The sequence below is a fragment of the Macaca mulatta genome, chromosome 1, assembly GCF_049350105.2.
Source record: "Macaca mulatta isolate MMU2019108-1 chromosome 1, T2T-MMU8v2.0, whole genome shotgun sequence".
NCBI classification, from domain to species: domain Eukaryota; kingdom Metazoa; phylum Chordata; class Mammalia; order Primates; family Cercopithecidae; genus Macaca; species Macaca mulatta.
Window position 1 is genome coordinate 57,591,173 of NC_133406.1, and position 288,358 is coordinate 57,879,530.

General features: G+C 41.7%; 2 protein-coding genes, 1 long non-coding RNA gene and 3 other non-coding genes across 21 annotated transcripts; 4 read left to right on the forward strand and 2 right to left on the reverse strand.

Moving 5' to 3' along the window:
- Window positions 1-71,762: 71,762 nt before the first annotated feature.
- LOC114674892 (U6 spliceosomal RNA) lies at window positions 71,763-71,871 on the reverse strand. Its single transcript, XR_003725986.2, has one exon. It is a non-coding gene; the product is annotated as a U6 spliceosomal RNA (small nuclear RNA).
- A 6,133-nt stretch (window positions 71,872-78,004) lies between these two features.
- On the reverse strand, window positions 78,005-78,111 carry LOC114674806 (U6 spliceosomal RNA). Its single transcript, XR_003725907.2, has one exon. It is a non-coding gene; the product is annotated as a U6 spliceosomal RNA (small nuclear RNA).
- Window positions 78,112-91,659: 13,548 nt separating this feature from the next.
- Window positions 91,660-239,810, forward strand: NR5A2 (nuclear receptor subfamily 5 group A member 2). 16 transcript variants are annotated; one of them, XR_013417324.1, is made up of 9 exons: window positions 91,784-92,063; window positions 103,797-103,934; window positions 107,921-108,039; window positions 109,612-109,753; window positions 112,394-113,040; window positions 173,860-173,979; window positions 183,481-183,628; window positions 236,312-238,642; window positions 238,697-239,810. XR_013417324.1 is itself a non-coding variant. In XM_001110281.4 (8 exons), exons 1-8 carry the CDS (start codon window positions 92,000-92,002, stop codon window positions 236,557-236,559), a joined length of 1,626 nt encoding a protein of 541 aa, XP_001110281.1. In that variant the 5' UTR covers window positions 91,780-91,999; the 3' UTR covers window positions 236,560-239,810. The 16 variants fall into 16 exon arrangements, 9 of the variants coding, with proteins under 9 accessions (XP_001110202.1, XP_001110281.1, XP_077858492.1 ...); XR_013417326.1 differs by lacking the exon at window positions 91,784-92,063 and adding an exon at window positions 103,055-103,238; XR_013417335.1 differs by lacking the exon at window positions 103,797-103,934 and having other exon boundaries at window positions 91,660-92,063.
- On the forward strand, window positions 117,722-117,824 carry LOC114674952 (U6 spliceosomal RNA). Its single transcript, XR_003726046.2, has one exon. It is a non-coding gene; the product is annotated as a U6 spliceosomal RNA (small nuclear RNA).
- Window positions 118,879-124,921, forward strand: LOC144340866 (uncharacterized). The gene is made up of 3 exons (XR_013417365.1): window positions 118,879-118,981; window positions 119,819-120,858; window positions 123,262-124,921. It is a non-coding gene; the product is annotated as an uncharacterized LOC144340866 (long non-coding RNA).
- A 29,710-nt stretch (window positions 239,811-269,520) lies between the features above and the next one.
- LOC709633 (cyclin-Q-like) lies at window positions 269,521-270,402 on the forward strand. The gene is made up of 2 exons (XM_077982236.1): window positions 269,521-270,174; window positions 270,235-270,402. Exons 1-2 carry the CDS (start codon window positions 269,521-269,523, stop codon window positions 270,400-270,402), a joined length of 822 nt encoding a protein of 273 aa, XP_077838362.1.
- Window positions 270,403-288,358: the final 17,956 nt, after the last annotated feature.

Consider the following 288,358-nt stretch of genomic DNA (forward strand, 5'->3'; position numbering starts at 1 on the left):
CTGCCCACCTCGGCCTCCCAAAGTACTAGAATTACAGGCATGAGCCACCATGCCCGGCCCACACTAAATGTTAAAGTCAGAATAGATGAATGACTTCACTATGTGCACTAAAATTAACTTACATTCCAAATTAGCTGTCATTTTCAGAAAGCACTTAACCTGAGGACTGTGGCATCTAAAAGGGATCAGAAGTGGTTCCAAGGTTAGTAGAAGCTGTGGGGAGATCATGACTGATCTCAGGAAAAATTTTCAAACACTCCGTGTCCAATTGGAAAGTATTCTCTATTGGGAAATCAATTCCCCACATTCAGGTATTCAAGCATAGGATGAAGGATCACTTTATCTATTCATTCAGCACACACCTACAGAGTACTTACTAAGCTCTAGGCAGCAGTATTAGTACTGTGTAGGCACGAAAGTTGGGTGAGTTATGGATCTGGCCTAGGCAAGTTTGCAGTGCACTTGAGGAGTTAAAATATAAGGCGGTAAAGGCCATCAGAAAGCTATAAAAATATTGACAGAAGGAGACATAGGCTCTTCCACTGATTGGGGGCAATCAATGACATTAACAGAGGAAGCTGAATTGGAGCTGAACCTTGAGAGAGGAGTTGAAACAGGGAGTCCGGGGCAGTGGCTCATGCCTGTAATCCCAGCACCTTGGGAGGCCAAGGCAGGCAGATCACTTGAGGTCAGGAGTTTGAGACCAGCCTGGCCAACATGGTAAAACCCTGTCTTTAATAAAAATACAAAAAAAAAAAAAAATTAGCTGGGCATGTTGGCGGAAGCCTGTAATCCCAGCTACTTGGGAGGCTGAGGCAGGAGAATTGCTTGTACCCGGGAGGTGGAGGTTGCAGCGAACCAAGATCTCACCATTGCACTTCAGCCTGGGCAAGAAGAGTGAAACTCCGTCTCAAGGAAAAAAAAAAAAAGAAAAGAAAGAAAAGAAATAGGGAAAGCTCTGGGTATATCTAAGGAACTTTTGGAAGTTTCATTGCAGTAAATATGCTTGAGGAGGTTAGGGATGAAACCAGGCCTTGTGTGTCAAGGCAAGCAGTTTAGTTTGTTCCACAGGCAGTTAAGAGCCTGCAGATGATTTTAAGCAGGAGGATGTTACCACCACCATCACTTTCTTCTGTCCTTGACTAAAATAGCACTTCACCATCCTGAGCAACAGTTTACTTACCCAGGCAATGAAGATAATAATATCCATTTCTGCCTGCTTGCTAAACCTTGGTGTAGTTGTTACTGATGGCTTTGATTTTCAGTTCTGACCTCTGACTGGTCTTTGGCTTGGATTCACTGATTTGACCCTGGCACTTTCCATAGACTTAGAATAATCCCCATGGCTCTTGCCAGGTCTAGTACATCATCTTCTCCACCATCTCTGTTCAACTAGATGCCAAACACAATGAAAACAAACAAACAAACAAAAGATGCATGAAACAGTTATAATGGGCCAAGGATCCGTATTCACGATATAGAAAGAACTCCCATAAATCAATCAAAAAAAGAAACTCAGCCCAATAGAAAAGAGTTCAGAGAGGAAATCAAAATGTCTCATAAACACGAAAAGACTAGTTATCAGGGAAATGCAAACTGAAATTAAATAAAATCGGGAACTTATCACATTGCCAAAATTTAAATTCCTAGCAATACCAAAGTGTAGAAAGCCTATGTATCAACAAGAAATGGCACATGCAACTAATATGACTGCAGGACAATTTAGGAACATCTAATAAAGTTGGGAAGTGTTCGTACTCTACCTATAATGCCCCTGGGTATATGTTCTAGAGAAAAAGTCACAAATATATACAAAGAGACAAGTACAAGAACGTTTATTTCTGTGTGGTGTATAACAGTGAAAAGTGAAAAAAAAAAATCTAAATGACCCCAAAACAAGGAAGTGATCAATAAAGAAGAGTGAGGCATAATAGTTAAAAATAAATTATATCATGCCATTGTATACACATTGAACAATCTTAAAAACATGAAATACAGCAATATAATGTGTACAGTATAATTACACTTGTATAAAATAGAGAAGCCGGGCATGGTAGCTCATGCCTGTAATCCCAGCACTTTGGAAGGCCAAGGCAGGCGGATCACCTGAGGTCAGAGGTTCGAGAGCAGTCTGGCCAGCATGGTCAAACCCACCTCTACTAAAAATACAAAAATTAGCCAGGCGTGGTGGCACATGCCTGTAGTCCCAACTACTCAGGAGGCAAAGGCAGGATAATTGCTTGAACCCTGGAGACAGAGGTTGCAGTGAGCTGAGATAGATCATGCCACTGCACTCCAGCCTGGGCGACAGAGCAAGACTCTGTCTCAATAAATAAATAAATAAAATATAAAATAGAGAAATACAGAAACTGTGTATAGTATCATTTCAATTATATAAAGCTTGAAAACATGCATGGGAATGAATAATAGTAAATTTGGAGACTTTACCTCTAAGAAGAGGAGAGAGGGCCGGGCGCGGTGGCTCACGCCTGTAATCCCAGCACTTTGGGAGGCCGAGGCGGCTGGATCACAAGGTCAGGAGATCGAGACCATCCTGGCTAACACGGTGAAATCCCGTCTCTACTAAAAATACAAAAAAAATTAGGCGGACGAGGTGGCGGGCGCCTGTAGTTCCAGCTACACGGGAGGCTGAGGCAGGAGAATGGCGTAAACCCGGGAGGCGGAGCTTGCAGTGAGCCGAGATTGCGCCACAGCACTCCAGCCTGGGGCACAGAGCGAGACTTCGTCTCAAAAAAAAAAAAAGAAGAAGCCGGGCGCGGTGGCTCAAGCCTGTAATCCCAGCACTTTGGGAGGCCGAGACGGGCGGATCACGAGGTCAGGAGTTCGAGACCATCCTGGCTAACACGGTGAAACCCCGTCTCTACTAAAAAATACGAAAAACTAGCCGGGCGAGGTGGCGGGCGCCTGTAGTCCCGGCTACTCGGGAGGCTGAGGCAGGAGAATGGCGTAAAAACCCGGGAGGCGGAGCTTGCAGTGAGCTGAGATCCGGCCACTGCACTCCAGCCTGGGCAACACAGAGAGACTCCGTCTCAAAAAAAAAAAAAAAAAAAAAAAAAAGAAGAGGAGAGAATGTGATTTACGAGAGGCACACAGGGCCTCGCACTATACTGATAATGTTTTACTCCTTAAGGTAAAGAAAAAGAATGAAGAAAAAGAGAAAGAAGAGAAAGGCAAGATGCAACAAGCAACAGATGGTTGGGAAAAAACTAAAAGAGAAGATTAAAAGTATGAAGAAAGAGGAGAAGATTTGAAGAAAATAAAGCAAAATGTTGATTTGACTTAAGTGAGGAGTAAGTACATGAGTGCTTGTTATATTGTGCTCTATACTTATCTGAATATTTAAAATATTTCGTAATTTTAAAAAGACATAAATCCTTTTAAGTTACAGAAGTCCTAATTGACCAACTGGTATCCTAAAGGCTTGAAAGAGTTCAAAACACGTGCACGCACACTCAAAAGAATCATACCAGAGGAACCAAGTAAATGCACCAGAATCCCTCAACTTTTAAGCACCTGACTGAAGTGGAGCTTTGGGTCCTCCAGCCATTGTGTAGTTGTTTAAACATAACTGTAATTAAAAAAAAAAAAAAAAAAAAAAAAAACTGGCCAAGTGAAGTAGCTCACACCTGTAATCTCAGCTCTTTGGGAGGGTGAGGTGGGTGTATCACTTGAGGTGAGGAGTTCTAGACCAGCCTGGCCAACATGGCATAACCCCATCTCTACCAAATATACAAAAGTTAGCCAGGCATGGTGGTGCGCACCTGTAATCCCAGCTACTCGGGAGGCTGAGGCAGAAGAATTGTTTGAACCCAGGAGGCGGAGGCTGTAGTGAACCGAGATCAAGATGGTACCACTGCACTCCAGCCTGGGAGATAGAGGGAAACTCCATCTCAATAAAACAAACAAAAACTAAGTTACAGGCTAGGTGCAGTGGTTCACGCCTGTAATCCTAGCACTTTGGGAGGCTGCGGCGGGCGGATCACGAGGCCAAGAGATAGAGACCATCCTGGCTAACACAGTGAAATCGCGTCTCCACCAAAAAAAAAAAAAATTAGTTGGGCGTGTTGGCGGGCACCTGTAGTCCCAGCTACCGGGGAGGCTGAGGCAGGAGAATGGCGAGAACCCGGGAGGTGGAGCTTGCAGTGAGCCGACATTGCACCACTGCACTCCAGCCTGGGTGACAGAGTGAGACTCTGCCAAAAACAAAAAAACAAAAAAAAAAAAACTAAGTAACAAAGAATCATATCTATTAGTAAATTTAAATTATCTTAACACTTAGTAGTACAAGGTAGCAGGTAGTATATGAGCAAGATGATGGATCTACTGTTTGTTTCTTTCTTTATGAATACCACAGAAGAAACTTCATTTAAGGCTAGGTGCGGTGGTTCACGCCTCTAATCCCAGCACTTTGGGAAGCCGAGGCAGATCACTTGAGGTCAGAAGTTCAAGACCAGTCTGGCCAACATGATGAAACCCCATCTCTACCAAAAATACAAAAAATTAGCTGGACATGGTGGTGGGTGCCTGTAATCCCAGCTACTCAGGAGGCTGATGCAGAAGAATTGGTTCAACCTAGAAAGCAGAGGTTGCAGTGAGCCGAGATCGCTCCACTGTACTCCAACCTGGGTGAGAGAGTTAGACTAAGAAAGAAGGGAAGAGGAGGGGAAGGGAAGGGAGGGGAAGGGAGGCGAAGGGAGGGGAAGGGAGGGAAAAGAAGGGAAAGGGAGGGGAGAGGAAGGGGAGGGGAGGGGAGAGGAGTGGAGGGAAGGGGAGGGAAGGGGAGAAAGAAAGAAAGAGAATAAGAGAGAGAAGAGAGGGAAGGAGAGAGAAAGAAAGAAAGAAAGAAAGAAAGAAAGAAAGAAAGAAAGAAAGAAAGAAAGAAAGAAAGAAAGAAAGAAAAAGAAAGAGAAAGAAAGGAAGGAAAGAAAGAAAGAAAAGAAAGAGAAAGAAAGAGAAAGAAAGAAAGAAAGAGGAAGGAAGGAAAGAAGGAGGAAGGAAGGAAGGAAGGAAGGAAGGAAGGAAGGAAGGAAGGAAGGAAGGAAGGAAGGAAGGAAGGAAGGAAAGAAGGAAGGAAGGAAGGAAAGAAAGAAAGAAAGAAAGAAAGAAAGAAAGAAAGAAAGAAAGAAAGAAAGAAAGAAAGAAAGAAAGAAAGAAAGAAAGAAAAAGAAAGAAAGAAACTTCACATAACTGTTGGCAAGTTGGGTCAATTACCAATGTAACAAACACCTAAAGCAATTGTCCAGCCCCTATCCACGTTTTCTTCTGACTCACTATTTTACCTTCAGTAAACCCTCAGTGACTCTAGTCTATGAAACCTTGGCAATTCTTCTAAGATCTTCAAATACAAAATTCTATTATACAGTCATCCTGGGTATCCATGGGGGATTGGTGAAAACCACAATAGCAAAATCCTCTGATGCTCAAGTCTCTTATATGAAATGGTACAGTATTTGCATATAATCTTTACACATCCTCAGGTGCACTTTCAATCATCTCTAGGTTACTTATAATACTAAATACGATGTAAATGCTATGTAAATAATTGTTATGCTATATTGTTTTATTTGTATTTTTATTGTATTGCAATATTTATTTCTTTGTTTAATATTTTCAATCCTCAGATACAAAGGGTCAACTGTATATCAAACTATCATCATACTAAGCATGCAGAATGTTATAAAAGCATTTCAACTATGACATGATGTCAGGAGCTCAAACCAAATTTTACTTCAGTTTAGGTTTGACTTGAAAACATTTTGATGTTATGATTCTGTGGTCTTACAAAATACTTAAGGCTGGTTTTGGTTTGAATAGGTTGAGTAGGTTTAAAGTGAAACATTTCTTCATTGGTTTGTGGTTAGCCAATTTATTGTTTCAGAAATTAAAGTTGGTTAGCTTGGCCCAGGTTTGAGTTCCAGGTTCAATTCAGTTCAAGTTCCTGGCAAATGTATAATGAGAAAAGTTTATGATTCCAAAATTATTATGTGCTAAAGATTCCAACTTCCTCAAAAACCACAAGTCTCTCAACCCTCTCTTATTTTTGATAGGATAATAGAGAAATGTGCCAGTAAGAGGCTGCCCACGGCGCAAACCCAAAGTCAAACCGAAGACAGGCAATACCTCATCTGAGACTAAACAAGACCCCCATGGTTTCACTTTCAGCAGATGCAGTATGATAACTGAATTACAATGTGTACCTTTCTTGGGCATCAGAAATCTCTACATTGGCCAAGCGCAGTGGCGCGTGCCTGTAATCCCAGCACTTTGGGAGGCCAAGGCAGGTGGATCACCTGAGATCAGGAGTTCCAGACCAGCCTGGCTAACATGGTGAAACTCCATCTCTACTAAAAATACAAAAAATTAGCTGGGCATGGTGGCCGGTGCCTGCAATCCCAGCTAGCTACTCACGAGTCTGAGGCAGGAGAATCGCTTGAACCCAGGGGACAGAGGTTACAGTGAGCCGAGATCACACCATCGCACTCCAGCCTGGGAAACAAGAGCAAAGCTCCGTCTCAAAAGAAAAAAGAAAAAAAGAAATCTCTACATTGACAACACTCAATCATGATGTCTGGACACAAAAATGCATCTCTTTCATTTAGAAGATGTGTCAAGCAAGCATTTGCAAATAATTGTTTAATTTTTGTAAGTGGATATATCAATGCAAACACATTCATATATATAATAATTATATATATGTATGCATTAATGAATTATTCTCAATCACTTGTATTCTGATAAGATTTCTTGTCTAGGAGAAAAATGCCTTGGGTGGCAAGGGGTACACATTTGGGAATGTTCTCCACACATGAGCACAAACTGTTGTATGTGGCATCAGGAAAATGTGACAGTAGATACTCTGCAATATCTTATTCCTGTTCATACCATAAGATAAGGTTCAGAATGAGCACATGGGGATCTGCACCAGGGGCTAGGTGCTGAGGCCTGCCTACAGACTTCACAGGTCTTGGATTCTGTAAAGCATTGGAATGGCTATGGGTGAATAGCCGAGGCCTGTTAGGCGATTTGCACTGAGAATAACTAGGTTGAACAATATCACAGACCACAGACACCTACATATGACCCATCTAATTTTTTTTTTTTTTTTTTTTTTTTTTTTGAGATCAAGTCTTACTCTGTTGCCCAGACTGGAGTGCAGTGGCACGATCTCGGTGCTCACTGCACCCTCCACCTCCTGGGTTCAAGCTATTCTCCTGCCTCAGCCTCCCGAGTAGCTGGGACTACAGGCGCACAGCACTACGCCCGGCTAATTTTTGTATTTTTAGTAGAGACAGGGTTTTACTATGCTGGCCAGCTTGGTCTTGAACTCCTGACCTCAAGCAATCCACCCACCTTGGTCTCCCAAAGTGCTAGGATTACAGGCATGAGCCACCATGCCCAGCCTAAAAGACAGATTTCTATTTTCACTCTGGTTTAAGAGAAAAAAAGGAATGTTCATTTTCTTCAGCGTGGTTTAAAAAGTATATTTAGTTTTTGTTCCCAGTTTTTGGCATACAGCACCTAAAATCCTTGGCATTTGCTGAATGATAGGAGTATGTTCTGTTATTTGTAAGGGCTGCCATCTGATCTTTCCAAAGTTTATGCTAATGTGACTTAGGATGGGGCCCCTAGATAGCCTCAGGATGGGATCAGTCACCAGAAAGATTAGCCACCAGAAAGATTAATCACCAGTGATTAGGGGGTGGAACTTTCAGTCTTACCCACTGACCTCTAAGGAAAGGTGGCGATGGAGGGAGCTGAAGATTAAACTCTCTAAAAACACTTTAAAAATGAGATTTGGGCCAGGTGTTGTGGCTATTGCTTGTAATCCTAACACTCTGGGAGGCCAAGGAGAGAAGATCACTTGAGGTTAGGAGTTCAAGACCAATCTGGACAACAAAGCAAGACTCCTGTCTCTACAAAAAAAAAAAAAAAAAAAAAAATTAATTAGCTGGGTATGGTGGTGCACACCTGTAGTCCCAGCTACTTGGGAGACTGAAGTGGGAGGACCCCTTAAGTCCAGGAGTTTGAGGCTGCAGTAAGCTATGATGGTACCACTGCACTCTAGCCAGGGCAACAGAGCAAGACTCTGTCCACCCCACCCCTCAAACAAAAGGTTAAAAAAAAGAAAAGTTTTAGAAATAAAAATAAAAATGAGATTTGATGAGCTTCCATGTTGGTGAGCACATTCATGTGCTGGGAGTGTGGTGCATCCCAACTCCCAGGGAACAGAAGCTTCTGAACTTAGGATCTTTCCAAACCTTGCCCTGTTTACCTTTTCGTCTGGCTATTCATCCATATCCTTTATAATAAACTGGTAAATGTAAGTAAAGTGTTTCTCTGAGTTCTGTGAGTTGTTCAAGCAAATTATCAAACTGAAAGAAGGGCATAAGAATCTCCAGTTTAAAGGCCTGGCACAGTGGCTCACGCCTGTAATCCCAGCCCTTTGGGAGGCCAAGGCAGGTGGATTACCTGAGGTCAGGAGTTTGAGACCAGCCTAGCCAACATGGTGAAACTTCATCTCTACTAAAAATACAAAAATTAGCTGGGCATAGTGGCGGGTGCCTGTAATCCAAGCTACTCAGGAGGCTGAGGCATGAGAATTGCTTGAACTGGGAAGCAGAGGTTGCAGTGAGCTGAGATCAAGTCACTTCACTCCAGCCTGGGTGACAGAATGAGACTGTCTCAAAAAAAAAAAATCCCCAATTTGTAACAGGTCAGTCAGAAGCACGGAAGGCCTGGACTTGCAACTGGCATCTGAGTAGGGGGAGTCTTGTGGAACTGAGCCCATTCACTTGTGACATCTGAATCTAACTTCAGGTAGAGAGTGACAGAATTAAACTGAATTGCAGGACACCCATATGGTGTTGGAGAATCGGTTGGTGTGGGGAAAAAACCTGCACATCTGGTGTGAGGTGTTCTGTATGAGTGTGGAGAAACTGCTTTCTCAGACTTAGTATCCCTTTATGTTTCCAACCAGTTTACAGACTCTCATATCTTGAGAGGAAGCACAATAAAATCAGTTGACTTTGGTTAAATGCAAATTTGCACGAGCTTGAGCAATGAGGATCACAAAAAAACCTCCTCAATATTCCAGCCTCTGGATGGTACAGCTGAAAGAGAATTTAGAAATCCCCTCATCTGGGATTTTCTAAATCTAGCTGGCCCTCAGAATCAGCTGCAGGGCTTTGTTTTTAAAAATCCATTAAAAGAATAAGAATCTCTAGTGCTGGAACCTGGAAATGTAAACTTTAGAAAGCTCCTAAGGAAATTCCAATGAGATTTGTACGTCACTGATCTCAACCTTCAACCTTCCATTCAAATGATGCCAGCGCAGACAGCTCCACCTCTGCGATCATCATAGCTAATATGTGTAAAGTGCCTGCTGTGGACCAGACACTTTAACATACATTACCTCTAATCCTTACAACTACCCTCAAATTCACACTGAATAGACAAATTCTGACAGTCTCCTTTCTCTAAATGTTCAGCACTATTCTTACATAAGATTTATTCTCTAATATGCTCTTGATGGACATTATTAAGTTTCCATGTATTGCTTCAGAAAGTCCTGTCATCTAAGCACAGAAGACAAAGTGACTGAGTTGTATTTTTCACCTACAGCAAGTTTAAGGTACACACCATACTATTTTCAGGGTTGTGGCATGGCAAATCCCATGATGATTAAGGAAACTAACCAACTGTTGCATAATTAATGTGTTCACGAGTTACAAAGTGGTGTAAATTACCCAGTGCAAAGCCATGGGGCTTGAGCACCAGGGAGTTCCAGGGACCAGGGCTCTAAGAATTCACCTTTCCCTTCCCACCTCCAACTATTTCCATGTGGGGCCAACTTATAATTTAGATTGATGACCCCACCCAAAGTTCTAAGACACCTGGCTGTATGACTAGGTTTTCACACACGAATTGGTTTGGCTCTCATTGAAAATATCCACAGCTACACTGAGTGGGGTGGCAACGAGCCTATGGTCCCTATTACTGAGAGGCTGAGGTGGGATGATCATTTGAGCCCAAGAGTTCCAGTCTACCCTGGGCAAGATAGAAAGACCCCATCTCAAAATAAGTATATCCACAGCAAAATAAGTTTAACTTCAGGAAATTGTGTTGCTAATGTTTCTACTGCTGCTTGCTCCTGGAAATTCTAGCAATGAACACTTTGCTAATCAAAACATTTAATCAAATGTTTCAATCAAAACATTTCACTTTTAAAGTGACTGGCATCCTACAGAGGAATTTACCTATTGAGCACAATTTGCCAAAAGAATAAAATAAAATGAGCGTTCAATTAAGTTTAGCCTAAAGCTGCCTCCTCACCTATTTTAAGTTCAGCCAAAGATGTCTCTATTAGCGTGAACCGTAACCTAACTAGATGTGTAAACAGACCGCAAACTACTCTTGTGCCAAGCAAGTTTTGGCCAAAGGCGGCCAGCTCTTCAAACCAGGCAAATGCTGAGCTGTAACCAATTCAGCTGTGTCTGTACCTCACTTCTGTTTTCTGTATGTCACTTTTCTTTTTCTGTCTATACATCATCTTCCACCACACGGCTGTGCTGGAGTCTCTCTCAGCCTACTCTGTTCTGGGAGGCTGCCTGATCCATGACTCGCTCTTTGCTCCGTTATACTCTGTTAAACTTAATTTGTCTGAGGTTTTTCTTTTAATATAAGACAGCATGTGACATTACCCACGCCGTCACTCCCACCAGCTCAGGGAGCCAGGCCTCACCTCTTTTACGTCATTTCTGAACTCCAATCAAAGCCTCCCAAAGGAATGTTTTGGCAGCCTGAAGACATAGCTAATCTTCCCTTATAAATAGCTGTTCTTCTAAATTACCAGAAAATTGAATGGATTATAACATAATAGAGCTGTAAAAGTTAGTGCCTTCATAATAAACCTCAACTATGCTTCTCTTGTGATTATTTAATCTCCTTCAGTCAATCATGTCAATTATGTTATCTACGCCAAACTGTGGATAAAACAGGAAGGATATACAGAGATTCTTCTATAAATTAAAACCTTCATGAGCTCTATTTACAGAAACATGGATATTTAGGGAACTTCGAAATCACTGGGTAGCAGCTCACATTCCAGTCTTCCGAGTTCGTTCATGGCCATTATCATGGCTTGATCAGAGGAATCATCAGAGGAAGCAGTCAGGGAACAGTGGAAGGAGAAGTATACAATGAAGCAGGAAATGAGTTTGACTCCAGATTCTGTACCTTGTTATCTGATAAACAGTTATTTCATCCATCTGGACTCAATTTCCTTACCCATAAAATGTGGGTGATGAGGCCTGGTGCAGTGGCTCACACCTGTAATCCCAGCACTTTGGGAGGCCAAGGCAGGTGGATCACAATGTCAGGAGTTCGAGACCAGCCTGGTCAATATGGTGAAACCCTGTCTCTACTAAAAAATAGAAAAATTGGCCAGGCGCGGTGGCTCACGCCTGTAATCCCAGCACTTTGGGAGGCCGCGACGGGTGGATCACGAGGTCAGGAGATCAAGACCATCCTGGCTAACACGGTGAAACCCCGTCTCTACTAAAAATACAAAAAATTAGCTGGGTGTGGTGGCAGGTGCCTGTAGTCCCAGCTACTCAGGAGGCTGAGGCAGGAGAATGGCGTGAACCCGGGAGGCGGAGCTTGCAGTGAGCCGAGATCGCACCACTGTACTCCTGCCTGAGCGACAGCACAAGACTCCATCTCAAAAAAAAAAAAAAAAAAAGCCAATGATGACAGCTACTTTCATTTGCTGAAAGATTAAATGAAATGAATATGTAAAAGCATCTAGCTGAACATCTGACTTACATTTTCTTTTAAAAAAAACTTTTATTTTAAGTTCATGGATACATGTACAGGATGTGCAGGTTTGTTTGTTACACAAGTAAGCATGAGTCATAAGGTTTTGTTGTACGAATTATTTCATCACTCAGGTATTAAGCCTAGTATCCATTAGTTATTTTTCCTGATCCTCTCCCTCCTCCTACCTTGCACCCTCCGGTAAGCCCCCATATGTATTGTTCCCCTCGATGTGTCCGTGTGTTCTCATAATTTAGCTCCCACTTGTAAGTGATAACATGTGGTATTTGGTTTTCTGTTCATGCATTAGTTTGCTAAGGATAATGGTCTGTTATGAAAAGGTCAAAAAATAATAGATACTGGCAAGTTTGTGGAGAAAAGGGAACACTTTTGCACTGTTGGTGGGAGCGTAAATTAGTTCAACCATTGTGGAAGACAGTGTGGCAATTCCTCAAAGACCTAGAGACAGAAATACCATTCGAGCCAGCAATCCGATTACTGAGTATACACCCAAAGGAATATAAATCATTCTATTATAAAGACACATGTAGGCGGGGCGCGGTGGCTCACACCTGTAATCCCAGCACTTTGGGAGACAGGTAGATCATGAGGTCAGGAGATCCAGAACATCCTGGCTAACCCGGTGAAACACCGTCTCTACTAAAAATACAAAAAATTACCCAGGCGTGGTAGCACATGCCTGTAGTCCCAGCTACTCGGAAGTCTGAGGCAGGAGAATCACTTGAACCAGGAGGTGGAGGTTGTAGTGAGCCGAGATTGTGCCACTGCACTCCAGTCTTAGTGACAGAGCGAGATGCTATCTCAGAAAAAAAAAAAAAAAAAAAAACACACACACACATGCACCTGTAAGTTCATTGCAGCACTATTCACAATAACAAAGACATGGAATCAACCTAAATACCCATCAATAATAGACTGAATAAAGAAAATGTGTACATATACACCATGGAATACTATACAGCCATAAAAAGCAATGAGATCATGTCCTTTGCACGTGGAAGGAGCTGACTTAAGTTTTCTCTTCATGCAAACCCAATGGGAGTTTTTTGTCTTGACAAAGTAATTCTAAAACAGAACAAGTTTGCAGAATAAGCCAGTAAAGAATTCCAAAGAAAAACAATGGAAGACTACCATGGCCCCAATTCTCTAATCCACCCTGCATTCACCTTTTCTGCAATATGATTCCACAGCTCCTTCCATGAGAAAGTGGAGTATATTTCCCAGTCCCTCAGTCCTGAGGTTAGCCATGTGACTTGTTTTGACCAATGAGACATTAGAAAACTTGCTGCAGGCAGAGGCTTGACAAAGTGCTTGTGCATGTAATTCCTGTTTTGCCCTCTGCACTTCACTGTGTGAACATGTCTGAGCTAGTCCACTAAAGGATAAAATAAATGGGACCCAGTCACACACATCACCCCAGCCCACAGCCAGCAGACCACCAGACATGAAAATGAGCCTAGCTAAAACCATAAAAAGTGCTCAGCTTAAATCACAACTACAGTTTCATGAGCTAAACAAATGTTTGTTTTAAGCCATACTTCCTTAATGGGGTTTCCATGAGGAAAATAAGTCCTATAAAAAAATCATTCTTGTCTATTTTCTCAATTCTCCCAAGATGGTACATAGTTAATTTATTACATATAATAAATGCCTTACAGCATTAGATTTTAACTATCTCCTGGAACCCTGTTAGCTATTGCATTTTGGGTGGTTGTTATGAAGCATAATTATAGCCAGAGATAACTGATGTAATCATATATTAAAATGCTTTATAAAGCCACCATTATTAAAATACTGCATCACCAAAATGACAGGTAAATGAAAGAAAATTTGAATTTAAAAATATCTGTGGCTGGATGTGGTGGCTTACACTGGGAGGCTGAAGTAGGAGGATCACTTGAGGCTCCAAGTTCAAGACCAGCCTGGGCAACATAGGAAGACCCCATCTCTACAAAAAATGAAAAAATTAGCTGGGTACAGTAGTGTGTGCCTATAGTCCAGCATCTCAGGAGGCTGACATGAAGGATCACTTGAGCCCAAGAGGAGGTCAAGGCTGCAGTGAGCAGTGTTTATGCCACTGCACTCCAGCTTGGATGACAGAGCAAGACCCTGTCTCAGAAAAAAAAAAAAAAAATATATATATATATATATATATGTGTGTGTGTGTGTGTGTATATATATATATACACACATATGGTTTTAAGGAACAAAAAGTTTAATAGGCAATAAAGAAGAAAGAAAGAAGAAAACAGCTCCTCTGTACAGAGATGGGGGTGTTCAGAACAATGAGAGACCCCCCCAAAAAATTTTTTTAAACAAGGGGCATTTTAAGTCTTTGGAGGAATGATGGAGCATTCAATGAAGTATTTTGGGACAAGTGGCTACTATATGGAGAATAAAAGCTTCACTACCTATCATCTTGTCCTCAAATCCATTCCAGATAGTTAAAAATTTAATGTTTTCCAAAGAAAGAGCTATATCATTAAAAATACATAATAATTTATATTTTCTTCAAGTGACAGAGGGCTGTTGAAGCATGATACCAATAAAAGAAGCCATAATGGAATGATTGATAGATTTAACTATGTTAAATGTTTAAACATCAGTACATATTAAAGGGCAAACAAAATTTTAACTTTGGCACAACACTTTTATATTTTGCTACAAAGTTAAAAGGCAAACAAAAAAATGGAATTTGGGACCAGGCAGTGGCTCATGCCTGTAATCCTAGCACTTTGGGAGGTCAAGGCAAGTGGATCACCTGAGGTCAGGAGTTCGAGACCAACCTGGCCAACATGGTGAAACCCCATCTCTACTAAAAGTACAAAATTAGCTGGAGGTGGTCCCAGCTACTTGGGAGGCTGAGGCAGGAGAATCACTTGAACCTGGGAGGCAGAGGCTGCAGTTAGCCAAGACGGCGCCAATGCACTCCAGCCTGGACGAGAGAGCAAGACTCCACCGCAAAAAAAAAAAAAAAAAAAAAAAAATGGGAATTTGGTAATATATGTGTGTTTGTGTGTGCATGTGTGTGTATATATATGTGTGTGGATATATATATATATACATATATATATATATTCATAGCAAATATTTGTTGAGCTTCTGCATGCCAGAACCGTGTATCTGAAGGTAAAATAGAAAGCAAAAACAGGCCAGGAGCCGTGGCTCATGCCAGTAATCCCAGCACTTTGGGAGGCAGAGGTGAGTGGATTACTTGAGGTCAGGAGAGCAGCCTGGCCAACATGGTAAAACCCCATGTCTACTAAAAATACAAACTTAGCCGGGCATGGTGGTGCACTCCTGTAATCCCAGCTACTCGAGAGGCTGAGGCAGGAGAATCTCTTGAACCAAGGAGGCGGAAGTTGCAGGGAGTCAAGATTGCACCACTGCCCTCCAGCCTGGGCTGCCCTCCAACCTGGGCAACACAGAGAGACTCTGTCTCAAAAAAAAAACTGGAATATAGCAAGTGACTAAATACAGGAGAGCATACCAGTAACAGGAAAATACATGTGCAAAAGCCCAATGGTAGGAGGGAGTTAGGTATATTTGAGGGACTGAAATAAGGCCCAAACCACGAAAGCACTGAAAACCAATAAGATACTGGCTGAAGAGGAAAACAGGGGTCAGAAGTTGCAAGCCTGGCCAGGTGCAGCGGCTCACGCCAGTAATTCCAGCACTTTGGGAGGCCAAGGCAGGAGTATCACTTGAGCCCAAGAGTTCAAGATCAGCCTGGGCAACATGGCAAAACCCTGACACTACCAAAAATTACAAAAATTAGAGAGGCATGGGAGTGAGCGCCTATAGTCCCACCTACTTGGGAGGCTGAGGTGGGAGGATGGCTTGAGCCTGGGAGGTGGAGGCTGCAGTGAACTGAGATCACACCACTGCACTCTAGCCTGGGTAATAAAGCCACACCCTGACTCAGAATAATAATAATAATAATAAAGTCACTTAAAGGACTTTGATTTGCTGGTTAATATGATCAGATCTGAATTTTGTAAAATCTTTCTGACTGACTCAAGCATCTGCAGTGAGTTACTGTGTTAGTGCAGGCAAGAGCACTAGGAATTTGATCTAGTGTGGTGCTAGTGAAGATATTGACAAGTGAGTGGATTCAAGAAATACTGGTTTTTACTTTTTTTTTTTTTTTGTACAGATGGGGATCTCGCTGGATTGCTTAGGCTGGTCTCGAACACCTGGCCTCAAGCAATCTGCCCCCTCACAGCCTTCCAAAGTGCTGAGATGACAGTCATGAGCCACCACGTCCTGTGGAGAGAGAATTTAATGATAAACACAGTGGAGCTTGATGATGGATAGGATTAGGGAGTGAATGACCAGGCATGGTGGCTCACGCCTATAATCTCAGCACTTTGGGAGGCCAAGGTGGGTGGATCACCTGAGGTCAGGAGTTCGTCACCAGCCTGGCCAACATGGTGAAACCCCGTCTCTACCAAAAATACAAAATTAGCTGGGTGTAGTGGTGGCCACCTGTAATCCCAGCTACTTGGGAGGCTGAGGCAGAGGAATCACTTGAACCCGAGAGGTGGAGGTTGCAGGGAGCACAAGATCGTGCCACTGCACTCTAGCCTGGGTGACAGAGTGAGACTTCATCTTAAAAAAAAAAAAAAAAAAAGATTAGGGAGTGAAGGAGGGAAGGTAATTATCTACTGTGCCAGAATGTGAGAGTGGCTTATGAGTTTTATCTTAAACTCGGGAGGCTGAGGTGGGAGGATCACTTGAGCCCAGGCAGTGGAGGCTGCAGTGAGCTGTGACTGTGCCACTCTACTACAGCCTGGGCAACAGAGTGAGATTCTGTCTCAAATATAAAATATATATACTACTCTGTTTAAAATATATGAGAGATTTGTGTAATACCTAAATGAATGATGTTAGGCTTCATCATTAGGGTTTGTTAAGAAATAAAAATTTAAAGTAAATTTAATTTAAATATTAAAATGACATAGTGTTTGTAAAGTTCTTAGTTCAGTCGCTGACACAAATATTCATTTCCTTTCTTTTCTGCTCTATACAAGTAATACTAAAGGCTAAGGCTATTAGAAGATTATGTGGGTTGGGCAAGGCGGCTCACACCTGTAATCCCAGCACTTTGGGAGGCCAAAGTGGGAGGATCACTTGAGGCCAGGAGTTTGAGACCAGCCTGGGCAACATAAGCGAGACCGTATCTCTAAAAAAAAAGAAAAAGAAAAGAAATGAAAGGTTATGTGCAATTGATGTTGGGTGTTCTGCTTTATCAGTATTTGTTTTAATCAAATAAATCAAATATATTCTACTTTCAGTTACTTCCAATCTATGTCACCTCTTCCAGGTTCTCTTAGCACGTATACACCTCTATTATAATAGTATGATTCAGTTAATATAGAGATAATAGGCAACCAAATCTTTTACAAAATACTATTCAGTAGTTTTGGTTATAATATTTTTGTAGAAAGATATTCAGGGTACAATTTAAGCATATACACACATTATAGGTGAGCAAATAGATGCATGAAGAATGTAACTTGTTTAAGCTATAGAATACAACCAAAAGGAGTAGCAAATAAGGTCTTTTCTTTCTAAAAGTTTGCCATAGCTGAAACGCAACAGGAATCAGCATGCCACTTGACATTATGAATGCATTCCATCAGGTGCCCAGGCATATGAAAATTGGGGTTCCTGCTCTATTCATAAGTTGGACATCAACTAACATTGCTCTGCAGCAAATTCCTCTACACAAGGAAATCCATCTAAGTCCTTCCAAAATGTCCTAATAAGAAAATAAAATAAGTAGAATTAAAGCTGTACCAGGCTAGGGCATATTTATATTACTGACAACTATAGATTATTCAGTAATACCTCGCAGTGCACCAGTAAGCAGAGAGCATGGAGAGCTAATAAAAGTAATGAAGTCTTCGAAGTACATGAACTCACTGCTATTAAATCTCTTCTGAGAAATGGGATGAGCCTGCCAAGTTTGTTGGGAGGAAGGTTGAATGTGTAGGCTGTCGAAGTGAAAATAAGTAGGGCCATACGGCAATGGTGGCTGAGAGAGATAATGGGTGTTAATGCCCGGAAACTGAGTGCTTTACCTAGCCTTCAACTTTATTAGGAAGCAACAGTGACATAAAGCTGGATAGGGTTTATCGTGCTTGTACTTGTCAGCGAAATCTACGGATAAAAATCATAGTTTTATAATAATCCAAAGCTTGAATGTACCATGTGGCTACCAATATTGAGGAGCCAATAGAGGTATAGCCACATAACACAAGCGTCATATTTTTCATGTGGTGACTGACTGTTTAAGGAGAGGAAAGCCTATTGAAGCATCCCAGTTATTCAGAATCCCTGAAAGGCCATGATGATGTTGAGGTCTATAGAAAGTGCTACTTAAGCCGGGCGTGGTGGCTCACGCCTGTAATCCCAGCACTTTGGGAGGCCGAGGTGGGTGGATCACAAGGTTAGGAGTTTGAGACCAGCCTGGCCTGTATGGTGAAACTCCGCCTCTACTAAAAAATACAAAAAAAAATCTGGGCGTGGTGGCATGCTCCTGTAGTCCCAGCTGCTTGGAAAGCTGAGGCAAAAGAATAGGTTGAACCTGGGAGGCAGAGGTTGCAGTGAGCCGAGATCGCACCACTGCACTCCAGCCTGGATGACAGAGCGAGACATCATCTCAAAAAAAAAAAAGAAAGTGCTACTCAGGTTGTGGGTCAGTCAAAGATTAAGCAGACAACGCAGCATGCCAGTGCAGTCTCCTGAGGTAGTAACAGTGGGGCACATCTATCACCCCGGGACTAAAGGGTCAAGGGAAGGGAAGTGTTACTGGACTCTGGAGACAGAAAGGGCTGTGCAGAAAAGATCATGCTACAGGAACTGTAACCTTCAGAAGAGGGGCAAAGTCAGCTGCAGCCACTCTGCAGGGAGGGAGATGGAGGAGTAATGCCCCAACCTCTCTTCCCTCTGCTCTCCAGCAGGGGCCGCCTATTGACTGAACCCAACCAAAAGCCAGCGGACAGGGGAGTCCTGGGAATTGGTCTTCAGGGAGCTGAGCAGGGTGGATGGAGTAGGGAGGATAAAGATCTGAAGGGGCAAATGGAAGATATATCTACTGTCTCCCTAGTTTTGCATATGTAATTATTTTATCAATAATTCCCTATATTATTTGCTTGGTTTTCTCTCCAGGAGGAACAGTTCCAACACAAGAGTGGGTGAAGGACATTAAACCTCAATAATCAACTTCCTTAAGCATTTCCAGGTAACATAATCTCTTGCTTCCCTACCAAAAAAAAAAAATCAAAAATTCTCACTTAAATCCCTGGGAGATATTTATTTTCCTCCTACAAAGAATGCCTGTTGTTGAGTGATGACGTTTCTTTAAAGAGAATAATTAAAGCTCTCTTTTTTTTTCCTTTTACAAATCAGGTGAGCAATGTACTCACTCTGAACAATGACAGTGTTTTGGCTGCTTGTGAACCCTGGAAATATTGATCAGTTAAAAATATTCGGACTCTTGCATCTCTTGAATTTGCTTACTGCAGCCCTTCTTCCTGTTCGGCCGGGAGAGCACCAGCAATTTTGTTATCATGATAAATTACCCTCCCTGGTAGGTCACTCTTTTTTACCTAAAGTCACAATTTGCTCCTTCCGTTAGGTCATAACCTGATTTTTTTCAGGGTGACAGATTTATTGCTTGCTTTGTGCTCCAGAAAACAAATCACCAACATTGCTCAAAATATAGTCCTGTCACAATAACTTTGGATATTTCCCAATGGGAATGAGACTCAGCATGTATATTCCAGTTTGAACATGGTAGAGTAGGCATTCCCACGTTTCTCTGGATTGAAGCTGGGAGGACAGTACTTAGGTTTAAGTCACGCTGCCAGTTTAAGGAATTGATGAGCAATAATTAATATTTGTTGACATAGTCTCAGGGGATCTTTTCTACTTTTTAGAAACTCAAAAAGCCAACCAAACAGCTATTCTCATCTCCAAAGCAAGCCTTTCTCGTGGCTGGGATACTTTCCTTGGCCATTACGAAAGCGTAAATCCCCTGTAAATGTCCCTAAAACCTGAGAATGAAGCTGTGATGTCTTAGTGGTTCAGTAAGATCATGTCACAGAGCTCTCACAGTGTAATGTGGACTAAAGTTACGAACAACAAACAATTCCAGGCCTGGTCCATAAGAAGAAACCTACACTAGGTCCTCAATGCTTCCTTCATCAACCTGCCTGCTGAGTGTGCCGCAAGTCTCCAACCCGCATCCAGTCCAACTCCTGCACCGCACACTTCCAAATGCAGTTATTCCAAAGCAAGTCCCAGCTCTGTCCATACTGGGGCCCCTAATCTCAGCTGAGTCCTTAACACAGGCCAGCATTCTAAGGTCTATTCCTAGTCAACTGGCCACTCCTTCTTTAACCTAAACTCATCCTCCTCCCCAGAGAACTAATCCTCTCCTGATCTCAGTCAACAGCACCACAATCATCCGAAAAATCCTTTAGACCCTTCCCCCTCCCTGACTCATCCACCTGAAGAGTTACATCTCCTAAATATGCCCCAGATCCCTAAGGGTGTGGTGTGATCCTACAGTGGAATACCATTCAATGGTTTAAAAAACCACTAACAATAAATGAGTAAAAAATAGCTGCAAGTTTCATTATAGATAAGCCTCAATAACATAATATTGAACGAGAAAAGTCACAAATAAATATATATTGTATGGCCAGGAGCAGTGGTTCATGCCTGTAATCTCAGCACTTCAGGAGGCCAAAGTAGGTGGATCGTTTAAGGTCAGGAGTTTGAGACCAGCCTGGCCAACATAGTGAAACTCCATCTCTACTAAAAATACAAAAATTAGACTGGTTTGGTGGCAGGTGCCTGTAATCCCAGCTACTCAGGAGGCTGAGGCAGGAGAATTGCTTGAAGCTGGGAAAGGGAAGTTGCAGTGAGCTATCACTCTAGCCTGGGTGACAAAGCCAGACTCTGTCTCAAAAAAAAAAAAAAAAAAATGCATATGGTATGATTCTGCCTATATATAGTGTGAAAACAGGAAAAATAAAGCAGTATTTCACCTGTCATGAATGGCATTCTATGGCAGGTTGTATGACAAGGCCAAATATAGGTGGCCATTATCTATATGTTAGGGACTGAATGTTTGTGCCCCCCAAAAATTGGTATGTTGAAACCTAATTCCTAATGTGATGGTATTTGGACAAGGTGGAGCCTTTGGAAGGTGATCAGGTCATGAGGGTGGAGCCCTCATGAATGGGATTAGTGCCCTTCAAAGAAGTGGCCAGTGAGCTTACTTTCTTTCTGACAGATGATGATTCAATGAGAAGACAGCAGTCTATAACCAACTATGCTGACATCTTGATCTGGGACTTCCAGGCTCCAGAGTGTAAGAAATAAATTTCCATTGTTTATAAGATATCCAGTTTATGGAACTTTGTTATAGCAGTTCCAAATGACTGAGAAAATACCACTTCTTCTCTATATTATTACTGTTTTCTTAAAAATAGAAACTACCTTGTTGCAGTGAGCCGAGATTGTGCCATTACACTCCAGCCTGGGAGACACAGCAAGACTCTGTCTAGGGGAAAAAAAAAAAAAATAAGAAGTAGAACCTACCTAGATGGCAGACGCTAGTATCTACACAAGTAGATGAATGGAACACAGAAAACCTGGTCAAACTCCTTTATTTGATGTCATAAAAACTAAAAGCCTCTCCAAAGTTATTACTTTACATTCAAAATGAATTAAATGTAATGTTATGGTGTAGATATATATAATTCAAGTGATTGGTACTCTCAGGCTCATTCTAGAGTATGCTTTCTGCATCATCTTTATAAGCATTTATTAAACTCCTACTATGTGTCAGGCGCTGTGCTAGATCTAATAATACAAATATAATAGAACCAAAAACCTTTCCATTTTCAGAGGATTTACTGTCCACTGAAAAGGGGACAAGGAAAGGACAACAAACATTTAAAAATTACAAGACCAAGAAGAAAGTGCTATACTATAATGGAAGTGCTATAATAGAGTTTCTGTGGGAAAAGAAACAAACAAGCCAAAAAAAAACACTTAATTCTTCCCAGCAGTAAATCTGGGAAGGCTTCACTGTGAGGATTAGTTTTGCTTTGTTTCTGTTTGGGGTTTTTTTGTTTGTTTGTTTGTTTGTTTGTTTGTTTGTTTTTTGCAGATGCAGATGAATTCACAGGTAGGAAGAAGTGGAGGGATACTTTCTAGGAAGAGAGTGCAGAAGCACGCGAAGGAAAACCAGCATAACTGGTTTGGGAAATGAAAACCTGAGAGAATCTGGCTAGGTGCAGCGGCTCACACCTGTAATCCCAGCATTTTGGGAGGCCGAGGCGGGCAGATTGCTTGAGGCCAGGAGTTTGAGACTCGCCTGGGCAACGTGGCAAAACCTCATCTCTACCGAAAAAATTGGCTGGGCATGGTGGCGCATGCCTGTAATCCCAGCTACTCAAGAGGGTAAGGTAGAGGATCGCTTGAACCCAGGAAGTGAAGGTTGCAGTGAGCAGCGATCCCACCACTATACTCTAGCCTGGGTGACAGAGTGAGACCCTGTGACACAAAAAAGAAAAGAAAATATAGGAGAATGAGGCCAGCCGCGGTGACTCGTACCTGTAATCCCTGCACTTTGGAAGACTGAGGCAGGCGGATGACTTAAGGCCAGGAGTTAGAGACCAGCCTGGCCAACATGGAGAATTCTTGTCTCCACTGAAAGTACAGAAATTAGCTGCGCATGGTGGCAGGTGCCTGTAATCCCAGATACTCAGGAGGCTGAAGCACAAGAATCATTTGAACCTGGGAGGCAGAGATTGCAGTGAGACGAGATCGCATCGCTGCACTCTAGCCTGGGCGGCTGTCTCAAAAAAAAAAAAAAAAAGAAAAGAAAAAGAAAGAAAGAAAGAAAAAAAAAAAAAGAAAAAAAAAAAGAAAAAGAAAATATAGGAGAATGAAATCGGAATATGAAGGGTATAATATGACATGTCCTTTGATATTGCAGACCATTGGTCTGCTAACTACAACCAGTTTTATAAATAAAGCTTTACTACAGCACAGCCATGCCATTTGTTTACATATTGCCTATGGTGCTTTCACACTACAATGACATAGCTGAGTAGTTACAGTAGAGACCCTTGACCACAAAGCCCAAAATATTTACCATCTGGTCCTTTACAGAAAAAGTTTGCCAACCCTTGAAATAATGCAGAACAACATAATGGTTGTAAGAGAGAGCACAAAGGCACAAATCCCTGTTCACCCTGTTTTCCCTACACTATGCCATTCATTCATGATGTCAAACATATCATACATATTTGGGCAACTTCTATCCATTAAAAAAGATTACCTATTTTCTGCAGAAAAATATGGTTTCTTCATGAGAGTTACTTGAGATTTTCAAGGATCTTTCCATTTAAGTCCTGAATGATAAACACAAGGGTTTTTCTCTGTTTGTTTATTTAAAGTAGAGGCAGAAGTCTCCCTATGTTACCCAGGTTGATAGGCATCAGCCACCACATCCAACCCACAAGTTGGTCTTAACTACTTTTATTCTTTTTTTTTTTTTTTTTTTTTTTTTGAGATAGGGTCTCTGACACCCAGGCTGGAACTCAGTGGCCTGATTACTGCTCACTGCAGCCTCAAACTCCCCAGGCTCAGGTGATCCTCCCATCTCAGCCTCCCAAGCAGCTGGGACTAGAGGCATGTGCCACTAGCCCACTTAATTGCAACATTTTGTAGAGTCGGGGTTTTGCCACTTTGCCCAGGTTGGTCTTGAACTCCTGGACTCAAGCAATCTGCCCACCTCAGCCTCCCAAAGTGCTGGGATTACAGTACCGAGTCACTGCGCCCTGCCTGATTATCTTCATTCTTAATCTGACTGGGGCCTCTGTGGATTCTAAATATTTGAAGTCTGTTTGTTTCAAATCAATCCAACTTTGGTCTTTAGCTCAATATCAGTTATCAGTAAATAAGAAATATTTTAAAACACAGTATTCTCTGGACATAAAAAATATCATATTTTGCTGCCCAAAGCTTATTCCAAAGTTCTTATAACAATTGTTAAAAGCCAAAAGACCAGGCTAGGTGTGGTGGCTCACATCTGTAATCCCAGCACTTTGGGAAGCTGAGGCAGGAGGAATGTTTGAGTCCAGGAGTCAAAGAACAGCCTGGGCAACATAGCGAGAACCTACTCAACAATAAATTTTTTAAAATTAGCCAGGTATGGTGGTGCATGACTGTAACCCCAGCTACTCAGGAGGCTGAAGTAGAAAGGATCACTTGAGCCCAGGAGGTTGAGGCTTCATTGAGCCATGTTCGTGCCATTGCACTCCAGCCTGGGTGACAGAGCAAGATCCCATCTCAAAAAAATAAACAAAAACTAAAAGACCAATTGGCAGAAACAAGTATTTAAATTATCATGTATAACAATCCTTTTATAGTTCATTATAGTTATTTATCACACCGGTCTGATGTGATAAATAAATAAATAAATTCTCAACCGGGCGAGGTGGCTCACGGCTATAATTCCAGAACTTTGGGAGGCTGAGGCTGGTGGATCACCTGAGGTCAGGAGTTTAAGAGCAGCCTGGCCTGCATAGTAAAACCCCGTCTCTACTAAAAATACAAAAAACTCAGCTGGGCATAGTGGCAGGCACCTATAATCCCAGCTACTTGGGAGACTGAGGCAAGAGAAGTACTTGAACCCAGGAGACAGAGGTTGCAGTGAGCCAAGAGCATGCCATTGCACTCCAGCCTGGGTGACAGAGTGAGACTCTGTCTCAAATAAATAAATAAATAATCACTTACTGTTCCATTTCAATACATAATTGAATAATAATAGCTAATATTAAATAAGTATCTGTGTGCCAAGTCCTGAGCAAAGCACTTTATGTAGATTATTTTATGTTATCCTCACAGTAACCCTATGTGGTAGGTCTTATTAGTATTCCCATTTTTCATAGTCTGTCTGCATTAGGGCTTATGTATTCAGATCAATAAACATTTCTGGTGCACCTGTTATGTGCAAGGCACTGTCCTAGGCATTTTGGAGGCTGCAAAGATTGCAACACAAGTGATGATATCACAAGACAGTAAAGAGCTATGAGATATCACAGGAGAAATACAATTGCCTTGGTAGCTCCAAGACAGGAATGAACACATCTCTAAGGGAATCCAGAAAGGCTTCACTGATCAGATGTTAATATCCTGGGGCTTCAAAACCAAGGAAGAATCTCTCCTTTCTTCTCTCTCCATGCAAACCACAGGGGCTCTGCCACTGGCCTTTAACAGAGGCACCGCTACTGCAGAATGCTGCCCACACAACTCCATCTGGATTTTTGGCACATGGTTGTGAATCTCTATTTGTCCAAGCCATCACTCTTTGTGACTCTGATTTTGTATTTTGATTCTACTTCTTGGTGGTGTTGCCTACTCATGAACTGGTTCCTGACCATGGCCCATTCCAACCTCAGCCTGTCTACATCCCCTGGAAAGAACTGATAGGATTCAGCAGATCATGTCTATATAGCTCTTCAAGTTCTTTAAAGTGTCTTCCTACCTAAAGAAAGATACAAAGATTTTCAAGTGTATCATCATGTCACTGAAACCAATTATTAAAAAGTATACATAGCAAGAAATATTGGATTGTATTTGGCAGTGGTTGTGAAGATGCAAGGCATTTGGGGGAAATATCTGGGGCACATAAAAACGTGCCTGACTCCAACCCACTCGTATTTTTTCAATTTACATTTTGTAGATGAACTGTAATAACATGCCATCAAAAAAGAAATACTCAAGGCCGGGTGTGGTGGCTCACGCTGTAATCTCAGCACTTTGGGAGACCAAGGTGAGTGGATCATCTGAGGTCAGGAGTTCGAGACCAGCCTGGCCAACATAGTGAAACCCCGCCTCTGAAAAAAATACAAAAATTAGCCGGGCAATAGTGGCACACACCTGTAATCCCAGCCACTGAGGAGGCTGAGGCAGGAGACTCGCTTGAGCCTGGGAGGCAGAGATTGTAGCGAGCCAGGATCATGCCACTGCACTCTAGTCTGGGTGACAGAATGAAACCCTGTCTCAAAAAAAAAAAAAAAAAAAAAACTTTCACAGGAATCTGCAGAATTTTCCAAGGTCCCATCCAAACCACTCTGTACATATGCATAATCTGAGTATCAGAATTCTCTTTCTTCTGTTGATCATCCTTTTGTTGAGACAGAAACCCTGTTGCCTGAGCTGGAATGCAGTGGCGTGATCTTGGCTTTCTGCAACCTCCGCCTCCTGGGTGCAAGTGATTCCCATGCCTCAGCCTTTTGAGTAGCTGGGATTACAGGAACGTGCCACTACATCCGGCTAATTTTTGTATTTTTAGTAGAGACGGGGTTTCACTATGTTGGCCAGGCTGGTCTTGAACTTCTGGGCTCAAGTGAGCCTCCTGCCTCAGTCTCCCAAAGTGCTGGGATTATAGGCATGAGCCACCTCACCCCGCCTGGTCACCATTTTCTTTTTGTGGCCATTAGAAGCTACCAATGAGACAACTCAGAAGATGTCATGTTCAGAGAGCTAATTAGAATGAACTTTGCTACTCTTTGACTTACTTGAAGAAGCCTACCTTGGGCAAGAAGTTTCAGAGAATGGGAAATTATTCCATGAGCAACAGGTCAGAGTTTCCTCTCTAACTCCATTTATGTCTCTTCCTGGGCATGATCAACTCACAGGGAAGAAAAACAAAGGCTGATCTGGTAATAGTGGGCATTGAGAAGTCTGTAATGAAAGTATTCTCTCCTCATCCTCATCACTTAGGGAGACCGTGTGGTCTAATGGAGCGATCAGTAAACTCAAAATAGAAAGATTTGAGACCAGGTTAACCATTAAATTATCGTAAGGCTCACCTCAGTTAATCCTGCAGTTTCCTCCTCTGTAAAATGGGTGGGGAGTGAGGTACATGATCTCTGAGATTCCCTTGTGGCTTTTTTTTGTTTTGTCTTGTTTTGAGACGGAGTCTCGCTCTGTGGCCCAGGCTGGAGTGCAGTGGCCGGATCTCAGCTCACTGCAAGCTCCGCCTCCCGAGTTCCCGCCATTCTCCTGCCTCAGCCTCCCGAGTAGCTGGGCCTACAGGCGCCCGCCACCTCGCCCGGCTAGTTTTTTGTATTTTTTAGTAGAGACGGGGTTTCACCGTGTTAGCCAGGATGGTCTCGATCTCCTGACCTCGTGATTCGCCCGTCTCGGCCTCCCAAAGTGCTGGGATTACAGGCTTGAGCCACCGCGCCCGGCCCTCCCTTGTGGTTTTAACATTCTCTGACTAGGTTACTTTGCATTCTAGACATGCTCATTCTCTTTTCTTTTCTTTTTTTTTTTTTTTTCTTGAGACGGAGTTTTGCTCTTGTCACCCAGGTTGGAGTGCAATGGTATGATCTTGGCTCACTGCAACCTCCACCTCCTGGGTTCAAGCGATTCTCATGCCTCAGCCTCCTGAGTAGCTGGGATTACAGTGCCCGCCACCACGCCCGGCAATATTTGTTTTTCTTTTGTATTTTTGGTGGAGAAGGAGTTTCACCATATTGGCCAGGCTGCTCTCGAACTCCTGACCTCATGTGATCCGCCGCCTCAGCCTCGCAAAGTGCTGGGATTACAGGCATGAGCCACTGCCCCACGCCAGACATCCTTATTCTCTTACGCTACCCATCAGGTTGACTTCCCTCTGCACAGTGGAAGAAATTCTTAGAAATGGCAGAAGTTAGATTTTAGGTCAAAATCTTTAGTAAAGATTAGATTTTTCTCTCTGTGGACTAAGATAAGACAAGCACCACCTCTCAATTTGACAGGGACAAATTGACTTTCTCCATGATGACCTCAAATCAAACTCATAATGTGCTTATCAGGTGCCAGATAATGACGCCTACTGCAAGCTGCCCAAGCCTCTCCTTGTTTACTCACAGGTTACTTTCCTAAATGAGGCCTTCCGGCCACCGTAACTAACAATACATGCCCCAGAGGCCCTAGCCTCACCTCGGCTTTATTTTTCTCTTAAACACTTGTAATCATGTAACATATGATATATTTTACTTTTCATTTATTTATTTATTTTTTAGACGGAGTTTTGCTCTTGTTGCCCAGGCTGGAGTACAATGGCAGGATCTCGGCTCACCGCAACCTCCGTCTCCCAGGTTCAAATGATTTTCCTGCCTCAGCCTCCCAAGTAGCCAGGATTACACGCATAAGCCACCACGCCTGGCTAATTCTGTATTTTTTTAGTACAGACAGGGTAGGGTTTCACCGTGTTGGTCAGGCTGGTCTGACTCCTGACCTCAAGTGATCCACCTGCCTTGGCCTCCCGAAGTGCTGGAATTATAGGCATAAGCCACCACGCCGGGCCAATAATTGCTATTTTTAAGAGTAGAACATAAACCGGGCGTGGTGGCTCACATCTGTAATCCCAGCAGTTTGGGAGTCCAAGGCAAGCGGATCGTCTGAGGTAGGGAGTTTGAGACCAGCCTGACCAACATGGAGAAATCCAATCTCTGCTAAATATACAAAAATAGCCGGGCGTGGTGGCACATGCCTGTAATCCCAGCTACTCGGGAGGCTGAGGCAAGAGAATCACTTGAACCTGGGAGGCAGAAGTTGTGGTGAGCTGAGTTAGTGCCATTGCACTCCAGCCTGGGCAACAAGAGCAAAAATCCATCTCAAAAAAATAAAATAAAAATAATAGCACATATTAGGCTATCTGGCTTCATATCCACTTAGCCTCATCCCAACTGACACTATATTTTATCTTTTTTTGTGAGATAGTCTTGTTCTGTCTGTCTTGCCCAGGCTGAAGGGCAGTGGCACAATCTCAGCTCACTGCAGCCTCCGCCTCCTGGGTTCAAGTGATTCTCCTGTCTCAGCCTCCCAAGTAGCTGGGATTACAGGTGTGTCCCACCACACCCGGCTAATCTTGTATTTTTAGTAGAGACGGGGTTCTACCATGTTGGCCAGGCTGGTCTTGAACTCCTGACCTCAAGAGATCCACCTGCCTTGGCCTCCCAAAGTGCTGGGATTACAGGCTTGAGCCAGCACGCCTGGCCTTATTTTTCCTTTTTATAGAAACAGGCTCTCACTAAGTGTCACTATTCTAGTCCAAGCTGACATCCTCTCTTTGTTACCTGACATTTTGCCACAGTTTCTTAACTACTCTCCTTTCTTCCTCACCACCTCACAATCTATTCTCTATATTGCATCCAGAATGGTTTTTCTAAATCATAGATATAATCTAACTTTTTAAAATGGGCTTCCTGATTCCTTGTTGTCTTAAGGATAAAGATCACATTTTTGGCGGGGCGCGGTGGCTCACACCTGTAACGGTGTGAGTCAGCACTTTGGCAGGCCAAGGTGGGCAGATCACCTGAGGTTAAGAATTTGAGACCAGCTTGGCCTACATGGTGAAACTCAGTCTCTACTAAAATACAAAAATTAGCTGGGCATGGTGGCGGGCACCTGTAATCCCAGCTACTCGGGAGGCTGAGGCAGGAGAATCGCTTGGACCCATGAGGCAGAGGTTGCAGTGAGCCGAGATGGCACCACTGCACTCCAGTCCAGGCGACAGAGCAAGACTCCCTCTCAAAACAAACAAACAAACAAAAAGTACAAAAAATTTATTGGGGGCCAGGCACAGTGACTCACACCTGTAATCCCAGCACTTTGGAAGGCGGGTAATCGCCTTGAGGCCAGGAGTTCAAGACCAGCCTGGCCAACAGGGTGAAACCTCATCTTTACCAAAAATACAAAAATTAGCCCAGTGTGGTGGCATGCACCTGTAATCCCAGCTACTCAGGAGGCTGAGGCATGAGAATCACTTGACCTGGGAGACAGAGGTTGTAGTGAGCCGAGATTGTGCCACTGTACTCCAGCCTGCGGACAGAGGGTCAATAAATAAATAAGTAAATAAATGTACTGGAGAGTAACACCTGCAAAGAAAATGGGGGAGAAGCCAGATAGAGAGAAGGAGATGTCAGGTTGAGATGTGCACCTGACATTGTCTCTGCCACCTCATCAGGGAGAATGAAGCAAAGAAGGCCCATTAAAGGAACCCCACTTTGGGCAAGATCACTGGACTGCGCAGGCCTTGTTTAGTCATTGTCTGGAAACCACTCCAAAAGTTTGACCTCAGCATCAAAGCTGAGGCTGACTCTGACCAAGCCCACCACTGGAGCTGTCAGGGAACGGAACTCCACCCCTGGAAGCTGTCTGACCAGCCTTTTCTTGAAGGTATATCTGAGCAGCACCTGTCAGAGTCTACCACACAAATGAAGCTATACAGAAGGGTTTGCCTGAGGTTTTGAAAGCAGTATCAAAAGATGGGTTCCAAAACTAGTTTGAGCACTGACAGCATCATTGCATTCAGTATGTTTCTCCCAAGGTAACCATTTTTGAGGAAAGGGTACTTATTTGAATACATTGGCCTGGCCCATTTGATTTTCAAAAATTACTTCATATTACTTTAGAATCATTACTGCTACATGTACAAGATGTCGAATTCTTTTTTCATTTTATCAACAGATATCAATTTATTCGAGTTCCTGAATTTTTGACTTAATATTTATGAGGCTTGTAAGTCTTTTGCTTTTTTTCTTCTTTTTAGTTGTTTCTGCACAGAAATTTTTAAAAACTTGCATAAAAATAGGAATAGGTAAATTTTTATCATAATATGCTAATATAATCTAATTTGAATTCATGCCAACCAAACTGTGCAAAACACAGATTCTTTAATGGTAATAGTTTGATAAACAAGTAAAATAAAGTGGCTGGGCATGGTGGCTCACGCCTGCAATCCCAGCACTTTGGGAGGCCTAGGCGAGTGGATCACCTGAGGTCAGTTCAGGACCAGGCCGGCCAACATGGTGAAATGCTGCACTGTCTCTACTAAAAACATAAAAATTAACTGGGCATGGTGGTGCACGCCTGTAGCTCCAGCTGCTCAGGAGACTGAGGCAGGATAATTGCTTGAACCCAGGATGCAGAGGTTGCAGTAAGTGGAGATTGTGCCATTGCACTCCAGCCTGGGCAAGAAAGCAAGCCGCCATTTCAAAAAAAAAAAAAAAAAAAGTCACTAGAAAATCCAAGCATTTTTGTTTTGGCATTTTATGTATATATTCGACTTGGTAACTGAAAATGTAAAAATAAGGGTTAGCTAGGCATGGAGGCTCACACCTGTAATCCTAACACTTTGGGAGACCAAGGCAGGAGGATAACTTGGGCCCAGGAGTTCAAGGCTACAGTGAGCTAGGATTGCACTGCTGCCTCGGTGACAGTGCAAGACCTTATCTCTGTTTGTTGTTGTTTATTTTTGGTTTTTTGTTTTATTTTAAAAAGCCAATAACATCTAAAATAAGTTTTGCTAAATTTTTGGAAACTGTAGGTAATAGAAATAACCACAAATACTGCAGAAAATCAACATTCTTTTTATTTATTTATTTATTTATTTATTTTTTGAGATGGAGTCTCACTCTGTTGCCAGGCTGGAGAGCAGTGGTACGATCTCAGCTCACTGCAACCGTGTTCAAGCCATTCTCTCACCTCAGCCTCCCGGGTAGCTGGGACTAGCACGCTACCACACCCAGCTAACTTTTGTATTTTTAGTAGAGACATGATTTCACCGTGTTGGCCAAAATGGTCTCGATCTCTTGACTTCGTGATCTACCCACCTCGGCTTCCCAAAGTGCTGGGATTATAGGCATGAGCCACTGTGCCTGGCAGAAAATCAATATTCTAAGTAAATTGTTTAATGGGGCCTACATTAGAAGATTCCATTTTAAACATTTTGTGTGGCAACACTATGATCATATTAAGTTGGCAGTTTCACTAACCTTTAAAATTTATATAGCAAAATAGTTTAACTATTGCCAGAATTTTATTTCCACATCATTAAGTATTTTGCAGTTTCCCTCCTAAGTTAATTATCTTTGTAATTTGTTTAGTATTTTTTTTTTCTTGGCTTTTTCTACACCCTATACACATTCTCAAACCTCTTTTTTCTTTTTAATTGAGACAGGGTCTTGCTCTGTCACCCAGGCTAGGGCACAGTGGTACAACCAGACTCACTTACGACCTCAACATCCCAGGCTCAAGCAAACCTCCCAAGCAGCTGGGACTACAGGTCCATGCTACCATGCCTAATTGCTTTTATTTTTTGTAGAGACAAGGTCTCATTATGTTGCCCAGGCTGGTCTCAAGCAATCCTCCTGCTTCAGCCTCCTAAAGTGTTGGGATTACAGGTGTGAGCCACTGCACCAGGTCTCAAACTTATTTCTAAAAGAATAGATTCTACATCTTCCCTCACAAGAAAAGGGTTCTGTGGCTTGTCTATATTTGTCTTGGTTGGTTTGTTTTTTTGTAGAGATAGGGTCTCACTATGTTGACCAGGCTGGTCTTGGACTCCTGAGCTCAAGAGATCCTCCTGCTTCAGCCTCCCAGAGTGCCAGGATTACAGGCATGAACCACTACACCTGTAATCCATCTATATTTGGAAAACAAAAATTGTCCAGGGGAGATGAGCAAAATTGATTAAACCAAACAAGCATGTGCTGAACCTGACTCTATGCAGAACTCTGAGGTGTGGAACACCTGGATGTACAGACTAGCATCTGGCCTCTAGCAGCTTGCAATTTAGTGAAGGAGGAAAGACACACACAGAACTTAAAATACACCTTTATAGAAAACTGAAAATGCATGTGGTATAAACATGAACCTATCAGAAAAAAGAAGAGGTGATTTTAACTTTAAATATGAGCCTTTTAAAATAAATGGCCCATGCAGTGGCTCACACCTATAATCCCAGCAGTTTGGGAGGCCAAGACGGGAGGATCACCTGAGGTCAGGAGTTCGAGACCAGCCTGGCCAACATGGCACAACCCCATCTCTACTAAAAATACGAACAATAGCCAGGCATAGTGGCAGGTGCCTGCAATCCCAGCTACTCAGGAGGCTGAGGCAGAAGAATCTCTTGAACCCAGGAGGCAGAGGTTGCAGTGAGCCAAGATCACGCCATTACACTCCAGCCTGGGCAACAAGAGCGAAACTCCATCTCAAAAATTAATTAATTAATTAACTAAAACAAATACATGTTTGTGTGGTGATTATTTGAAGTCTGGCTCCCACATCACACTGTAACTACCTTGAGGCAATATACTAACTTACAGTACTGTGAAATCATACTGCCTGGGTTCAAACCCTAGCTTTGCCACTTACTTGCTCTGTGACTTTGAACAAGTTACTCATCCTCTCAGCACTTCAGTTTCATCATCTGCAATGAAAGTGAAACTAGCACCTACCTCTTAGGGTAATTGTGAGGATTAAACAAAATATGATCCATGGCTGGGAGCGGTGGCTCACGCCTGTAATCCCAGCACTTTGGGAAGCTGAGGCAGGTAGATCACCTGAGGTCAGCCAACATGGTCAAATGGTCTTTACTAAAAATACAAAAAGTTAGCCAGGGATGGTGGCAGGCACCTGTAATCCCAGCTACTCAGGAAGCTGAGGCAGGAGAATCACTTGAATCCGGGAGGCGGAGGTTGCAGTGAACCAAGATCTCGCCATTGCACTCCAGCCTGGGCAACAAGAGTGAAACTCTGTCTAAAAAAAAAAAAAAAAAAAAGGCTGGGTGCGGTGGCTCACGTCTGTGATCCTGGCACTTTGGGAGGCCGAGGCAGGTGGATCATGAGGTAAGGAGTTCGAGGCCAGCCTGGCCAAGATGGTGAAACCCCATCTCTACTAAAGATACAAAAAGCTGGTGGTGGTGGGCACCTGTAATCCCAGCTACTCAGGAGGCTGAGGCAAGACAATCGCTTGAACCCAGGAGGCAGAGATTGCAGTGAGCCAAAATCCCACCACTGCATTCTAGCCTGTGTGACAGAGTAAGACTCTGTCTCAAAAAAAATAATAAAAATAAAAATAAATAAATAAATCCATAAAGCCCTTAGTGTTGTGCCTGCCATATAGAAATGCTTAATAAAAGGTATTTTTAGGGCAGGAAGCTTTCAACTTTGCTTACTAGTATAGTCCTTGTGACTGGCACCCACAGGTGCTAAATGTTCATTTTGGTCACATAGGAGGACATAGAGTAGCTACAGAAATCACTGTCAAATTCCTTAATTCAGTCAAAAATTTGAGTGCTTACTATACGCCAGGCACTGTTCCAAGCACTGGGGGTACAGCAGTCAATAAAACAGTCAAAGATCCCTGTTCTTGTGGAGCTTATAATATAATGGAAGAAAGACAGGCCACAAACATAATGTATATATTAAGTTGGTGCAAAAGTAATAGCAGTTTCTGCCATTAAAATTTGCAAAAAACAGCCAGGCATGGTGCCTCACACCTGTAATCCCAGTACTTTGGGAGGCCAAGGTGGATCACCTGAGGTCAGGAGTTTGAGACCAGCCTGGCCAACATGGTGAAACCCCATCTCTACTAAAAATACAAAAATTAGCCGGGTGTGGTGATACACCCCTGTAATCCCAGCTAGTTGGGATCCTGAGGCAGGAGAATTGCTTGAACCTTGGAGGAGGAGGTTGCAGTGCGCTGAGATGGCGCCACTGCTCTCTAGCCTGGGTGACAGAGTAAGACCCCATCTAAAAAAAAAAAAAATCGCAAAAACAGCCATTACTTTTGCACCAACCTATTAGAAAAGCTATAGTTGACTGGGCATGGTGGCTCATGCCTATAATCCCAACACTTTGGGAGGCCAAGGCAGATGGATGGCCTGAGCTCAGGAGTTCAAGACCAACCTGGGCAACATGGTGAAACCCTGTCTCTACCAAAAATACAAAAAACTGATGGCACATACCTGTAATCCCAGCTATTTGATAGGTGGGAGCATGAGAATCTCTTGAACCCAGGAGGCAGAGGTTGCAGTGAGCCAAGATTGCCCCACTGCACTGCAGTTTGGGCGACAGAGCAACTCTGTCTCAAAAAAAAGAAAGAATTAGCCAGGCATGGTCACACTTGTAGTCCCGATTACTGGGGAGGTTGAAGTGGGAGGATTGCTCGAGCATGGGAAGTATAGGTTGCAGTGAGCTGACATTGTGCTACTGCACTCCAACCTGGGCAACAGAGGGAGAAATAAATGCCACAGTTGTTTTTGTTTTGTTTTGTTTTGTTTTTGGAGTCAGGGTCTTGCTCTGTTACTGAGGCTGGAGTGCAGTGGCGTGATTTTACTCACTGCAGCCTCAAACTCCTAGGCTCAAGCAATGCTCCCACCTCAGCCTCCCAAAGCACAGAATTACAGGCATGAGCCACAGTGCCCAGTAAAATGCTTGACATGTTGACTGTTTGACAATGACAGATGCTAAAGGACAAAACAGCATAGGGTAAGGGGGATTGGAAGTGTAGGGGAATGGGTTGCAAGTTTAAATAGGGTGGTAAGGGTAAGCCTCCTTGACAAGGTGCTATTTGAGCAAAGACTTAAAGGAGGTGAAAGAGCAAACCATGCAATCATCTAGGTAGGGAATAGCCAATACAAAGGACCTGGGGCAGGAGCATATCTAGCCCAAGAGCAGCCAAGGGGACAGTGGCTTGAATAAGATGGGAAGGAGTACAAGATGAGATGAGAGAGTTAAAGGTAGGGTGAAGGAGAGGCAAAAATCAAGTAGGTCCCTGTAGATACAGGTCATTGGGAGAGCTTTGGCTTTTACTAGGTGAAATGGGAGCCCCTGCTGAGCAGGAGAATGACATGTTCTGTCATATATAGAGATGTAGATATAGAGATGTATATTTAAGAATCCATTCAGTTGTTTTCCTGATAATAAATTGGTAAGGAAAGGAGACCAGTTAGGCAACCATTATTTAAAATAAAAATTAAAAAAAAAACAAAACAGATGGAAGATGATGGTAATACGTACCAGAGTTAGTGGTAAGTACTGAGATTCTGGGTGTATTTGGAAGGTAGAGTCATCAGGATGTCCTGACACATTGGGGTAAATTATAAGGGGAAGAGGATGAGAAGGATGTCACCAACGGAAAGAATGAGGTTGGCATCAACCCAAGTAGAGAAGACTGTGAGAGGACAGAATTGAGGTGGGAGTGGGGGTGGTCCTGAGATCAGTTTTGGGCATGTGAAGTGGGGGCTGTTAGATATTCAAGCAGAGAAGCTGAGCAGGCATTGTGCAGTAGAGAAGCTGAGCAGGCATTGTGCAGTAGAGAAGCTGAGCAGGCATTGTGCAGTAGAGAAGCTGAGCAGGCATTGTGCAGTAGAGAAGCTGAGCAGGCGTTGTGCAGTAGAGAAGCTGAGCAGGCGTTGTGCAGTAGAGAAGCTGAGCAGGCGTTGTGCAGTAGAGAAGCTGAGCAGGCGTTGTGCAGTAGAGAAGCTGAGCAGGCGTTGTGCAGTAGAGAAGCTGAGCAGGCGTTGTGCAGTAGAGAAGCTGAGCAGGCGTTGTGCAGTAGAGAAGCTGAGCAGGCGTTGTGCAGTAGAGAAGCTGAGCAGGCGTTGTGCAGTAGAGAAGCTGAGCAGGCGTTGTGCAGTATACAGGAGAGTTCACTTGGAATTGTAAAAGTGGAGAGAAAGATGGATGAAAAAATAAAATAATGAATGTTATAGGATATGAGCAAAATGCTACCAGAGGTCAGAATAATAAATGAGCTCTGCCGAGGAGGGATGATGGAGCTTTAGGATCTTGAAGAATGAGCAGGATTCCTGAGTGAAGAAGGGAGAAACGGCGTTCCTGAAAGAGGGAAGAGCCAGGAGTCAGGAAGGGGACAGGGAATGATAAGCTTCCATGGTCGAAGGCTCGACAAGGGAAGGCAGCAAGGGCCAGGGAGAAGACATGAACGAAGATTTTAGCCAGATTATAAAGAGATAAACCAAGTTAAGGGAGGAAAAAAAGGTCAAGAAACTAACATGAAGATCTATGTTCCTGGTGCTCTGCTTTTTGCTTTACATGTCATTTAATTTTCATTGTTTATGATCATTTAAAATAACACTTCAGACCAGGCACTGTGGCTCACACCTGTAATCCCAGCCCTTTGGGAGGCTGAGGCAGGAGGATCACTTGAGCCCAGGAGTTTGAGGCCAGCCTGGGCAGCATAGAAAGATCCTGTCTCGGCTGGGCACGGTGGCTCACGCCTGTAATCCCAGCACTTCAGGAGGCTGAGGCGGGCGGATCACGAGACCATCCTGGCTAACACAGGGAAATCCTCTCTCTACTAAAAATACAAAAAATTAGCCAGGCATGGTGGCGGGCGCCTGTAGTCCCAGCTACTCGGGAGGCAGAGGCAGGAGAATGGCGTGAACCTGGGAGGCGGAGCTTGCATTGAGCTGAGATCACCCCACTGTACTCCAGTCTGGGGGACAGAGCGAGACTATGAAAAGAAAGAAAGAGAGAGAGAGAGAGAGAGAGAGAGAGAGAGAGAGAAGAAAGAAAGAAAGAAAGAAAGAAAGAAAGAAAGAGAGAGAGAGAGAGAGAGAGAGAGAGAAAGAAAGAAAGAAAGAAAGAAAGAAAGAAAGAAAGAAAGAAAGAAAGAAAGAAAGAAAGAAAGGAAGGAAGGAAGGAAGGAAGGAAGGAAGGAAGGAAGGAAGGAAGGAAGGAAGGAAGGAAGGAAGGAAGGAAGGAAGGAAGGAAGGAAAAGGGAGGAAGGGGGGGAGGAGGAAGGAAGGAAAGATCCTGTCTCTTAAAAAAAAAAAAAAATTAACCAGGCACCGTGGCACATACTCATAGTCCCAGCTACTCGGGAGGCTGAGGTGGGAGGATCACTTGAGCCCAGCAGCTCAAGGCTGCAGTAAGCCATGTTCATGCCTGTACTCCAGCCTGGGCAACAAAGTAAGACCCCTCTCAAAAATAAATAAATAAAATAAAATAATGCTTCAGTTCTTCCTGATAAAAAACAATGAAAGGAAAAAATTAAAATAATGCTAAGGATTGACATTTCTAATGAAATCAAATATCCGAGAGGGCAAACAATTTCATTCACTCCTGATTTGGTGAATTTTCACCCATAACTTAAATATAAGAACAAACACTCTTTACTACTCAGCTCACTTGTCCGTCTATAGTAAAAGTACAAAAGGGTTTTTCTTGAAAGGAGATTTAAAAAAGGAAAAAGAAAAAACGTGGTCGTGGGCGCCTGTAATTCCAGCTACTCAGGAGGCTGAGGCAGAGAATTGCTTGAACCCAGGAGGCGGAGGTTGCGGTAAGCTGAGATTGCGCTACTGCACTCCAGCTTGAGTGACAGAGTGAGACCCCATCTCAAAAAAAAAAAAAAAAAAAAAGAGGAGAAAAGCAGTCTACAGTAGGCTACCTCACTGTGAGTCAGTCAGAATTCTCAGGGTTGTCTTTTTTGAAGGAGAAAATCACATAGAGGAGGAGTTAGAGGAAGGCTGTCTTTTAGATTTTTCTGCCATTAATTTATTCAGCTGATGTTTATTTTATTGAAGGACCTTTACTGCTAGGTTTTATTGAAAGTACTCATACAAGTGCAAAGAAGAAAAACTCTGCATGCATGAGGCAAATTTAATATTCTTCAACACTATGAGTATGCAGAATGATCCATTCAAAGGCTGGAAATCTGAAGCCAGGCACGAAGGCTCACACCTGTAATCCCAACTACTCCTGAAGCTGAGACACAGGAATCGCTTGAACCCAGGAGGCAGAGGTTGCAATGAGCCGAGGGAGACTCCATCTCAAAAAAAAATAAAAATAAAAAAAATAACTTAAAAACAAATAAATTAAACAAAGCCTAGAAATCTGAGCATTCCCAAGGGTTAGTTAGAAATAAGTGATCTGTTTTTTTTTTTTTTTTTAATCTATTTTGTAGCCAGGCGTGGAGGCTCACGCCTGTAATCCCAGCACTTTGGGAGGCTGCGGCCGGTGGATCACGAGGTCAGGAGATTGAGACCATTCTGGCTAACACGATGAAACCCCGTCTCTACTAAAAAGACAAAAAATTAGCCAGGCACGGCAGCACGTGCCTGTAGTCCCAGCTACTAGGGAGGCTGAGGCAGGAGAATTGCTTGAACCTGGGAGGCGGAGAGGTTGCAGTGAGCCAAGATCGTGCCACTGCACTCCAGCCTGTGAGACAGAGCGAGACTCGTTCTCAAAATAAATAAATAAATAAATAAATAAATAAATAAATAAATAAAAATATAAATAAATTTTAAAATCTATTTTGTTTGTTCATTGGTCCCATTTAAAATTACCCAATGAAGAATGTGAACCACCTAGTCAATCTGACTGCTTTCCTGAGCATCAACCTGTGAGAAATCAAGACAGAAGGTAATTCTCATAAAAATGCCCTCCCTAGGGAACTTCCGGAAAGAAATTGTCAGAACGTGAGTTTTCTAGTTAAAAGGAAAAAATGTTGCAACTAACTCAAATCAATAAATGACTAACTCCATCATCCCTGTAGCCACGTGTGTGGAAACATGCTGGCAGCACAGCCAGTATTTGTGCTAACATTAGCACACTCAAGGAAAATCAAAACGTGCTCCTTAAGGCTGTCAGGCCCTCTTAAAAGCTTTCCCCTCCCACCATCTCTTAGATGAGACTGATGTCTGTGCAGAGTAATGGAAGAAGGCAAAGTCCTTTTTCATCTCCAAGGACTATGGCTAATATAATCTACTCCCCAGATAATTGTGTATTGTATCTGCCTAGATTAACAAACAGAAGATTAAGTAAAATGGAGGAAATCCAGTAGATCACACAGCCAACCTTTCCGGAATCAGGATCTTTACATTTGGTGTCCCCTCTGCCTGAAACCCAGTTTTCCCCACATATTTACATAGCCAGCTGCTTCTCACTGGAGCTCCCTCGAGGGGCCTTCCCTGATCACTCCTTCTAAAGCAAGATCCACAGACTCCCTGCTCTCCACAGTGATGTAACCACCCATCTGATAATAACCACACACTTCTAAAAATCTTGATTATTTCTTTCTGCTCTCTATCCCACTTGAATATAAACCCCATGAGAGCAAGCACCTAGTTTGTCTAGTTCCCTGTTGCAGGACCAGGTCTCAGACAGTGCCTGGCAGGAGGTGGGTGCCCAATAAAGATGTATGATCTAATGAGCAAATGCAGGACCTGAGTAACCCGAGGCAGTGGGCCCACAGTGCCTGAAGTCTGAAGTCTGAAGCCCATTTCTCAATTGCTCCTTTTATTTATTTATTTATTTATTTTTGAGACGGAGTTTTGCTCTTGTTGCCCAGGCTAGAGTGCAGTGGCGCGATCTCAGCTCACTGCAACCTCTGCCTCCGGGGTTCTAGCGATTCTCCTGCCTCAGCCTCCCAAAGAGCTGGAATTACAGGTTCCCACCACCACACCTGGCTAATTTTTTTTATCTTTAATAGAGACGGGGCTTCACCATGTTGGTCAGGCTGGTCTTGAACTCCTGCCTCAGCCTCCCAAAGTGCTGGGATTACTGACATGAGTCACCGCGCTCAGCTGCTCCATTTCAATGGGTTAAATCCCCCATGAGCAAGTTAAAAGCAGGTATTGTGGCAATTAACCAGAGATTCAGATGCAAAAAAAAACCCACTTTGACCTCAAATATCTGTTTCAAGAGAATGTTAATCTTTCAGTTCCTTAAATTCTTGACTTTACTTTGTATGTGTAAATCTGGCTAGCGGAGCTTCTTTTCTACTGACAGTGAGGAAAATATTTTTTCTCCTTCCTCAATAATTAGGGAATTTTCAAGGCCAGGTGCCGCGGCTCACACCTGTAATCCCAGCACTTTGGGAAGCCAAGGCGGGCGGATCACTTGAGGTCAGGAATTCGAGACCAGCCTGGCCAACATGGCGAAACTCTGTCTCTACTAAAAATACAAAAAATTAGCCAGGTATGGTGGCACATGCCTGTAGTCCCAGCTACTCAGGAGGCTGAGGCAGGAGAATCACTTGAACCCAGGAGGAGAAGGTTGCAGTGAGCCGAGATCATGCCACTGCACTCTAGCCTGGGCAACAGAGTGAGACTGTCTCAAAAAAATAAAGTAAAATAATAATAATAATAATAAAATAAACATTGAATGTAGAGAGAAGAAAAAAAAAAAAAAGCAGGAAAGAGAGAGAACCAAAAATGTAAAAAGTAATCCTATCTAAATCCATTAGCTGAGTTTCCCTAAAAGTGCTAGTGCCCTTACGAGAGGTGTAAAATAAACATGATAACATCATGAGATGTAGCATTCACCTTGAAACTCAACTTTAAACATTTCCTGAAAGAGCTCCTTTCTTTATGACGTCCCAGAATCTTAGAAATATGGCATTTGATCAAAAGAAGGCATTATAGACTCCAAGTTCCAATGGCTTAGGGGTACCATATGAAAACAATGTGTCAAGCCTCTGCAGGACAATAGGGTCCTGCTGGCCACAGGTGATGTCACTTAGCTTCAATAGCCTTTGCAGATAAGAGCCCCATGGGAGAACACTGGCCGGCAGCCCATGTGTGAGCATGCGGGCTTTTCCTCTTGAACATATTGCATGATTATGGAACAGTCCCTGGAGGATTGAGACTTTATAAACAACAAAAATAATTTTGACAGCTGGTGACAGAAATAATCATTTCTCCTTAGTATCAGTGACCACTTTGTTTGTTAATGTTCTTTCAAAACAGAAAATCTGCATAACTCAACTCAGCAAGTGTATGTTATACTTTTTTCTCTGGTTAGCAACTGACTATTCAGAGTTTGAAGGTGGACAAGATGGTCACAGTTGTCTCGAAAATACTCCACTTTCCCAGATGGAAGAAATTTGGAACAATTCAACAGAATGTCAAAATGTTTATAAGAAGTCTGAGATGAGAGAACTTTGTGACACAAGACAGATAGACAAAATAAACAAATGTAGTCCTTTGCCACCTCTTAGGTCTCATTACAAACTCCTTGAGTTCCTGAACTGTGCGCCTGAATTTTCTCAACCAGGGAGAGAATTGAGGTGAACCAAAAACTAACATCAAAAACGTAAGGAAAACCTCATCCTGCCTGAGATCTAACCTGCTGCCTCCAGCTGTTGAGTTTCCAGGGATCTCTGCATCAGCTTGCCAAATGTAGAACTGTAAGTGCCCAGGTGGCAGGAAATAGAAGCACTGTAACTTGCTTTGCAGAGTAAAACACTGACATATGTGACTAGTTGACAAATAGAACTTGGTGAGTGAAGGACGCATCATGGCTGAGATGATATATTTTAAGGTATATTTGAAAGATGACAACCCAGTTAACAAATAACAGAAATATAATTTTTAGGCTACCACTAGTCAAATTATTTCTTTTTTTATTTTTATTTTTTTGAGACAGAGTCTCGCTCTGTCGCCCAGGCTGGAGTGCAGTGGTGCGAACTCGGCTCACTGCAAGCTCCGCCTCCCGGGTTCATGCCAATCTCCTTCCTCAGCCTCCTGAGTAGCTGGGACTACAGGCGCCCGCCACCACGCCCGGTTAATTTTTTTTTTTTTTTTTGTATTTTTAGTAGAGATGGGTTTCACCGTGTTTCGATTTCCTGACCTCGTGAACCGCCCGTCTCTGCCTCCCGAAGTGCTGGGATTATAGGTGTGACCCACTGCGCCCAGCCTAGTCAAATTATTTCTAAGAGTATGGTTTTAAAGAAGCAGAGATGAGCTTTTAGGCCAGATGCAGTGGCTCACACCTATAATCCCAGCATTTTAGGAGGCCGAGGCAGGCGAATCTCTTGAGTTTAAGACCAGGCTGGGCAACATCATGGTAAAACCCCATCTCTACCAAAAACAAAAACAAACAAACAAACAAACAAGTTAGCTGGGCATGATGGCACACACCTGCAGGAGAATGGCTTGAAACCAGCAGGTGGAGGTTGCAGTGAGCCGGGATCGTGTCACTGCACTCCAGCCTGGGCAACAGAGCAAGACCCTGTCTCAAAAAAAAAAAAAAAAAAAAAAAAAACGGGCAGAGATTAGCTTTTAAATCACAGATTAAAAAATGAGGCCACACCTGTGTAGTGGCTCACACCGATAATTCCAGCACTTTGGGAGGTCACTGTGAGAAGAACGCTTGAGGCCAGGACTTGGAGACCAGCCCGGGCAACATGGTAAATCCCTGATTCTACATACATAAAAATTTTTAAACATGTAAAAATTAGCCAGACATGGTGACACATGCCTATAGTCCCAGCTGAGGAGGCTGAGGTTGCAGTGAGCTATGATCCCACCATCGCACTCCAGCATGGCGACAGAGCAAGACCTTATCTCAAAAAAAATTAAAATAAAAGTTCACCTTGGTTATCTCAATTTAATTTTTTTCTTTGAAAAGGTATCTGGTTTATTCAAGTTGTGATCTTCCTGAGAAACAAATAGAAGTCAGTGCAGACCAGCATTGTCCAACAAACAGAACTTTCTGGCATGATGGAATAGCCTACAGCTGCACTGTCCCCTCATGTGGCTATTTGAGCACTTGAAATGTGTCTAGTGTGACTAAGAAACTGAGCTTTCTAATCTTAATTTAAATTTGTTTAAATAGCCACATGTATTTAGTGGTTAGCATACTGGACAGTGCATGTCTAGACCAGTGGTTCTCAACTGAGGGCAATTTTTAGTCCTCAAAAGCAGTCCTCAAGGGGTCAGTCACGTTGCAGGGGTAGAGGGAATCACGGCCTATCTTCAACTGGTGGATAACCCCTCCAGCCATTCAAGCTCCCGTTTTCCCCACTACACATGGGCCTACCTGAAGAGGTTACTTCCTTGATTTAAATTTTTAAGAGAAAGAAACCTATATAGATCTATTAGTCTCTTGTGTTTTCTTTCTTTTTCTTTCTTTTTCTCTTTTTTTCTTTCTTTCCTTTCTTTCTTCCGTTTTTCTCTCTCTTTCTTTCTTCTTTCTCCCTCTTCCTTCCTACTTTCCCTCTCTTCCTTCCTCCTTTCCTTTCCTTTTCTCTTTTCTTTTCTTTTTTCTTTTCTTTTCTTTTCTTTTCTTCTCTGACAGGGTCTTGCTCTGTCACCCAGGCCAAGTGCAGTAGTGTGATCACGGTTCACTGCAGCCTCAACCTCCTGGGCTCAAGTGATCCTCCCACCTCAGCCTCTGAGTAGCAGGGACTACAGGCATGCACCACTGCACCAGACTATTTTATTTTTATTTTCTGGTAGAGACAGAGTCTCGCTGTGTTGCCCAGGCTGGTCTCAAACTCCTGGATGCAAGCAATCCACCAGCCTCGACTTCCCAAGGTGCTGGGGTTACAGGCTATTTTTACTATCTATTTGAGGGCAGTGAAACTACTTTATTAGTATATAATGTTATACAGGTGGATACCTGTCCCATTTGTCCAAACCCACAGAATGTAACAACATCAAGAGTGAACCCTGGTATAACCTATGTTTGCACAATAATGATAATCAGTGTTGGTTCATCAATTGATTAAAAGCCTTTTTTTTTTTTAAGAGCAGTTTTAGGTTCACAGCAAATGAGTAAGTACAGAGATTTCTCATATACTTTCTTCCCTCACACCTGCACAAACTTCCCATTATTAATATCCCCCACCAGAGTGGTACATTTGTTATAATCAATGAACCAACATTGATACATTATTATTACACAAACATAGTTTATACCAGCGTTCACTCTTGGTGTTGTACATTCTGCGGGTTTGGACAAATGTGACAGGTATCCACCTGTATAGTATCATACAGAGTAGTTTCAGTGCCCTCAAAGTCCTCTGTGTTTCACCTTTCTTGTGTTCTTAAAAAATCCAAATGAACCTCTCACTGTTATCCCGCTGAAGAAAAAAACAGGGCAAAATTCCAATGAATCTAAAATGATATCTGGCTTTCAATTTCAAAGAGCTGTTGAATAAGATTAATAAGGGAATAAACTTAGTTTTCCTTTCATTATTCAGGGAAAAAGTCGGTATTTAAGGCAATTTGTAGTTACTCTCAAAGTTCCTCCCTCTAATCTTCCTACACCAGCCTTAGCTAAATTGATGCTGTTTCAGCACATTTTGTTCTTCCATGTCCCTTTATTTTTTCCATTTTTATTTTTTTAGACAGGGTCTCACTCTGTTGCCCAGGTTGGGGTGCAGTGGTGTGATCTTAGCTCACTGCAGCCTTGAACTCTTGGGCTCAAGCGATCCTCCCACCTAGGCCTCTCGAGCAGCTAGGACTACAGGTGCACACCACCACACCCAGCTAATTTTATTTTATTTTATTTTATTTTGTAGAGATGGGTCCTGTTATTTTGCCCAGGCTGGGCTCAAACTCCTGGCTTCAAGTGATCACCCCACCCTGGCCTCTCAAAGCACCGGGTTTCAGGCATGAGCCACCATGCCTGGCCTCCTTTATGCTTTTTTTTTTTTTTTTTTTTTTTTGTTTTGAGATGGAGTTTCACTCTTGTTGCCCCAGGCTAGAGTGCAATGGCACGATCTCGGCTCACCGCAACCTCCACCTCTCGTGTTCAAGCGATTCTCCTGCCTCGGCCTCCCGTATAGCTGGGATTACAGGCATGCGCCACCACGCCTGGCTAATTTTGTATTTTTAGTAGAAACGGGATTTCTTCATGTTGGTCAGGCTGGTCTCGAACTCCTCACCTCAGGTGATCCACCTGTCTCAGCCTCCCAGTGCGCTGGGATTACAGGCGCGAGCCACCGCGCCGGGCCCTGGCCTCCTTTATACTCCTTTAGACTACTTCTCACCTGAATGCTCTCCATTCTTCCCTCCTCCCCACTCATTCATCTTTTAAGAGCCTGTCGTGTGCAGCTTCACCTAGGAAGCTGCTACTGATTCCTCCAATCCACACTGACACCCCTCCCTGTGTTCTCTGAACTCTCACTGTTCCATCATTTGGTTCCAGTTTATAAAACAGTTTTTACTGCTAGTTAAATTTTCATATGTGTAAGTCTTGTCTCTCCAGCTGAATTGTAAACACCTAAAACACAGGGGCTCTGTTCTCCTCTCAAAGGAAGTCACAGTTTCATGCAAAGAGATGTAGCTCACTAAATTCCTGGCACTTTTGACTAAGTGGTACCTACCTGAGTCTATGATATTTCCACTATAAGAAAAGTAGGAAAGCGGCCGGGTGCAGTGGCTCATGCCTGTAATCTCAGCATGTTGGGAGGCTGAGGCAGGTGGATCACTTGAGTCTAGGAGTCTAAGACCAGCCTGGCCAACATGGTAAGACCCCATCTCTACTAAAAATACAAAAAAATTAGCCAGGCATGGTGGCAGGCACCTGTAATCCCAGCTAATTGGGAGGCTGAGGCAGGAGAATCACTTGAACATAGGAGGCAGAGGTTTCAGTGAGCCGAGATTGCACCACCGTATTCTAGCCTGGGCGACAGAGCAAAACTGTCTCAAAAAAAAAAAAAAAGAAAGAAAGAAAGAAAAGAAAAGTAAGCTGGATGAGTGCAGTGGTGTACACCTGTCCTCCCAGCTCCTCAGGATGCTGAAGTAGAATTGCCTGAGCCCAGGAATTCAAGTACAGCATGGGGAACATAGCGAGACCCCCATCTCTTCAAAAAAAGAAAAAAAAAGTAGATAACCTCAGGAAACCATGAAGACCATCCCTTTATGCTTCAGCTGAACTCGAACAGAGCCAAAAACCTGGATCGCATCAATTCACTATGGCTAATCCAGACTTATCTCCAAACAAAGCTTCCCAACTAAGATCTAAACACACTAATTCTACCTTCACTAGGTGATTAAATGATCTACAGCTATCCAGGCTAGGCTTCCCTCAGCAATACATCCAGCTGCTTTACCATGTTCTACAAATGATTATTGGATCTGTATATGGAGGACAAACGATCAGCACTAGGGCAAATTTCCTCTGACACCAACCCGCCCTGACACACTTTAATGAAAGCCAACTCTTGGTTGTTCTAGAAAATAAAGTACTTTTATACTGTTGTTTGTATAAACAACAACTCTCTCTCTCTCTCTTTATATTTTATAAAATAAAAAATATATATATTTTAGGTGGAGTTTCACTCTTGTTGCACAGGCTGGAGTGCAGTGGCACAATCTCGGCAACCTCCACCTCCCGGGTTCAAGTGATTCTCCTGCCTCACCCTCCTGAGTAGTTGGGATTCTGGGCACCCGCCACCACACCCAGCTAATTTTTTTTGTATTTTTAGTACAGACAGGGTATCGTCATGTTGGCCAGGCCAGTCTCGAACTCCTGGCCTCAAGTGATCCACCCACCTCGGCCTCCCAAAGTGCTGGGATTACAGGCGTGAGCCACCGCAACATGCCACAAATATATTTTTGGTATAATCTCTCATGGAGCTCTTTAGATGTGGAAACAATTGTAACATAAAAGGATTCAATTGAGGAAGGTGATTGTTTAATGAGGAGAATCTGTCTTGGTTGACGAAGATCACTTTCTGCTTAAAAGCTGTTTTAGTGCAGTTGTGAGAAACCCCCTCTTCTTTTTCAAGCCCATTCCTTAGAAGAAAAGAAAATATGGTTGGTGATCATTAGCCAGTTTTATTTTATTTACTAAGATAAGATTTATAGCTTTCAAGTAAAACTAAACTCCTGTGCACTACCCACAATTACCTTGTGACAGAGAATAAGGATACCAAGCTTCGCTGTTAAAGCTGGACTCTTTCAAGACAGTGAAAATTCCTGGACACCACTGGTTCTAATGACCTCAAAGAAATGTCTGAATCACAGTTCATTACTGAATATAACAGTTGCTTAACAGAAGGTAGTGTTTGAAAAATAAATTGTCATAAAACAATAGAAAAAGGAAGATTGGGGCACATGTTCTCAGGATCTCCTGAGGGCTGTGTCGTGGGCCATGATCGCTCATATTTGGCTTGGAATAAATCTCTTCAAATATTTTAAAATCTCTTCAAATATTTTACAGAGTTTGACTCTTTTCATCAACAACTTTAATAATCGTTAGTAAAGATAATTTTTAAGTTATTAATAAAATTTTTAAAATTTTCAAAACTTAATTTAAACATTTAGTCCCTTTATTAGTCAGATAGGTCAAGTACTATCTCTACTGAATATTTTAAGGCCATAAACTATGACTTCTGTAATGTTTCTAATAATTGTTTGGCTTGTTTATGAACTTACATTTTAGAGTCATTAGATTTTAGGCTATAAAGCAGGGGTGTCCAATCTTTTGGCTTCCCTGGGCCACATTGGAAGAAGAATTGTCTTGAGCCTCACATAAAATACACTAACACCAACGACAGGTGATGAGCTAAAAAAAAAAAAAAAAAAAAATTGCAGAACAATTTCATAAAATTTTAAGGAAGTTTATGAATTTGTGTTGGGCCACATTCAAAGCCATTCTGGGCCGAATGTGGCACACGCTCTAAATACATGGCCGTGATAAGGCCTGGGGACATATAAGATCTTACCTGGCCCAGCTGTGCCTCCTGGCTGTACTAAAAAAGTCTGGTATTATCTCTACAGCTTTGTCCTTTGTCCTGGGCTCCACATCTAATAGATAATCAAAATTACTTACTTTCTAGGGTTTTCATTAAAAATAAGAATTACCGGCCAGGCACAGTGGCTCATGCCTGTAATCCCCGCACTTTGGCAAGCCGAGGCAGGCAGATCACTTGAGGTCAAGAGTTTGAGAACAGCCTGGCCAACCCCATTTTTAGTAGAGGGCAAAACCCCCTCTACTAAAAATACAAAATTTAACTGGGCGTGATTGGCACATGCCTGTAATCCCAGCTACTTGGGAGGCTGAGGCACTAGAATTGCTTGAGCCCAGGGGGGCAGAGGTTGCAGTGAGCCAATATCGCACCACTGCACTCCAGCCTGAGCAACAGAGTGAAACCCTGTCTCAAATAAATAAATAAATAAATAAAGTGTTTGCTTTTTTTAAAAAAGAAAAAGGACAATTATCTTTAAATGGCATTAAGATAACTAGATAACTCGGTGGATAGGAGAAAAGACAATGATTTATCTATCTTACTACAAAAAATCAGACACCAAAACAGGATACTTAAAATAGTTTTAAATCCTTAAAAATTAGCAGAAAACCAAGCTGGGCACAGTGGCTCAAACCTGTAATCCCAGCACTTTGGGAGGACAAGGTGGGCAGATCACCTGAGGTCAGGAGTTTGAGACCAGTACGACCAACATGGTGATACCGTCTCTACTAAAAATATAAAATTAGGCCTGGAGCGCTGGCTCAAGCCTGTAATCCCAGCACTTTGGGAGGCCAAGGCGGGCGGATCACGAGGTCAGGAGATCCAGACCATGGTGAAACCCCGTCTCTATTAAAAATACAAAAAATTAGCCGGGCGTGGTGGCGGGTGCCTGTAGTCCCAGCAACTGGAGAGGCTGAGGCAGGAGAATGGCCTGAACCCGGGAGGCGGAGCTTGCAGTGAGCCAAGATCCCGCCACTGCACCCCAGCCTGGGCGGCAGAGCGAGACTCCCTCTCAAAAAAAAAAAAAAAAAGAAAAAAAATACAAAATTAGCCAGACATAGTGGCGGGCACCTGTAGTCCCAGTTACTCGGGAGGCTGAGGCAGGAGAATTGCTTCAACCCTGGAGGCAGAGGTTGCAGTGAACCGAGGTGATGCCACTGCACTCCAGCCTTGGCGACAGAGCGAGACTGTGTCTAAAATAAATAAATAAATAAATAAAAATAGCACAAAACTAAACACATATTTGGAAATAATAAGTTCCTTAGAGCTGATGGAATAGAAGAAAATGTAAATGACAGAAAATGAGATCAAATAAACTATTTAAATTTCTAGATAATAAAAAGTTCAAGATTAGAGGAAAATCAGATAAATCTCAAAAAAGAGTGTTATCAATATTTCATCTTAATGTTTAAGAATAACAAATGTCCACTTTGGGAGGCCAAGGCAGGTGGACCACTTGAAGTCAGGAGTTTGAAACCAGCCTGGCCAACGTGGTGAAACCCTGTCTCTACTGAAAATACAAAAAATTAGCCAGGTGTGGTGGCAGGCACCAGGCTTTGAGACTCCATCTCAAAAAATATAAAATAAAAAAAGTAACAAATGACCAGACGTGGTGGCTCATGCCTGTAACACCAGCACTTTGGGAAGCCCAAGTGGGTGGATCATTTGAGCTCAGGAGTTTGAGACCATCCTGGGCAACATGGAAAAACCTTGTCTCTACAGAAAACACAAAAATTAGCTGGGTGTGGTGGCATTTGCCTATAGTCCCAGCTACTCCGGAGGCTGACGTGGGAGGATGGCTTGAGCCTGAGAGGTAGAGGTTGCAGTAAGCTGATGTTTCACCACTGCACTCAAGCCTGGGCAACAAAGACAGACCCTGTCTCAAGATAAAATAAAATGAAATTTAAAAAGAGTAACAAATAAGAGTTAGCTATTGAGGAGGCTGAGACAGGAGCCTCACTTGAGCTCAAGAGTAGCTGTAGTTTAAGGATTATAGGTGGCTCATGCCTGCAGTCCCAGCACTTTGGGGGCTGAGGTGGGCAGAACACCTGAGGTCAGAAGTTCAAGACCAGCCTGACCAATATGGTGAAACCCCATCTCCACTAAAAATACAAAAATTAGCTGGGCGTGGTAGGGGGTGCCCGTAGTCTCAGCTACTTGGGAGGCTGAGGCAGAAAAATTGCATGAACCCGGGAGGCTGAGGTTGCAGTGAGCCAAGATCCTGCCACTGCACTCCAGTCTAGGCAACAGAGTGAGACTCCATCTCAAAACAAAACAAAACAACAACAACAACAAAAAGAGTTTAAGGCTGCAGTGTGTTATGACTGTGCTTATAAATATTCACTGCAAGCTCGTCTGGGCAACATAGCAAGGCCTTGTCTTTTTTTTTTTTTTTTTTTTTTGAGACAAAGTCTCATTCTGTCACCCAGGGTGAAGTGCAGTGGCTCGATCTCAGCTCACTGCAACCTCCACCTCCCGAGTTCAAGCAATTGTTCTGCCTCAGCCTCCCAAGTAGTTGAAACTACAGGCGACCCCCACCACACCTAGCTAATTTTTGTATTTTTAGTAGAGATGGGGTTTCACCATGTTGGACAGAATGGTCTCGACCTCTTGACCTTGTGATCCACCCACTTTGGCCTCCCAAAATGCTGGGATTACAGACATAAGCCACTGCACCCAGCCTATTTACTTATTTTTGAGACAGGATCTTGCTCTGTCAACCAGGCTGGATGGAGTACAGTGGTGCGATCACGGCTCACTGCAGCCTCGATTTCTGGGCTTAAGTGATCCTCCTGCCTCAGTCTTCCAGGTAGCTGGGACTATAGGCACATACCATCATTGCTAGCTAACTTTTTATTCTTTATTTTTGTAGAGATGGGGGTCTCGCTTTGTTGCCTGGGCTGGTCTCCAAATCCTGGCCTCAAGTGATCCTCTACTTGGCCTCCTAAAGTGCCGGGATTATAGGCCTGAGCCACTAGGCCCGCCCTGCCCTACTTTAAATTTAAATAGCTAATGGCCATCTTACTGGACAGTACACATTTAAAGAATTCTTATTCATTGCTAGATTGAGTACTTGTTATCTTTTCATACTTGAGCTTCTCATCTCCAGAACTAAAAAAATTATCTTTATTAAACAAATACATATTAAAACAACCTCACTGGCTGGGCACAATGGCTCACATCTGTAATTTTAGCACTTTGGGAGGCCAAGGCAGGTGGATGCCTTCAGCCCAGGACTTTGAGACCAGCCTGGGCAACATAGGGAGACCCTGTCTCTACAAAAAATTATTTTTATTTTTTATTTTTTATTTATTTATTTATTTTGAGATGGAGTTTCACTCTTGTTGCCCAGGCTGGAGTGCAGTGGCGCGATCTCAGCTCACTGCAACCTCCGCCTCCCAAGTTCAAGCGATTCTCCTGCCTCAGCCTCCCAAGTAGCTGGGATTACAGGCACGTGCCACCATGCCCGGCTAATTTTGTATCTTTAGTAGAGACAGGGTTTCTCTATGGTGATCAGGCTTCTCTCGAACTCCTGACCTCAGGTGATCCGCCTGGCTCGGCCTCCCGAAGTGCTGGGATTATAGGCATGAGCCACCATGCCCGGCCCCAAAAAATTATTTTTGAAAAAATTAGCTGAACACAATGGCATGCACCTGTGGTCCCTGCTACTCAGGAAGCTGAAATGGGAGGATCACTTGAGCCTGCGGGGGTTGAGGCTGCACTGAACTATGATTGTGCCACTGCACTCCAGCCTGGGTGACAGAGTGAGACCTGGGCCTGGTGGTGTGTGCCTGTAATCCCAGCTACTCGGGAGGCTGAGCCAGGAGAATCGCTTGAACTTGGGAGGCGGAGGTTGCGGTGAGCTGAGATTGTGCCATTGCACTCCAGCCCGGGTGACAGAGCAAGACTCTGTCGCAAAAAAAAAAAAAGAAAAAGAAAAAGAAAAAACACAGGAGACACTCTACAGAATGCTTATGGGATCAACTGATTCTTTTTCTTTTTTTTTTTTTTTTTTTTTTTTGAGACAGAGTCTCGCTCTGTCGCCCAGGCTGGAGTGCAGTGGCCGGGTCTCAGCTCACTGCAAGCTCCGCCTCCCGGGTTCATGCCATTCTCCTGCCTCAGCCTCCGGAGTAGCTGGGACTACAGGCGCCCGCCACCTCGCCCGGCTAGTTTTTTGTATTTTTAGTAGAGACGGGGTTTCACCATGTTAGCCAGGATGGTCTCGATCTCCTGACCTTGTGATCCGCCCGTCTCGGCCTCCCAAAGTGCTGGGATTACAGGCTTGAGCCACCGCGCCCGGCCCAACTGATTCTTTTTAAAAAAAAAAAAATTATTGGCTGGGCACAGTGGTTCACACTTGTAATCCCAGCACTTTAGGAGGCCGAGGTGGGCAGATCACCTGAGGTCAGGAGTTCAAGACCAGCCTGACCAACATGGAGAAACCCCGTCTCTACTAAAAATACAAAATTAGCCTGGGTGGTGGCACATGCCTGTAATCCCAGCTACTCGGGAGGCTGAGGCAGGAGAATTGCTTGAACCCGGGAGGCGGAGGTTATAGTGAGCTGAGATCGTGCCATTGCACTCCAGCCTGGGCAACAAGAGTGAAACTCCATCTCAAAAAGAAAAAAAAGTATTTATAGCTGGGCATGCTGGCTTATGCCTATAATTCTAGCAATGTGGAAGGCCAAGGTGGGAGGATTACTTGAGGCCAGGAGTTTAAGACCAACCTAGCCAAAATAGTGAGATTCCCTCTCTATTAAAAAAGAAAAAATTCTGTTTATAAAAAGAAAAAAAAGATTTTTTCAGAGACAGGGTTTCACACTGTTGACCAGGCTGGAGAGTAGTAGCGCAATCATGGCTCACTGCAGCCTCAACCTCCTGGCTCAAGCAGTCCTCCCATCAGCCTCTGGAGTAGCCAGGACTACAGTCATGGACCGCTATGCCTAATTTTTTTTGGAGACAGCATCTTACTCTGTTGCCCAAGCTGCAGTGCATGGCATGATCTCAGCTCACTGTAACCTCTGCCTCCTGGGTTCAAGCAATTCTCCTGGTTCAGCCTCCTGAATAGCTGGGACTACAGGCTCTCGCCACCACGCCTGACTAATTTTTGTATTTTTAGTAGAGATGGGGTTTCACCATCTTGGTCAGGCTGGTCTCGAACTCCTGACCTTAAGTGATCTGCCCACCTCAGTCTCCAACAGTGCTGGATTACAAGCATGAGCCACCATGACCGGCCTTTTAAAAAATTGTTTGTACAGACAGGATCTCACTGTTGCCCAGGCTGGTCTCAAACTCCTGAGCTCAAGCAATCTTTCCACCTTGACCTCCCAGAGTGCTAGGACTGCAAGCATGAGCCATAGTGCCCTGTGAAAAAACATGTTTTGAAGTATTTCTCTGCTAGTATTAATTGATGCATCACTGAAATACAGCTCCTTAGTTGCCTAGTTAGCATCAAAGTAATAAAAAGTGACTTTATTTATTTATTTTTTTTTTTTTTTGAGACTGAGTTTCACTCTTGTTGCCCAGGCTGTAGTGCAATGGCGGCACGATCTTGGCTCACTGCAACCTCTGCCTCCTGGGTTCAAGCAATTCTCCTGCCTCAGCCTCAGGAGTAGCTGGGATTACAGGCACCCACCACCATGACCAGTTAATTTTTGTATTTTTAGTAGAGTTGGAGTTTCACCATGTTGGCCAGGCTGGTCTCGAACTCCTGACCTTGTGATCCACCCGCCTTGGCCTCCCAAAGTGCTGGGATTACAGGCGTGAGCCACCATGCCTGACCAAATTTGAAACTTTTTGAGTTCCGATGTCATGCTACAAGTGGAAAATTCTACAACTGACCTCATGTGATGAGGTTGTAGTCAAAACACAGACAAAACTTTGTTTAATGAATAAAATTATTTAAAATATTTTATAAAATTACTTTCAGGCTATGTGTATAAGGTGTATATGAAACATAACTACACTTTGTGTTTAGACTTTGATCTTTTCCCCAAGATATTTCATTTTATATATATATGCAAATATTCCAAAACTTTTTTAAAAATCCAAAATCTGAAACACTTCTGGTTCCAAGCATTTCAGATAAAGAATACTCAACCTTTATTGCTATTGTGTCATTTTACACATAAAGAAACAGAAGCTCAGAGATGCTAAGCAATTTACCTGAGACCACAAAGCTAGTAATCAGGCAGTCTGGTTCCAGGGTCAGAGTTTCATATTCTGAAAAGCACAACATTTGAGAGAGAATGGGAAACAGAGGACACTGAAAGCAGAGATAAAGCTTGACCTACCCTCAATATCCTCTGAATTTTGTTTAGGACAGAATTTTTAGCCATGATATATTCCCTTAGGGTCAGCCCTAAGATAGACAAAGCCATGTGATGAGAGGAAGTCAGGTCTTTCCAGAATGTGATATAGGTTTTTCATTTGTTTTTGTTGTCTTGAGACAGAGTCTCACTCTGTCACTCAGGCTGGAGTACAGTGGTGCGATCATGGCTCACTGCAGCCTCAACCTCCCGAGCTCAAGCAATCCTGCCACCTCAGCCTTCTGAGTTGCTGGGACCACAGACATGCACCACCATGCCCAATTAATTTCTGTATTTTCTGTAAAGATGGGGTTTCACCATGTTGCCCAGGCTGGTCTTGAACTCCTGAGCTCAAGTGATCTGCCTGCCTCAGCCTCCCTAAGTGTTGGGATTACAGGCATGAACCACCCCATCCAGCCTTGTATTTTTTTATTAGTAACAACGTTTTTGCTGGTATGTGTTGAGTAGCTCTTACCTGAAATACTTGGGACCTGAGGTGTTTCAAATTTTGGATTTTTTTCAGATTTTGGAATATTTGCATTACATACTTACTAGTTAAGCATTTCTAATCTGAAAATCTGAAATCCAAAATGTTCCAATGAGTATTTCTTTTGAGTGTCAAGTTGGCACTTACTTACAAAGTTTTGGATTTTGGAGTATTTTGGATTTTTTATTTTTGGATTACAGATGCTCAACCTATAGCAGTAAATGACCCAAAGGAGGAGATTCTGATTCCATTTCTCATCCCATAGTCCCTCCAGCAGATACAGCAGGAAAAAGACAAAATGAACTAAATGTTTAAATAGCAAACATATAGTCATTTCAGTTGGGGATGGAAATTCCATGTATGGGAAGCTTAACCGAAGCAAAGTTGAAGGCAGCAGTTCATAGCACACCCTTTACTACTGTAACTGCTCAACTTCATATAATAATAACCGGAAAACTTGCCAAATGAATCAGGCTTCTAGATATTTTTCCTTCTCTTTATTTCATTTTTCTTTTCTTCTTTTTGGAGATGCAGTCTTGCTCTGTCACCAGGCTGGAGTGCAGTGCACGATCTCGGTTCACTGCAACCTCTGACTCCCTGGTTCAAGCAATTCTCCTGCCTCAGCCTCCTGAGTAGCTGGGACTACAGGCACACACCACCACGCCCGGCTAATTTTCATATTTTTGGTAGAGATGGGGTTTCACCATGTTGGCCAGGATGATCTCTATCTCCAGACCTCGTGATCCGCTAAGCTAGGCCTCCCAAAGTGCTGGGATTACAGGCGTAAGCCACCACACCTGGCTTTCATTTTTATTTTCTACTCCTAAACATGAAATCCACCCTGAAGTGTTTAAGACAATCAGGTGAATTCATTCATCTGCTCTAAATTTTTCACTTAAAAATCATACCAATTTTGGCTGGGTGTGATGGCTCATGCCTGTAATCCCAGCACTTTGGGAGGCTCAGGCAGGAGGATCACTTGAGCCCAGGACTTCAAGACCAGCCTAGGCAACATGGTGACACCCCATCTTTACAAAAAAATTAAAAATTAGCTGAGCATGATGGTGCAGCCTATGGTTTCAGCTACTCAGATGGCTGAGGTGGGAGGATCACTTGAGCTGAGGAAGTCGAGGCTGCAGTGAGCCATTATCTTGCCACTGCACTCCAGCCTGGGTGAAAAACTGAGACCTTGTCTGAAAAAACAAAACAAACGAACAACCCAGGTTTTCCCAAACTACAAATGAGATCAATTCAAATTTCAGCACAACTGTGTATGAGGTGTTATGCATTTGAGAGGCTGCACAGAATTACAAGCTGTGGACCCTTTTCTCCTGAAATTCACAAATAGCAGAGGCTTTCTTAAGAAATTCAATTTTAAATATATAAGAATAAATAACAATACAAAAGAATATCAAAATAGCACATTGTGTAATTAATTGCTAGATGAGAGGCACAATCAGGTTGACAAAATAGTAATGAAGTGTATATTAAATAATTTAATCAAAAGCAGCTCATATATTTGTGAATCAGAGATTTGGCTCTAAAAACAATTACTGGGGAAAAGCCTCATGACTCAGAGAGTAAAGTCAGGATTGGAACCAAGAGACTGTGGCTTTTGCTAACTTCTAGATGGTGCCGAACCTCTCACTTAGTCTCACTGTGTTTCTATTTCTTGATCCGAAGACTGAGCTCAGTAGGTTAAGTCAGCCTACAGATAGACACTGAAAAATAATTAATGTATTAGAAAGACAGAAAAAGGCTTTTCTAACATTAAAGAAAAAAACTGACACTATGCCATGAGTTCAAGTGATTCAAAACAGGATGTGGAAATTAAACTCCATGAAAAAGTAAAAATCAGTAACTATGAAAGACCCCAAATAGGCTACTATGTTATTGACAGCATTTCTTTTTTTTTTTTTTTTTTTTTTTGGGAGAAGTCTCATTCTGTCGCCCAGGCTGGAGTACAGTGACATGATCTCGACTCACTGCAACCTCCGTCTCCTAGGTTCAAGCAATTTCCAGCTAATTTTTGTATTTTTAGTAGAGACAGGGTTTCACCATGTTGGCCAGGCTGGTCTCAAACTCCTGACCTCAAGTGATCCGCCCACCTTGGCCTCCCGAAGTGCTCGGAGGCGACACCCACCTTGGCGTCCCAAAGTACAGGTATGAGCCACCACGCCCAGCCGACTGATAGCATTTCATAAAGTAATCCAAATAAGAATCAGTTCACTACTCCAATTAGATAATCCTTTTATTTTACATTAAATCTTTTTAAAATTAATTAAGCACCCAGACATTATCTAGATTGTAGAGCTTACTAGAAAGCTACTTTTTTTCTTCTGATTGTCACTCAATTAAAAAAATGGAAGAGAAAATTCATCAAAGTAATTATGAATCTAAGTGGGCAGGGTTTCAGTTACTCTCTTTAGTCCTGTCTATCACTTGAGAAAATAATGTATCCTTTACAGCTTGTAACTTTCTCAAGGACCTCCAGGAAGTGTCCTGGAAATAGATACCTAACATCAAATGATGCCTTAATAGACACTAAATATCGAGATAGATCTAGGGATTTTCCTCAATGAGTACAAGGGATTGCCACAATTCAACTCTATTTTCAGCCAAACCAACTTAGGAATGCATTATGTTTTTCAGGGACACCGGAATGTCAACTAAACAGTGTTATCTGACATAGTCAGGTCAAGGCAAATTATCTGCTTGGTCTAGGGGCATCCTAACCATCAACTCCCAGTTCCTTAATAACTGAGTTCAACTGAGTCCTTTTCTTGTTTCCTCTGAGCAACCAGTGGAAGCCTATATAATTCTCATCTTATAAAAGAATTCATTTAAAGGCGGTTTGAAAGTTAATGGTTAAACCCATTGTTTGTGGTTCCATGAATATAGGTCACAATAGTAACAAGCCTTTAGACAGAAAGTACATAAAGAGGTAGTGAACAGTTCAGGACCTTATTACAACATGTCTGTCAAGCCCAAAGGGGCAAACAATGTGTCTGATTGATTTTTTTTTAAAGGGGGGAATCTGGCAGACAGCTCAGCTCTCATTAAGCCACTAGCTTCTAAATCTTGCCCCAAATTAAGACTGGAAGTTGAAGCAAAAGCTTTCTTTTTTTTTTTTTTTTTTTTTTTTTTTTGAGATGGAGTCTCACTCTGTCGCCCAGGCTGGAGTGCAGTGGCGCGATCTGGGCTCACTGCAAGCTCCACCTCCCGGGTTTACACCATTCTCCTGCCTCAGCCTCCCGAGTAGCTGGGACTGGCTAGTTTTTTGTATTTTTTAGTAGAGACGGGGTTTCACCGTGTTAGCCAGGATGGTCTTGATCTCCTGACCTCGTGATCCGCCCGTCTCGGCCTCCCAAAGTGCTGGGATTACAGGCTTGAGCCACCGCACCCGGCCAGCAAAAGCTTTCTTGATTCAACTCCCCAGGACCACCTTTCTTACGGGCAAAAGTCACAGTTACATTCAAGATTCTCTTCCTTCCTCCCACAGGTTCAGCTGTTTGAGATCCAGAAATATAAACTATCCCAAGGATGGGTAGACTTAGGGAGAATAAAACAAGACCCACCTACTGTGCCCCTAGCAACACACTTCCATATTTATTTATTCATTTGAATTTTTTTTTTTTTTTTTTTTTTTTTTTTTTTTTGAGACCAAGTCTCACTCTGTAACCCAGGCTGGAGTGCAGTGGCATGATCTCAGCTCACCACAACGTCCGCCTCCCTGTTTCAAGCGATTCTCCTGTCTCAGCCTCCAGAGTAGCTGGGATCATAGGCACGTGCCACTGTACCCGGCTAATTTTTTGTGTTCTTAGTAGAGACAGGATTTCACTATGTTGGCCAGGCTGGTCTTGAACTTCCAACCTCAGGTAATCCACCCACCTTGACCTCCCAAAGTGCTAGGATTATAGGCTTGAACCACTGTGCCTGGCAGAAAAATATTTTTTTAGAGACAGGGTCTTGCTATGTTGCTCAGGCTGGAGTACATGGTTATTCACAGGTGTAATCATAGCTCACTATAGTTTCAAACTCCTGGGCTCCAACAATCCTCCCACCTCAGCCTCCTCAGTAGCTGGGAGTACAGGTGCACACCACCACTCTCAGCTAATTTTAAAAATTGTTTTGTAGAGGTCAGGTGCGGTGGCTCACTCCTATAATCCCAGCACTTTGGGAGGCCGAGGTGGGTGGATCACATGAGGTCAGGAGCTGGAGACTAACCTGGCCAACATGGTGAAACCCTGTCTCCACAAAAATACAAAAAGCAGAGTGTGGTGGTGGACACCAGTAATCCCAGCTACTCGGGAGGCTGGGGCAGGAGAATCGCTTGAACCCGGGCAGCAGAGGTTGCAGTGAGTCGAGATTGTGCCACTGTACTCCAACCTGGGCAACAGAGCAAGACTCTGTCTCAAAAAAAAAAAAAAAATTGCTTTCAGAGATTGGGTTCCACTATGTCGTCCAGGCTGGTCTCAAACTCCTGCCCTCAAGTGATCACCCTGCCTCAGTCTCCTGAGTAACTGGGACTACGTAGTCACACAACTGTGCCTGGCTATATATTTTAAAAGACATTAAATCCTCTCAAGTTTACTCATTTTAAACATATTTTAAATTTTAAATCATATTTTAAATTTTTATTTATTTTTTCAATTAACCATTAATCAAAGGGAATCATTCACATTTAAAGAAACAGTATAGGCCAGGCGTGGTGGCACATGCCTGTAATTCTAGCACTTTGGGAAGTCTAGGTGGGCAGGTCATTTGAGGCCAGGAGCTTGAGACCAGCCTGGTCAGCATGATAAAACCTCATCTGTATTAAAAATACAAAAATTAGCCAGGTGTGGTGGCACATGCTTGTAATCTCAGCTACTCCAGAGGCGGAGGAACAAGAATCACTTGAGCCTGGGAGGTGGAGGTTGCAGTAAGCCAAGATCAAACAACTGCATTCCAGCCTGGGTGACAGAGCAAGACTCTGCCTCGAAAACAAACAAACAAACAAAAAAACAAAAATCAGTGTAACAAACATTTACATAGGGATATGTTCATAGAACTAGATGCAAGTTATATTTTTAAATATAGTAGACTGGTCACTCAGCTTATGCTCTGACTAGCTGTGTCTAAACCAGCCCAGCCTTCGAGCTATTCATTGAATTACTAAGCACCTCTTGTATGACACATACTGGATGTGGTGCTAAGGAAGGGAAGAGCAAGGGAACCCTCCATGGTTATGTAGGAGACAACAATATGCTGATACAAGCCACCCATTGTATTACCAACAGGCTTCAGAGAATCCAAATGGCTGGTATTGAGTGACTTTAGATGTAATATTAGTTTGGGAAATAAAATTACAGCATCAGGGTCAGGCGTGATGGTTTGAGTCCGTAATCTCAGCACTTTGGGAAGCCAAGGTGGGAGGATAGCTTGATCCCAGAAGTTCAAGACCAGCCTCAGCAACACAGTGAGACCCCATGTGTACAAAAAATACAAAAATTACCTGGGTGTGATGGTGCACGCTTGTAGTCCCAAGTGCTCCGGAGGCTAAGGTGGGAGGATTGCTTGAGCTGGGAGGTTGAGGCTGCAGTGAGCCAAGATCGCACCACTGCACTCCAGCCTAGAGCAAGACCCTGTCTCAAAATCAAATAAATAAGGCCTGGCAAAAGAGTGAGACTCCATTCAAAAAAAAAAAAAATTACTTCAAACACAGAGATTCTTACCGTGACACTTTGTGGCGGTGATAAACTATAAGGATTGATGGTCAGGTGAGGATAATGCTCTCAATGATGCTCCAGTGGCACGGGTGCATCTTGGTTTCCATTTTGTTTGCAGCATCTTGCACAAATTATAGAGTACTTGGGCCAGGCACAGTGGCTTATGCCTGTAATCCCAGCACTTAGCAAGGCCGACGCAGACAGATCACCTGAGGTTAGGAGTTCAAGACCAGCCTGGCCAACTTAGACAGGGTACAGGTCTAAACCCTGTCTCTACTAAAATACAAAAAAATAAGCCTGGTATGGTGGCGGGTGCCTGTAATCCCAGCTACTTGGGAGGCTGAGGCAGGAGAATTGCTTGAACCTGGGAGGCGGTGGTTGCAGTGAGTCAAGATCACACCACTGCACTCCAGCCTGGGCGACAGAGTGAGACTCTGTAAAAAAAAAAGTAAAAACAAAAAACAAATTACTCGATAAATATGAACAATATCAAAGAATAAATACTTAAATATCAACAGCTTGGTTATCAGTTCTAATAAATTGAACACCTATCTTTTTTGGATTTCACTTTCTCTCTCTTGCTTGCTTTTGGCACTGAAATATCACAAGGCTATCAAATGCTATCATTTAAAAAAAAAAACTGGCTAGGTGCGGCGGCTCATGCCTGTAATCCCAGAACTTTGGGAGGCCAAGGAGGGTGGATCACCTGAGGTCGGTAATTTGAGACCAGCCTGACCAATATGTAGAAACCCCGTCTCTACTAAAAATCCAAAATTAGCCAGGCATGGTGGCACATGCCTGTAATCCCAGTAACTCAGGAGGCTGAGGCAGGAGAATCGCTTGAACCCAGGAGGCAGAGGTTGCGGTGAGCCGAGATGGCATTGCACTCCAGCCTGGGCAACAAGAGCGAAACTCTGTCTTAAAAAAAAAAAAATCCACAAAAAACAACTTTCATAACTTGAGAAAATTGAGATCCCCAGATTGGTGGTGTGGTATAAAAGTCTATGAGAAAGAACTCAAATTAGCTGGGCATGGTGGTACACGCCTGTAATCCCAGCTACTCAGGAGGCTGAGGCAGGAGAATCACTTGAACCTGGGAGGCGGATGTTGCAGTGATCCGAGATCTCACCACTACACTCTAGCCTAGGCGACAGAGAGGGACTCTGTCTCAAAAAATAATAATAATCAAGCCAGGCACGGTGGCTCATCCCTGTAATCCCAGCACTTTGGGAGGCCGAGGCTGGTGGTTCACCTGAGGAGGTCAGGAGTTTCAGACCAGCCTGGCCAACATAGTGAAACACCGTCTCTACTAAAAATACAAAATATTATGGCTGGGCGTGGTGGCTCACGCCTGTAATCCCAGCACTTTGGGAGGCCAAGGCAGGCGAATCATCTGAGGTCGGGAGTCCCAGACAAGCCTGAACAACATGGAGAAACCCCGTCTCTACTGAAAATACAAAATTAGCCTGGAGCGGTAGTGTATGCCTGTAATCCCATGTACTTGGAAGGCTGAAGCGGGACAATCACTTGAACCTGGGAGGCGGAGGTTGCGGCGAGCCGAGATTGCTGCCATTGCACTCCAGCCTGGGCAACAAGAGCAAAACTCTGTCTCAAAAAAAAAAAAAAATAGCTGGGTGTGGTGGCAGGCGCCTGTAATTCCAGCTACTGGGGAAGCTGAGGCAGGAGAATCGCTTGAACCCGGGAGGCGGAGGTTGTAGTGCGCCGAGATCGCGCCATTGCACACCAGTCTGGACAACAAGAGCGAAACTCCGTCTCAAAAAATAATAAATAAATAAATAAATAAACAAACAAACAAATGAATGAACCCAGAAACATGGAGGAGGAAGGTGCAGGGAGCTATTGATATTTTGTCAAAAATATGAGAGAATAGTAGAGAGATTAAAGCAATTAAGGATTCTTTTTTTGTCCTGGATTATACTGTCTAGCCTTTCATTTTTAAAAAAATCAGAAATAATTTTACGAGCAATTTTAATTATGCCTAATACATTTTTCTGCTTCCAAAGTTACAGGAATGCTTTGATCTTAAAAAAAAAATTATACTACTATACCTATTTTTCTTTTTTAAAAATTTTACTTATTTATTTATTTATTGAGACGGAATCTCACTCTGTCACCAGGCTAGAGTGCAGTGGCGCGATCTCAGCTCACTGCAACCTCTGCCTCCCGGGTTCAAGTGATTCTCCTGCCTTAGTCTCCCGAGTACCTGGGACTACAGGCATGCACCACCACACCCAGCTAATTTTTGTGTTTTCAGTAGACACGGGGTTTCACCATGTTGGCCAGGATGGTCTCGATCTCTTGATCTCGTGATCCGCCCGCCTCAGCCTCCCAAAGTGCTGGGTTTACAGGCATGAGCCACCATGCCCTCTGTCACCCAGGCTGCAGTACAGTGGCACAATCTTGGCTCACTGCAGCTTCCCTTCCCAGGTTTAAGCGATCCTTGTGCCTCAGCCTCCGGAGTAGCTGGAATTACAGCCGTGCACTATCTCACCCAGCTAATTTATGTATTTTTAGTAGAGATGGGGTTTCCTCATGTTGGTCAGGTTGCTCTCAAACTCCTGGCCTCAAGTGATCCACCACCTTGGCCTTGCAAATTCCTGGGATTGTAGACATGAGCCACCACACCCAGCCCTATGCCCATTTTTCTAAAATGCTAGGGTTTTTCTTTTTATGCACAATGGTTCTTCCCCAGTGGCTTAAAAATTCTGGATATTTTATCTGTCCGTTTTTTGACTACCCAAGTCAAAATCAAGATACTGTAGAGATTGAAACACAGGCAGGCTGGGAGCAGTGGCTCATGCTTGTAATCCTAGGACTTTGGGAGGCTGAGATGGGAGGATCAGTTGAGCCCAGGAGTTCGAGACTAGCCTGGGCAACATGGTAAAACCTCGTCTCTATAAAAAAGTGCAAAAACTAGCCGGTCATGGTGGCACACACCTGTAGTCCCAGCTACTCAGGAGGCAGAGGTAGGAGGATTCATTGAGCCCAGCAGATCAAGGCTGTATGCAGTGAGCCATGATCTCGCCACTGCACTCTGGCCTGGGCAACAGAGTCTCAAGGAAAAGAAGGGAAGAAAAGAAAAGAAAGAAGGAAGGGAGGGAAGGAGGGAAGAAAAAAACCACAGGCAGCTGGATGTGCCATGTGATGGACTTTCTCTCTTCTGGACAGGCAATAAAAATTGGGACCAACTTGGCCACATCTCAGGGAGAAAATGGGCCTTGTTGTTAGCCAGTCCCAAATGCCAAAAGACTCATTCAGGTCCTGAAGACATAGGGAAGGCACAATGGTCTTCTCTTTTCTGTGGTTTCTCTTAACAATAGAAAAATAAAAAGGAGAAATCTTAAACCTGGTGCAACAAAATGGGAAACCTTGCAAATCTCCTGATAAAATGATGGGGGGACTCTGGGACTATGAAGGTCTCTTTAACAAATCATAGTGAACTTTCCCAAAAGCCTGATACTCAGCAATATCTTGAACAAGATTTTAGAAGATTCGAGGCAGAGATACAAACACGTTTCCACTAAGAGAAACGTTGAGCTGTTTAAATGTGTTGTTGGCGCAAGATAATTTTGTTTTAATGTGACAGTTTGGGCATGAAAGATTTGATGGGAGTTGTTTGCTCTTTGAAAGCCATTAGGGGGGAATTTACATCTGCTGGTTTTGAGATGAAATGGCAAGCAATAACCAAATTCTTAACATTAAGCCAGTATAAAAACTCAGCCAAATCAATTTCAGGGTACAGGCTTTTCCTGCAGTGTGGTGAGGCAAGCCTTCTCTGGGAGGCCACCGCCTTTGGAGAGGCCTATCCAGATGGCGGGGCAGAGATAGCTGAGCATGGCCATTCCCCTATGGGGTCATCACCCACTCAATCTCAGCTCTGTTGTTGATTCGTTACTCTGACTTTTACAACATCACTCCTCACACCTGAGTTTTTCTATTCGTTAAGTGGAGGTAATAATATTTGTCTTTTCTGCATAGTACAGTGAGGAGTGTAAGCAAATGGAAGGGAAGTTTTGAAATCTTGGCAATCTAAAGGATATTCTTCAGGCTCCCTAGAAAACATCTCAGTAGAAAATGTGTAAAATATACATAATCCAAATCAAGTCATCCAGAGCAACATTAGGTAAGATTTTCATTCCCAAAATAAAAATAGAAAAGAAAAACAATGATAAAAATTAAACACTAGCTATTTTTCAAAATGATAAAATTGTAAAATTCCAAGAGAGTATTTTAAGTGTTTTTAACACACACGTATGGGGGGGCATGTGCTAGCCATAGAGACAGATCTTAAGGTAAGTCACAGAGAGGAAAATATTTAATGTAGATTACAAGAGCTATACAGAAAAATTCTCTAAAATTATAAAGCATAATACGTTTTATGTTGGATGTAGAGAAGTATTAAATATTCCATAAAGGGCTTTAGAATCATTTTTCTCTATCATCCCTTTCAGAGATCTGATAAGGCAGATTTATAATTGCAATCAGTTATACATGAGGTAACTGAAGTTGAATAGAGGAAAAAATATCATCATGAAAAAATTCAAACAAGCTTTTGAATTCTATTTCTCAGTCTCTGGGTATAACAAATGAAGTTTACTTTCAAACTTACCAATTTATTGCAAATTCAAATAAGAGACTAGATAGTTGGAACTTGGTTTAGAAATGATTTTAAACCCTGTATTTTTTAAAGAAGCTTCACTTGAAGCACATTATATGTAATGAAGTATTTTGAAAGGTTAACATAATAGCAATTACCATAAAACTTTAAAAGTTGTCAGCACGATAGGTCTCTTGTGCCTCTTAGTGACTTTAGGACTAACACAGATCATTGTAACAATTCAAAATTGTCCAACTTAGTGTGGCACGGTGGCTCACACCTGTAATCCTAGCACTTTGGGAGGCCTAGGAAGGTGGATCACTTGAGGCCAACAGTTCAAGACCAGCCTGGGCAACATGGCGAAATGCTGTCTCTACTAAAAAAATGAAAATTAGCCAGGCATGGTGGCATATGTCTGTAGTCCCAGCTGCTTGGGAGGCTGAGGTGGGAGGATCACTTGAAACCGGGAGGTGGAAGTTGCAGTGAGACGAGATGGTGCCATTGCACTCCAGCCTGGGCGACAGAGTGAGACCCTGTCTCAAAAAAAAGAAAACATTGTCCAACCGTCTTCTAGAACAATGACAGTTATCCAACTCAGGCTTAAAATGAGGTACAAAGTACTTTGAATCCCTAAATTGGGCCAACTTTTGATAATGCTTTTACTGATGTCAGATAAGATATAGACAAAACACCTCATTTGTTATCAAACTATTTTGAAACCCACTCTTTAGGAAAATAATTTTAGTCTCAGTCATTTCACATGTGCAAGCATTTCCTGCAGACTGGTTGCCTTTTGCCTTCCACTTTTATACTTAGACAAATCTCACATGGCTTCATTGATCAAATAATTAATGGATGGGTACTTTCTATAGAAAATATAACTTCAGGCTGGGTGCGCCGGGCGCGGTGGCTCACCCCTGTAATCCCAGCACTTTGGGAGGCTAAGGCAGGCAGATCACGAGGTCAGGAGTTCGAGACCAGCCTGGCCAGCATGCTGAACTCTCCTCTCTACTAAAAATACAAAAATTAGCCGAGCATGATAGGGTGCGCCTGTATTCCCAGCTACTCAGGAGGTTGAGGCAAGAGAATCACTTGAATCCGGGAGGTGGAGTTTGTGGTTAACCAAGATCATGCCACTGCACTCCAGCCTGGGCAACACAGTGAGATTCTGTTTCAAAAAAAAAAGAAAAGAAAAAGAAAGAAAATATAACTTCAGGCCGGGCTCAGTGGCTCACGTCTGTAATCCCAGCACTTTGGGAGGCTGGGGCAGGTGGATCACGAGGTCAAGAGTTCGAGACCAGCTTGACCAACATGCTGAAACCCCGTCTTTACCGAAAATATGAAAATGAGCCAGATGTGGTGGCGCAGACCTGTAATCCCAAGTACTCAGGAGGCTGAAGCAGGACAATCGCTTGAACCCGGGAGGCCGAGGTTGCAGTGAGCCGAGATAGCACCATTGCACTCCAGCCTGAGCGACAGAGAGAGACTTCATCTCAAAAAAAAAGAAAAAGAAAATATAACTTCAGCGTTTGTAGATGAGAGATACATGTATAGCCCAGAGTACATGTGGATGCCTACTATGCTTTGCCAACCACACCTACTTCTCACAAGCTGAGGCCAAGTCTGTGAAGTCAGTGACACTCTCCAAGACTCTAAAAAAAAAATCCCAGCATACACTGTCCTCCTTCACCAGCCCACTCTCTATATTTCGTTTTATGTTATATCAACTTGATATCAAGAAAAGAACTGCAAAAATGGTCTTTACCAAAATTGTCTTTTCCACGATTCTTCCCAAGCAAATATTAGGGTTTTTTTTCTTATTAAAACATATGCAGGTTTAAAATAAATAAATGATTGCTTAAATGAATTTCAATCAATAGTTTTCTAGCTCTAGTAAAAAAAAAAAAAAACTTTCACCTTAGGATACATAAGTAGTGTGCAAACAATGGGGAGAAAGTAATGACTAACATTCACTGACACTATGTGCCAGGCTTTTGATAAAATTCACTCATTTAATCCTCACAACTCTGGGACATAGGTACAATTACTATCCTTATTTTGCAAATAAATTGAGGCACGGAGCAGTTAAGTAACTTGCCCAAGGTCATCCAACAAAGCTTAGCTTAAATCAATGCAGCAGCCCTCCAGAGCCAGCCTCCTGAACCCAGGCACTGTTTGTAGACACACACACATACACACACACACACACACACAGAGAGAGAGAGAGAGAGAGAGAGAGAGTTCTTCAACTCCAAACTAGCACTCTCTTTCCTGTTTGATACTAGGAATGTAACTTCTTCGTGGACATGCAGGGGACAATGGACTCTAAACACACAAAACACAAGTAGAGACAACGTTAATTAATATGTACTATAGGGCTGGGTGCAGCGGCTCATGCCTATAATCCCAGCACTTTCGGAGGCTGAGGCAGGAGGATCTCTTGAGCCCAGGAAGTAGTGCCTGCAGTGAGTTATGATTACACCACTGCACTCCAGCCTGGGTGACAGAGTGAGATCCCTGTCTCTAAAAAGATATAGACATAGGGCTGGGCATCGTGGTTCATGCCTAAATCCCAGCACTTTGGGAGGCCAAGATGAGAGGATTGCTTGAGGCCAGGAGTTCAAGACCAGCCTGGTCAACATAGCAAGAGCCTCATCTCTAAAAAAAATTAAATTAAATTAAATCAAAATACAGATATAGATCTAGAATAGCCCCAGCCATTCCTTGGTCATGAGGAATTGGCCATTTTCTCCTAGAGCAAATGTCTCTGGTTCCTTGACAGATTCCCTCATAATCTCTCCTTACTACACAGTCTTAGACATTGAGAAGAAAACACCAGAGGGGGTGTTTACAGTCCAGTGCTCTGATTAAAGATGGGTTTATCTGGCTATATGCTAATGACATACAGATGACACATCACAGCTGATGGGTCGTAATGGAGCACTCAGAACTTCGGCATCTCATTTCATCACCACCACCATTCGTCCAGCGAGCTCAGCATTATTATACTCGGGGTACAGACAGACCATATTGTCCAGTACACAGAAAAACTGGGATTCCTGCCTTCTACCTCCAAAGTGGGTTTTCCCTTCACCACAGGACTTACTGTGACAGAAAAACAAAAAACCAAAACCATGTAACAAAACAACTTGGAGCATCTGTTCTGCCCCTTTTTTTTTTTTTTTTTTTTTTTTTTTTTTTTTTTTTTTTTTTGAGATGGAGTCTCGCTCTGTCGCCCAGGCTGGAGTGCAGTGGTGCAATCACAGCTCACTGCAAGCTCCACCTCCTGGGTTCACGCCATTCTCCTGGCTCAGCCTCCCGAGTAGCTGGGACTACAGGCGCCCACCACCACGCCTGGCTAACTTTTTTGTCTTTTTTAGTAGATACGGGGTTTCACTGTGTTAGCCAGGATGGTCTCAATCTCCTGTCCTCGTGATCCGCCTGCCTCAGCCTCCCGGAGTGCTGGGATTACAGGCATGAGCCACCACGCCTGGCCCTCTGCCCATATTTTTAATCAGTCCACATATTCCTCTCCTGAATTCCATGAAAAATGACTGGTTTTCAATTCATTTGGAAGTTAGCTATATATGGCCTTGGTGTACCACCTCTATTATTTTATTGCCACTTAATTTACATGTGTGTATATTATTACCCTCTCAGTAATAAGTAGCACACCATTCCTCACTTGGCTTTTTCCAGTTTTCACCCATCCCACAAGACTCAGGTCTTACATTACTTACTCCCAGAATGCTTCCTTGCCTCATCCCCACCTTGAATTTGTGTTTGGTGCACTTTCTGGGCCTCTGCAGTCACCTGAGTTTATCCTCATAAGGCCAGGCACAGTGGTTCATGCCTGTAATCCCAGCACTTTGGGAGGCCAAGGTGGGTCGATCATTTGAGCACAGGAGTTTGAGACCAGCCCGGCCAACATGGCAAAACTCATATATATATATATATATACACACACACACACACACACACACACACACACACATATATATGTAAAGAATATTTTTACAGTCCTTTTTTGATATCAAGTTGACACAGCATAAAATGAAATATAGAGAGTGGTCTGATGAAGGAGGACAGTGTATCCTGGGATTTTTTGGGGGGGTTGCCTTGGAGAGTGTCACTGATTTCGCAGACTTGCTTCAACTTGTGACAGAAACCCGTCTCTACTAAAAATACAAAAAGTAGCTGGATGTGGTGGCACACACCTATAGTCCCAGCTACTTGGGAGACTAAAGTAGGAAGATCACTTGAGCCTGGGAGGTTGAGGCTGCAGTGAGCCGTGATCACGCAACCACACTCCAGCCTGGGTGACAGAACAAGACTCTGTCTCAAAAACAAAATAGGCTGGGCGTGGTGGCTCAGACCTGTAATCCAAGAACTTTGGGAGGCCGAGGCAGGTGGATCACTTGAGGTCAGGAGTTTGAGACCAGCCTGGTGAACATGATGAAACCCCGTCTCTAGTAAAAATACAAAAATTAGCCAGGCATGGTGGTGCATGCCTGTAATCCCAGCTACTCAGGAGGCTGAGGTGGAAGAATCGCTTGAACCTGGGAGGTGGAGGTTGCAGTGAGCCAAGATCGCACCACTGCACTGCAGCATGGGCGACAGAGCCAGGCTCCACCTCAAAAAAGAAATATAAAAATAAAAAACATAAAACAACAACAATTAAAAAAAAAAACCCCACTGCACTGATTTCACTTGCCTCCTGTTTTCCTCAAGGAAGGAAAGTTCTTACCTTTCTCCCGGAAGGCTTTTATTTATTTCTGAACCTCCAGTGCCTTACACAGTGCATGCCATGAAGCAAACGCCTAACTTTGTTCCTGTAATCAGGTAATAAATAACCATGTGAGAGTTCAGAGCTGCAGGCTCCACTCCTGGCTCTGTGACTGCATGTGGGCTTTTCAGTGAGGCCCTACACCGCTCTGGCTATCAGGTTCTTTAACTCCAAATCAAGGAGGCTGAACTAAAACTGTGATGACCCTTTCAGCTCCAAAGTCCCACTGCTCTGTCATTCTGATTCTTTGTGTCTCCCACAAAACCTAGGACAACTCTGGAAGGACATAGTAGGTTCTCAGTAAATGTCTATTCATTTGACTGTAGTAGTACTGGATAGTGGATGATGGACTTAAAAAACAAAAATCAGCCTAACGCTAAAATTTTCTGCAGTTGCTGGGAGTCCAGCTAGATACTCTGGACAACAGACACAGTGGGGACCGAATATCCTGGGAGCAAGGAAGTAAGATGTGACTGCAGAGTTGCTTTTGTTGCAGTTTAAGAATTTTTTTATTTTATTTCTTTCTTTCTTTATTTTTTTTTTTTGAGACGGAGTCTCGCTCTGTTGCGCAGGCTGGAGTGCAGTGATGCAATCTCGGCTCACTGCAACCTCTGCCTCCCAGGCTCAAGGAATTCTCCTGCCTCAGTCTCCCGAATAGCTGGGATTACAGGGACACCCCACCGTGCCCGGCTAATTTTGGTATTTTTAGTAGAGACTGGTTTTCACCATATTCCCCAGGCTGGTCTTGAACTCCTGATCTCAGGTGATCCACTCACCACCGCCTCCCAAATTGCTGGGATTACAGGCGTGAGCCACCGCACCCAACCTAATAATTTTTAAAATATGGCCCAAAGGCTTCAGATTTATGGCAGTCAATCGTAGGTAACTTATTTGGATATGCACTTTGTTCAAGTAAGTGAGCGAACACACAAAACAAAGTTGGAGAGGGATAGAAAATGAGAGAAGAAAGGAGGAGAAAGGATTCAAAGTTGCAAACTTTAAGACAAATCAATTGAACAGTAGATATCAACACTGCAGAAGGATTTTCCATTTTACACAAGGAATGCAAGCTTGCATTGAACAGTAAATAGGATGTTTTTATTTTGATAAATTTGGCTTACATCTAACTTTTTAAAAACAAATCCATCAAATAAAGCAAAGTATGTATTTAATTCCATTTGCAAAAGATTATCTGAATTATTTCCAGGTTTTGGAATAGCTGCCATGAGTCCCATGCCATAGCTCCATTGTACTGCTAGGTCACTTAAAAACCTTCTGTGTGTTTTTGGGGGATATTTTATTTATTTATTTTTTCAATTTGACAGTCATTTTATTTATTTATCTTTTTTTTTTTTTTTAAATAGGGTCTCGCTCTGTCACCCAGGATGGAGTGCAGTGGCACAATTATAGCTCACTGCAGCCTCAAACTCCTGGGCTCAAGCAATCCTCCTGCCTCAGCCTCCTGAGTAGCTGATCCTACAGGCATGTGCCACCATATCTGGCTAATTTAAAACAATTTTTTTTAGAAATGGGTTCTCTTTATATTACGCAGGCTGGTCTCAAACTCCTGGCTTTAAGCGATCCTCCTGCTTCAACCTCCCAAGGTGGTAGAATTACAGGTGTGAGCCACTGCTCTCTACTTTTTTTTTAAATACATATTTAAAAATTTTTAATAAATATGGGACACCTCACAAATTTGTGTGTCATCTTTGCACAGGGGCCATGCTAATCTGCTCTGTATTGTTCCAGCTTTTAGTATATGAGAACTTTTTTTTTTTTTCCTGAGACAGAGTCTCACTTTACCACCCAGGCTGGAGTACAGTGGTGGGATCTTGGCTCATTGCAACCTCCACCTCCCGAGTTTAAGTGATTCTCATGCCTCAGCCTCCCGAGTAGCTGGGATTACAGGTGTGCACCACCACACCTGGCTAATTTTTGTATTTTTAGTAGAGATGGGGTTTCGCGATGTTGGCCAGGCTGGTCTTGAACTCCTGACTTCAAATGATCCACTCTCCTTGGCCTCCTAAAGTGCTGAGATTACAGGCGTGAGCCATCACACCTGGCCCGAGCACTACTTTTTAATTGATACATATTAGAGACGCATATTTTGGAGTACATGGGATAACTTGATACATTTACACCATCAAATCAGGATAACTGGGATATTCATCACCTTAAATATTTATTTTTGCTTTATACTAGGAGCATTCAAGTTATTCTCTTATAGCTATTTTAATTATTCTATCCTGGCCGGGTGTGATGGCTCACCCCTGTTATCCCAGCACTTTGAGAGGCCAAGGAGGGCAGATTACTTGAGCCCAGGAGTTTGAGACCAGCTTGGACAACATGGTGAAACCCCTTCTCTACAAAAAAAAAAATACAGAAATTAGCCAGGCTTGGTGGTGCACACCCTGTAGTCCCAGCTACTTGGGAAGCTGAGGCTGGAAAATTGCTTGAGTGTGGGAAGTTGAGGTTGCAGTGAGGCCTGACTGTGCCACTGGACTACAGCCTGCGTGACAGAGGGAGACCCTGTCTCAAACGGAAACAAAAACAAACTTAAATGGGCAGTCAATTAATGTTAACTGTAGTTACTCTACTGATCTATCGAACACCAGGTCTTATTTCTTTTAAGTGTATTTGTACCCATTAATCGACCTCTGTTTATCCCCCTTTCCCTGTTACCCTTCCCAGCCTCTGGTAACCACTAATCTACTCTCTATCTTTATAAGATCTACTTTTTAGCTCCCTCGTATGAGTGAGAACATGAGATATTTGTCTCTCTATGCCTGCCGTATTTCACTTAACATAATGACCGCCAGTTCCATCCATGTTGCTGCAAATAGCACAACTTCACTTTTTTTTTTTTTTTTTTTTTTTTTTTTTTTTTTTGAGATGGAATCTTGCTCTGTCACCCAGGCTGGAATGCAGCGGTATGATTTCAGCTCACTGCAACCTCTGCCTCCTGGGTTCAAGCAATTCTCCTGCCTCAGTCTCCCAAGTAGCTAGAATTACAGGCACCCACCACTACGCCCAGCTAATTTTTGTAGTTTTAGTAGAGACAAGGTTTCTCCATGTTGACCAGGCTGGTCTCGAACTCCTGACCTCAGATGATCTGCCCACCTCAGCCTCCCGAAGTGCTGGGATTACAAGCATGAGCCACCACGCCCGGCCAACTTTACTCTTTTTAATGGCTAGATAATATTCCATTGTGTATATAGGCCGTATTTTGTTTATCCATTCATCCATTGATGAACAGACCTTTTCTAATTAAACATTTTTAGAATATAAGAATAAAAGACCTAATTATGTGTTTAAGGGTATTCTAAAAAAACAGTGACTTGAACATTCAAATATAATTATCATTGCCTCTAAGATTATTTATTGTCACAGTAGAAGGTCCCCTTGTAACACACACACATACACACATACAAATGAACAATGTATGATTTCTAGCTCTTTGTCAGTGGTGTTAACTGAAGTCTTGCTTGAATTTTCTATTTAAACTTAGAGAATGTTGTTAAACACAAAACAATCATTAAAAAAAACTAGTAAGAAAACTAATGGTCAAAGAATTATTTAACATGCTCATGTAGTATAACATTCTTTACTAGAGTTAAGTGAAATAACTTGTTAAGGCAAAAGCTTATCAAAGTGGCATCTTTGACAGGCTCAAGCTTCCTAAAAGAAGCCATAGGGAATAGTGGCTAGGGGCAAAAAATAAATAATGGAGTCTCTGTTTCTTCCACTTACAATCTCTTCACAATCTCTCTGTGCCTCAGTTTTTTTCTTTTCTTTCTTTTTTTTTAGACAGGGTCTTGTTCTGTTGCCTAGGCTGGAGTTTAGTGGCATGATCTCAGCTCACTGCAGTCTCCGTCTCCTGGGTTCAAGCGATTCTCATGCCTCAGCCTCTGGAATAGCTGGGACCACAGGCACGCACCACCACGTTTGGCTAATTTTTGTATTTTTAGTAGAGATGGGGTTTCACAGTGTTGGCCAGGCTGGTCTCGAACTCCTGACCTCAAGTGATCTGCACACCTTGGCCTCCCAAAATGCTGGGATTATAGGCATGAGCCACCATGCCTGGCTGTTCCTCAGTTCTTCTTTCATTTTTAAAATGGGAGTGATGATAATAATAGTACCTTACAGGGTTGTTGAACAAATTAGTTAATATAAAGTATGTAGGACAGGGTTAGGTCCCCAGTAATTCCTATTTAAATGTTTGCTTTTTTTGCTTTTTTTTTTTTTTTTTTTTGAGACAGAGTCTCCCTCTGTCACCCAGGCTGGTGTGCAATGGTGCAATCTCGACTCATTGCAACCTCCGCCTCCTGGGTTCAAGTGATTCTGTTGTCTCAGCCTCCTGAGTAACTGTGACTACAGGCGCAGGTCACCATGCCCAGCTAATTTTTCTATTTTTAATAAAGACAGGGTTTCACCATGTTGGCCAGGATGGTCTCGATCTCCTGACCTCGTGATCCACCCGCCTCAGCCTCCCAAAGTGCTGGGATTACAGGCGTGAGCCACTGAGCCCAGCCAATGTTTGCTATTATTATTAGATAGAAGACAGGAGTGGAATTTTCAAATGAGATAATATCTATATATGAGGACCACATACATTTTTATTCTACCTTCTGCCAGTTCTCTGTGAATGTTCTGACAAGCTCAATTTTCTTTTCTCTTTCTTGTTTTTATTTTTGTTTTTGTGACAAGGTCTCACCCTGTCACACAGGCAGAGTACAGTGGCCCAATCACAGCTCACTGTGCCTCCATCTCCCAGGCTCAAGCCATCCTCCCACCTCAACCTTCCAAGTAGCTGGAACCACAGGCGATTGCCACTACACGTGGCTAATTTTTCTTCTTTTCTTTGTAGAGACAGAATCTTGTTACGTTGCCCAGGCTGGTCTCAAACTCCTGCACTCAAGTAATCTTCCTGCCTTGACTTCCCAAAGTGCTAGGATTATAGGCATGTGCCACCATACCCAGAGACCAATTTTGTTTTCTTTCTGCAATCTCTCGGTGCATTATGATAATGACTGCCCAGGTCATTAAGGTGCCCTGGTCAGTTGGTGGCAGTTTTTATAGCTTCTGTATTGCTGGCATAAAATCCTGGGGAAATACAGGCTTTCTAAGCTTTTTGTCTGGATTCAGGTTTATTTCTGGTTACCAGGGCTTTCACCTGTTGTACATCATATCTTAACACAGTTGGTTAAGAAATGGTTTGCTGATAGGTTTGAACTCAAGCTAAATGATCCACGTACATTTCTCTTGCCTCATTGCATGTAAGCCTCCTTTCTGCCTCAGGATATTAAGTCCTCCACAAACAGACTGTCCCATTCCAACTCTGCAAACTCTGTCCTGCCTACTTACGTGAAATTAATGATTGCTAAAATGTCATAGGTGTTACCGAGGGCAAGAGAAAAACATTTAAGGGACATGGCACACAGTATTGATTGCTTACCCCAACCTATTCTCTTTCTTCCTTGCCAACAGACACCCAATTTTTCCTCTCTAGAAAAGTAACCCTATAAGGCCAGGTGCGGTGGCTCACGCCTGTAATCCCAACACCTTGGGAGGCTGAGGCGGGTGGATCATCAGGTCAGCAGTTTGAGACCAGCCTGACCAATATAGTCTAATCCCTCTACTAAAAATACAAAAATTATCTAGGCATAGTGGCGTGTGCCTGTAGTCCCAGCTACTCGTGAGGCTGACAGGAGAACAGCTTGAACCCGGGAGGCAGAAGCTGCAGTGAGCCAAGATTGCACCACTGCACTCCAGCCTGGGCAACAAAGCAAGACTCCGTTTCAAAAAAAAAAGGAAAAGAAAACGAAAAGTAACCCTATAGTGAGCTCAGCTCAAGGATAAATCCTGAATATTCTAATGGCCATTCCATTCCCGTTCCCAGTGACTGATTTATGGGGTGGGCATGTGACTAGTATCTCATCAATGACATAAAGAGGAACCTGGCTGGACATGGTGGCTCACCGCTGTAATCCTAACACTTTGGGAGGCCAAGGCAGGTGGATCACTTGAGGCCAGGAGTTTGAAACCAGCCTGGCCAACATGGTGAAACCCCAACTCTACTAAAAATACAAAAAAAAAAAAAATCAACCAGGCATGGTGGCAGGCACCTGTAATCCCAGCTACTCGGGAATCTGAGGCAGGAAAATCGCTTGAACCTGGGAGGCAGAGGTTGCAGTAAGCCGAGATTGTGCCACTGCACTCTAGGGTGACAGAGAGAGACTCCATCAAAAAAAAAAAAAAAAAAAGAGAAAACTTCCAGGGGCTTTATTTGGAGTATTTCTTTTCTGGAATGAAAAAAGAGGGTCTGGCGCAGTGGCTTATGCCTGTAACCCCAGCACTTTGGAAGGCCAAGGTAAGTGGATCGCGAGGTCAGGAGATCAAGACCTTCCTGGCCAACATGGTGAAACCCAGTCTCTACTACAATACAAAAAATTAGCCGGGCATGGTGGTGCATGCCTGTAGACCCAGCTACTCAGGAGGCTGAGACAGGGGAATCACTTGAACCTGGGAGGAGGAGGTTGCAGTGAGCCGAGATTGTGCCAGTGCACTCCAGCCTGGTGACAGAGCAAGACTCTGTCTACGAAAGAGAGAAAGAGCCGGGTGCTGTGGCTCAAGCCTGTAATCCCAGCACTTTGGGAGGCTGAGACAGGCGGATCACGAGGTCAGGAGATCAAGACCACCCTGGCTAACACGGTGAAACCTTGCCTCTATTAAAAAAAAAAAAACAAAAAAAAAACTAGCTGGGCGAGGTGGCGGGCGCCTGTAGTCCCAGCTACTCGGGAGGCTGAGGCAGGAGAATGGCATAAACCCGGGAGGCGGAGCTTGCAGTGAGCTGAGATCCGGCCACTGCACTTCAGCCTGGGCAACAGAGCGAGACTCCATCTCAAAAAAAAAGGAAAAGAAAGAGAGAGAGAGAGAGACAGAGAGAAAAGAAAGAGTAAACAGAATACCCTAATTTCTTGCATTGGACATTGTTTTTGTTGTTGTTGTTATTCCAATGTGATTCCTAAAATTGCTGCAGCCACCCCGCAACAACGAAAGCTGTCACAGGATAAGTCAACACGTTGACAATGACAGTGATAGAAAGAAATGGGGCCCTGATGAGGTCACTGAGCCATGGATTAAGCAGCACTGGGGCTGCCCCACCTTTGAATCTCTTATTGGGTGAGGGAGAGTATATTTTTCTTATTGTTGAAGACAGTTGTCTGGGCTTTCTGTTACTTGAGACTTAAGAAAACCAAGGGCAACTGAACAGAGTGGCTCATGAGGATAATCGCAGCACTTTGGGAGGCAGAGGCAGGCAGATCGTTTGGGCTCAAGAGATCAACACCAGCCTAGGGAACATGGTGAAACTCTGTCTCTACAGAAAAATACAAAAATTAGTCAGACATGGTGGTGCGTGCCTGTAGCCCAGCTACTAGGCAGGCTGAGGTAGGAGGATTACCTGAACTCAGGAGGTCCAGCCAAGATTGCAACACTGCACTCCAAACTGGGCAATAGGAGGCCCTGTCTCAGAAAGAAAAAAGAAAACCAAAAGAAATGTCTTCAAGAGGACAATAACCTAATGATATGCCCGCAGAGTAAGACAGAGATAGAACATGAGCTGCTTAATGATGGATTCAGGATATATATATTTTTTAATTTTAAATACACATTTTAAATTAAAATTTTTAACAAAAAATTTTTTTTAAAAAAATTTTTTAACAAAAAAAGAGAAGGGGTTTCATCATGTTGCCCAGGCTGGTCTGGAATTCCTGAGCTCAAGCAATCTGCCTGCTCCAGCCCCCAAGAGTGATGGGATTACAGGTGTGTGCCACCACACCTGCCGGATTCAGGATATATTTTAATCTATAGGGGTTTGTGTGTGTGTGTGTGTGTTTTCTTTGTGTTAATTTTTAAAATATGGAATGCTTCATGAAGTTGTATGTCATCCTTGCACAGGAGCCATGCTAATCTTCTCTGTATTGTTTCAATTTTGGTATATGTGCTGCTGAAGTGAGCACTTAATCTATTGTTTTAATTGAAAAAATAACCTGTCATCCGGGTGCGGTGGCTCACGCCTGTAATCCCAGCACTTTGGGAGGCCGAGGCGGGTGGATCACGAGGTCAGGAGATCGAGACCACCCTGGCTAACACGGTAAAACCCCATCTCTACCAAAAATACAAAAAATTAGCCGGGCGTGGTGGTGGGCGCCTGTAGTCCCAGCTACTCGGGAGGCTGAGGCAGGAGAATGGCGTGAACCCAGGAGGCTGAGCTTGCAGTGAGCCGAGATCGCACCACTGCACTCCAGCCTGGGCGACAGAGCGAGACTCCATCTCAAAAAGAAAAAAGAAAAAAAGAAAATATAACCTGTCCAGGCAAGGTGGCTCACACCTGTAATCTCAGCACTTTGGGAGGCTGAGGTAGGTGGATCATTTGAGATTGGGAGTTCACCACCAGCCTGGCCAACATAGTGAAACCCCGTCTCTACTAAAAATGCAAAAAGTAGCCAGGTGTGATGGCACGCACCTGTAATCCCAGCTACTTGGGAGGTTGAGGTGAGAGGATTGCTTGAGCCCAGGAGTTCAAGGCTGTAGTGGACTATGATTCTGCCACTGCACTCCAGCCTGGGTGACAGAGTGAGACTCCATCAAAAAGAAAGGAAAGAAAAGAAAGAAAGAAAGAGAGAGAGAGAGAGAGAGAGAAAGAAAGAGAGAAAGAGGAAGAGAGAGAGGGAAGGAGAGAGGGAAGAAAGAAAGAAGGAATAACCTGGCCAGGCGCAGTGGCTCACACCTGTAATCCCAGAACTTTGGGAGGCCAAGGTGGGCGGATTACCTAAGGTCAGGAGTTCGAAACCAGCCTGGCCAACATGGTGAAACCCCTATCTCTACTAAAAATACAAAAACTAGCCAGGCGTGGTGGCAGGCACCTGTAATCCCAGCTACTCAGGAGGCTGAGGCAGGAGAATTGCTTGAACCCAGAAGGCGGAGGTCACACTATTGCACTCCAGCCTGAGTGACAAGAGCAAAACTCCATCTCAAAAAAAAAAAAAGAAAGAAAGAAAGAATAACCTATACTTTTCTTACATAAAGGCTGATTTTTAAAAATAGTCTCTCAACAAACTGTGTAAAGAATATTTAGTGCTGTACTGAATACAAAACTGAGGACTTTATCCAAAGATGGTGTAGAGCAAAGTCACATTAATTTTTTTGTTAAATGCCTCTAGTTCATCAGATAGCCAAATCAGAAGTCAAATCTGGCATCCATCCTAGTCATAAAGGTATGGAGCTTACCTTAGGTGTTACTATGAAAAGAAATTCAATGTCAATTGTTCAAATCATTAGCCCATTAACTGACACCCCAAATCTCTGATACAATGATTAGCTGCAGACAAGCCTAACTAACCACAGTACTGGGACTGGATTTAGGAAAGAACACAAAACTGTGTTTACTTTTAATGAACTAACTAAAGGGAAAGCATTCCTTAAACCTCCCTCCAGCTGGGCAGCCACTTTATAAAAATTTTAAAATTTCATCATATCAGAACAAAGAAATGTAGAATCTGGGCCAGCAAGAATGTGCAGTTATTTGTCATTCTGCTCTAATTCCCCTACCAAAATGGACTCTTCATGGCCATTTTACTAGAACTGTGATTAGAAAGCTTGGGCATCTCAGTTAAAAAGTGCACATTAGGCCAGGCGCGGTGGCTCAAGCCTGTAATCCCAGCACTTTGGGAGGCCGAGACGGGCGGATCACGAGGTCAGAAGATCGAGACCATCCTGGCTAACACGGTGAAACCCCGTCTCTACTAAAAAATACAAAAAACTAGCCGGGCGGGGTGGTGGGCGCCTGTAGTCCCAGCTACTTGGGAGGCTGAGGCAGGAGAATGGCGTGAACCCGGGAGGCAGAGCTTGCAGTGAGCTGAGATTGCGCCCCTGCACTCCAGCCTGGGCGACAAAGCGAGACTCCGTCTCAAAAAAAAAAAAAAAAAAAAGGGCACATTGGCCAGGTGCAGGGGCTCTCACCTGTAATCCCAGAAATTTGGGAGGCCAAGGCAAGAGGATAACTTGAGGCCAGGGGTTTGAGACCAGCCTGGGCAACATAGTGAGACTGCCCCATCTCTACAAATATAAAAACATTAGACAGATGTGTCAGTTGCTTGCTTGTAGTCCCAGCTACTTGGGAGGCTGAAGCAGGAGGATTGCTTGAGGCCAGGAATTTGAGGCTGCAGTGAGCTGTGATCACACTACTGCACACCAGCCTGGGTGACAAAGTGAGATCTTGCCTCTAAAGAAAAAATAAAAATAAAAAGCTTGTGTCTTTAAAGTAGTTTGTTTGCTCCTGGCACTCTAGGTTGTGGTTCTCTTCAAGCCTATAAATTTGGGATTGCACAAAATATATTCTCATGCCTTTTAACTTTTAGCTTCTCAACTGTTGGAGTTTCAGGGTTCACATCTCTTATTTAAAAATAAAATAGGTTTCAGTGTTGTCATGTACCTGGTTAATATCACCTGCCTGTTTAATGGACATTGTGCTTCCTTTCCACCATTTATTATAGAACATCCCACTCCTTGTCCCCTGTGTCTACTGATTGTCCTCAATTTTCTGTTCACTGATGACTCAGAAGCAAAGAGATGACGGATGTAACTCTCAGACAGTCTAAGCCTCACAACTGGGGAGGAAAAAGGGCATGACCACTTCATACCTTTAGCTTGGTACACAGAAACCAGGCTCTTTCTACTGTCTCTCAGAGGACATTCTGACCTTTTTGATTTGGTTTCCTACTACAGGATTTGTCTGAGATCACCGTATAGTACTACAAGAATGTCAATAACCATCTGCCAAACTATAAAAGGAGAAAAGACTAGCAGCCATACTGGCTATGTAATTTACCCTGGTGAGTGACAGGACACACTGACCTTATTTGACAAACCCTGAAGCCAGATCTGGTCCCAGGTCAATAAAGAAGACAGTACTGCAGAGTGATGAGCACTCAAGCTCTAGGATTAGATAGACCCACGAATCTCAGCCCCAGTCCCTCCTGGCCAGTGGACCTTGGGAAAATAATTTAACCTTACAACTCTCTGCTTTTCTTGTCCCTTTTTTTCTTTTTTCTTTCTTTTTTTTCTGAGACGGCGTCTCACTCTGTCACCTAGACTAGGGTGCAGTAGCACAATCATAGCTCACTACAGCCTCCAACTCCTGGGCTCAAGCAATTTTCCCAACCTCAGCCTCCCAAGTAGCTGGGACTACAGGTGTGCGCCACCACAACTGGCTCAGTTTTGTATTTTTAGTAGAGACAGGGTTTCACCATGTTGGCTAGGCTGGTCTCAAACTCCTGACCTCAAATGATCTGCCAGCCTTGGCCTCCCAAAGTAGTGGGATTACAGGTGTAAGTCAGCGTGCTCAGCCTAAAATTTCTTTAATAGAGAGGAGCTCTCTCTATGTTGCCCCGGCTGGTATCAAACTTCTGGGCTCAAGTGATCCTCCTGCCTCAGCTTCTCAAAGTGCTAGGATTAGAGACATGAGCCATCCAGCCCAGTCATGGTAATGGTTTTAAACAGCAGGATATAAAACAATATACACAATATGTTACAATTTTGTCTATATTTAACTTGGGGTTTTGCTTTTGTTTTTTGTTTTGAGACAACGTCTCACTCTGTCTCCTAGGCTAGAATGCAGTGGAGGGAACAGGGCTCACTGCAGCCTCAACCTCCCAGGCTCAAAAAATCTTCCTGCCTCAGGCCCCTGCCTAACTGGGACCACACATTCATGCCATCACACCTGGTTAATTTTTTTATTTTTTGTAGAGATGGGGTCTCATTTTGCTGTCCAGGCTGCTCTTGAACTCCTGGGTTCAAGTGGTCATCCTGCTTTGGCCTCCCAAAGTGCTGGAATTACAGGACCAGCCAATATTTAAATATTTAAATACATAGATATCTACTAGAAGAAAATACTTTAAAACATGATCTCAGAATGTCAGAATTACAGGTGATTCATATATCTTTCCTTTTGCTTGTCCACTAAATTGTTTTAATCTCTTTTTGCATACAGACTTTTATATAAATGCACAAATGTGATCATATGTTTATACTTTATTTTCTCCTTTTTTGCTTGATTCTTTCACTCATATAGTTGCCTTGATTGCTCATGCAACAATAAATTCTTCCCATGAATACTTCACTTTTTTTCCTTCTAGACTATGAATTCTGATATTTCACTCTTTTGTTGTGCCAACACAAGGTCTCAATGTCCCCCAGGCTGGAGTACAGTAGCATAATCACTGTACTCACTGTAGCTCACTGTAGCCTCGAACTCCTGAGCTCAAGTGATCCTCCCACCTCAGCCTCCCAAAGTGCTAAGATTACAGACATGAGGCACTGTGCTTGGTCTATCTTTTTTTTTTTTTTTTTTTTTTTTAAGCGGCATTCAAAATGAAAAATATCTGGCCAGGCATGGTGGCTCACACCTGTAATCCCAGCACTTTGGGAGGCCAAGGCAGGTGGATCACCTGAGGTCAAAAGTTCAAGACCAGCCTGCCCAACATGGTGAAACCCTATCTCTACTAAAAATACAAAAAATTAGCCAGGTGTGCTGGCGGGAGCCTGTAATCCTAGTTACTCGGGAGGCTGAGGCAGGAGAATCATTTGAACCTGGGAGGCAGAGGTTGCAGTGAGCTGAAATCGTGCCACTGCACTCCAGCCTGGACAACAAGGGGGAGATCCCATCTCAAAAAGAAAAAGAATGAGTTTCATTTGGGGCATTATGCATATGTTTACTGAAAGACATATATAAGGACACAATGCATTACCAACTCTGTTTACAGTTCTTTGAGTTTCTCTGCTGTATACCAGCAATATTAATATTGGTAGCAAATGTATTGGCTGTCATGTGCCAGGCATACGTATCATTACATTCACAAAATAATTTGTCAAGCATTATAATAGCATTTCAAGCAGTATAATAGCATTGAAGTCAGGCATGGATTTGAGTCCAGCTCTATCAATCATATACCATCTGTGTAGCATTGGTCAAATTACTTAAAATTTTCAAGCGTTAATTTTTCTCATGTATAAAATAGAGGTAAATAAAATATTTTTAAAAACTAAGTGATAGAATGCATGTAAAGCACTTAAGAGAGTGTCTAGCATAATCATGTGCTGAATAAGTGTAGAAATGGCCAGGCACAGTGGCTCATGCCTGTAATTTAGCCCTCTGGGAGGCTGAGATGGGAGGATCACTTGAGGCCAGGAGTTCGAGACAAACCTGGGCAACACAGTGAGACCCCCATCTCTATTTTTTAAAAACGCAAAAAGAAAAAATGAAGATAAAAAAGTGAACATGTAGAAATAATATGTGAGTGTATAGACGTAAAGAAGGCTTGAAAATGTAGTCAAAAATCACATTTCTAATAACACAGCTGTTCCAATTCTAATGTATCCTAATATTAGTATAAGTAAAATAAAGTTTTAGGATGATTTTGTATGATCTTAAAGCTTGAGATTATACTAAATGATCTTAAAGCAAAAAGGCACAATTTTTTTTTTTTTTTTTTTGAGACAGAGTTGCACTCTTGTTTCCCAGGCTGGAGTGCAATGGCACGATCTTGGCTCACTGCAACCTCTGCCGGGTTCAAGCGATTCTCCTGCCTCAGCCTTCCGAGTAGCTGGGATTACAGGCATGTGCCACCACGCCTGGCTAATTTTGTATTTTTAGTAGAGATGGGGTTTCTCCATGTTGGTCAGGCTGGTCTCAAACTCCCAACTCACGTGATCTGCCCACTTTGGCCTCCCAAAGTGCTGGGATTACAGGCGTGAGCCACCACATAAGCCTCTTTTTTTTTTTTAATTATTAGGTAAATATAGAAAAAGTGGATAGGTCATGGCCTTCTGAAAAATGCAAATGGATCAGGAAAATCTAAAATGCTAATATTTAGTATCAAAATAATGCTTGAGGGTGTAAATTGTCAGATTCATGGAAATAAAAAAGGTAGAAAGTGAGGCTATCTTTTAAAAACTTTTTTTGTTTTTACAAATTCATATAGTACAAAGTGACCTTTTTAAGTATCCTCAGTGTCTTTTAATTAACTCTTTCTTTTTCTTTTTTTTTTTTTTTGAGAAGCTTTGTCACCCAGGCTGGAGTGCAGTGGCCACATCTGCCTCCTGTGTTCAAGCAGTTCTCATGCCTCAGCCTCCCAAATGGCTGGGATTACAGGTGCATGCCACCATACTGGTTAATTTTTGTATTTTTAGTAGAGACAGGGTTTCACCATGTTGGCCAGGCTGGTCTCAAACTCCTGACCTCACGTGATCTGCCGTCCTCAGTCTCCCAAAGTGCTAGGATAACAGGTGTGAGCCAACAAGCCCAGCCAATTAACTCTTTCCATTTTGGTTTTATTCTTTCTTTCTCAAATATAATAGAACATGTAACATATATGCATTTATGCTATTATCCTATTACAGTTAGTAGATTGATATTTTGACTAATCACAGATCTACAGGTGTATGCCACCATATAGCTAATTTTGTTTATTTTTCATAGAGATGAGGTCTTATTATGTTGTTCAGGCTGGTCTTGAACCCCTGAGCTCAAGTGATTCTCCTGCCTAAGCCTCCCAAAGTGCTGGGATTACAGGTGTGAGCCACCACGCCCAGATACTTTATTTTTATTTTTTATTAAAAATAATATTATTTGTATTTTCTTATTTCACAAAAGAGTGAGAGGGGAAAGAAAAAGTTCATTAAAATAACTGAAACATAAATCGAAATTGAGTTATATAACTCATTTTCATATGGGTTATATAACTTAACCCATGTAAGTTTCACCCACATAAAATATTTCAGTCTAGAGGAAAATCTATTATTTGAATGATTGTTTTATTTATGTAGTCTGCCAGACTGTTAGGTAACACATAACATTCAATTTCAAGAATTAAGAATGCCTGAGATGGCTGGGTGTGGTGGTTCATGCCTGTAATCCCAGCACTTTGTGAGGCCAAGGCAGGTGGATAACCTGAGGTCAGGAGTTCGAGACCAGCTTGGCCAACATGGCAAAACCCTATCTCCACTAAAAATACAAAAATTAGCCGGGTGTGGTGACATGTGACTGTAGTCCTAGCTACTTGGGAGACTGAGGCTGGAGAATAGCTTGAACCCAGGAGGTGGAGGTTGCAGTGAGCCAAGATTGTGCCACTGCACTGCAGCCTAGACAACAGAACAAGACTCTGTCTAAAAAAAAAAAAAAAAAAGAATGCCTGAGATCTATTTTGTAGCTTCGTGTTTTAATAATAATTGTGTTTTAATAATAATTATGCTGTGATTCCTAGGGAAATCACTTTGGATATGCTACAGTTTCCTCTTTTAAAAACAATTTAGATCACTTAGTTGTTTGCTTAAATGTCTTTAAAGGCCTTAAATTGAAACAAAATGCTACTGAGTGTATTTCTTTTACTCTAAATAAAGATATAAACTATGAGCCATCAGACACAGATCATAGATTGTGATAAACGTGGGGAACTCAGCACAAGCCTACAGGAGAGTAAAGTCTTAAACATTTCAATTGCCAAAAGATTGACTAAGGCTCTGTTTAATTATTAGTGTTACAAAAAGTGAGTAATATTTACCTGGCCATAATAGTATTGTGTAAAAGTCACTTATCTTTTCCGCCAGGTGCCACATTTCTCACAGTTATTTAAAAGAATGAGAAGAAATCTTTACTTAGTCACTCCTTTCCAAAATGTACCATTCCATCATCTTATATAATTTGGCAGAGGAGAGGATTATTAAGAAAGTTGATTTTAAAAAAAAAAAAGTGCCAACCCTAGCTCAGATTCTATACAAAATCAGCGACAAATGCCTTTGTTAGCAAAGAGTACAAGCAAAAATGCACTATTAAGCAATGGTTTGGAAGTAACTAAGTGGTTCAGTACTTACAAGCCTTCTGTTAAAAACTCCCCCAGATCTGATGCAATCAGTCTATTTGAATGATGAAAATTTTAAGGTGTTTGCTCTTAATAAACCCATATTATAAACATACTGAAAGGGCCTTTCCAGTTTGCTCATGCAAGGGGTTCATGATAAATCCAATTTTGCAGGAATATCAATTCCTAATAGATATGTCATAATGTCTTGGAATAGTGTTGTCAGGAAGTTTACAGTGACTGTAATTCATTAACTACACTTTAACATCATCATGCAATATGGGTTCAGGTGACATTGTTGAATACTTTTTGGATTTTGGCAAAGATGCCTTAGAGTCATTAGTTATCTGTCAATAATTTACAAATCGTTTCTGAAATCTGTTAGCAAATATTTTTTATCATTATAAACATATTCTTGTAAATGTGAGTCATTATAAGTATTCTATGTTGTGGTATCAAGTGAGGTAGTGAAGGTACTTAAAACAGAATGTTGTAATGGAAAATGCCCACACTTGCCAAATGGAAAGGGTCAGATGATACCTTGATTGAGAAAAAATAAACACAAAAATTCAGGGTGTGATTTGTTTTTTGTCCTCCCCACAGCATGGCCAGAACATAAATTGCTTGTTAACTGTCACTGAGGCTGAGTTCCAAGCATCTGTTATTTGTACCACATGTGAACATTACTCTAGCCTCACTTTCAGAAAAATATGTTCATTTCTCACAAAGTACTGAGTACCTATTTCTATTCAATCAGCCTGATGGATAAGCTTCAAAGGACCAAAGTAACTCATTAATATAATGTTTCCTCAACAAGCCAGTGAGTTTTATAGGAAAGCAAGAGAGTGACAAATCGCAAATAGTATCTTTTAAAGATTCTGTTAGGAGTTATTAGGCAAGCTGGTAATACTACCATTCCCAATTTTTTGTACATTCTTAAAAACAATTATGTCTGATTAGAGGCAGACAGTATAGCATGAAATTCAATCTTTGTGCTGTTACATGCTTTGTTAACCATATACAGAAAGGACAAGAAGAAAAGTAAATCACTTTACTATTTGTATTCATTATTATTATTATTATTATTTATTTTATTTTATTTTTTGAGACAGAGTCTCACTCTATTGCCCAGGCTGGAGTGCAGTGGTGCAATCTCAGCTCACTGCAAGCTCTGCCTCCCAGGTTCATGCCATTCTCCTGCCTCAGCCTCCCGAGTAGCTGGGACTACAGGCGCCCACCACCACGCCTGGCTAATTTTTTTGTATTTTTAGTAGAGACAGGGTTTCACCATGTTAGCCAAGATGGTCTTGATCTCCTGACCTTGTGATCCTCCCGTCTCGGCCTCCCAAAGTGCTGGGATTACAGGTGTGAGCCACCGTGCCTGGCCTGTATTTATTATTATTAATAAATACTTATTTATTCCTTATTCCTTATTATTTATCATTATTTCATTTATTATTTAAGAGATGAAGTGTCATTATATTGCCCAGGCTGGTCTCAAACCCGTGCCTTCAAGTGAACCTCTTGCTTCAGCCTTTCAAAATGCTGGGATTTCAGGTGTTAAGCCACCGTGCCCAGCCACAAATCACTTTATGGTGCTGTTTAATTATATGAATCCTATGAGGTCTTCTATAAGGTCTCTAATAGTGTACGTGACTAAGATAGAATTGGTGTCAGAAACAAAACCCAAAAACAGAAACTTTAGTATGTCTTCTAAAATTCCACTAAGGAAGATGTGTCTTTCACTTAAGATCCCAAGTCACATAGCCCATAATCACTTTTTTTTGTTTTTTGTTTTTTGTTTTTTGAGATGGAGTATCACTCTGTCGCCCAGACTGGAGTGCAGTGGCATGAACTTGGCTCATTGCAACCTCCGTCTCCTGGGTTCAAGCAATTCTCTTGCCCCAACCTCCTGAGTAGCTGGGATTACAGGCGTGCACCACTTTGCCCAGTTAATTTTTTGTATTTTTAGTAGAGACAGGGTTTCACCATGTTGGCCAGGCTGGTCTTGAACTCCTGACGTCAAGTGATCCACCTGCCTCAACCTCCCAAAGTGCTGGGATTACAGGTGTAAGCCACTGCGCCCAGCCTCCATATTCACTTTTGATGACACGTTGAGTGCTTTCTTTCTCTGACATGACACTGAGTACTTTATTTCTCATTTACATCTTACCACAAAAACTACTGGATTTCATCATTTTTGTCATTTTTACTTATGAGGAATTCAAGGCTTAAAAAAAAGCCAAGCATTACTTTGCCACCGAGAAGGGGGCAAAGCACAAATGGAAGCCCTGAGCTTTCTGACCTCAAATCCTAGGCTCTTAACCACCCTGCTACCCTGCCTTCATTCTTACCATGATCTCATGATTTGTGCTTATATAGGCTGCATTCAGCAACCAAAACTGAGTGGTTTCCTCAGGAAAACAGTTAGAGCTATAACCAGTGCATTGAGAGGATCTGATGGACAATGTAATTTTATGGACTGAATGATATGAAAGGCCTCAAGAAATATGTATCCAACACTTTGGCATGTGTAAAAGAAGACCTACGTATTTCAAAGCAGTTACAGATGCAAAATATATCCATAGAAATATATGTTCCATATACTTGGAAGGCAGAGGCAGGAGAATCGCTTGAGCCCAGGAGTTTGAGACCAACCTGGGTAACATGGTGATACACTGTCCCTACAAAAAAATACAAAAATTAGCTGGGTGCAGTGGCTCACATCTGTAATCCCAGCACTTTGGGAGGCCGGGGCGGGTGGATCACCTGAGGTCAGGAGTTTGAGACCATCCTGGCCAACATGGTGAAACCTCATCTTTACTAAAAATACAAAAATCAGCTGGGCATGGTGGCATGTACCTGTAATCCCAGCTACTAGGGGGACTGAGGCAGGAGGATCACTTGAACCCGGGAGGTGGAGGTTGCCGTGAACCGAGATCGTGTCACTGCACTCCAGTCTGGGTGACAGAGTGAGACTCTGTCAAGAAAGAAAGAAAGAAAAGCGAAACAAGGAAACAAGGAAGGAAGGAAGGAAGGAAGGGAGGGAGGGAGGGAGGGAGGGAGGGAGGGAGGAAGGTCCTTTCTGGGTTTCCATCTAAAATCAAAGAAGAAATCATTGTTTTCAATAACAATATTTTAAAATCCACCGTATAACTTTTTTTTCTTTAAAAGAAAAATATCGATCTAAGAAAATAATACCTAACATGGTGTTAATGAAAAGTAGGATGGATTGTTTATGTGTACATAAGAACTTAAAGTTCAAAGGAAAAACAGCATGCATATCAGCAAGTTGACCTGGCTCCGCTGACAGCCAGGATTACCAGTTATTTCACTTGGTGTGTACCAGTGCCACTTGGAAACTACCCACCTTCCATGAGCAGGTCTACTCAACCAAATCTTACTTTCATGAGACTGTGAGGATATACAACTGGGGACATTTCTTATACTCAGAGGACCACAAGTCATGGCTGTGGCCACTTCTGATTCTGACTTCAGGGGTCACCCAGACCCCAAGCCACCCAAACCTGATAAAGGCAAGTTGATCTTGGGCAAGGTTCAGAGCCAGCAGCACAGCTGAAAGGTAGTGGAGAGCACTTTCAGATGCTATATTTCAACTGACATGAAGTGAAGCAAGAGGGGAAATAACTAACAATAATCTGAATAAAAAACAAAAGAAAAAAAAAAGGGCCAGATGTGGTGGCTTACACCTGTAATCCCAGCAGTTTGGGAGGCTGAGGCAGGTGAATCACCTGAGGTCAGGAGTTCGAGACCAGCCTGGCCAATGTGGCGAAACTCCGTCTCTACTAAAAATACAAAAATTAGCCGGGCATGGTGGCATGTACCTGTAATCCCAGCTACTAGCGAGACTGAGGCAGGAGGATCGCTTGAACCTGGTAGGCAGAGGTTGCAGTGAACCAAGATTGTGCCACTGTACTCCAGCCTGGGCAATGGAGTGAGACTCTGTCTCAAAAAAAAAAAGAAAAGAAAAAGGAAAAAAAATGACTGTCCTGGGTTTACAGGTAGCTCACACCTGTAATCCCAGCACTTTGGGAGGCTGAGGCAGGAGGATTGCTTGAGCCCAGGAGACCAATCTGGGCAATACAGCAATACACTGTCTCTACAAAAAATTTTAAAAATCAGCCAAGTGTAGTGATACACATCTGTAGTCCTAACTCAGGAGGCTAAGGCAGGAGGATTGCTTAAGTCCAGGAGTCTGAGGTTGGGTGAGCTATGACTATACGACTCCATTCCAGCCTGGGCTACAGAGTGAGATCCCATCTCTAAATAAATAAATAGACCATAAATTCTGTAAAGTGAATCTTTAGACAAAGACTACTAAATCCATCAAATGATATATGAAGTTTTGTTACAACAAATGTTTATATATTGAGTTAAAAATTATCTGTACACATACACACAACCTGCATTTACTTAGTTTAAAAGGAGTGTCAATATTAAAATTAGGGATTTTGGCCAATTTGGGTGCAGTGGCTCATGCCTGTAATTCCAGCACTTTGGGAGGCCGGGTAGATCATCTGAGGTCAGAAGTTTGAGACCAGACTGGCCAACCTGGTGAAAACCCGTCCCTACTAAAAATGCAAAAATTAGCCGGGCATGGTGGTTCGCCCCTGTTATCCCAGCTACTTGGGAGGCTGAGGCAGGAGAATTGCTTGAACCCGGGAGGCGGAGGCTGCAGTGAGCTGAGTTCATGCCACTGCACACCAGCCTGGGCGACAGAGTGAGACCCTGTCTCAAAAACAAAAATCATTTTTTGTTTTTTTGTTGTTGTTATTGTTTTTGAAGATGGAGTCTCACTCTGTCACCCAGGTTGGAGTGCAGTGGCACGATCTCAGATCGCCGCAACCTCTGCCTCCCAGGTTCAAGCAATTCTCCCGCCTCAGCCTCCCAAGTAGCTGGGATTACAGGGCTGCACCACCACGCCTGGCTAATTTTTGCATTTTTAGTAGAGATGGGGTTTCACCATGTTGGCCAGGCTGGTCTTGAACTCCTGACCTCAGGTGATCTGCCTGCCTTGGCTTCCCAAAGTGCTGGGATTACAGGTGTGAGTGACCATGCCCGGCCTAAGAATAATAACTTTATAATTATGAAAAATCTATTACATATTCATCAGTTTGCCAGCATTAATCTCAAAGCATAAGTTTTACTTTTTGGGGATAAAGAGATAGATTGTGTTTTAGCCATATGACCAATGTAGAAACAAGCTAAGGTTAACTCCTCATCTAATGAATAGGCCCGATAAAAAAGTTGGTTGACCACAACATGAATAAATAAATGACCATAAGCTTGGAAATGCTACCTCTAGTGTTTCAGAGTGTCGATCACATTTGTAGTCATCACTTAAAGAATTAATGTCTGCCAATGTTTTCATCTAAAATATATTTACAGAGGTCAGAAGAGCTATGTCCGTCCTCCTCTATGCAAAGAGGTGACGACATCAAGGGGTATGTCACAAGCCAAAGTTTAGTTAGACTAAGTTAGTTAGCTGGTTTGTAGTTTTATCCACTAAGTCTGATCTTCTGACCCCTCAGTTTTACAACTTTCCACTCTGTGCTGCACAGCACCTCTCCACTTCTGAGTTAATCATTTCTTTGCCATTATCTGGCAAGAATTCTTATCTCTTTTGCTGTCACTTTATAACAGGGTCCTCTTATCAACCTGCATAGAGTCATGTGATGAGTCAAAGCCTATCAAAAGTTTCCACTCTTCTGATTAGAAATCATCATGAAACTGGATACATGGTTTACAGCAGGTCACTAATGTTGGAAAAAGTACAGAGTCCAGGGAAAGACTTGCTTGTAACTTTATGAATTCTGGATTTTTTTTTCCCTTTGCTTTTTCTTAACTTTCACTAAGGGTTACCGTAGTCTGATGTGTCCTTCCCAAGGCCACGAAATTTGACAAGCTGCACTTTTCTTTTGCTCAATGATTTCTGCTTTAGGCCAAAGAACTGCCTATAATTTCACTAAGAATGTCTTCTAATTCGGATACTGGGGATTTACAAGAGTCTTTAAAGCACGGACTTACACCTATTGGTAAGTAGGAGTTGCTCTATTGATCATCTATTTATTCTGCTAGTACATACATATAATTTAATCTCATTGATGGATTTTGCATTTTAAGTCATGGCTTTTCCTATTATGTTTATTAAAAGCACATAATAAGCCCATGTATGTGTATCACACATTTATCTTTCTTGCAGTTCAAAAAAAGCAAATGAATATTTCAACATATGAATATTATTCATTATATCTAGTGTTTACTGGTGGCATTCTATTAGCCTAAACAGCGAGAAAATATAATTTATAATTTAACAATTTCAACTTTAATATTTGCTGATAATTTTAATCAGAAATAATAAGCTAAAATTTGAACAATTTGAAACAAGTTAATCATATTGACTGATCACTGATCAAACTTTAACAGATAGCTGTCAAGTATTTGTTACTTTTCAACCCACACAAAAGTATGGTGTCTCATTCTCTGCTTATACTGTAAAAACTTTTCATTTTATCTTCCTGGGGAATGAAAGCCATGCCCCCCCGCCAAAAAATAAAACCCAAAAAACTAGACCATCACTAATAAAGGATTTGAAGTTAAGAGCTACTGTTTTTTTTTTTTTTTTTTGCAACAATTAGTATATTTTGTTTTTACAAACAGAAATAAGTAAATAAAGCTACTTTTCATTTAAAAAATAGAGTTACAAACTTGTGAATTTTATAGCAAGACTACATTCAATTAATCCTAAAAGTAAAGGACTAAAGGGAAGTGATTCTCAGTGGTCTGTAATTGTCTGTTGGAAGTCATGCCCTTCTGCCTTTCCCCCGGTTTTTGAAGGACCTGTGTCTTTTCTGGTAGCATTTTCCTAGGCTTTCGGACTGGAACTTCCCTCCGAATTTGCAGGGGCCTGTCATGAGCTCTGAGTCTCAGCTCCATTGTAACAAGAAAGAAAAACCCAGGCTTGAGTTTTTCCTCTTTTTTCCTTCCGAGTCAGCTGACTCCACAGAATGCAGTGATTGCTTTTTTTTATGGGCCAACTACACCCTAAAGTATATCACTTGAGGAAATGTTTACCAAAAATGTTCTATACTTACGAAAAAGAAAACACGGGGAAGGCAAGCAGGGTGTAACACACAATCAATTGTTCTGCAGATAACACAGAAAATACAGGCACAAGAAAGATGAGAGAGAAGCACAAAACGATTTCGCATCTTTTTCGTCGGTCTGAACCGCCGCGGTGTGCAGGCGAGGAGTCCTTCCCGGCAGCTCCGCGCAGCTCCCGCTCCGTGGCGAGGGCCGCAGCTAGAGCGCGCTCGGGCGGGAGACGCGGACTGAGCGCGCACGGGGGACGCGCGCTCGGGGGCTCGCGCCCGCGCGGGCGGTCTTGGGCTCTTGCCGCGCGCAGCCCCAGCTGGTCGCTGCCAAAATAGAGTTGAGCTGGGTCGGGAGACCACACACGCCGATCCCCCGCTGTCTCCCCCAGACCCCAAGGGTGAATTAAAGAGGGTAAGGTAGGGGAAGGAGACGCTGTTGCACTTCTCTCTGCAACCCGGGAAGAACTGTATTTCCACCGACCGCACCCGCAACTCACATAGCAAGGAACCGAGGCGGGTACACGCTGAGCGTAAACAGAGAACACCTGCAGCTTTGGAATCCGTCCCACCGCAGAGGGCTGGGAACCGGAGGACTGTCGGTCCAGCCCATGAGAGGCTGCTGGGGACTAAGCCTCAAGAAAAGTACCGAAGAAGGCTCTCCCCTGGCCTCAGCGAGCCTACCCCAACATCCTAAACCTGTGCAGGCACTTCCGGGCGCCGGATTCCGGGATAACAAAATTCCAGTTTCCGGTAAAAGAGACCTCTTTCAGGATCTTATTCGCAGCCACCCGCCCCTTCCCAACTCAAGCACACCCCCTCCGCCTCCTGGTATTGCAGCCCCGCAGGTGGTTGTGAGGTGTCCGCATCTGCAACATCTTAGTGACCCCGAGGCGACTTTGGCACCGAGAGATCGTCTGTTTAACCTCGTAGCCTCCAGGAGGGTGCTGACCGTCGTTCCCAGGGTGAATGGCTGGACAGAGCCATCCAAAGGGCTGAGGCAGAGGAAGAGAGGGCGGTGAGGAGCCATCAGACTGAACTGTTGCATTGAAGGGCCTGACCCGATTCCTGAAGGAGAGATGCTCTTTGAATGGGTCTTTCTGATTTGCCCAGGGCAGCCCCACTGGGAAGAACCCACGGGTGCAGCTGTAGAGAGTGACTGAGGGTCTCGAGAGTAGCTTTCAGATGGCAAATTGCAAGTTGGGTTGTGTTGAGTCGTTCACAAAACTGAGCCCGGTGTATGTAGACATCAGTCAGGGTTTACAATTCTACATTTAATTCAGTTGTGTTGTACTAGGAAATGGGCCTCGTTTTATTTAAAAAGCGACTCCATGGTTTTTAACTAGGGACTACATCTTGTATGCACACTGATGGTTACATGAAAGTTTTGTGTAGATGTCTGTGCTTGTATAGAAAAGCAGAATTGAGATAAAGTTGTTCCTTCTGCCTACCTGCAAGATAATCATTCAATGTAGTGTAAGAGCAGCACGCTCAGGTTATAACTAGATTGCTCCCTTAAAGTTAACTAACTCTGGGACGCTGGTCAAACTCTTGGTTTCTCGTCTCTGTTTTCTTCTTTCTCCCAGATAGGATGATTCTATTGAATAATATGCAGTACTAACTTTAGAGGCTTTTTATATTTACCTATATTAAGAAAAGAGCCTTATCTGTGTGGTAGGAAATATGTTATACATGAAACAAGTATTTATTGACAACTCCCACAATGTGCCCAATATTGTGCTTTGATTCATATTAAATTTCCATAATTCTTCAAATTAACTGCATTTGCAGAATATTTTATGCATTCATTATAATATTGCATATTATCCACAGAAGGTTATGTCTGCATACTTAGGGGTACATGATACACAGTGCAAACACTGTATTGAGTCTGTAATATGAGGCTTGCTATCTGGTCCCCTGAACACTCTGAGTCTGATTTTATTTCAGTGATAACCTCCACCAAGCTCTGCGCTCATAAGGATCTCTGAAAGTAGACGTCATCAGTGGAAAGTGTGATAGCCGTTATGTCACCCTAACCTCCAGCCAGCTTTATTTAGAATGCTAACCACCCAAGCCCATGTTCTGATTCTCGCAGCTCAGGCTTAGGCTGCCAGTTTCTTCTGGGAAGCTAAACTCCGGAGCCTCCCTTCTTTCCATGCCCCCGCCCATCTCCAAAACAGCGCTTCTCAGATTCCTCTTTTCTGGCCTGGATCCACAGGTTGTGACCAGAGTTAAAAGAGTTCTTAGGCCAGGCACAGTGTCTCAAACTGGTAATCCCAACACTTTGGGAGACTGAGGCTGGAGTATCACTTGAGCCCAGGAGATCGAGACCAGCCTAGGCAACATAGAACCAGTCTCTACAAAAAAAAAAAAAATTAGCTGTGTGTGGTTGTGGTGGCATGTGTCTGTAGTCCCAGTGACTAGGGCTTGGGTGTGGAGGTTGGAAGATCACTTGAGCCAGGGAGGTCGAGGATGCTGTGATTATGCCTTGAACTCCAGCCTGGGTAACAAAGTGAGACCCTATCTCAAAAAAAAAAAGGGAATTTTTTTTTTTTTTTTTTTTTTTTTTTTTGAGGCATAGTTTCACTCTTGTTGCCCAAGCTGGAGTGCAATGGCATGATCTTGGCTCACTGCAACCTCAGCCTCCTGGGATTCAAGCAATTCTCCTGCTTCAGCCTCCCGAGCAGCTGGGATTACAGGTGCATGCCACCACGCCTGGCTAATTTTTTGTATTTTTAGAAGAAATGGGGTTTCACCATGTTATCCAGGCCGGTCTCGAACTCCTGACCTCAAGTGATCCACCCGCCTCGGCCTCTCAAAGTGCTGGGATTACAGGCGTGAGCCACTGCACCCGGCATCTTTAACACCTCTTCTAATAAACCAAGAGAGATTTATAGAGGAACGGAGAACAGAGGCTTGTTAATGCTTCTCTCCTTTACTTGACCCCTCCACCAGACACAATGTCTAGGATTATCTTGGATTCAGCCTTGAACATGAGCTGAGCTAGAGAAGGGCATGTTGTCAGACTTCCACCTACAGGCCAACCCAATCCCCACCCCCAGGGATGCACTAGGCAGGCAAGACAACTTCACTCTACAGGTCTAGAGTCTACCTTAGGATAAAGCTAGTTCTTTGAGTTGCACTTCTTCACGCTTCACCTTATTGGAAGACACTTCTCAGATAAATCCAGTTAGCTTCAAGGAACTTCAGGAGTTTGGAGGGCATTGTGCTCTGGGGAGGCCCTGGGGAAGAGTTGAAATATGACCGATATGATCTGGAGAGGTCAAGCTTGAGAAAACCATGTGAACTAAAACTGACCAGGCCAGTTGATAAAGGTTGCCTCTTCTTTAGTCTTTTGGGAAGCTGTTATGTATGTTTTTGTGTGGTTGCTAAGTAAGAAAAGATATTTGGAGTTTAACTTTTAAACACCAAATAACCTGAATGCAGATGACCATGAGCACTTACATGAGCAGTTTTATCTGGTGATAAATGTAATTGTCTCCAAGGACTTTGTCAAGTCCTGCAAGACAATCAAGTTAACAAGCACATCCCACTGGAAGGTGGTCCTAGAATGGTTAGTGATTCCCTTTTTAGTTTTCTTACAGAATGATGAGTTTGAGTGAAGCTAAGGGGAAAGCAGGACAAAGGGGAACTGAGATGTGTGTGTGTGTGTGTGTGTGTGTGTGTGTATCTCCAGCATAGTATATTTCTTTCCTGGCACTATCTCATTTAACTATAAAGCTTACTTTGTTAACCCAATTTTACTGATTTAAAGAATGGAATCAGAGGTCAAGTAATTTACTCAGCTTGTCAAGAGAATGAACTGTAAACAGAGCCCAAGAAATATTCTGAAATACATACTCTTTCTCCAAGGTAGTAACTACTTGTTCTTGTTGATATAAAGGAATTATGATTTAATACAATGTTGGTCTATGTAAACTTTCCTCCAAGAGACATTTCGAGCTTAAGAAACACATTTATAAGTGGCTTTTTAATCTTCCTTTCCATTCTACAGTAGAAATCAGATTTGGATCCTTCTAGAATTCAGAAGGGTGGCATAGGGAGTAGTGTATGGAGAGCAGAGTGGAAATCGCATCTGGGAGGACTGAGATTTGAGTGGGGTGGGATGAAGGCACTTCTGGTCCCCTACTCTGGAGTTTCCTGGAAAGGATCTCTGGAGTTTGGATGAAGTTTAGCTTGTGAATTTGTGGTGTATGGTAGCAACTCGCAGGGCTGCCAACAGACGGTGAGAAGGACCTGAGAGGAAATTCAGAGCATGTACTTGTTATAGAGTCAGTGGATATGAGGAGGGCAGGGAAATCACTCAAATTGAGTGACTGAATTAGATAGCATAAACAAACATACTGTTGTCCCATGAAAGAAGGGGATAGGGAAAGACAATTTAGGTGTCAATTTTTTTTAAAAAAAAGCACTTTTGACAAACCTAGCTGTGCCTCCTGCAGCGAGATAGGCTAGTCCCACACCCATGGTAGCATTTTTCACGGTAAGTGCTGGATTCCTTGCTCAGGGTTTGGATGCCTGCAGCCTCTGCTTCCTGGCCCCCTGCAAGCTTCACCTGCTCCAGCGGCCTCTACAGGAATGGAAAGAAAATTGGTCGGAATCCACTGCTTGGTCCTGGAATCAACTTCCCAGTTTCCAGACAAGAAACTCCGGAGAAAACAAGTGAATCTCTCTCAAGCCTTGGCACACACTGTACGCCATCTCTTAATCGCAAAAGTTGTCTCCATGTTGGAAGAGCCCACCCCCTTCTAATTGTGCAACCTCTGTAACTGCCCAGACCGTAACACTTTCCCTAGTTCCACGCTCCATGCTTGAGTGTGACGGTACCACTGTTAAGTCTTGCCTTTCCAAGCTCCCATTTTCTTTGTTAACCAAGTGAGATCCAAATTGCTGGACCCCGCACCCTGCGGTCCCTGCACTCTTTGACGTTAAGAATCAGAAGCTCGTAGCTCAGGCAGGGGCTTTTCTGAAGGAAGAGGTTTGGTTGGATTCATCCCCTCGCTGCAAAAGCCAAGGAATTCTGAAGCAATGCAGGACGTTACCCCTTCCATCAAGAAGTTTCCAGTATCGCCGGATACATTTAAATGGCAGCCTAGAATAATCTCGTGCTAAGGATTTTGTTCCTGACCCAGGTTGAGGCGGAGGAGAGGGTGTAAAGGAGGCAACTTCACGTGTTCAGCTAGTTTCACAAGGTGCTTTGTGGCCTGCTAGCGCCGGGATCGTCGTTCTGTTGGCCCCCAGGCTGGACAGGATTGGTTCCAATGGATGGAGTCTCAATAGTTTTGAACTGGAGCTGGCTCAAATTTCCATTTCAATTACAGAGAGGAAGAGATAGATTAGACTGGACCACCTACCCAAGATTATTTCCCCTGCCCCGCTCTTTTCTCAAGACCAGATCTCCCTGTTACACTCTTCTGAGGGAATCGACTATACCCTGGTGGGGCGCGCCAGGACCCTTGGTTTGGGACAACATGCTGCAAAGAAAATAAGTGAAAAGGTTCTTCAGTGAACTCTTTTCATACAAAGAGCCGTAGATTCCGATATCCAGGCCAAACTCTCCAAAAACCCCTCCTTTCCTTTGGGGCAAGGGTGGGAGGTTGCCTGGGGGGTGGGTGGGGTAGGTTGGATTACCCAGATAATTGCTTTGGCTTTCGTTTTCCTCTGCGATAAAAACCGCGCCACGCCAGATCAAGATATTCTCATAGTGATTGTGAATCAATCGCCATCCTCCTGCTCTAGGGGCTGATGTTGACGTCTTAAGTAGTTATTTACACGTGCAGCAGAAAGGCTTTTTTTTTTTTAAACGAGGCACGACTACTCACCTATTCACGTTTGCTTTTTTAAAGCTTCGGTCAACACGACGCTCCCTGGTAATTACTTTGGCTGTACTGAAATTTAACCCGTCCCTTTTTAATACAAAGCGCTCGGGATGCGGGCGGGTGGAGCCTACGGGCGTGGGCGGGTAGCCCAGCCCTCTGAGCCCAGGAATGAAACCGGAGTTCTGGCTAAACTTTTCAGAGAAAGGCAAAAGCGACTTCTGATGGGCTTTTCGGCTGGGAGCGGCGGAAAAATTAGGCAGACCCGGAGTTTCCGTAGGCTGATAAACTTGCTCCTCTTCCCCCTTGGGCTATCCCGGCCTGGTAACGGAGACCTGAAAAGAACCTAGACTTATTCTGGGGTCTAAAAAGTAGATAGGTGGGACGAAAAAAGTAGTTGTCCTGGTTTCTTAAAAAGCACCAAAAAGTGGGAATGGAAGAGTAGACGGGAGAAATTGTTTCCAAGGAGGAAGGTTTTGCAAGTTTTGTACGAGTTTGGGTGGGTCATCTACCCAGGCGCGCGGGAAAGGTGTGTCTGCCACACCTTTTGCGAGCCCAGGAAACCTGAACCGCTCCTGAAGATCCTGATTATTTTTTTTCCTTTGTAGCCCGCACGGGTCAAGCGCGCGGGGGCCGACCAACACTTGCCAGGTCAGGTCGAGCTGATTGCTCCCAGCTCGCGCTCCGAAATGCGGTGCTGAACCAAGGGAAGGAGGAGGTGGGGAGGAGGGCAGGCAGTTGCATCCTCGCGAGTGGGGAGTGCGAGACATCCTCAGCTCCAGCCAGCTGGGTGAATGGGGCGCGCACGGCCCCGTAACGCCGAGCGTGGATAAAATATGCTAGGACTGCGCTTCTCGGGCTCATCAAGGTTGCGGGAGCCTCCCCGAGCCATCATCCTTCGTAATTGCAACCGTCAATCAACACTTCAAGACAAAGTCAGAATCCGGAAGGGCGAGCCCTGGAGACCAGTCTTGTCGGAAAGAAGGAGGTAGAGGGGAGGTGGGGGGAAAGGAGAGAAGTTTGCCAGAAGTTGACAGAGGGAGTGCAAAGAAATTGAGAACGCACAAGGTAGTTGAGCAGAGCTGTCCCCCGGTCCCACCACCGACTCCCAGACCTCCCGGGTTCTAGTCTCTGGTCTCCGCCACCAGTTACAATTCCCGCAGCGGCAAGTACGGGGTGGGTTCCTAAATGTGCTTCCACTAACAGGTAGAGTGGCAGTTGCTAAGATGTCCCTGACGGAGGATGAGATGCGTCTGTCCGCCCGCGATAGGTGCATTTATGGGTAGGTCCAGACCACTGCTGGCGCCGGCGTTTAGACCACACAGACCCCGTTCCACCTACTTACATCTCAACTGCTTTCCCTTCCCGCAGCCACTTGGCTGTCTTCACACTGCGGCCTCGGGAACCCAGAACCATTCCCAAGTATCCCATCTTAGACTCCGCGAACTCGGGTTCCTCCTCCCACAACTTCCTTTCGGAGAGGGCTTTCTGGGGGACGCCCAGGCCCATCCAAGGTCACTGAGCTAGCGGGTCCCCGGCTTCAATAGGGGTCCCTCACCCAGCAGAATTGAAGGGTCAAAGGACCAGAGTGAGTGCTCGGAAGGAGGAGGGAGTTCTGAGGGCTAAGAAAGGGTGCACTTGGAGGGCAGTAATGAGCTTGACGCTGGAAGTCTGGTGCTGCCTCCCCTTCCTCTGCATCTGCCTCCAGGGTGGAGACCCCGCTGCTTCCTTAAATCCCTGGCGGAGGTACCTGAGGAAGGTTTGTGTGCCCTCAGGTCTCTGGCAAGAATCAATTCCTGTGGAACATTCCTTGCCTCGTCCACTGCTGGAGGGGATCTTGACATCCTTCCAGGGGATCTGAAATAGGGTTGCCCCCAGGGAGCTTTTCCCGTCGTCGGGGTGGAGGCCTGGAGCGCCGAGGGCTTAGGCTTCTGAGCTAGGAGTTCACTTGGTTCTTAGGAAAGGCCGTTTTCTCTCGCTTGAGACTTTCTGCTCTTTCATTCCCCCTCCAGTTCGCTGCTACGCTTAGGTGTCGGCCTGGACTAGACTTTCAAAGCAAAGGAAAGGGCTTCCCTCCGTGATATAAGTTCCTCCGTGAATTTTTTTAAAGCATGGATTTTTAAAACCCCGTCCCCAGCCACTATTCCCTCCCGCACCCCTCCCATTTTGTGAGGATTTTTCTTTCCTGGAAAGTCTACCTGTGGAGAGATAAATGAGTGCCAGCTGGCCTTTTGCCACCACCACTCTCCATCTTTCGGGGATGTGGTGGGAGGGTACACTGGCATGGACCGAGAAGTCGCTAGTGTGGCCTAAGCAAGTCCCTTCTGGCCCTGGCAGCTGGCGTTATGAGCATGGTCACAAAGCTTGCCTCACTAGATCAGCCTCAGCCTCAGTCTCAGCCTCAAGTCAAGGCAGGGTTTCTTGATACACTACAATTTCAAGGTCCTGTCAGACCCTTTTTCAACTTCTTTCAATTCTCCTAACTTCCCCCTGCTTCACCAAGCAGAGGTGAAATCACCATCACACACAGGGTTGGAGGCTTCCTCTAGGACCAAGGGTCTAGAGTCCTGCATGCTTGCCAGGCTAGGATCTGGGAAAGGTGCTGTATCATAAGTGCCCCCATAAATTCTTCGAACTGCTGTAGGAGGAAGTTCTTCTTAATTAAGGCTTTGAAATAAACTGATTTTCAGAGTTCACAAGCAAAGCAGGGCAACCACTGCAATAAGCCCTGAAACTAACTCCCTTTCTTTATTTTCTTAGTTCTCAGTGATATTTAAAACAACCAGGAATACTGAAATGTGGTGACAGTGATACTTGATACTATCATGAAAATTGGAGCTTTTGGCAACTTCAGCCCACTTCTCCATACAAACTAATGGACAGGCCTTCATAAGTTTAAACGTTTCCATGAAACCTGAAGTTGCTACTAAAGCTGAAGCCTAAATAACTTTGATCCTGAATATATACTGAAGAGCAAAATGACAAATCAGTTAAGAGAGTCAGTAGTACCTGAATTGCCAGGTGTGAGTGGGTGATAAACAACCCATTTTATATAAATTATGCACTGCAAAGATTGAAATAATTTCCAATTCACCAAATACCGGACTGAGCAGTTTCAATGTGTAATCTCTATACCATTCAAATAGAATAAACTTAGATCTTTTGAGATTCAAATTCACCCCCTTGTGGGTGGACTCTGATAATTACTTCGTTGCACAGCAGACCCTGAATATGAGGCATTTCGCATGCAGTCAGGAGGCTGGAAAGAATGTTTTTCATCTTGTTGGGAGGAGATCTGAAAACTTTGAAAATGCGGCTGGGCTGGTGGTCGAAGAGCTTGCATAACAGATGGTTCTTCAAAACATTTTTTAAATGCTGGGCCTCGGCCTCAAGTGGATGGTCCCATCAGACAACAGAATGAAAAAGTACAGCCTGGACTGATCCTTGTATTCTGTGTGGAAACACAGGTCACTAAAACTGGAAAGTCTGTCGCTTAGATGATCTTGGGCTCCAGTCCAGGGTCTTTTAAAAGTAAGCGAAGGGACTAGGGCGCAGGCTGGGGAAATAGGAGTGGCTGCCCCTTCCTCTAATTCTAATGAGTGAGCTCTTGGCTTGTGGCCCGCCTCTCATTGAGCCAGGACCCTCGGCCCCTTCAGGGCGCCGGGGCCCACGTGTCGCCTCTCCAGGGTCTCAGTGCCCTGGGGAGTTGAAGCTGGAGGACCCTTGACCGCGGACCAACTCTGCACGTAAGAACGGTCAGCTGAATTTTCTCCTTTCAGTGATTTAAATGGGCGTTTAACTCCCCTTCATCTCCTCATCCGACACACTAGCTAGGGCACACGCCCACACGCGCCCCCATCCCTTCTTGCTTCCCCTCAGCTGGAGGAAATTGCCGCTCTGGCTGCTTCTCCTCCTCCGCCACGCTCAGACAGAGGTCGCTTCTGACTAGCTGTAAGACCCGGCTGCATTTACATCCCCCCCGCCCCGGGCCAGGGTGGGGTGGGAGGGGGCGAGGCGGGGTGAAGAGGTTGGGGCAGGCCGGGGGACTGGAGCCTGAGCCTCATCCTTATTGGCTGGCGGCTAGGGTCCGACCTGAGTCCGGAACCCGCGTCCCCATTCACTGTCTTCACCCCTCAATCCAGCCTTTCCCCTACCCCTGGCCCCACTTACCTCCTTCTCCCCCTCGTCTTCCCCCCGTCCTTCCCAGCACCGTCACCCTCGGGGCTGGGAAGGGCCGTTCTCGGACCCGCGCGGGGAGTGGACCAGGCAGGAGAGGGAGGTTGGAACTTCACAACTCCACACTTGGCGATAGTGAGCGAGAGGGAGGCAGAGAGTGATAGGGGGAAGGGGCGGAGAGGAGGGGAGAGAGAAGGGAGGCGAGAGAAAGAGGAGAGAGACCCCTGCCGATCCAGAGCCAGCGGGCGGTGGAGGGAGGGGAAGGAGTCGCCCGAGCCGTCCGGGAGCAGTGGCAGCGGCACAGCCGAGGCGGCAATAGCAGCCCCGCGGTCGCCTTCGCTGCCCGCCGGGAGCTCGGCGGTTCACCGCTCCGCGCCCCGGGCAGCTGCGTCCTCGCCACCGCCGCCGCCTGCGCCCTTGCGGAGCCGAGCCAGAGTGCCGGGAAGCTGTCTTCCTCGCCTCCTTTCTTAACCCCGACCTCCTCCTCGCAGCTCGGGGGCGGCTCCGGAGCTGTGAGACCGGACAGGGCTCAGAGGTCCTGCCCGGCAGCCCCGAGGAGGCGGAGGCACGCTCTGGCGAGGCGAGAGTGTTGGGTGAGCGGGCACCCCGGTCGCGCCTTCCTTCTTTTCGCCGGAGTTGAATCCGTGCTGCCCGTGTCCAGGTGCTGGGCTTCCGGACCGACACGGATCCCCCGTCCCCGCCCGTGGTCGCCTTGTCATGCTGCCCAAAGTGGAGACGGAAGCCCTGGGACTGGCTCGATCGCATGGGGAACAGGGCCAGATGCCGGAAAACATGCAAGGTAAGGAGGCGCCGCGCGGCGCTCCGGCTCCCGCGGCTTCCCCACCCCCGGGCTCGCCCTGCAGGCTTCAGCCTCCCGCCCCGCGCGGGCGCGGGAGTAGCCCCGCTGGGCGCTCGCAGGCGCGGGAGTCAAGCCCCCTCCCCAGGTGCAGGCATAAAAGTTTATGGCTCTTGAACAATGTGGGGCAGAGGTTTGTCCAAGCAACGTCTAATTGGCCGCTTCTAATTAAGGAAAGAGAGGCTTCCAGCTCTATGGCAACCCAAGCAGGGCAGCTTCAGGCTAAAGGTACTTTAGAATAGTAATATCATTCTAAGAAATGGAACGGCTCACTGGACGCCCGAACAGGTTCTCCGTCATTGGAATTGGTTTGTGTGGTACTTCAACCAGTACTCTTGTGTGGAGGGAGGCGACCCAGTCTAGGAGAGTCAACTACAGAAAGAGGTGACCCCCGAAAGGATTGTCTTATCGGTATTAGAATGCATGTGACCACCCCAAAAGCCCAGGAGGCACCCGTAGCCAGCTCGGATTTGGACAATTCAAAACTGCTGGCAGAAATGAAGGGAACAAGTTACCCCAACCCCATCCCCTGTACGCGTAGTGCTGAGTGAGTTGGGGGGGGGTGGGCAGTGGTTCGTTTATTGCCCCTTTTTAAAATCTGAAATCTGAAAATATGGAAGTCCCATTCGTTTTCCCAGCTCTTGATTGCCAACAAAAAACAAATCCCGCTGGCTATATTTTCTCCGCATTCCAAAATAGCAACTCTAGATCTGGCTTGTATTAAGCCCTTCAGAAGTTTATCTCATTTGCTCTGGGCCGGGGAGGGAACAATGCTAGGAAAAGTCACCGGTGCTCTTCCATCCTCGCCCCTTCCAGGGTGCAGGATGTGCGGGCCGGCGGGCCTGTGATCCCGGAACGCTTCCTGCCATCCCCTTGCGCGAACTTGAAAGGGCTGGGAGGTGTTGAGAGCAGAGTTCAGGGCTGTGCACTCTGCGGTGCTGAGTGGGTGGCGCGCCCGGGCGCTCAGGCCCGGGGACCTGTCGTCGCCCTACCGCGGAGGGGAAAATACGTAGCTGGAGGGCGTGCGCCGTGCGGGTGTGATCCGTTACCCCATCGGTCATCCTGGGGTCTCTCCAGGCCTCTAGGTAGGGCTGTGAGAGTCCCCGGGAGCTGAGGCCCCAGAGGCTGACCTGTGGGTCTGGCTGCTATGGGAACCCGGCTGGTCCAAAGCAGGCTTTCTTCTGGGCACCTGGAATTCCAGCTTAGTGTGAGGCATCCGGGAAGTGGCGCGGGGAGGCTGAGCTGGGGGCCTCAGCCGGCAGCTCTGGAGAGCGCCTACCCTTGGGGTCGCTGGGTGAGGCCGGCACGGTTCTTGGCTCCAAAAGGGAAGTTTCTGCTTCTTGTTCTGGCGGGAGAAACCAGAGGCTTATTTTGAGAGCGGAGAGAGAAATATTATTGGTAACGTTTTCTTTGGAAAGTTCGAGAGGGGTCTTCTGTACACACTACCTACTGCCCCCAAACCAGAGAAGTAGTTTTTCTTTGGTGCCTGGGCTCAGAAGTCGCCACTCCCTCAGCCTATGGTTCGAAATCAGCATGGGACGCGCGGGGCAAGGCTTCGTCGGAGACTAGAGGCCTGCCTGTTGGGAGGAGCCCGTGGGGATGGGGACCCCATTCTCTTGCTTGCTCTGTTTCCCACCTGGGACGCCTCCGTAGTCCGACTCGTGGGGGAGCCCAGAAAGACGATTCACAACTTAGCCCCGGGACAGCGCAGCGCGCCCAACTTTGAGGGAACTTTGTGCTCCTCTCTGAGGCCCCAGCTTTCCAAGGCACCGCCGTCCGTTCTTTCTCTAGACCGAAACTGGGGAAGAGTGTGGGCGCTTCTTTGCCCCGATAGGTTCGCTTCCCCAAACGCCTACGTCGGCTGCACCAGGGCACCTGGGAAATTCTGAAAGGTGCCCAGGCCTCACACAGCAGCGTCTCCCTACTCGGCCTCTGTCTTTGGGTTTTTTCAAGAGGGTTTCTACCTCATCCCTCGGTCTTTTTTCGATGTCGGGTCCCCGAGGTAGGCACGGAGTCCCTCTGAAAGCAGTTACCTATCTGTGCCCCTTTGGTGTAAAGTTAGAGTTTACTTTGTTGGGGGAAGGGGAGGTAGAAAAGATCACACTTGGGAAAGTGCGCTGTTCGCCTTATTCCTAAAACATGCCTCAAGACTGTCATCGCGATTGTTAGGAGAGCGATCAATGTCTAGGGGCTATAAAGGAATTTCTGAACCCTCGGCCCTTCCCAAACCCCCAGGTTCCTAAAACCCTAGGCGGGGGTCTCTTGGAGCTGGGATTCAGGCTGGTACTGCTGGGAGGACCGCGCCTAGCATCCCTTTATTAATATTTCACGAAAGCAGGGTCCTGCCTCCTCTGGAGCCTCTTTTCTCGAAATTTTCCCAAACTCTGGTTAACTCACTCCCCTGTAAGCGCCACCCTAGGGCTCTGTGTCCCAGGAAGAGACGCGTCAACTCCGCGGGTCTGCGCGCAGTCCTGAGCCGCAGCGCTGCAAGTGACCCCCTCGACGGCCCTTTCCGACCGAAGCGCTCTGGAACCAAAGAGAAAAAAAAAACTTTATTTTCAGAAGAACAAGTCATCACTGCGGCGATACTGTGGCCGAGGACTTTGGCGATGGGGTGGGGGCTATTTCTCTTTCCTTTTTGGTAAACAAATCAGAGGAAACTTCTGTCCGGCCGTGAGTTTCCCATCCCCCACCTGCCCCACCCCCTGCAAACGCCACTGATTAACTTAAAACAAACTCGGCTTCGTGTTTGTGCGCCGTTGGGTAGCAGGAGGTAGAGCCTGGGCGAGAGCCTGGTGCGTCCACGGGTTTGGCCGAAGAGTGCCCAGGGGAATGCGGGCACGGTCCCGGCTGCGCAGACCTGCGGGTGCCCGCCCACCCGCGCCGGGCGCTCCCATACTTGACCTGTGTGGATGTGGAGTCTCCGGGAAATACCGGATCAGGCACTTCCTGGGGTCTCCTGGTCACTGCCCTTCCTGTGCATAGTTTGTCATCTTTTCAGCTGCGAAGACGCCTTCACGGGTCTGCGTCCGGAGCAAGGCGGTTACCCGATCCCGGCAGTGAGCCGAGCCGCGCGTCGTCGCGGCCTGATTTCTGTTTAACTTTAACAGGGCGATCTCGAGGTGTTTATATTTTGCTATGATGATCGGAAACATGTGAGGTTCATTACAGGGCTTCAATACTTTGAAACCAAAACCCTCCCGTGTGCCTTTTACTCTTCTGGTATTTTTCCCCGTACGGGCGTCCTCTATTTTCTTTTTCCTTCCTTTTATTTTCACAGATTTTCAAACGTGAGGAGATGAAAGTATCCAGAATAGAAAAGTACTGTCAATACGGAACTGAATGTTTCGATTATTCTAACAGATCTGAACGTTGGGAGCCTCAGGTTGTTTAGTTCAAGTGGGCTGCTCCTGAGAAGCGGGTTTCTGGGGCTTCAGTTTCTCTGTCGGACAGTTTGCAAATTGGTGCTGCTGTCTCTGTAAGCAAGGTGCACTTGCAGCAAACCACTTCAAGAGGGAGGGAATAAAGCCTGCGCTTGTTTCTCTACCTTAGGCGAAGGTGACATTTTGGAACTTAACTTCATAGGGATTTAAAAGAAATTCGAAACTGTTACTTTATGCAATTCATTTCTCTATTTGTTGCTTTGTGGAGTTATGAGACTTGTGTTTAAAAGTGGTCAGTTTAAAATGTTAATAGAAGAAGTTGGAATTGTTTGTGGCACATGGAATTGTATAAGGTGCATGCTCATGGATGGCAAAAGATGTTTTACTTGTAAAAATAGTTCAGTAAGACCTTGCTAAAAATTGTTTTTATTTTATATTTTACCATGTGATATTTGCCCAGCAATCACCAAAATGCTTTCTGTTGCGGGATTAACACCTACATGTAAATTAATTGAATATGTGTATACATTTGTCTTTTTGTTTCAGTGTCTCAATTTAAAATGGTGAATTACTCCTATGATGAAGATCTGGAAGAGCTTTGTCCCGTGTGTGGAGATAAAGTGTCTGGGTACCATTATGGGCTCCTCACCTGTGAAAGCTGCAAGGTTTGCTCACACATTGCTACCTGAAAAATATAATGTCCAACACCAAGATAAACCAGTGGATTACTTTTTTTAAGCTAAATTTAGGCTTCCTTTTTAAAGACTCAACTAAAAATGACAAAGAGGGAAAAAGAAAGTCTTAGGGAGATGATTCTTAAAAGTGTGTGTCTGATTTAGTTCAAAAGGCAAAGAAATTTATGCTGTTTAGAAAACTTTGCCAGTCTCATGGTTCTAAAATACTTCATTGTAGTAAAGTGATACAGCTGTAGAAAGACTTCCATTTCTAACGGTCCTAAATATTGATTTTGCTTGACTTATATATATTTAAAGCATCGTTGTTCTTGAGAGGGAATATGACAAAGTATTTCCCAAATACATTTTAACTTCAGAGTATTTCTGTGCTACAAGTCTAAACATTTTTTATCCACAGACATAAAAGCCTAAATTCCCAACTGTGTGATTTCATCTTGATTTATTCCAAAATAATTTTAAGGATTTTTTTGAAATTTATATCATAAAGACCAAGAAATCAGATTTTAGTTTTTAATATAATAATTTTTACAAATATATCGTATAACCTATTTAAATACATGGATTTTAATATGTAAAATATGCTATATTGTTAATATAAATTATACTTTAAGAATTTATCTCAGAACTTTTTAATATATTCCCAGTAAATTCAGTATTCACTAGTTTTCAAAGTTTTTTGTTTGTTTGTTTGTTTTTGTTTTTAAGTGGAAAACTCAGTACAATTACTTAAACCACCACCAGGAAAATCCCTCCATTCTCTATAACAAAGTAAGAATGTTTCTCTTTGTGGCGAGTAGGTTAAATATGAATACTATCCTGGTAAAGCTCTTATTATATTATAAAGCCACACATTTTACTTTTGATTAACTCTTTTATATAAAATATAAGGAAAGCACATACCCTGTGTGCTACAATTCAGCTATCTGTGATACATGCTTTTTCTTTCCATTAGTTTTGCCTTTTTAAAAACAGTCCCTATATTTGAATGTATTCCAGTGGAATTATGAGCATTTTCCCATTTTACTCTTTACATCCTTTTGCTTTTAACTATCCAGTGTTGACATTTGTTAACCAAAAAAAAAAAAAAAAAAAAAACTGAGGTGTTTTGCTATTCATTTTTTTCCACTGGCATTTTTCAATGGTTTATCACTGAAATTATATCAGACTACTTAAAAACAATGCCAGAACTTTATGAGTACCCCTATCTGGAACACGTGGGATAATAGGAAAACAGATTTTTAAAAAAATTGATCAATATAGATTGTATTTTTTCTGACTGTTGGGATGAAATGGTGTGTAGCCAAATCTCCCAAAGATTTGACTTAATTCTTCAAGAATATAACTGATACCAGAAAAATCTCCACCATGGCCTGGCACAGTTTGGGAAGGTTGATGTTGCTGAAATGTAAAATAAACCACAGAACCACATAAGGGCTCAAATAGTGCAATGAAAGGATTTACTGGTGATTTTCTTAAAATGAAACAATGGAAAAGATGGATGTTAGATTTATAATACGTCTCACTATTTTCTCTGTCTTATAGGGATTTTTTAAGCGAACAGTCCAAAATAATAAAAGGTACACATGTATAGAAAACCAGAACTGCCAAATTGACAAAACACAGAGAAAGCGTTGTCCTTACTGTCGTTTTCAAAAATGTCTAAGTGTTGGAATGAAGCTAGAAGGTAAGATTCTTCTAAAGACTACTGCCTATTAAAACTCTCCAACGACATGGACTTTAAAACAACATTGTACTTATAGCATGGTAACATTATTTTCCTAGCATTTTAACACTACTGACAATACTGTAAGATCTTTCTCTGTTTCGTCTGCAGAATAGTCTGAGTCTCATTTAATCATGGTGACATCTACTAGGAAGAAAATTTAAAATATTAGTTGTCTTCCCCCCCCATCCCCTTTTTTTTTAGTTTGGGAACAGATTCATTTGACACAAAAAAGGAAAAAAGATCAGGTTATGAAAATAAGACTAAAACAATCCAACTGAAAACAAGAATAATTTGTAAAACTATTAAAAGTAAAATATCCTTTAAGTTTTTAAATCAAGATACCCTAGGAAAAGTTTGATTTCAATCCTTTTTAAAATAGGTGTGCTTGTCATAAGTGTTAACTACTAATTTCATGATTCTTAAGCAAGAGTTAAAGCCTTTAATGGTGAAAAGGAGTTTCTCATGTAGGATATTTTTGGTAGTGTAGAAATGTATTTTTTTAAAAGATAATGACTGAGGCTGCAAAATAAAAAATTGAGAATCAGGAAACATGAAAAATAATGAACTATTAAATCATTAGCAAAGATTTGACAAGAACAAGAAAGTGGCTCCTCAAAAACCACACTTGAACTTTGTTGAAAGGGCAGACCCTATACTACAATGTACAGATTGGCAGCCAGTAAAGTTAATATGTGACTGCTGTAAATAATTTGTAGTTCATGTACTACTATGGTATGTTGCTGCTTTCTAGCCTCTGACCTACTGGCTTTTCATGGATTAAATATACTGCAAATAAAGCAATAACAAGGGATACATATCACCGATGGTGCTAGATACAAGAGTGCATTTTATTTGATCAATGAGGCACAGGCTATTTTTATTTGGAACTTTTCTGTTATATGGAACTCATACTTGATAGAAATACTAAAAAAAAAAAAAAATCATATAAATCTGCTGAATAGCTAACACACTTCTTCCGAATAGAGGTAGCCACTTTGGTTATTATGAGGACTGTTAATGTCAGTATCATTTTTAAGAGATCATGAAAGGAAATAATTGATGCTTATTAATTTTCTTATTATCAATCACTATTATTTCCCAAATAGCAAAATATTGTGGTAGATGCTTACTACAGTAAGAGACTCAGAAGATAAGTAAATGTTGTGATTTTGCATGTCATTTAATTCCTTTTCAACAAAAATAATAAGGCTGCATTTCTTTACCTTAAATAATTAAACTTTCTTTCTTTTTTTTAAATTAAGCTTTCATAATTGTAAATCACTTGTGGTACATGCTCATGCTTCCTTAGGAGTGATATGAAACAACTGAATATTCAATAAATTATCATCCAGATGAAAAACTCTTTATAATCTTGTGCAATATTCTGTATACCTAGAATTCACAATAAATTTTTAATGTGATACTAGTCCTAAGATAAAAAGCTGAAAAACTTAACCTCCAGCAAGTTCAATATGTCACAAGCTATCAAAGGTCTCTAGTTTCTGTCTAATTGCCATTGGCCACTATGGACTTAGAGGGAACTGCTAACTAACTTATTAGTCATGGCCGCAGACTCCACACACCACTGTGGCCAAAGACTGTCTTGACAGCTTCTGAAATGAGTTTGTTTTAATTATGTCCAATTCTACTTAAATTAAAAGCAGTAACTGGTCGTCATCTGATGTGGGCTCATCAAGTCCAGGTGAAAATGATTTTCCAAGAAGAACATGTCCCCAACCCTTTTGTAATTGCAACAAGGTAGCCAAAATGGCTTTCAGGGAGGAAGGTATCTTGTGGGAAGGTATTCACAATTTAATCCAAAAATGGGTAACTCAATTCCACACCCCCGCAAAAGAAAACCCCAAAGCAGTTTGGGTTTCCATAAGGAACTGGCATAATAAAAGCATATACTCTTAGTAGAACAACTGATACTCTTTCTTAGCAATGTGAAATATTTATTGTCTTTTTCTTTTCTTTTCTTCTTTTTTTTTTTTTTTTTTTTTTTTTTTTTTTTTTTTTGAGACAGGAATTTCACTCTTATTGCCCAGGCTGGAGTGCATTGGTGTGATCTTGGCTCACTGCAACCTCCACCTCCTGGGTTCAAGCGATTCTCCTGTCTCAGCCTCCTGAATAGGTGGGATTACAGGCACCCACCACCACGCCTGGCTAATATTTTGCATTTTTAGTAGAGACTGGGTTTCATCAAGTTGGCCAGGGTGGTCTTGAACTCCTGACCTCAGGTGATCCACCCGTCTTGGCCTCCCAAGGTGCAGGGATTACAGGTGTAAGCCACTGCACCAGGCCTATGTGAAATATTTCTATGTCTAACAAAAATTATGAACTCTTCTCAGTCCACAAAAGGGTTAATATGTCCCTACGTAGTCAAAATATTTTTTTGATGACAACACACACTTGGAGGAAGGAATTCATAAATAAAGACGACATGGTTTTTTGGGAAATCTTTGTGGGCTATTGTAACGAAAACAACCACACACATACCACTTCTTGTCGATTTACATTTCTAAATATCTGAAGAATGCTAATAATTTGCACCTTATTTATACCTTTCCTTCCTTCCCCCCACCCCACCCCCAACAGCTGTAAGGGCCGACCGAATGCGTGGAGGAAGGAATAAGTTTGGGCCAATGTACAAGAGAGACAGGGCCCTGAAGCAACAGAAGAAAGCCCTCATCCGAGCCAATGGACTTAAGCTGGAAGCCATGTCTCAGGTGATCCAAGCTATGCCCTCTGACCTGACCATTTCCTCTGCAATTCAAAACATCCATTCTGCCTCCAAAGGCCTACCTCTGAACCATGCTGCCTTGCCTCCTACAGACTACGACAGAAGTCCCTTTGTAACATCCCCCATTAGCATGACAATGCCCCCTCACGGCAGCCTGCAAGGTTACCAAACATATGGCCACTTTCCTAGCCGGGCCATCAAGTCTGAGTACCCAGACCCCTATACCAGCTCACCCGAGTCCATAATGGGCTATTCGTATATGGATAGTTACCAGACCAGCTCTCCAGCAAGCATTCCACATCTGATACTGGAACTTTTGAAGTGTGAGCCAGATGAGCCTCAAGTCCAGGCTAAAATCATGGCTTATTTGCAGCAAGAGCAGGCTAACCGAAGCAAGCACGAAAAGCTGAGCACCTTTGGGCTTATGTGCAAAATGGCAGATCAAACTCTCTTCTCCATTGTCGAGTGGGCCAGAAGTAGTATCTTCTTCAGAGAACTTAAGGTATGCCACCAGCTGTTACAACGTACAGTACCCCTTTTAAGAGAGACCTAACTATGTTCCTAATTAATACATTCTTGGTGCTGAAAATACGTTTTCCTTAATTTTCTACTTTGTATGATTTACAGAGTAGACGTAATTTTATTACCTTGACTTCAGGACTATGGCAGCTTAACTTTATGGGGCTTTGATTCTGTGTAGCTCTTAATTTAGGGGGGTGGCATTTAACATAAAGTACAGGAAACTCGGGCTTTTTTTCCTAAATAGTAGAATATCTGTATTCCTTTTAATTCAGATGGTTTGTGGCTTAAAACATTTCAAGTCAATGTGTCAATGTGAAATAGCACCTAGTAAACGATTTTCCTTAAAAATTACCAAGTAAAGAGCTATGTTATAATGGTGTCATCTTGAAGGTTTCTTTCAAAGGAAAAAATGCCAACATTTAGTAGTATTTAGACTCTAAGGAATGAAAATGATACCACTGGTTAGTAGTATCAAGTAGGTATTTACTACTGTTTACCTTGACATTAGGTTGGTAAAGCCTTTGTTTTCGGAGCAGATTCCAATAGGATGTTTACTGTCATTGGATGGGGAATGGGCAAATGGTGAGTGCTAGTTTACTTGGCTTGGGTTGTAGTTCTCATAATCTATGTCTTGTTGATTTTAGTGGACTGGTACATTGTAAACATAGTACTTGTTTGTATAGGGATCTATGTTTAAATTCATAATTATTTTATTTCCTGAAACTTAAGTCTGAATTAATGTGGGAAAGTTATTTAGAAGTTTGGAATCTAAGAGTGGCTACCAAAACACATTTGGTAGTCAGTGGTTTCATTCCTATTTTAAAAGTGAGTCTTGGATTTGATTTCCAAGTATATTTTGTCACAAAATAAATTTCTTCTTTTTGCTGTCACAGGGAGAGATGTGGCTGCTAAATATCTGTAGCTTGTGATTACCTAGGACAGGAGATTGATTGTAAAATTTCTGAGAGAAGGAAAATGCAAACCCGACTTTTAATTTTAAGAGTTACTGTTAAATATCGTCTGTGTAAGTAGATGGTCTGGGGAATGTGGAAGCCATGCAAATGGAAAATAATGCTTTCATAGCAGTCTACATTAAGCACTGCTCTTTGTACATGGAAGCAAAAAAGTTACCTGAACAGACCTAAATAAGTTGATAAAATTCCATCAGCACGCTGTTAAGACTGTGGACACATCCAGCTCTTTATTCCCATGTCCTTTATTGCTACACTTAAAAATGGCTGAAGGATACCTCAGGCTGCAAAGGGCAAGCAGAACGCACTGTGTTAGCACAATTAGGCCAGATCTTTTCCGAGTATGTGTTAGTGTCTGTAACCACTTTATGATAATCAGAACATTTTTCATGAAAAAACAAACCACGCCAACACTTTCCTGATATTCTTACATTCAAAACTGTGTCCTTCTTAGAACAGGTAAAGTATTTGAAAATGAAAATTTAAATGATAATTTTAGATACCGTTGAAAGGTTAGGTAATGTAAAAACGAGGAAAACACAGACTTTTTACAATCGAATGAACTTGATCTGAACTCTATCTTAACCCCTTAATAATGATGTCTTCATAGGCAGGTTGTTAGACTCTCTGAGCCTTGGTTTTTCTCATGTGTAACTTGCATATGTGGTGTTTGTGGAGGAGTATTGGGAGCATAGATGTAACAGTGCTTATATTGAGGAGGTTTTCAAAGGAAAATGAGAATATGTAGATTAAGTACCCAGTACGGGAGTATGGCATATACTACATACTCAATAAGTGGTGTTGTTTTAAATTGATATTATCATTGCTGTTTTATGAAAAATGTGCAGAATCTACATAATTTTTATATTCAGGATCAAAAACATGCAATTGTAGTCTCTTAGTTTAACATTGGCAAAAACTATTACATGTGTTATAGAGTAGTATGATTGTATTATAATTAAGTTTTTAATCAGTACTAATTAAGGACCTGAAATTGGCCAAGTGGTAAGTTGGGTATAAGGTAAATATAACATTGAATAAAGCAACATGTTTCCTCTCAGAGTTATAATAAGACAGTTTCATAAATAATTATTTTAAAAAATAAAGACAGCTGCAGAGAAAAAAATAATATTTTACAAATCAACAAGGAAAGAAATAATGCATATTACTTTATGTAAAAAGGAAACATTATGAAGTAAATATAGCTATCGGCAGGTAAGGCATAAAGAGGGCTGGGAAGATTTGCTTTTTCCACTATTCCTCTCTTTTCCCTCCTGCAGATAAATTTTACAGTGAGCTTTTTTATATAGCATGAGGTTAAATATTTGGCTAAAATATAAATATCTTTGAGAATGGGGCATATAAAAGCATTTTCAATCAATTATGGTGTTGTTTAATGCATTTATCAGTCTTTCATAAATTATGAAAAAGGAAAAAGGAAAAAAGTACAAACATGAGGGTCATCTACAAGGGGTGGGAGATGCTCCCAGAAGAGAAAGATAATTTTGACCCACTTCACAGTTTGCCTTCGGCTTACATTAAACAGGAGTGATTCAAGTATTTTTCAGTGAACAAAGAGTAGAATTCAGAAAGACTTAAGGATAGTTTCAGTAGAAAGTTGGGAGGTGACTATTGACATTTGGAAGAATTCCTTTTCTTTTCATTTATAAATTTACTTTGTCAGAAAGCAAACCAACTCATTTGAAGCCAACCTTGAGACATCTGTAGGGCTGTGGCTTTCAAATTTTTTAACCGTGACCCGCAGTAGGAAATGTATTTTACGGTGGGTGGGACATAGCATACCAAACACATCACACGGGCGCACACACACAGAGATGCACAAACACCCAGACACATACACACAACTAAACCAAAGTTTCACCAGATAGTACATAACCTACAAGTGATGCACTCTGATGTTTTCTATGTATTCTAATTTAGTCTAATTTATTTTTTGTTTTTTACAAAATTCTGGTCACGACTCACTAAATTGATTTCATGGCCCATTAATGAGGCATGACCTGCAGGAAACCTTGCTGCTGTAGAGGAGGTTTTATCGGCCATCCATTGGCATTGCCTACCTGCTACGATTAAGGATAATAACTCTGAAAAAAAGGTCTCTTCCTCCTGGCATGGCCTATAAGACATCCTTGAAACCCACAGTCTGAGTCCCCACCCTATCTTTCTGTAAAGGTTGTAATTTAAAAATACCATTTAGGAAGATAAATGCTCTTTTTTTTTTCAATTTGATTTTAATTATTTTTGTAGAGACAGGGGTCTCACTATGTTGCCCAGGCTAGTCTTAAACTCCTGGGCTCAAGCAATCCTCCTGCCTTGGCTTTCCAAAGTGCTGGGATTACAGACAGGAGCCATTGTGCCTGTCTTATTCATTAAATATCTGTCCTTTTCTTGGTAACTTCACAGCAAATTACCTATCAAGTGATATACTTATTGGACAGTTTTTTTATACCTCTAAAACCCAAAGATGAAAAGTCACATATTTGCTCCTAATTAGGCAATTTTGAAATGACCTCTTGCTCACTCTCTCAGGACAAATTACACTCTCTACCATGTAGGAAAAAAAGAGAATACCGATTTCATTTGTTTGCTAGTTAAGGGAACAGTAGGGCCAGGAAATTTGGTGGGTTGTTTTGTTTTTCTATACATCTACAAGGTGTAAAAAAAGATATTCTGGTTTTCATTCAAAATATTGGAATGAAAAAGAGGAAATTACAACTCGCCAACTCTCATAGAAACCATGGAATTTCAGAGCTGGAAGATGAAAGCGAAAAGGGTAGAGGACACATATAAGTGAGCTGCTCTGTTTTTTTAACACACTTATAAAGGACAATTCTGGTCTTCATCCAAAATAATGGCTTGAGAAAGATGAAATTAATACTCTGAAACTTGTAGCTTTTGCAACAGCAGATGTGCATCAAAAGATACTTATTGCCTAGAAATCACAAGGTTTTTCAGAACTAGAAGAGATGTTTGAGATCATTTGACCCCACTTCTTTTTACATATGAAGAAACTGAGGCAGAAGGGAATATAATCTGCCTAGGATTATACAGCTACTGAATGGCAGAACTGGGACTGGTAGATTCAGGTTCAAAGAAGCAGTCCTCTTGTGTGCATTCCCTCATCCCCCCCAGTGCGCGTGCGCGCGCGCGTGCGCGCGCGCGCACACACACACACACACACACACACACACACACACACACACACACAAATAGACAGTGTAACCTTTGACTCCAAAAAAAAACAGTCCTTTGCCAGTGAAGCTAAAGCAAATCTCGAGGTTATCAGAAGTCCATCACTACCATCCAATTACCAAATCACCAATAATCAGTGAGACAGATTTTCCCTGAGTCCAGATGACCCCCTGGGAGTGAAATGAGACACTTAAAAAAGCTACGATAATTCTTTCAGGCCCCTGGGGTATCATTCAGTACAGTGGATTCAGCACTTCTGGGCCTTGAAAGAGTTTCTGAAGCATTCTCTAGTGCCTTACCCTCTGTGGATAGTTTACTCTCCTGGAGAATCTGGTTCAGTGACAGCATATGGGCTGTGCTCTGCAGTTAAAGCAGCCAAACAGGATTATATCCTGTGCTCTACCAGAGGCTGGGCATGTTCAGTATAGGTTTCTTGTTATGTATGCTTGTTGAGATAGCAGAAAGAGAATGCAGGGTGCTCACTTTGGTGGAACATACAATAAAATTGGAAAGATACAGATATTAGCATGACCCCCTGCACAAAGATGACACGCGCATTCATGAAACTGTCCATAAAAAAAAGAGAACACAGGATTGTAACCGGGTGATAGGTGAACCACTAATTATAAAATTTTCTGATCTTTAAACCAAATCTGTTAAGTGACCTATGCTCTTGGCTGTTTCCTTGTGTTTTTAGAAATTAAGAGCTAATTCCAGACTTTTGTATTCTGCTGAAAGAGCTGTCCTTGTGAGTCAAGAAGATTGACTTTTTTTTTCTGTTATTTTTTTCCACCTGTGTCTTGAATATCTCACAAACACAAGAGCAGTGAGAAAATAATTCCCACTTTGTTAAACAGCTAATGAATCTGGAGGATCTATTTGATCTTCTAATGAGACCAGATGTCTTAAGAGAATTCTGGGAATGGATATATCAGAACTTCCCCTCGATGAATGATTCTGATACATGTAAGTATTTAAAAAAATCTAAATTAATCCTGACTGAAGCTCCCAACTAGCATTTCTGTGGAAAATAGGTCTCAGAGACTCAGGGAGTTTGTGCCAAAGGAATTTAGCAGCCATGCTGAAGTCAGTTTTTAAGTGTAGCTTTATCTAAAGCGAGGGCACAAGGGAGGAGCAAACCTCCTTTTTTCTCTAGCCCATTATAGAAGCTATTTGAGCAGCGTTATTTATTTATTTTTAACCTTCTAGATCCTTTTTCCTAAATCACAGTTACCTTTCCCAATACAGGCCTGTAATCTTAGACTTTATTGACTCTGCCCCAATTTTAAGCTATATTCTTTTGTAAATTTAATTAGCCCTACTTTTTTTTTTTTTTTTTTTTTTTTTTAAGACAGAATGTCTCTCTTTTGCCCAGGCTGGAGTGCAGTGGCATGATCATAGCTCACTGCAGCCTTGACCTTGTGGTCTCAAGCCATCTTCCCACTTTAGCTTCCCAAATAGCTGGGACCACAGGTGCGTGCAACCATGCTGGCTAATTTTTTATTTTTTGTAGAGATGGGGTCTTGTGATGTTGCCCAGACTGGTCTGGAACTCCTGGGTTCAGGTGATACTCTCACGTCAGCCTCCCAAAGCGCTGGAATTACAGGCATAACCCACTGTACTTGGCAGCCCTCCTTTTTTTTTTTTTTTTTTTTTTTTGAGATGGAGTTTTGCTCTTGCTGCCCAGCCTAGAGTGCAATGGTGCGATCTCAGCTCACTGCAACCTCTGCCTCCCAGGTTCAAGTGATTCTCCTGCCTCAGCCTCCCGAGTAGCTGAATAGCACCCACCACCACGCCTGGCTTATTTTTGTATTTTTTAGGAGAGATGGGGTTTCTCCATGTTGGTCAGGCTGGTCTCAAACTCCTGACCTCAGGTGATCCACCCGCCTCGGCATCCCAAAGTTTACAGGCATGAACCATTGTGCCCGGCCAGCCCTACTTTTCTATGGGAGAGAAAGAGAAACTGAGAGAGAGGATCCTGCTCGGTGTCTACCACAGTTACTTGCCATGTGACTCTCCTTTGCCTTTTCCTGAGAGTTGTGGTCGGGAATCATGGGTCCAACACCAGCACTCCTCATTGACTGTGATGTCACAGAATGATAGCCACTTTGCTTATCTTTGTTTTCACTTCTCTGGATGCAAAGTAGCTAATCTGGGAAGCACAAGGATGACACAAAGAAAATAAACATTAAAGTTTGTTTTCCAGTTAAATTTTTCAATGAATATTTTCCAATCAAAATTTTATCTCAAGGCACATTAAGCCATCTATTGCCAGTTCTCATACTCATCACAAAGTTACCAGAATGAAATAAATTGAACCTGCATAGGTTTACAAGGAAATGATAAAACTAGTGTTTCTTCCGCTGAAAGTAGATATCAAAGTGTTGGCCGGGCGCGGTGGCTCACGCCTGTAATCCTAGCACTTTGGGAGGCAGAGGTGGGTGGATCACAAGGTCAGGAGATCAAGACCATTCTGGCTAACACGGTGAAACCCCATCTCTGCTAAAAATACAAAAATTAGCCGGGCTTGGTGGCCGGCGCCTGTAGTCCCAGCTACTCAGGAGGCTGAGGCAGGAGAATGGCGTGAGAACCCGGGAGGCGGAGCTTGCAGTGAGCCGAGATCGGGTCACTGCACTCCAGCGTGGGTGACAGAGCGAGACTCCGTTTCAAAAACAAAAACAAAAAAAGTGTTCTGTCTTTGTGAATTTGGAGAGAATGTTGCAATCAGCAGGTTTGATACATGGTCTCTAAGGTGTCTTAAGGTGTTAGGCATCTGCTTTTATACCTTTTTCCAAGCAGACCTGAAACAGAAGGCTTTGGTGTGGCTGACAGTGTTGGATGAGAATTTATGTTATTTCAGCCTTTCTTGCTTATATATGTATATTGCATGTGTCTGTTGTAGACTCAGAAAGCCATTATCTTTCTTCTTGCTTTCTTCTGAGCTTTCTTCTTGCTCACAGTTCACTGAAAGAATCAGCTCTTCTCAGTCAATGCCTGTCATGGGGCAGTGGAACATGCCCATTTACTATGGGGATATGTGTTGTTCTTTACCGGGATATCTTGAAAGTACACCAGTCACCTCAAAACTCCCATACAATAGTTACTTCTACTAAGATAAAATTTACTTTCCCTAAAATTTACTGTTTTTAATGTACAAATAATAGAACAACTCTTTCCCACTTTAAAATTACCCCGTGTCGCTTTGTAATAAGCTCCTCTCCCCATCCCAGTCCCTGCCAATCCTGATCTGTTTTTGTCCTTAGAGTTGTTTTTGATACTTTTAAAAATAAGTAAATTTGCTTTATTTGTTGAGTATACATTTACAAACTGTAGACTCAGTTTAAGCTCCCTGAAGCTTGGTTTCAGCATAGTTGAGCACTAAGAGTTTCCATGGAAACATATCCTCCATGGGGCACTGGGATATTTGGTAAGAGAGTAGTGATGATCGTAACTTCACACTGGGTCTGCTTGTTCACATGCCTTATGAGCTTCCTGTTCGTATTAACTTGTATGTTATCTACTGGAACCATGGGGAGAACATGAGAATAGCGAGGCACACCCAAGAAATCCATGTTTAACTAGCTTGACCATCATCAGGTGTCTGAATCTGAACAGTGAGAGTAGGACCACACTGCTACTGCGCACCTGACTGCCTCATTCTGTGCCCCTCCAGTTCAATATAGCCTGGTTTTGCAAACTGAGACTTAAGCCTCGGCAGCCAAGAGCAAGCCCTTATTCCTATTCTGATAAGGATGTACTGAATTATTTTGTATTCAGTTTCCTATGATGACCTTCTCTAATTACACAAAAGAAAACATAATGAATTTACATATCTTTGGGTCAATTTATGAAAAACCATTCTCTTCAGTAATATAAGTCCTTTAAGGCCTGTTGGAAAATGGTACAGACGTGAACATTTTCCTTGCTCTGCTCAAGGTCATATGGTAAAGGAGAAGAGAAGTAACTTTTCTTGGGCACCCACTAAGCACCTGCTCTAGTGCTAGATGCTTTCAGGCCATTTTCTAGTTTGATCTTTAGGACAGTCCTATGATGTGAGCACAGTGTATGGTCATTTGGTCAGAGTAGGAGTAAAAGACCATCGCTCTCATATAACATTCTCTGTAGAGGATACGTCCATCAGTCATAATGACCCATAGCAATGTCAAGTTAATTTATTAGTAAAAGTTTGTTAAATCAATTTTTTTTTTTTTTTTAGACAGGGTCTCACTCTGTCACCCAGGCTGGAGTGCAGTGGCACGGTCTTGGCTCACGGCAACCTCCGCCTCCTGCGTTCAAGTGATTCGCCTGCCTCAGCCTCCTGAGTAGCTGGGATTACAGGCAGGCATCACCACGCCCATCTAATTTTTGTATTTTTAGTAGAGATGGGGTTTCGCCATGTTGGCCAGGCTGGTCTCGAACTCCTGACCTCAGGGTGATCTGCCTGCATCGGCCTCCCAAAGTGCTGGGATTTCGGGCATGAGCCACTTCACCTGGCCGTAATTGTACTTTCTTTCTTTCTCTTTTTTTTTTGAGATGGAGTTTCACTCTTGTCACCTGGGCTGGAGTGCAATGGTGTGATCTTGGCTCACTGCAACCTCTGCCTCCTGGGTTCAAGCAATTCTCCTGCATTCAAGCAATTCTTCTGCCTCAGCCTCCCAAGTAGCTGGGATTACAGGTGTGCGCCACCGTGCCTGGCTAATTTTTGTATTATCAGTAGAAACGATGTTTCACTATGTTGGCCAGGCTGGTCTCAAACTCCTGACCTCAGATGATCCACCGTCTCAGCTTCCCAAAGTGCTGGGATTACAGGTGTGAGCCACCATGCTCAACCAAATTGTACTTTCAGTAAAGTACTTGACTGTTTACAAAGAACTGCCATATACATTTTTTTGGTCCTGGTCTCTGTCTTTCATTTTGGAAGCATGGAGGTAACTGGCCTTTCATCAGTGGTTCAGTAGTGTTGTTTTTTAAAGCCTACAACAGAACCATCTCCTATGAATTGACTATCACATGTCTAAATGCCCTGTTTACAGGATGTTTTACCTGAAAGAGCAGGATATATAAAATACTTTATAATTGATAATTGCCATTATCAATATGCTCACCTCTGTATCATATTCCAACAGGTCTTAAAGGACTCGTATTGTTTTTTACTGAAGAGAGTGGTTTTTCATAAATTTACCCAAAGATACATACATTTGTTATGCTGGTTTTTTGTTTTGTTTTTGTTTTTGTTTTTGAGACAGAGTCTCACTCTGTTGCCCAGGCAGGAGTGCAGTGTCGCGATCTCAGCTCACTGCAACCTCTGCCTCCCAGGTTCAAGCGATTCTCCTGCATCAACCTCCCAAGTTGCTGAGATTACAGGCACATGCCACCATGCCCATCTAATTTTTGTATTTTTAGTAGAGATGGGGTTTCACCACGTTGACCAGGCTGGTCTTCAACTCTTGACCTCAGGTGATCCACCTGCCTCGGCCTCCCAAAGTGCTGGGATTATAAGCATGAACCACCGCGCTGGGCCGGGATTTTTTTTTTTTTTTTTAACTAGAGGAGGCCCAACCAGGCACGGTGGCTCATGCCTGTGATCCCAGCACTTTAGGAGGCCGAGGTGGGAGGATCACATGAGGTCAGGAGTTTGAGATCAGCCTGGCCAACATGGTGAAACCCCTTCTCTACAAAAAATACAAAAATTAGCCAGGTGTGGTGACGCTTGCCTGTAATCTCAGCTACCTGGGAGGCTGAGGCAGGAGAATCACTTGACCTCAGGAGGCAGAGGTTGCAGTGAGCCGAGATCGCACTACTGCACTCCAGCCTGGGTGGCAGAGTGAGACTTTATCTTTTTTAAAAAAAAAAAAAGGAGACCGTCGTGGGAAACTGAAGACAAAATAATTCATTACGTCCCCATCAGAACAGGAACAGGGTCTTGCTGTTGGTTGCAGAAACTTAAGCCTCCTTTTGCAAAACCAGGCTATATGTAATTGGAGGGGCACAGAATGAGGCAGTCAGGTATGCAGCAGCAGTGTGGTCCTCCCCAGCTTGTGAATACCTGGGTAGGCTTACCTTACCTCCTCCAACCTCTCGGTGCTCAGCACCGGTTCCTACTGAACAATCGGTAGAAGCAGTTTTGTCAGCTTGTCTGCCTAGAAGTAGCCGCATGCTTGTTTGCTGAGAATAATTAGGGTCCCTGCTTATTCCAGTACTTATGCTTCCCCAGCAGGCACACAGATTGCTCAGAGATCTTATGGAAAAGCTGCCAGTGTTACTTCCTCAGTGTGGGGGAGGTAGAGCCCACTGAGCCTGAGCCCCCGGCTCCCTCTCAGCACACTGTCATACAAAGTCACAGAATGGGTTAAAAAAAGAAAACCACACACAGAAAACATGACTCATATGTGACATCCCTCAACACACTTTTGAAGGACTTTGCCCTCTGAACCTATAAGGTAAAATAGATCTTTTTTATTTTCCAGGATAAATAAAGAATGATTTTGCTCTGACTTATTCTTCTGTACCTTGGGAAGTAGATCATACAAATCTTTGAGAGTTCAACATCTATTTGTAGAATGGCTCCATGGAAATTGGCCATTTAAACTATTCTTCATGCTAAAGACATTAAGCTCTAACCCAAGAAAACCACCCACAGCCAAGAACAACAAAAATGACATAAACCACATCACCTAACCTAGCAGCTAGGTATTTCTTGAATGTCTGATACTTAAAACCTAACTCCCCTGTACACCTGTGTCCTCTCCATATAGTAGGCTAAAATCAGGCAGCCAGTGGCATGGGCACCTTGGCTGGCTCCATGGGGGATACTAACCTTGTACATCATTTTCTTTATCTTCTCTTCTGTCCTCCTTGTCCACTTTTCTTCCATCCCAATTTGCTTTTTTCTTTTCTTAATTAACTATTTTTCCTTTCCTTCTTATACCTCAAGAAGCACCCTTAGGTATTACTCTGTCCTCAGCTGTATCTGCATTTACCCTTCAGGTGAGATGTGGTTGAGCAAGGAAGGCAACTCATTCCCTACAAGTCTGAGAATGGGTGGAGCAGGCAAGAGAAATGGTTAAATAGACCCCAGAGATGGGCTGCAGTTAATGATAATAGGATTTATATCTGTCCTTCCACTGTGCCAGGTGACTTCCACACAGTGGCATTTTCCAAGGGTGGGTGCAGAGAAAGTAGCTGCTCAGCTTGGATGGGTATGGGCAGGACAGAATACTGGGGCTGCAGGCTTAGCAAGGTGAGTATGCATAAATCCCATGAAGTCAATGCAAAAGCAACTTGAAAATCCCTGCTTTTTAAATAGGTGTAAGGGTTTCTGTCCATGACAAGGCTGTTCTACTTCAGTCTTTTAACCATGTCTCCACACAGTCCCACAGATGGTCACCAGTGTCTTCTTCACCTTTAACTTCCTCCTTGGAAATAATTTTCACATGCTATGTTCTTGACCTACCAGGACCAATTCTATGAATTCTTCAAGTACTATGTCCTGGGAAGAAATAGCCAAAAGCTTTGACAAGAAGAATTAAGTCTGGGCCGGGTGCGGTGGCTCATGCCTATAATCCCAACACTTTGGGAGGCCAAGGCAGGTGGATCACGAGGTCAGGAGTTCGAGACCAGCCTGGCCAAGATGGTGAAACCCCGTCTCTACTAAAACAAACAACAAAAAAAAGAAAATTAGCCTGGCATGTTGGTGGGCACCATAATCCCAGCTACTCAGGAGGCTGAGGCAGGAGAATTGCTTGAACCCAGGAGGCGGAGGTTGCAGTGAGCCAAGATTGTGCCACTGTGCTCTAGCCTGGCCGACAGAGTGAAACTCTGTCTCAAATAAATAAATAAATAAATAATAAGTCTGAAGTACCCAGGACTTGTTGAAATGCTGCCTTATCATTTCTCTCAGACAACTAACAGAAAACCACATTATTTTGAATATTTGGAAATGTCAGTGTCACTCAGAGTGCACAACATTCGGGATTAACTTTTTTTTTTTTGGAGACAGGGTTTTGCTCTTGTTGCCCATGCTGGAGTGTAATGGTGTGATCTCAGCTCACTGCAACCTCTGCCTCCTGGGTTCAAGCGATTCTCCTGCTTCAACCTCCAAAGTAGCTGGGATTATAGGCATGTGCTGTCACACCTGGCTAATTTTGTATTTTTAGTAGAGACAAGGTTTCTCCATATTGGTCAGGCTGGTCTCGAACTCCTGACCTCAGGTGATCGCCCACCTCCGCCTCCCAAAGTGCTGGGATTACCGGCGTGAGCCACCGCACCCAACCCGGGATAACTTTACAACCAAACTTGATCCAGCTTCTAATTCTGTAAGAATATCATTTCTTTACATGACAGATGGAGTAATTGGCCAATAGGTCTAAATTCTATCATTTATTGTGCAATAAAAGCCTCGCAAAGGTGAAATGCAACCTGAGATCTTAAGGTCCTGGTCTTTGTCTTTCATCTTGGTAGCACGGATGTAACTGGCCTTTCATCAGTGGTTTAGTAGTGTTCGTTATTAAATGCTACAACAGAACCACCTCCTATGAATTGACTATCACATGTCTACATGCTGTTTATAGCATGTTTTACCTGAGAGAGCAGGATAATTATTTCATTTAAATTAAAAACATATTTTTATGAGAATGACCCGTGGTAGACACTGGATACATGTTGAATTAATGTGCTCAAGACTTAAAGGACAGATACAGATTTATCAATGGTAAAGGCAATATGTAGACATCTTTGCTTTACTTTTAAGCAACATTCTGTAGATACTGTCAATAACCTGAAAATTCTCAGAATAATGTTTTAAATGACTTCTTAGTGTTCCTTATTTTCATATAGGCACACTCATATTCATTTGCTAGAAAACAGTTACCTGCATGCACAAGTTCCGGGTCCCAAATAAGTCTCCCTGGCAGATTGTGTATGTGTGTGTGTGTGTGTATCTGTGTCTGTGTGTGTGTATCACAGTGTTTGGAGTGCATATCCTGTTTTCACACACATTCTCTGAAATGTTGGCTCATTCTAAGGCCTGTTGTTTCATTTTGATCACTGTATCCTGTGGACTCTGAAACTGCTACAAATGCTTCTTTACCACACATCTTATCATCACAGTTGTGTGCCTTTTTGATCTAAAGTTGTGATGAATAAGAGGCTTTACTTGTTGCCTAATTTTTAAAAAACTTACTAAATATTACATTTCCCCTTATAAAATAATGATATAGATTAGTGTTTGTGCAGAAGTGTTGGCAATAGAATTCTTCAAAAGTTTTCCTTTGGGTGATGAAAAGCTGTTATATTATTTTGACTAGCTAATCAAACGTAATTGGGGAGCTTGAAGTGCCTTAGATTTTCCTTGTACAGTTATCAAAGCAGGAAATGTAACTCGCGGAGCTGATGAAAGGCATCTCTCATGGTATTCTTTCAATTATAGATCTTACAGAGCAAATGAAAGAAAAGCTCTACTGCTAAAAACTCAGAGGCTTGAAATGCCCCTTAATGTTAACTGCTGTATTAGCTAGTTAACACATTATTATGTACTTTAATTGATTCTTGCTCCAGCTTTGGAGAAAAAAATTATGGATCTGTTTGGCACGTAAATTAAGGTTGGGGGAAGACACCTGAGTGCAATAACAGCAATATTGCTATTAACACTCAGTTCAAGTAACATCAGATATCTGCAGTGTAAACAATGGCCCTGGTTCACTTTTGGTTTTTTTTTTTTTTTTTTGAGATAGAGTCTTGTTCTGTCACCCAGGCTGGAGTGCAGTGTCGCGATCTCGGCTCACTGCAACCCCTGCCTCCCATGTTCAAGCAATTCTCCTGCCTCAGCCTCCTGAGTAGCTGAGATTACAGGCGCATGCCACCATGCCCAGCTAATTTTTGTTTTTTTTAGTGGAAACAGTGTTTTACCATGTTGGTCAGGCTGGTCTCGAGCTCCTGACCTCATGATCCGCCTGCCTCAGCCTCCCAAAGTGCTGGGATTACAGATGTGAGCCACCACGCCCAGCCTAATTTTTGTATTTTTAGTAGAGATGGGGTTTCACCATTTGGTCAGGCTGGTCTCGAACTCCTGACCTTGTGATCCACCCACCACTCCCAAAGTGCTGTAATTATAGGCGTGAGCCACTGTGCCTGGCCTAAAAGCATTACTATATTGCACTCATCTGTTGGTATTCCTGCTTATGAGTGTTATTGAAGGAGTTTTATTTGACCATTGAGAATTGCTTTCATGATTTTATCAATGAAGTGTTACAATCTAGTAAACATAACTTCATTTCAGTCATATTTGGAAGGGTCCAACTGCGATTTTTAGCTTTTGAAAAGATCAAAACACATTACACCTGCGTTTTACTGGGGTGTAGTATTTTTCTTTATTGTTGAATCACACTCTCAAAGCTGCCCCTAAAACATTTCAGCCATAAATGGGTAGTCCTGACCTAGGATCAGGCCAGAGTCAGATTTTATTCACATATTCATTTATTCACTCACACATTCATCAAACATTTATCAAATTTGTATTGTGTGTCAGTCCGTATGCTAAATTGCTGGAGATATAACAGAATCAAGTGCTGTAATCCCAGCACTTTGGGAGGCCAAGGCAGGAGGATCACCTGAGGTCAGGAGTTCAAGACCAGCCTGGCGAACATGGCAAAACCCCATCTGTACTAAAAATACAGGACGTAGCTGGGTGTGGTGGCTCATGCCTGTAATCCCAGCTACTCAGGAGTCTGAGGCAGGAGAATTGCTTGAACCTGGGAGGTGGAGGTTACAGTGAACCAAGATCACCCATTGCACTCCAGCCTAGGGGACAGAGCGAGACTCCATTTCAAAAAAAAAAAAAAAAATAGATGGAAGCTGTCTTCACTTTACAAGTCTCCATGGCAGTTTTCTCAAAGTGGAACCCCTCCTGACATTGATGCAGCACTAAACACAATGGCAAACTCTGACCCTGAAATCTTGTGCAAAAACTTGGTTATGACAGCACACAAATAGCCCCAGCTATGTTTAAGATTATGTTTGAACTGGAAAGTACAACTTAATTCTTATAGACAACAAGGTGGGAGTAAGGGAGGGTTCAGGAAAGCATCACTAGGAGAGAACAGCTCATGTTAAAAAAAAGAGGCATTGGCATTGCACTTCTTGGAAACTTCAAGTAATTCCTATGGCTGGAAGGTCAAAGGTAGGGAAGGGGCAAGAGGTAAAGCTGGACAGGTGAGCAGATCATTTATATATACGGTTCTCATACGGATTTTATTCAGGGCAAAGGGGAGCCACTGGAAAAACTTAAGCATTGGGGGCCAGAAGGATTGAAAATGTACCAGGGACATATGCCTGCCACATAATGTCATGATTTCGGTCCTGGTATAGGATTTCCCTTAATTGCCAGCATTTAGCTGAAAGTGTATTTCGATATTGTTTTGTTTTTAATTTACTATCTAAACTCATACTAAAGGAGTTGGTATCTTTTATGTGCTTGGTTATTTTTGTCACTGTCTCCAACAGACCTTTTTCCTCTAGGTAAATTTTGGTTATTGATGACATGTATGTATTTGAGGTCCTAGTCCTTGTTTCATATTTAATTTAAACAAATGTAATGTTTTAAAAATTATGTATTTATTTATTGTAGATATGGGGCCTAGCTATGTTGCCCAGGCTAGTCTCAAACTCCTAGGCTCAAGCAATTCTTCTGCCTCAGCCTCCCAAAGTGTTGGGGATACAGGCATGAGCCACCATGCCCAGCCTTCAGATTTCTTCAGTATAACATTCTTTTTGACCAGAAAGTTTTCTTTTTCTTTTTTAATTTCAATTTTTATTTATTTTTTTGAGACAGAGTCTCACTCTGTCCCCCAGGCTGGAGTACAGTGGTGCAATCTTGGCTCACTGCAACCTCTGCCTGGGTTCAAGCGATTCTCTAGTCTCAGCTTCCTGAGTAGCTGGGACTATAGGTGTGCACCACCACGCCCAGTTAACTTTTGTATTTTTAGTAGAGACGGGATTTCACCATGTTAGCCAGGCTGATCTCGAACTCCTGACCTCAGGTGATCCACCGCTTTGGCCTTCCAAAGTGTTGGGATTACATGCCCAGCCAAGTTTTTCTTTTTAACCTAGAACTGATTTATTGCGGATTATTTCATAGTTATTATTTTAATGACACCAAATCATCCTTCCAGTATATGCACACATTGAGGGGGCAATCTAGCCCAGTGTGCCTAAAGTGATTCCACACTAGCTTTTTAAAATTACATATTCCCAAGTTCCACCCCAGAACTAATGAATTGTTCATCCATTCATATATTTATTAATTCAACATACGTTAATTAAATATCCAGTATGTGTCAAGCCCAGGGGAGAGATGGAAAGATGGTGGCTTAGGTCAGGGCATGAGAATGGAGATGGGGGAGAAGTTGATGGACCCAGGATATATGTTGAGGTAAAGCTGACAGAATTTGCCAAAAGGACTTTGAGAGAAGATGAGGCAGGTGGACTCAGGTTTTTGGCTTAAGCCTTTGGGAGCCATTGTAGAGAAGGGGAACCAGACCATCTAGGGGAAAATCTAGGGGAAAATCATGCACATGTTCTAAAATTTCCCTAAACAGATAGATCCAGGTGCCAGAGCCAGTTCTCAGACGTCACCTTTGGGAGCTATTCATTTATTCTAATTCTTATTTTTATTTAAGAAGGCACAGCTAAACCACTCCATGGAGATATAAATTCAAGCTCTTCCCAAAGATTTCTCAGGGGTGGGGATCCTCTACACGTTCCCTGCCATCTATTTAATTAATTAATTAATTTATTATTATTATTATTATTATTATTATTGAGAGGGAATCTCACTCTGTCACCTAGGCTGGAGTACAATGGCATGATCTTGGCTCACTGCAACCTCTGCCTCCCGGGCTCAAGTGATCCTCCTGCCTCAGCCTCCCGAGTAGCTGGGATTACAGGCACCCACCACCATGCCCAGCTAATTTTTGTATTTTTAGTAGAGACGGGGTTTCACCATGTTGGTCAGGCTGGTCTCGAACTGCCGACCTCCAGTGATCCGTCCGCCTCAGCCTCGGGATTACAGGCATGAGCCACCACACCTGGCCCCTGCCATCTATTTTAAAGTTTGTCAGTAGTCAAGACATTCTTTTATGTACAACTTAAATCTTTCCTTCTGCACCACGTGTCATTCCCTGTGGGCCCTGTCAGTAGAGATGGAACACGTGGCTACCCCTTGCTTCATCATAACCCTTTACATGATGACTTGCTGAATTGCAGCTATGTGAAAACCTAAAAACTTTAGACATTAGGGAATCTAAATTTATTTCAGTATTTAAGACAGAGGAGTCTAAGACTGATCACCTATCTATGTAGCCATAAAAAAGAGCGAGATAATGTCTTTTGCAGGAACATGGATGGGGCTGGAGGCCATTATCCTTAGCAAATGAATGCAGGAACAGAAAACCAAATACTGCATATTATCACTTATAAGTGGGAGCTGGCTGGGCACGTTGGCTCACACCTGTAATCCCAGCACTTTGGGAGGCCAAGGAGGGTGGATCACCTGAGGTCGGGAGTTCGAGACCAGCCTAACCAACATGAGAAACCCCATCTCTACTAAAAATACAAAATTAGCCCGGCGTGGTGGCAGGTACCTGTAATCCCAGCTACTCAGGAGGCTGAGGCAGGAGAATTGCTTGAACCTGGGAGGTGCAGGTTGCACTGAGCCAAGATCGCGCCATTGCACTCCAGCCTGGGCAACAAGAACAAAACTCTGTCTCAAAAAACAAAAGTGGGAGCTAAATGATGAGAACTCACAAACACAAAGAGGGGAACAACAGACACTGGAGTCTGCTTGGGGCTGGAGGGTGGGAGGAGGGAGAGAGCAGAAAACATAACTACTGGGTGCTGGACTTAATACCTGGGTGATAAAATAATCTGTACAACAGACCCCCATGACACGAGTTCACCTAGGTAATAAACCTTCACATGTACCCCCGAACCTAAAATAAATGTTGAAAACCACACAAAAAAACTAAGCGCCTATGCAGACACCAGTGTGCAAATTCAGTTGGCTACATATGCAGAGAAATAATGGCTGAGAACATTTAGTGCTTCCTCCCTTGACGTTCCTGATTCTGAGGCTGGCTCTGAGCTTAGGAAACTGGATTTCTTGTATTTAAAGTGTGAAATGTTACATTTAAAGGTATTTTTCTCCTTCAGTATGAAACCTATAGATGAATTTCATCTGATGTTTGCATCAGTGCCTTGGCATAGACCCAATTTGTTTTCCTCTGTTGTCCTTTTTATGAGGGTAAAGTTGCTAGTTATTTTAAATATTTTTTGTAAGCTTTATCTTCAATTCTTTAATGATCTTTGTTGCTTTTTAAAGAACTCTTTCAACTTTCTTTTCTGTAGTAGCACAAGAATCCAAGCTATAGTCTTTCCAAGGCTTCTCTCCTCCTGGGGCAGAGCAGTGTCAGGGTTTGGATTAGAAAACAAATCCAGGGATTTATCTACAAAATTACAGATGAGCATAAATATGTCATACATATCAGAATCAATAACCCTGCTAATAGCAGTGAGTGTTTCATCTATTATAATTCTTCAGTCTCCCAATCTTCCAACAGGACTTAGTTTCCCACTACTTCGAACCTTACTTAATTTACTTCTAGTCATTTGAAAAAAAAAAATTGATAATATTTGGTCTGATATCTTTGAAGTTGAAAAGGTTTCTTGCCAGTTTACTTATTAGCCCAAGTCAGTGGTCACTTGCAGCAGAGATTAATCCCAGCTTTGTGGACCCTAAATTTTATACAATTTAGGAAGCTCTCAGTGAAAAAGACCACAAAAATCTCTTTCTTTTGCAAATTTTACAAAAACATTAGACCTGGAGCATACACATGGCTTGAGTCCCTCAAAAAGCCGTGGAATTTTCTGTGCAAGTAAAGGCTGCTGAAGCTGAAGCTCATTAGTTTCAGGTAAATCTGCTTCTGCTTCCGATTTGCAGTTCTGCTAAGGTATTTCTTGTGTAGAATATCATTTAGTGTAGGAGGAGGTGGAAATAAAGATAGAAACCTACACAGATGATGAAATTTTAAAATTTGATAAAATAGGATTTAAGTCTATACTACCCAAATTGACTGAAAATAAATATTAACCCCAGACATCTGTAGTGAGTTTTTCTTTCTCAAAATAATTTCTCATTGACCCAGGGACTATCAAGAAAGTCATGCCTGGAAACTAAATAAGTAATTTTTCTCTGAGCTAAGCTCAACATTTATAGCCTCATTACACACTCTCTGGTTATTCGGCCTTAAGCATTCCACCTTCTCCTAAGCTCACCTAGACTGGCTGATACCAGGCATAGTTCCATTAGTTCAATTTCACTCTCCTTACCCTAAGAAATTTCTAATATGTATATCAAACAACTTTAAATGGAAAATGCTGTAAGTTCTCTTTCAGTTCTGATGAAGAATTTGTGAACAATTCATCTTCTTTTTTTTTTTCTTTTGAGACGGAGTTTTGCTCTTGTCACCCAGGCTGGAGTGCAATGGCACTATCTCAGCTCACTGCAACCTCCGCCTCCTGAGTTAAGTAATTCTCCTGCCTCAGTGCCCCGAATAGCACGGATTACAGGCACGTGCTGCCATGCTTGGCTAATTTTTGTATTTTTAGTAGAGACGGGGTTTCACCATATTGGTAAGGTCAGTCTCAAACCTCAAATGATCCACCCACCTCAGCCTCCCAAAGTGCTGGGATTACAGGCGTGAGCCACCACACTCGGCCAAACAATTCGGATTCAAAATAGCAATAGTATTGCATATAGATACAAGTTTTACTGTTATCTAATTAAGAAAATGTGGGGTTTCCTATGGTAATATTATAAAGTATGTCATAAAGGTTTTGGAGGTCCTCATACTGCAGAAACTTAATTTTTCTATTTGTAAAAGGAATCCCATTAAAAACTACTAAATTATCTTACATTTCCTATTTGATTTTATTTACCCAGTTTTGCCCTTCATGTCAAAGTAAAAAGATTAGAACTCTTAAGTGACTAATTAGGAGGAACATTGGAAAACATAATCTCTAATTATGTCTCAATATTACATATGTATCCATGAATAGTTATCTCTAAGATGAACTCTAGTTGGCTTTAAAATGGGATGTTAGAGATATTTTTATGAAAAGTTTGCTCTCCAGAGCTCGAAGTTCAACATAAATTTAGAAGGCTGAGGGAAAGTTTGTTTTTTTTAAGTCATCTTTATTCACTTCCAATTTTCCCTGAAAAATAAAGTGACATTCTTAAGTACTTTTCATTTGTGAGGTAGTTTGACTGATATAAATTGTACAGGGTAGTAGTTTTGTACACAGTTGGTTTTAGGTAATTTTTCCCAGGCATCTACTTTCCTGTTCATAATAAGCTGTCAGTATATGTTAGTTAAATGAATGGATGGCAGAGCCCCTTTGTGCATTTGCTGTGGACGTGGGCTTTCTCAGTCTTTTGGTTTGAGAAATAGTTAAGGCAAACAGAGAAGGTAGCCTAGAAATCTTATGAGCCAGTCATATTCTGTAGTGTCTGATGATTTTTATTTTTAAATCGTCTATAAGTCAAGAATATATATTTTAAATGAAATGATCAGCCAGGTGCTGTGGCTCACACCTGTAATCCCAGCACTTTGGGATGTCAAATCAGGAGGATTACTTGAGCCTAAGACAAGGAGTCTCAGCATAGTGACCCTGTCTCTACAAAAAATGTAAAAATTAGCCAGCTGTAGTTACATGCATCTGAGGTCTTAGTTACTTGGGAGGCTGAGGCAGGATGATCGCTTGAGCTGAGGAGGTCCAGGCTACAGTAAACTGAGATAGCAACACTGCACTCCAGCCTAGGTGACAGCGTGAAACTCTGTCTCAAAAAAAAAAAAAAAAAAAAAAAATTACTCACTGTTACTGCATAATAACATTTAATCAAAAATCCGTTCCAACCTCCCTTCCCCCCACCACCAAATACATACACAAACCTGATTGAGAGCTGGTTTAAGTTACCTGTGTATGTACCTGAGCAGTTGGGATGCATAGCAGAGTTTCAGTCTGTGTGTGCAGGCTCTCAGGTAAAAGGGAGAATTCTGGAAGAATCTGTAGGGAATACTAGAAGCATGTTGGCAATACTTTATAAGAGAGAGTAAAAATGAATTTATCTTTTGAAATGGGCGTAAAACTACCTATTTTTCCATATATAAATATATATGTATGTCCTTTTACAAGACATCCTTTTTAGGGCAATTGACTTCTTTAGTTTTAAATTATTCACCCAGATGGCTGCCTAACAAGAATTTGAGATTAGGTCAAATCATTTACAGGACTATTTTGATTAATGTTCTTTGATTTCTAAATCAAATGTACCAGACCACTTTCAGAGAGAGGAATTAATATCCACAAAATATTATTTCATATGCTTTTGCTCTAGGTTTTCCCACAGCTTCCAGCCCTGTCTCATTTCACCTTAGGAGTTAGAGAAAAATAACTAACACATCAATAATTAGTTTAGACCTGAAAACACTCTGCTTCACAGCTGTAATGTTTCACAATGGTTTCTGAGCTAAGAGGTGTTTATGTAGCATCAACTTTATTGGAACAAAACCCTAGGTAAAAACACATTGAAATGGCACTTAAAGCAACAACAGTGCCCAAAATCTGTTGTTTCATTACACATGAGTATAAGGCAAATCTAGAAGTTAAATTGTCCCCTATTGAGAATGACTGAATAAATGTTTACATAATTGCTCCCACTTTTGCTGAATGTTTTGGTTTGATCAGGTTTAGAGCAGAAGAGCAAAAATATATTTATTAAAAGAGATCTTTTGAGATTGAATGCTCTAATTAACTGCTAATTATTTCTCTAACTAGGCTATTTTAGATTAAAAACCTAATTGTCTCAATTCTAGTGGATTTTGAGGTTGTGATGAAGAGCAGAGCCGATATTCAGTGGGACCACAGGATCCAGCACTGCCTGTGTTACTCAGTATTTCTCTGCTCAGAGACAGAACCAATTATAATATTTAGCAGATTTTTTTTCCTGAAAGTCTTAAAAATTGATCAGTTTTAAAATAGATGCACACAAACTACCTTGAGCTTTACTTTCTGATGAAAACAATCTATACTATGTGATAAAGAACATGATAGATATGGAATACTGGTTGAAGCTGACAAAATATGCACTTTTGTTGTCTTAGATTTAGTGAGGAAATTGATTCATGTTTGGTATGATTATCTTCACAAGGAATTGCTTATAAAGGGGTAGGACCTAACTCATTTATATAAATCAAGGTAAAGGAATACCAGGAGTAAATCTAGGAATATTAATTTTTCTGTTTTTGGGTGCTTCTAATACTGGAAAACCCTATTGGTTTCAAAGGGAACTCCTAGGTGCTAGGACTATTTTTAGAGAACTTGTACTCCAGCAAGCAATTTTTTATGGAGCACAGGAAACATTTTTAACTATTATATATTTTAACCATATTATATAGCAATCAGATAAATTTAAAGTTATAGTCTGTTGATTAATAAATTCATGGTGGGTTGGCTATAATAGCAATTTTGCTTCAGTATCTAAGACAAAATTTGAATGATTTGAGAATGCACGGTTTACCTCATAATGTGACACTCTTTTAATCAAAACACCTGAAGGCCAAATAATTAGATCTTGTATAAAACTTGGAAAGAAAACACAGTTTTATACCCCTACCCACCATTGAAATCTGTTTTTAGTTAATAAGGAAGTGGGAGTAAAATATTTGAATGAGCCTATATATAGGCTTTCATGTATTAAAAGAAAAGCTATTTACAACTGATTTGTTGCTAAATAAAATCTTGGATGAACACTTTTAATTACTAAAAAGGTAAGGTTACAATAAACACAGGAAGTATAAATGAATAAAGTGTGCACAGAGTCATGCTGCTTTCAGGACTATAAATAGCACCTCCATCTCTGCTACTATTATTAGCAAGTATGAACAAAAGAAGATGTCCAGAAATAGAAAGGGGAAGAGCATCTCCATGAGCCTTGTATTCCATGGCATAGGAAATGTTTCTAGCAAGCCCATGAATTTAGAGGGTTAATTGATTTTTAGAAAGGACATTTCCATGCTGTCAATTTGCCAAGGAAATTCTTTTACCGGCATGTTTGTAAAATTGGCAGGCTGATGTTTCCTCTAGGTGACACAAGATGTGATGAAGAATTTTATCTTTACTTCCTTACGAAAATCAGCATTGATTGCCTGCCTTTTTGTTAACTTATTTGGTTGCTATTAGTTTGCATCTACAGAGCATCGGTTAACATAGTTGAAATTGGAAGAAGTAGTTTATTGTGAACAGCCCTGAACCAAAAGTCAGGTTTCAGTTTCATCTGAGCCACTAATGTGCTCTATGACTTTGGTCAAAGCGTTTACACACACATATATATATATACACACACACACACATACACATACTGTTGTCCCTTGGTATCTGTGGGGGATTGGTTCCAGGACCTTCTACAGATATTAACATCTGAGAATGTTCAAGTCTCTGGTATAAAAATGTCACAGTATTTACATATAACCTCCCATGTACTTTAAATCATCTTAAAATTATAATACCTAATAGGGTATAAGTAGTTATTACACTGTATTGTTAGGGAATAATGACCAAAAAAGTCTGTATATGTTTAGTACAGACACAATTTTTTTTCCCCAAATCCTTTTGATCCATGGTTGAACTCACGGATGTAGAAGACACAGAATCACAGATACGCAGGCCCCACTGATACACACACCACACACCACACACACACATCTTCTCTGAGCCACAGTTTCTTGATTAATTAATATAGCAAACATATATGGAGAGCCTCAATATGCCAGGCACATTGCTAAGCAGTAGGGATACGAAGTCAGTTAAGATACCCAGTCCTTGCACAGTGGCCTCGCACTGCTGGGAGACAGAGTTTTGAATTTGTAGTTAGAATTGACAATGGGTGTACAATGGAGATGATAGCTGTTATAAGAACACAGAGCAGAGCTTTTCTGTCTGTGGAGGGGGCACCAGGGAAAACCTTGCAGAGATGGTGCCATTTGAGTCAATTCAATCTTAAAGAATTCCTCTTGAATTTTTCTTCAAGACTGATTTGGATGAAAATGGTTAAACTTGGGCCTCATGAGGAAATAAAAGTATGCTAAAAAGCATAAAAAACAATATAAATAGGTTATTAGTAATGAAATGATTCATGGTCATGAATATTACAGATCTAGTTCTAATTTTTGATTACCTGTTTGTTAATGTTTTTTTCTTTTTGATAACTAATTATGAGTGCAGTTATTTGAGAACTGATTATAAGACTGTAATTAAAAGTGGGAGAGGCCAGCTACAGTGGCTCACACCTGAAATCTTAGCACTTTAGGAGGCTGAGGTGGGAAGATTCAAGACCAACATAGCAAGACCCTGTCTTTAATCTAAAAGAAAAGGAAAAAAAATGAAAGGAAGGAAGGAAGGAAGCAAGGAAGGAAGGAAGGAAGGAAGGAAGGAAGGAAGGAAGGAAGGAAGAAAGGAAGGAAGAAAGAAAGAAGACAGAAAAGAAAAAGGGGCCAGGTGCGGTGGCTCACGCCTGTGATCCCAGCACTTTGGGAGGCCGAGGCGGGCGGATCACGAAGTCAGGAGATCGAGACCATCCTGGCTAACACGGTGAAACCCCATCTCTACTAAAAATTAGCTGGGCATGGTGGCAGGAGCCTGTAGTCCCAGCTACTTGAGGCAGGAGAATGGTGTGAACCCAGGAGGCGGAGTTTGCAGAGAGCCGAGATGGTACCACTGCACTCCAGCCTGGGTGACAGAGAGAGACTCCGACTCAAAAAAAAAAAGAAAGAAAGAAAGAAAGAAAAGAAAAAAAACATGAGAAACACAAATCTCAAACACTTTGATTTTTTTTTTTTTTTTTTTATCACTATGGACTGGAATTCAAACAAAAAAAAGTTCTCCAAATATGGATATATTTTCCCATAAATAGTCATGTTAGACTGAATGATTATTTTTTAAATAGTTACATTTTTAGGGGTTTACAGCATGTAAAATTATGAAGATATGGTAGTTAGTAATAATTCTTTTTAAAAACATATATTATTTATAAACTATATGTGTATTCTGGTGAAAGATCATCCTCTAGGAAAAATAAGTCTTAGAATTATTTCTCTCCAGTAGGAATTTATTATTGTCCTATCTTCAGCCAGACAGCTCTGTGGTAATTTCATTTGGTGATCTCTTTAACAAATATTTTTTTGAGTGCCTATTTTGTGTGATGCCAAATGAAGTAAACAGTGTTTTATATAATATGTTCCAATATATATTTTTTAGAATGAACCGTTTACCAAGTATACATAAGTCAGACATTGACTGCATATCGCACTGAACATTTCCATTAATATAAGTGGAAAAAGGAAAGCCACTTTGCAAAAAAAGGAGGCCTTTTTGCTTCAGCAATATGCAAATTAATTTGGAGCATGCAAATAGTTGGAGCATGCAAATAGTTTAGAATTAGACTTTTGTTAAAAATAAGTGCCACACAGAGAAGAAGTGTAAAACAGAGTAGTAGTAATCTGTTGTGTGCACTTGAAGGGTTCTTGAAAGACGTGCATAAACCATTACCCTTGTAGCATAAGTTGAGCAGCAAAGGCCAAAGTCACACATCTGTGTCTTGTCGCCACCTCTCCACTTACCCACTCATACTGGCTTTTCTCCCGGCAGCTCTTTGCCCTCCTCCTTTTAACACTGTGGGCTGAGGTGAGGATGTCCTAGTCAAGAGTCTTTACGAGCCTATATATATCCAGGCTTTCAGAAAATGTGAAGCAAGGTAGTGTGAATTTAGAAAAAATAAAAGTGTATACAAAAGCTCTTCTGGTTTCTTTTTTTTTTGTTAAGAAACAATAGTGTTTATTTATCATGTTTTGCTTAGAATTCCTTTGGTATTCTGTTCTCTCGATTTTAACAAGAAGCTAAACTCAATAACATCTTTTAAAAACAAAACAATTTTCGGTTGAGGGTGGGTGAGGAAGTTATATGAAGATTGAGTGGGAACCTCAACCCAAGGACATAATAGACAAGAAACAGTTTTTTTCCTCCCCTTTCTTCAGAAGTAGTCTTCCGCATGGTTTAATGTGCTAACATAACCCCGGTTCCAATATTTCAAAAGATACAGAACTTCCCAGCATGATGATAAAGTTTTCCTGTGTTCCAATAATAAAACCTCAACGTACCAGTGATTTCCAGTTCCTTTGTGGCTCAGCAACTTGTGAAGACCAACTAAGTCCTAAGTACCCAGCCTGCAGTATCAGTGTGGGAGTCGGAAACAGATGTTCACCGGACAATGCCATTTGTTGTCACTGTCGATACTATGTGGCAACTTTCCCAAATGAAATTGTTTGTGGATGGAAAAGAATGTAAGCAGTGATTCATGCCCAGGAATTTTTTTTTTTTTTTTTTTTTTCTCTGCAGGCTAACCGTATCTTATTTGTTTTAAATCACAGAGCATTAGTGGATTAAAAATTTTAGGTTAACTTACTATTATAGTATCTTTTTCATTTTTTGTCCTGTACTTCTAAAAGGAGTGACTAATTTAGGTAGCTTACTGAGAATATTAAATGCCTTACTTGATTTGAGAATTCAAAAGCAGTTGATATCTTTTCAGATTTAGTGTTTTTACTATTGAGTAGGTACAGAGTAGACATTTAAATGAAGAGCATGACTTGCTTAGCATTTTAGTTAATAATTTGGAGGTATGGAGAATTCAAAATAAACATTAAGTAAAAACATATTTTTTGATAATAGGTGGCATTGCATGATCTTGGTTTGAGGTTTTCATAAATATTACAAAGGAACATCCACTAATTCACTCACTGTGAGAGATAGTGAATTAATTTGTATAAATTAAATATTAATTTTAGAGAAGTTTAAAACGTACTTACAAGAATTTGATACAACAAAGCTACTTAAAAGTTAGGCAGACCATGTCATGTGACATGTATACAAACTATCCTTTTTCAAGAAAAAAATCCTAACAAGCATTTAGGGCATAATATCTACTACTTTAGTGCTGTTTTCATAAAACACAAATTTTAATCTACAAATGAAAGTCTTTTAAACATTTATTCATACCAACAGATGCCTAAGGCCAGAATTATAAAATGTTTTATGTTCTTTTAAAAATATATGTGTTTCTCATAATTAGGTTTTGGCATCACAGAAAAATTATTTTAAGGGACATACAACAAAATCTGACTTTTAAACAACAGCCAAAGGAAAGATTGGTATACATGTAGAGGAAGAGGCCCTGAAGAAGCAAATTCTGGAGTTTCAGTAACTCATTTTCACTAGCTATTGTTTAATAAATTGTATTAGGTTAGTGCAAAATTAATTGTGGTTTTTGACATTAAAACCACAATTAGGTTGGGCTGGATGACTCAAGCCTGTAATCCCAGCACATTGGGAGGCCAAGGCAGGTGGATCACCTAAGGTTAGGAGTTCAAGACCAGCCTGGCCAAAATAGTGAAACCTCGTCTCTTCTAAAAATACAAAAATTAGCCAGCCATGGTAGTGGGTGCCTGTAATCAATCACAGTTACTCTGGAGGCTGAGGCAGGAGAATCGCTTGAACCTGGGAGGCAGAGGTTGCAGTGAGCCGAGATCGTGCCACTGCACTCCAGCCTGGGTGACAGAGCAAGACTTGGTCTCAAACAGAAACAAAAACACAAACAAACCCGCAATTAATTTTGCATCAACTTAATAGTTGTGTGACACCCTCTTCCTCGGACTGCTTTTTCTCATTTGCAAGATGGTACATCAGTCTGGATGACCCTTTAGGGCTCTTACAGTTTTTGATTCTAGCTTAGGGTTTTGAATCCTGTTCTCTAGCAGTCACTGTTAACATTCTTTGAGTATCTGATGATAGCTTGTACTAATTTTCCCAGAAAAATGCATAAAACAGAAAATTTTGCATGCAATCCCAGGGCTTCATGGACCCATTGAAGCCTAGTGATGGTTCCAGGTAACGAAGCTAGTTAAAGAAAGTTAGTATCCTCACATTTCTGTCAAGATTCAAGCAAGAATTTCAAATTGCTCCAAACGTGGGCATCAGAACTTTCTGATTATTAAACAAAGTTGATTGTTTTTATTTTCCAACATATCCACGTTAGAAATTTGGCATTGGTATCAGCACGCATGGAGAAGGCAAAAACACATGTGTTGGTCCACTAAAGACTGCAACAGCACTTGGAAAGAGACACTCGTGTGTGTACGTACAGCATCTCAAGGGAAGTTACTTACATCTCAGCTACCTTGCTTTAGAACAGGGAAGGAACGAACTAAGATGTATTTGCCTCTCTCAACCAGTGAATCAAGACTGATTGTTGTTAGTTACTTTAATTTATGAAAAATTCAAAATGTAATGCTACGGAAAAGACAGTGGGTCTAGGGAGGACTATGTTAAGGTCTTGTTCATTTTCTAGACCCAACAGAGAATATTTGAATGCACAAAAAAACTGATGAAAGTCATACTTTAAGTAACAAATACAAACTAGAAATTAATTCTCATTCATAATTAAGACTATTTCAACTATTAATTTTCTTCCAATATACCCCTCTACTTTTTTTAACCATTCAAGGGTCATTCTACATTTTCCTAAGTTCTAATATGATCTGGAGAATGTCTTGGACTTTTTTAAAGTAACTTCATGTATGTGATCTCATAAGATCCTTTATTTACTACCTTTAATGTTACACATAATACATAATAAACATGTAAAATTCATTTTAGTAAGTAGTGTAAGCCTCAAAAATTTTACTTAACCACTTTGATCTAGTAAATTTATAAGCAATAGTAAAACTTTCCTTTTACCTTTACAATAATAGCTTTTAAGTACTTAGGCTGACAAATTCTTCATGGTCTCACTTTTATGTTTTTCAAATTCTATTAATTTCTCTGTATTAAAGCTGAATTAGATGGATTTATGTTGCCTATTCCTGGCATTCATAACTATAGCAAGCAACTATAAGGCATGATCAAGAAAACAGAAATTCGAATTCTCATGTTACAGAAATGGTCTCATGTTACAGAAATGGTCTACTTGACAGAAATGATTTCAATTAGGGAGTCTCTGGGCTACCTTTTCTGTTTCGCCAGAACAAATGTTATTGATATAAGGGGAAATCCTTGGATACCATGTAACCTGCTCACTCTATGGAGCAGAGTTACTTAGAGCGCTCCGAATCCCATCTTTGATCTCTGGCGATATTTTTCTCTGTTATGTCACTGAGGTCACCTGGCTCATGTGTGACAAACTGCCTGCATAAGTCACAGTGCCAGTGGCAGAGATTTGTAACCATGCCCCTGGTCCATTGCCTTTGAATTATTTCACAGGCCCGCTGCTTTACATTTACACTCTGTCGGAAGATGAACAGGGGAAGGGAGTAAAATCAAGGGCAGGGTCTCATCCTGAAGGACAAGGGGAAACAGGTGGAAGGTTAATGGCCCTGGAGCGATTCCACAAGCCTCTCAGGCTTGATATATGGGCCTCGGGCCTAAAACGGGCATTGGCTTTCAAAGATATATTATTTCATTTGAGGAGAGACATTCTGGAGTTCCTGCATTTGTCTGCTGATAGATGATCCTCTGTCCACAATTGGTTATGGCGTGTGAGTTTTCCTTGGGCCTGCTCCCGTACATAAAAATTTTGCTGAGCTCTCCAACCTTTTGCATGCCTTTAGGAATGGGACCGGTGCAAGCCCGCTGGCAGGCTGTTGGATTTTTGTTGCTGCTATTTTAGTAGTTCCTTTTGAACCGTGAGGCAAGTGGGGAATGAAAGACACTTCTGTTCATTCATACATGACTTGATAAGGGTGGCCTTGTTAAAAAAAAAAAAAAATGGTGAAAGGGATGTTGGGAATCAAACATATGTGTCATTTTGGGAAGATGGGCTCCGTCCAAAATATAATCATTTGTGTTTCAAAAAGTTGCTCACATAAAAGCTAGATACTATCAAACAGCTTTTGACTTTATTACTGTTTTGCACTCCCCAGGCTTTTAGCAAATGGCTTACTCTATTTTTCTTTATTGTTTCCAAAAAGTTTGAGGTGATTTGGAGAAAGAAGGAGAACAGACAGCTGGAAAAAGGTGCTTGACACAGAGATCCATGATTAATTTGCCTAACAAGAACGAACCATCAGGCAATGCTACCAAGAAATATGTCTAATGGCTCAAATGTTACAATCGAATAGAACTGGTCACTAGATTAATGGAACCAGTCACTTGAATTAACCTAGTGTGGCCTCTCAAAAGTTGTACTATAGTCTAAGACTGCAAAAATCACTTTGCCTCAGCCTCTTAATGTTCATAGACTTAATATTCATGAAAATATTTGGATTCTATTATGCTTTGATTTATAGTATTTTGAAATTTAATTATTAACTCTGGTTTGAGAGATATATATATATAAAATCTTTGATTTTATAGTTCCTGGTAATTGTGATACTAGCTTTGTGAGAGAGATAGTGCTTATTTTATGGCAAGCACTAAGGAAAAATGAGCTCTGTAACTCACTATCTAAACAAAAGGTGAGTTTTCTTTCCAGCTCTCTTTTTTCCATTACCCTTGTGTTTGGTGAATTCTCACAGCACTGTATGAAATATCAAAATCCTATTTGTGAACATTTTATCTTAAATAGCTTTGTCAAAAACAAATTCTTCACCTGGAGAAACTTTCCATTATCATCACAGATACATTGGCATTTAACTACAAGACGTTAATATTGGACAGATGATCAGATAATATATGAGTATCAATAGGAATTTCATTCTTGGATGAGAGGCAACAAATTACAAATACTTTTCACATATATTTACAAGGGATCCTTATCACAATCCCTATTCATATTGCCCTCAGTAGGAACATGCAGCATCTGGCCATTGGCCCCTGTTAATAATGATTACACAGATGTCCTTTTCTTTTCTTCTGGAATATTGCAAAGTAGAGGTTAGACCAGAAGCAAGAAGACTCGAGAAGCATGTTTAGTACCTGCAAGAAGAAATTTCATAACTTTCTTAGAGGAAAGATTCAGAATTACTAATTACATTGAGTTGAATGAGGAGCATTAGCCATCAAAAGAATCTGTTTTTCCACTTGTTGCATGGATAAATGGATAAAAGCCTGCCAAAGACCTCAGTCCACCAGCTGAGGGTACCATAGCTAAAATACTCCCAACAGAAGGGCAGGTCCCAAACCACACAGGCATGCTTTTCAATCACAGAATAAAACGTAGTTGTTTTCATCATTTCAACTTGTGATCTAAATGCCTCATTTTCATGTTTGAAAAGTTACCAACTTTATTTCAGTCCTATTTCCCTTCTTCTGTGGTATTTCCCAGTCAGTAGACCGCAGTCCTGTGGGTTATATCAATGCGTAAAGCAAAGATCAAATCAAAGCATACCACATAACTGGTTAAAATGAAAGCTCATTCTGAACTAGTAACTAATGCCCGCCTGTCTTCCACATCTGTCAAAGTCTTCCAGCTCAGATGGACACCTCCATAAGCTGATCCATAGGAAGCCAAATACTTGCAAACAGACTCTTAATTGCTCATTTGCAGTTGGACAAAATGCTAAATGCAGAAAGACTTCAAAGCCAATGGAATCTGCATTGAAAACAGGATCTCAATACACATAGTCGCTTATTGTTGCAAAATTAGAATAACAAATGTTCCCAGCATGAGGCCAGCATAAACTTGCCTGAGTATTATTCAACCTGAAACATAGTCTACCTTTTTTTTTTTAAACAGCAATAGAAGAGGCATACTTAGCACTTTGTTTGTTATTCTATACCGTTCATTTTAATGATATATTTAGGTCTCCATAACACTTTGTATTTTTACGTGTAATTACCCATATAAAAAAAAAACACACTCATTAGTGTTCTGTTCCACTGACTTAATTATGCCCCTTAATTAAATCTCAGCTAACAGGGGGTCACTGCAGTGTCAGTGGGATTTGTCACTGTTTGTCAGCAGGTGTCTGGTTGCATCTATTTCTGGTTTTCCTATGGTTTGAATCTATTTAAGAACTCACTATACACCCCCCGCCCCGCACCCCAACCAACCCCAAATGCCAGAGAGAGCATTCTCATTGGAGGGAAGAAGCAGTATCTATTTGACAGGCAACTGCTTCCCAAAAGCTTGTTTGTAAGAGGAAATTTTTGTTTTCATTACTCTAGAAAAATCTCCTGATTAGGGGAAAGATGCTTAAAACAGACCTGGATAAAACAGATGCACTATTTAAAAGATGAATAGGTTTACATTATAAAAACTATCATTTTTGAATACAATTCTAGAAGTTCCTTGAAGAACAAAAAATATATTTTGTTGCTGCTGTTATGAGAAGAGCGTCACGTTAGGTGTTTTGCATCATCTGGCCATTGGTGCCTTTGTACAGGGTACTCTATATCAATTATTTGGTTCACATTTGTCATTTTAAGAATATAAAACAAATTACAAACATATGAGTCAAACTGAAAAACATGTCTTTTGTGTGACTAATGTAGGGTCAATAGGAATTTAATTCTTGAATGAGAGGCAACAAATTACAAATACTTATTATTTGGAATGTGTCTTAGTATTCAGACTTACATGTCTTCAAATTTCACATTAGAATATTTTAAACTCATGATTTTAGTATATTAATTAAGGGAGATATTAAGGGAGATATAATTCCCATGTTTCTGTATATAATAGGCATCTAATGTTGATCTGAATAATTGATTAGTCCAGTCAGGCTTTTATAATTAGTTGTCAGCTTTTCAATGTAAAGCCCTCAAAACACGTGCTGTGAATCTACAAAGGTCTTACATATTTATTACTATTTTTAATCTAAAAAGGCATGCAACCTACCTGAAAACCATTTAATTTTTTTTCTGGAACTAAGATGACCCTTCCAACATATGCCCTAAAAAACTAAGACTATATGTCTCTGAGTTTTTCAGTCTAGAAGCTTTGGGGCTGAAATTCTGATTTTTAAAAAATCGTAACATTTATCTTTATTTAAAGATAAAAATGTCACAGTTTTTCTGCGTAAGTTTTTCAGAACTCAAATTTCTAATAGTAAGGTTAAGCAAGACAATGGGTTACAGATATCAAACTATCAACAATGTAAAGCAGTTTTTGCGACCTCACTGTCATTATTGTATAAGCAATTTTATTTTTCTGGGTTTACCTACAAATGTGGTAGGCAAGGAATAAGAAAAATAATTTAAAGAAAAATTTATAATACTCAGCTTACTTATTTCTGAAATTTAAATCAATTCATTTCATCCTAAAAAGTTAACTCCAACTGCCTTTTCTTAAGTAACAAATGTCATCTGCTGTCCAAGTAATTTTCAATACAATGCTCATTTGATGTTGCCTCTAAATTTCTTATCACACAAGTAATAAGTAATTCATAATTTACATATAAGTGTACATTTTAAAAACTATTTCAAATGGTGAGATGATAAGAATTTTTGTGCATTTTATGGATTCCTGTACAGCCTCTTCATTGTCATTAGATAATGAAAGGCTTCATCATGTGTGTATCATAAAGACCTACTAAGCAATATGAAACTCTCCAGATTGCCTTACATTTATACAGTGAAGTAATAATGTACAGTATTGCTGGGTGCAGTGGCTCATGCTTGTAATCCCAACACTTTGGGAGGCTGAGGCAGGTAGGTGGATCACCTGAGGTCAGGAGTTCGAGACCAGCGTGACCAACATGGAGAAACCCCATCTCTACTAAAAATACAAAATTAGCTGGGTGTGGTGGTGTATGGCTATAATCCCTGCTACTTGGGAGGCTGAGGCCGGAGAATTGCTCAAACCTAGGAGGCGGAGGTTGGCGGTGAGCTGAGATTGTGCCATTGCATTCCAGCCTGGGCAACAAGAGCAAAACTCCATCTCAAAATAATAATAATAAAGTACAGTTTAAATACCATAGGGTTGGTCAGATATTCTTAAGATTCCTTCTTTCGTTCAGTAAATACTTATCAAGTGTTAGTTGTGTGCCAGGTAACATTATAGGACTTAGAGATTCAACATGAAAAGCATAGACAAAATCCCTGCTTTTGAGGATCATATTTATTGTGTATCTATTTTAGTGATTATGAACATTTATTTAAGAAAATTGCACTCACGTAATTAAAAAGTACTTATAATCTGGCAAACTAGCCTAATCTTAGCAATGGAATGTTTCTGCTCTCCTTCCGTTTAAGCCTTCAGGAGACCGTACCAGTTTTCCCAACCAGCATATGGTGAGTTCAAGTACATTTCCCACATATGCTCAGGGATTATCTTAATAGTATTCATTTCTGAAGCTGGAATCAAGGGAGAAAAAGAACAATAATGATTTAGTGAAAAATAATAATTTTTTAAAGGTAAGTTTATAGTTAGTAACTTTATGTAGGTGAACTGATCACAGAGAAGGGTGGAAATCATCTGAATAAACAATGGATTTTAACACTTACTAGAATCTCTAAGAATATTTTTTTCCATGTTACAGCTAAATGAAACCCATTATGTATGCTTTCAGATAAACTCACAAAGCTCTTACCCATGTAAATCTCATAGATCTGCCATTATTCGTAATGAATAACAAGTTTTATCATGCATTTTCATTAAAAATGCATTAATCCCTTGTAGTAACCTCTCCCTAATTCATTGATTCGACAATACAAGAACAGTCAACATTTCTGGCATAACAAAAATGTGGTATCAAAGCGTACTGTATCCATAAGTACAAAATGTAACAGGAAAACAAACACGCTTACCAAAGGAGGATCAGGCTTTCCACCCATTAATAGTGCTATGGTTGAATACTGCTACAATCTAATACATTAAGAACTCCATCTTAGTGCCGCATTGTGAGCCATTTGTACCAGATCTGGTTGTTCCAGATGAAATGACTTGTTGAAACTTGAAGATGAGAGACAGGCAGAAATATCCCAGGCTCTACCCCCAGGAGGCTCCAGAGTGGGTTACTGCCAGTGGGGGACTAATGCTTCTGTCTAGTGGAGATAAGAGGAGAAGGATCAGAAGTGACACGTATGTACCCTTTTTTACTTGTAGATTATTTACTTAGCTCGTTTCAGGCTCAGTGTCCTCATCTGTAAAACATGGCATTACCTCTTTCAAGTATTTTACTGGGGATTAAATGACTTAACACAAATTAAGTCCTTGGTAGATAGTATATATTCAAGAAAAGTCAATTTCCTCCTTCCTTTATTGATGCTTAAAAGCCCCTGGTGCTGTATTTGATTCATTCAGCAAATACTTGGGCTTGGCACAAGGCACTGGCTGTATAGTTACTTCCCTCTTATCATCATAGAGGCCTCCTGATGTGGAAATTGGGCAGGCCTTGGAGTCACACTTGGCTTCAAATCCCCTTCCATTTGCTTCCCATAAGCTCAGCATGTAGCTTCACTGTCCTTCTCTATAAAATACAGATAACGTATAACTTATGTGGTATCTAAAAATTAAATATTTGTAGAGTGCAGTGTGCTAGAATATCTGGATACACAGAGATGGATTAGAGATGGTGTCTAGAGCAAACAGAATGAAGCCCTATCTCAAAAAAAGAAAAAAGAGAAAGAAAGAAAGAAAGGGTCTCTCCCCCTAAAGTGGGGGGTACACACGTACAAAACTGAGTCCCAATGAGATTTTTACGGGGCATGTGTTAGAATGCTGTTCCTGAACACGTATCTCAGCATTTCCAAAACGAGAATTACATTTCAGAAACTCAATATAAAGAAACATCTGCAAAAGACCAAAACAATTCATTGTTCAAACTAATAAATGTGTTGACCTATGTACATTTGATATCTCTATACTTACACAGGATTCTAGGAGACAATTTTTTTAAGTCTGTGTAGCGCTCATTTCCCTTGGGTCTAATGTAAGAGCTGCTTGGTCCATAGTCACCTCTGTCCATCCTAGAATAGAGGGTGGAGAGATGGGGGTGGTGTTTTTACTCACGAGTCATTTGGAGATTATCAGGCTAACTATGTAATAAAAGATGCTGAAACACTGGTTCGAGTTAGGGTGGAAAACATGTGACGAACTCCAAGAATCCAATATGATTCTCTTACTGTTGTTAAGACTTTCTGACTTCCTTTCTTTACTATGTCAAACAAGCCTTATTTATGCCAAACAATTAAGTCTGTTATTAATGGAGGGGTAAGAGGGTGGGGAGAGAATGAATTCCAGAAAATTTTTTTTTTTTTTTTTTTGAGACGGAGTTTTGCTCTTGTCGCCCAGGCTGGAGTGCAATGGCACAATCTCGGCTCACCGCAACCTCCGCCTCCTGGGTTCAAGCGATTCTTCTGTCTCAGCTTCCCGAGTAGCTGGGATTACAGGTATGCGCCACCACACCCAGCTAATTTTGTATTTTTAGTAGAGACGAGGTTTCTCCATGTTGCTCAGGCTGGTCTCAAACTCCCAGCCTCAGGTGATCTGTCCACCTCGGCCTCCCAAAATGCTGGGATTAAACGCTTCCGGAAACTTTTTTAGAAATAAAAGGCTCAGCTAATTACACTACAATATGTTTAGTGCAGTGATAGAAGTTCCCTAAGGAGAGTAAAATCTCAACAAATGTGAGTCCTCTTTATCTCTGCAGTCCTGACCTGGGTTAAAATTGGGGACAAGGCCGGGCAAGATGGCTCACGCCTCTAATTCCAGCACTTTGGGAGGCCAAGGTGGGTGGATTAACTGAGGTAGGGAGTTCGAGACCAGCCTGACCTACATAGTGAAACCCCTTCTCTACTAAAAATACAAAAATAAGCTGGGCATGGTAGCGCATGCCTGTAATCCCAGCTACTCAGGAGGCTGAGGTAGGAGAATCACTTGAACCTGGGAGGTGGAGGTTGCCATGAGCCGAGATTGTGCCACTGTACTCCAGCCTGGGATACTCAGTGAGACTCCTCAAAAATAAAAATAAAAAATTGGGGACAATATCAGGTAAACAAATTTTAGTTTCTAAAGTAGCTGAAGGGGCTTTATTCAGGTGGTTTCTGCTTTTCAGCTTTGACCTTTATCTGCCTTGTTGCAGCCACATGCATACTCTTCCTTTTCCAATATTCATATACCCACAAATGTCCCTCTCCCTTGAACACATACACCCTTCTTCACCAACACACACACACACACACCCTTCCTCTTAAAGCTTATTCTCAAGAAAGGTTTAAGTTTGTCCTTTCAGTTCAACAGCCATCTTTCCTCATGGAGTTTGTTGGATCCCTTCTTTTGTAATTCTCCTACTTGTACTCTCCATCCACTTTATTTCCCTTTTATCTGTTGTTTCATCCCTTGCTAACATTTTATTGTTTTATTTTTATTTTTTATATATTTTTTGAGATGGAGTCTCCCTCTGTCTCCCAGGCTGGATACAATGGTGTGATCTCGGATCACTGCAACCTCTGCCTCCCGGGTTCAAGCAATTCTCCCGTCTCAGCCTCCTGAGTAGCTGGGATTACAGGCACCCACCATCATGCTCAGCTAATTTTTGTATTTTTGTAGAGACGGAGTTTCACCATGTTGGCCAGGCTGGTCTTGAACTCCTGATCTCAGGTGATCCACCCACCTGGGCCTCCCAAAATGCTGGGATTATAAGCGTGAGCCACCACGCCAGGCCCCTTACTAACATTTTAATTTTGTTTGCTTATTGTAATTAGAGATGGAGTCTCACGTGTGGCCCCGGCTGGTCTTGAACTCCTAGCCTCAAGCAGTCCTCCTGCCTTGGCCTCCCAAAGTGGTGGCATTAGAGGCGTGAGCCATGGTGCCCAGCTCCTTGTTTTGTTTTTGTTTTTGTTTTTTTTTATTGAAACGGAGTTTTGCTCTTGTTGCCCAGGCTGGAGTGCAATGGCGCGATCTTGGCTCACCACAACCTCTGCCTCCCAGGTTCAAGTGATTCCCCTGCCTCAGCCTCCTGAGTAGCCGGGATTACAGGCATGCGTCACCATGCCCAGTTAATTTTGTATTTTTAGTAGAGACGGGGTTTCTCCATGTTGATCAGGCTGGTCTTGAACTCCCGACCTCAGGTGATCTGCCCACCTCGGCCTCCCAAAGTGCTGGGATTACAGGCGTGAGCCACTACACCCGACCGCCCAGCCCCTTGTTATTTAAATCTTTCCTCTTCCACTGGCCTCCTCAGTCCACATGTATGTGCAAAGCTCCCCTCCTGAAAATAATACACAACACTGCATTACATGGGTCTCCCTGTCTGTCATGGTCCCGCCTTTTCTCATCATGACAGCTTTGCCCTTTGCTCCACCTCCTTTTTTTGGTATTACCACAGCCCACACTGTAGGACCGCAGTGCTAAAGCCAGGCAGCAAGCTGACTGCACTTGTGCTTCTCCATGGGAAATGCCTCTTGTGAATCTTAAACATCATCAAGGACCTTAGCCACATCTTCTCAGCCCTCATCCTCTCTCACTATTTTCATCCTTGGCCATCCTTGAAATTCCTTCTGGCACAGACTTTTTGGTCACTACTCAGTACTCCTCTCTGAGTGCACCTTGCTAGGTTTCTTCACTAGCTCCTCTCCCTCTACCCAATCTTAAATGGTTTTTTTCTAGTTTTCTCCTGTTGGTTTCCTTACCTTCTCATCCACACGTTCTTAGTGATTTCTCCCACAAACACAATTATGCCATACCTTGTCTCACAAACTCCGCAGCAGCATTGTGAATTGCTTGCTGAAACATAAATGATCATCACCTCCAAGAAGCCGCATTTAGTTCTGCAACTTTGGTTTTTTGTTTGTTTGTTTGTTTGTGACAGAGTCTTGCACTGTCACCCAGGCTGGAGTGCAGTGGCACCATCTTGGCTTACTGCAACCTCCACCTCCTGGGCTCAAGAGATTCTCATGTTACAGCCTCCTGAGTAGAGTGGCTTTCACCATGTTGGGCAGACTGGTCTCGAACTCCTGGCCTCAAGTGATCTGTCTCAGCCTCCCAAAGTGCTGGGATTACAAGAATGAGCCACCACACCTGGCCTGCAACTTTGTACAACTTTCTTTCTTTCTTTTGAGAAGGAATCTCACTCTGTCACCCAGGCTGGAGTGCAGTGGCACCATCTCGGCTCACTGCAGCCTCCACGCCCAGATTCAAGCTACTCTCTTGCCTCAGCCTCCCAAGTAGCTGGGACTATAGGCACGTGCCACCATGCCCAGCTACTTCTTGTATTTTTAGTAGAGATAGGGTTTCACCATGTTGCCCAGGCTGGTCTTGAACTCCTGGGCTCAAGGGATCCATCCTCCTCGGCCTCCCAAAATGCTGGGATTACAGGTGTGAGCCACTGCACCCGGCCCTGTTTCTTTCTTGCACTCTCAAACATCAGTTTGAGATCTCTGCAGTTATTATCCTGGTTTGTCTGGTTTGATCATATCACTCACAACTTTCTATTGCATATGCAGAAAAAGTTAGAATTCCTCAACCACGTATCTCATCATCACTGTCTTCCTCTCCATCTCATCCCACCTGCCAAACCCAAAGCCATTGATTTGACTAGTCTAAATATAGGCCTGGACCAATTTGAAATGGGGACTATTTGAAGTGGGGACTATCTGGCAAAATCTGGGATGGGATGTATGATGATGGCAATTGCACACTTTCTCCTAGCCTGGTTTGTGTTAGTTATATGTCTACACCCTCAACTATTTCCAACCTCTTTCTTGTCACCATTTCCTCCCACAAACTCTAGCACAGAGTTTTGAATTAGGTAGTTACACCACTAAATTTTCAACCTGTCAGAAATTCATTTATGATTATATGCAAATGATTTGTGTTGATTTAAAGCAGTGGTTCCCACACCTTTTGGTCTCAGGACCCTTTGCACTTCTGAAAATGAGGACTATGGAGACCTTTAGTTTAAATGAGTTTTAACTATTAATATTAATGCATTAGGAGTTAAAAACAGAGAAATGGTGACAAATCAAGCATCCACAAGTACACATTCCATTTGTCACCAGAGTGATGATGTCATTACGTCCCGTAGTCTCTGCACACTCCTGAGAAATGGAGGGTGAAAAGGGCAAATAACATCTTGGAGTAATTGGAAAAATAGTTGTAACTTCTTCACTCCCTGGACCATACCTGTGAAGCCACTGATTTAAATATTATCATTCCTGTGGGTGTCTACTCTTTCATTAGGATTACAGATTGATGCCAAATGAATACATTTTCTAACCTTGAATTTTCAGATCAGTAAGTAAGGTCAGGGACATCCAGGGGAACAAAAACCCTTCTCAGTGTCCTGGGCTTTCTCTCCCAGTGGTTGTGAGGCTGTACTCCTGGAGGTAGGGGGCATCGGCGAGACCAGGGCCAGTTTGAGGGCAGCACAGATGTCTCTAGGTAACTGACACACAGACACAGGTGTCCCTGCATGTCAGCCTCTGCCCCCTCCCTAGCACACACTCACACTCACGTACACAAGAAATCACCCTGGAGTGCGAAGAAAATTCCCAGAACTTCAGCATTGTCTTAACCTGTGTTCTGGTGCCATCCTGAGCCTTGACCACATTGACTTGCTTTTAAAATAGGTGCCACTGCATTCATTCTTAGAGATCAGTATCCCTCTGGGTCTCCCCAGCAGCTATGGTCTCTTTCTGCTTGGCCTCAAGAAAATTAAGAATTAATGGGAGACCATGTCCAAATAAAAGACTGGAGTTGTTGCCTTAACTTCAGCAACTCCAGTATTTGCATTACATTATTATTTGCTTTGTAATATTTGATCAAGCTAGGGGGTTAGGGATTAGATCTGACTTTCATAGAAGAGTGATGCTCTCTAACAGTGACTACTATTTATTGAGCTCAAGCCTTAAGTTCTATTCATGTATTAGCTCAATTAACACTTACAACAATGGGAGTAGAGAGGGTCAATATTAATTAGAATTTGACTGCAGCCAGAATAAGCTAAATCCCAGGAGGTTCAGTTATTTGCCCGAGTTCACACTGATCTGCTGGCCACTGGTGGAGGCTATTTCTACACCAGACCTGTCTGATTTTGCACCTCCTTACCCTTTGCCATCTTATTTATTTATTTATTTATTTTGAGATGGAGTCTCGCTCTGTCACCCAGGTTGGAGTGCAGTGGAGCGATCTCTGCTCACTGCAACCTCCACCTCCCGGGTTCAAGTGCTTCTCCTGCCTCAGCCTCCTGAGTAGCTGGGACTACAGGTACACACCACCATGCCCAGCTAGTTTTTGTATTTTTAATAGAGACAGGGTTTCACCATTTTGGCCAGGATAGTCTCGGTCTCCTGACCTCATGATCCACCCACCTCAGCCTCCCGAAGTGCTGGGATTACAGGCGTAAGCCACTGTGCCTGGCCCCCTTTGCCATCTTAGTTATTGTTCTCATCCCATATTCCTGTGTCTAACATTTTGGTGTGTGAGTGTGTGTGGGACTGATGTGTACATGTGGAGTGGGGAGCATTGATTTGCCAGAATTTTCTAGAGCTTTTTATTCAAATGATACATGAACCACCAGCATTGGTTTCATTAGTCAGCTTGTTAGACATGTAGAATCACAGTCCCCAGACCTGCTGGATCACTGCGTATTTTAACAGGACCCACATGTGAACTCTAAGTGTGTTCAAGTTTGAGAAGCATGGATCTTGAGCACAGTTGTATCTACCTGAACTTTTTTTGGAGAATTAAGTGAAGCCATTAGTAGGGTTTCCTGCATAGACACATATTCAGCACCTTTAGTAAAAAACAAACAAAAAGCCTGCTTCTTAAAAGAATATGCTTTACTTTGAAAGTTTGCATTTATGCTATCTTGTCCATAATTTCAGACATAATATAGTAACTCTGCAAGACCTCCTCCCCTGTGTAAAAAGATGCACTACAAGTTTTTGTAGTCATCTTTGAGGTCTGTCTGCAGTGTGCTTTATTAAAAGCGAGCAAATACTGAAGGATCCCATTTAAGTATGTGGTCTGCGGTGGAGTCTAATTTGTACCACTAGGCAAAGGTCACACAGAGGAGCTCGTTAATGCACTTACTCTGCGATGAAATCAATCTCCATACTTCACCATATTGATCTGATAGCTCATTGGCGCTTCCCTCCATGAACTGGTTAGCTCACGTGTAAATGGAGACAGATAGATAGCTTTCCGGGCCTGAGAATTCTATCTGGGGTGCCATCCAGGGCAAAAGGTGGATGTTTTTATATCCTCATTTGGGTGGTCCTTTTGGTTTCTGGTGTTAGGTTCTCATGCTGGTATACCAGTTAGTCAGAAAAAAAGGTTTTTAAAACAAGTAAGTTGCTTTTCTACCATGTGTTTATTCTTTTTCTTCTGTAGTTTTTATGAATCATGTGTGCTCAAAAGTATGGATTACATTTATCTGAATAGGGCAGATGATTTGCTTTAAAGTGTAACATTGATATTACTAAAAGACAGGTCATTACTTTTTTTTTTTTTTTCTTTGAGACGGAGTCTCGCTCTGTCACCCAGGCTGGAGTGCGGTGGCACAGTCTTGGCTCACTGCAACCTCCGCCTCCCAGGTTCAAGCGATTCTCCTGCCTCAGCCTCCTGAGTAGCTGGGATTATAGGCACACGCCACCATGCCCAGCTAAGTTTTGTATTTTGTATTTTTAGTACAATTAGACTCCCTTGTATTTTTAGGGATTTCACCATGTTGATCAGGCTGGTCTTGAACACCTGACCTCATGATCCACCCACCTTGGCCTCCCAAAGTGCTGGGATTACAGGCGTGAGCCACTGCACCTGGCCAACATAGGTCATTTCTTAATGAAAAGATACCGCTCAGTGCAATCTTCAGGACTCAGGAGTCTCCCCTATGTTCCTTTTTGTCAATACTCAATGCTATTGATGTATATATGTAGTCATTTAATTGCAGGAACACCGAGGAAGTAGGGCTTGGTGAATCCAGCTCATAAAACACATACATGGGTACTAATTCCTTGAAGAAATGGGCCAAAATAATTCTAGAAATGAGGTAGAAACAAGCCAACAGGCCAAATATTTCCAATTTTTAAAAGATGTATAGATTCCAAATGCAAACTGGACAAAAGCAGACTCAGATCCCTTCTAACTTTCAAACACAGTTTTCCAGAGAAACTGTGAATATTGAGAAAACAGCAGCCTCCAAAGCCCCCAAGACTCGGTATTTTCATTATGCTTGGTTACAAGCTCATTGAAAAGTGTTTCCTGTTCATCCCTGAATCTCTTCCAGTCTAAGCACAATGCTATGCACATGAGCAGGTGGCTTTGTAGTCTATGGACTCCTCCTAGACTTCCTTTTCCTAGATTTTAAATCAAATTTTGCCTCGAGGAAGAGTTTGAAGCTTGAGTCTGAGACAAGCACCTAGCCCAAACTTTCGCAAAATTTAATTAACCTCATTCTCTGGATGGGTATTTCTAAATTTTTAAAAATTTCTTGGCTGGGCACGGTGGCTAACGCCTGTAATCCCAGCACTTTGGGAGGTTAGGAGTTCGAGATCAGCCTGGCCAATATGGTGAAACTCCATCTCTACTAAAAATACAAAAATAAAAATACAAAAATTAGCCAGGCGTGGTGGTGCATGCCTGTAGTCCCAGCTACTCAGGAGGCTGAGGCAAGAGAATCACTTGAACCGAGGAGGTGGAGGTTGCAGTGAGCCAAGATCGTGCCACTGCACTCCAGCCTGGGCAACAGAGTGAGATGCTGTCTCAAAAAAAAATTGTTTTTTTTTTTTTTGGAGATAGAGTCTTGATCTGTTGCCCAGGCTGGAGTGCAGTGATGCGATCTCTGTTCACTGCAACCTTTAAGCAAGGGATTTAAGTGAGTCTTGTGCCTCAGTCTCCAGAGTAGCTGGGGTTACAGGCGCGGGCCATCACACCCGCCTAATTTTTGTGTTTTTAGTAGAAATGGAGTTTCGCCATGTTGCCCAGGCTGGTCTTGAACTCCTGGACTCAAGCAATCCATTTTTTTTCAGCCTCCGAAAGTGCTGGGATTACAGATGTGAGCCACCACGCCCAGCCTGGATGGGCATTTCTAAAATATACATCTATTAAATGCCACTTTGAATGTCAAAATATGACTGTTCTTCAGATGAAAAAAATAGCCTTTTTAGACACCAGGCACCAAAATAACTTTCAGAAAAAGTAGTGTTCTTCTAGAGTTCTCATAGACAGAAAAGAACACAAAGGAATATGTTAAATATAACAAGAAGACTGGACATATTTATAAGATTCCAAATCTTAGGATATAATTCTATCCCCAGCCTTTGTGAAGGCAGATGGTCACAATGAGGAAGAGGATGTAGTTTACCCTTCAATCAGGCTCTGTCTGACCTCCTTTTTAATAAAAAGAAAAAAAAAAGGATCTCACTGTGTTGCCCAGGCTGGAGTACAGTGGTGTGCTCATAGCTCATTGCATCCTCAAACTCCTATCCTCAAGCAACCCTCCTATATCAGCCTCCTGAGTAAGTGGGACTGTAGGCATGTGCCATCATGCCTGGCTGAGCTTTTTGAATAATTGAAATAGCAATGAGTTGCCCAGAGTCCTCAATTTGAACTGTTGTGTTCAGGCCTAGTGAGAAATGCATAGGTACTTCAGGTAAAGTGGCGTGAGACTTCAGGGAACAAATATAGAACAATGCTGCACAAATTCACCTGACCTTGAGCACCTGGCTGGATGTCCATTGGTGAATGTTGTTAGATATTCTCTCCTATGAGTGGGTTATGATTACTATTCTGTATCTTCTAAATAAAGGTCCTTAACCATCATCAAGTAATTTTTTTTTTTTTTTTGAGACGAAGTCTCGCACTCTCATCCAGGCTGGAGTGCAGTGGCGCCATCTCGACTCACTGCAAGCTCCGCCTCCCGAGTTCACGCCATTCTCCTGCCTCAACCTCCTAAGTAGCTGGGACTACAGGTGCCGGCTACCACACCCGGCTAATTTTTTGTATTTTTAGTAGAGACGGGGTTTCACCATGTTAGCCAGGATGGTCTCGATCTCCTGACCTTGTGATCTGACTGCCTCAGCCTCCCAAAGTGCTGGAATTACAGGCGTGAGCCACTGCGCCCGGCCAGCAAGTAATATTTTTTTTAAAATTTGGTGGCAGTGAAAAGTACTAATGGGACATAAAGAAATAATAGGAAAAGTACTAGTAGATGGGCCTGGAAATGCTTTGGTTCTCTAACTTGTGTGTAATGGCCAACATCACTAAGACAAGGACATGTGACAGACTAATTTTGAAAATTTATTCTCATGTTGCTGCATTTTTGTTATTCTGATTATCAATCTGCGCCCATACCACAATGCTGCTTTATTTTGTTTGTTTGTTTGTTTGTTTTTGAGGTCGAGTCTCACTCTGTCGCCCACGCTGGAGTGCAGTGGCACGATCTCAGCTCATGGCTACCTCTGCCTCTGGGGTTCAAGTGATTCTCCTGCCTCAGCCTTCTCAGTAGCTAGGACTACAGGTGTGCGGTACCATGCCTGACTAATTTTTGTATTTTTAATAGAGATGGGGTTTCACCATGTTGGCCAGGCTGGCCTTGAACTCCTGACCTCAGGTGATCTACCTATGTCAGCCTCCCAAAGTGCTGAGATTGCAGGCATGAGCCACCATGCCTGGCCTGTGCTGCCTTCCTGACACTCAAACACAGCAGGGTATGAGTTGTATGATCAGCTATGGAAAACAGACTGTGGTATGTATATATGACTGATATGTGGTAACAACCCTTCTCTAGCCCTGTATCGAGCTACACAAGCCAGGAACTGTTGGTCAGTTCAATTAAAAAATTAAGTGATTTAATGAGTTAGCTGAATTACCTTCTTGTTTGACATGAATCAACCAGCCCCCTCCAGCAAAACGGTCAACCAACTCACTCACTCTGTAGAAGCAGCGTGTCATTGAACAACCAAACGTAAGTTCATTGTGCACAGCATAATGATGTTTCATAAATGATGGACTACATATATGATGGTGGTCCCAACATATTAGAATAATGTATTTTTACTGGCCGTTTTCTAGTTACACAAATACTTACCATTGTAAGTATTGTACTGTAGCACAGTAACATGCTGTACAGGTTTGTAGCCCAGGAGCGATAGACGATTCCATATAGCCTAGGTACATAGTAGGCGCTACCATCTAGGTTTGTGTATGTTCACTCTCTGCTGTTCACACAAGGCTGAAATCACCTAATGATGCATTTCTCAGAACATGTCCCCGTCATTAAGCGAAGCATGACCTACATGCATGAGTAAGCATGTGTGTGAGAAGCCATGAGAATACCTCTAGAAATACAATTCTTCTTTCTCTGAAAAATGCTTTCCCTCAAAGAACAGTGCATGCTCATGGAAAATGTAAACAATTTCTTTCTATAAATATCAAACCCATTTTCTGTGTGATTCATATTTCAAATAAAACACACACGAGATCAACCACTTAAATTGGATATTATTTCTTTTTTAAATAAACCTTTGTCAGAATATTATTTCTTCTTTTTTTCTTTTTATTGCCACTCCTCCTCTCCAGAATATTATTCCTATTGTGTGAAATCCAAAGGCAATGGGAAGGGATACAGTTCTCTTTCTCCCTTCTTACAAGGGAAAAAAAAGAACTCCGTTCGTCACTCACCTCTGTTAGAAATGCATTCCTTTAATACAAAGAGTATTTCTCTCATTTTATGATGAGAATAATTGGGAAAAAGAAATTCAATACTTTGTCTTTCACTTCTCAGCCACCTTTGGGGTACTTATATTTTGTATATCAGGATGGCTGTGCTATGCATAATTTCTTACAGATCTTGATGTGCTATCTTTCATCATTATATTCATATATAAACCCAATAGTTGTAGAGATTACTAACAGTGAGTAAAGGAAAGCCTATCTAGAAATATGGAAGACATAAAGGGATTGTCTTGGGACTGACCTACAGAGTCCTTGCCTCATGGGGACAGATTCAACAGGGCAATGCTGATGTAGGAAAGGAGTGTGTAGGGGGTGTGTATGTTGGGTGGGAATGGGAGAGGCAGTACAGTACCATAGCCTGCATATTCTTCTCCTTTAATCTAGAATAGGAAGAATATGAAAGTAGAGGTAATAGGAAATATGCCATAAGACACACCCTCTTCAGACAGTGCAAAAGAGCTAGGTGTGGTTTTGCTAAAAATTTAGCTAATGTGACTCTGATTTCAAAATCGTTACCTTGCAGCTTGTGTAGAATGTTTTCCCCTGTTTAACCGGCCAGGACAGGGAAACCAAAATATTGGTCAAAACTTGTGCCTTACAATATCGTGAATGGTGTTTCCATGATATCAGTGTCCATCCTTTCGAGATTTAAGCTATCTAGTGGGGATGGGTGCCTATACTCCACCCTGCCGAGCTGTAAGCAATTATAAGAGGGCCACTGACAACTTCACCTCTGAGTCTTCTCAGAATAAATGTTAGGCCTCAGTTCATCTCCCATCCAGAATCACTTTCTCTGTCTTTCCCCCAAATCAGAAGGAGCATCTATGTAGATTTTATGTCCAGATAATTCTAAGGTTCTATCATTTGGTATCTATGGTTTTGTATTTTGTAAACTTCCAAAGGACTTCATTTCCCAAATCACAAATTTCTTTGCATTTGAAATAGAGAAATCAAATTACCATGATGTATTTTCTTGCAGGAAAGAAACTGGGCAATATTATATTTTTAAAAAATAACTTACAGAAAAAAAATAAGAAGATTGTTCTTACTCTTCTATGAAAGAGGCATAGTGAAAGAGCACTGGGCTTCGATTCAGAACACCTGGATTCCCATCCTGTTTCTGACACTTAAGTAGCCTTCTATGAACCACAGCCCACCTAGCCTGAGTTTCCTCTTCTATAAAATGTAGTTTAACAAAATGTAGCTATCAGATACTTTCAGCATTGATTCAGCAAATATTACTTAAGCACATGCTGTGAGCCTAGTACCAGGGTGTGATTCAGCACGTAACAGGAGGGGGGTGTCCCCAGTCCAGGTAATGAAAGGGGAGACCATTCACAGTGTCAAAGACAGAAAATTAGAGAGGACCTATTACTGTTAGCATGCTGTGTTTAGGGCACTGGCATAAATATTTCCCATTCTACACTATTAAGAAATTTTTAACAAAGCAAAAATTGTGTTGTTTTAACCTAAACTTAAGCTTTCTGTAGTTTAGGGCCAAATTTCAACTGTTGGAGCTCCATCTTTAATTGCTACTATTTTCTATGAATCCATTTCTGGGAATCGCCGAAGGCATAGACTGACTGTACACTTAGCACGGTGACATTAAGGGGAAATTTAAATTGTGTGAAGGGACAAGTCCTCTTCTTGTCCCTGGGGAACTGAGCAGAGGAATTCTCCCAGGAGCCTTTGTACCCAGAGAATTCCCATCACTGAACGGTCCTTAGGGACCTCTCCTTTACCTCTGCCCTAATTTCGGTTGTACTTTTGGTGAGTAATATTTAGGCCACTCAAATTCTTTTCTCCTTTCTTTGGCCAACTGCCTGATGGAAGCAGCCAGCCAAAAAGGACCCAAGGACATTTTAGCCTCTATAAGCTTTCTTTTTTTTTTTTTTCCCCCCCCGGCTTTGTAAAGCAATCTATAAAGGAAGAATTTGCATTAAATAATCTCAAGGGAGCCACAGAGCATGCCCTCTGGAATATCCCTCACCTTCTCCCTTTCTTCTTAACCCTACTATGCCAAAGACCTTAATTGTGCATCTATTTTACAAGCTGGAGGGCAACCAAAATCTTCCTTAATTTATGCCGTAATCACTGATATCCAGATGATGGGTCTGCTGCACACCTGGAATTCTTTTATTTTATTTTATTTTACTTTATTTTTTGAGATGGAATCTTGCTCTGTCACCCAGGCTGGAGTGCATTGGCACTATCTCGGCTATCTGCAACCTCTGCCTCCAAGGTTCAAGCAATTCTCCTGCCCCAGCCTCCTGAATAGCTGGGACTACAGGCACCCGCCACCACACCCAGCTAATGTTTGTATTTTTAGTAGAGATGGAGATTCACTGTGTTAGCCAGGATGATCTTGATCTCCTGACCTCGTGATCCACTCGGCCTCCCAAAGTGCTGGGATTACAGGCGTGAGCCACCGTGCCTGGCCACACATGGAATTCTTTTTTGGCTGGTGGCATTGTTGCCTTTAAGGCGGTGTCTAGAAAATGAGAATTCCAAACAGAACCTCATTATGCTATTAGAAAAATGACCATCATATTCACAACTGCTTTCTTGACGTTCCAAGCAACCCAAAAAAAATATATCAAGCTGAGAAGGATTCTGTTGTCATTACTTGAATATTATCTGCCAGGTTAGACATGTGAGAACATTGCTTTAATTATACATAAGAGATTTCTAAACTGGAGAACAGGAAACAGGTAGTGGTCATAAATGAAAACAATACCCAGAAAGAGAAGGCACTGGAAAATATTTCTTAGTAATCTACTTTAAAATATTTCTTTTCTAGTTCATGAAACTTTTGCATCACCTGAAATATTTTCCTTCGTACTTCATTTAGCACCTTCCATATTTTGCCTTTATTTATTTATTTGGATTTCAGTTTAAGTATTTTTAACAGGATGTCTGCTATGTGGTGTTTTTAATAGGGTGTCTGTTAAGTTTTAGTTCTTTGCCCAAAGTTACTTGGTTAGTGAGAATACCAAGATGGGTATCCAGGTCTCTGAGCTCCAAAGCTATGCATTTCCTTATAGTGTTTAACAGCCCTGGCATCTGCTATAATGGAGCCTAAAATATATGCATTCTCTCCATTTCTGTATTGTCTTGGTTTATCTTTGTCATAAAGCAGACCGTTAGAAAGTTGAGCTCTAGGACCAAATTATCTTGGCTCTTCTTAACATTGCCATCAGTGTACACTGAGGGCATTCAAAGGAACACTCTCTATGAGGCTGAATATAGTATCATCTCACATGTAAACTGCTTCCAAATCTTTTCTTAAGGATGTGACATTATCCATATCTATATATGTATACATACAGATATTTACTGTTGAATTATTGGTTCCACAGACTGTAATACTTTGTATGCTTCCTGTGCACTAAGTATTTTGCAGGGCTATGTCTTGTTGGTCCAATTCATTTATAAGTTCCTTGAGGATAACAACTAGGTGTTACATTCATTCAAGTCTTGAGAGTCCCCAGCACTAATATATGTTGTTTGATTTATTGTTGATTGGGGAATATCCACAATCTGAGAAGGTAAGTGATTCCTAGGTTAAGCATGCCCTTGTACAAATCATCCTTTTTCATAACAGTGTCAAAAAATCAGGGGCTAGGTTGGCTATGAAGTTTGTCAGTACACGAATTCCTATGTTCTTTACTTTGCAACTTCATGAGTCACCCTACCACACTAGCTGAATCATCATGTTGAGCACAACTCTTAAGGGAAGTATGAGAAAGCTAACCTAGGAATGGCAGAGACCTCCTTTTCCTCCTCTATCTTAACTTGGGTACATGCTTTGACTTTGAAGCAATGGAATGTGATTGATTCCATAAGCCACATTAGTGCTCACCTTAATCAGATCATATAAATTATATGTGGCTATATATGGAAACTTAAGAAACAGAAAAGTCTACCAGGACTGCGGTGACAAAATTCCTGAGTCCCCAGATATGATGAACTTATCATTAGTTTGTAATTAATTGATATTTCAACAAGAAGCTTTTTGAAACGTGGTTAAGAGGAAGAATAAAAGCTGGCCAAACTTTGTCCTTTGGTTTGACAAATTTTGAGAAGGTAACTGTAATTCTAAGCAAAAGAATCCGACTAAATTACATTATATGTCCTGGTGATTATATGTTTCTTCACAGTGCTGTTTAACATTTACATACAATACTGTAAACCTCAAAGAGATCTCTCACTTATGTAATTACCTCACAGTTATATAAATGAAAAAACTGACGTTTAATAAGTGACACTAGCATATCTTTATATAATGTCATGTTACATTTAACATCCCTGGGGACTAGGTATACCATGGATACCATGCGGATGGATGTTCTGGATAAATGAAACTTAACTTTGGAAACATTGCACTTTGAAATAATTTTAAAATTTTTTGATAAAGATTCTGTAATACAAATCGCACCATTCCATGACTTCTTAAACAGAGGATTTGATAAGCCTGTTCCTGATGACTTGTCATGGTTGCGAATGCTCACTGTGGGACCCTGGGTTACAGAGCGGTTCCTTTAGGGGTTCCTGAAGTCTAGGCCTCTGACTTCCTGTACTGAGTGACTCTGGATTGAGCTATTCAAGAAGTAGAGGACCAGCCTGTTTTGTTTCCTGTCTTCCCCTTCTGCTGACAGCTATCATGTTCATTTCCCAACTGCTGCTCTACTCGTTCACTTTACACGTAAACATGTGAACATTGGGCAGGACCAAGGAGGCCCTGCTTCCCTGGAGATTAAGGATGTCAGCTGAATGACAACCACTAACCACCACCCCTACCTCTGCTTTACTTCCAGTTTTACTTCCCTTTCCTCCCATTCCCAGTTTATGAAGTTCCAAAAATCTAGCCCCCAAGACAATGAAAGCTTATTGTGTACAATTTAATTTTAACTTGAGTGCATATTTTTGGACCCCTTACTCAAAGAAGTTTGCAAGTTTTGAACCCCTTACTCTAAGAATTTTGCACAACCCAAATTGATTAATGCAGGTTAACATATTACAAAAGGTTACATGAATGTAGGAATGATAGTATGGGATGGAGTTGATCAGGGAAGACTTCCTGAAGGAGGCGGCTTTTAGAATGGTTTCTCAATGCATTGATGGATATTTTAGGTAAGGTATAATGCTATATTGTCTTGTTGCTAGGACGATGAACTCTTCAAATATTGGCTCTGCTGCTTATTTGCTGTGTTACATTTGGCAAGTTACTTAACCTTTCTCCCTCAGTTTCCTCACTGGTAAAATGAGGATTATAATAAGTTCTGCTTCATCAAGTTGTTTTGAGGATTAAATGAGTTCATGCATGTAAAGCTCACCTTCCTTCCTTCCTTCCTTCCTTCCTTCCTTCCTTCCTTCCTTCCTTCCTTCCTTCCTTCCTTCCTTCTTTCCTTCCTTTCTTTCTTTCTTCCTTTCTTTCTTCCTTTCTTTCTTTCTTTCTGTTTTTTGAGTTGGAGTCTCGCTCTGTCACCCAGGCTGGAGTGCAATGGAGTGGTCTCGGCTCACTGCCACCTCTGCCTCCCAGGTCCAAGCCATTCTCCTGCCTCAGCCTCCTGAGTAGCTGGGATTACAGGCTCATGCTGCCATGCCCGGCTAATTTTTTGTATTTTTGGTAGAGAGGGGGTTTCACCATGTTGGCCAGGCTGGTCTCAAACCCCTGACCTCAGGTGATCCACCCGCTTTGGACTCCCAAAATGCTGGGATTACAGGTGTGAACCACTGTTCCCAGCCCGTAAAGCTTTTAGGACAGTGCCTGAGAGTACGATGTAAGGGTTTCCAATAGTGGTAGTAGAAGTAACAAGTTATAAGCAAGATACCTACAGCAAACAGACAATGCTTACCAAAGAACTAGGATGTAATAATAGCTGAAGTTGACATGGGAAAGGATATTTAAAGAAAAACTTCTCCATCTTTTTCATTATATGGCTCACATTTTTAAAAATGATGTTTACATGTCACAGCGGTATCAAAAAAGCGGGTTGCTTGCAGTCAGAGGCAACTGCCCCCAGTTTCTGGCTGCCACAGGCCAACCTAGGCTGGAGGAGAAGTAGGTACATGGATAATCTATTCCCAGCATACACTGATTAGGGAGATCTTGTTTGGTGAAGATTTTCGAAGAGAAGTCTAGGGAATTTGGAACAGGTTATTGTCCAAAGGAACAGTGTGACCAAAAGAGATAGTTGTAGTAACTGTAATGTAATAAAACAGACCAAGAGGGAGAAGTATGGAGACAGTGTAGGTCCAGATTCTGCGAGCCTATTGGGCGTGACATAGATGGGAGATGAAATGAATGAAAACTAGGGTTTGGTGGGAATAGAAAAGAGGCAGATAGGAAGTTAAACCCCTCGGCCTCCTGCTTTCCTCCTGAGTCCAGATCTGGCAAAAGGAGGTTAGGGGGAGGTCCTTTGTTGCTCCATTGGAGAAACATGGAAAGGGGCCAGAATAGCTCAGTTATTCGAGGAAGTGTTGATAAACAGGACTTTGTATTATGGAACAGCAGCAGCACAATTAGAAAGCACATTGGAATCACCCCCAGTTATCTCTGGGCAGGGAAGAACTTCTGGTTATAAATCTATTGAGTATTGCAACAATTGACTAGAGTGTTTTACTGGCTCTTGTTCTCTTGTACAGTAGTGTTTTTAGTGCTTGTTTAATCATTGTTAATGTGAAATCATTTTTTCTTGGACTTTGTAGCAGTTTATTATAGAGGTTGCAGATAATCATCAGTGTTTTTTATGAAAACAGTAAAGGATTAATGCAATTGTGTGTCTGTCCTGCCCAGAGCAGGTTCTCATTAAGATAAGTCGATTTTGATTTGTTTGGGTTTTAATTTTTCTCTCCGTCTTCAGAACAAACTTCTATAAATATCATCATTGTTACAAAAAGAGATGGAAATTCATCTTTAGGGATTTGTTTTTGTTTTTGTTTTTGTCGGAAAGAAAAAAAGAAGGAATAATAGCTGGACTTAATTTGTAATGATTCTGAAGCATCTTCAAAATCATCTTCTTTCCTTTCCTGTTTTTTTGAGACAGAGTCTCACTCTGTCGCCCAGGCTGGAGTGCAGTGCCGCGATCTTGGCTCGCTGCAACCTCCGCCTTCCGGATTCAAGCGATTCTCCTGTCTCAGCCTCCCGAGTAGCTGGAATTGCAGGCACGTGCCACCATGTCCAGCTAATTTTTGTATTTTTAGTAGAGATGGAATTTCACCATGTTGGCCAAGCTGGTCTTGAATTCCTGCCCTCAAGTCGTCTGCCCGCCTTGGCCTTCCCGAAATGCTGGGATTACAGGCGTGAGTCCCCGTGCCTGGCCTTTTTTTCTTTTTAGTGACAGAGTTTTGCTCTGTTGCCCAGGCCAAGTGCAGTGGCATGGTCATGGCTTACTGCCATCTTTACCTACTGGGCTCAAGTGATCCTCCAGCCTCAGCCTCCTGAGTAGCTTGAACCATATGCATATGCCACTATGCCTGGCTAACTTTTTATTTTATTTTTTTGTAGAGATGGGATCTTACTATGTTGCCCAGGTTGGTCTTAAATTCCTGGATGCAACTGATCCTCCTACCTCAGCCTCCCAAAGAGTTGGGATTACAGGCATGTGGGCCACCTCACCTAGCCTCATTTTTTTTTTCCTACATTATACTTTGTTCCAAGAGCATTCTAACAGGAAACACTGAGAAAGAAAGAAAAAGAAGTGATCTACAAGTTAAAACCTGCTTCAGCTCATTCTTCTCTGACCCCCAGGAAGCCTCCCCAAGAAATGGAATGGTGTAAACTACTCCTGTTTTTCTTGTGCATATTCTGTCTCCTCTCATTGGAGTGTGAGTTTCTTGAAGGCAAGGATTGTATTTCAATAATCTGTTTTCCCTCACGTTTCTAACACAAGACCTGACACATCAAAATTAACGATCATGAATAAGAAATTAGTTCATGTCTACTTAAAACCACCAGTTCATGGCCGGGTGCGGTGGCTCATGCCTGTAATCCCAGCACTTTGGAAGGCCGAGGCCGGTGGATCACGAGGTCAGGAGATCAAGACCATCCTGGTTAATGCGGTGAAACCCCGTCTCTACTAAAAATACAAAAAATTAGCCAGGCGTGGTGGCGGGCGCCTGTAGTCCCAGCTACTCGGGAGGCTGAGGCAGGAGGATGGTGTGAACCCGGGAGGCGGAGCTTGCAGTGAGCAGAGATAGCGCCACAGTACTCCAGCCTGGGCGACAGAGTGAGACTGTCTCAAAAACAAACAAATAAAACTACCAGTCCATATTGTAGAATGTTTTCTTTAAAAATCTCTTTTTTAAAGTTTAATCACTGGCCAGGCTCCGTGGCTCATACCCATAGTCCCAGCACTTTGGGACACCAATGCAAGAGGATACCTTGAGTCCAGGAGTTCGAAACCAGGCTGTGCAACATAGTGAGACCTCATCTCTACAAAAAAGAAAAACAATTGGCCAGGCATGGTGGTGAGTTCTGGTGGTCCTAGCTACTCAAGAGGCTGAGATGGGAGAATCACTTGAGCCCAAGAGGTCAAGAATCCATGACATCAATTTTAAAAAGCCTTTGCAATAAGGAAAGTAAAATAACAGCTCACTTGCTAGACTATTAAAAGGCAAATGGGAGGAGGCCACAAAAAGGTTTTGATAGGCTAAATGTGGGCTTGACAAAGATCTACACATTTTTCTTCTCATTGTTGGCCAGATTCACTCTTTTTCTTTCCTTTTTTTTTTTTTTTTTTGAGACAGAATCTTGTTCTGTTGTTCTGTGGCCCAGGCTAGAGTGCAGTGGTGCCATCTTGGCTCATTGCAGCCTCTGCCTCCTGGGTTCCAGTGATTCTCCTGCCTCAGCCTCCTAAATAGCTGGGATTACAGGCGCTCGCTACCATGCCTGTCTAATTTTTTGTATTTTTAGTAGAGATGGGGTTTCACTATGTTGGCCAGGCTGGTCTCGAACTCCTGACCTTGTGATCCGCCTGACTCGGCCTCCCACAGTGCTGGGATTACAGGTATGAGCCACCGCGCCTGGCCATGGACTGATTCACTCTTCTTATGAAAAAGCACAAGTTTCTAATGATTAACTTTCTGGGTTGTGGGAAGTTGTGCTTCATAACAATATGGGACTTGTATTCCTTTACACTCTCATCTATAATATCAATATAAATACTTTCTCTGATGAGTAAGTAGGTTTCTGAGATAAGTCCTTGCTTTTATTATAGCTGATAACGAAAGATTATATGAGGTAGTATTGCTAACCACTAGTGAGAGGTTTTGCTATATAATGTGGAACTTACACTTCATTGGTCTTCCCAGAACACCCTAGATGCCACTCTAAATTGTTTATTGACAGCATTAATACCTGGAGAGTTTGCTTAAAAGAAGTAGATTATTTTTCTCCCCTTCCTTCTTCTACCCACACCCCCATAACTGTTTTTCTTAAAAAATAAAAAATCTTCAAAATTGCCAACATTGCTCAATTGTTGAGAACAAGGGAACAAGTCAGCCATCATATTTACCCTATTTTTTTATTCATAGAGCTGCATAAAAACTATGTTATCCAAAGCACCATGAAGCTGCACACTCACCAATTTCAAGATAATATAAAATATCACATAATCAATTATGGAAAATAATGAAATGGAATGTTGGCATAGAAAACCTCCTCGGAGAGTATTAAAACAAGGAATCAATTGCTCGGGTGGGGGGGTTGGGTGTTAAAATTACAATCAGTCAAGTCTTTACCAATGGCCAGCTGTAGGTGCAGACCTGCAGGGCACGTGTGAGAGGGGTCAGATACAAGTTGCTGAGGTAGTCACTGCCCTGTAAAGATTGTCATTAATTCTACAATGAAAGAGTCGTTTGCTTATGCTGTGGGCTAGGTGCACAAGGTACACAGAAAACTGCAGAAGTAAAAGTAATTCAGTCATTTGTTCCTTCATTTAGCAAGCATTTATTAAGTGGCTTTTTTCTCTACCAGACACCAAGGAAGGCACTTGGGAGCTGTAGCTTCAGAATCTGTCCCTGCCCTCAAGGAAGGCAGAAAAATAAGCAACCAATCATAATACTTTGTGAAAGCGGGGAGGTTATAGGAGATGCCCTGTTAGACACAAAGGAAGACAGGATAATGTGAACAGCACAGAATATAAAACAAAAATGAAGTACTAATTACAGGTAACAGGCTCAATTTCACCTCTTCCTGCAATTTTTAGAGAAGCAGAGGAACAGGGGATATGTAGATTTTGAAGTGTGTCCTCAGCATCCTAAAAGAAAAGAAAGCTAGGAAAAATCAGACTGTTTTTTGTTTGTTTTGAGACAGAGTCTTGTTCTGTCACCCAGGCTGAAGTGCAGTGGCGCGATCTCGGCTCACTGCAACCTCTGCCTCCTGGGTTCAAGCAATTCTCCCGTCTCAGCCTCCCGAGTAGCTGGGATTACAGGCGGCTGCCACCAGACCTGGCTAATTTTTTAAGAGATGGGGTTTCACCATGTTAGCCAGACTGGTCTCGAACTCCTGGCCTCAAGGAATCTGCCCACCTAGGCCTCCCAAAGTGCTGGGACTACAGGCATGAGCCATGGCACCCGGCCGCAGATTGTTGTCTTACAATTTTAGTATGCCTTAATTGTGGCAAGGTCTTGTCACCATAACTATTTCTGTCAAGCTATATGTGAAGGACAGGAACCATCGAATGCAAATAAAAAGGAAGACCCCTTGATGAGATGGCTCTAGAAGACATACTTCTGTGTGTGAGTGTGTGTGTGTGTGTGTGTGTGTGTGTGTGTCAGGGTCTTGCTCTGTCATCCAGCCTGGAATGCAGTGGCGCAGTCATGCCTTACTTCAGCCTCAACCTCCTGGGCTCAAGCAGTCCTCCCACCTCAGCTCCAGAGTAGCAGGTGTGTGCCACCACACTTGGCTAATTTTTACATTTTTTGTAATCTCCCTGTGTTGCCCAGGCTGATCTTGAACTCCTGCACTCAAGTGATCCTCCCACCTCGGCCTCACAAAGTGTTAGGATTATGGGTATGAGCCACCACACTTGGCTGACATACTTCTCTTAATTTTCACTCACCTTTTCTCCTTTTGTTCATGGCCAGCAGATAAGTCTCAGTTCTTCCATTTTTCCACCTGCAAAATGGGAATAATAAATTTTCTTGTTGTGTAAATAGGTTATTAAGCTGGAATCCTTTTTAGGTGTCCATAAATAGACTTTGGGGATTCTATAGTCCCCCACCCACTTGGAAATTCGATGCAACATTAACATGTATGGTAATTGTTTCTAGAAAGCCAATTTCAAAGTAAAGTATTTTGGGCTTTCCTGAAATAAGTGCTAAATAAATAACTAATACTTCACATCACAGAAGAACAACATAACAAAACCAAATTACCATCATAGACTAATAAATCTGAAATAAGATGTTGATAGTGTATGAGAATACAATAAAACCCAGAGAGAGCAAAGTGCACCTGGCTTTGAAATCACTCCTTAGCACCTGAGGGGATCACTTCCTGGAATCTGCTCTGCATGCAATGACATGCAAATTGCTAGGACGTTAGGCCACAGTTCCTTGGGTCAGCTGTTGGCAGAGAACATTTGGGCAGATCTGTATAAGCTGCTGCCCACCGCCAATGGATTGTAATACCACATGACATTCTGGAGACTTTCCTTTAAAGAAAAATATGAACTCTCACTGTCAACTAAACCACTAAATACCGTTTGGGTGAACATTCTCCCGCACCAGAGTCATTTTCAAAAAGGCAGTGACTGCATTTGTCTTGTCCACCCTTATCTGCTAGGGCCTGGCACTTATAACCATCAAAGAATTGGCTCTCAACAATAGCTATTTACTTAATGAATGTAACTGTTTTGGTCAGAATGTACTTATTGGTTTGAAACATTTCTGATGGAGATGTGCTCAGGGATGCCTTTTTCTGATCACAGAGCTTGATTATACTTCGATTTCTGTAAGTAATTTCTTTTTCTCTTCTAAACAGCACTTACGTGGTCCTCCAGTTGGGAGCCTTCTGTTAGCTGTTATTTCTGCGTTTGTGTATTGCTTTACACTTCACAAAGGGCTTTCCCATCCATTATCTCATTGCATCTTCACAAGACCTGCCCCACATATTTTTAGCTGAGAAAATATAAGGCTGGAGAATTAAGCAGCTTGGCCAAGCTCTCATAGCTAGAAAGTGTGGAATTGTGCCTCAAATCCTTGTTTTTGCTCTTCATTTGGTGCTTTCTTGAGCTCACTGTGTCCTGAAATTGTGGAAATAAAGTTAGCCAGAAACTCTTATCACTACTAATATATCGGTGACAGCTGTTCAGAGTCTTATGGAATGGCCACATAAAAATGAATTTGATAAAGTAAATTAAATGTATTTGTTTTATAAAATTCTAGAGTCTCTTGATATAATTTGGAGACAGCCTAGATTGTGAGAGGGAGAAAGAGAATTCTTATTTTGAGATGGAGTCTTGCTCTGTCACCCAGGCTGTAGTGCAGTGGCGTGATCTCTGCTCACTGCAGTCTCTGCCTGCCAGATTCAAGTGATTCTCCTGCCTCAGCCTCCCAGGTAGCTGGGATTACAGGTGTGCACAACGACGCCCAGCTAATTTTGTATTTTTAGTAGAGCCAGGGTTTCGCCATGTTGGCCAGGCTGGTCTCAAACTCCTGACCTCAGTCATCTGCCGGCCTCAGCCTCCCAAAGTGCTAGGATTACAGGCATGAGCCATTGTGCCTGGCCAACAAGTCTTTAGACATACCCCTGAACCTCTCTGACACCCCTGTTTTCTCATCTGAAAAAATGGGTACCAGTTCTCCTAACTTCAGAGACATGTTTTGCAAGTCAAATCTAAAATACACAAAAACTCTTAAAAATATTAAACAACATATAAATGTCAGTTGCTTTTTAAATAATGTATAGTGTGTATCTAAACATGGCCATCACATTTGGGTACACTAAGGTTTTTTTCTGGTAAACATCACAAAACAAAAAGTAAACTGATACAGATAGCTATAGAAATGGATAAATATGCTGTCCATATTTAAATATGAGGACTGGACATGAGACAGATGTGCATTTGTCATTGAAGAATGCAGTTCCCTGGAGGGGAACGTGAAACACGTGTAAGATCCCTGTTATAATGTAGTGCTTTTCACTGTAACCCTCATAGCAGCCTTGTCAGGAAGATACTTACTGTTCTTGGGCCCGTTATTCAGATCAGAAAACTAAAGTTTAGAGAGTTGGTGGGAAAATTGTCCAAATTATAAAAGAAGCTCCAGTTAGCACCGCCATCATGCTTGGTGAGTGTTCTCTTCAGTCCAGCACAATTGGACTTTCAGTTAACACTGGTTACAAAATTGGCAGTGTGTCTTTGTCTCCAAAAGTCAAATGGGTTGTAATGCTAGTTTTCTTTTATATGCATTCTTTTGGCTTGGCAGTTTGCTAATATCTATATACTATTTCAGCTTCACTTTAATGTACTGTATTCATTTTTAGATACATAAGCATAGGCAATCTGGGGTCATTCTGATGGGGCCTACTCAGGACAACCTGAGGCACCTGGACCTAACTCTAATAACTCTATTAATGTTAGGTAGACCAATTTAATGGAGTGCATTTTCCGAGTGCATTTTCCTAGCAGTTCATTGATTATAAATACTTAGCTTACGTACCTACGTGTGTCCTAAAAAAAATTTGTCCAAATGAAAATCATGACTTTTAGGAACAGTGATATGAATTGTGAGCACCTGTGCTTCAGTGACCATGGGTGGAGACTTTCTTATTTATAGGTAGTCCTCTTATGTTGAAAACTACACAAAAACCAAAAAGTAGTGAATAACAGTGTCATATTTTGTGTTTTTTTGTTTGTTTGTTTGTCTTTTTCTATTTCTTTTGCAGGTTGATGACCAAATGAAGCTGCTTCAGAACTGCTGGAGTGAGCTCTTAATCCTCGACCACATTTACCGACAAGTAGTACATGGAAAGGAAGGATCCATCTTCCTGGTTACTGGGCAACAAGTAAGTGTAGAGACCGGAAAAAAAAAAAAAAGCGTCTTTTTATTAAGCATGTTCAGAATGGCCGGAATTTAACTAGGTCAGAAGCACTCTTGTGCTTTGAAAGGGAGAGATTGGCTGCCAATAATTTAGAAAAGATGACTTGGTGCACTCTGTTCCTGCTCCGATGATTATAGTTAAACTTGTAAAAGCAAACATAATCATGAACATTCTGCTGCTTCCAGTCTGCTGGGACTGAAAGTCCTGCTTATAAGGGTCCGAAGAACTGGTAAATCAAACGTAATGATTAGTACCTAGGTTTTTTTTTCCTCGAGCTTCTGCTTTAACCTACGACACTTGTTTGTCGGCTATTTTAAAACCTTATAACTTGTGGAGTCCTAACTATTTTGGAACAATATTGGTGAACAAGATGGATTTGGATGTCACGAATAATTGAAATAGTTGGCATAAAGGCAAATGAGAGGGAGAAGAATTTCAGTTTTCAGGATCCAGTCATTCAAATGAAAGATAGAAAGAAAAAAATTACTGTTAGGTCCTACACCTTTCTGAACAGATATTTGTTCGATCAACAAATATTTATTGAACATCCAACTCTGTGCTAGTTACTTTTCCGGGGCTTTGGTATATATTAGTGAACAAAATAAAAAGGTTCCTGCCCTCACGGAACTTAATGTTGTAGCAGGAAGGAGCTGACATTAAACAATAATCCTAAGAAACAAGCCTGTAATATGTTAAAAGTCAAAGTGCTATTGAATAAAAGGAAAAAAACAAGAAAGAAAGAACCAATGAAAGGAAAATCAACACTCCTGCATAGATGTGTGTTGCAGTGTGACCATATGTTGCACTGTGAAATAGGAATGGTTGGTTTGGCTTTATTGAAAATGTAACATTTGAGCAAAGTCTTAAGGGAGGAGAGGCAGCTTTGTGAATGTCTTCAGAGAGAGTCTACTTAATGGACCTACATGCAACTTTACAGGAATGTAGGCAAGTCTGTCCAGTTTCTTACCTTCCATTCTACCGCTGATGTGCTATTTAAATAAATGTGTGGAACACAGTGATTCCTTCAGTCCTTTGGATCATACCTATTCAGGGCACCACTGCTTTGTTCAGCAATGGTGACTTCAGTACTCAGGCACCATGATCTTTTACGTCCAGCCATAAATGTTTATGTGCTGTGAAACCACAGCAGTGCTATTTGGAAATGAAGGGCTGTCTCTACATCATTTGCTGTATTATTAATAAATCAAAATTTCCCAATCAAATTAAAAGCAAGCACTATTTCAGAGTTTTTGCAAACTGGGTCAATTCAAGCATCTCCATCACTATCTGGTCCTTACTAAATGCACCTCTCAGGAGAAAAGCTTTGTAGAGGAGAAAATACAGTCTCAATGGGTTTGACTTTCTGTGCTTTCAAATTTTTGTTTGGCATTTTCATTCTGGGACCCAAGTCTTTGGAGGAAATGTACCCATTTTCAGAGTCTAGTCATTGGGTGTGCCTCCCACCTCCACCCAATTAGGAGCTGCATTGGAAGCACAAGACTGGGCTCACAAATTAATTTGATTTCATTTCCTTCTGAGTTTCAGAAATGAAATGGGTTGTGCCGTTCTTTTTCTCAAAGCACTTCCATTCCTGCTCTTTAGAAATACTTCTTATTTCACATTTCATTTTGCCTTAAGTGCTGCCCGTGGGTGAGGGTAATTACTATTTAAAAAGTAGAGAAAAGTGCATTTCTTGCTGTCTGATTTTCAAAACCAAGAACAATCAAGGAATGGATGGTATTATAGTTTTTCAGATCAATTACTAGTGCTTTGTGTTTTGTCATCAGAACTGAATGAGGAACTCGGTGGTGGAGAAATAGTCATTTCCTTATATGTTTCCTGCAGCCTGGATTCTTCCAGCTCCCCTCCCCACCCTTTAAAGTGTGCCACAGATCTGTCTGAACCCCTCCCTTCACTTTTTTCATCCAGTCCAGTGACTACCCTAGTAATGATTAATTGTAATCAGACATTCTCATTTATGGCAATTATTTTATTTTGTGGAATATCTAGACAAAATGTTTTGACTTTATCTCTGTGCTTCTTGCATTTCATAGGATGGAAGCAAAAGTGCTACAAAGGAAGACTTCAAAAGCTTATAACCTCTCTATCAGAATTAGATAGATATCTTAAAGCAGGGTCATATACATGTACTTCTTTTATATCCTCACAGTACCTAGCACAAAGCTAAATATGTTAGGCACACGATAAATATTACCTGATTGAACTAAATGAGAACTATTGTATCTCTCCCCTGGTTGCTTGATTAAAACAAATTAAGTATAATTTTTTTGAGAATTATAAATACTTCTCTGAGTGTAAAGATGGGAAAATTAGATTTTTGCTACAACAACAATACATTACTTAGTGTACACCAATTTTAAGAAGGTAGTTAAAACAATGATGAATGGAAGGAAAGGAATATATTAAGTGTAAGAGTAAATAAAGCAACATGCTAGAAGAAAAGATGATTTATAAAAAAGAAAAGAGGCCAGGCACAGTGGCTCACGCCTGTGATCCCAGTGCTTTGGGAGGCTGAGGCGGGGGGGGGTCATTTGAGGTCAGGAGTTCGAGACCAGCCTGGCCAGCATGGTGAAATCCACTAAAAATACAAAAATATTAGCCAAGCATGGTGGCATGCGCCTGTGGTCCCAGCTACTTGAGAGGCTGAGGCAGGAGAATCGCTTGAACCTGGGAGGCAGAGGCTGCAGTAAACCAAGATTGTGCCACTGCACTCCAGCCTTGGCGACAGAGCGAGACTCCATCTCAAAAAAAATAAAAAATATAAAAGAAAAGAGGTGGGAAGCTAGGAGATATATATACACACACACACACACATATATATCTACATATATACATACATATATACACATATATACACATATATATGATATGAAAGTAGTTGAAGGAAGCAAAAAAAAAAAAAAGAAAGAACTGCTTCCTTTTATGTTTGTAATCCAATAACAACTGAGCTGTGGTGAGAGTGTATTTTCTTTGCTGGCGCAGACTATATGCTCTCTGGTGTGTGTGTGTAAAATTCACACATACAGTGTAATCTGGAATTGGAATTAACCTGTTTTCGTGTCTCCATTCCAAAACTTCCTGGCTACGTCGTCTTTAGCAAGTCACTTTACCTTTTGAGATTCAGTGTCCTCGCCTGTCCAGTGGCAACTATGATGGTATCTACCAGAGAGAATTGCAGTAGGAATTACAGGAAGTATTCTGTGAAATGCTGACATAAAAATTAGAAGTCATCAAAACTAGGCCAGTGCAAGGGTGACATTTATGGAGTCAACAACCCCATGAAGAAAGGACTATTATCCCACTTTGGCAGATGAGGAACCAAGGCAAAGAGAGATGAAGTGGTTGATTCAAGGTCAAGACGCATCCAGTAAGTGGTAGAACAGATGGTCAGATCGAGGCCGACTGGTACCAGAGTTTGTGTTCTTTACCAACATGCCATACTGTTTATCTGGATAACTCAGAGATGCTGCAGAGCTTGCCTTCACGCCGGCATTTAATTTGGTCTTCATGTGTAATTCCAGTGCATGACAGACTCTACGGAAATTCCAAGCAAAACAAATTCATTTCCTTTTTTGTTGAGACTAAATGCATACACTTTTTTTGTGGTTTGGTTAGTTAGTAGTTTGTTTTTGGGGGGAGTTTTCTATATGGCATTGTAAGCACATTGTTACAGTAAATTTAAGTTATTCACAAGCAATTTTAATGTGATTGTTGCTTAGTGTTTTAAAATTATTTTAATATTAAGAAAAAACTAAAACTAAGAAAAAATCACTCATAATGCCACCTCTTGAATCAACTTTTTCTTGAATTCTCTTCCAATCTTTGGGGGAAAACGTATATCTTAAAAGAGGATTTTTCTCATTTTTCTAAGTAAAATAACTTGCCTGCCCCAGAGACATATTGACGTGCTATCATGGATTTGTGTGGAATGTGAACTTTCAAACGCTGCTACAAGTATGTTTCCATGAAGCACTGTATTAAGGCCATGTTGTTGATAGCACGGGAAAAAAAGTAAATGGTATTACCTCAATACAGCATACAAAATTCCCGTAAAGGCAGCTTGGTACTCACCTGTAGGAGATAAATACGTTTTTTAATTTAGTTAAAACAAATGCTTCTGATCACCTGATAAATGAGGGGAAATCAAAGATGTAAGGAGAAAACCATTAGACACAGCTCTGCAGCCAATAGTGATAAGAGGCATAATTCATCCACCTAATTAATGACTGTAATGACTGCCCTTTGCATAGTGCTTTTCACTGTGTACTTTCACAGGTAAGCCCTATTACACAGAGTCAGAGAAAGTGTGGGGAAATTTCAGAGGAGGAAGTGCAAAGAGAATAAGATGGGTGTTCAAAGCTGTCCAGATGATTCAGCTTCTATAAGGAAGTGCCTTACCCCTAAAGTGAGGATATTTGATTGTACTCTCCTTTGCAAGTTGAGGAAGACACCATTGCTTAAAATCCTTCTAGGTCAGAGGAACAGTGACAAGCAATTACTGGATGAAACTTTAAACTCGCCACCATTTTCAGCCTCAGCCAGAAGAAATACAATTCACTCATTATAGATTTCCAGGTTTACTTATAGTATTTTCTTAACTGCCCTATTGAGAAAATGATTACTTCTGGAACAAATGAAAATGTTTATACTGACTATTTTGAGATTGGCAAATAGGAATATTAAAAGTGCCTTAGTCCACAATATCAGGAATGAAGTCCCAACACAAAGGGAACGCCAGACAGTGATTTTGTATCCCCTTGAAAGCATGTGTGTCATGTCTACACATTGCTTTATAGTAACCTTTTGGACAAACAGAGGAATGCAAGACCCCAGGTGCTCCATAGCCCAATCTTCTGGCTTTTTCTTACTAAATACAGCTCACTGTAAATAATGTGGTGAATTTGTCATAGCAGAGGAAAAAGAATAAGACTAGCCTGGATTTTAAAAAATGAGTGACTATCCAGGAAACTGCTCCTTGGAGCTTGAAAAGAGAAGAAAAATAAATAAAATAGCAAAGCCTTTCTCTTAAGCCCAGTGGCTCACAAGTTTGCTCAATAAATGTTTGCAGAATTGAATCTGTTCATAGTTCATTGAGAACTAGAGAAACTAAAATAGCCCCACTGCAAAAAACAGCCCAGGACACCAGTACATTGTATATTAAAATGAGGATTCAGTGTTTCACTTAACCCTATAAGTTAGCTATTATGTTTTAATTGTGTCTTTGAATCAGGCATCTACATAAATGTATATTAAATAGCCTTATTAAGCAAAAAGGAAATTATAATTATCAATAAGATTAAGCACTTTAAATATTCTATATAGTCACAACTTACAGTTATGAAAAGAATTCTTTCCTATCCAATATTTTAAAAACTATACACGCACATATGCACACATATATCTATGTATGTATAAAATAATAATGTACTTTGAAGTAGGGTCAGGTTTTAGTATTTGCATATTGTTGCTAATTAACAGCCACTGTAACATCATCCTAAGGGAAAGGTCTACTGGCAACTTATTATCTTCTATCATTGTGTATCATATTAAAATGACAGGCATCTTATACAAGTCATCAAAATTTCAGTGATTAGAATTAAAAGCAATTTAGCTAAAACTGTTTCTATTTTCATGATGAGTGAAATTTATCCAAAGGGGACATCAGTTTAGAGTATTTCTTCAATACCTCCCTTGAATTTAATGACACAAAGGTTACATGTAAGAGAGCAATAAATTAATTTTACTAAGTACATAAAAGATAAGACCAGCTGCTCCTGAAATGAGCACAAACTCTGCATTCAACAATGAAAATATAATTATGTTTGTAATAAAATGTAAGGAAGTTGCAGATCTCTATGTTGTTTCAAGAATAAATCACCCATCCTTCTTAAGAGCTGTGCAATTTGATAAATTATCCTTGAAAGAAATGTTGTCTAAGCCCCCATTTAATAAGCATGTTTGAGCTTTCAGATTAGCATGTAAATAAATGTATAGCTATAAAGTTGTTAGTAAACCAATTGATTTTTTGAGGTCCACCTCACTAATGGTCTCTCACTAAATATGTAACCCTATGAAACAAATTAGATTCCTTTCCGTTATAGTGTACTACATTTTCAAGTATGAAATTCTAGTATTTGAACTTATTATTATACACCTGTTAGAACTACATACATCAATATTTAATTAACTCCATCTTAATAATGGAAAATTAATACCAACATATTTGTGTTTCATTTTACTATGGTCTTCCTGGTTCAGGCCTTAACTAGTGATTTTTTTCTTTTCTTTTCTTTTCTTTTTTTCCTTTTTTTTTCCTTTTGAGAGAAGTCTAGCTCTTGTCCCCTAGACTGGAGTGCAGTGGCAGAATCTTGGCTCACTGCAACCTCCGCCTCCTGGGTTCAAACGATTTTCCTGCCTCAGCCTCCCAAGTAGCTGGGATTACAGGCACCTGCCACCACGCCTGGCTAATTTTTGTATTTTTAGTAGAGACGGGGTTTCTCCATGTTGGCCAGGCTGGTCTCGAACTCCTGACTTCAGGTGATCCACCAGCCTCGGCCTCCCATAGTGCGGGGATTACAGGCGTGGGCCACCACACCTCGCCTTTTTTTCTTTTTCTTTTCTTTTTTTTTTTTTTTTTTGAGACAGAGTCTTACTCTGTCACCCAGGCTGGAGTGCAGTAGTGCATTCTCAGCTCACTGCAACCTCTGCCTCCCGGGTTCAAGCGTTTTTCCTGCCTCAGCCTCCTGAATAGCTGGGATCACAGGTGTGTACCACCATGCCCAGCTAATTTCTGTATTTTTAGTACAGACAGGGTTTCACCATATTGGCCAGGCTGGTCTTGAAGTCTCGACCTCAGGTGATCCACCCACCTCGGCCTCCCGAAGCACTGGGATTACAGGAGTGAGCCACCACGCCCAGATCTTAACTAGTGATATTTACTACAATATCCTTGTATATTTTAAGCTGTAGCTACAATTTATTCCATTGATTCCAAGCTTAAATTGATAGTCTTGTCCCATCTTTGATTAGTTCTTGATAATCACAGAAGTGAGAAGTACCTTATTATCATCACCTAACTTAGTTAAGTGATTTATTTAAAGATGAGGACACCAAGGTTGGAGATTTATACGTACTTGCCCAAGGCTCTTCGTATGTAAGAGGCAGCATTGACTTAGGTCTCATACCTAGTCTCAGGCTTTTGCCACCACTGCTGTACCATCAGGCCTTGCTGCTCTCATTCACTCATCTATCCCATTCGTCCCAGTAAAATTTGTATTATTATTATCTGAAGTAGTTGACTATGTGCAGTTTTTAAAGAATTTATAGCATAGGCACCTTTGTAAAGTAAGGACTTCCCTTGAAGTAGAAAGTTCCCCTGTAAGAGAACTGGCAAAATGATAGTTGAGACGTCACTTTGTGTGCTCTGCAAATAATCCCAACGTGCTCCACAGAGTTCAACAGCTTGTCCTGCCTCCTTCCAGTTCAGGGTTCAGGTTGCCCTGGTACTGACCCTTCTTTCACACACTCTGAAACAGAAACCACAGGAGTTCTTACAACACTTGATGTTTAAATTTAGTGCGCAGATGCCAGCACCTGGCTAAAGCAGGTAGACAGTGCTGTACATGATGCAAGAGCTTTCCTCTAACACACATTAACTGTGGCTTTTTCATGCATAGTTGACTCTATATAAACTGATTGACACCTTTGGGGGTCATCTTTCCACTGACTCATAATTTTTCTCACTCTTGAAAAAGGTTTCTGTACACCCAGTATTCTCTAGTTAAAGCTGAAAATTCAACTCATCATATTTACACAATAAAAAAAATCCATTCTGCCTTGTTTTTAATTGCAAATTCTACTCAGGGGACTAGTTCTCCTGCTTAGGAGGCAGCCCTGTGCCTTCTCCTAGAGAAGCAAGTGCAGTCAATTATGGTAATGAAATGTCAATAAATATAAAAATCTAATACAGTCTGCTCTGGGTGAGTGGCAGATGAGGACTTGCCTCCCAGACAGATTTGCTGCTGCTGCAAATATTAAATGCACCTAAAAGAGTATCTGGTTGCCTGAGAGCTCTCCAGTAAAAAAAGGATGGGAGCGTCAGGTACCAACTGGGCTTTCCCATTACGCTGTAATCGCAGCAGCAAAGTCAGTGCTATCACTGACAGTCTTCCCAACATCTTAACTTATTATAATTTGAACTTCTTATGTCCCCATGAATAATCTAAGATTGGAGGCTAGCAGCACTTTTTTTTTTTTTTTTTTTTTTGAGATGGATTCTCGCTTATTCACCCAGGCTGGAGTGCAATGGCACGACCTGGGCTCACTACAACTTCCGCCTCCCAGGTTCAAGTAATTCTCCTGCCTCAGCCTCCCCAGTAGCTGGGATTACAGGCATGTGCCACCACGCCCAGCTAATTTTTGTATTTTTAGTAGAGATGGGATTTCACCACGTTGGCCAGGCTGGCCTCGAACTCCTGGCCTCAAGTGATCCACCCACCTCAGCCTCCCAAAGTGCTTCGTATGTAAGCGCCACCATGCTCAGCCCCTACTTTTTTTTTTTTAATGAAAAGGAAAATAAGCCTTTTCTTTTTTTGCTTCCAGATAACGGAATTATTCTCCTAAATAAAATTATTGCTGTGTTTAGAAACACATTAATCTGATGTAATCTAATGTAATCATCTGAGAATAGCGGTTTTAGGTCATGCTTTTTAGGAAACAGAAAACTAAAGAATAATTTATTTGTATTTATTTTAAATTTTTAAATGAACACTTCTGCTGTTCTATAAAGAATAATTTAAATGTGATTCTTTCATCATCCACAAACATGCAATCTTGAACCATGATTACTTTAAAATGTGGTCTCATAATACAAATGGAAACGTATCTGCCTTTGTTTTCCTCATGCACTAGTTAATATTGTATATACATAGAACACTCTTCTGGATTCACTTTTCATGGACAGTATGTTTTTCTTTCACCTTATTCATGAGAGTTAAAATTTTTTATCTAATGTGGTGATGTAATTTTATAATATAAAGAAGGCATATATACTTGAAAAATTTAGGTAGCCAAAACCTGTTTCCTACAAAACTTATCAAAGGTGATTATATTTATCAGACATACTAATTCTGATGCATTTTAGAATCATGGAATGCGCTTCAAACTACTTTCATGGGGAAAATCTCTTCTGTTACCAGTCTGTATTGTGGCCAGGCACGCAGTGGCTTAGGCCTGCAATCCCAGCACTTTGGGAGGCTGAGGCCAGAGGATCACTTCAACTCAGGAGTTCAAGACCAGTCTGGTCAAATAGTGAGACCCCCCCATCTCTATTCTATTTTAAAAACCTGTATTGCAATCTGATTTTACCCATAGTTCTTAACAATCTCAGGTGAAATATGTATTGCTGATTCTGATAGTCCTTAAAACTGTGATTCTGTGTTGCAGGTGGACTATTCTATAATAGCATCACAAGCCGGGGCCACCCTCAACAACCTCATGAGTCATGCACAGGAGCTAGTGGTAAAACTTCGTTCTCTCCAGTTTGATCAACGAGAGTTTGTGTGTCTGAAATTCTTGGTGCTCTTTAGTTTAGGTAAGAAATCCTTTTCTCATGCTGTGCTCAACCAACGATTGCTAAATGATGCTGAAGTTCAAATATCTTGTGGTCCATGTATGTTTTTGTTCTATCAATATAATGCCCTTCCTTTCAAATTATGAAATCTTCAAACATGAATATATTTTCATATATGTTTGTACATGATGCATAGCCCTTCCGTGGATAGGTTGGGGAATGGAAAAATGAGTTTATTCAATTGACTCATTCAAATGAGTCCTGTTTTTCTTCCATAATGTACAGATAAGCAATAACCAAATAAAGCTATGACAAAGGTTTAAAACAGACAGCTTAGGAAAGATGTATGGTATCAAATTTTAGCCATCTTTCTCCCATTGATAATTTCTATGTGCCTTTTGTTTCATCTTGCTACTTACTTCTGTTTTTATTCTTCTAAAATGTGAATTGTAATTAAAAACCTGTATTTAAATCTCTATCGGGATTAACTAGAGAATGTTTATAACCCGATGCACCACTATGCAAGTATAAAAGATGACAGTTGTCAAGGGGAAAGGATGCTTCTTTAGGAAAGCTTTGGAAAAGAAAGATAACTAAGCAAGACAGATTAGCTAAATCAAGGTTCTCAGTGAGTCAGTTGAGAAAAATCACCACTGCTTGGAATAAAAAAAGGATTAAGGAGATGGATTTTTATTGACTTCAAAGGAACAGATTTTCCTGCCTGTCCCTTACTTGATTTCTGTATTTTGTTGGCTTAATAAAGCCAACTTAAATAAACTTTTTGCCAAGTCCATTTATTACTTATTGGCAGACAGCTGAGGGAGGCAACTTCCCTTGAATGAAAAAAATGCAGAAATCAGATTCACCAACATATGCTTTTTCTTTAGTCTTCAGTTATAAGATAGTTGTGAATTCATATTCTAAGGAATAAAACAATAAAAAAACTGCAAAGTAAAACAGATGTGTCTACTCTCCAAATTTGGTACTTTATTTTAAAAATTCTTCTTGACAGGACTGCACAACTGTTGCTAATAAAGGGGTAGTTTGAAGTAATAGAACCAGAGTTAATTTTTCACGTATAGTCAACATTTAAAATAAAAAGAGCATTTTCATATTTTGGAAAATGTGATAAATATAGCAAAGAGAAATGTTACTGAAAATTTAAACGGACAACAGAATTTCATAGATGTAACGTTCAAAGGTCTACAATGCCAAGACTAGATCCTGTGTGGTTTCTATATTAACCACAATAAAAAGGAAAGTTCTGTTCAAGTTAAGTCTGCATCTTTTACCCGAGAACAGTGTTTAGAATGTTAAAAAGGAAGATAGCAAGCATAGGCCTGCTTGCTGTAATCGCACAAATTATTCTGGTTTATGGTAAGATCTTAGCCTTTTAAACTAGTACATTTGATCAGTAATTAAATGGAAAATGTGGTAATATATGTGTAAGAAATCTTATAGCATCTTAGTGATAAAATATTTAGAGAGGGTCATCTCACTTCAATGGTATTTTAAATTAGTTGAAGAAATATATTACATTTGAAGATGTACGTATTAACGATGAGCCATCTTTAGTTTTCAGCACTTTTATCTTTCCTTCATCATTTTCCAAAATTATTATATTCTCTGCTAAGACCGTGGGTAGGGGGTTGGGATAGATCTGAGATGCTTTCAACCTTTGAACCTCAAAAATATCTTCCTGAACACCTGGGCCATGTATTTACCAGAACTTTAGTCACACACTCTGTTGTTTAATGAGCACCTGGATTGTTTCAGGAGCCCAGTGCACCAGTGAATAGCTGACCTAAATGTCCATTAAATCCATGTCTATTTGTTGCTTAAGGAAGAAAGGAAAGCATGGCTTTCAGATCAGAGGTAAATAGAATTCTGGCCGAGAGTCTATTTTTTCAGAGAAGCAGGAGAAAAGTAACCGGCAGTAAAATTCAAATAGTTTCTCATTTATGAGTGGAAAAACTTTTTACTCTATAGAAACGGTGGCTAATCAATTTTTTAAATGTCGCCTTTATTGAGGTGTATAGATAATTAACTTTAGGTGCCCCAGCTAGCCCCAAGTGCTGGTTTTACCTGTGATTAAGGGTGAAATCATACCAGAATCACTCTTGAAAGTTAAGGCCAAGTCCTAAGCCGGTATCTGCTGTCCCAGACCTTCCTCCTGAGCCTCGAGTCCCCTGAGTCTGAAGCCTGCTGTTTTTATCTCAGCCCAGCCTTGAGACTCTTTGGTCCTGGAGATAAATGAAGATTTTGTGGACTGGTCAGAGGCCGGGGGCTGTGTTGAGAGATGACTGCAGCAGTATTCTCCTGTGAGAGATGGAACAGTGTTTTCCAGATAGATTTGGTGAGAGAAGGTAGGGTGTGGTCCCAAGCAGGTGCAGCATTCCAAGCTAGAAGCATGGCCAGTGTGAAAGCTTAAAGGCAAGAGAGAGCAAAATGAGTTTGCTGAACTGTTCGTTGATGGATATGGTTTGAGGGAAGCAGCAGATGTGGCTGGAGACATAGACAGGAGCCTGGACATGGACGTGAAAGCCTCAGATGCATTCAACACATACTCACTGAGTGCTTACTATGTGTCCGGCAGTGAAGTAGGCACTGGGGCTGTAGTGGCAAGAAGAAGGAGGTGCCATGGTTTTCATTCTCTAAACAATTAGGAAGTATAGCAGTGTTCTTAAGGGGACGGGGATACAGTGAGTAACTTCAGTTTCTGGTAGCAGCATGGAAAGTGGACTGGACCAAGAACAGTGCTAGAAACCCTGTGTTCAGAGGTTTTATTTTTATTTTACTTAATTTTTTTTTTTTTTTTTTGCTTTTATTCCTGGCATGCTGTGATTTATTTTATTTTATTATTTTTAGAGGGTTTGTTGTTGTTGTTGTTGTTTCTTTTTTTGAAACAGAGTTTCGCTCTTGGTGCCCAGGCTGGAGTGCAATGGCGTGATCTCAGTTTACTGCAACCTGCACCCCCCGGGTTCAAGTGATTCTCCTGTCTCAGCCTCCTGATTAGCTGGGATTGCAGGTGCCTGCCACCACGCCCAGCTAATTTTTTTGTATTTTTAATAGAGACAGGGTTTCTCCATGTTGGCCAGGCTGGTCTTGAACTCCTGACCTCAGGTGATTCACCTGCCTTGGCCGCTCAAAGTGCTAGGATTACAGGCGTGAGCCACCACGCCTGGCCTAGAGGTGGTTTTAATATTCCATGTGGTTGGACTGAGATGGATATAAACCAGTTACAGGTTTCAAGCCACAAGATGTGGCAGAGTTGAGAGGGAAAAGTCTAGGGTGTGTTTGGGGTTTCTGGATGTCTAGCTGGAATAGAAATATCTGCAGGAACAGTAACTGATCAGTTGATTCAAAGCGGGTCCCAATAGCAGTCATTCACTTTCTAATCTAAAAGTCATCATTCTTCACTGAAGTTTATTACTGATGGCACAAAAAGCTTGTGACAGGACTCAAAAGAAAAGTACAGTGGACTCAAGTCCTTCTAGTTTGCTGTCTTACGTTTCCCCCTTCGGATTGTATCCATGAGCACACATCAGTTGGGTAAATCGGTCAGGAAAGGAAATAAGTAAAAAATGCCCTCTCAGCACATTTCTCTGTGTATAACATAATAGATTCTGTATGCCCAGTCTCTATTAGTTGTTAGTTGTAATGTTTTTGTTACATTTCTAGCACATTGCTTGGTACATAGTATGACTTACAAAATGTTTAATAAATAGGCCAGGTATAGTGGCTCACACCTGTAATCTCAGCACTTTGGAGGCCAAGGTGAGAGAAATGATTGAGCCCCAGGGGTTTGAGACAAGCCTGGGCAACATAGTGAGACCCCATCTCTACAAAATAATTAGCCAGGTGTGGTGGCAGACACCTGTGGTTTCAGCCACTTGGGAGGATGAGGTGGGAGGATCACTGGGGCCTGGGGGCATCAAGGCTGCAGGGAGCCAAGATCATACTACTGCACTCCAGCCTGGGTGACAGATTAAGATCCTGTCTTAGAAAATTAAAAAATAAAAATAAACAAATAGTTTGAAACTTAAAGCAAAGCCTTTACCAAAGCAACTCGTGATAGGTAATAGGAGGTAGTTTAACTAAAAGCCATATTCAAATACAGGTTATTTTTCTGAGACCAGTTTTTCCAAAGAACTCTCTAATAAATATCTCCTCAAAATTAAATTATTTCTGTTATCAGTTTGCATTCTCCCAGTTTATGAGAGGAGATGTTTATTTATAAGCTCTTTGGGAAAGCTAACGTGAAAAAAGATTAGAAAAAATATTACTGGCTAAAACCAGGTGGCAAATGCATTTCTGTTCCAAGCAAATGCAAGATGATAGGCTTTCAGCCCATGTTAAGTAATAGTAGTTAAGACAATGTTGTACAATTCTTTCTTGGCATTGATAGAATCCTGTTTCCAGCAAAATGAATGGAGAAAATATTATATTTGTTCATCATGATAGCTCTTTGCTTCATACTAAATTTCCAAATTTTGAATGTGACACTTGATTATACCATAACACATCCCAGGTAAGTTTTGTCCTCATGGAGACAAACCTCCCAAAGAAGATGGGTTGTGGTTGCCTCAGGGAATGACTCAACTGGCCCAGACAGAAAAACCTACTGCCTGCTGAATGTCCTCACCAACCTGTCACCTGATCCTCATATGCAGAGAAGCAACGGGCATAATTCAAGAATAAAACTGGATGAAGAGTTGCTTGTTTCACCCACAGGTTCAGTTCAGGCATTCTGTAGTGTCTAGTCATGATTTCTTTATCTTAAAAAAATTAAGAACATTATCTTAAATACAAAAGGTCATCTAAGCAATTACTATAATGTCTCAGAATAAACAGTATTGTTTATTAATAAACAATATGACTTGAACACAAGTTGAAAGGGATTTTCAAAATGGATGGGTAAGACCTTCAGGGGTTGAAAGAATTTTATTTTATGATTTCTTCTTCTTAATTTTAGAGACAGGGTCCTGCTCTGTTACCCAGGCTGGAGTGTAGTGGCATGACCATAACTTTCTGCAGCTTCTAACTCCTAGACTCAAATGATCCTCTCGCCTCAGCCTCCTGAGTAGCTGGGGCTACAGGTCACACCCATTGCCTGGCTAATTTTTAATTTTTTTTATAGAGACAGAGTCTCACTATGTTGCCCAAGCTGGTCTCGAACTCCTGGCCTCAAGCAATCCTCCCTCCTTGGCCTCTCAAAGTGCTGGGATTGCAGCCATGAGTCATAACATCTGGCCCTCCCTTGAAAAGCCTTTAAAATCATAATTTGGAAGGAAAAAAACAGTATTTCTAAGGCAAAGCAGAACTCTTTTCTCTTTGTTGTGGCTCCTTTAAACTATACAAGTCTGACCCTAAACAAAGTTGGGGGGCAGGGCTCTATGGTTGTTCTGGTTTTCTTTTCTTTTTTTGTTCTTTTATTTTGTATGTGCTAAGTGAAATGTTCTTGTTTTCTTAGTGAAGCAAAGGTCTTTTATCTGTCAAATTTATAAACTGTAAGGTCCATGAACACAGTGTATGTTTTACTCCTCATGTACTCCCTGGCATATAGGCTTTTAATAAATATTTATTGCATTCATGAATGAAAGAATGCCTTTCCTCCCAACTTCTAGATTCAAAAAAAAATGGGAATTGAAAAGAATTAGTTAAAAAAATGCAAGCACAAAATTTGAAGAAAGAGAGCCTAGAAGATAGATTCTATGGATAACTATTAGAGGATTTGGCATCTTCTTTTCCCCTTTAGAAAGTAGGGAGATAAGTCTTCACATTATGAAGGGGATTTTTTATTTTTTTTAATTTTTAGTACAGACGGAGTCTCGCTATTTTGTCAGGCTGGTCTCGAACTCCTGACCTCAAGTGATCTGCCTGCCTAAGCCTCCCAAAGTGCTGGGATTACATGCATGAGCCACTGTGCCCAGCCTATGAAGGGGATTAGTATAAGTAATATAGAGACTAAACTGAGTCCCTCTTCTTTGCAAATAAAATAATAAATGAAATTAATTACTGATGATCAGCATTTAGGCTCTATTTGAAGTTGTAACACTAAGAGTGTCAAACACCAAAATGAGCCATAGAAGGAAGTGGTGGTAATGCTTTTCTTCGGTAATGTTCATAATAAAATGTTCTCAGGTGAATAAATCACTTAGCTTCTCTCTTACAGAATGAAGAGACCTAAAAGAACATTCCCCTCCAGTTTTGTCGTTAAAAAAACAAAACTAGATGATTTATCCAACATTTTAGGCTCAGATCCAGGTCTAGAACTAATAACACCAAATGCCAGTCAGTACTTTCTCTGATTCAGCCTGCTTTCCTCTTTGGAGACATTTGATCTCATCAATCAGCATATTAAAAATACTATATAAAGAAAACCTTTGAAGAGACAGGTTTGAACTGTGTAGATCCACTTCTGCTCAAATTTTTTTTTTTTTCAATAAATACAGTCAGCCCTCTGTATCTGCAGGTTCTGTGTACAAATGCAAGTCCAAAATACAATATCCAAAAGGCTGGGCGCAGTGGCTCACACCTGTAATCCTAACACTTTGAGAGGCCAAGGCGAGTGGATCACCTGAGGTCAAGAGTTTGAAACCAGCCTGGCCAACATGGTGAAACATCGTCTCTACTAAAAATACAAAAATTAGCCAGGCATGGTGGCGGGTGCCTGTAATCCCAACTATTTTGGAGGCTGAGGCAGGAGAATCGCTTGAACCCAGGAGGCAGAGTTTGCAGTGAGCCGAGATTGTGCCATTGCACACCAGCCTGGGCTTCAGAGAGAAACTCTGTCTCAAAAAAACAAGACAAAACAAAACAAAGTACAGTATCCATTGTATGCAAAATCCACATATACAGAGTGCTGACTTTTCAGATCTGAAGGTTTCACGGGGTAGATGGCAGGACTTGAGTATTTGCAGATTTGAGTATAGGCAGGTGCCCTGGAGCTGATCCCTCTTGTATACCAAGGGAGGACTGTACTTACTAAGACACTATTTATTTATTTATTAAGGCAAAATGATATAAGAAATTGGGACAGTCATCTGAAGAATGTGGACAAAAAGAAAAGCAATGTCTGTTGGTAAAAGCGGGGAAATACTTTACCTGAATTTCCAATTTTTATTGAATATGCTAAGTAATTATGGAGGTCTTAATTCACTCAGTTTCTAAACACCGTCATCCCTCAGTATATGCGGGGAATCAGTTCCAGGACCCCTGTGTATACTAAAATCTGCACACACTCAAGTCCCGCAGTGGGCCCTGCAGAACCCGAGCGTCCAAAACATTGGTCCTCCGTATAGGCAGGTTTTGTATCTGTGAATACTGTGTTCTCATCTGTGTTTGGCTGAAAAAAGTCTGCATGCGATGTGGACCCACATAGTTCAAACCTGTGTTGTGCAAGGGTCAGCTGGATATTGTAAGTTTTGTTTTTCGCTACGTGAACTCTGGGTTTCAGAGTTCCAGCGAACTCCCAGAACACATTTACCTCACAGCTTCGTTACCTCTTTCTTAAAGACTTCCTCCTTGTAGCTGATTATCACCTCTTAGGTGTGACATTTTCTTTGGACCATTCACTAGACATTAGGAAAGGTAAATGATCATAGCTTTCATTACATATATGTCTATTTTAGGATGTATTTTGACTGCTTGTGATGGTAAAAGGAAAAATAGTAACAAAACGAATAGTCGTTATTTTCCCCTCTGGCAGTCACCGGCATTAAAAATCCTAAAGTAGCCAATTGCATCTCTAAGGCTTAGGTGGACGAACTCCTTGGGGCAGGGCAGGGTGGAGTGTGGGTGGTGGGCAGGCAGAGAGGAGTGTAGTAAGTTTGTACATTCTGTTTTCAAGTACAGCCGTCTGCTTTCCTGAAGGGTTCAACCATAACTCTGCTCTTGCGATATGACGCTGACATTGTTAATAGTAAATAAAATGCTTATTAGCTGAAAGATGTGGATAAAAGTTTTTTAGGTAGGGAAATTTATTTGCAGTGGTTAGTTTTCCAATTGTCTTTAGTTTCTGGAATAGGAATTTTTTTCTTATTTGAATTTTGTCCGTTATTTCTTCTGCTTTGACATTTAAAGAAAGATCTAATGCTTCTTTTCCCTTAAGTGTATGCCATTTGTCCTCTGGCACTCAATATCAGAACCTGGCAGAGGTTTGCTGTCAAAGCTCCCCATAGAGTGGTTGGTAAGGCAAAATGCAAATAGGGAGACTAGCCCCATATCCCCAAGCCCAGTCAGGACCTCTGCACAGAGCTTACAACTCCAGCACAAGCCATCATATACGGGAACTCTGTCCCATCACTTTTGAGACTCTCTCTCTCTCTCTCTCTCTCTCTCTCTCTCTGTATATACATATATATACACACACACACACATACATACATACACACACACTTCATTTGAAAATGAAGGCTTTATAAGTAAGCAAAGAATTGCAGAGCAACTATTGATCTCATATCTCACTTAACAGACAACAGAGATTTGTAGGAATAGCAAACATTCAGCCATTAAGTGAGGCCTACAAAAGGTTCCTGTGTTAACATAGTTCAAAAAACTACGACACTTCAATCAGAACCTCTTTCTGCTTGTCTATTTTTCTTTAAAAGAGGACGCTTCCTTTTTGTTCGATAGGAAGTACTATTCTGAATCTACCAGCAAGGTTGGCGTGTGCTGTCCTATAAAAGGAAGAGACTTCACCTAGCCTCTTCACCCTAACTGCTCAGTTGTTTGCTACCCCTGGCAAGGGGTTCTAATTGTGCAGTGGAGGGTATAAACGGGTTGCTTTAACTGCAGTTCCATTAGCTAATCGGAGTCGTGATGTCAGTGTGACATTGTGGTGTAAATCATGAAGGGGTTTTTCTGCCACTTCCTGTGGAGAGAAAATAGTTTTGCAGGATCACCTGATGATTGGCCATTGTGGGGTTGTCTTTTTGAAAAAGAAAAGTTATCCTGACCTGTGCTGTGTTTGGGATGCCTGCATTTTGCCTTTCCTAAGCGATGAACCCCCCAGAAAGGAAGTGTATGGGGGAACCATTGGAGTTTGAGTGCTCGCTTCCCTCAGTACTTCTGGAGAAGCCTGGAAATATTGTAGACACAGTTTTGGAGAAGAGAATTCAAAGGGCTTACAAAAAGAGGTACTTTTTTGTCCACTTCTCTAGAAGATGGACAGCAACTTGTTGAGTTTGTGTTGTGTTGTGTTGTTTTTCTGCCACCAAACTAGGTGTTCCTATTGTGTGGGAGATGAAAAAGAGAGCACAAATCTATTAATAAGTAAAGCAACTGAAACAAAGGGAAAAATGAATCCCTATTTTGCTTTTTTTGCAACATTACATCCAGTTAATAAAAGAAGCTTACAAATCCAACAGAGATCTGCTTGTAGGAACTAACTAGGAATAAGAAGGAGAAGGAGAAAGAGAAAAAAAAAATCCAACAGAGAAATTTGATTACTGATTTAAATTGTGTTTGCAGTGCCTAAAGCAAGATGAACAATTCATTCACTATAAGTCAGAAGATGACAGTACCAAGCGTACCATTTGCTATATGGCAAATCTACAGCTACTCTAGAAAGTGAAATAGGAGTGCCTGTTCTTATCCCTTATTTGACTACCTCATCGCTGGAAGTGCCATAAGAGCTTCAGAAGGGTGGAAAACCAGTAAAAAATTTCCAATTGTGCATCAAAATTTATGCCTATTAATTCTGAAATAAGCATGATAGTCTAAGTGTCATAAAATTCTTTTTACTTGGTAGCTGCATAAAAGTTGGTTTTGAAACAGCAAAACCTAATCTTCCTATTATGTGGCAATTCTCCTTCCTAAAGCTGGTCACAATATTTGCTTTATTGCTGGCTTCCTCTAAATATGATTACACACTCACCCACACACACACTGCCACTGGCTGGACTGCAAAGCCTACTGAAGCAGAACATTTACCTCACATCTTTACCCAAGAGCATTGGTTAAATTGTTCTTTATGAAGTCAGATAAGCAAAAGAAATATCCCAGGTTCTTCTTACAATTAGCATTCGCTCTCAGTTTTTACCTTTTCATATGTGATATTGTAATTTAGAAAAACACCCACTAGACACTTGTCAAATAACTGTGCATATCTTCATACTAATGCCTTGCTGATATATATGCAGCTGAGGGTAATGCTGGCAAATAAGCATTTCCTAAAATTTATGTAATCATTTGAAATTCCGAAAGGATTGATTAGCATTCAAGAGATGCCACTGTTCAATATTTACACCATAGAGATTTGGCAGAAGCAAATAATGGCACATAAAGTTGATGCTTGTCTTAATTAAATGCAGTATAATAGGTGTTGTGAATTTTTTTTTTCTTCCAGTGAGCAAAGCATTTTAGCAATGACCAGATATAATTCATTTTGGAGTTCTAAGTTTGAGCTTAATCAATACGTACTTACAGTCATGGAAGAAGTGATTATCATTTGTTATTTGCTGGCACAAGAATATAATTGCCTAAATAGCATTTATTTAAGCATATTTCTGAATACCTTATGCCTAAAAATATTTGTCATAGTTTAGCTGTTAATGCTAATATTGTCATTTTGCTAACTACTGCTATTTAGTAAGATGATTTTTTCAGAGACATATTGGCCAGGCAAGCTAGGAATAACCAGCAAGAAAAATCAAGTAAGAATGCCACGTGCTCTTGGTTGATGTTTCTCGCTGCTTTAACTGTGTCAACTACTCTGTTCAAACCTGAGAATAGAGTGGCTATCTTAGTACTGGCTCAGAAGAGGGTAGTTGGTTAATGTGGTCAGCCCAGATGCTGCACTGTAGTGGACTGTGGACACCCCAGGACCTCAGGTCTATTCTACAATGGACCAAATCAGTGACTCACATCTGAGTCTTGCATTAGATCTTCTTTCTAGTTTACTGATAAAAATCTGACGAGTCTTATCTTGAGTTGTGGCTGTGTTTGGTTAAGAAGGTTAAATTTCAAACAGACCAATCCAAAGCCAGGAGACAAGAACAAATAGAAGTGAAAGGATCGGTATTGAAACATTGAATCACACAAAATATATTGAGTGGCCACTATGCAGAACCATTGTACTAGGCAAGCTATGAAATAACAACATAGAGTCCTTTTTTTTTTTTTTTTTTTTTTTTTTTTTGAGGTGGAGTCTCACTCTGTCACCCAGGCTGGAATACAGTGGTGCGATTTTGGCTCACCGCAACCTCCACCTCCTGGGTTTGAGCAATTCTCCTGCCTAAGCCTTCTGAGTAGCTAGGATTACAGGTGCCCATCACCAGCCCTGGCTAATTTTTGTATTTTTAGTAGAGACAGGATTTCACCATGTTGGCCAGGCTGGTCTTGAACTCCTGACCTCAAGTGATCTGCCCGCCTCGGCCTCCCAAAGTGCTGGAATTACAGGCGTGAGCCAATGTGCCCAGCCGGAACTGGCAATATATAGTCTTTCCAAAGAGAAGGAAACTCCTATGATAGAGAGCTGCACTTTGGATCCCCAGAACACTGTTCTGAATAAGGCGTGGTACACCAAGCAAAGAGTCCAAAACATGCCATGCTGTCAGCAATGCTGCATGCATCTCTTGTCTTTCTTTCTGTTCCTTGTTGTCACTGAACTAACGCATGTTCCACACACGTTATTCTCCTTGATTATATTTTATCAATCAGAAAGCCTTTGTCAACCCTCATGTTACATAAATCTCACAGCAATCAGAGACTTCATGCCTTTTCAATTTCCCAACTCCTCTGAAAGGAGATGATTTTTCAGAGATATATTGGCCAGGCAAGCTACGAATAACCAGCAAGAAAAATCTAGTAAGAATGCCACGTGCTCTTGGTTGATGCTTCTTGCTGCTTTAACTGTGTCAACCACTCTGTTCAACTCCTCTGAAAGGAGCTGGGAAACTGTGTGGGATCACCTCTAGGAGCCTTAGCAAGGGGCACTGTCCCTAACACCCACATCCCAAGTTACCTGCATTTTGGACAGCACCAATGTGGCCTCAGTCCTGGAGGAACTGAGTCCCAGAACATCAGCATGGAAAAGAACCTATGTTGTTGCTGAGTACAAACACGTCTTATTTCTGAGTAAGAAAATTTAGGCTAATGGAGGTTGAGTGACTTGTACACAGTCATGTAGAGTCAGGATTTGAACTGAAATTTTTGAACTCCACACACAGGAAAAGAGCACAGATACGGATTTCCATATTACAGAAATAGTGCTTTTGCATTTGTTTCAAAATTAGACCTTCCTATTTCTTGGCCATCCTTTTCAACTAAATCTAAAATTTTCATTGTGAAGTGTAAAAGTGATTTCCCAGAAACGTGGAGAATGTACATTGTCTTTTGCTACCTTAGGACTCAGCTGTCCATGCTGCATGCTGGTTACCCTGAACTTTGGAGGGCAGAATGAATCTCTCCTACAGTCACTCACGCTCTCTCCACTTCACTCTAGGTACATGGGGCTCTGTGCCATCCATAAAGGTCAGTGTGTCCTGAGTGGCTATGCTGGACTCAAATTGGATAATTCTGCCTTATCCCTCAGCAGGAATGATCATATTCATTTTGTCCTATCTTGGTTATATAGTCATGCTTTACATAATGATGTTTTGGTCACAGATGGACTGTGTATATATATATATATATGTATATACACACACACACATATATATATGGACTGTGTGTATATATATATATGGTCATATATATGATAGAAGACTATAATGGAGGTGAAAAATTCCTATTGCCTAGTATTTACTCTACTATACACTTTGAAGTTATTTTAGAGCATATTCTTTGTACCTATGTATATAAAAGATAACTTACTATAAAGTAGTCTCAGGCAGGTCACTGTGGATGTATCCAGAAGAAGGCATTGTTATAGGAGGTGACAGCTCTATGTGTGTTACTGCCCCTGAAGACCTTCCAATGGGACAAGATAAGGAGGTGGAAGACAGTGATATTGATGATCCTGACCTTGTATAGGCTTAGAGGCTAATGTGTGTGTTTGTGTCTTCATCTTTAACAAAAAAAGTTCAAAAAGTAAATAAATAAACTTAAAAATAGAAAAAAGCTTATCGAATAAGCATACAAAGAAAATTTTCATACAGCTGTACAAGGTATTTGTGTTTTAAGCTGTGTTATTACAAAAGAGTCAAAAAGCTTAAAGAAATTGAAAAGTTTATAAAGTAACAAAGGTATAGTAAGCTATAGTTAATTTATTACTGAAGAAAGAAAAATATTTTTTATAAATTTAATGTAGCCTATGTGTACACTGTGTATGACGTCTGCAGTCGTCTACAGGAATGTCCTGTACCTTCCCACTCATCTACCACTCACTCATTCACTGACTCACCCAGAGCAACTTCCAGTCCTGCAGGCTCCACACATGACAAGTGTTCCATACAGGTGTGCTATTTTTTATCTTGTAGACTGTATTTTTACTGTATCTTTTTTCTATGTTTAGATGCACAAATACTCGCTGTGTTACAACTGCCTTCGATATTCAGTACAGTGGCATGCCGTATAGGTTTGTAACCTAGGAGCAATAGGCTTTACCACATATCCTGGGTGTGTAGTAAGTTTGTGTAAGTACACTCTATGATGATCGCGCAACGAAATCACCTATCAGTGCACTTCTCAGGATGTGTCCTTGTTATTAAGCAAGTTATATATACGTGCCTGTATATATAAGAACTGATAGCACACCTGAAATAATCCTTTCTCTGTACTATTTATCCTAAGAGAAAATAATTATTGTAGTAGTATCAATATTACTAACATCTATGTAGGAATTTTTTTTTTTTTTGAGACGGAGTCTCACTCTGTCGCCCAGGATGGAGTGCAGCGGCGCGATCTCGGCTCACTGCAAGCTCCGCCTCCCGGGTTTACGCCATTCTCCTGCCTCAGCCTCACGAGTAGCTGGGACTACAGGCGCCCGCCACCACGCCTGGCTAAGTTTTTTTTTTTTTTTGTATTTTAGTAGAGATGGAGTTTCACCGTGTTAGCCAGGATGGTCTCGATCTCCTGACCTCGTGATCCGCCCGTCTCGGCCTCCCAAAGTGCTGGGATTACAGGCGTGAGCCACCGCGCCCAGCCAGGAATTTTTTTTAAGTGCAGATTTTTTAAATTTTTAATTTTTAAAATTCTGATAAAATCTACATAACACAAAATTTACCATTTTAACAATTTTTAAGTATGCAGTTTAGTAGCATTAAGTCCACACACATTGCAACTGTTACCACCATTTGTCTCTAGAACTTCCTGTCTTTCAAAATTAAAACTGTGCTTATGAAACAGTAAATCCCCAATTCACCCACTGCTCAGCCCCTGCAGTTGCCATTCTGTTTTCTGTAGAGAACATTTTATTTACAAAGTACCCTCTCTTTATAACATTATCCTTTACATATAACACAACACTGAAAGTTTAGTGATTTTATAATACAAAATGTGACTGGACTCAGAGAGCATGACTAATGTGCTCATGACCACTCAGCTAGTCATCTGAGAGAGCACATGCTCCAAGCCAGGGCCACTGATTCCAGATCTGTTGTCCTCACTCACAGGCAAGGAAGTCTTTTGACTTGGGCCTGAAATAATAAAGCATGAGGCTTGGCGGCTCATGCCTGTAATCCCAGCACTTTGGGAGGCCAAGGCAGGTGGATCACCTGAGGTCGGGAGTTTGAGACCAGCCTGGCCAACGTGGTGAAACCCCATCTGTACTAAAAATATAAAAATTAGCTGGGTGTGGTGGCGTGTGCCTGTAATCCCAGCTACTAGGGAGGCTGAGACAGGAGAATCACTTGAACCTGGGAGGTGGAGGCTGTGGTGAGCCAAGATTGCACCCCTGCACTCCAGCCTGAGCAACAGAGCAAAACTTCGTCTCAAAAAAAAAAGGAAGAAGAAGGAGAAGGAGGAAGAGGAGGAGGAGGAGGAGGAGAAGGAGAATGCATGAATGAGGAAAAAGGGAGGCATTCATGACAAGTTTCTTACTATTGAGGTGATATGTCCTAGTGGTAAAGACTGCAAACTTGAATTCAGATTCTTGTTCTATTCTATCCTTAGGAACGTGTATCACCTCACTTTTTTCCATCTGTAAACTTGAAATAATAATGATCTACCTGAAGCATCATTGTGATGGTTACATGCAATAATTATTAGGAAGAACTTACCATAATGCCTGGCACATAGTGCTAATAAGTGATTATTACTCAAAACATCTGTGAAAGTCATAGACATGAAGGCTGCTTATTGGGAAATGCCTCTTCTCAGATACAATCTTTGGTATACAGATTCTATGAAAAAGATCTTTCTCATGTCAGCAATAACTGATACATTAATTCAGTACCAAGCCATAGTTTAAAATCTTTGATCCACTAACCAAAGGCATCATTATTATTCTTGATGTTTTGAAATATGTCAGAGTTAGAAAACTCAAGCCACTTCACTTCAATTCATCTATCATAAGTCCCCAAATCAAGCCAAAGTCTAATAATAAACAATTAGTCCTCTTTCTAGGTTGGTGCAGGCCCTAGACGATGACAAAGTGGAATGGCTGGGCTCACACCTGCCCTCTGGGGGATGCCTATGCTAGGAAACTTTTTTTTTTCTTTTGAGACGGAATCTCACTCTGTCACCCAGGCTGGAGAGCAGTGGTGCGATCTCTGCTCACCACAACCTCTGCTTCCTGGGTTCAGGCAATTTGAACACACACAAGAAAGAGCACAGATATGGATTTCACTTAACATCATGCCTGGAATACAGTTCATATTAAAAAACAATACTCAGTATGTTCAATTATAATAACTACATCTTATTGTCCTGTGTGAACAGAGTACATTATACCTGTTGTTTCTAATCTTCATAAGCAAGCCTTTGATGAAAGTATCATTTGCCATTCCTGTTTTACTGTCTTTCCCTGAGATCAGAGAAGTCAAACAGCTATACAAAATTACTCAGGTAGTAAGTAGTAGAACTGAGATTTGCATACTTCAGACATCAAAGTCTAGGTTTTCTCCACTGTTCTCTGCTACTTTTCTGGTTCATTGATTAAGTATGTAGACCAGAAGGCACTATACAAGTGCTTGTCATTTATGATGAAGATAACCCATTCTAAATCTGATTCTTCTAGATCTTAATTTTACTTGAAAGTACAAGGACTGAGTAACAATCCTACCTTCTTAAATGCTTAATAATCCCTCCCTCATCAACATGCCATGGTTTCAGTCAGAGCTGCTTTCTATTGATCGGTTTTAAGAATTATCACGGCTTTTATCACCACGGTCAGAAGCACTGCTGAAATTATAGGGTATTTAATCCTTTATGCTGGCCTACTGACTCTAAGCAGATTTTCTTTCCTCTTTTTTTGAGACAGAGCCTCACTCTGTTACCCAGGCTGGAATGCAGTGGCACGATCATGGCTCACTGCAGCCTCAACCTCCCTGGCTCAAGCAGTCCTCCAGCCTCAGCCACCCAAAGTGCTGGGATTACAGGCATGAGCCACTGTGCCTGGCCAGATTTTATTTATTTATTTATTTATTTATTTTTAGTTTTATTTATTTGTTTATTTTTGAGACACAGTCTTGCTCTGTTACCCAGGCTGGAGTACAGTGGCATGATCTCAGCTCACTGCAACCTCCGTCTCCTAGGTTCAGGCAATTCTCCTGCCTCAGCCTCCCAAATAGCTGATATTACAGATGTGCACCACCACACCTGGCTAATTTTTTTTTTTTAATGTTTTTGGTAGAGATGAGGTTTCACCATGTTGGCCAAACTGGTCTCGAACTCCTGACCTGAAATGATCTGCCCACCTTGGCCTCCCAAAGTGCTGAGATTACAGGCGTGAGCCACCACAAGTGGCCCAGATTTTATTTTTAATGTAAAGAAACATCTGCTGTCTAATTCCTATCCTCTTACAAATTTTTACTGGGAACATAATTTGATAATTGATTGAAAATTATTACCAGATTATTAGCCTAGATTATTAGCAGATTCTCCCTTTCCTAATATTGCCAGCGTCAAACTCAATAGAGTAAAAGAAGGAATGAAGACTAAAACATCAATTTATGTATGTTTTTAAGTATTTTAAGGATACCAAAATAAAAGTGTCATCGTGAATTTCTTAGTATGTTTCTGATACAGTCAGGATAGAGTTTAGTAATTAGCAATTTCTTCTAAATTTTTTTTAAAAGGTTATTGTTGTTACTTGCTACAAGAAATTATGGGACAAATTGGATAACCACATGTGCTGGCATTTGTCCAGGACAGCCCATATCAAAAGGGATTGGGGTCCATGATACTGTAACAGTATCATTTCTAATTATAACTTCAAGGAAATTCCTTTCTCAAAGAGGTAGCTAAGAAACTTATTCTTATCTTACAAAAGAATAGGGTTTTTAGGATTTAAATACAGCTTAATGTGCCATTTTGCCTCCAACTTATGTATTTTAGATTCTATTTTGATTTTCACTGATCAATGGTATTTCATTATATAATGTACCCCATGGTTTATTGATTCATTCTCCAATTGGTGGATATTTATTACAAACAATGTTAAAAGAACATTTTTCTCCATGTCTTCCTGTAATATATTGTTGGACAATCACTATACTGTTGGACAATCACTTGCAACTCTAGAAATTGTCAGTGTTCTCCAAAGTAACTGTGCCAAATTACATTTCTAGGCATAGTAAATGAGAGCTCCTATTTTTCCATATCATCACCAGCACCATAATACAGTTGCTGTCATTATTGTTTTAATTTGTATTTCTAATTACCAGTGATATTGAACATCTTTCTATCTGTTTCTTTGAAGTACCTGTTTATGAATATTTTTCCATATAACTTCTGCTTTTTCAGTTTTTTTAAGAAATCCTTCCCAACTTTGGAGGTCTTAAAGTACATTCTCCTTTAGTTTTTTTCCAAGTGTATTAAAGCGTTGCTTTTCTTATATGAATCTTTAATGTCCAGAATTTAATTTTGTGTATGGTGTGAGGGGGACATCTAGTTTTTATTTTATTTTATTTTTCTTAAGAGTAGTCGGTTGTCCCAACACTACTTATTGAATCGCTTGTCTTTCCCACCATTTTTAATGCCACCTCTCTTAGGTATTCAAGATCTGTATATGTGTGGGTCTCTTTCTGGATTTCTACTTTGTTCCTTTGGCCTATTTGATTATCTCAGTGCTGATCTCACATGTTTTAAGCATTTTTATAATAAATCTTGATATCTGCTTGAGTAGTCCCTCCACTTTTTATTTCAAAATAGTCTTAATTAGTCTTAGGCTTTTGCTTTTCCGTATGAATTTTAGGTTTGGCTTGCTGTTGCTCCACAAAGAACCCAGTGGGGTCTTGAGTAAAATTGCATTGTATTTAGAGATTAATTTGGAGAAAAATAATTTTCTTGGGAGAATTGAGACTTTCCCATTCATGAACATAGTTTATCTTTCCTTTAGTCAGGTGTACTCTGATGCCCTTCAATAAAGTCATACAATTTTCTCCACAGAGGTATTGCACATCATTTGTTACTAATTTATTCTAGCTATTTTATAGAGTTGGTTTTTACAATGCAAACCTTTTCTGTAGTTAATATCCATGTGACTGGATATTTTTAAATCACATTTTTATTTAACAAACCTACTAAATGCCCTTATTATTTGAAATGGCTTTTCTGTAGTTTATCTTCAACCTTCTGTGTAGACATTCATAGTCTGAAAATAAATACAGATTTATCTTTGCTTTTCTGGATTCCATTTCTGATCTCATTTTGTTGGTTAGACAATATTGACTTGAAGGTGTGATAACAGGTACTCTTGCCTTATTTCAGTCTTTTATGAGAATCATTCTAAAGTCTAATGACTTGATATGAAAAGTGTCGTCTATTTTAGTAACCTTCTTATAGAAAAAAGAGAAGAAGCTGTTGGTCTTGGAGAGAGATCCAACAGCTTTTTTTTCTTTGCCTTTTATTTCAACAAATTCTCCTCTTTATCTTTTGTTATTTTATTGTTCTGGTTCTAGCTTCTTCAGTTGAAGATTTTGTTCACCTAATTTTCAGTCATACATTTTCATTGTTCTTTCATTTTTTGTTTTGTTTTGTTTCTCGTGTGATGAAAGAATTTAGTATTAGAAAGTTGCCTCTTGGCACAGCCATAGTTGTATCTGTGGAAGTTTTGATGTGGGAGACTGACATTCAAGGCTGCTTTGGGGTTATGCAAGTCACTCTACAGAACTCTAGGGGGCACCACTCACACTATAGTATACATAAATGCATCCCTAAGAGTTGTGAGGTACACAACACCAGTAGCCCTATCTGGTAGGCCTATGTCCAGTGCTAAATATTTTGTGATCTCGATTGTGATCGAGATTTATTTCACAAAGGGTTTTAAAATTTCCAAACAAATGGAGGTTTTGATTATCTTTTTATGTTTGGGTTATAATTTCACTATGAGGTTATGCATATTACTGAAACTTTCCTTTGATGTGATATTTAGTTAATTTTAATAAATATGGCATATATGACACAGTCTCTATTTTAGGTATCAATATTTATTTCTTTACACCATTATTGATAAATTTGTTATATCTTCTATGTAGATTATTTCTTTTATTATTATCGTGTGCTTATTTTCTTTCTTTCTTCTCTTTTTATAGAGACAAGGTCTCACTCTGTTGCCCAGGCTGGTCTCGAACTCCTGAGCTCAAGTGATCCTCCCACCTCGGCCTCCCAAAGTGCTGGGATCACAGGCGAGCACCACCACACCTCGCCACTTATTTTTTTTTAATGGTTTGATCTTTTAAATCTGCTTTGTCTGGTATTAAGAATGTTTTATCAGCTTTTTAAAATTCAGATTGATATCTTTTTTCCCATTCTCTTTGTTTTCTCCTGTTCAGTTGATTTAGTGGGGTTTCTTGTGTTTCTGTGATTTAGGTGGTTTTTCTGTAAGCAGCAGATGACTATATTTTATTTTGCTTTTCTTTAATCTAGCCTACAATCCCTTTTAACTTTTAAATTTGAGATCATTTTAGATCTACAGGAAGCTGGATGTTAAAACACATATAGGGGAGTCCCAAGTATCCTTCATCCAATTTCTCCAGTGGCAACATCTCACATAACTATCCTCAATATAAAAACCAGGAAAGGCGGGGCACAGTGGCTAACACTTATAATCCCAGCACTTTGGGAGGCCGAGGTGCGTGGATCACCTGAGGTCAGGAGTTCGAGACCAGCCTGACCAACATGGAGACACCCTGTCTTTACTAAAAATACAAAAATTAGCTGGGCATGGTGGCACATGCCTATAATCCCAGCTACTTGGCTGAGGCAGGAGAATTGCTTGAACTGGGGAGGCGGAGGTTGCAGTGAGCTGAGATCGTGCCATTGCACTCCAGCCTGGGCAACAAGAGATAACTCCATCTCTAAACAAACAAACAAAACCAGGAAATGGCATTGGTATAGTCTGTAGAGTTTACCTAGTTATTCAGTTTGCATATTTCACCAGTTTTACATGCACTCATTTGTGTGTTTGTGTGGGTTAGGGGGTGGGTTCTGGCAGTTTTATCACATGTAGGTTTGTGTTACTACCAGCATAATCAAGATACAGAACTTTTTCATCACCACAAGGTTCCTTCGTGCTGGCTCTTTTATAGCACCCACCCCTCCCTCCATTCTTAATACCTGACAATCACTAATCTCTTCTCCATCTCTGTAATTTTGATATTTCAAGAATGTTATATAAGTATATAGTGTGTAACCTTTTGGAATTGGCATCTTTCACTCAGCAATATTCCCCTAAGATTCATCCATAAGTGTATCAATAGTTTGTTCATTTTTATGATTGTGTAGTGTTCTTTGGTATGGATATACCACAGTTTGTTTAACCCTTCACTTATTGAAAGACATTTGAGTTGTATCCATTCAGTTTTGGGGTACTACAAATAAAGCTGCTATGAATATCATGTATGGGTTTTTTATGTAAATATACGTTTTCATTTCTCTTGGATAAATGCCCAAGAATGCATTTGTTGGGTCATATGGCAAACATATGTCTATAATCTACTTTTTAAGAGGTGAGTTTGATCCATTTACTAATAAGCCATCATAGTTTTTGTATGTATGAAATGTTTTAAATTTGGCCACTTCTTGGATGATAGTTTAGGTGAATATAAAACTTGAAATTGACAATATAGTCTCTTAACACTTGGGAAGTCTTTTGGAAGTCTACTGTCTTTTTTTTTTTTTTTTTTGAGACGGAGTCTCGCTCTGTCGCCCAGGCTGGAGTGCAGTGGTGTGATCTCGGCTCACTGCAAGCTCCGCCTCCCGGGTTCCCGCCATTCTCCTGCCTCAGCCTCCTGAGTAGCTGGGACTACAGGCGCCCGCCACCTCGCCCGGCTAATTTTTTTGTATTTTTTTAGTAGAGACGGGGTTTCACCGTGTTAGCCAGGATGGTCTCGATCTCCTGACCTCGTGATCCGCCCATCTCGGCCTCCCAAAGTGCTGGGATTACAGGCTTGAGCCACCGCGCCCGGCCGTCTTTTCTTTTTGATAGTTTTTAAGGTTTTTCTTTATTGCCAATGTCTCATAGAATTTTACTACAAGGGGTCTGAGTATACTGGAAGTGCACATCCAATTACAGGGAACTGAAGAATTCTGCTATTCTCTTTTCATAGGTCGCTTCTATGCAAATCTCTCTGCTGACTCCTGTCAGGCATATGTTGGAGCCTCATGGTCTACTGTGTCTTCTAGTTTTTAAGCCTTTTTCTCCCTTTTATCTCACTGTGCTGCTTTTTGCATAATTCCCTTTTCAACTATATCCAGTTTAGCACATATTCCATTAACTTAGTTTGTATTTGAATACTTGTTTTTTGTTTTAAAGGCTTCTTCTTCTTTTTTTTTTTTTTTAAAGTCGGAGCCTTGCTCTGTCACCTAGGCTAGAGTGCAGTGACATGATCTCGGCTCACTGCAACCTCTGCCTCCCGGGTTCAAGTGATTCTCCTGCCTCAGCCTCCTGAGTAGCTGATATTACAGATGCCTGCCACCACACCCAGCTAATTTTTGTATTTTTATAGAGATGGGCTTTCACCATCTTGGCCAGGTTGGTCTCGAACCCCTGACCTCATGATCCACCTGCCACGGCCTCCCAAAGTGCTGGGATTATAGGTGTGAGCCACCGCGCCCAGCCTAAAGACTTCTTTAAAAAAAAAAATTATTATTATCATTATTATTTTTAGAGACAGGGTCTCACTCTGTCACCCAGCCTAGAATGCTATGGCACGATCATGTCTCACTACGGCCTCAAACTTCTGGGCTCAAGCAATCCTCCCACCTCAGTCTCCCACATAGCTGGGACTGCAAGTGCCTGCCACCATGTCTGGCTTGCTTTAAATATTTCTAATAGACCCGTTTTCCCATTAATGTTTAAATTTGGCCTCTGTTGTTTCATTACGCATCTTTTAAAATTTTTCTTCATTTTTTTGCTTTTTAATTAATTTATTTGTTTATTAAAATTTTTTTCTTCTTGCCTTGTCTTATGGTGCTGATATCTTTCTTTTTAATGAATAATACCTCTATTTCTCTCTTAAACACCTCAAGCAAACTGATTTTGAGGTTTTTGTCAGATTCTTCCATAGAAATAATTTCTTCTGGAGTGAGTTGATGTTTTATTTTTGCTGACTTTTTCCTTAGCAATATATATCTTGCTGTATATGCTATATGTAAAAAGTGTGTGTGTGCGTGCGTGTGTGCGTGTGTGGTTTTTCACATTATTAGTTGCAGACTCACTTTGAGTAAGACTTTTGGTGGCTTTTGGTGGCTGCTCTTGTTTCTGTCTCTTTCTCTTGTCTTATGTTTGCTTTGCTACCCACATTGTGCTCACTCCTCCGTATTTAGCATTTCTGTCTTAGCTTCTGTCTGACTCTGAGATCCTGAGTCCAGAGGCAGGTCCTATACGATATTTATGCTTCTGCACTGTGGTCATATTGAAGATACTTTAGATCCAGTCACAGAGGCAGTAGGGACCCTGCTTTAGCTCCCAGTCTAGGGATATATTTTTGCCCTGCTACCTTGCCTAGGTCCACAGCTTACCAAATCTATAGCTTGGGCGGTAAATCAGGATTACTATTTTTTTTTCCTTCTTTCGTTCCTTCTATTAGCCTCCTTTTACAAAAGGAGGGGAAGTGTGGAACTCCTGCCCCAGTCCTGCACCATGCTTTTCTTTAAGCAAGACCCAGCTCTGGTTGCCACATGCATGGTTGCCACACTTTAGGCCCCAACACCCTTCAGAATCTGGACTCCAGCTGTTGTTCACCATTTTGTTTGTTTGTTTGTTTGTTTGTTTTTGAGACGGAGTCTCACTCTGTTGCCCAGGCTGGAGTGCAATGGTGTGATCTTGGCTCCTGCAACCTCCACCTCCTGGGTTCAAGCAATTCTCCTGTCTCAGCCTCCTGAGTAGCTGGGATTACAGGCGCACACCATGAGGCCCGGCTAATTTTTGTATTTTTAGTAGAGACAGGGTTTCACCATGTTGGTCAGGCTAGTCTTGAACTCTTGACCTCATGATCCACCCACCTCGGCCTCCCAAAGTGCTGGGATTACAGGCGCGGGCCCAGCTACTGTTCACCATTTAAGTCCTGGCCACTGCTCTGTATTTCTGCTGTGTTTCTGACAGAGATCTTGACATTGATTGAGCCTAGCTATGTCATTTTCTCTCCCTTTGTATTTTTCTGTCATCGATATGTTTGTAACAGAAAAGGTGCACCAAAATGAGAATTCACCGCAACATTTTGACTAGAAGCACAGCAAAACTCTTCTGTTTCCAAAGAGCCTGAAATGTTTCAATCCTCCCACCACCACCAACCACCACCACCATCACCATCTCACCACTGTTCTCTCTCTCTCTCTCTCTCTCTCTCACACACACACACACACACACTCACACATGTATACAGAACAACACTCAAGGCCAGGATCTCCTAAAGCCCTGTGCCGTGGGTCTTCAGTCTGCCTTTCCAAGTTTATGTCTCACTGTTCTCCTTGCCCATGTCAGCACACTGTTGCCCAGTAAACTGAGCAATTTGATCTTCCTGGAGCCTATGCTATGTCTTACTACCTTGGCGCTACTTCGTGTTCTGCCTGTCTTCTTGAAATACCATTTGAAACAACCCCCAGTCTTTTAAGCTCAGACAAACTCCTCCTCCATGGAAAGACCCTACCAAATCTGCCATTTGGGAAAGAATTTCCCTCTACTGTTAACCCATCACATTGTTTCCAATTTTTATTACATTTGCCATGATCAAATACCATTTTAAAACATGTTACCCAGTCTCAAACACTTAACATAGTCTTATATTGAAGATACTAACTGTTTATTAAGAAACTCTTATGTACTAGATGCTGTCCAAGGCCTTTTTAGATACATTGTTATCTCATTTAATTCCTTCACCAATTATGATATGAGGTGAAATTTGCTTATTTTAACAGATGAGGAAATTGAGCGTGAGTGAGTGAGTCTTACCCAGGTCCTTATGAAACTAGCAGATTCCTAAGACCTCACTGAGACCTACTAAATAGGAATTGCTAAGGACAGGGCCCAGCAATCTGCATTTTAACCACCTCTTTATATGATTCTCTAGCACTCCTAGTCTTTAAACCTCTTTGCTCATCAGAATCATCTGGGGGTGGAGGGAGGTGGCTTAAAAACATTCAGAACTGGACGGGTGCGGTGGCTCACACCTGTAATCCCAGCACTTTGGGAGGCTGAGGCAGGCGGGTCAGGAGTTCAAGACCAACCTGATCAATATGGTGAAACCCGGTCTCTACTAAAAATACAAAAATTAGCCAGGCGTGGTGGCGCGTGTCTGTAGTCCCAGCTGTTCAGGAGGCTGAGGCAGGAGAATCGCCTGAACCCGGGAGGCAGAGATTGCAGTGAGCTGAGATCGAGCCACTGCACTCCAGCCTAGGTGACAGAGCAAGACTCTGTCTGAAAAAAAAAAAAAAAAAAAATTGGAACTACCAAATTGGGATTTCCAGAGTAATGGCAATTTTTTTTTAACAGTTTCTCAGATGAGTATGAAGCAGGTGGTTCACCAATTCCTATGTGAAAAATACCTAGGTAAATGTCATAAACTGGTAGTCCACTGATAAAATTTGTGTGTGTGTGTGTGTGTGTGTTTTAAAGGTGACCCAACATTTAAAATCAAGAGAATCCACATAAAATATGAATTCCAGGTTCTTTCTGAAAAATTAGAAGGTCTGGTTACACTAGGTTCTTATGTTGCAGGTTTGTTTGATTATTTTTTAAAGGCAGGGACTTGCTCTGTTGTCCAGGCTGGAGTGCAGTGGCAGTGGCCGTAGCTCACTGCAGCTCTGAACCCCTGAGCTCAAGCAATCAGCCTCAGCCTCCTGAGTAGCTGGGACCACAGGTGCATGCCACCACACCTGTAGGCTATCATGTTGCAGGTTTCTAGGTGCCTTGATACTTTTATGTCCCTAATAATGAACGTAACTGCAAGAAGGGCAGTCAGTTTATGCCTGAACATAAGGAAAAATTCATATATTAGAAGAACGCTGTACACAGATATGAGATAAGGGTACCAGATAAATGGATATAAGCTTTACTAAAAATTGGTTACCAAATATAATTTTACTCTTCAAAAATTTTACTTATCAAAAATATATTGAAGATACTCATATATAATCTCTTCCCTTTAATAAAGCATAAAATAAAATATAAATGAAATAAAATTATAGGATTCCTAAATATTAAAGACTACTAGGTACAAGATACAAGATTAGTAAGTATTAACAAGGTTACTAAATATCAACCGTGAGATTCTTGAGTTCCTAATTTGCCATTCACTTGCAGAAATTCACCTACTCAGTGGATTCTGTTGCTCTACTTGTTCAGCTGTGACCACTGTCAGAAATTTTCTGTGGAGGCCAACACAGGATAGTCGGTTTTTTTAACGTGATACAGTTGTAATTTCAACAGGCTGTATAAATAGCCATCAGTAGGTACCATGGAAACCACCTGGAATTCTTTATCTCTGCCCTAGAAAGTACTGGAGGTTTTGTACAGCAACTTAAGACATATTTAAGATCTTTTCAAGTAATAAAAAAGGTCTTTGTGCATTTTAAACGTTAAATAAAATTAAACCAGAAATAATTATTAAATAGCAAATTACTAGGTTAGGCCCTTTCTCTAGCTCTCTGGGAATCATGGTTTCCAGACCTATGGTTCTCAAACTGGGACTGGAAGCCAAAATTAATAAACAAATTACCCCAAATATTTTTAGTACTTTCAAAAATTTATTTGGAAATTACACATTTGTCTGCAATAAAGTTGCAAAGGCTAAATAAGTTTTTACTTATCAAAAATTTACATAACAATTTGCTTATCAAAAAATTACATAATATGACTTATATTCCCTTGTAAGGACACATAAGGATACAGAAGGGAAAATGTATCCTTACGTTTGTATCCTTATCCTTGTGTCCTTTTTTTTTTTCTGGTTCCACTTTTGTTGGTTTCAGTGAATAAAAACAAAGAGTTGAACACAACAAAACTTGGAACAACAAGGAATTAACTGGGGTGGCAGCAAAGGGCACCAAAAGAAAAGATAAATTGCCCAAAATAAATAAGGACTGGGAAGGAAAATAAAAAATGTTTCCGAAAAAAAGTGGACTGTGATGCAAGGTACTGTGAGATAAAGAAGCAATTGTTTCATGCAAAAAAATAGAGGGGGCACCTCGCTGAAGCCAGCGAGGCCGCTGGACCACGTGGTGTCAGGAGACCTTAGCAATGGCCCAGGTTCATTGGCTGCACCTGCTGTGCCAGGCGCCTACTATGCGCTCCTCTCCTAATCCAGCAAAGGTCGGCCGACATGGAGGTTTGCCGACTCCCCAGGCCACCTTAGTTCCTCCCAGGAGTCTGTATGGATCTGGGCAAGATGCAGGCAGCTTATCTGTTTACGGGGTTGCCTCCTCCAGTATACGGAGAGCTCTTTGAGGCAAGGGATGATTTGATCTGTTTCTTCATCCTTTAAATGTCTGCTGCTTTTGCTGTTCCTGTGATTTCCTTGGCTCCTCCATTGGTGTGCTTAAAGCGATCTCCTCTACACGAACGCTAGGGCAGAGCACATCTTCGCACAGGCAGCGCCGCAGCTTGCCCTGGATCTCGTCGATGGCGTTTAAGTCGGACACGTGGAAGACATGGGTGGACTTGGGCTCCGAGGCGATCTCCTCCAGCTCCTCCTTAAACGCCTCTCCCATGTCCACGTGAAGATGCGGATGCCGGCGTGGTGGGCAGCCGCCGTGGCGTCCAGCACCAGGTCCTGGCTGGGGCCATCCGTGAGCAGTATGGCCACCTGCTTGTAGGCGCAGTCCGGGGGGCAGCGGCCGGCGCGCAGGGAGAAGCTGCGGGCTGTGATGTGGTGCAGCGCGTCGCCGGTGTCGGTGTCGCGGGTGGTAGGCGATGCACCAGGCGGCCGCCTTGACCTCCTCCCGCGAGCCCAAAACGCCCAGTATGAAGGCCACGTTGGGCAGGTTAAAGGAATGCACGACCCCCATGCAGTCGGGGCCCACCTCAAAGGTATCCACCTGGTTGGCCACCCACTGCTGCACCTTCTCAAAGTCCTCCTTGCCCACGCTGGAGGAGGTGTCCAAGAGGAAGACCAGATTGTAGTGGACACTTTTGCAACCCGTCCACTGGGCCTGGCAGCCGCCGCCCCCACTCCACAGCAGCAGCATCCAAAGGAAGCTGGCCCCAGCATTCCCTCGGAGGGCGGCCATGGCTCTCCTGTTCTTGCGGACAGGCTTTTCTTGGCCAGGAAGACACGCAGTTAGGGTATACTCCATGGCCTGGCAGGGAGGCACTCAGGGGCTACCAGCAGGAGTCCAGTCCTGGGCCCAGGCCCACTGGAAGCAGCAGCTAGGAGAAGACACCAGCCGCAGGCAGCCTCCTCCTGGAGGTCACCTGCCAGCAACTCGCCCACTTTTCCCCCAGTAATCTCACAAACTCGGACTCTAGATAAGACTTGCGGTTAAGTCTGGAGGCTTTCCCCAGGCCAGGGAGTCAGAGAGGATACATACATAAGGATATGTAGGGGAAAATTAGTCAAAAATAAAGAAGTTAAGTGAAGCACAAATTTGAGGGGGGGAAAAAAACTTTTAAATAAAAATCTCCCTGGTAAACTTCAAATTCACTAAAATCATTTCTATGTGGATGATTTTCTCTTTTAATATATTTCAGTAGCTAAATAATCTACACAAATGAGATTTAAAAATTGACCTCCAGACAAATGGAAACATGAAGGATCCTATGAGCATTTTCTGTTCTCATAAGGGTGAAGGTGTTTTCTTCTTCATCTTTTTGTCTCCAGCTCCTAGCCCAGCTTTGGCATGCAGTACACTTTTTTTTTTTTTTTTTTTTTGGAAACCAAGTCTCGCTCTGTTTCCACGCTGGAGCGCAGTGGCGCAATCTCGACTCGCAACAACCAAAGACTCTTGGGTTCAAGCGATTCTCCTGCCTCAGCCTCCAGAGTAGCTGGGATTACAGGCACCTGCCACCATGCCTAGCTAATTTTTGTGTTTTAGTAGAGACAGGGTTTCACCACATTGGCCAGACTGGTCTCCAACTCCTGACCTCAGGTGATCCATCTGCCTCGGCCTCCCAAAGTGCTGGGATTACACGCATGAGCCACCTCGCCCAGCCGCACGCAGTACACTTTTAGACAGGGTCTACTTTGCACTTCTTGGTGCTGTTTACTGGCACACATAATTCGAAAGAGTGACCATAGCTGATGAGTGTGAGTTGCAATAACTGATGTGTGGCCAAAGGTGTTTCCCACAACAGTTGGCTTTGATTCACTGTGTATCTTCAGCACCGGCTACAGTATAGTTATGCCTTGCCCTTCCTGGGTCCTGGGATTACTTGACTGCTGCTGAGGCTAACAGCCTCTTTTTTATTCTGATTGTGACCCATTACATTAGCTTGTTGGCCACTGACTCACTAGTACTTGGAAGCAACTCACAGCTATGTTGTCACATCCACGTGTTCCCCTCAACACACAGCAAATTAGGGTAAGATCCAGGAAAGGCCCATGCATAAAGGAACCTGACAGCTGTCAGCAGTAGCACCTGAGGCCAATTGTAGGAGGTAATAGCACACACTCAGAAAACCATACGCCAGCAGTGTGTATGCATCACAATGCCGGGAGTTCACATATTGTGGGCTCCTCATCAACAGGGAACTCATCCTGAGTTGCTTTTATATCCCAACTATACTTAGCACAAGACTAACCATACAATAGGTATCCCTGCCTATAATTATTTAACCAATATTTCTACATATGGATTACTATTCATCACTTAGGGTCTCACTAAATGTTGCTTCTTTGAAGACATTTGCTTGACTCCCCTATGGCATTTTGTAGTTACCTCCATGCAGTAATGATAATATCCAAGTCATTCGTACCAGAGTTTATATCAATTTTATAAAGTGTATAACTCCAAAGCTTTGCAGTAGGTGTTCAAGTAGCATATAATGGATGGATGGATGGATGGATGGATGGATGGATGGATGGATGGATGGATAAACATTAATTGCTTAGAAGTCAGGTGGAGCAATCTGAAGAAGCACTCTCTCCTATACTTTTTGTTTTGTTATGCCAATTCATGAAATCCTCAGAATGACACATAAAAGGAAACCAAAATCAAATTAAAACTGATGAACCTAAACAATCTTGTGTCATCCTTGGTAGACACTTAGTGGAGGAAATATGAAATTGTACTATTCATTCAAGGAGTTAATAGATAAACCAGTTTATCCATCACTAACTTGTTTTTATAGCATCAACCTGGTGTAAAGACAAAAACAATCTTGAACTCTAGTAACTATCATCTATATTTAATGCCTCTATGCTACAACAGTAAGACTCTGGATGATTATCAGTCCCACTTAGAATTAGAGCTTCTTGTTAAATAATTCATACATTTGATGGAGAAGAGCGTCAAACAATGCTCAAAGCTCCAGTAATTAATGGGCTAATTATGAGATGCTTGTAAAATGGCTTAAACGCTAGAAGTTCAGTGTAGGTGTAATTGTTATAGAGTTAACCCTGTGTATTTAAATGTCAAAAAACTATTCAGTGAAGATGGGTAGAGGCTTGGGAGAGAGAGAAGAGAGATCATAAGATATCACACCAGTTTAGAAGTCTTCACTATTGATTTAAGATTTCTAAAAAGTCTCTGGAAAGGCAGAATGCAGGTCTTTCTAATGCCCCAGGCATTTTCCAACCATGTCTCTAATCACATAAGAAGAACATCACTCGTGAGTCATAGGACTCTGGGTACTCTTAGAACTCAGAAACCGCTGGAGTGCAAGTCCTTTCAGCCTAGTCACCTCTTCACTAGCAATGCCCAGGTTCCACAGGAGTGCTCTGTTTCATTCCAGGACCCGTGGGAGTTAAGAATTAAAGATAGTTGATTTTTTTCATTGGTTCATTTGTTTGTTTTTCCTCCCTGTTGTTTGCTGTTCTCAGAAATGACCTGCTTTCTGAGCTTTCTTGGAGTGTAAGGCATTTCAATTCTAGAAAGGTGGAGCAGGGAGGAAAATGGTCCCCCTGACTGCAAACCATCTAGCTGAAATGACCTCCACTCATGCCTCTGGAAGGGGGAAAAAAGCCTTCTTTAGAAGATGAAACATTGTCTTGTGTCCTTTAGCATCGTTCTGGGCAGTCAGTCTGTTAGGACATATTGGGCGATTATAGGACTGTCTTTTTAGAGAAAGCCATGGGTTTCAAGTTAGCAGGAAGCATCTATCAATTCTTAAGATTATGCCATGATTTACTGTCAGAGCATCATGTATTCTCTGATTTTCTGCCTCCTGTGAAACATTGTGCTTTCCTTTTCTATTGATGTATCAACTATAATAGTTACAAGCAGCTACAGAAAAATCAATAGCGAGCTTTCATTACTGTGTACATCAAGCAAAGAGCCCCCCGCTGCAAGAGCACACCTTGTTAGATGCTCACTGAGGAAGGTGCACAACACTCAACTGTTTTTTTCCCAGACTGCATTAGCAAAATCAACTACAGAAAAAATTTAAAATAGTGTCATATTCTACATGGAAGCACAGAGACCCTATAAAATCTCTCAAAGGGCATGGACAGGAGGCATTATCGTGTTTCAAAATGAGAACAGCATTTCCAAAATGATTATAAAGGTATTTAATGCGATTCCCATGTGGGTTTTTTTTCCAGTTTTCTTTTGCATTTGTCTTCTTAAGGTCATCAGGATAGTGGGAGCAAGTACTAAATTAGTATTTACTAGATTGACTCCGTAAGCAGAAAGTCACCACTGGCTAAAGTGTGTGCTACAATAGTCATGTGCTCAACACCCATCCAAGCAATGAGGACCCTAGGAACTGTGTGAATATAAGGGTAATATCGCCAGGGTCTTAATCAGATCCAGGAGTCCCAGACATACATATGTAAAGTTTTATTCTCTTTCCAAACACACGTTGGAAAAAGAAAAAGACTTAGGATTTTAAAGCAACAAATACCTTTATTTGCCTTTGGGAGCACATTAGCTACCAATTAGTGCATGTAAATTGAGAATGCTGAAAAAGAGAACGTGTGCCCTGATAGTCTGGGGGGAACTCTCAAGGCCTCAGAAGTTCTCTAGCATTTCAGCATCAATTTGGGCAACATAAAGTGGAGATTTCCAAAGCAAATCCTAACAAGTCCTGAATCTGAACCATGTACAATAATAAATCCCATGGAATTCCCAATCTTAACATGTGGAATGAATGTATTCAGATCTATATATTTAAGTAATTAGTTCATTACTTTCTGATAGTCATGATCTACATAAAGGGTTTTCATATGTTACTATTATGATCCAAGTCCAAACTCCAGTTATTTTTTATCTTTAGAGATAATATATTTAGCAAGAGGGCAAAAATTTGTGCCTGATAATTTTTATGTTCATATAAGAATGTTAAGAAACTACAAAAATGTGTTTTGAAATATTACAGTAACAAACAGGAAACAAACTAAAACCTTGAGTACCAGGTCAGCTTCCCCAAAATACCATTTTAAAATACTGATGAATTTGAACAAGTACTTTGATTTTGGGGAGGTCTGTTTTGTTTTAGGGGGGGAGGGAGGAATATTTAAATGATAAAATTTTCAAATATCCCATTTTCTGTCATAGTTTTCCCAACTTTTGTGGATTTTTTTTTCCATTTCATGTTTCTATGCACCCAAAAATTATGTGAGAATTTTGTATTCGCCTTTGACATTCTAACAACAGAATGAACTGCCATTCAGCTACGGTCACTACATTGAGAGTTTAATGCTCCAAAAGGTTTTCTCTGCAAGGACTGTGAAAAGATTAATTAGTCTTTACTGGTTTCATTAGAGGATGCTGAGAAGCTAGCAACAGGTTCTCTCCTGCACCACAGCCCAAGAGGAAGATCCTCTTTTCCCCAGCAAATCAGGTAGCAATGACATCTGCAGGGTTAGCCTTTCTATTTGCCAGTGTCCCTGACAATTAAAACAGTGAAAATAATTCATGCATTGCCAATCTTAATTACATTCTTGCTTTCATTTATTCTTTTTGCTACTTTCCTGGCTGGTGTTTTGCATGTTACTTATATGCAGTAGTACTTATCTAAAGCCTACTTTAGAGTAGTTGTCCTTACAATAAATGGAAGTTTAAGTAGAGTGGAATAGCATTTGGATGATTACAGATTCTCTGTGAATTCAGCTAACACTTTCCTCAGGGTAGCACTCATGCTCCTGTTAAAAGTATATTCTTTCCACGTGCTTTTTTTCACATAGTGAAAAAAAATTCCTTCCATGACATACTGAACCCTAATACCAAATAAGCTGGTGCTTCCCCTGAGCCACATAGGAGAATGTTCACTCTGAGAATGTCGCAGCATCCCTGCACTGCTGTGATGTGCAGTCGACAGAGGGTACGAACTCTGGCAGAAAACCCAGAACAGGATATTATGCACAGTAGGGGCTTTCCAACCCAGCTGTTCCAAGCCCTGTAGGGTCAAAATAATGGGGAAATCCAGAATGACAGTAATTATGCCATCAACTTTATGGCTCCCTGCCAGAGAGGTTGCTGGTTAGACATCTATACATCCAGTAGGTGTTTAATACATTTTTAAAAACAGGTATAGTGAAAGAATGCATTTTAAACAAGAATTGAAAATGTACTAAGAATGAGACAATAATGTATGAGCAAGCACTTACTTTGTTTCTTACTTTAAGTAAGAAAAAAATGAAAAAAAAATGAAAGGAAGGAGGAAAGGGATGGAGAGGGAGATAGAGGGATGGAGGGAAAAGAAAAGGAAAGAGAAGTAGATAGAAAATCAAACACAGATGAAAACAATTATGATTATAATTATTTCCTTCTCTAATCATGTAAGATTTGAATTTTCTTTCTAATAAAGAAAAAAACAAAATAAGTTCATATGTCAAAAAAAGGATTCTAGAATTGCACTGACATAAATGTTATTCTGTGATCCAGTTGCATTCTTAAATTGCTGTTATTTATGCAAATTATGGTAAGAAAAATGATTTTGGATATTTTTGTTTTACAAATATATTTTTTACTTTCACCACATTATTTCCAGAAGTATCTTTCCTTCCACAGGGGTTCCCTGTCTGCTCTTGCTTCCTCCAGCTCCTCAATATATGTACCTTTCAAGTTTGTTTCAGCAGTCCTGAAGTTGTGTGTGTGTAAGCATGAGTAAGAGTACTTATGTGGCAGTGTACTATTGCCAGCCTCACAGATGGTGTTATTTCCTGTGCTAGACTTCCTACTCACTGATAGCTGGGCTCACACTTGACATCCTCTCTTAACTGCCTCTAGTTCAAAAACAGGCAAAGTCTTGCAGCGTGGGAGGGAACCTGTGGCTGTGCATTGGGTTCAATTGATAAGAATAATCACCAGCCCTTGTGAGTCACCAGAGAGCAATGGGGTGATACTTAAGTACAAGAGAGATGGTGGTGGTCTCTGGTGGTCCCACCACTGTCCACCCTTTGCAAGTAGATAAAGTCATTAAAGGAGCTGTGAAGAGCCAGATGCAGTGGCACATGCCTGTGGCCCCAGCTACTACAGAGGCTTAGGTGGGAGTAACACCTGAGGCCAGGAGTTTGAATCTGACCTGGGCAACATAGTTAGACCCCCCAACTCTAAAAATAAATAAATAAGTAAATTTTTAAAAAGAAAGGCATTATGAGAGTTTCAGCAAAACATTTAGGAAGGGTCTTCTAAGAGACGATGATGATGATGGACAACAGTAAGCTGCTTGTTCACACACTAATGCCCAGTTCATGTTGACTGCTATGTACCCACATGTCTCCTCTTCTGGCACATGCCTTAGTGACTGGAAGCTCTCTCAGAAGCTTAAAAAGATCCTTTTATTTTACCTGCCCATCAAAGTTTCTACACATTCCAGCCTCCAGGGAGGGGTGGAACTGAGATTTAGGAATATCTATGTTCACAACTCCGGGACGAAGATTCAGTAAAGCTTCAGGAGGGTGGAAGTGCAGCTTATGAGGGCAAAACTTTAGAATCCAGTGGACTTCTTAAGGTCATCTGGACAGTGAGAGTAAGTACTAGGCTCTTATCCCATGTCCACCACCAACCAATGCAGAAGTGGGATTAAGATTAATAATACTGAGATACCATTAAATGTTTTGATGCAACCCATAATAATCACATCAGATAAACAGTTGTTCTGTTCACACAATCTAAGATTTATGCATTTTTTCTTTAAAAAACCTTTCTACATCCAAATGGCACATTCATAAAGTTTAAAGTGAAGCTCAAAAGATAGAGTTGTCACTTAATAATTATACAGTAGACTTGGAGAAAGACAGGCATCTCAAGAATCGGTTTTTAGAGATGTGTCTAATGCCTTAAATAAGTGTTTGCTTTAAAATCTTGAAAAAGCCTCATGTAGAAGTGAGATGTTGTAAAATAATCATTGGCTTTGGCCGCTGCCAGATCGACTACCAGTTTGCTATTTGTGATGTATTTCACTATTTTGGAACTTACAAAGCTATTCCCGATTTCCTTCTGTTATGGAAGATTAAGGGGACAATGCTGAATCCACAGAGAATACAAAAATTATTATTATTTTTTTTTGGAGACAGTCTCACTCTGTCACCCAGGCTGGAGTACAGTGGTGCGATCTTGGCTCACTGCAACCTCCACCTTTTGGGTTCAAGCGATTCTCCTGCCTCAGCCTCCCAAGTAGCTGGGATTACAGGTGCCAGCCACCACGTCCAGCTAATTTTTGTATTTTTAGTAGAGACGGGGTTTCATCGTGTTGGCCAGGCTGGTCTCAAACTCCTGACCTCAAGTGATCCACCCTCTCAGTCTCCCCAAGTGCTGGGATTACAGAGGTGAGCCACCGGGCCCGGCCCAAAGATCAAATTTTCAACAGTTATTTAAATCCACTACTTCCCAAGATGAAAGCTTTATTACCAACTGAAACAGAGAACTAAGAGTGGTCCTGGGCTGCCCCTGAACTTGCTGTGGGTATATTTACTGAGCCACCATAGGGCTCATGTGAAGAGTCTGGGGTTTTGTTTTACAACCTTAACACTTCAGTTTTGAAAATCCCCATAAGACAGTAATAGTTCTATAGGGTAAACTCCACAGAGGGCTTCTGTAGGGGGCATAGGAGTGGCACCCAGAGTTGTAGGAATGTCACAAACCTGCATCCTCCCTCAGGGGAGAGGTCAGAGCAACTCAGAATATTATGACTACCGAAACGACTTTTTGACTTTACGATGGAACAAAGCAATCCACATCCAGTAGAAACCATACTTCAAGTACCCATACAACCATTCTGGGTTTTTTTGAGATGGATTCTCACTCTGTCACCCAGGCTGGAGTACAGTGGAGCGATCTCTGCTCACTGCAACCTCTCCCTCCCGGGTTTAACCAATTCTCCTGCCTCAGCCTCCCAAGTAGCTGGGATTACAGGTGCCTGCCACCACGCCCGGCTAATTTTTGTATTTTTAGTAGAGACGGGGGTTCACCATCTTGGCCAGGCTGGTCCTGAACTCCTGACCTCACGATCCACCCACCTGGGCCTCCCAAAGTGCTGGGATTACAGGTGTGAGCCACCATGCCTGGCCCATTCTGTTTTTTAGTTTCAGTACAGTATTCAATAAATTACATGAGATACTCAACACTTTATTATAAAATAAGCCTTTTGTTAGATGATTTTGTCCATCTGTGGGCTAATGTAAGTGTTCTGAGCACATTTAAGGCAGGCTACGCTAAGCTATGATGTTCAGAAGGTTGGGTGTATTAAATGAATTTGTGATAATATTTTCAACTTATGATGGACTTATTGGGGACATAACCCCATCGTAAGTCGGAGCACCTGTATTGCCGACGTCTTAACACCTGTATTGCCGATGTCTTAACACTTGTATTGCTGACGTCTTAACAGAGCCGCTTTCTGTGTAAGCTGACTGATACATTAGGCTTGGGATAAATCATATCTGACCTTTCCTTTAGAATAGCATTGGGTGGACTTTGAAGGTAGAAGAGATATTTCTTGTTCAACTAAGTCGTCATTGAAAGAAGATGAAACAGATGGTACTTTATGAGCCAGGCACTATTCTACCTTGTGGTAATTCCTATTAGAACACATTTAACACATGAGGAAACTGAGACTTAGAGCAATTTACTAATTTCAAGGTCTTATGGCCAGTGCAGTATTCACAGATTTAAAATCACTTTCTTTTTTATTCTTCGGAGCTGTGGAAATGCAAGTATCAGTAATTTCCCTTAATAATCACGAGTTGACTATAGTTAAACTGCAAAATACCAAACAATTTTCCACACTTGAATTAATGATTTATGGGTGTGAAAGGGAATGGTGACCACACATTCTTAGTTTCCTTCTATGCAAGCCTTAGAACTGAGCATAGCACTTACAAAACCAATATGATCAGATATAAGATACCTTAATATCACTACTATCACTGTCTTAGCAAAATCTATCATTACACTGAAAAAAAAATGTGATAGCTTATTTTGCAAAATGTTTCAAGCTTCAAAAGTTCTTAGAATAATCTTTCTTGTTATTTTCTCTGCCACATGGTTACACAAATACAAAACAAATTGGAAATATGGATTTTCTGTCTTTCATATACAAATACATATCCCTGAGCAATTGAATGAATTATTAATTTGTTTTGTCCGAAAATGGATAAGTATTTGGCTTTAATGATCTTGTTAGGTAACTAGTTTCCCTTCCCTTATAGTTCTCAACTCCAAAGACCCTCTCTTTTCATTTTTCAAGCAAATAATTCAGAATCAGTGTTGATCCATTGCATGATTTTCCCCCGTTCATTTCAACCTCCGATCTTACTAAGCAGAATTTTAATAGGCTAAGGGAAATGATGTAATAATAAGTAACAAGTATGTCAGCTCTTAAAGAGTAGCTTTAATTTAACTCTACAAACTAATAAAATCTTGGATATTTAGAGGGAATGTAGATAGTAACAGTTCTCATATGGGCATAAAATTGCAAGAATTTTGCTGATTGTGATGTATTACTTTTAGCACAAATAGAAACAGAATGTACCAAGTACAGTAAACTTCACTAATTCAGAACATTTCAACTTGGCAACAAAAAGCTGAATTTATATGTACTTAAAGAAATGCAATTTTAGTAATCTCAGTCTAATGCTTTATCTAAAGTAACATGGTTAACACAGTGGGGCACAATTTAAAAGGAGTTGGGCGCGTCAGATATAATATTAAAATACCTAGTTTTTTTCCAATCTGATTAATCTATTTTGTGTGTCTGTCTCAGAAAGGATAGTACCAGACCTGCCAAAGTTGTTGGCGGAAGTGAGATAAAGTAGATGCAAGCGGTTTGACAAAAACTCAAAGAATGACATAAATATAAAGTATTATTCTCAGAAATTACAATCCACAATAAGCCTACATTTTATAAAATACCTCTAAAATGTCTTCAACATTTAAAAATTGTATGTTAAAATTGGTGCTACATTAATAATACTCTTCATTCCTTGAATTTCTGATTCTGTTGCTGACTTTAGATAGAATTTATTTTTCATCAGTTGTGTACTCAAAGGCTGAAACAGGAAGGCATTCTTTTTTGAGACCGAATCTCACTATGTCACCCAGGTTGAAGTGCAGCGGCGTGATCTCAGCTCGCTGCAACCTCCACAGAAAGGCATTCTTTAAACTTCTTATCCAAAATAAACCCAAATACAATTTCTGAAGTAGCATAGAGTTCAAGTTGCCGAGTCTTAATTAGTGAACCATCAACCAACACTGTAGAACATCATGGTGCTGCCATATAGTATATTTCTTGCTGTTAGGAAGGCAAAATTCCCTATTTTATTTTGCATTCTGGTATTGACCTGACCTTAATATGTTTGATTCTTTTTTTTTTTTTTTAATAGGGACAGGGTATCTGTCACCCAGGCTAGAATGGCCCGATCACAGTTCATTGCAGCCTCAAACTCCTGGGCTCAAGCAGTCCCCCTGCCTCAGACTCCTGAGAAGCTGCATGACACCATATCCAGCTAATTTTTTTTTTTTAATTTTTAAATTTTTTGTCAAAATGGTATCTCACTATATCAGACTGGTCTCCAGCTCCTGGCCTCAAGCAATCCTCCTGCCTCAGCTTCCCAAAGTGCTGGGATTACGGGTGTGAGCCACTCACTGTGTCTGGCCATGTATTTGATGCTTTTAAAATCATGAATACTTATTCTTTCAAACAACAAATATATTATAGTCATGTCTTGGTTTCCAATTTCTCAAGATGAGAATTGAGGCCCAGGGAAGCAGAGGTTCTCCAGATGTTTCCTTTCATTCACATCTAATCCTACCCCTCCACAGGAGGTATGAAGCCAACTCATTGCAAAGATGTCACCCAGGGCCACATCACCCAGGGATACTGAGGTTTGGTGAGAGCACAACGTGACAGTAGAGACCTCACCTGTGTCTTTCTGGCACCAGACAGTCCTATCATAACTTTGTCTTGGTGCCTGAGTACTAAGTTCAAGCAAACGTTTTATAAAGTTTCCTGCCCAGTCAACTGCTGGCATTGAGATCTGAGTAATACACATTATACCAAATAAACTGGTTATTTTGTAGAGATTATTGAATGCTTTCATTCAACATTTTCATTTTGAAAAGATTTTTTAAATTATTTGCTATTATTGTTATTACTATTATTATTTTTGAGACAAAGAGTCTCGCTCTGTCCTCTAGGCTGGAGTGCAGTGGTGTGATCTCGGCTCACTGCAACCTCCGCCTCCCAGGTTTAAGCAATTCTCGTGCCCCAGCCTACCAAGTAGCTGGAATTACAGGTGTGAGCCACCAGCACCCGGCTAATTTTTGTATTTTTAGTAGAGACAGGGTTTCACCATGTGCCCAAGCTGGTCTCAAACTCCTAACCTCAGGTGATCCTCCCACCTCAGCCTCCCAAAGTGCTGGGATTACAGGTGTGAGCCACCACGCCTGGTCTGAGAAGATTTTTTTAAAAGAGTGTTCTGCTGCTCTTTAGTTTCATGTAAACTTATTTTCCCCATGGCACCCTCCTCACTATCGTCCATGTCCCTTTTCTCCGTGAGCTGGTATCCCTTGCTACCCTCTTAAGACCTAGGGGATAGAAAACAACGGGCTCTAGCCTGCCTTCTGCAGGGAACAAAACCTAGAAACAGGAAGCTGCTCCTGGCAATCCCATCTGCACTGTGTCCATGGAGTATCATGAATAGTTTACAAGAAGAGGATTTCTTTAAAATGCTGAATTATGAAGGAGTATTGATTGTGTGAGTAGAAATATCTAGAAGACTACATCTTTTGTCTTCTAGACTAATGCTCTAACATGGAGAAGTGTTTCCAGTCAACAGTTTATTCTGAAGATAGCACCTTGCCCACTAAATGCACACTTATATTCTCAAATTTACCTTTTTAAAAATTCTCTTTGAAATAATCTCTCCAAAAGTCAGTAAGAAACATGTCAAGCACTACCAAAGCTGAGAAAGTTGAGCTGAATCAGGTTCTTAGCCTCACTCACACAAAATAATATTTTAATTGGCTAAGCTAATATTTGATCCAAGTTCATAAAAGTTTGAAATCAAATAATTAAATGCAAATACAGTCTTCATCCCAAAGACGATAAGAATGCCTTTAAGCTAATATTTTTAACAAGAACTGTTCCACAGCGCTCTCTTGTAAATTTTATCATACCTGAGGCAGTTTTCCTCATTCGATTAGCTGGAAAGCTGAATTTATCCCGAGGCAAACCAGGCATCTAGTATGGGCTAAATTCAACAACTGGAGCTTAAATTTGGCTTAATATATCCCCACTTGGATCTGCCTGTTTAATTCTCTTTCATATGATAACGTTGGTTTATTCATAGTCTTGACTTGCCACCTGAACAAACTGAACCTCATATCTTATTCTAAGAGAATAAAACTTTGCAAAAACCACCAAAGTTTCTGAATGGAAATCAAATACAAAGTTATGGCTCAAAAACTGTTTCAGGACGTGAGTACAAAAAAAACAAAAAATGTAGCGAAGAGTTTTTCTCTGAGGGAGGGCTGCTCTTTATAAATGTGGATATTTCCTACACTTTGGGAACAGATGGTCTTTATAGCAGGATAAGGACTAAGACCCCAAGACCAGCCAAGGCAGCTGCAATTGTGTCTCAGGCTTGGAATGCTGCGTGCTACCTATTTTATCAAACACTGTATGTATTTGTCTTTATTGTTAAATCTACTTTAAATACAACTTTATTTGAGGTTTAGGGGCAAACTAGGAAATTGCCTCATCCTATATCCCTTTAAATTCTGTTTCCTGGCTCAGAATATCCCATCAATTTCCAGCCAGAGTCCTCATTTTTCTTTGATTTTCCGTGTATTTTAATGTAGTTTTCACTATCATCTGATATGCAGAAGTTGATATAATATACAGTCTGTTTCATAAACTCCTTTAGTATAGCATTCTGTTTTCATTTTTATCCCTAAGAATTCTAGAAAGCAAATTGCAAATGTGTATACAGAGGGAAAATGAAGGTGCTCCACACCGTGATGTGGTCCCTAACACAGCACACAGCCCCAAAATACAGGTTTCCTGAAAATGCTCAGACTACCACTTCACAACATCAAGCATATCAAATGTTTTCCTTCTACTCATTGAACTCAATTACTTCAATTTTGAATCAAATTACACCTTTTCTAGAGATACATTATAGGAAGAGAGTTTTGTTATATTTGAAATTGGTTAGGAATTTAACACAGTGAAGAACTTTAAAATTGCTTAAGAGTCTAATAGCTGGGGGTATTGACACATAGAAAGTGCTCAATATATTTTTATTGAATTAATTTGCTTATGCTTTGTATTCATGGGCACTGAATACAAATTAGCCAGTTCAATAATAAATGCATTGGTTGTCTTTTATGTGTGTGGTGCTATACCTGTGAGGTGTGGGAAATAAGAAACGTAAGTCAGAATCTCTGCCTTCTGAGAGAATGAAATCTAGCAGGAGAAGCAAGGCATAAACCAGTGACCAGAGAATCCAGAAAAGCTTGCCCAGGAAGATGCGATTGCAAATATGTGGAAGATGTTCCATGTACAAACAACGGGGAAGACCGGCGTGTGAAATAAGTGAGAAAAAGGATTCTCTTATTCGACAAATGTGAACTGAGCTCCTCCTTTGTCCAGAGGTTATGCTAAGCCTGGGAAAGGTTATAATTAACAAGAGAGACATATCCCTGTCCTCACAATTGACAGTGAAATAACCATGTAATACCAAGTGCCCTGCATGATGGGCAAGTAGAATGTGCTGTAGAATCACAGCAGAGAGGACTTCAGGGAGGCTTCCTGGACGTAATAATGTCTGTGCTGAGGCCCAGGAGATTAGTCAAAATTATCCAAATAAAGGTTAGGGGAAGAAAGTTCCAGGCACATTCAAAAAACTGAAAGAAGTTGGTGGCTGGGGTGAAATAAAATGGGATAAACAGGCCAAATAAATGTCTTTAATCTTTAACCCAGGGTAGTGGGGGACCATTGAATGATTTTAAGTAGAGGGTACTGGAGGACATAATTGGATTCACATTTAAAGTTATCACTCATGCTGTTGTGAGGAAAATGCATTTGGAGGAGGGGACAACATTGGAGGAATCAGTTATAAGTAACAGAGGCGAGTTACGGTTGCAGCAATGGAGAATAAAGGAGAGATGCAAGAAGCAATTAGAAAGCAGAGGCAGCAACTTGGTGATGAATGGACTGGAAACGAAAAGGAGAGGGAGGAGTCATGAATGAATCTGGGTCTCGGGCTTGAAATCCCAGGTAGATATTGGGTAACGGGGTGGATTCTCAGTCCAATCACTGGTATAAGAAAAGCAGAAGGAGCAGGTTTAGAAAACCAGACAGATTGAGCTACATTTTAGACACTGTGAGTTTGAGATGCCCCCTAGCTATCAGGTGAGAGATCTAATAAACAGTCATATGGATAGAACCAAATGAAGTTATATTCTGCAATCTTCCACATGGGTCACTGAGTGAGCTGGTGAAAGCATTGAACACACTGAAATAAAATGTTCGACACATGGAAAAGTCCAAAGGATTTGAGAAAAACAAGCAGGCTTGGCATTACAAGCCAAATGACCCTGCCAAAAAGTCCTCTTTGAATCCATTTCCCGAGAAAGCACAATCTATAATGGAGTTTGTGCGTTTCACTTGCTGTTATAAAACAATTCTACACAAAATAAAAATAAAGTCGGCCATGAATTTTATATGGAAGAATAGCAGCATGTCAAAGCCCAAAAAAGAAAGAGAGAGAGAGAGAGAGAGAGAGAGAGAAAGAAAGAAAGAAAGAAAGAAAGAAAGAAAGAAAGAAAGAAAGAAAGAAAGAAAGAAAGAAAGAAAGGAAAGAAAGAAAGAAAGAAAGAAAGAAAGAAAGAAAGAAAGAAAGAAAGAAAGAAAGAAAGAAAGAAGAAAGCGTACACGGCTTTCATTCTAGTGGGGGTGATGGGCAATTTTGGGGTTTTTTTGTTTTTTTTTTTTTCCTTTTGGAGACAAGATCTTACTCTGTTTCCCCAGCTGGAGTGCAGTGGCACTATCTTGCTTCACTGCAGCCCCAACTTCCTGGGGTCAAGTGATTCTCCCACCTCAGCGTCCCAAGTAGCTGAACTGTAGACGCAGACCACCACACTCACTAATTTTTGTAGAGACAGGGTTTTGCCATGTTGGCCAGGCTGGCCTTGAACTCCTGGGTTCAAGAGGTCCTCCAACCTTGGCCTGCCAAAGTGCTGGGATTACAAGCGTGAGCCACTGCACCCAGCTTGGCAGTTTTTAAAATTAGACAAATGGGCCGGGCCCCGTGGCTCACGCCTGTAATCCCAGCACTTTGGGAGGCTGAGGCGGGCAGATCACCGGGTCAGGAGATCAAGACCATCCTGGCTAACGTGGTGAAACCCCCGTCTCTGCTAAAAATACAAAAAATTAGCCAGGCATGGTGGCGGGCACCTGTAGTCCCAGCTACTCGGGAGGCCGAGGCAGGAGAATGGCGTGAACCCAGGAGGCGGAGCTGGCAGTGAGCCAAGATCGCACTACTGCACTCCAGCCTGGGGTGACAGAATGAGATTCTATCTCAAAAAAAATAAAAAATAAAAATAAATAAAATAAATAAAATAAAATTAGACAAATGTATGCATAATGTAAGGTCAGTCATGAACAAGCAAAAATAAGAATACATCATTTAGGGATATAAGAAAATGGTGATATTGTTTGGATCTTTGTCCCTGCCCAAATCTCATGTTGAACTGTAATCCCCGATGCTGGAGGTGGGGCCTGGTAAGATGTATTTGGACCATGGGGTCATGACCCAAAACACCAGGTTCCTCAGGGCCTGGTGTTGTCTCAGTAATGGTGAGTTCTTGCCAGATCTGGTAAATTTAGAAGCGTGTATCACCTCCCTACATTCTCTCTCTCTCTCTCTGGCTCCTGCTTTCACCGTGTGATATGCCTGCCCTGTGATCACCCTCCGCCATGGTTTTAATCTTCTTGAGACCTCCCCAGAAGCTGAGCAGATGCCAACACCATGCTTCCTGTAAAACCTGCAGGTTCAGAACCAATTAAACCTCTTTTCTTTATAAATTACCCAGTCTTAGGTATTTATAGCAGTGCAAGAACAGCCTAGAGGAAATACAGAATTCTGGATTATGATCACCTCTGGGGCATCAGGAATTCGTTCTTGGGAGGAACACACAGATAGCCTGAAGAGTGCTGACCACGTTCTGGTTTTCCTGATGAGTAGTGGATTCATAGGTATTCACTATACTATGTTTAAAAACTGAAATATACATTACATTTAAAAAATTAATTATAGTAAAATATGCAAAATGTAAAATTTACCATCTTAACCACTTTTCCATCGATTTTAATAGACTTTTTTTTTTTTTTTTTTTTTGAGACAGTCTCGCTCTGTTGCCCAGGCTTGAGTATAATCTGTATGGCACATATACAGTGGCATGATCTCAGCTCACTGCAACCTCCGTCTCCTGTGTTCAAGTGATTCTCCTGCCTCAGCCTCCTGAGTAGCTGGGATTACAGGTGCATGCCACCATGCCTGGCTAATTTTTGTATTTTTAGAAGAGATGGAGTTTCCACATGTTGGCCAGGCTGGTCTTAAACACCTGACCTCAAGTGATTCACCCACTTCAGCCTCTCAAAGTGCTAGGATTACAGGCGTGAGCCACTGCACCTGGCAAACTTTATTTTTTTATAGCAATTTTTTTTTTTTTTTAAAGACAGAGTCTCATTCTTGTCACCCAGGGTGGAGTGCAATGGCACAATCTCAGCTCACTGCAACCTCTGCCTCCTGGATTCAAGTGATTCTCCTGCCTCAGCCTCCCGAGTAGCCGGGATTACAGGTGTACACCACCACGTGGGACCTTTTTTCTAAACCATGTATACAAAAAGAGGCAAAAATGGAGAAATTCTTATTTCTTAGCCTTGGCACCTGTACAATACAATTGGAAGGGGTTGGGGTGGGGCTTGTCCAGAGAAGTCCCCACAAAGGTGCCCCATGACACTAGACCGTGCTCAGTCTCCATCGTGAGACTATTATTTATAATATTGATTTGTAGCACTTAAGATGTTAAATTTCCTTCAAAATCTCAAACATTAAGTTGTGTTACATGCCAATATAAATGTCAAATGTATATTATTTCATTCAAATTATCTGAAAACCATTCATTCGCATATCATGAGATCCTTTAGAAATGGAACTATTTGACTAACCAGCACGTCCCATTCTCCAACTCCAGCAAGTGACAGAAACTTGCAGGCATTGACACAATAAGGGGAAAAAATCTCCAGGACTTTAAAGTAATGAGCTCTGCAGGGTCCAGATTCCTGTTCTGCCAGAGAGAAGTCTTGTGGTAGAGGATACAAAGACTTTAGAGTGAGACAGGCCTGATCATAAATTCAAGATCTTCTTACTAGCATTAAAATCCTAGATGAGTTTCTCAACCCCTGTAGGTCTCTGGTTTTTCATCGGGAAAATAGTATTAATAATAACTTCCCCATAAGATTCTTAAGAGGCTTAAATATGTTAAAGACACTTGTCACATTAATTGGTGTTTGGTAAATGTTATTTCCTCCCTCATTCTTACTAACTTTGAGATCTTGGGAAAGCCATTGAATCCCTCTGATTCTTAATTTCATTAATACCTATAACACCTTCTAGGATAGAATCCTTTATAATTTAACTTCTCCTGAATCCCACTCCTAGGCCAGTTGTTTTCTACACATTCTTACTAACTCCTGGGATTTCACCCATCACCCAACAGTTGTACATTGATAAGTCCCAAATCTATACCCCAGCTCAAGCCTTTCTCTTGAGGTCTGGACCTTGATGTCTGGCCATTTCCTGGACATCTTCACCCAATATTCCATGTGCCCCTTAAATTCAACATGGCCATACCAAGACTCCTTAAATATTGCTTCTCAAATTTGCTGCTCCTCTTGCCTTGGTGGTGGCCACCACCTTCCTCCCTTAACAGACACCTGGAAGCCATCCAGGACCCTCACTCGTTCTCTCTGTCTCTCCTACTTTATATTAACCCAAGGCCAACAAAGCCTGTTACATCAACCATCTTGATGCCTTTCAAGTCCCTCCCCACCTCCTTGGCCGCCATATTTCTCTTCTGTGTTCCTGCAGCAGCCTCCTGGCTGGTCTCCCTCCATGAGCCTGCTCTCCCCTCACCCTCCTGCACACACTAGTCCCTTCTACACACTTCTGGCAGAATGCTTTCTTTAAATCACAAAGCTGATCGTTTCCCTGTTTCCTAAAACTATTCGGCGTTTCTGCCTTGCATTCCACAACAAAATCCAGACCATCTGACATGCAATGGTCTTCACAGTCTTAAACCTTACGGCCCATCTTCATCTGGCCCACCTATTCCTTCGCCACAAAGGCTGAGCTGTTTAACAGTGTACCAAAGACCTCTGTTCTTTCCTTCTCTAGGAAAGAGAGATATAGGCCACTGTCTGCTAGGATATGCGTTCTCTTTCATGTGTTGCTCAGCTCATTCTAACTCATCTTTCAAAACTCCTCAGGTGTCACCTCCCCCAGGGACCCCTCTTTTCTCTTGAACCCTATGTTAGCTGCCCATCCTGTGAGGGCACTGCTTATCTGTATCACGTTAATTGAGCTACTGTATACAGAGACTGTGCCTTTATTTCCATATCTCCAGCACCCAGACCAGAGCTGTAAGACTGACTGACAGACTGAATGAATGAATGTGTATACATTGTGTATACACAAAGGTATGAAATAATAAATAAAGCATGTTAAGAATGTTTTGCAAACTACAAAGCACCAATCAGTTGTAAGGGCTTGTTATTTCTGTGTACATACATAGTATATACACTTTATATCCACTTTTTTTTTTTTTTAAGAGACAGGGTCTCACTCTGTTGCCCAGGCTGGAGTGCAGTGGCACAATTATAGCCTACTGCAACCTTGAGCTCCTGGGCTCAAGTGATGCTCCTACTTCAGCCTCTCAAGTAACTGAGACTACAGGCAAACACCACCATGTCCAGCCAACTTTTTATTTCTAATTTTTGGGGAGACAGGAGTCTTGCTGTGGTGCCTAGGCTGGTCTCGAACTCCTGGGCTGAAGTGATCCTCCATTTTTGTAGATAGCTCCTGCCAAGGGCTGCATTTTCTTATTAATTTGCCCATGAAAGCATAAAATTGTATGTTCTAGTTGGTAAAAATAACTCTTGGGTTAGTGTGTGTGTGTGTGTGTGTGTGTACACACCTATATTATTCTAAGGGACTCATGGGAATGAATTTAAAACCTTGAGTTTTGGATTTTGCTGGAAACTGGAGATAGAATCTAAGTTTAGGTGTCAGCACCAAAATTATCCTGCCCTCCCCTCCCCAATCCCTAAACAGCCCTGATTTCTTTTTAAACGTGAACTTTGTTCTTATGAAAAGAACTAACATGTTCTCCAACTTCCAGAAGTTCTTACAAAATTAGTTATACAGATTATCCAAATTTGGCCCTTTAAAAAATAATTTTGAACATTAGCTCTTTACAGAAAATCTATTTTCCTTCTCCTTTTCTAGAGGAAGGGCCCTTCTGAGGGCAAATCGTGCGGCAGTTTATAGATTGTCATCTCTCTAAAGACATCAAAGAAAATAAGTATTTTCTATGTGCAAAATGGTACCTCTTTTTCCACCTTTATGTCTTTTAAAAGATTAGATAAGCCAGCTCGCAACTATAATTAATCCAAGATATTCCCAGTTACTGGGACCAGGAGTAGCTGAGGCCGGAGGATCACTCGAGCCCAGGAGTTCAAGGCTACAGTGAGTTATGATGTCACCACTGCATTCCTGTCTGGGTGGCAGAATGAGACTCTGTCCCTATTTATTTAAAAAAAAAAAATCAGACAATAATATTAGTAATTTAAAAAATTAAAATCTTTACAAAGACAAAAAAGACTAAGGAATTTTTTTCCCACTTGTGAAAAATTAACGAATATAATTACATTACCAGCAAAAGCCAACACATTCCATGTGAGCCTCACAGCCCCCAGCCCCCTGGCTCAGCAGAGGACCCATTTCTGAAAAAGTGTGTTGAATGACAAGGTTTATAGGCTGCACCATTATGGCAGCTACCAGGGAGGCAGAGATGAGTATCTTCCTCTTCAGAGAGCGTGAATGTTGTGTATGACTGAAAAGTCAGCCCTGTAATATATTCAAGAAGACCTAAGGGTTTACTTTCCAATAAGGATGGAAAAAAATCTGAGCACCCCACTGTGAGCTTATCGTAATGCGCTTCATATAAAAAGTTGGTAATTAGTCCCTGAGTGAATAAAGTAGAATAGATGATAAGAGATTGATACTAAGAGGAGAAGCACAAAATGCTCTTGCCAGTCATCAAAATTTAAAGGCTATAGAGAATGGGTTGGGGATGCCTCTGTCTGTTTACATACTATTTCCAACTCAGAATTTGTAATGACTGGTGTTTGTAAAAACTGGTGTTTTTAAATTGTATGAAAATGAAGCTTGTATAAATTTCAAAGGAACACACGGAGTGCCAAATGCAGGAGCCTTTGCAATCCAGCCTAAAATGCCACAGAAAAACTGGTGGGAATTTTGATCTCATATCAATCTCTTTTCCTCCAGCTTGGGGGTTTTTTGCTAAAATCCAGATGCGGGACAATGCTATTTAATATGAGAATCAAACAGCACATTTCGAAAACACATATTTCTGGGAACTCCAGAACATGTAATCATTTGTCTAGATTTTGTTTTCTTCATATAATTTAATATCAATTCACTTGTATATTTCTGTTGTTAGAGACTCCTGCTATAGATGAGTTCAGATTCCCAAGCTGCAGCTACCATTCATTACTTAATATGGAATAGGGCTTGATTTTTATTGGAGGGACGTTACAGAGAAAATGGAAATCAGGACGATTTCAGCGTTTACATCTGGGCCATAGCTTTGCATTAAACATGCTTCCCCTTTCCATCCCCAAGTCCTGAGAATTTAAATTTCTATTTTAATGGGATTCATGTTTTAATTTTTATGAAAAGGCATGCATTTTCATCAAAACTAATTCCATGAGTACTGAGGAAACACACTGAAGTTTCTAAACTCTTCCTAAAAAGTAAATACAAGTGAACCACATAAACGAGTGAAAATTCCAGGTCTTTGGGAGGTGGTATCATTTGTATTTTGGCACTTAATATTTTCCGTTGCTTTTAGGTCCTTGTGAACTGTCTGTGAACTACCTCGATTATAGTGGAAAATCCAGGGTCTACCTGTCTGTCAGGTCCAGTCCACAGCATCCCAGGGACTGACTCCAATCCGAATGAGATCATAGGCAGGTTTTACTTACCACAAAACTGACCAGTGAAAATCCTCATTTGCAAAACACGTAAATTAGAACTTGATTATTCAGATTACAAAAGGATTCATCAGAGGACTTTCTGAATAGAAAACACGATTACATGTAAAGTATGGTATTTTATTTCAGGGAGAGATCCATTACATATACGCCAAATTTTTGAAAATCAGTTTCTAGTTAGAAAAAGAAAGGAAATTGGCTTGTGAAATAATTTAACAGGTCAAATTCACAATTGTGTCAATCTTGGACAAATACAACAAGAATGTGAAGCAAAGAGTTACTGGTGGATTCCCTGAGGATGGCTGGACTAAAGCATATCCCTTATCCCCAGGAGCTTACAGTCTGCATAGGGAAATGGATGATTAAATAGACAGAAGCCAGCACCGAGGCAGGCAGCAGAGCAATGATCCTGGAACAGCATGGTCAGTAAATGAGAGGAATTCAATCAGAACTTCTTCAGGATCATTGCCATGTGTATAGATGTAAAAACAAAATGATGTTCAGCAAGTAAGAATCTTTGGGACAATTAGCAGCATACATTTTATTACTTCATGATAACATTCATCAAAATAGCTTGATGGGATAATTAATTCAGGCATGTGGATTCAATTCTGATAAGCTTTAGCAAAAAATAGTATATTTAGCCCAAGTATGAGAAACCTATATATTTTCCTGCCAGAAGGAAAATTGCATGTATTTCCAAACTTTTGAGGGAAAAGGGTGTCAGTATGAACCACTATTCGTAGAAATTAACCATCGAGGCTGGACGCAGTAGCTCACGCCTGTAATCCCAGCACTTTGGGAGGCCAAGGTGGGTGGATCACTGGAAGTCAGAAGTTCGAGACCACCCTAGTCAACATGGTGAAACTGGTCTCTACTAAAAATACAAAACTCAACTGTGCGTGGCGGCGCATGTCTGTAATCCCAGCTACTCGGGAGGCTGAGGCAGGAGAATTGCTTGAACCCGGGAGGTGGAGGTTACAGTGAGCCGAGATGCACCACTGTACTACAGCCTAGGCAACAGAGCAAGACTTTGTCTCAACAAAAAAAAAAGAAAAGCAAAGAAAGAAAAAAAGAAGGAAATTAACCATCAAATGCTGAGCTGAAGACTCTAAATTTTTAATAGTAAGTGGATAAACCAAAACTTATGATCTAGTCTTTGTTTTATGTCTGTTGGTAGTTTTCTTTCCTTTTTTTTTTTCCTTAACAGAGCAGCATAGTTTATCACAGAATGTTAAACCTACTTCTCAAAAAAATACTTTTATCAAAAAAGGAAAGTTTCAAGCAACTTTCGAAAAAAAGGCTATTCTTCATTTTCTTACATTTTATATTAATTCTATGCAAATTTCTACATCCTCTCTATTAATCTCTGTGACTATTAATAGCTTTGCTTGCTGGTGAGAGTATTTTTCACTGTAGCGTAAAGTAATACTCCATTTCAAATTGTTTTAATAGTCATGTTTTAATCACTATAATGCAACACAAATGTAGATTTTTCTATCATGTACCAAGGTACAACATATTGAAGGTATTTCTGATTGTTTATATTATGTAATTTTGAACCAAGTATGACTGGATACATAGTCATATTTATAAATATTTTTAAGTAACTTAAAATCATTTTAAAAATATATTAAATAAGACAGGTGGAAAATGCTTTACTAACTGTAAAGTGTCGCATGTGTAAAATGTCCAGAGCACACCAATGTGGTTGCCAATTTAAAAGCCACCAGAAGACACAAAGCTCCTTATTTGTAGTATTTATCTGTCTGTAAAACTCATTAATGAATAATCAAATATGTTTGAGTCTCCCATCTCGCTTTGAAAGAGATGTGGTACCAACTCTCGACATAGCTATTGCAGTACTAATTCCTCACTGTTTTTAATTTGGGTCAGAGACTTGGGGATTGAAAGGGAAAGCATGTTTAATGCAAAACTATGGCCCAAATGTAAACACTGAAATCGTCCTGAACACACTTCAACAGCAAATGTATGACAGCCTAGTGTAAAGCCATTTAGAAATAACAAGATGGACATGTACACATATGTAGGTTAAGTTCAACAGCATATAATGCCAAAAACAGTATAGTGGGTATGAGTTACTTTAACCGAGTTTAATACCTTTATCCTTTTAGTCATGGTACTGTGTGGTTTTCTTCTGAATCTCTTTCTCATTTATTTTTATCCAATTAGAAAATAAAGCAGGGCAGGGTGGCTGCATCTGTTTACTTTGTGAGCATGGGTGTATGTAAACACACACATGTATCTGTCTATTTTTTCCAGAGGCTTCTATGTACACATCGTATAAAAGTCATACTGTTAACATAAATTAACCCCAGAAGACAAATTCCAGCATACCATTTTCCCTTGCCTATTGTCTGTGTGTGTGTTTGTATGTCAGTCTGTCTTTTTATTCTGGCTTTCTCTCTTATTCAGTATTTATAAGGACCTTTAGGGCAGATGTCTAAAAACAACTGCATAGTCATCAGGAGTTAGGCGGAATGAAATGCCTTCGCTCATCTCTACATGAGTGACCAGAAGAAAAAAAGAAACACAAAGTATCAGACTTTAGAAACCACATGCAGGTTAAAGGGCACCGACCATCCTGGCTTGTGTTCTGCCTAAAGGACAAGGCTTTCATTTGATAAAGATCATTAGTCACCAAGATATATATTTTAGAGAGTTCCCAGTAGCGAATATTCCGTTGGCAGTCACTGGAGTGTACCAGATGGTTCATTAGCATAGGCTAGACAAGTCAAAGACTTTCAGAATCATTTAGAAAATGTCAAACAGAAACAAGAATCCTGTCACTTTTTATTAGAATTAACTACATCATACCCTGGACACAGATTTCACCTTGGGTCAGAAAAATTAATACAGAATTATATGAATTGTGTAATATACTGGGTTAAGATAGGTCTTTCTCCAGGGACTCATTTGCTGGCAATATATTAAGATCCCTCTACTTTAGGAATCCTCAAACCTTTCCTTTTGTAAGATATGAAAAGAGTTGACCTTGCTCAAAATCCATTGGTGTCTAATTGATTTGAGGTATATGCAGAATTTCAACAAGACATTCTTCTAAAGCTCTTTTGTGATCCTTTTCCCAGGAAGCTCGGTGAGTGGGGTTATTCAGCAGCACGTAAAGTATGCTTTATGTCAAAAGGAAAATATATCCATTAATTGAACACACTGCTTTAGTAAACAGGAATTAAAATGCTATTGAAATGTTGCTTTTTTTTTTTTTAATGCAGATGTCAAAAACCTTGAAAACTTCCAGCTGGTAGAAGGTGTCCAGGAACAAGTCAATGCCGCCCTGCTGGACTACACAATGTGTAACTACCCGCAGCAGACAGAGAAATTTGGACAGCTACTTCTTCGACTACCCGAAATCCGGGCCATCAGCATGCAGGCTGAAGAATACCTCTACTACAAGCACCTGAACGGGGATGTGCCCTATAATAACCTTCTCATTGAAATGTTGCATGCAAAAAGAGCATAAGTTACAACCCCTAGGAGCTCTGCTTTCAAAACAAAAAGAGACTGGGGGAGTGGGGAGGGGGAAGAACAGGAAGAAAAAAAGTACTCTGAACTGCTCCAAGCAACACTAATTAAAAACTTGCTTTAAAGATATTGAATTTAAAAAGGCATAATAATCAAATACTTAATAGCAAATAAATGATGTATCAGGGTATTTGTATTGCAAACTGTGAATCAAAGGCTTCACATCCCCAGAGGATTCCATAGAAAAGACATTGTAATGGAGTGGATTGAACTCACAGATGGATAGCAACACCGTCAGAATAAAAACGGACAGAACAATTCTTGTATATTTAAACTGATCTCCGCTATGAAGAAATTTAGGAACTAATCTTATTAATTAGGCTGATACAGCGGGGGATTTGAGCTTACAGGATTCCTCCATGGTAAAGCTGAACTGAAACAATTCTCAAGAATGCATCAGCTGTACCTACAATAGCCCCTCCCTCCTGCTTTGAAGGCCCCAGCACCTCTGCCCTGTGGTCACCGAATCTGTACTAAGGACCTATGTTCAGCCACACCCAGTAGTAGCTCCACCAAATCATGAACAGCCTAATTTTGAGTGTCTGTGTCTTAGACCTGCAAACAGCTAATAGGAAATTCTATTAATATGTTAGCTTGCCATTTTAAATATGTTCTGAGGTTTGTTTTGTCACGTGTTCATGATGTTAAGAAAATGCAGGCAGTATCTCTCTTCTATCTTATATAAGTGTTAATTAATATTAAGGGAAATGACTACAAACTTTCAAAGAAAATGCTCCATAGCTAAAGTAACTTAGACCTTATTTCTGCTACTGTTGCTGAAATGTGGCTTTGGCGTTGTTCGGTTTCATAAAAAATTTCTGGCAGGAAGTCTTGTTAGGATACGTCAGTCTTTTTCATCATCCAAGTTTGTAGTTCATTTAAAAATAAAACATTAAACATATTTTGCTAGGATGTCAAATAGTCACAGTTCTAAGTCGTTGGAAACAAAATTGATGCATGTTAATCTATGCAAAGAGAAAGGAAAGGATGAGGTGATGTATTGACTCAAGGTTCATTCTTGCTGCAATTGAACATCCTCAAAACTTGGATGGAAATGGTGATTTTTACATGTGGCCTGGAAAGATATTAAAGTAATTCAAATCTTCTCCAAAGGGGAAAGGAAGAGAGTGATACTGACCTTTCTAAGTCATAGACCAAAGTCTGCTGTAGAACAAATATGGGAGGACAAAGAATCGCAAATTCTTCAAATGACTATTATCAGTATTATTAACATGCGATGCCACAGGTATGAAAGTCTTGCCTTATTTCACAATTTTAAAAGGTAGCTGTGCAGATGTGGATCAACATTTGTTTAAAATAAAGTATTAATACTTTAAAGTCAAATAAGATATAGTGTTTACATTCTTTAGGTCCTGAGGGGCAGGGGGATCTGTGATATAACAAAATAGCAAAAGCAGTTATTTCCTTAATGTTATTTTTCTGATTGGTAATTATTTTTAACAGTACTTAATTATTCTATGTCGTGAGACACTAAAATCAAAAACGGGAATCTCATTTAGACTTTAATTTTTTTGAGATTATCGGCGGCACAATCACTTGTAGAAACTGTAAAAAATGAAAGTATCTCCTAGTCCCTTAATTTTTTCATAAATGTTTCTGGCTTTTGAATAGTGTATTTATATTGTATATCATAGTTTCAACTGTAGACAATTATGATGCTAATTTATTGTTCCTTGGTTTCAACTTTGTATAAGATATAGCCAAGACTGAAGAAACCAAATATATGTGTTTACTGTAGCATGTCTTCAAGTTAGTGGAACTTAGTTCAGGGACATAGAAGAGTCTTAATGAATTAAAATCATTCACTTCATTAAATGTCTGTAAATCTTCATCATTCCTACTGTAGTTTATTTAATATCTATTGTAAATTATGTGACTTGTAGCTTCCTCTGGTTTTCAAGTAAACTTAACAAGGTGAAGTCTTACCTGGTTTTCCTTTCCAAGCATTGTAAGTTGTATACCAAAGATATTAGTTCCGTGCGTACAAAGAGGATTATTCCGTGCGTACAAAGAGGATTATTTTATTACTTTTAGTAATCACCTCTAATATTTAGTAATATTTAGTAATCACCTCTAATACTCATCCACATGAAGGGTACACATTAGATAAGCTGGGCATTGGCTCATGCACAATCTCAGTCACCCGTGTTATCTTCATGGCTCAAAGGACAATGCAAAATCACCGACCAGAGCGCATATCCAAAGCATTACAGAGAACAGCAGCATCATTGCCCTCTCCAGCTGAAAAACAAGTTGGCTAGAAGATACACGGAGAGGAATGGTGTTGTCAACAGTTAATGAAACGGTCCTATCATGCATATGTAATGTGGGTGGAGACAATTATAAGATTTGACTATAACTATTTGGAGGGTCTTTAACATTGCCAAAAAACCAAATATGTTGATTTTTATTTTATTTTATTTTGTATTTTAAGAGGCAAGATCTTGATCTCATATGCTGCCCAGGCTGGCCTCGAACTCCTGGGCTCAAGCATTCCTCCCACTTCAGCCTCCCCAGTAGCTGGACTAGGGATGCACGCCAGCACGCCTGGCTACATTGACTCTTAAAATCTATGTTCTCTTATTTTAAAGATACAGTACTTCCCACTGAAAATCAAACCTAAAAAATGTCACTTATTGGTATGTTGTTAACCTGGTAGATTAAATCATGAGAACGATTAGAAAGATGGGCAACACAGCGGGTTACATCCACACTGCTGATCACACCAACGACAGGAGCTGATAAGCAAGAAAGCATCACAGCCAGCGTCTGTTCACCCAAGGTTGACAAGTGAAGTTTCTCTAGTGTTAATTGTTAGCCAATTTGTAACCTGACATTTACTTAGCAACTGCCTTATCAATTACAGGATTTACCGGTAACAGCAGACTCAAATATAAAAGTTTTTGGCTTAACTTGGTTTATTATAGTTGCTCTATGTTTGTAAACAGACAATCCGTAATGTCTGATTATTTGTATCACAGATCTGCAGCTGCCTTGGACTTGAATCCATGCTTAGAGTGTGAAGTCGGATACTTGTTGATGTTTTCTTACTGTATCAATCAAATACATATTGTCATGTCAGTTCTTGCCAGGAATTTCTCAACAAAATGGAATTTTTTTTCAGTATTTCAATAAATATTGATATGCCCAGCCTGATAATTTTTAAAAGTTTTTATGTTGTCCTCATTCTATTGGGTACTAAAGCTTTTTTTTTGTTTTGCTTTTTTTTTTTTTTTTTTTTTTTTTGAGACGGAGTCTTGCTCTGTCGCCCAGGCTGGAGTGCAGCGTCGCAATCTCGGCTCACTGCAAGCTCCGCCTCCCGGGTTCACACCATTCTCCTGCCTCAGCCTCCCGAGTAGCTGGGACTACAGGCGCTCGCCACTACGCCTGGCTAATTTTTTGTATTCTTTAGTAGAGACGGGGTTTCACTGTGTTAGCCAGGACGGTCTGGATCTCCTGACCTCGTGATCCACCCGCCTCAGCCTCCTAAAGTGCTGGGATTACAGGCGTGAGCCACCGCGCCTGGCCAACTAAAGCTTCTGAGAAAGAGCAAAAGAATCCCATAGGAATAGATACTTTTCCCTCTAGATATCTTCTAGAGTGGTTGACTGGCCTTCCATGGATACCTGAAGCATTAAATTCAATCTGCACATCATCTCTACATGTGAAACAAAGTATTTTATATCATTTACTGTTATAATCAATGAGCAGAAAAATCTTAATAGCCTCTCACTTTTTTGTAGAGCTTATGGTGCCCTGAGAACTTTCCCAAGTGATTTATTAATTCACTGGGTCTTCAGAACAGATCCAGGAGGTATTATTCTCATCTTAAAGCCCCTTGCACAAAATTATTCGAAACACTAGTCAGAGGAGGAGCGGGAATTTGAACCTAGGTAGTTTGACTCCAGAATCAACACTCTTAAACACTATACCACTCTGTCTCTAGACCAGGAGGACACTTCAGATTTGCTTTAAAAGGCAAAGACAGGCCAGGCGCAATGGCTCACGCCGGCAATCCCAGCACTTTGGGAGGCCGAGGCGGGCGGATCACCTAAGGTCGGGAGTTCAAGACCAGCCTGACCAACATGGAGAAACCCTGTCTCTCCTCAAAATACAAAATTAGCTGGGCGTGGTGGCACATGCCTGTAGTTTCAGCTATTCAGGAGGCTGAGGCAGGAGAATCGCTTGAACCAGGGAGGCGGAGGTTGTGGTGAGCTGAGATTGCGCCATTGCACTCTAGCCTGGGCAGTAAGAGCGAAACTCCGTCAAAAAAAAAAAAGGGGGGGGGGGCAAAGATATTGGAGAAAATCAGACATTAGGTCACCTCAAAGTATATAGATATTTATCAATAACCCAAACATAAAAGCGCTTATACTTTATGGATGTTAATCCTAAAAAGTAAGATGCCCATGTTCTAGAAATTAGCCTCCTTCAGTACCATTGTGGCTTTGCAGATGTTTAAGGCAATGAAATAACTACGAAATCCATTTTCAAAATTAATAAAACCTCTATTACAAAATAGTATAAGAGCCACAAAACACTTAACGGTGTTTAGGAAACATTATGGTCCAGCCTCCCACTTCACACTCCACCCTTCCCATCCCTACCCTGGGCCAAGATAAGCAGGAAGTGCTCATTCTTTCCCAAGCAGATGCCAATTTTTCTTAGGATCCTACAAAAAGATACCATGGAGTCCAACCCAAAATACTTCACTTAGAGTCTAGTGAGTATGAAACTTAAACTTACTATTATTTTTATTTTTATTTTTGCCTAGGCTGGAGTGCAGTGGCACGATCTCAGTTCAACAACCTCTGCCTCCAGAGCTCAAGCAATTCTCCTACCTCCACCTCCCAAATAGCTGGAACCATAGGCATGCGCCACCACACTCAGCTAATTTTTTATTTTTTGTAGAGATGAGATCTTCTTATATTGCCCAGGTTGGTCTCGAACTCCTGGGCTCAAGTGATCCTTCCGCCTTGGCCTCCCAAAGTGCTGGGATGACAGGCCTGAGCCACTGTCCCTGGCCAAAACTAAGATTTTTAAGCAACTAAATAGCGGCCTACAAAATACATCCCCCTTTTCAACCTCTAACTAGAAAGAACTTTTTAAATGATTCTTGCTGACATTCCATGAAATATGAAAATATATATTCATATTTAAATGAACTATAATTACCATACAGAAGAGTGTAGCATTTGATAAATATTTACATATGTATACACCCAGGTGATCATCACACAGTGTCAAGCAAGATAAAGCATATGGATTTTTAAAAATGTTTTTATAAGCAGTTATATACTTTAAAACAAAAATTGGTGGAGAGAGCGTTTCTCCAAAGCCCAACCTGGCGATTGGCAGGGCTCATTCTGATGAGTGCAGAGGCCTCCCTTCCACTCACTGAGATGCTAAATCCATCAGCATGAGGCAGCCTCTAAGAAAAACCAGCCCATGCTGATGTGGATTTGATTGTTATATGTGATCTTCAAAATAACTTTGAAGAGGTTTGTACTTTTAACTAAGTTTGACGTTCAGTTTGAAGCCATCTCTGATGTATATTTTTATGAGAAACATGTGGAAAGTTTGTTCAATATAATGCAGGTCAAAATGCTACAATACTTAGTGATTTTGACATTTCCCTGGAATAATAAAGACCAATTTTCCCTAACACTGAACAGGAAGTGTATAGTTTAGTCACTCAAAATAAATATTCTTGCAATGCTTTATTACTGTTTCACGTAGGCATTTGTTTTATGTTAAGTTAGGAATTAATAATTCGGTGACTAACAGACTGTGATTGTGGTTTTGTTTGTAGAAAAGCTAAGAACCAATGTAAGAAACATTGTACGTGTGTTGCTGGAAAAGAGAGAAAGGGGCAAAGGGGGATGAAATTAGACTAATTGTTGAGTATTCCCTTGAGTGAGTTTGAAACTAAACTATCAAGAAGGGAGGAGGCTTGAAAGCACTGGAGTCTCCATGCCCTTCCTGAGCTGATGTGAGCACAGATCAGACCTGAGTCGGCCCCAGGAGGCACTGGGGATCCTGGTCCAGGCTCCATAGACACTAGATCAGATCCCAGACTATTCTTAGGATCATGTTAGAGCCAAGGGGAGACAGGAGTCGTCCTTCCAAGGAGACAATGTGTGGACTCTGATTCGTGCTTCTTACTTTGCAGAGCACGCCCACTCTCTGGTCTCAGCGGACCCAGCAGCAGCCCCCTGTCCTCAGTGGGCTTGGGCACCCTACCCCTCAGAGGGAGAAGCCCAGCCCAGGAGCTGTGCCTGGGCTGGAGCCTCTCAGTACTTTCGCGACAGGAACTGAAGTCCCTCCAGCTCCCCTGCCACCATGGGCATCTCCTGTGTGGAAGCCGTCGCAGGCTGTTCTTCCTCACCTCTCCTTCCTCCCGCGTGGCCTCAATATCCAAGCCCCACCAGTTACTTTTCCTATTTTTCTCCCCTGTCAGTCTGCCCCTTCCTTCCCTGCAGATTTAGAGCAGGCCTTTGGCATTTCTTGCCTGGAGTTATGCAGTAGACTCCGGGCTGATCTGCTATCAATCTGAACGTACTCCAAATCTCACTCCATAGAGCACCCAGACCCATCTCCCTAACCCAGAGCTGATCATGTCATTCTCTTGCTTACAGTCCTCCAATACCTGGTATCTTCAGGAAAAAGTCAACTCTCACCATGGCATCCAGGTCTTTCCTGGCACAGCCTATGCCTGCCTTCCCAGCCTCCGCCTGCTTTTCCAGCCTCCTGTCCAGGCCCACTCATGCATCGACCACACCATAAGCACAGCCTGCTCCTTCCTGTTCACTGTTCTCCAATGGTCTAGCCAACAAAAACCAGGCTTAGAGAAGCCAAGGCAAGGAGGCTGCCCCTCCCCATCCAGCACACCCCCATCTCTGGGGCTCCCAGACCTCTGATGTTCATTATGCTCTGGTTTCATTGTGTTTGTTTCCCAGGGTGGCTCCTCTAAACTGTGAGCGAAAGAGCAAGGGCAGTGACTCAGTCATTTATAAACCACTGGCCCAGTGCCTGGCATAGAGCAGGCACGGCACATGACGTCCACAAAAGAATCAAAGTTTCCTGAGTTGTGGACCACATTGCCCCACAGTGGTCTCCTTGACTTGACCACGTGCATCTTCATCAGGCCCAGACTGGGATAGTCCAGTACCCATCCAATACGCTCTTCTATGCCATCCCGTAACACAAACGTACTTTATGTTTGCTTCAGAGGTGATTCGCATGTGTGACGCACGTCAGCTCCCACTCTACGTGTGTTGTTCATCCAAGAACTAGGCAGTGAAAGTGGCATCACGCCATTCATATGAGGCGTTTAGCGTCATTACCCAACATCAGAAGAAAGAGCTGCAAAGGGAATTAGAACTGTGCTCTGTGGCTCAGAGAGTAGAAACCCGTAGTAGTAAGGTAGGTAAATATTATGAAGAGGAAGATTTTGACACAATGTGGGGGAAAAAAAAAAGTTTCATGGTCAAAGCTGTCCAAAAATGGAACTAACTATATTACAGGCTGGTGACCTTCTAGAAACTGCTCCACCTAAGGCTGGACCTGACAACAGTTTTGGGGATGTGACTCCTACATGGAATGGCTGGCTGGGTAATCTTTAATGACCCTCCAGAACTGACAGTCCAGGATTCCAGCAGGGCCAACCAAACAGACAGGTCTACACCTTCAGGAAGGACCTCTTTCCTCACTTCTCCCCACAGGGAAGATTTGCTTGTGCTGTTAGAGTCTGCTAGAATGACAAGATACTGAGAGGAGAAATCCAGCCAACTCCAGAGACCTAAGTATGTAAGAGAGAAATTTATGAAGCTTGTTTTGGTATTTCTTTATGATGCAGGAGAAAAATCACAGGCTGCCAAACATGTTAGACCGACTCATGCTTACAAACAGGCAAGAGTTAGCATTCCGAAAATGTATCTACCTTTTGGAAAAATTGCATTTCTCCCTTTGCCTCTGCTTCTCCAGCATCTGGTATGTAGTTGGAAGAAGCTCATGGTCAAGGTGCTGGTTCCCACATGCATATACCTCCTCTGTGTGAGGATCAAAAACATTCTCTGGTTAGACGATGTCACCTAGGAACATTGCTGGTACTTGTCCTCCCAGCCCTTCCTCACAGCTCACCCCACCATCTGATGAAAGAGAGCCAGTTGAAAAAGTTGCACTGGGCTGGGTGCAGTGGCTTATGCCTGTAATCCCAGCACTTTGGGAGGCTGAGGCAGGTAGATTACCTAGAGTCAAGAGTTTGAGACCAGCCTGACCAATATGGTGAAACCTCGCCTATACTAAAAATACAAAAATTAGCCGGGCATGGTGGTATGCACCTGTAGTCCCAGCTACTGGGGAGGCTGACACAGGAGAATTGCTTGAACCCAGCAGGCAGAAGTTACAGGGAGCCGAGACAGCACCACTGTACTTCAGCCTAGGCAACAGTGCAAGACTCCTTCTAAAAAAAGAAAGAAAGAAAGAAAGAAAGAAAGAAGGAAGGAAGGAAGGAAGGAAGGAAGGAAGGAAGGAAGGAAGGAAGGAAGGAAGGAAGGAAGGAAGGAAGGAAGGAAAGAAAGAAAGAAAGAAAGAAAGAAAGAAAGAAAGAAAGAAAGAAAGAAAGAAAGAAAGAAAGAAAGAAAGAAAGGCCGGGCATGGTGGCTCAAGCCTGTAATCCCAGCACTTTGGGAGGCCGAGACAGGCGGATCACAAGGTCAGGAGATCAAGACCATCCTGGCTAACATGGCGAAACCCCGTCTCTACTAAAAAATACAAAAAACTAGCCGGGTGAGTTGGCGGGCGCCTGTAGTCCCAGCTACTCGAGGCTGAGGCAGGAGAATGGCGTGAACCCAGGGAAGCGGAGCTTGCAGTGAGCTGAGATCCAGCCACTGCACTCCAGCCTGGGCGACAGAGCGAGAGTCCATCTCAAAAAAAAAAAAGAAAGAAAGAAAGAAAAGAAAAAGTTGCACTGGAGAAACCCAGAACATCCATAAAAATGACTTAATATTTGTATTAATTTTACTTTTATTAATTAATAGAATAAAAACAATTTATTCCACATCCAAGAAATAATAATTGTTCCAGGCAATGATCTAATTGAGGAAATATACCCAAAGAACACATACTAGAGAGAATTCATGAAAATAATAGCATCTATGTTTAAGCACTATGTGCTGAGTTTTGAGTGCTATATGCTATGACAGACAGTTATCTCCCCAAAATGTATCTTCTCTTTTTTCCCTGGACACATGGCGCCCAGCCGAAGACTACATTTTCCAGCTTCCTTTACAGCGAGGCATGACCAAGTGAGTAAGATGGGTCTGCAGTAATGGGATGTGAGCTGAAGTGACAAGCATACCTCTCAGTCTTCTCCATTGGTAAAAACGAGTCACTTTCCTTAGTCTTTGGCTCCTAGCCCTTTCCCTGGCCGGACCCGAGGTGCAGACAGCAATCCAAGAAGACCAGTGATTGAAGAGCAACAAGAGGGCTGTGTAACCTGGATCCCTGAATGGCCTGATAGTGCCTACAGGTCAGCCTCAGGTGAGAGACAAATAAACTCCTCTCTTATTTAAGCCACTACATATTGGGCTTTCTTTTTATTTCCAAAGCTTAGCATTTACCTTACTCTGCAAACATGATTTCATTTAATCCTCATAACAACCCCTCCTTGTGACTATGAAAACTGAAACTTCCAGAGGTACATAACTTGTTCAAAGTCCTGCAGCTAGAAAGTGACAGAGGGAGGGTTCAAAAACAGTTCTGATTCTAAACCTCAGGAGTTGGGAACCTGAACAACTTAGCTACAGTGTCTTCCTGAAAGCACATACCAAGGTATCCTGTAGGGTCAACATTCACTGCAACAACTGAGCATTTTCTTTAGGACCGAAAAGAAGCAGGCTGGGCACGGTGGTTCACACCTGTAATCCCAGAACTTTGTGGGCAGATGACCTGAGGTCAGGAGTTCGAGACCAGCCTGGCCAACATGGCAAAACCCCGTCTCTACTAAAAACACAAAAATTAGCCAGGTGTGGTGGCACATGCCTGTAATCCCAGATACTTGGGAGACCGAGGCAGGAGAATCACTTGAACCCGGGAGACGGAGGTTGCAGTGAGCCGAGATCATACCACAGCACTCCAGCCTGGGCAACAGAGTGAGACTCTGTCTCGAAAAAATAGTAATAACAAATTAAAAAGAAAAGAAGCAATAGTGACAGATACATTTCTAATAACTGCAACACCAAATAACTAGAAATTTTCTTGATCTTAACAAGAGCCTAGACAAGCGCAGTTATAACCACAGACATTTAAAACAAGGGTCAGCTGCTCAGTGCCGTGGGAGTATCGACAACACAGACATTCTTTGAGTCTTACATAAACAAGAATTTTGAGGTGGTGACCTTTATTTTCTATACCACCTCAATGGGAAACATTGGCATAACCACCACTTATTAGCCCTGACTATGCTGCAACTATAAGAACTATACTAATTTTTATACCTTGGTTTGATTAATAGTTTCCCTGTTTATTTTATCACAAAATCACTTGAGCCATGTTATCTATACATTGATTATTAGAGACTATGCAAATACAAAGCAATCATGTTATGAAGAGAAAACATGTTGTGTTGATCATTTCTGCTCACATTCCTTTGCCGTCAGTGCAGTTAGTAAAGTACTGGTTGTTTAAAACAATTTTGTACCAAAGATTTTCCCCAGAAATAAATTAAGACTGCCAAAAGGTCTCTGCTGTAGAGGTGGAACAAGCTTCTATAAATAAGTGTGGAAACACGTGTTACATTCCCCCTGAGTGTTGCTGTAACAGGTTTTATTTCGCCTCTGCTCTTGCCTTGTGGCCTTGTGTTATTTGAGTGTCAAATGTTCCTGCAACTATTGTGTGGCCTGGATTCCAGCCAAGCTCCTTGGGCAATGCCTGATCAGTGCTCCCTCATCCTCTCTACTTCCCTTAAAGAAGTCTTAAAGTGGCAAAACCACCTGGGGAGAGAGAGAAGGCCTCTCATCTGTGTGTGTGTCTCTCTCTCTCTTTTTTTTTTAATTGAGACAAGGTCTTGCTCTGTTGCCCAGACTGGAGTGCAATAGCAGGATCATGGCTCACTGCAGCCTTGACCTCCCAGGCTCAAGTAATTCTCCCACCTTAGCCTCCTGAATAGATAAGACCACAGGTGTGCACCACCATGCACAGCTAATGTTTTGTTTTGTTTTGTTTTCTGTAGAGACAGGGTCTCCCTATGTTGCCCAGGCTGATCTCAAACTCCTTTGCTCAAGAGATCCTCCCACCTCAGCCTCCCAAAGTGCAAGGATTGCAGGCATGTAATGGATTAATGCAGAATCTAGGAAACAAACCATGCAAGAAATGGATTGTTAAACCCCACCTCTTCCTTTTTGTTTCATCATCTGATTTTTGGGAAGAACCTTCCTTTTTTCAACCTCAATAAAAGAAAACGCAATAAAACACACCATTATCGTGGGTTTATTTCACGTCTTTAAAAATAATCATCTTGGCATAGCTAAACAAAAAGTAAAAGGAGCATGACAGTGGTTTCTGCTTTTAGTGCTCTTTTTCTGTTTTTTGTTTGTTTGTTTGTTTTTTGCTTTGTTTCATTTTAATATAAAAGAAACTAAAATGAGGAGCTTATTTGTCTTCAACACAACATGCAGCCTCTTTATCCAGCCATATTTGTGCCTGAAGTGTTATTAGCCAAAGAGAATTTTACAGAAGGTACAAGATTTAAATGTGGATGCTGCTGACAAAGGCATAAAAGACTGAGTAACAGGTGACTGCTGGGAGATGAGAAGTGGGAACCAGAAACCCAAGGGCGATCCACAGATATGGAAAAGAAGATACTAGAAGACAAGGGCCTGGAAGGGGTAAGAAGATGAGCTGAAAGCATATAGGGCTTAAAAAAAAAAAAAGATGAGGCTGCAACATTGAAACACCCTAGCTGGGCGTGGTGGCTTACGCCTATAATCCCAGCACTTTGGGAGGCCAAGGTGGGCAGAACACCTGAGGTCAGGAGTTGGAGACCAGCCTGGCCAACATGGTAAAACCCTGTCTCTACTAAAAATACAAAAATTAGCTGGGTGTGGTGGTGGGCACCTGCAATCCCAGCTACTCGGGAGGCTGAGGCAGGAGAATCACTTGAACCCGGGAGGCAGAGGTTACAGTGAGCTGAGATCATGCCATTGCACTCCAGCCTGCGCAACAAGAGCAAAACTCCGTCTCAAAAAATAAATAAATAAAAATAAAAAAAGAAAGAGACTTCAGGGGAACGTGGGACTACAAACGTTTTTTATATGTTTGAACACAATTCATTGTGATTACATAGGAATAGGGAAAGTCAAAATCTACTAATTTTGTTATCGGTTAGTAAAATACCTGTTATTAATAATCTGTTTGCTTTTGAGTTCTCCAAACAGAATAAAGCCATGTGCCCTTCCTTCTGTCCGTCCATCAGGTGTTTGGGAATGGAAAACAGCTCCAGTCTTCCATCCCATCAGTACCTACATGGGGGTGGGACGTGGGTTGTGACCTCAGCAGCTCAGATGGTCAAGGCCTCCTTCAGCCGTTGGCTGGGAGTGTGGAAGATGGGAGTGGCAGTGGCTTTGTAAACACGGAGGAGGGGCATCTGCCACTTGTATATCTGGGAACACCCCAGAGAAACCATAAGGTTCCCAGGGATGGAGGGTAAGAGGAAGGAGAGGCAACAGGTAAGGCTCTCCTCTTCCCCTGCCCTCCACTGTGTTGCCAGCCATCCTGAAATCAGGTTATTATGCCCCAAAATCAAGTACCCTGCCTATTCCCAGGTTACCAAATCCTACTCTATGTCTTCGCTTAGACAATTTCAGGTATCTACTCTTCTTAGTCAGAGGAAAGTAAACAGGTAGTTATCCATCTACGGCCAGGAAATGAACACCTGGCCCAGATGCCCAAAAGCAGTAATCCTTCCTTCCCTCCCTCACCCCTGCATTCTCCCTCCTTATTTTCTAAGAATTGCTTTGCTTTCAGAGAGAGAGAGCCAAGCTTACAGAATACGTCACAAATCTAGCATAAATAAGATGCACATCTCAGTAGTGTAATGTGTCAGCGCATGGGAAGAATTAAAAGGGCATTACAAGTCTACTGAACGTCCCCTGTTTCTTCCATCGTGAAGCTTTGGGGAGCCAGGCGCTCCACCAGGGATCTGAAACCTGCTCCCAACTTTAGCTTCTTTTAACTCGATGCTTACTCATAACAGGTGCTCAAAAAACATTTCTCAGATTAAATCCAATAGTTAATTGCTTTTATCCTGTTTTAATGTGTATTTGAAAGCAAATAATTTGAAAAGCAGTATTAATGGTCTCTGTCACCATGAAAAGATCTGATTTGTATTAAAATCTTCCTCTTTACCTTTCTTATACCTACTTTAAAAGATAATGCAATCATTTAAAATTATACTTTCACTGATAATTTCTGGGCCAGTAAATTCTTGATTATCTAGGATAAAGAAGATATGACTTGAAAAATAACTCTGAAAACCACTAAGGTCCAAAACATGGAAACCTCCTTTTCATTGTCTATCCATTCACCATGAAAGTCTATATTGCTTGAAAGAGAGTAAGCAAGAGCCTTTGCACCTAGATCCAGACACTATTACCTTCATCAGCCCTGGCAATTATTACATCACAGACAACATAGTTCTTTCTTAGTTGGACATTTTGTTTGGTCACTTGTTAATCTGAAAATCCAAGTGACCAGATATACCTTATTTCTTCAAATCTAAGATACCAACAATTGTGAGACACACCATTATCTTCTCCACCACTGAAAAGGAAACGTGCTTCTGGTATCATTGAAAGATACACGATATATCCTGACTTGAAGGAAGGTAAATGGTGAAAAATGTGTCTTAAGAGTGGTGAGATGAAGCACTATTTCCCTGGCTAAGGGTTCTTCACAGCCACGTTCCGGAAGCCCGAATGCTTAGGCTATGGCAGGATCAGGCACCAACCATTTCAACCATGACTAACAGTATCTAAAATTACCAATGGATTTCTTAGGTTGTGTCTATTTATTTCCTTATTCGACAGATATTTCTTTGTACCTAGCATATGTGTTAGACACTGTCATACCTGCAAGTGTTAACAGTCTAGAAATGCATGACTTTGGTTTAGGCCGGGGATCAGCAAACCATGGCCATGTGCCAACTCCAGCAGGCCTGTTTTTGTAAACTTTTGTAACAAAACCACACCCGTATGTTTAAGTAGTGCCTCTGTCTCCTTTTCTAGTGCAATGACAGTGTTGTCACCACAAAAACTACATGTTGCCTGGAAAGCCTGAAATATTTTCAATCTGACCTTTTACAGAAAAAGTTTGCTGATCTTTGGTGTAGGCTAATAGTTTGGGACTATAGTTGGGTCACTTTAACAACCTTCAATTTAAAAACAAATATCCTATCCATTCAAAGTGGCACAGACTGTTTAAGAAGATAAACTGGGCTGGGTGCAGTGGCTCACGCCTGTAATCCCAGCACTTTGGGAGGCCAAGGCAGGTGGATCACCTGAGGTCAGGAGTTCGAGACCAGCCTGGCCAACATGGTGAAACCCCATCTCTACTAAAAGTACAAAACTTTGCCAGGCATGGTGGCGGGCACCTGTAATCCCAGCTACTGGGAAGGCTGAGGCAGGAGAATCGCTTGAACTCAGGAGGTGGAGGTTGCAGTGAGCCGAGATCATGCTACTGCACTTCAGCCTAGGCGACAAGAGCAAGACTCCATCTCAAACATAAAATAAAATAAAAATAAAATAAAATAAAAAGATAAACTAGGCAGGAAAGAGAATAAACAAGGACTATAGGACATACAGAGGCTAAGCACTAGGGATTATTGAAGACCTTTTCTTTCTTTCTCTTTGCCTGTAACATACAGTCTTCTGAGTATTACATGACATTGATAAGGAGAGAAAGATCTGTTAACCTGACAATATTGCAATTTATTAGCAACTCCGGTATTCAGGTTTACAAAGAAAGAATTGAACACTTGTAGGTAACATCTGATGTAGTGACAATGAACTTGAGCCATCCTCCACTAATCTTCATCAGTGACATCCTCTCAACACCGACCCTCTGTGCTGTCATTCATGGCTTTATACAGCCAATATTTATTAAGCAATTACTATATGCAAGGCTGTTCTGGGCACTGGGGATAAAGCAGTGAATAAGACAAATCCCCTACTTTACGGAGTTTGAATTTTAGTGGAAAGATACAAAAATAGGTAAAATAACTAAGTACTGTATCAGATGATGGTGATAACTGCCATGATAAAACATAAAGCAGGATAAAGAGACAAAAAGTGACAGTGGAGGGGTAGGTGAAAGGGGTGGCAGGAGACCAGGGAAGGACTCTCTGCCGTTTTAGGGAAACCTGAAGAAGGAGGGACTAGGCCATTAGGATACCTGGAACGCTTTCTGGCAGTGGAATGAATCCATGCAAAGGCCTTGAGGCAGAAGCATTGTGGCCAGGCTTGAGAAACGTCCAGGAAGCCTGTGTGCAAGCACAAAAGTAAAAGACAGCAAGGCAGGCCAGGCGCAGTGGCTCATGCCTATAATCTCGGCACTTTGGGACGCCAAGGAGGGCAGATCACCTGAGGTCAGGAGTTCAAGATCAGCCTGACCAACACGGTGAAACCCCGTCTCTATCAAAAATACAAAACTTAGCTGGGTGTGGTGGAGGGCGCCTGTAATCCCAGCTACTCCTGGAGGCTGAAGCAGGAGAATCACTTGAATCCAGAAGGCAAAAGTTGCAGTAAGCCGAGATCGCACCACTGCACTCCAGCCTGGGTGACAAAGCAAGACTCCATCTCAAAAAAAGGAAAGAAGGAAGGAAGGAAGGAAGGAAGGAAGGAAGGAAGGAAGGAAGGAAGGAAGGAAGGAAGGAAGGAAGGAAGGAAGGAAGGAAAGAAGGAAGGAAAACATGGGGAAATAAGAGGATAAAGTTGGAGGGGGTCGGAGGCCAGGCCATGGAACATTTGTAGTCCTCAGCAAAGGCCTCAGTGTCCTTCAGTGTAAGAGGGGAAGCCATTGGATGGTTTTGGGCAGAGGAGGGCATGATCTGGCAACGGAGTGGGGAAGAGACTGTTGGGAAGTCGGGTGGAAGGAGGAAAACAAGAGAAGGCTAGTGTAATAATTCAGGCAAGAGATAAAGGTGGCTTGGCGTAGAGTGACCATGAGAAAAATGGCAAAAAGTAGTCACATTCTGGGTATATTCCAAAGGTAATGCCTAGAGGATCTGCTAATGAATTGGATGTAGAGTTTCACAGTAAAAGAGGCGAGGAAGTTAACTCATTCTTTGTTATGGGCAATTGACATTTGCTCGTTTCTATATAAGATATGGATAAATTCATGTTTAGAAAAATTGTATATGAACTTAGTAACATAATCTAAGCAAAAATGCATGCTTGTCATACAGATACAACTTCAAGGCCAATTGTTCAGCCTGCTTTTCCAACCGTGGCCTTCCCTAAGCCCTTCCTTCTATGAGGAAATTCTGGAGATCCTGGAAATTCTGGGAATTTTGTTATTAGGCATACTTCACTCATCCTCATGGTCTTTATGTCCCTCTTATGAGCAAGGTTTCCTGTATCTGCAGTAGTATCAAATGCAAATGACAATTTGTATTTTTCATTACAAATTACTCCTAAAATTAGCATACTAGAGTTCTAATAAACTTTTAAAATTGCCTTAGAATACGTTAATATTCAGAAAAGGCATTAAAAATTGAATGACTAGGTCGGTCGCTGTGGCTCATGCCTGTAATCTCAGCACTTTGGGAGGCCGAGGCAGGCAGATCACTTGAGGCCAGGACTTCGAGACCAGTCTCGCCAACATGGCCGAAACCCCATCTCTACTAAAAATACAAAAATTAGTTGGTCATGGTGGTGAGCACCTATAATCTTAGCCACCTGGGAGACTGAGACAGGAGAACTGCTTGAACTTGGGAGGCACAAGTTGCAGTGAGCAGAGACCATGCCACTGTACGATGGCATGGGGCATTGGCAATGGAATGAGAATCTGTATTAAAAAAAAAAAAAAAAAAAAAGAATGACTAAATTATTTTATTTATTTTATTTTTTATTATTATTATTTTTTTGAGATGGAGTCTCTCTGCGACGCCCAGGCTGGAGTGCAATGGCGTGATCTCAGCTCACTGCAACATCCGCCTCCCAGGTTCAAGCCATTCTCCTGCCTCAGCGTCCCGAGTAGCTGGGACTATAAGTGCCCGACACCATGCCTGGCTAATTTTTGTATTTTTGGTAGAGATGGGATTGAACAATGTTGGCCAGGCTAGTCTCGAACTCCTGACCTCAAGTGATCTACCGGCCTTGGCCTCCCAAAGCGCTGGGATTACAAGCGTGAGCCACTGTGCCTGGTTAAATTATTTTAAGTGAAATAAAATTGCATTCCTTCCAGTTACTTATAGTGGTGCTTTTCAAACCTGAAGGTGGGCATAGATCATCTGGAGACCTTATTAAGATGCAGATTCTGATGAGCAGGTCTGGGGTGGGGCCAACTTTCTGCATTTTTCACAAGCTCCCAGGTGATGCTGATGCTGCTGGTTCTCAAACTACGCTTTAATAAGCAGACATACGTATAAGTGAAGGCTAAGAAGAGACTTTTTTTTTTTTACAAAAAAGTTTAGTAAATAGTTAAGAACCACTAATTCAAGGAATATTTATTGAGTACCTGTTAAGAGTCACAAAGTGTGATAGATGCTGGACTTTCTCCCTCTGGGGGAGAAACTTCATTAAAAAACAATTATAGCAGCCATGGGTGCCAGGATAGATAGGCTCTTGGGGACCAAAGAAAGGGAGGGGCAGGATGAGGCACGTAACTAGAAAGACCATCCTGAAAAACTGGCATGTGAGTTGTGCCTTGAAACACAGGAGGAAGAGGCCACGGAAGGGAAAGATGTTCCTATGTAGAAAGCTGCAGGAGCGCAGGCACAGCTCTGATAGCTCATAAATCCCTCTGTAATTGCAGGTTGTTCAGCAAGACTGGAAGGCAAGTGCCTGGGGGGAGGGTGGAAAATGAGGCAGAGGGTGGGCAGCAAGGAGGACTGAGAGGCTGGAGGCGCCTGAAGGTGGTGAAGCAACCCTGAACTATTTTCTTCCAGAAGAGAATCAGGTTTGTATCTTGGAAAGGCCACTCTGGCCACAATCTAGGATAACGGGGTAAAGGAGAGGGGCAGATACTCTAAGAACTATTGAAACACCAGAGGCTTGTATCTAACTCGCGAGATGAAACGTACACATTTTAAAACAAGTAAGCAGCTTAAATGACCTTGCTTGCATGAATAGTACATCCAGTACCTGGTATGGAATTAACGTATCAGTGATTTCCAAATAGTCATCTACTAGTGCTTGAGGAAAAAAGGTTTATTCTATAAAGACAAAAATGTTTAACCCAACACAATTAATTTGCTTTGTAAAGCTTTAAGAGTAAAATTCAATACAATCTCTGCCCTAAAAAATCACAAATTCCAAATGGATAAATCAAATCAAGCATGACGCAAATGATAACTTCCTGCCTGCCCTTCATACGGCTGTGTCGAGACATTGTGTATAAGCAGGTGCTAGGGTGGGTGGATGCATGGTTTGCTCTTAGCACTAGGAGCCTGCAGCATCAGCTAAAGATTGCAAGCAGCCCAGGTAACTGTGGGGCCAGTGAAACTGTTTTAACACTTACGTCACCGTTTGAATTCCTGTGAACTTTCAGTGTAATGAATTTAGATGAGGGTTAATAATTCCAAGACTGAAATTTGCCTCCAAATTGGAAGCGATAGACAAATTCTGCCTCCTGAACCAAGAGAGAGTAAAAAGAATCGGCAGGCAAATGGTCAATATCCTGAGGCAGTGCAATTTGTCCGCAGCAGACAGGAGCAGCCTTGGGACAGGGAGGCCCAGAGGCTCAATCAGAAATCACTGTGTGGTCCTCGAGTCAAAAAGCCTGGTCACCCTGGGCTTTAATCCAACAGGGTGAGAATCAAACTGTGGAGAGAAAATCTAAATAAACGTTAGACTGATTTAAAAAATCAGACGTCTAAATCAATGATAAGCGATTTTTAATACGGAAAGATCCAAGCACTACTCCATGCATTCTGTTTTCCCTTGTGTTGAGGTCACATTAAAATTCCAAATTGCGTTTTGATTCTATGAAAATAAGGAGGATAATAATAAGAGTAGCAACAACCGTTGTAATAACAACCATTGCTCCCATTTACCTAATATTTTAAACTCTTCTAATGGATTAATTTTATCAGTTAATTTGATCTATTCTGGAGAATAATCTAGAATAATCCAGGCAGGAGTGATTCTCCACCCATTTTACAGAGAGGAAAACTGATACTCAGGAGGCTGAGGTAGGAGGATTACTTGAGCTCAGGAGTTCGAGACCAGCTTGGACCCTGTCTCTAAAAACAAACAAACAAATAAATAAATAAATAATAAAAATTTAAAGTTGGGGTTTAAAGACAAGAAATTTGCACCAAATCCATCATGTTAATAGACTTTTTTTATTTCCCACTCTGTGTGACATTTAGTTCTTGAGAAATTATAGAGCAAACCTTCATTCCTTCTAAAGAAGTTTGTGCTTTTCAAGTATAAACATTTATACCACCAAAAGTATTGGCAGATTTTACTTCTGTATTCCCACAGGTGGCAATTCCTGCTTAGATTGATTGGCTTCCACACTCCTGAAAGCCATTTCCTTTATGAATCATAGCATAGTTGGCAATAGTTAATAAACAATTTAGAATGTCATATAAAAACACAGCCGTCTGTGCTAAAAAATCAGCATGGCAGAATTATGAGTCCAGCCTAATAGACATGATGAGGGCAGTAGTAGATGGAGGGTGGCATGGCATGGGGCACTATTGATACAGACAGGAGACACGGAAATACTGGGTAGAAGAGGGCGGTTCCTCAGCAAAGGCCCCACCCTCAAGCCTGGAAACCCATGGCCCTAAATGGGAACAGGCATTCCTGTTTTGCACCCAGAAGTTGCCTTTTCTCCTGCCACATCCCCCTATCCTGTACCCATATAAACCCCAAACCCCAGGCTCCATGGGCAGACAAGCAGATGGGCAGATGAACAGGAGAGCAAAAGAGTGGCAAGACGGTGCAACTGAGAGGAGAGAAGAGAAGGAGCATCTGAACGTTGAGAGGAGTTCTGCTGGGGACAGTCAGAGAGGAAATCAGCCACTGGATGGCCAAATTTCAGGGGAAGAGTATCTTCCCATTCCACCTCCTTTCCAGCTCCCCATCCATCCCACTGAAAGCCACCTCCACCACTCAGTAAAACCCCTGCATTCACCATCCTTCAAGTCCATATGTGACCTGATTCCTTCTGGATGCTGGACAAGAACCCGGGTACCAAGAGGACACTGAGTTGGTTACCACTTAAGCCATCTGTGAACAGCAGAGCTAAAAGAGCACTGGATCATGCCCACCCACTAGGGCTTCAGGAGTCACAGGGATCCACCTCTAGACACTACTGTGGGGCCGGAGTCCAAAAAGCACTCTCCCCGGTTCCTGCACCTGCCCATCTGCATGCTTCCTCTCCTCTAAGGTGTTCGAGCGTGCACAGAAACTGAACAGTGAGCCACACCCCTGTTGCATGTCTTTCAAGGGGGGTCAGGGAACTCTCCATTTCACTATGTCCAGAGAAGAATCCCCTGAAGACAGGCCAGACCTCAGATAAGGCAGGCTGGACTTCAGTCCACCTGCAGGCATGAAGATGAAGTGGGGAGCCTGGACACACTTTTCTCTCCATAGCCATTGTGATGGCTTGGAATGGAGGTTCCACTGCGACCCCTTTTCCTTCCCTAGCCTTCAGTTTTCACTGAGTTCACGGATCCTGAGAACTGAGTTCACAGTGCACTAGGCTTTCTGGAACTGTTAATCCTTACCTGGCACACTCCCTGAGTCCTCAAACTTAGCAGAATGTTCTTCCCTCCCACTGGCCTTCACTGGAACCTTGAGGTCAAGAGTTCCACTTCCCCAGAGCCACCACAGTTCCTGTGTTGGTTAGTTTCATGTGTCAACTTGGCTAGGCTGTAGTGTCCAGGTACTTAGTAACATTGATCTAAGTGTTTCTGTGAATGTATTTTGTAGATGTGGTAAACATCTACAATCAATTGACTTCATGTAAAGAAATCACCCTCAATCACGTGGGTGGGCCTCATCAAATCAGTTGGAAGGCCTTAACAGCAAAAATAGAGGTTTCCCAGGAAAATAAGAAATTCTGCCTCAAGACTGTCATATCAACTCCTGCCTGAGCTTGTTGGCCTACCCTACACATTTTGGATTTGCCAGCTCCAAGTGCATGAGCAATTCCTTAAAATAAATCTTTTAGGGTGTGCGTGCATGTGCGCATGTGTGTGTGTGAGTGTCTGTTCCTCATAGTCACTTTCAGACCTTTACTTATTCATCCTTTTGCCAAGCCACAAAAGACATCAAGGACAAACACCTATTCCTCCAGGGCTAGTTCTTCACCCCTGCCATGCACCTGCTTGCAGAGGAGCTACTGTCCTCTACCAGCTTCTCGGTCACTCCCCAGCTCTCAGGAAAAAAGACTCTGGCTCCTGGATCACAAGCTTCTGCAGCAGCACCAATGATCTACAGGTGTATTAGGTTGGTGCAAACATAATTGTGGCTTTTGCCATTACTTTCAATGGCAAAAACTACAATTATGTTTGCAGGCGCATGTTTTGTTCACCAGTCCTGGTCCAACACCAAATGCCTACTTGACTCCTTTCTTGAATGTTACCTTTTGAACACCTCAAATACAGTTTGTTCAGATTCAGTGGGCATAGTCTTCCCTCTATTCCCAGTTCTTTTCAAGGGTTCCCAAGTTCAGCGTATGGCACATCCACCTATCAAGCTATGAAAGCCTAAACATGGAAGCCTTTAAGCTTCCTCTCCCTCATCCCCTTATTTCTGACTCATCACCAAATCTCATGGATTTGATTTCATAAATATCTCTCAAATAAAACTAAATGGCTTCATCTCCCCACCAACAACCTAGTATAGGCTACCATTCACTCTGACTTAGACTACTTCATTGGCCTCTCAAAATGGCGCCTTTGCTACATGGGTGCCCAAATAATCTTTTCAAAATGCAAGTCTGATTATCTCTAATGAATATCCTTAATGGATTTTGCTGACAGAATAAAGTGAAAAATCCTTATGTGGCCCTGCCTCCCCTTTCCAGCTTGATTCACATCCTGCCCTCCCTCCACTCACTCCGCTTCAACACACTGGCATCTCTCAGTCCCTCGAGGTTATCATGTGCTCCACTCTACGTGGACTTCTCAGACTCCCCTCTTTGCCTGTGTAAATCCTATTCATCCTATAGGCCTGCTAGTTCACATCCTCTAGGAAGTGGAGGCCAAGATGGATTTAGAAGTACAGGAGAATTAACAGGGAAAACTTCTGTTAAGGATGAAGGAGAGGGAGCTGGCATAAACCAAGAGAGCCTTTGAGCATGATGAAGGTCTGATGCTTGGGAAAGGAAAGAAGGGAGGAAGGACGGCTGGATACAAAGAGCAGCAAACTGCTTTGAGAAAGTCTCAGCCAGGTTGATGGCTATGAGCTTCCGTGTGGCCTTGGTGTGAATGTTGTGCTGGATGCCAAAGGTGCAGGAGCTGGAGGCTGCCGGCCAACTCACTTCCCTCACCAGGTTCTCTCATGTGGCACCTCCATGCCTGCCACAAGACCTAAGCTCAAACTTTGTGTCTATTTGAAAAAAAATGTTTTCCTGTGTTTAAAGTTGATTCCTTAGATTACACCAAGATGTAGAAACATTTTAAAGATTCTTAATACATATGATCAAAATTCTCAATCATTGACAAAAGACTAAATTACTTTGTTCTGTAGCCTAGTCTGGAGTGCAGTGATGCGATCTTAGCTCACTGCAACCTCCATCTCCCAGGTTCAAGAGATTCTCTTGCCTCAGCACCCCAAGTAGCTGGGACTACAGGCACCCGCCACCACACCCAGCCAATTTTTGTATTTTTAGTAGAGATGGGGTTTCACCATATTGGCCAGACTAGTCTTGAATTCTTAACCTCAGGTGATCTGCCTGCCTCGGCTTCCCAAAGTGCTGGGAATATAGGCGTGAACCACCGCACCCAACCACTGTGCTACGTTTAAAATGACAGTTAAAAGGAAGGGTGGGCTCACATGTGTTGGGATGGCTATTATCAAAAAGACAACAGGTAACAAGTGTTGGCAAGCCTGTGGAGAAAAGGGACCCTTGCATGGGGTTGGTGGGAATGTAGACTAGTGTGGTCATTGGTAGAAATGGTGGAAAATGGTATGGATTCCTAAAGAAAGTACAAATAGAAAGTACCATATGACCCAGCAATCCTACTTCAGGGCGTATTCCCAAAGGAAATGAAATCACCACCATGTCAAGGTACCTGCACTCCCTTGTTCATTGCAACTATATTCACAGAAGCCAAAATATGGAAACAGGTGAAATGTCCATCAATGGATGAATGAACAAGAAACTGTGGGGTATGTGTGAAATATGTATGTATATTTATGTAATATATATATTACATATCTATGATGGAATATTATTCAACCTTTAAAAAGGAGATCCTGCCATTTGCCAAGTGTGTAAACTTAGAAAACATTATGCTAAGTGAAATAAACCAGACACAGAAGGAAAAATACTGCATAATCTCACTTATATGTGAAATCATTTTTTAAATGTTAAGTACGCAAAAACAGATAATAAAACAGTGATTAACTGGGGTGACGGGGAGGGAGAGGGAGGAAATGGGGGAAATGTAGGTTAAAGGATACAAAACAGTACATGTGTAGGATATGTAGGTCTAGAAATCTAATGTACAACATGAGGACTATGGATGATAACATTGTATTATATTAAAAGTTTACTAAATGAATATATTTTATCTGCTCTTGTCACAAAAAAATAGGTAACCGTGACGGATATGCTAATTTGCTTCACTATAGTAGCCATTTTACTACCTTCCTGTATCTTATAACATTATATTGTATAACTTAAATGTACACAATAAAATTTTATCTTCATTTTAAAAATATTTTGGAATTAAGTTGAGAAAAAAATTCAGATTATATCCCATTTTCTAAATATTCTAAAAAAAAATCTCAGTTTTATAGAAAGGTGATCATTATAAATATGTGTGCTTGCTGTTAAGCAGAATTCTTAACCCTTTCATTCAGTTTGCCTTGTAACTAACAAACTTCAAACTACAGATTGAGGTTTACTTAAGATATGATCCTCCTGCCTTTTCTAACAACTCTTACTTTAAGTCTCCGAAAAGGAAATTAAATCAAAGGTGAAATCAAAGGTGAAGGGCTAAATATAATGTAGTTCTTGCCCCTGAGGAACTCAGAGCTTAGCCAGAGAAAAAGACATGTAAATAGCTAACCATACACCACAACATGAGGTGTATTATTATAAGGTAAATAAAGAGCTAATGGAACATGGATGAAAGAGGAATTCATTCAGCCAACACAGAGAGGGAGAGGAAGAGGAAACAAAAAGATTCACGGAAATGACATGCAAGCTGGACTTTGAAGAATGAAAAGTTCACCAAGCGGAAGGCATCACCGACCCAGAAATCAGTGTGCACAAAGGCATAGAGGAATGACAAGGGTGAAAAACCACAAGGGAGTGGAGGAGACGAGGTTGGACAGGTAACTAAAGACACGGAAAGTTTTGCCTTGATATGCTAACAAATGTGCATTCTCCTCTACAAGCAACATGAGTCTTTAAAGATTTTGAGTAGGGAAGGGACATGTTGAGAGCTGTGTTTTAGAAAGATCATGCTGGCAGCAGTATGGAGGATGGAATGAAGTGGGCTGAGACTAGAGGCAGAGAGGCCAGTTAAGCTATTGCTATTGCAGTAGTCAAGGTCAAGAAGAGTTAAGAGGATTGAATTAAACTAGAGAGCAGTGATCACTGGAAAACATAAAAACAGATTCAAGAAACCTTTTGTATATGAGGTTGGGTCTTAAGAATCCACAGAAAGCATAACTCCGGTCTTTAGATTCAGTGGCCAAATCTGTAAACGGACTGGCTGCACACAGCCAGTGTTTCTGGAAACAAGGCCTTGAGAATCTTTTTCCAGAGATATGGTGGAAGCATTTTACAGCTTGTCATTTGCTAGTTCAGACCCTAAGGCCTTAAAGAGTTAATGACATCTTCCTTGTTGACACCAGTATAATCTCAAATCTCACAGTGATTCATTAAACATGGGGTTTATAGTATGAAATCTTTTTAATGGCTTGAGATAAGATTTCATGCCATTTTTATAAGCAGAAAGTTGGCTGAGGGGTGTTATGATAGGGAGAGTAAGAGAGAGACATGATCATTCCAGAAAGTGGACCGTCTGGTGCTTAACGCAGGGCCAGCAAGTTAACACGCTCTCTTTTTGCTCAAATAATATTTCTTTCTCATTTAGGTAAGTAATTGGGATTTAGTTGCTTCACTACTTTCAAGAAGAGCAAAATGATCTATTTATTCCAAAAAAGGGATCTGAAAATGAAATTATAGTCCAGAACCAAGTGTGAATGTAGATTTCAGTTAAACATGACCAGTTATTGGGTTCGCTGGGGTCAAGTGAATTGGATGGGTGGCACGGACACGCTGTAAGAGGCAGTCTCTTAGAAAGTTCAACAAAAATCAAAGATCAGGACTGAAGGTTTTGGTATATTGTCCACCATTGGCTTTGAGAGGCTCTTTATGGATAATTGAGAGACATGTGCCATTTTACCACACACTCATATTTGTGATGGCCTGACAGACACCTCTTCTCTGGATGTGTCACTGACCTCTCAAAGACAACACCTTATCCTATTACACCAGGGGTCAACTCTTCCTCCGACCTCCCCACGGTGATTGCTGGCCTGTCATTTGTTGCCCTCGCCCATCTTGGATTTTGCCCTTCCCCATCATACATACGAGTCAGTTACCCAGTTGTGTGAATTCTTCCTTGTCTGTGACTCATTTGTCTTCCTACTGTCTCTACCTAGTTTTTATTCCTGATTCCTCTCCCCTAGACAATAGTTCTCTGGCAAGCTCTTAACCCTTGAATCTCATCACATTCTTATCCACTGGGCATTCTACCACAAATTAACCTTAAATTATTTTCTAATTCTTTAATTTTTATACAAAGAGCAGAGCTTTAGAAAGTTCAAAAATAGTTTTATGTTTCATCTTTACTACCAAATAAATTCTAGACCCCTAACTTGGATAGTTTAAAGCCCTACAAATGTGGCTCCATGTTTTGTAGGGCATTAAACTAACCAAGTCAGTGGTCTAGAATTTATGGCCCTTCATCCTAAATGCCAGCCCAAATTGCACCACTCCTCCTGAGTCAGACCTTACAATCCTTCTGTGTCCATGGTCCTGTGCAAACTAATCCTCTGCCAAAAATATCTCTGCCCTCCCCACCCCTCAAAATCCGTGGTCTATTTCCATCATGTTACATTGAGTAAAAAAACCCAAAAAACAAAAATGAATATGTGAGTACAATGTGAGAAAGAGAATCCCGCTTCTTCTTTCTTGCTTTTTCCATCTGTCTACCCATCAATCTATCTGAAATAAAGAAAACTGGATTTTAAAAGATATACACCAAGTTGTTAAAAGGAGATTTTTCTTGGTGGCACAATTCTGAGTGTCTTTTTTCATTTTATTATCTAATTCTCTAATTTTTATACAAAGAACACATTTACATTTATAGTAAGAAAAATTCTTCCTTGTTTTGGACAAAGTGTAGTAAAAAGAAAAAGTGTTAAAAAGTTAAAAAAAAAAAAAAGAAAAATTTGTATTAAGTTTTTAAACAACTACAATTTAAATGGAAAAAAAGCATGTCCATCCTTCAAAGCTCTACTCATATGTACACCTCCTTTGCTAAACCTTTCTGTTTTTCTGAGATGGAGTTTCACTCTTGTTGCCCAGACTGGAGTACAATGGCACAGTCTTGGATGACTGCAACCTCCACCGCCCGGGTTCAAGCGATTCTCCTGCCTTAGCCTCCCAAGTAGCTGGGATTACAAGCATGTGCCACCTCACCCGCCTAGTTTTTGTATTTTTAATAGAGACGGGGTTTCGCCATGTTGGCCAGGCTGGTCTCAAACTCGTGACCTCAGGTGATCTGCCCGCCTCAGCCTCCCAAAGTGCTGGGATCACAGGCACAGCGCCCAGCCTAAACCTTTCTTGATGATTAAAGATGTGCTTAAATTCCCTTTCCTTCAACCTCCTTAATAGCTTTACACACACGCAAGTAGTGACTGTAATGTCGTTAAGACCACAGGCTTTGAAATCCGACACACACCATGTAAAATCACTTTTACTGTTGTTAAGGGCTGAATTATGTCACCCCAAGACTCGTATGTTGAAGCCCTAACCGCCAAAACCTCAGAATATGACTATATTTGGAGCTAGGGGCTTTACAGAGATAGTTCAGGTTAAATAAGGTCATTTGGCGGGCCCTAGTTCACTCTGACTGGTGTTCTTATAAGAAGAAATTTGAACACATGAAAGACATGAGGGATGTGCACGCACAGAGGGATGACCATGTGAAGCAGCAGCAAGAAGGCGGCCATCTGCAAGCCAAAGAGAGGTGTCTCAGAAGGAAACCAACCCTGTCAGCACCTTGACTAAGCATTGTCTTAGGCCAAAACATTCTGCATTCCCACAACTCCCAGGTCGGCTCTGTGCTGCTCTACCCCAGTCAAAAGCAGCACCCTAGGACAGTGGTGTGCACCCCCTTACTCCATCCTCCCTGAGCCTCTGTGTTAGAAAACAGTTCTCCCCAAACACATAGTTAACATAACCCATTTTTTGCTATTATTTTCACAGAAAGTTAACTTCCGAAAGCCGGAACATTTTCATGAGTAATCTAATAAGCCAGTTCCAAACTGCATTTACCTGAAATTGAAAGTACAATCCAATTTATTTAAACACAATTTCTTACGATGTACTTGAAGAGAAGGCCAGTAAAATAGGGCTGGAAGAATCTCCCTTGGATCCATTATGCTTCCCTTTGCCTACCCAGAAGTCAGGAACTTTTGCGTAGTAAGGACAGAATGTTCCGCATTCTAATAATTAACTGAACATAACCTGCAAATGAAAAAGCGGGGGGAATTTTCTTAAAACTCTCTCGGAAAACAGAAATAGTGCACTTAGGTCCTTCAAAACAGATTCACAGCTGAACTGCAGTTAGCTGCATATACTTGGCTGAAAAAGAAAAAAAATAAAGACCATGTACTAAAGCATTTTCTATTAATTACAGTGTTTAGAAGATACATGTCCCCTATTTTGATATTTAAACCTATTTTTCATTTTTATTAATGTAATTGGGGGTTTTTTTGGTTTCCTAACATGGATGATGTGGCAACATGTAGCTTAACTCTTAAATTGCCAGTTATTTTTGTTTCTCTTGATTCTTCTCTTCAAAATCTTATGTCTTTTCCATCATTTGGGAAGTTCTATCAAACTATAACTTTAGAGTTGAGCCTGGTACAGTGGCTTACACCTATAATCCCAACACATTGGGAGGCCAAGGTGGGAGGATTGCTTGAGTCCTGGAGTTTGAGACCAGTCTGAGTAACACAGTGAGACCCTGTCTCTAAAAAATATACAAAAATTAGCCAGGCATCGTGGCACATGCCTGTAGTCCCAGCTATTCGGGGGGCTGAGGTGGGAGGATCACTTGAGCCCAAAAAGATCGAGGTTGCAGTGAGCTGTGACGGCACCACTGTACTCCACCCTGGGAGAGAGAGACCCTGTCTCAAAACAAGAAGAAGAAGAAGAAGAAAAATCATTTAGATACTCTTTAAATATTTTCTTAAAAACTAAATTTTGAAAAGACATGGATGTATCCAAATTATAAGCATAATAAAGTCTTAGTGTTTCCATAGGGAAAAAAAGCCCAGGTGATAGTGTAGAGACAGTGAAGGCTGGGACCCCTGCACTTAGGGCTCCCTGGATTAAAGCCTGTGACAGAGCAATTCTCATCTTCAAAGTTCCCTAATGACTAATGTGGATTTTAGTAATTGTTTAAGGGCCCCGTAAGGAGTGTCAGAAAGATAAAACCCTAATTCCAAGACTGAAATTAAATGGGTATCATTTCATGAGGAATTTGAAAAAGCTCTTTGAAAGTATGAGAATGTAATATGGAGGTACTGAATTTCTTCCCTGTGACTGTTTCATTATATTAAACAATCCATAAAAACTGTAAGTAATGGCAGAGATGAGACTACTGATTTTTCTTGCTTGATTTGTCCTGAGTTCGCGTTGACTGAGCATAAGAAACTCCCGTTCCCTGAACTGGGCACCGCCAGTAAAACGGAAAGTTTTACTGCAGCCGTTGAAGAGGAGTTTAACACGTGCCTCAGACGTCCAGTCTCTGGGACTGCTGAACTGTAATAAACTACACCATTAAGTGAAACATTGGATGAGAAGCTGGCTCATTGGGTCGGCGGTTACAGTTATAAGTAGCTCCTTGGGATGCTAATAGATTAAGATGAGTGGTTTAAATTTCCAAGACAGACCTCTCGCTTTAGTAAACAGCAGAGTAAAAGACTTACATAATACCTCAGGCAGTGCACATTCTGGTATTGGCCAGCCTCTAATTGTGTGACCTTGGACAGCTAATTTTGCTTCCCTAGACACCCCAGTTTTTTCATCTGAAAATGAGAATGTATCATGGGATCATCTCAAGTGTATCTAGAGCTCTACTGTTCTGGGATTCAACCACTGGTAAATCTACAAATATATTTCATGACTGGGATTAAATGAACTCTAATGGGCAAAACGCATGATTTAGTCATCCAAATGCTAATATTGTAATGTGGGGAAAGAACAGATTTTAAGTTCACCAAAAATGAAATCAAAACAGACCAGACATATTAAAAGAAGCTCAACTTCATTTGTAACTTTAAAATGCAAATAAAAACAATGAAATACCATTTTCACCTATCAAATTAGCAACAACATAAAGTTTAAAGATATCCAGTAGTGATTGAGTGTGGGGAAATTGGTACTTTTGATGCTATTTGTATGAACGGAAATTGGTGGTCTTCTCAAAGGTCAACTTGTATCAATATGTATCCAAAGTTAAAATACAGTCACACTCACATAACAACTAAGATATGTCTGAGAGATACATCCTTGTGTGATTTCATCATTGTGTGAACGTCATAGTGTACTTAAGCCTAAATGATACAGCTTACTATATATTATATACATATAGGCTGTATTGTATAACCTATTCCTCTTAGGCTACAGACCTGTGCAGCATGTTACTGTACTAATATTGCAGGCAATTATTTGTATATCTAAAAATAGAAAATATACGATAAAAAATACCCTGTAAAAGATTAAAAATGGAGGTCGGGCGCGGTGGCTCACGCCTGTAATCCCAGCACTTTGGGAGGCCAAGGCGGGTGGATCACCTGAGGTCAGGAGTTCAAGACTAGTCTGGCCAACATGGTGAAAACCTGTCTCTACCAAAAATACAAAAAAAAAATTAGCTGACTGTGGTGGCAGGTGCCTGTAATCCCAGCTACTCGGGAGGCTGAGGCAGAAGAATCGCTTGAATCCAGGAGGCGGAGGTTGCAGTGAGCCAAGATCGTGCCACTGCACTCCAGCCTGGGTGACAGAGTGAGACTCCATCTAAATAAAATAAAATAAAAAAGTTAAAAATAGTATATCTGTATAGTATAGGGCACTTACCAGGAGTGGAGCTTGCAGGACTGGAAGTTGCCCTGGGTGAGTCAATGAGTGAGTGGTGAGTGAATGTGAAGGCCTAGGACATTACTGTACACTGCTGTACATTTTATAAACACTGTATACTTAGGTTACACTAAATTTTTTAAATGTTCTTTCTTCAATAATAAATTAACCTTAGCTTACTATCACTTTTTTACTTTATAAATTTTACTTTTTTCAGACATTTGACTCTTTGTAATGACACTTAGCTTAAAACACAAACACATTACACAGCTATACAAAAATATTTTCTTTCACTATATCTTTATTCTATATACCTTTTTCTGTTTTTAGACATTTTAATTATTTTTTACTTTTTAAACTTTTTGTTGTTTTGTTTTTTTGTTTTGTTTTAGCTACAGGGTCTGCTCTGTCTTCCAGGCTGGAATGCAAGTGGCACAATCAAGACTCACTGTAACCTCAACCTCCAAGGTTCAAGCAATCCGCTCACCTCAGCCTCCCCAGTAGCTGGGACTACAGTCATGAGCCACCATGCCTGCTTGATTTTTTAAAAAAAAAATTGTAAGGACAGAGTCTCACTTTGTTGCCCAGGCTGGTCTTGAGCTGCTGTCCTCAAGTGACCCTTCTGCCTTGGCCTCCAGAAGTGCTGGGATTACAGGTGTGAGCCACTATGCCTGGCCAAATTTTTTGTTTAAAAATGAATACACCAACACACACATTAGCCTATGCCTACACGGGGTGAGGCTCATCAATATCACCGTCTTCCACCTTTATATCTTATCCTACTAGATGAATTTCAGCGGGCAGGAACACACATGGAGCTGTCGTCTCCTACGATAACAATGTCTTCTTCTGGATGCCTCCTGAAGGACCAATCTGAGGCTGTTCTTAAGGAGGAATCACTCTTTTCAGAAAGATGCTCATGGTGGTTTGTTTATTTTTTCATATTAGATTTGTGTGAGTCTATCATGGGCTATGGCATTACGAAGGCTGTGACTTCACCCAGCGATAGGAATATTTTTAGCTCCATTATAATCTTGTGGGATCACCATTGTATATGAGGACTGTCATTGACCAAAACATTGTTATGCAGCGCATGACAGCAACATATCCTTGAACACACAATTTCACTTCTGGGAATTTAGCTTAGGGATATACTTGCAAAAACACACTAAGCTGTGTGTACCTTCCTGTACATTTTCAAAGAGAAATTGTCTACAACTTTATATCATTTTGGTCATGTTAAAGACTTGGGACTGGTGGTTATATTCCTGTACACATAGCTTAGTGTGTTTTTGCAAGTATATCCATAAAATAAATTGACAGGACAGAATTGTTTGAGAAACAACCATGAATATAACATAAATGTTCATTAACAGAAAAATGATTAAATAAATTATAGTACATCCATTTTATGATTTTTTTTTTTTTTTTTTTTTTTTTTTTTTTTTTTTTTGAGACAGGGTCTCGCTCTGTTACCCAGGCTGGAGTGCAGTAGCGCGATCTCGGCTCATTGCAACCTCTGCCTCCCAAATTCAAGGGATTTTTGTGTCTCAGCCTCCTGAGTAGCTGGGATTACAGCATGCACCGCCACGTGGAGCAGGGGCGCGATCTCAGCTCACTGCAAGCTCCGCCTCCCGGGTTCACGCCATTCTCCCGCCTCAGCCACCCGAGTAGCTGGGACTACAGGCGCCCGCCACCATCCCCGGCTAATTTTTCGTATTTTTAGTAGAGACAGGGTTTCACCATGTTAGCCAGGATGGTCTAGATCTTCTGACCTCGTGATCTGCCCACCTCGGCCTCCCAAAGTGCTGGGATTACAGGCGTGAGCCACTGTGCCTGGCCCATTTTATGGGATATTATGCAGCTGTTTGTTTTTTGTTTGTTTGCTTGTTTTTAAACTTTGTGTGCTGATAGGGAAAGATGCCAAGAATATTATTAAGTGAAAACTTATGTTGGAGAGCAATATGCATAATATGATACAACTTGTTAAAAAAAAAAAAAAAAAAAAAAAGGAAAGGAAACAAAAGAAAGGAAGAGAACGGCCAGTCTGCGCAGCTGACCGCCTCTCCCGCCGCAGCCGCGGGGCCTCATGGAAGGCGGGGAGGACGGCAGAGGGGGCGCCACAGCGCAGGGCCCCGAGGGGCGGCCGGCGCCGGAAGCCAGGGTGCACTTCCACATGGTGAGGTTCATCATGGAGGCAGGTATCAAGCTAGGGACGCGGTCCATTCCCATTGCCACTGCTTGCACCATTTACCGTAAGTTTTTCTGCGAGACCAATCTGGACGCCTATGACTCTTACCTGATTGCCATGTCTTCCATTTACTTGGCCGGCAAAGTGGAAGAGCAGCGCCTGCGGACTCGTGACATCATCAATGTGTCCAACAGGTACTTCAACCCAAGCGGTGAGCCCCTGGAATTGGACTCCCACTTCTGGGAGCTCCGGGACAGCATTGTGCAGTGTGAGCTTCTCATACTGAGAAGTATGCACTTCCAGGTCTTCCAGCATCCACACAAGTACCTGCTCCACTACCTGGTTTCCCTCAGGAATTGGCTGAACCACCACAGCTGGCAGCAGACCCCCGTTGCCGTCACTGTCTGGGCCCTGCTGCAGGACAGCTACCACCGGGGGCTGTGCCTCCGCTTCCAGGCCCAGCACATCGCCGTGGCGGTGCTCTACCTGGCCCTGCAGGCCTGTGGAGTCGAGGTGCCTGCCGAGGTCGAGGCTGAGAAGCCGTGGTGGCAGGTGTTTAGTGACGACCTTACCAGGCCAATCATTGATAATATTGTGTCTGATCTCATTCAGATTTATACTATAGACACAGAGATTCCCCTAAGGCCCTGGCCAGGCCTGCCCAAAGAGAAGCCCAGGATGGTCAGCTGCCTGGGGACACTGCCACCACGTCGCCATGATGGCTGGTCCCCAGAGGACCAGCTGGGAGGACTGGTTGTGCTGCTGGAGAAGGGCTGGTGAAGGCGATGACATGCTGCCGCTTTGACCATCCGTAGCAGTCGCGGTCCAGATGATAATGGGAGCTGCGCCTCCAGCGAGCAGGCCGGGAGCACACTGGGTGCAGCTGACCCAAGGCAGCCACATCTGCCTTTGTTCTTTGAGAGGACTCTGAATACAATAGAGGCATGATGCCAATAAAAGGAAAATCATGACATCGACGACACTGAATCCCTAGGAATTTTTTTAAGCCAGATTTATAGCGAGAATGAATATGCAATGTGACTGAAATCTATTTTGTGTAATACAAGGTGAGGCAAGTCAAAAAAGAAAAAGAGAAAGAAAGAAAGAAAAGGACCAGGTGCGGTGGCTCATGCCTGCAAACCCAGCACTTTGGGAGCTAGAAGCTGGTGGATTACTTGAGGTCAGGAGTTTGAGACCAGCCTAGCCAACATGGTGAAACCCTGTCTCTACTAAAAATACAAAAATTAGCAGAGTCTGGTGGTGCGTGTCTGTAATCCCAGTTACTAAGGGGGCTGAAGCAGGAGGATTCACGGATGGATGGATGGATGGATGGATGGATGGATGGATGGATGGATGATTGTTTTCAAAGAGAAATTTTCTAGAACTATATACCATTTTGGTCATGTTAAAGACTTGGGACTGGTAGTTAGAGGATGGGGGAGACATCTTTTCTTTCTGATTTTATATTATTTTACTTTCTATTTGAATTTTTTTACCATGATCATTTACATTTGTAATTTTTAAAAGACCTACTGAAAACATGAAACAGCCTTGAGAAATGGTAGCGGGGAAGTGTTGCAGAATGACCACATGCACCCTGATGCCTTGGTGGGGGATGTTGGCCCTAAGGCCAGTCTGGACCCTGGCTGCCAGTGTGGCATACAGGAGATGATGGGACTCTGTGAACACAAGCACTACTGTGGTTTGAGCATGTCCCTCAGAGTTCATGTGCTGGAAATGTGGTCCCCAGTGTGGCAGTTGGAAAGGTAGGGACTTTAAGAGGTGATTAGGTCATTAAGAGGAATTAATGCTACTCTTCACGGAATGCGTTATTTCTCATGAGAGTAAGTGAGCTCTCACTCTCTTTCAGGACTGGATTAGTTATCTCAAGAGCATGTTGTTATACAGTGAGGTGGTCCCTATGTTTTGCCTCTGACTTCTTCCTTTCTGCCATGTGGTATGCTAATGCTGTGCTCTTGGACTTTACAGCCTCCAGAACTATGAGCCCAGTAAACTCTCCTTTATAAATTACCTAGTCTCAGGCATTCTGTTACAGCAACAGAAAACACACTAAGACCTCCCTTCTGGTGCAGATCTTTTATGTTTCCCCTTCCCAGTATTCCTTTCCCCTTCTTTTAGTAACAAGACCCATTTTCCTTTCTGCAACTGCTTTTCTTCCATGCCTCAGTCCATGTTTCAGGTTGGGAATTGGACCTTGACCTCCAGTTCCAAAAGTGGGCCTTGACCTTGGGCTGGCCAGGGCACCAAAGTACTATCACAATGGCTTCAAGGAGGGGCATTGGCTCAAACATGACCAATAAGAACATCCTCCAGTACTTCGGCTAGTGCTCTTGGACCAAGGCTCTCCCCTTCCCTCTAAGTGCAGGAGTACTAGAACAAATGTCTGGAAATGCTTTGACCATTGTTACCACCACTGGGTGGAGATTTTCCTGAAAATAAAGCAAAACAGAGGAAAGCAGAGCTTATGTGATGAGAGACAGATTCCTGTGGACACAGAGCACCTGGATCCAGCCATGAAGAAACCTTCTTAATTGCTTTTCTGTTATCTTAAACTTTACATGAGTTAAATTCTCGTTTTTCCTTGAGCTGGTTTGAATTATTCTATTAATTTCATCCAAGAGTCTCTATAAATGTAAACACCTTAGTAATTTCTTCTACAGCTAGCAGTGCCCATAGTGCCTTTTTAAGCCTTTGCCCAACAGTGTGGACTCCCAAGCAGCAGCACTTACCATAAATATTTTTCATCATTTTGCTTGTGGTTTCCTTATGCTCCCACCCAGTCCTAGTACAAGGTCGAGCAGAGAGCAGAAACTCCTTGAAATGTTTGTTGCATGGGGCAATCATTCTAATTTTCAATATTCTATCATTGTCTCTGCGTAAGACACAAATATGTCTTAAATATATGCAAGACATGAATACTTTTTGTGCCCATTTTTTCTTACATTTTGGAATATTAAAACTTGGAATAGATGATGCAGAGCATAGATTCCTAAGCCTCAACTCTTCTTGCAAAACTTGAAGGACCAAACTCAGCCCTCTACCGCAGAACACACAAAGCCTTACTCAAACCTACTACTCTAATGCTTGATGTCTGTATATTTATAAATTACTATACTAAGGTGAGAATTATAAGGACAGAAGAAACCTTTAAATGAGCAGCCCCATTTATTTTTTCTTTTATTTCTCTCCTTGATTTCTTTCTAGTTTGTTACCAAATTCTTAAACAACATTAGCAATTTAAAATATGTTAGAAATGGAAAAAATTGAAAATGGCCTGTTCTCTGAAAGTTCCTGGTTCGTAGTTGTAATAGCTGTTCAACATCTTCTTCTAGCCATACGATAACTCTAGTGCCAGGTGTACAAATCCTGATCCTGTTTCAGTGATCAACACCCACTAAATAGTCTCTTACTACCCGAGAAACTGCTGTATGTCACAGGGAAATTCAGTAACCAAGGTGCACATCAGTCCATTGCATCTGAAACAGCATATTCACTACTTATCACTCAAATGTGAATTTTTTCTCTTTTTTGGAGACGGAGTCTCACTCTGTCACTCAGGCTGGAGTGCAGTGGTGCAGTCTCAGCTCACTGCAGCCTCCTCCTCCCCGGTTCAAGTGATCCTCCCACCTCAGCCTCTTGAGTAGCTGGGATTACAGGCAGCCACCACCACACCTGGCTAATTTTTGTATTTTTAGTAGAAATGGGGTTTCACCATATTGGTCAGGCTAGTCTTGAACTCCTGGCCTCAAGTAATCCACTCACCTTGGCCTCCCAGAGGTGCTGGAATTACAGGCGTGAGCCACTACACCCAGCCTCAAATGTGAATTTCTAACCCATTTGCAAACATAACCATCCCAGAAACATGACTGGCAGGAGGAACCCTTATCCCTCATTGGAAGATGTTCCCGTTTTTCTCCTCACAGATGTCACCACCACACGTGCTACTTAGTGGCCAGGAGCTCAGTGACACACTGCTCATCACGTTAATTCATCAAGCCCAGGGTCAGCGCTGGCTCTGGGCACCCTGCACCCGCTCACTCTCTCACTGTGAAAGTTCACTGCTAGCCGCCTCCTCAAACCGTCCATAAATCTTGGGAGATTTGGGGGCTCTACCTGGGGCCCACCCTAAGTTGACATCACACTTCCTTGCCACACCTACCACAGACTCAGATTTATCCAACAAGACCTGAAACAGAAAGTGACAGTTACAACGAGACACCTTACAAGCGGGTGTAGTGTGTGCAGTGCACGGTGAAGAGGCATCTGTTAGTTCTGGACACGCCTCTCATCCCTTCGCTGCAGGACAAATTGGCGACGACCCACAGCAAATACAGTATGTAACAGCAGCCTTGACTCTGTCTGGCTGTCAAGACTTGCAGGGGACCAAAAAGGCTGTAGGCTTCGCCTTTCAGTGTTCGATCTTTTGGTATCAGTAAAATCAAAGGCAGACAGAAAAGGGAATTGGAAAACGCAAGAGGAAAATACCACTGGTACATTTCACTCAGCTGTTCCTATGGCTCCACGCCTTAGTCCATTCAGGCTGCTGTAACAAAGTACCACAGACTGAGTGACTTATGAATAACAATTGATTTCTCACAGTTCTGGAGGCTGAAAATCTGAGATCAGAGTGCCCTCATGGTAGGGTTCTGGGAGGGCCATCTTCCAGGTTGCAGAGAGCCATCTTCTCATTGTATCCTCATATGGTGGTAAGCGGCTAGAGAGCTCTCTGGGATTTCTTTTATAAGGGTACTAATCCCAGTCATGAAAGCTGCACCCTTATGACTTAAACTACCTCTCAAAGGCCCCACATCTTAATACTATCACATTGGGGGTAATATTTCAAAAAAGAAATTGGAGGGGGGACGCAAACATTCAGTCCATAACTCTCCATGATACTTACACAAGGCTAAGCCTGGCCTTGGTGGCAGCCCAGTGGATTCCAGTTGTGTATTCCCAGTGATGGCTGGAGAAAACATTGAACCCAAGAATAATGATGAAATATTGGCCATGGTGGCCTACAAGGCAAAGCCACTGGCAAGTGAGCCTTGATCCTGTTTTCAGGATCAAGATTTGAAAATTATTTTGTTAACGCTATTTAGCTCAAAGGTATGCTTTTCTCAGTTCTGCTCTGCATATAGTTTCTTGAATCCACTCCTCCTTCCCTCACATGCGGTGTTGCACCTGCCCTCTGTGCTGTCAGTTCTTCCCTACTTAGGTTCACCCTGCACACCGCCACCTCTACCTGAACAGCCCCTCATCTGAATACATGGAATCAGGCAGACCTGTATTTATTCATGTTACTCTCCTCAACACATAATATATGTTAGCATCATGGTCAGCAGGTCACCACCTGGTGAGAGCACTTAAAAGAGTGTGTGTGTATGCATATATATATAAAAAGTCTGTGTGTATATATATTATAAAAAAAAGTATATATTGATCATATTATGTAACTGATTCCTCAGCATCTGCAGAAAAAAATCTCAAAGTCCCTTGTCAATTCACTACCTCATTCTCCCTCATCACTCATGAAGCCCCCATTCCGCTGTACTGCAGCTCATACTACTCCATTTGCCCAGAAAGTCTTCTCTTTTTTATTTACATCAGTACTGAACTGAAAGCACCTTGAAGGGAGGAATCATTTTATACCCATCTAACTTGATGTTTGAGAAAATAGGTGATTAATTAAATTCTTGGATTGACTGATTGATGACTTCTCTTCAGCCTTGTGAGACACAGTTCAGAGTCCATCGCTTCCATAGGAGCTCATCGCCCTCCTACCTGCAGGGATCCCTTCCTCTTTTGAACTGGCACCTATTGGCTGTGCAATCCATTCAGCAACAAACCATGAGATATCATTCTTTTGCTACTGTATTGTGCCTTTTAAATTTAAAAAAAAATTTGGAAAATGTTTGTGGGTATGTTATTTCTATTTTTTATGGGTTTATGCTAATCTCTTCAGGGACCATACAATTTTTTTTCCCTACCTCAATCTCTAAAGTCTTAAATAGGTCTCACAAAAAGTACAAACAATATTCGTCCATTATGATTTGCCAAAATTAATTCTAATTATGTATATTGTTTAATTATAGGTAATTGATATTCATTATTAATTACAGCCAGATAGGTTTATTTCTGCACACTAGAATTTTGTAACTTCACATTGTTTTACACTGGAAAGTCAAGCTGTTTCTTTACATCTTTTAGCAATTGTGAATGACACATGAAGCATGACCTTTTGGTACTGAACTTAGTACTTTATAGTATTAAATTTATAATACTAATTGTACTATAAATGGTGCTAATTATAGTACTAATTTTTTTCTAAATTGAGTACTTTATATACAATTCAGAAATTGAAATGTAATTCCTAAGATTAGGAAAGATACGCTGTCTAATTGGTCTTTGATATCTGTCCATGTGCATACGAAGATGTATTATTTTGTGTCTCACTTTTTATGGTGGCCAGCCTTCAAGATGGCCCCCAGGGATTCTTGCCTCCTGGTACTCATGCTCCAAGTAGTCCATAGTCTCTTCCCACATTGAGTAGGGCTGGCCTACATCACCAATAGGGTATCGTACAAATGATGGAGTGTGACTTCCAAGGCCAGATCATAAAAGAAAAGACATTGCAGCTTCTCCCTTACTCTCTCTTGGGCCACTCACTCTGGGGAGCTAGGTGCCATGTCATGAGGACATGCAAATAAGGGGTCCACAGGACAGGAAGCTGAGGCCTCTTCCCAACAGCCAGCACTGAATGGCCAAACGTGTGAGCAAGCTACTTGGAAGCTGACCCTCCACATCTGTGGATGTCAGTGGCCTCAACTGTACTTGACATCACCTTTTTTTTTTTTTTTGAGATGGAGTCTCGCTCTGTCTCCCAGGCTGGAGTTCAGTGGCACAATCTCAACTCACTATAACCTCCACCTCCAGGGTTCAAGTGATTCTCCTGCCTCAGCCTCCCAAGTGGCTGGGATTACAGGCGTCTGCCACCACGCCCAGCTCATTTTTGTAATTTTAGTAGAGACGGGATTTTGCCATGTTGGCCAGGCTGGTCTCAAACTCTTGACCTCAGGTGATCCGCCCGCCTCGGCCTCCCAAAGTGCTGGGATTACAGGCTTGAGTCACGGTGCCCGACTAACATCACTTTGAAAGAACTGGAGCCAGAACCATTTGTGTTCCTAACCCACAGAATTGTATATCATGCATGTTCACTGTTATTTTAAACTACCAAGTTTTAGAGTAATTTGCTGTATTTTACTATATGACTAATACATCTGAAGATAGAACTATTTACTTAATGTAAATAATAAAAAGAGAGTTTCTATGACAAACTAGAATGCTGTAAGTATAGATCAAAGAGGCTCGTGAAAAGACGACCAGGGAAAAATGAGTTTCTTGTAGTGAGATGGATTGAGTGAACTTATATCTGAAATATGAAAAAATACTTTAAAACTCAAGCAAAAAAAGTACATAATATTGAAGACTTCATGATTTGAGGTCTTATTGATTTGTTTGGTTTGCAAAAAGAGTCCAGGATACACATAATGACCATGACAGGTAACCACAAAAAGCTGAAGGGGTTGCCTGTATTACTGCCCTGGTCCAAGCCAGTGTTCTCACCCAAACCATGATACAGTAAGAGCCTCCCACTAGTCTCCCCACAACCTGTGCCCCCACATGTCCACACTGAAGCCAGAAACGTCTTTTTTATATTTTTATTTATTTATTTATTTATTTTTTATTTATTTTTTATTTATTTTTTATTTTTTTTTTTTGAGACGGAGTCTCGCTCTGTCGCCCAGACTGGAGTGCAGTGGCGCGATCTCGGCTCACTGCAAGCTCCGCCTCCCGGGTTCACGCCATTCTCCTGCCTCAGCCTCCGGAGTAGCTGGGACTACAGGCGCCCGCCACCACGCCCGGCTAATTTCTTTTTGTATTTTTAGTAGAGATGGGGTTTCACCGTGTTAGCCAGGATGGTCTCGATCTCCTGACCTCGTGATCCGCCCGCCTCGGCCTCCCAAAGGGCTGGGATTACAGGCTTGAGCCACCGCGCCCGGCCTTAAATTTTTATTTTTTATTTTTTAGAGATGGGCTCTTGCTACGTTGACCAGGCTGGTCTCGAACTCCTGGCCTCAAGCAATCCTTCCATCTTGGCCTCCCAAAGTGCTGAGATTACAGACATGAGCCACTGTGCCCGGTCCAGATATATCTTTTTAATGTCTGCTGAATGTCACCATTCCTTCAAAAAATATTCCCTTGCTCCTCAGATGAAGCCCAAGGTCTCGAGTAGGGCCTCAGGACTGCACACTGTGGCCCTGCCTTCTCCCCCAGCCTCCGTGTTCTCTCTGTGCCCTCCAGCTCTACAGGCTTTCTGGAAGTCCCCCAAGTTTGTCATGCTCCCTCCCACCTCTGGGCCTTTGCACATGCTATTCCCTCTGTCTGGTATAGCCCCCAGGTATCACCTCTAAACCACATCCTCCCCTTGAACCCTCCTCAGACTCTCATCCTGATCTCCCAAATCTCCGTGCCAGGGCAGCCTCTCAGGGACCCCTTTGCTGATGCCCTTGTCCAGGAAAGGATCTCGGTCATAAACTAGTAGGGACCCTATACCTTTTGCTCCAAGCTTTGGCTGAATGAGCAATTATCTGATTTTTGTGTCTCCCACAGCTGGCTGTAGGCAGAGCCAACCCTACTGGGTTTGTGCCCTGCACAAAGGTGCCTGGCCCAGATCACTGTCCAATAAAGTCCTGCCTGGGCTCTGCCTCCCAAGCTCGGCCTAGGTCTGTGTCACACAGTTTTTGGTTTTTGTCTTGGGGAGGTGAGGGGGTGGGGATGGTAGTTTATACTGGATACTCCATGAGAATAGGGCGGCTTCTGATTTAGGTCACCATTGAATCCCCAACAGTTAGCATAGGGAAGACACTCAGCATATATTGCCTTAATTAGTTCATTTAGTAATTAAGGGCCAGTTCAGTCAGGACTTATCTTAATTTGAGGACTGTCTAAATGTTTCTTGCCTCTAAGTACCAAGTTGCCCTAAATTACTCGTACTCCATTGTCATCCCTCGAGTATTCCCTAACCACAAATTCCTCTGGGAAAGGAAACACTAAATCAATAACATCTTAATGTGAGTTAATTTATCCAAGATTAAAAAGTCAATTGCTTTACAAGACCCCCAGAAAATAAGGCAAAGAACATGTGAGTTGTAAAGGGGAAGAAAGTTCTAGAAACCTCCCAATATTTTCCAGGCTTTGAGCTTTTTCTCCAGCAAGGTATAGTTACAATAAGTCATAAGCTATAATTCCTTTTCACTGTAAAATGAAACAGTTACTTAAAATTAATTAAGTTTCTACCATATAGGTTGATCAAAATGTTAGCAACCATATTCCTTTTTCCCATTCCAACCTTTCCATAACGTACTTTCAACCAGGAATAGATCTAAATTGGGGGGGCCTGAAACTAGTATAATTCAGGGATCTTGTTTAAGAAACATGTATAAAAGTACGAATACAAAATACCCGTGATGGTTATGGGTACAAAATACCCACAGCTATCCCAATATCACCCAACATGAGAAGAAGTATGAGAGTGGAGTGGTATGGGTAAAATTTCTCACCAAATTTCGCACTGTAATCACATACAACCATGTGACACACACACACCCTTCCCCCAGAGGCTCCGAATGGGCCCTGCATGGAAGGAGCCCTGCAAAGTCTGCTTTGGCATTCACTAAATCCTAGTTCAGTTCTCAGTCTCTTCTAATTCCTGTGGAGGGGGCCCATTTCTTATTTTATACAGATGTGTCAAATGTCTGTTTCAGACTCCTTTTGTATTATTTTCTATCTCATTTTTGTTTAGCTCTGTAACACCTCATGTTTGAATCTTCTCACCCACTGGTTATCTTCACTATGGTCAATCACACAATAAACGTAGAGTCTCTGGTTTTAGTCATCTTTGTTGAGCCCCTTCTATGTAGCAGGCTGCGATAGGCCCTGGGGATACAGCCAGGAACAAGAAGGGCAGGGTCCAAGCTTTCCACTGGTGGTTGCAGGAGAAAGACAATAAACAGATAAGTAAACTATCAAATATTAGGAAGTGAGAAGACGGGAACAGCAGGAAATGTGGTCAAGACTGAACAGGTGATCTGGGACAGCCTCTGTGAAAAGGTGGCATTTCAGTGGCACCTTAGTGACAAGAAAGAAACACCATACAAAGCTGGTCAGTTTAACAGATTAGTGCAAAAGTCCGTTGATTTGTGCAAAAGCAACGAGCCTGTTTAAGGAGCAGAAAGAAGACCAGTGAAGCCCCACAAGAAAGTCCAGGCTTCGGAGGCCAGGGTCATGAGTTTGGATTTTATTCAAAGTGCAGTGGGAAGTTTCTGAAAAGAACTAGGAAAATATGATGACATGACATTTTACATTTTTAAGTAATCACTCTGGCTACTGTGTAGAGGATGGATTTGTAGTGGGAGCAAGAGTGGAAGCCAGGAAGCTAGGGAGGAGGCCTTTCTATTGAACAATAGGGGAGCTTGGGGCAAAGGTATGCTTTTGGTCACCAGCAGAGCCTCCCCTACCAGAGGCCACTCCTCCCTCAACCACATTTCAGGCATTTCGTAGGACCCTGAGAAAAACACAAAAACAACTGCCAAATACCTGTCTAGCATTGCCTATATTTTCCCAGATCTACTTTTCCAAGTACCTTCTCTGCGTATTGTATACACAAAAGGATGGAGGATGAGGGAGGGTATGGGGGAAGACAGGAGGCCAACTCTCTCCCAAGTTTTTCTTTAAAGATAGAAAAAATAATTTTCTAAATTGGGGGCACAAAATTAGAATGACCCCATCCAACCCAGCTCTATAGTTAGGCAGACACAGACTCAAGTCCTGGCTCCACTACTTATCAGCTATGAGACCTCACTTTACTTCTCGGCACCTCAGCTTCCTGATCTCTAAAATAGAGTTTGTTTATGGTATTTCAGTGGGGACTTACTGAAATCATGCAAGTAAACCACATTGTTTGTTGCTAGGTAAAACATAGGCATGTTCTTCCCCCGCGTGAAAACTTGGCCCCAGGCACAGGTTTCTAATATAGTCAGAGCAGATGTCTTTGTTGCCCTTCACTGCGATTCAACCCCGCCATTCTTGAGCAAGCCTTTGAAGCCCATCCAATCTTAACAGAACTGCTTTTGTGGGTGAGACATCTCTAAGAAGTTCAATTGTGTTTTGGACCAAAATCATTTGCCATTCTTCTGTTCCTAACACACAGGTCTCTGTGTGTTGATCTAACCAATTGGTAGTGTTTTGAGTAATACATCATGAGGCCAATGGCGCCTTAACGATGTATTACATTAATATATCATCAAAGCCATGGCATTGTTATGATATATTACTTTAATACATCATTGGAGTGCCACAGCTTTAATGATGTATTACTCAAAACCATAGCAACAGCTAGAAAGATCAAGATAAGTTTTGTATTTTTAAAACTTATTCTCAGTAAATATAATTTTTTTTTAAGTTTCCACAATAAAATATGTGTTCAAATGAAATAGGAGGATGCAAGGCCTCCTGATAAGTAAGCATCGAGATGCTTCCTTGGTCATCCTCCTCCCACAGGTACTACGTACCTGGCTCCTAAGTTCATTTTAAACTACTTTATCCAAATCTCCTAAAAGTAATATTGCTACTGAATTTATGATTCTATAAGTGTCCCAGGGATCTCCAATTGAATGTTACAGCTGCCCATTTATAGAGCAGTTGTTTTTCCAATGGTAGCTTGAGCATTTTCTACCCACCTTTCCAAAGGATTCTACACTGTCCAGGCCAAAATGTCCTTCAAGAAACTCTTGGGCAAGTTTGATTTTTTGTATAATAAGATGTCTGAATCCCCTGTATCTCTAACTTCTCCTCCTTGTTGGCATATCAGAGTGTGTGTGTGTGTGTGTGTGTGTGTGTGTGTGTGTGTGTGTTGTATATCACATTGTATGTCCTCTCTGAGAGATTTCCAATATGTAAGACGGATTTAGAGATAGACCTAAATCTCAAATCTTCCATGTTTGACAGCCTTGAGCATTCACTATTTTTAGCACAATGAAAATTGACCAAGAAATTAGATTAGTGGGGTTGCACCAATTGCAACAGTATCAGTATCAATAAAAACAGGAAAATGTTTTAGTCCATATCCTCACGACAAATCCTGACTGTCTAACAAGAGTTCCACTCACTTGAAAATGGTTTGAAGAGCAAGCACATGTTTCCTGTGTGTGTGCGCGCACACACACACACACACAAAATGGGGGAACAAGACATTGGGGCCAGAGATCTCACCCCAAAGCAAGCCTTCTTAAGAAGGCCCTAATATTCAAATACTCACACTCCCTTGGATTCAACTTTTAAAATTTCATTCTCCAGTCTGGGCACCATGGCAAAACCTCATCTCTACAAAAAATACAAAAATTAGCCAGGCATGGTGGCACTTGCCTATAGTCCCAGCTACTTGGGAGGCTAAGGTGGGAGAATCACCTGAGGAGGTCGAGGCTGCAGTGAGCCAAGATTGCACCACTGCACTCCAGCCTGAGTGACAGAGTGAGACCTTGTCTCAAAAAAAAAAAAAAAAAAAAAAAAAAAAAGGTTTAACTCTTCAGAAAATTCAGAATTCGTGTTATTTAGGGAGGGGTAATGCAGTTCTAGACAGACGTGAGAGTCTACTTTTGAAATTTCTAAGACATAGCTTTATACTGTCAGTGTTTTTCACGTTGTGAAATTTAGAAGCGCCCCATCAACCACTCTGCAACACCCCGATTTCTCTATCATGGTGTCGTTCATTCTTTTCACAGCTTTGGCTCAAATCTGTCATCCCAGATTCCTCTGAACACCTCTCAGGCAGGAAAGCCTTTTCTCATTTCGAGTGCCTGACTTGGGAATTGAATTCTCTCACCCTCTTTTCTCTCTTCATCTAGGCTGAAGGACTGCAAGGGAGCCAGCTGCATGAGAATAGATTAGGCGAGAAATGATGATTCAGCACCCACGGCTTCCTGCCATGTGCTAAATGATCAGTTTAGTCTCAATCAGCAGATAAAGAAAAGGCCCGGGGAAGGGACAAGAAGATTCGCCCTGGAAAAGGGAAGAATGACAAAGGTCTTCACATCAGAAATGTGAGGTTTGCAATAAGATGAGACTGAAGAAAAAAATGTGTCAAATGGTTTCTGTTCTTGAAGGTAACCAGAGGCAGGAAGCCTTGCTGCTTATAAATCACAATTAACCACAGAGCTACAAGGGGCCTCTGAGATTAGACTCGATCCCTGATTTTACAAATGAGGCACAGGAAGTGCTGGGTAGCACTTGCGATTCCTGGAGCACCTTTAGAGAAGTTCACAAATTACATTCAGTGGCGATCAAACAGGAGCGTACGTTTTTCTCTGCCCAGAAGGACCACCCCATCCTCATCATCTGCACTTGGCCCAAAATGCTCAGTCTAAGTCCCACCTTCTCCAGGAAGCCTTCCTGACTCCCCCAAGCCTGTGATGACTTCCCCCTGCCTCTGATCCCCTATAGTTGACTGTCCCTTCGTTTTCATTATCTGCTACTTTGTATTATCATTTTCCCTTTCTAAGATGTATTTGCCTGATAATTTCAACTTCAGAAACTTTGGAAAGGGCACATGCACCTGCCCCGGGCAGGGAGAAGAGTGGTGGGAGCGGGTGAAGGCACAGCCTTTGGGTTGGAGGAGCAGGCCTGCAGCATGCTGTGTGCTTCCCTTGCAAAGCACCTTCACAAAGCAGCTGTTTAATACAGGGTGTTCATAGTCAGGAAACAAATCATATAATACAATTCTTAGTAAGGACTGAAGATGTTCCTAATGCCGTCCTGTATTTTTGCCTGGGTCCAGACTTTATGGACCACCTGACTATGTTAGTTATTTGTACAAATGAAGGAAGCTCTGACATAAGTCCCTGAAATCAGAGTGCAAAAGAAAATGTTTGAGTCCCAGAACTTCTGGCTCTTCTTTTCATCATTCTACTATAATCATTTCTTTCTAAAGTTCTAGGTTGAATTGGTACCGTATCACCTTTTTATATAGTCAGATATATGTAGTTATAGTTAGATATATAGAGATATATACAAAACTGCAGTTTTATCTTCCATAAATAATAGTTTAAAATACACACTAAAATAAAGACTACAAAATACTTAAAAATGTTTGTCTGGACTCTTCATAGAAAATTACAAACCAATGGATTTTTTTTGAACTCTTTTTTTTTTTTTGAGATGGAGTCTCGCTCAGTCACCCAAGCTGGAATGCAGTGGCATGATCTCAGCTCACTGCAAGCTCCGATTGCCAGGTTCACGCCATTCTCCTGCCTCAGCCTCCTGAGTAGCTGGGATTACAGGAGCCTGCCACCACACCTGGCTAATTTTTTTTGGTATTTTTAGTAGAAATGGGGTTTCACCGTGTTAGCCAGGATGGTCTCGATCTCCTGACCTCATGATCCTCCCATCTCGGCCTCCCATAGTGCTGGGATTACAGGCATGAGCCACCGCGCCTGGCCTGGAACTCTTATTAGGAAACAGATATTTCTATATGCAGTCTCATAAGGAGACTTGTCCTTTTGTACACACATAAACTAATAATTACTTCTAGTAAACACAAGTTCACACTCATCAACAGAAGACTCTACCTTAATTCCAACTTTTCCTGCAAACCATTCAGATAATCATTCAGAGTCAACTGAATTTTCATGATATAAGAAAAGGCATATTAACTGCAAAGCATTCATCTTTAAATTTGTAAAACATGTCCTTGTGAGACGACATTTTCAAAAAGGATCTGCCAGCTACTCTCTCAATGTATTGCATATATTAACAGAAGACTAAATACCATGGTTTTTCAATCTAGCAAGACTGCACAATGAATCAGTTTCACTAAACCTAATTCCATTCACCACACCGAATGTGTGCCTTCAGCCCTTGGAGTATTCCAATGCACTCAAATGCTTGACAAGAACAACACGAAAATTGAGTTTCCCGTCAGGGTCAGGATGTTGCATTTTTGCTTTACATGCAGTGAACAGATTCCTTTCCTTTTTCACTTTCCAATGATTGTGTGTGTCAGGCAGATACAAACAATAGAACTCTGTACTTCCGAAATCTCAGCATCAGTGCATACATTAAATGAAACAAAGTGATGCCCACGTGATGCTTTTCTGAGGCAAAACACTTCTCCCAAGGAAAAAAAAAAAAAAAACGTGGTCAGGCATTATATGTTTCCCCAGTTAGCCTCGTCTCTTCTTGACCTTCCTTCCTGCTGGTGCTATATCCTTTGTTACCAAGATAACTTGTTTATAAAAGTGCTTGTATCAGTTACTGAAAACAAGTGACACATGATTTACCTGGGGTGTATTACAAAAGTAAATGCCAGGATCGAGCAAGAAGCTAAAGAAGACTCTCCTTTCTGAACATTGACTTCTATCATGAAGAAAATTTGAGCCTATAGAACTGTCACTAGGATACAAGAATTACCCCAGAGTAAAAGTTTTGCTATGAAAACTACAAATATTTTAAATTTCTTTCCTCCTTTTAAGCTCTGTAATCTCTTGTGATGTCACACTGTTTCTGGAATTTAAAAATGGATTCATGGGCTGGGCACGGTGGCTCATGCCTATAATCCTGGGACTTTGGGAGGCCAAGATCACTTGAGGTCAGGAGTTTGAGACCAGCCTGGCCAACATAGTGAAACCTTGGCACATGCCTGCAGTCCCAGCTACTCAAGAGGCTGAGGCACCAGAATCGCTTGAACCCAGGAGGTGGAGGTTGCAGTGAGCTGAGATGATGCCACTGCACTCCAGCTGGCTGACTGAGTGAGGCTCTGCCTCAAAAAGAAAAAAAAAAATCCATATATTACATTATTAAGTGCAATTAACACATCTTGTAAAACCCACCCACTTTGCTCCATTCACACTGCACTATGCAATCCCCAAAATAAGTTCTGTTCTCATTCTAATCCTGACCCTGGCTTAGGTGATTCCTCACCAAAATACTCTCTTTCCATCCTTTGCCTGGCCAACTATTACTTGTACCTCAAGTCTCAGATTAGGCTTTGCTTACCCCAGGAAGCCTCTCTCGATAGCGCAGCACTTGACGAGGGTAGATGCTTTTCCTACAGCCCACTGCACTTTTCCTTATCATACCATCTATCACCCTTCATTGTAAATATCTGCTTCCTTCTCAAGCCCCCTTCCAAGACTGAGGTTTCTTGGGGACAGGGACTCCATCTTTCTTACCACTATACACTCAGCACTTAACAGCGCTTGGCACATAGCAGACACACTCATTGCATTTTTGTGGAATAAGTGAACATGATGTACTAAATTTTTGGTACATACAATTAAAGGAGTGGGGAATTATTCCTACACAAATAGCTGAACCTCTATTAAATTCTGCTCCCTGTCATCCAGCGTGTTCCATTTCCCCGTCCTCTCTCCATTCCTTAAAGAGACATGGGTGGCCGGGTGCGGAGGCTCACGCCTGTCATCCCAGCACTTTGGGAGGCCAAGGCGGGCAGATCACCTGAGATCAGGAGTTCGAGACCAGTCTGGACAATACGATAAAACCCTGTCCCTACTAAAAATACAAAAATTAGCCGGGCATGGTCACACGCACCTGTAGTCCCAGCTACTCGGGAGGCTGAGGCAGAAGAATCTCTTGAACCCGGGAGGCAGAGGTTGCAGTGAGCCGAGATCATGCCACTGCACTCCAGCCTGGGTGACAGAGCAAGACTCCATCTCAAAGAAAAAAAGAAAAAAAAGAAAAAGAAAAAGAGAGACATGGCTGTTTCTTGCCTAAAATTTCAACCTCCAGGTCTTCATATGGCTGGATGCTTCTTGCCATTCATATCTCAGCTTAAAGGTCAGTGAGGCCTCACCTGGCCTTTCAGTCTAAACGTGCTTCCTAAGCATTGGATGTTGTTTTGCCTGTCACACTTCTCTGTATGGCTCATATTACTACCTGATCTTTATTTCTACCTTTATTGTGTCACTCCACCATCATTCGAATGTTAGCTCAATGAGGGTGGAGGCTTCTCTTATTCACAGCCATGTCCGCAGAGCCTAAAACTTCATTGGCACATAGTAGATGCTGAATGGATGAATGAATGAATGAAGGATTAAAATATTTAAAAATGTAAACAATTAAAATCATGACCCAGCACTGTGGGAGGCCGAGGCAGGTGGATCACTTGAGCTCAGGAGTTTAAGACCATTGTGGGCAATATGGAGGAACCTCATCTCTATTAAAAATACAAAAAAAAAAAAAAAAAAAAATCCCCCGGGTGTGGTGGCATGTGCCCGTAGTCCCAACTACTTGGAGGCCGAGGTGGGAGATTTGTCTGAGCCCAAGTTCAAGACTGCAGTAAGCTATGACTATGCCACTGCACTCCAGTCTGGGTGACAGAGTAACATCCTGTCTCAAAAAAAAAAAAAAAACAAAAAAAACACATGAGACCAGCTGTGGTGGCTCTTGCCTATAATCCCAGCAGTCTGAGAGGACAAGGCAGGAGGATCACTTCAGGCCAGGAGTTTGAGACCAACCAGGACAGTGAAGCAAGACCCCATTTCTACAAAAATAAAAATAATAAATACATAAAGTCATGAAAAATTCCGGACATGCTTAAAAATCAGCTAGAAAAACCACTAGGTTTACATGACAGCTATTGATAATAACATTATTCACTTTGCATTCTTTTACATCCAAGTCACCCTGGAGTATACTAAGGCCGTTACACCCTGAAAGGAAGGAATAAACTCTAGGGGGCATTCAGCAGCTGTCCAGGTGATGGCTGAGGAGCTGACCTGGTGTAGAGGGGAGCACTCCTTGGAGAAAGGATCTTCTACCTGTACCTGAGCACATAAAGAACTGAGGGTCTACCCAAAGCAGCAAAAAAGAATCTCATTTTCTGCAAAGGACTGATGTCTAGAATGGACAAGTTTTTTAGCAAGAAGAACGATGGAGAAGTTGAGTTCTTAGAAGAGCCAAAAGGACTTGAGTTTTACCAGAATATCTCAAATCAAGCAACAGGTTCAGAAACTTGTACTCCTACGTATTTCCTGGATTTTGTGAGACATAAATGCAATGGCTGGACACATACGCCTTCCACTAGGGAGACATTGGAAACCTTTCTCCTCTTGCAACCTGTCCGCAGGTTCCAAGACCTAGAGCAGCACCCAGGAGACACAATGGCATGAAACTCCTGCTCTGAGGACAATCTTTGATCAAGATTACAGAGCACATCACTTTTGGAGCTTCAGAGGAAACCTTCCTCTATCCCTCCGAAATCATCCAAAACCCTTGAAAGTTACAAGGCACAGGAAAATCACTGTCACACCCCCGAACTGGTAATGGTACAATTACCCATCCCAGGCTGAAATGAGTGATATTGCATGGACTGACCTGGGTTTGAATCCAGACTCCTCCACTTACTGTGTGAACTTGGGCAAGTTCCTTAACCTCTCAGAGCTACTATTTTTTCCATCGGTTATAAAATAATGGAATAATACTCTTTCACGGTTATTGGCAGGGCTAAGTGAACCAAGGTGTATCAGGCCCTTTGCAAAGGGAAAAGGCTTAATCATTGGTGACTATTGTAATTATTGCTGTCATTTATTAATAAAAGTGGTTGTTATAGAGATACAAATATTAGAGACTAGAGAACTGTGGC

What these genes read in the sequence shown, in the direction of transcription:
- NR5A2 (XM_001110281.4), top strand. Translation starts at nt 92,000, where the DNA reads ATGTCTTCTAATTCGGATACTGGGGATTTACAAGAGTCTTTAAAGCAC. An exon ending in GATGCCGGAAAACATGCAAG is followed by an intron (nt 103,935 to 107,920) that starts GTAAGGAGGCGC and finishes TTTTTGTTTCAG; the next exon opens with TGTCTCAATTTAAAATGGTG. An exon ending in TCTTCTTCAGAGAACTTAAG is followed by an intron (nt 113,041 to 173,859) that starts GTATGCCACCAG and finishes TTTCTTTTGCAG; the next exon opens with GTTGATGACCAAATGAAGCT.
- LOC709633 (XM_077982236.1), top strand. Translation starts at nt 269,521, where the DNA reads ATGGAAGGCGGGGAGGACGGCAGAGGGGGCGCCACAGCGCAGGGCCCC. An exon ending in CTGAGAAGCCGTGGTGGCAG is followed by an intron (nt 270,175 to 270,234) that starts GTGTTTAGTGAC and finishes GATCTCATTCAG; the next exon opens with ATTTATACTATAGACACAGA.